This window comes from Schistocerca piceifrons, chromosome 11 (assembly GCF_021461385.2).
Source record: "Schistocerca piceifrons isolate TAMUIC-IGC-003096 chromosome 11, iqSchPice1.1, whole genome shotgun sequence".
Classification (NCBI taxonomy): domain Eukaryota; kingdom Metazoa; phylum Arthropoda; class Insecta; order Orthoptera; family Acrididae; genus Schistocerca; species Schistocerca piceifrons.
The window spans coordinates 119,654,491-119,889,635 of record NC_060148.1 but is presented as its reverse complement, the minus strand read 5'-3'; the positions used below and the strand labels follow the sequence as shown (position 1 = coordinate 119,889,635).

At 47.7% G+C, this 235,145-nt stretch overlaps 1 protein-coding gene across 1 annotated transcript; it reads right to left on the bottom strand.

Moving 5' to 3' along the window:
• Positions 1–77,315: 77,315 nt before the first annotated feature.
• Positions 77,316–197,668, bottom strand: LOC124719779 (nuclear polyadenylated RNA-binding protein NAB2-like). Its single transcript, XM_047244977.1, has 4 exons — positions 197,664–197,668; positions 178,789–178,922; positions 173,314–173,511; positions 77,316–77,446 (listed from the first exon to the last, which is right to left on the bottom strand). Exons 1-4 carry the CDS (start codon positions 197,666–197,668, stop codon positions 77,316–77,318), a joined length of 468 nt encoding a protein of 155 aa, XP_047100933.1.
• Positions 197,669–235,145: the final 37,477 nt, after the last annotated feature.

The window sequence follows — 235,145 nt, the reverse complement described above, 5'->3', positions numbered from 1 at the left end:
TGCCAGGGTGGTAGCCCGGCGGGCTACGGCCCATGCTCTGCTCTCCCCTTCACCTTCATCTTCACCGTCCTCGTCATCGTCTTCACCATTGCCTTCGCCATCACCCTCACCATCTCCGGCGCCGACTCCCGCCCCGGGACCTGCCACTACCCGCCACATTCCAGTTGTTCCCATCCCCCCCCCACTTCCTCCACCGCCATCAAGCGCCCCAGTGGCACCCCTGCCTCATCTGTTTCCCAAAAGGCTCCGCCTCATCCCCCTTCCCCCACCCCTGATGCCATGGATGTCTCTCCACCCGTCCCTGCCCCCTCCTCCTCTTCCCCTACCCCCTCCTCCTACCGCTACCTCATCTCCCGTCCTGATCCCTCCCTCCTTGAAACCCGGAACCTCAACCTCTTCCTTCGCCAGAATTGTACTGGTGCCCCCATCTCCCTCCTCACTCCTCACCGTGATTCGGTACTCATCTCCTCCCCCAGCCCTACCCTCCACACCGACCTCCATTCCCGCATACCTGTCACCTGCTTTGGCCCTCATGCCTCCCTCCCCCCGCAGTCCGCCGACTCCTCCTACCGCCCCATCAGCCTTACCTCAGTCTTCAGCAAGGTCCTGGAATCCATCCTCACCCGACGCATCCACCCGCATCTCCGCATGCACCGCTTCCTCCCCGTTACCCAGTGTGGCTTTCGGCCGTCCTTCTCTTCCGACGACCTTCTCCTTCACCTCACTCATCTCCTTTCCAACAGCTTAATTCCCGTCGCTCCACAATCTTCCTCTCCCTGGACCTCGAAGGTGCTTATGACCACGTATGGCATTCCGGTCTCCTCTTCAAGCTCCAAATCTTCGCCTTTCCCATTAACTACGTCCGTCCGATCGGCTCCTTTCCCTCCCGCCGTCCTTCCTATGTCACCATCCATAACACGGATTCCTACACCTTTTACCCCTCTGCCGGTGTGCCCCAAGGCTCCGTCCTCTCCCCCTTTCTGTACTTATTGTACACGGCGGACATGCCGCCGCCGTCACCCCCTGTCCACCTTCTCCAGTTTGCCGACTACACTGCCTTCCTTGCCCTTGCCCACACCCTGCAGCGCTCCCAATACCTTCTCCAATCCCATCTTGACCAGTTCACTGCTTGGTGCAACCAGTGGCTGATCAAGGTCAATCCCTCCAAAACCCAGGCGATCATTGTAGGCAAAACCACCCCTGCCTTCCACCTCCTTGATTTCTATCTCACCATCTATGGCCGTCCTATCGCCCTCACTCCCACCCTTAAGTACCTTGGCTTCACCCTCGACCATCGCCTTTCCTGGACTCCCCATCTCCAGACAATCCTAGCCAAGGCACACTCCCGACTCCGTCTCCTCAAGCTCCTTTCCGGCCGTACGTGGGGTCTGGACCCCTCCTCCATCCTCCACACTTATAAATCCCTCATCCGCCCTATCCTTTGTTATGCCCATCCGGCCTGGATTTCCGCCCCCCCTACCTTTTATAAATCCCTCCAAATCCTTGAACGCCATGCTCTCCGCCTCGCCTATCGCATCCGTCTCCCCTCCCCCACGCGGATCCTGTATGATCTCATCCCCTTCCCCCACCTACTACTCTTCCTTGAAAGGATACGGATCCTGTACACCTCCCACAAACTCGATCCTCCTCATCCCGCTTGTCTCACCCATCCTCTCCCGCCCCCGCCCACTGCCGCACCTGTATTCCCACATCCCACCCGGTCTCCATCTCTCCACCCTCCTCACCCTCTCACAAGGTGGCTTCCGCCAGCTCCCCCTCCCTGATGATGTCCTCCTCCCCTCCATCTACCCCTCATATCAACTTTGATCCTCCACCCTACTTCCTGTGTCCTTTCCTTTAGGCACCCTCCCTCCCTTCTCTTTCCTTTTCCCCTGTACCCTCCCTCCACCGCTCTTCCCCCGGGATTCCCCTCCCCCTTCCTCCCTTCCCCCTATCTCCCCTGCCCAGGGCATCTGCTCTCCCCTTTCCCTCTCCCACCCCCCCTCCTCCTCTCTTGGCAGGTCCCCAGACTCGCACACACTCGGTGAACATTCGCGCGCCTTAGATCATCACCACCAGTGTCTCGTGTGGGTGCCTTCGTCTGCGGTTAGTGTTCTTTCGTCGGCATGCCTCCACTGTTCACGTGTGCCATCGCAGTCGTCCTTATTCTGTGCTCCGTGTCAACAAGTGTTAGTGTTTTTTCGTCCAGCGCGAATGGCTTCATGTTTATTGTTTTTGTATCTACATTTTTTTGCCCGCCGTTTTTCTTGTATTGTTTGTGTCACCTCTATGTCATGTTATTGTACCCCTTAAGGCTGAAGAGCGGCGTAATATGCTGCTGACAGCCCGCCTTGTATGAGGTGCTTAAAATTACAGTAAAGAACGGTCTCAAGGTACCCTCCAAACCCACCTTAACCAGTTCACCACTTGGTGTAACCAGTGGTTCCTCCGTCTCAACCCCACCAAAACCCAGGCAATCATCATAGGCCGCACCACTCGCTTCTTTCACCTCCATGATTTCTACCACACCCTTTATGGGCGTCCTATCCTGCTCACCCCCACCCTGAAATACCTTGGCCTCACCCTCGACCGACACCTCACCTGCACCCCTCATCTCCAGACTGTCCAGCAGAAAACCCATTCCCGCCTCCGCCTTCTGAAACTCCTGTCTGGCCGGACATAGGGATTGCATCCTTCTACCACCCTCCACGCCTACAAATCCCTCATCCGTCCTATCCTCTGATATGCCAGCGTTGCCTGGATCTCCGCCCCCACTCGCTTTTACAAGGCCCTCCAAATCCTTGAACGCCATACACTCCGCCTTTCCTTCCGTATCTGCCTTCCTTCCCCCACACGGCTCCTGTATGAACTGATCCCCTTCCCCCACATCCTCCTGTTCATCCAACATCTCCGCATCCTTTACATTGTTTGCAGGCTTGATCCTCCCCACCCTCTGGTTTCCTCCTTCCTCTCCACCCCCGCCCGTTTGCCGCACCTGTATCACTGTATCCCCCCCTCTCTCCACCTCCGCACCCTCCATCTTCTTCATCAGCGCAATTTCCAACGCCTCCCCCTCCCAGATGACGAACTTCGCCGTGACATCTACCCTTCCTTCCAACTATAACCTGGCCTTGTTCCCCCCCCCTCCCCAGGGCCCCCTTTTTCCTCTTCCCTCCTTTTCCCAGAGCGGATTTTCCTCCATCCTCCCCTCCCCTGAGACCCTGCACCCCATACTTGCCTCTTTCCCTCCCACATCCCTCCCTACCTGGCCCTCTTCAGCGCGCCCCCCGCTCATCTCCCCCATCTCTTCCCCTCCCTCCCTTCTTCAGGTCTCCCTCATCTCCTAGCGCCTGGCAGATCCTTTGTATTGATCATCATCAGTGTGCCACATCAGTGTTGTGTTTAGTGCTGTTTCTCCTGTGTGTCAAGAGGTGTGATTTTAATTGTGTACTGCCTTGAGGTTCACCGTCAGTGTTACATTATGTGCTATGCCATCCGTCGATACCTTTATGCTCCAGTCATACTGTGCCTTGTGTTCTTTTAATCGTCGCAGTGTGTGGATTTTTGTGTGTGCTACTTTTAAACAGTTTTTTATCTCCATTTTACAGTCACCCCGTTTTTTGTCTATTGGCTTCCATGATGTTCCAACTTTTTTATATCTAAGTTCACCTTATTCTCTCCTTTGCTGTTTTTAAATGTCTTCTATTGTTTTGTTATATGTCTTTTGGCTGAAGAGCAGCATATATGCTGCTGCCAGCCCACCCCGAAGGGGAATTGAAATACAATAAAGAAAAGAAAAAAGTAGTAGTGTTATTTCATTGGTCTTTTTTCAAGCAGTAAATTTTTGAGCGGCTCTGATTGTGATGTTGTGGTCTGGGCCCGTTCGAGACTTGAGAGTATGTAAACTTAAATGGACTAATTGTGCTGGTTAGTAGTAAGTAAAACGGTTGTTCTGGAGTAACGTTTATCACAGTTCTGTTAGTCTTTGATAACCGTTATTTTTAACGGCTATTAATAACTGTCAAGTTATATTTCGCTAGCGAATACCGAATGCTCCGATGGGGCTACAGTTAAATAATGACATAGTTGGAATCCATCAGTTTTGTTATCAGTATAACTGCGAGTAGTGTGAAATGGCAGGAATGTTGTATGAATCGTGTCATATCCTTAGCTAATTAACTCAGGGAACATTTTAGTTGACGTTAGAACGATTATTAGTGTTTCATATTATATGTATGTAGGTTATCGGTCTCTATTAGAAATATTATCATCACAGCTGCAACAGAAAGTAAGCCGAACTTCGCCACAGCACTGTTTGAGTAAAATGTTAACAACATGCGTTTTTAAGTATGAAGTAATATGTAATCTGAATAGTGTAGATTAAATTCGAAGCTTAATTTCTTGTGCTGCTCACTTAATAGAATAAGTATACAGCCTTGTAATACAACAAAAAATATACATAATGTATCAGATTTGTTTACTCCTGTCCTGTACAAGATAGTCCTATTGGGGAAAGTGTAAGTACGCTAATCCAAGTTTTATGTGCAATTTGGAAACTGCTCAATTTCTCCAGCTACAGCATCTTTACAACATATGAAGACATGCAGATCGAAAAGGTTGAGAGTGTTACATTTCTGGGACTACAACTCGAAAATAAATTCAGTTGGAAAGGGCATACAACAGAATAGATGAAGCGCCTAAACAGGTCTGTATTTAAAGTGTGAATGATGTTAAATGTAGGAGACATAGGTATAGGAAAGCTTACATATTTTCATTCTATTATTTCATAAGGGATCATATTCTGTGGTAACTCATCAAACGGAGCAAAAGTTTTTCGCATGTAAAAGCGTGTAATAAAGATAGATTGTGGTATAAATTCAAGAACATCATGTAGGAACCTGTTCAAGGAACTTTGTAGTCTAACCACTGCTTCCTAATATATTTATTCCTTAATGAAATGTGTTACAAGTATTTCCAACCAATAGCTCAATACATAATATCAGTACTAGAAATAGGAACAGCAATCTACATAAAGACCTAAAATCACTTACCTTGCTCCAAAAGGGGTCCAATATTCAGGAACATGCATTTTCAATAAACTGCTAACAAGTCAGCAACCATTAAAAACTTGGTTTAGATAAAGCACGGTTTACAGACTGTTTGAAAGAGTTTTTGATACACGCGTGTGCTTTGCCCCAGGACGACATCAATATGCCGGAAATGGCTATTTTAAGTGTTTCACGTCACTATATACACATGGCAACAAACACTAAGATACATATAAATAATACAATAACATCTCCCACCAAAAAAAAAAATCAAACCAATGGGACAACTGCGGGATGTTGGTGGTTTTAGGGTGAGGACAAGGTAGTAAAAAAAAAAAAAATCCATGATCCAAAAACACAAAATGAAGAACATAAGGAAATACGGAAAACAAAAATACAGCATTCCGTTACACTAACAAAATCGGCAGGAATCGGACACTTCTCTTTAACAAAATAGGTCAACCATAGGTGACCATACCAAAACACTAATATCCACAACTAAAAGTACGAAAATTGGAATCAGACATTTCCATTGACCTACATAGGTCAATCTCAGATGACGATACCAACACATCAACGCATACAACTATGAAAATGGGAATCGGTCATTTCCAGTGACCTATATACGTCCACCACAACTACTGATGCCAAAAAACCAACAACTACAACTGCGAAAAATAAAACCAAAACCACAACCTCAAAAATCCACAAATCAAACATCCCTACATAAATTAAAACACTTTCAATACCCCATAAATACACAAAACATCACAACTAGAAAAAAAATTAATTAGCACCAGCAAATACTGCCACTGCAAACTAGATCAGCCAGCCCCCCTCCTTCCCCCCCCCCCCCCCACACACACACAAAACAACACATAAACACCGTGCCATAATGACATTCACACACCACAACATCTTTACATCAAAGCAGACAGGTGGAATCGGACGCTTCCGTTGACCCCTCCTTCTACTCTGTAGATGAATGTCTTAACAGAGACAGTCCAGCTTAAGTAAAAATCCTGCTATATTTCAGTTTCGGCAGCACTTGGTCGCAACAGTCAAGATTGGGTATTCTGTGTATGATAAATTTATTAAAAGTGCGTAACTGTGTTTTATTCTGACAGTGTATCAATTCTGCAAATATTAGCAGTTACTCACAAGCAGTAAATATTAGCAGTTATTCACATATTTTGACAAATGATGAGGATAATAATTATTATATTCAAATCTATTATGTTATACTTTCTGAACCGGCCGGTGTGGCCGTGCGGTTCTAGGCGCTTTAGTCTGGAACCGCGTGACCACTACAGTCGCAGGTTCAAACCCTGCCTCGGGCATGGATGTGTGTGATGTCCTTAGGTTAGTTAGGTTTAAGTAGTTCTAAGTTCTAGGGGACTGATGACCACAGATGTTAAGTCCCATAGTGCTCAGAGCCATTTGAACCATTTATACTTTCTGACATGTTATTTGTCATTCGCGATGGCCAGTGGCTATTTTCGAAGAAGTACGAAAATATTAGTTCGCTCCAGTAACTATCCTTTCTGAAATATCAGCGGCTTCCAAGACTGGAGTCACTGTGTCAGGAACACAGACACACAGACACATTACCAACTTCCAGGTTACCTTTAGTGGTAGCCCGATGACTGCCAGAGACGAGAACTGTGAGCCAAAACGATCACCAGAGGAAATTATTTTTTTTTCTTTATTGTCATTTCACACCTTAGACAAGGTGGGCTGGCAGTGGCCACAGTATGCCGCTCTTCAGCCACAGGTATTACAAGAGAAAAAAAACATTGGAGACACAGAAAGAACATAGCATAACGGGGGACAAAAAAACAGTAGACACAGATTTTAACCTTGACATCTACATATTTTTATTAAGTATTTTAATATGAAGAAAGATCTAGTGAATACAGTATGTGCAAATGGAATGTAACAGATGTACCAGACATCACCTGTCGGTAATAGTGTTATAATTATTATAAATGGCAGGCACTCTGCCAACCAATTTTATGTGATGTAGCACGTGAAAGTTACTGGATTTGGATGGGTTACTCCTGTAACTGAAATATCAGTTACGTTCTGGTACATTTGATGTTGATTAGATAGGATGAAAAAGATTTGCTTCCGTGAAATAGTAAATTAGTATCATTATTTTTACAGATCTGAAGATGGTTCTGAATGAACCGAAACCGGTCATATGAATAAAAAATTTGCAATCAAGACGGATTTTAAGTAACATTATAAAATCACTGATTGCTGTTATCCCATAAGACATTATGTCTGTTTTTGCAAAGTTTGTGCCACGTCAGGCTTCGGGATACATTACAAAGTTCTTACGTATTAGGACAAAGATAATGAAAGAAAACCTGAAAATAAAATTTAACAAAACATGCTTAGACGCAGGGATTACTCCTAATTACGCAAAAGTAAAAATCAGGAATATGTCAAACATAGCACAAATAGTAAAACGTAAAAGTGAAGTATTATGGGTTACAACTCAAATTCGAGAAGCATATAAAATGAAAGACAATTTAAATAGAGAAGCTTTTAATCTTCACTTGATTTTAGGTGACATTTTATCTCCATTACAGTTCACATACGCAAGCAGAGAGATTGAAAATAGAATTGTCAGGGAGCGAGAACTAACTCTAAACAGACATCAGAAGAAGCTTTTTAACCTAGGTGTAGATTTTAATATTGATAACGAAACGGCGTATAAAAAGTTGCATACTTTTCGTGAGAGGGTCGTGAACTTAACTGAGATAGAATTAATAAAGGATGAGCAGAACCTTTTAAATAAAGGGCTGCAATATAACCTAAATCCCGCAATTAACTCAAATACAATAAAAAAAGACTGTCGCAGAAGTGAAAATTGCATGTGATATCGCAAATATGAATAGATACGAACAGACCAACACGGCAGTTAAAGTAAAGAAGTCGATTATAGATGAAATGCACTCTGCTCACAAGAACAGAAACGAACTACTAACTCTTAAAGGCTTGAATAAGAATTTAAAATCACATAAGGCTATCTATCATCACAAAGGCAGTTGAGGGCGGCACTATGGTTTTAATACATGATACAGACTATATAGAGAAAACTGAAAAGTTCTTTATGGAAAACGGTATAGTAGAAGTCAAGAAAGATCCAACCAAGAAATTTCAAACAGAAATAAGGAAACAAATAGATAACAGTGTGTTTCTATTCACAGAGGAGGAAAAGTTTGAACTGAAAGTAACGAATCCGCGAATCCCCGAATTACGGTCACAAATAAAGCTCCATAAAGTTGAAAAATCGATTCACCCAATAGTTAATAACACTAGCAGCCCAAGTTATAAATTAAATAAAGAGCTAAATAACAGATCGAAGGCGGCATATACATATCGTCGGACTTTCAACATTAGCAACAGCTACGAATTTGCCGAGCAAATTAAAGACGTACTTATACCTCAGAGTGCGTCACTAGCTTCATTGGATATCACCAATCTGTACAAAAACATTCCCGTAAAAGAGACGATTGCGATCATTAAGAACAATCTCCTCACTCATGGTAAATTGGCACTAGGGGAAGTGATTGAACTAGTGGAAATGTTGGAACAAGTCTTGTCGTTCAATTACTTTACTTTCAATGGTAAAATTTATCAACAAAGATGGGCTGGCAATGGGGAATAGTTTAGCTGGGACGCTGGCTGACATTTTTGTAAATCACTTAGAAAACAAATTCTTTGATGAAAATCCTAATATCGATGAGAAAATTGTATATTACAGGAGATATATTGACGACTCCATTTTATTATACAAAGGAGATAATGATATCGAAAACTTAGCACAAAAAATGAGCTCCCAACACCCGAAAATTAGATTCACCATGGAATTTGAAGAAAACAAGATTACTTAGATTTAACACTAATAAAGAAAGATGGGAAGTATGATTTTAGCATATTCAGAAAACCTACATGTACGGATCTAGTTATCAATGAGCGCTCTTGTCACCCACCGCGATACAAATGGGCATATTTTACTTGGATGGTATACACGCTACTAAGATTGCCACTAAGCCAACAGGAAGTAGAAAAGGAGTTAAGTATTTTAAAAGAAGTAACTGTAGCGAACGGATATACGTGTAAGCAGGTGATGAATATTTATAGGAAGACAAAGAAGAGGAAAATGGAACAAATAGAAGGAAGTCAAGTAGCAGTTAAGAGGAACAACAAGAAAAAATATGTAGCTCTCACTTACAATGGAAGAATTACAGATAAAATTGAAAGATGCTTTCGTAAATCCGACGTTAAAATAGGGTTCCGAACAAATAACACGTTAAAATTGAAGCTCCGGCATAGAATATGTAATAGTAGGAATAAATTTCAGGATTCAGGGGTATATAAGATCAAATGGAATGACTGCTGTAAACAATGTATAGGGCAGGCTGGTAGGAACTTTGAAACCAGATTCAGGGAGCACACCTACTCTCAAAACAAAACAGCTTTTGGGGCGCATATGGCTGCGACAAAGCACTCAGTCACGAACATTGAACGCAAGTTAGACATACTGCATAGAGCTCATAAGGGACGGTTTCTTAACATTTTGGAAGAAATTCAAATATACACCCACAAAAATAAAGATCCGGATTTAATCCTCAACAAACAAAGCGAATTCAATGAGTAACGCCTATTTTAGCACTTATGATGTCATTAGATAGGATGAAAAAGATTTGCTTCTGTGAAATAGTAAATTAGTATCATTATATTTACAGATCTGAAGATGGTTCTGAATGAACCGAAACCAGTCATATGAATAAAAAATTTGCAATCAAGACGGATTTTAAGTAACATTAGAAGGTTTGGGGGTACGGGAAGCCTGGGGGAGGGAGGAGGGACAGAAGGGAGGGAGGGTGCCCTGAGGAAAAAACACTGGAAGTGGAAGAGGAGGATCAAAGTTGATAGGAGGGGTAGACGGAGGGTTGGAGGGCATCATCAGGGTAGGGGAGCTGGTGGAAGCCACCTTGGGAGAGGGTAAGGAGAGTGGAGAGATGGAGAGGAGGTGGGATGTGGGAATACAGGTGCGACAGCGGACAGCGGTGGGAGAGGATGGGAGAGACAAGTGAGTGAGGGGGATCTAGTTTACAGGAGGTGTAGAGGATCTGTATCCGTTCGAGGAAAAGGAGGAGGTATGGGAATGGATTAATATCGTACAGGATGCATGTGGGGGAGGGGAAACGGATGCAATAGGTGAGGCGGAGAGCATGGCGTTCGAGGATTTGAAGGGATTTGCAAAAGGTAGGAGGGACGGAGATCTGGGCAGGGTGGGCGTAGCAGAAGATAGGGTGGATGAGGGATTTATAGGTGTGGAGGATGGTGGAGGGGTCCAGACCCGAAGTGCGACCATAAAGGAGCTTGAGGAGATGGAGTCACGGGTGTGCCTTGGCTTGAATTGTCTGGAGATGGGGGTCCAGGAGAGGCAATGGTCAAGGGTGACGCCAAGGTACTTAAGGGTGCGGGTGAGGGCGATAGGACGGCCATAGATGGTAACATAGAAGTCGAGGAGGAGGAAGAAAGGGGTGGATTTGCCTACAATGATCACCTGGGTCTTGGACAGATTGACCTTGAGCAACCAATGGTAGCACCAAGTGGTGAATTGGTCAAGATGGGATTAGAGAAAGTGTTGGGAGCGCTGCAGGGTGCGGGTGGGGGCAAGGAAGGCGGTGTTACCGGCGTACTGGAGAAGGTGGACGGGGTGGGTGAAGGTGTATACTAAAGGTACAGAAGAGAGGAGAGGACGGAACCTAGGGGCACACCAGTGGAGGGGAAAAAGGTGTAGGAATCCGTGTTATGGACGGTGACCTAGGTAGGACACTGGGAAAGAAAGGACCCAATCAGACGGATGTAGTTAAGAGGAAGGGCAAAGGTTCGGAGAGGAGATGAGTGAGGTGAAGGAAAAGGTTATCGGTAGAGAAGGACAGCCGAAAGCCACACTGGGTAACGGGAAGGAGGCGGTGCTGGCGGAGATGCTGGTGGATGAGTCGGGTGACGATGGATTCCAGGACCTTGCTGAAAACCGAGGTAAGGCTGCTGGACTGTAGGAGGAGACAGCAGACGGTGGTTTGTCAGGTTTGGCAGAGGTGTCAGTTCGACTGTGGACATCTGGGAAGAGGGAGTAATGGAAGTGGGTACCATCTGGGATGGTAAAGACATTGGAGAGGTAGGAGGCAAAGTGATTGGCCTTACTATGGTTGTCAGGGAAGGATTGATTATCATGAAGGAGAGGGTAGTAGGGAGGGGGTTTAGATCCGGTAAGGCGGCAGAAGGCTGACCAGTACTTGGACGAGTTGATAGGAAGTGTAGCATTAAGATGGGTGCATGTCTGTCGCCAGTCCCAGCATTTCTTAGCTGTGAGCAAGTTTCTGATGTGTCGTTGTAGCTGCCGGTGGCGTTGTAGTGTGCCCGGGTCACACGTGTGAAGGAAGGAACGGTAGGGACGGCGTGATTAACGGAAATGGAAGTGATGGTAAAGTAGGAGAATGGGGGTGGATGGCGATGGAAGGGACCGGGCCTTCACAACCTCAGACAAGGTCTGGAGAAGAAAGGAGTCGGCACAGGTAATATCATCAGGGTGGTGGTAGGTGAACGGGTGGCTATCGACCTGGATAGAGAGGGTATCCTGGTAGGGATTCCAGTTGGCCGAGAGGAAATTATTATTTTTTTCTTTATTGTTATTTTTCACCTTATACAAATGTGGTCTTGCAGCGGATAAATCTACTGTGTTCTTCAGCCACAAGCATTACAATAAAAGAGACAATGAAGACAGGAATGTAACAGATTGGTGGTTAAAAAAACAGTAGATACAAAAATTAAAAACACGAAGGCATTCACACTCGACGAAAAACACAAGAAACTGTCAGCACTGCGCAGAGACACTGATGACTTAGACGGTACAAGTGAACGAAGGAACGTGGTGGCGAAAAACACTAAATTGCAAACACAGTGGCACACACACAAGAAACTGATGGCGATGATATCTGGCGTGCAAATGTCCACTGAACTTGTGCGAGTCCAGGGACCTGCCAAGAGGGGAAGAAGGTGGTGGTGGAGGGAGAGGGGAGAGCGAAGATGCCAATGGCAGAGGAGATGGTGGGAGGAATGAAGGTATGGGCGCAGGGGAAGCTGGTGAGGAGGGGGGAAAAGGAGGAGGGAGGGAAGGGGGAAAGAAGGGAGAGAGGGTGCCCATAGGAACAAATACAGGAAGAGGGAGAGGAGTATCAGTGTTGGTAGGAGGGGTAGATGGAGGGGAGGAGGTCATCATCAGGGAGGGGGAGCTGGTGGAAGCCTCCTTGAGAGAGGGTAAGGAGAGTGGAGAGATGGAGAGCTTGTGGGAAGTGGAAATACAGGCACGGCAGGGGGCGGGGTCGGGAGAGGATGGGAGAGACAAGCGAGTGAGGAGGATCGAGGTTATGGAAAGTGTAGAGGACCCGTATCCGTTTGAGGAAAAGGAGGGATTGACCTTGAGCAACCACTGGTTGCACCAAGCAGTGAACCGGTCAAGATGGGATTGGAGAAGGTGTTGGGAGCGCTGCAGGTTGGGTTCAAGGGCAAGGAAGGCGGTGTCATTGGCTAACTGGAGAAGGTGGATGGGGGGAGACTTCGGCGACATGTCCGCCGTATACAAAAGGTACAGAAGGGGGGAGAGGATGGAGCCTCGGAGCACACTGGCGGAGGGAAAAAAGGTGTAGGAATCCGTGTTATGGATGGTGACGTAGGAAGGACGGTGGGAGAAAAAGGGGCCGATCAGACGGACGTTGAGGAAATTATGGATTGCTGACAGATGTTCCCATAGTCGCTCGAATTCCTTATGGTAACTCTCTTTATACTACCCATCCACGCTAAATTGACATATAAGGCGGTGGCTCAAAGGAACGACCGTACTTCTTAATGCCTGTACTGCAGCTCCTATCAGCCACCGCTCGGACATTAACTTTATTTAATTGTTTGTGCTAAAAGTAACGATGGCACACAAAATAGTACACAGCTCTTGTCAATAGATGGCGCGCAGTCACACAGTTATTCCCATGGCCTATAGAACGCCTTCCAAATGGTGTATCCCTCTCTTTCGTTCGTAGCCTGATCTCTGATGAGTTGACGGGAAAGCATAGTATGATCTTTAGTCAACAGATGGCGTGAGGCACTGTTACACTAGACAGTTATTGAAATAACTGCCTGTATCAGAGGAACGGTTATAGAAGTAACCATTACTTCTCAGTAACTGGTTATTTCTATCAGTTACGTTATTTTTAGCCACCTCTAGTACTGGTACTGGGAATGGCTGGAAGCAAGGGGAAACTACAGTCTTAATTTTTCCCGAGGGCGTGTGGTTTCAGTGTATGGTAAAATGATGATGGTGTCCTCTAGGGTAAAATATTCCAGAGGTAAAGTAGCCGCCATTCGGATCTCTGGGCGGGGACTACTGAGGAGGGCGTCGCAATCAGGAGAAAAAAAATTGGTGTTCTGTGTATGGGAGTGTGGAATGTCAGATCCCTTAATCAGGCAGGCAGGTTAGAAAATTTATAAAGGGAAATGGATAGGTTAAAGTTACATATAGTGGGAATTAGTCAAGTTCAGTGGCAGGAGGTACAAGATTTCTGGTCAGGTGAATACAGGGTTATAAATAAAAAATCAAATAGAGTGATGCAGGAGAGGGTCTAATAATGAATATAAAAAATAGCAGTGCGGGTGAGCTACAGTGAACAGCATAGTTAACACCTTATTGTAACGAAGATAGACACGAAGCCAACACGTGCCACAATAGAACAAGTTTATGTGCCAACTAGATGCGCACATGGACTCGACCATGTAGATCAAAAATGAAGAAAGTGCAAAAAGGTGGGAAATTTAAGAACTTGGTACCTGGATATACTGGGAGAACGAGAGGTTGTAGAGTGTTTCAGGGAGACCATTAGGGAACGCTTGACAATAATGGGGGAAATAAATGCTGTAGAGGAAGAATCAGTAGCTTTGATACATGGAATAGTGAAGGCAGCGGAGGATCAAGTAGGTAAAATGATAAGGGCTATTAGAAATCCTTGGATAACAGAAGAAATATTGAATTTAATTGATGAAAGGAGAAAATTTAGAAATGCAGTAAATGAAGCAGGCAAAAAGGAATACAAACGTCCCAAAAATGAGATCCACGGGAAGTGCAAAATGGCTAAGCAGGGATGGCTTGAGGACAAAAGAAAGGAGGTACAGACATATATCTCCAGGGAAGAAATAGATACTACCTACAGTAAAATTAAAGAGACCTTTGGAGAAAAGAGAACCACTTGTTTGAATATCAAGAGCTCAGATGGAAACCCAGTACAATGCCCTCAGTGACAATGTAGCGAGAAGGAAGCGACTCTGCCTTACTTCTCTGGTTTATGTATCACTAACCTGGTGTCTTGCTGCTTCGGTAGTCCCTCATCCCAAGTATTAGCACTGAGGCACTAGGTTCAATGAAGGGGCCATCTTGCTGAAGTGGAGTGTTTCTGGATGCCAGTAGTTAAATGTCAACAACGCTTTGTACTATACCCATTTTAATAAAGAAAATACTTTGAAACACGCTTCACCGAACTTCGAATATGGCGGCTCTTGGCTACGCCGTTATTCAACCCTTTACAACCCATTAACACTTTTCTAACTTTCCATAAGCGTAACACACACTGCCCACGACACGTGGCGTTCACTGATAACTAACTTTCACTATCTCATGTTTAACAGCTGGAACATTTATTCGTCATCGTTCTTTTGGAGCCACCCCCAGTTACTCGAACGTGCTTTTTCAGTGGCGCCTCGCTACTAACTCGCCCTCTCTTCCCGACGGACAAGAGAAACCCCACCTTTCTCTCTCAGCCAGTGAGGACACTTCGCTCATTTCCTACACACACGCATATATATATATATATATATATATATATATATATATATATATATATATATATATACTCCTGGAAATGGAAAAAAGAACACATTGACACCGGTGTGTCAGACCCACCATACTTGCTCCGGACACTGCAAGAGGGCTGTACAAGCAATGATCACACGCACGGCACAGCGGACACACCAGGAACCGCGGTGTTGGCCGTCGAATGGCGCTAGCTGCGCAGCATTTGTACACCGCCGCCGTCAGTGTCAGCCAGTTTGCCGTGGCATACGAAGCTCCATCGCAGTCTTTAACTCTGGTAGCATGCCGCGACAGCGTGGACGTGAACCGTATGTGCAGTTGACGGACTTTGAGCGAGGGCGTATAGTGGGCATGCGGAAGGCCGGGTGGACGTACCGCCGAATTGCTCAACACGTGGGGCGTGAGGTCTCCACAGTACATCGATGTTGTCGCCAGTGGTCGGCGGAAGGTGCACGTGCCCGTCGACCTGGGACCGGACCGCAGCGACGCACGGATGCAAGCCAAGACCGTAGGATCCTACGCAGTGCCGTAGGGAACCGCACCGCCACTTCCCAGCAAATTAGGGACACTGTTGCTCCTGGGGTATCGGCGAGGACCATTCGCAACCGTCTCCATGAAGCTGGGCTATGGTCCCGCACACCGTTAGGCCGTCTTCTGCTCACGCCCCAACATCGTGCAGCCCACCTCCAGTGGTGTCGCGACAGGCGTGAATGGAGGGACGAATGGAGACGTGTCGTCTTCAGCGATGAGAGTCGCTTCTGCCTTGGTGCCAATGATGGTCGTATGCGTGTTTGGCGCCGTGCAGGTGAGCGCCACAATCAGGACTGCATACGACCGAGGCACACAGGGCCAACACCCGGCATCATGGTGTGGGGAGCGATCTCTTACACTAGCCGTACACCACTGGTGATCGTCGAGGGGACACTGAATAGTGCACGGTACATCCAAACCGTCATCGAACCCATCGTTCTACCATTCCTAGACCGGCAAGGGAACTTGCTGTTCCAACAGGACAATGCACGTCCGCATGCATCCCGTGCCACCCAACGTGCTCTAGAAGGTGTAAGTCAACTACCCTGGCCAGCAAGATCTCCGGATCTGTCCCCCATTGAGCATGTTTGGGACTGGATGAAGCCTCGTCTCACGCGGTCTGCACGTCCAGCACGAAGGCTGGTCCAACTGAGGCGCCAGGTGGAAATGGCATGGCAAGCCGTTCCACAGGACTATATCCAGCATCTCTACGATCGTCTCCATGGGAGAATAGCAGTCTGCATTGCTGCGAAAGGTGGATATACACTGTACTAGTGCCGACATTGTGCATGCTCTGTTGCCTGTGTCTATGTGCCTGTGGTTCTGTCAGTGTGATCATGTGATGTATCTGACCCCAAGAATGTGTCAATAAAGTTTCCCCTTCCTGGGACAATGAATTCACGGTGTTCTTATTTCAATTTCCAGGAGTATATATATATATATATATATATATATATATATATATATATATATATATATATATATATATATATATATCTCCAAACTTTCAGCCAATGGGCGTTCAGATCGCTGTTGCTAGGCGGATCTGACGTCATGTTTGCGGAAATTGTGACCGAAGTTTGCCTCGTAACACTGTCTCAGATTGTAAGATCTTACTCCCGAATAGACAGATCTCGTCCATACTAAGGTTGCAGAACATTGCCTCCTATGGTTTCATCACTAAAGCTCCTTGTTGACGCTTAATTGTCAAATGGACATGTAACCTGGCTGCTACTGAGCGTAATACTTGGCTTAAACACGTGAAGGGATTGCACGTGCATTACACATACCCCCCCTCTTCTTTTATTTTCAAAATTCAATATGCTCGAAGACCCTGTTTAATTTTGAAATATTGTCGGTTGGGTGTCTCTTGCCCTCGGTTTACATCTTTAATCATTGGTATTACTTCATCTTACACATACTCTACAATCATTGCTTATCGGCTACTGTTCTTATTATTACACTATCCTTAACACGATATAGCTATACAGATACATGTCCCATTGAAGTGTGTATATATCTTTAAAATTACTTCTGATCGTTATCTGATCCGATCTTTATCTGATGCCTTGAGAGTGGCACTATTTTAGCTTTAAATCATTTCTGAATATACCATGAACACTGTATAATACATACCTTAATTAAAATCGAATACTTATTCTGATGCACTTCTGTTTTATCTGAGATGGAACATATACTCATATGCCCCTTACTTTTAGCTCATCTAAACATTTACATATTAATTATTTCTACATCCAATACAGAACAAGTTAATCAAAAATTTATAAAACTCGCATTTGGCTAATCTTACTTTATAATGCCCATTTTCTACTACATACAAGAACATGTTCCATAATCATCGGCTAAGTAATTGCCGTCCTATTAGTCACTGGTTCACTATTTTTTGTTTCTTTTTCGCCAGCGAATACCGTCCTTCTCACTCTTGCAACTATAAAGCATTCCCTCTAACTTATTTCAATATTTCTTATCTTTACTCAAGGTACCTCTCGGGTTACCATTACCCATTGTTGGATGTGGGGTCACCTTTGTATGACCCTCATCATCTTTATACTTCATAGTGTATAGTGATACCATCCTCGGCCACTCATTAACTAATACCTTTTATTCTTTTATTCTATGGGGTTTGGACCCAGTTCCCATACTTACATAACTTCAATTCTTCATCTTATTCTGCTGCACTTACCTCTTTATCCTTTGGTCACGATTTACCTTGTCAGTTGGCTAAACATATGTTTCGAATTTTGTTACCATTCGATCTCTTTACTGTTCTCTTATCTAAGCACAATTGCAGAATGATACCCACTTATATCTATTTTTCCTGTTTTCGCTAAGTTGTTTGTTCACTGTCTCCATGGTGTCTTTTTAGAATTTGTTAAATTTGTAACCAACAGGATAATATTCTTTGTGTCTGTATACCTTGTTTACTCTAATCATAGCTTTTTCCATGTTGTACCGACTGTCTTTTAGGGTTGTTACATGTTATAATCACATAATTTCAGATTTTGCTAAACATTTTCCGACAGGATAACACAATTTTACAAATAGCTTTTCCTTTTTTGTACCGTCTCTTTTTCTCACTTACCAATGTTACTCACTATTCCCATGTTCCTATATTCTAAGATAAAGCAGGGACTGATGATACAGCATCATTTTGACAGAAACAAGGGAATATTGGCAATTTGACGAGAATTGGAATATTTTGCCAATGCCTGAGCACCTGGTGTGTGTCACGCACCTTACCTTGCAAAGCAGTTGTACACTCTGAAGTTGGATAGCGATGAATTAAAGATGATAGTAAATAGTTCTGACTGAAAGAAGATGAAGATTGACAATATGAAGGGAAACTGAAATAATATTTACTTCAGTCGCAGGTTCGAATCCTGCCTTGAGCATGGATGTGTGTGATGTCCTTAGGTTAGTTAGGTTTAAGTAGTTCTAAGTTCTAAGGGACTGATGACCACATATGTTAAGTCCCATAGCGCTCAGAGCCATTTGAACCTTTTTTTGAAATAAAATTGTCAATAACTTGAGTGCCAGGTGTTTGTTAAACACCTTGTGTTGTACAGAACACTACGCCCTCTGAGGTTAAAAAAAATGGCTCTGAACACTATGGGACTGAACTTCTGAGGTCATCAGTCCCCTAGAACATAGAACTGCTTAAACCTAACTAACCTAAGGACATCACACACATCCATGTCTGAGGCAGGACTCGAACCTGCGACCGAAGCAGTCGCTCGGTTCCAGACTGTAGCGCCTAGAACCGCTCGGCCACCCGAGCCAACCGAGGTTTTCAGTTGATCCTTTGACCAGTTGTGTGTGTGCTGTCAATCATTGTCTCCTGCTGAGTTATTCCATTATCTGTGTGTTGAGGATATTGTATCTGTCTGTTTGTCAGTTCTCCTTGTATCCTATCTTCATTAGGTCCGTTATTTTCCCAAGAGTTCCTTCTCCAACCTTCTAGATTTTGATTGTTCCCTGAAAATGAATCCAATTGGTCCAGCGCTTCCACAATTGCGTTTACATCTGACTTATATATTCCTATCAATTTTCCTTGTACCCTCAGAGGCAACTTGATCAAAATGATTGATATTAAATCCGTTTCTTTCAGGGGATCATCTAAATACAAGTTCTTTTCCACATACTTCTGGAAGAACTCTTTGTAACTCCTGCAACCACAATTACTTAAGTTTAGACAGTGGCATTGTAGTGAGAAGGAAGCAACTCTGCCTTACTTCTCTGGTTTAGTATCACTAACCTGGTGTCCTGCTGCTTCGGTAGTCCCTCGTTGCACAGTAGTAACGCTCAGGTACCAGGTTCCATGTAGGTGCGATCCTGGCAGTCATTTCTGAATACAGACATGTGCAAATATCTTCACTGCTCTAGGAGAACTCGTCTTTGTTGCATTTTTTCGTACCGTGATCAGCAAAATAACTTAAGGCTCATTCTGCTTAAGAACTTGATGCCCGCAAGTCCTTAAATAAGTCTCCGTGGGTTAGTAATGCATGAAAGGAAACAAACTGTTGGACAAAAGAATGGAGAGCTCCCTGCTTTTTGCGTTTCCGATAGATCGTATGACAAGGATCTGGTGTCATATTATACTTCAGAACCCTAAACTGTTTATTTTTTTACTTCCTACGAAAACAAAACCTATAATATGAGAAGGGAAAATGGCTTACGTGCCTCTCAGAAACTTCAGCTTTTTGTGTTTATTTCCTCACTTCATACTAAAACAAGGGCGTTGATATGAGAGGAGGAAATGAAGTATACGCTTCCAAGACATAATATTTCCTTGTGTGCAACTACTGCATGCATGAAAGCTCTGCAGTTAATTTTTGTGTGTTGGATAAATTTTGATATCATCTCACATTACTTTGTGAGAAGGTTCCGACTTTTGGGATTCAAAGAGCGTGGAAATTTCATCACTGGTTAATAACATGATGACTAATGACGTGATACCAGGTCTAATTGCTCCATGCAACTGTGAGTAGAGTCTCACGTTTGTTGCTATAAGAAAATGCAGGCAGTGATGTCCGCTCACTGCAGTCAGAGCCATGTTTATTTCCTTCTGTTTATGAAGAAGCGTCTGCAGCAGCGTCCACGCTCAGCCAACATAAACAAATCGTGACGGCATTGGGCATTGCTAATCGTTGCACTTGTCGCAGGTCGCGACAACAAGAGCGCATTGTCTCTGGCAACGATATAATGGAGTTTATACATCTTACTTGCTTACCGTAATTTGCAGGATATGGGTTGGGTAAAAATTCAATTTGTAGTAACTAGCCACTGCATTACAATGGTTAACAGTTACATTTGATGCAATATTTATTGTTGCTTGTCTCTCTCTTATGTTGATAGTATTGATTCAGATGGGGCACGAACATGAAAACACACACACACACACACACACACACACACACACACACAGAGTCACTGATTGCAGTGAGAGTGACGACTGCTGTCTGTTGAACAACACATGCACCAATCAATTACGCAGAGACACTGCGACCGAATGGTGTCTCAATTGTTGGCAACAAATTCCAGTTGTAGTAGTAGTGCAAAACACACTGTTGGAGCTATCAGATGGAAAATATTATGTTCACACTACTCTTTGCTCGAGTTTACGTCTTTTGGTAGGACTCAGCCTTTCATTTCTTCTTAGAAAGTTAACGATAAAAGCATCATAACACGGCACCAGTAACAGAATTGCATAGGAATGCTCAATGAGCAACCTGATGACGTTCAAGCCAAACTGTAATAATACTCATTCCATTGATTTTTGTTGTTTCGAATTAGAGCACTCAGTACTCCTACACCAGACTTCTGAACCTTGCCTGTTGAATGCAAATGTCGCATGACGGTTAAATGGTAATCCATCACTTATTACAGTAGTCAAGATTTCCTTAACGTGAAAAATCATTAATGCCAGAACGATCTTTGTTGAACCAAAAATATCTGTTTCTGGCGTATTTTTACCAAAAGCACTCGCTCCAGACACAGTTCAAATTTTTCGAGTTGCCTCCTCTGCATTCAGCCCTCTATTATACAAAAAGCAAATATTGTGTTGCTGATGTTATACCTTTTTCCACTTGCGACCCAATTTTACAACGCTTAACTGTAGTTCATGATTTTCAAGTATGCAAAATCCAATGCTTAACTGCAAGATATAACTAGAACTTCAAATTCTAAAATGACGGTTGTTACATACACGACAGTATCGCGCCTCGTTCACCTGGGCGGCGCCGGATTCCATGCAGTGGGTGGCGTCTGGGTGCCTATTCTGTATCTTTCCGGCATTGTGCCGATCGTTTCGGTACTCCAGAGCACCGAAAGCTCTAGTACTCGAATTAGAGTCCCTGCATTATTCAGTATGCATTTCGGTAGTGATAACGTTCGGGTCTAGAGAACCGAAACGCTGTTGTTGGTTCGCGTTGCGCAAGCCAATCAAAAGCAAGGAGCTGCAGATCCGCACATGCACACTGCAACACACACAGCACCATGGACACAAAGTTGGTAGCACATGACACAGGCGCGCTATTCTTCCAAGTACCGAAAATTGCGCTTCCGTTGCCATAACGCATGACACCACATTCCATCAAGCTGGATATTCGGGAAAAAAATGGAAAATTATTTCTGACAGGAAAAAATATAAAGGCCACTGTCGGTTGTTTCACCCACAGCAATTTCATCTCCAGCAATTTCTTATTTCGTTTTTTAAACACACACAAATCACGAAATCATTACTGAGGAAGTGCGCTCTTACATATAAATAATAACGAATATTGCTCAAAAATCTTAACTTACACGAATAACAATGTTTCACAACGTGCTGGATACATGAAGCGGAAAAAAATTTTTCACCCATCCATGTGCGAACCCAGATGCTTGTATACAGCATACCCATGGGCTAACCACTATTTTTTTTTATACACTCTCATTTCGTTCGTTTTCGTTCGTTATATCTGCTCGGTGCGGACGTAGAAAGACATCCATTTCAGTTTGTTTTTGATCCATTAACTCAGTTTTTTTGTTACAGAGGGTAGCTAACCCTCTAACCGAACACGCTGATCTACCGTGCCAGCTACCACTTGGCCACGCCAAACAACAGAAACATAGCGCTCAGTTCTTGTACTATTGTGCAGAGTAACGTAGGCTGACTTTGTTGCCAAATGGTGCTCCGTAAGTTAAAAATACATGATAGTTTGGAAGGTTTCCAGTATCAGGTTTCAAATAATTGCTTTCCTTTGTTACTTCAAAGTTATAAACACGTTTCGATTATTACTAACTAAACCATTTGTGGGAAAAAGTACAAGAAGTCACTAGTAACGTCAGTTCACACTCATGTAATATACGTAAGCAGAGGCGATGTCTTGATATTTAATGACCTTCAAACTCTTATTTGCATAAAAATAACATGTATTTTGAGAGAATAATGACACAAAACTTTTTTTATGTACTCATTAACAGAAACAACCTAACCTAACCATATCTCTAACAAAGGAAAATTGTCTATTAAGAACTCACTTTCACACTGGATACATCCTTTGCTGATTCTTTAGTAACACAATCACTAAATCGAAAGCTAAAACCGATAAATATGTTTAAAATAACAAATTATAGGTATACATAAACCACAGCTCACCGATCAACAGGGCCACCCGAAATCCAAAACCTTTCGTTACAATTGTCGTAAAATCGTTGGAAGTCCATTCGGTAACAGGTCTCAGAAGCTTACTGAATAGGATGTTTCGGTAAAGAACCCAAAATGACGTCACTACCGAGACAAATCTACTACACCAATCGGTATGAACAATACAGAATGGGGCCCCTGGCCAGTGGCTGGTAGCCGCCACAGCACTAGGAAACGCTCAAGCGCAAGCTGTTCTGATTGCGACGTAGCCACGATCTGTCTTGCGGAATTGTTTCTTGAAGTATTTTTTATTATTGGTGGGTTCAATCATACTCATAACTTTACATGAGGGCCGATACGTCGGGGAAAAAGTTTATATGGTTGGACACAAACACACGACAATAAGTTTAGAATGCACTATAAATACCACTAGGTCACGGGATCACACTTCACAAGAACACCTAGGAAGCAGACAACCTTTCCTCGTGACACTTCCGCATCTTACTGTGTTGCCAGATTGTGCCGAGCGTCGGACTTAGCATTGTCAGGGGTGGTCGGTTCTATTGGGAACCTTAAGTGAGCAACTCAGGCTTAGTGTCTGTGGTGCCTGGCTGGCGGTCAGGTTTTATGTCTAAGACTGTCCATGTAGCCGGGCAGCTACTGAACATTCCCGATCGCTTAAATGTGTGTAATACTTGGCTTAAACACGTGAGAGGAATGCACGTGCATTACAGCAGTCCAAAGCCAAGAGTGGAAAGCAGAAAGGTGGAAGGAGTATATGGTATGTCTATATAAGGGCGATGTACTTGAAGACAATATTATGGAAATGGAAGATCAAATGGGAGATATGATGCAGCGTGCAGAGTTTGAGAGAGCACTGAAAGAACTAAGTCGAAACAAGGCCCTGGAGTAGACAACATTCCGTTAGAACTACTGATAGCCTTGGGAGAGCTAGCCCTGACAAACCTCTACCATCTGGTGAGCAAGATGTATGAGACACGTGAAATATCCTCAGACTTCAAGAAGAATATGATAATCCCAATCTCAAAGAAAGCAGGTGTTGACAAATGTGAAAATTACCAAACTATCAATTTAATTAGTCATGGCTGTAAAATACTAAAACGAATTTTTTACAGGTGAATGGAAAATATGGTAGAAGCCAAACTACCGAACTATCAACTTAATTAGTCATGGCTGTAAAATACTAACACGAATTCTTTACAGGTGAATGGAAAATCTGGTAGAAGATGACCTCGCAGAAGTTCAGTTTGGATTCCACAGTAACGTTGGAACACGTGAGGCAATACTGACCCTATGACTTATAAGATAGATTAAAGAAAGGCAAACCTACGTTTCTAGCATTTGTAGACTTAGAGAAAGCTTTTGACAATGTTGACTGGAAAACACTCTTTCAAATTCTGAAGGTGGTAGAGTTCAAATACAGTGAGTCTAAGGCTGTTTCCAATTCGTACAGAAACCAGATGGCAGTTTTAACAGTTGAGGGGCCTGGAAGGGAAGCAGTGGTTGAGAAGGGAGTGAGACAGGTTTGTAGACTATCCCCAATGTTATTCAATCTGTATATTGAGCAGGCAGTAAGGAAACAAAAGAAAAATTCGGAGTAGAAATTAAAATCCATGGAGAAGAAATAAAAACTTGAAGGTTTCTGATGACATTGCAATTCTGTCAGAGACAGCAAAGGACCTGGAAGAGCAGTTGAACGGAATGGACAGTGTCTTGAAAGGAAGATACAAGATGAAAGTCAACAAAAGCAAAACAAGGATAATAGACTGTAGTCGAATTAAATTCCTCTAGTGCGTCCCAAATCCGGGTAGACTGCACATGTGGTGAAAAGGAAGCAAGTTTTCCAGATGTGTTTAAGCACTCTGTGACAGTGTAAATATGTGTTTGCTTGTGCATTATGAATGAAAAAGCATTGCAATCGTTTAAATTTTCTATACATTTCCTTCTGTGCCATAAATTACATAAATAAACAATAATATAAATAAAGAACTATACAAACAAACAATATTGCACGCATTCCATACATTGCAATCGATTTCCCACCAAAATCTATACATAAACAAATAAACTAAATTTCATTCAGAGATTCATATCTCATAAATTGCTTAAATTAACAATATTCCACACATTGTCTAAATTCTTCACGTAATATTCCATAAACCAACATCAATTTCCCACCGAATTCTTTAAATAAATAAACTATATTGCCTAAACTGTTTAAACAATGTTCCATCCTCTGCAATCGATTTCCCAACTAAAGTCCGTAAATAAATAAACAAATACAAATAATTAAACAATACTCCATACACTGAATTTCACAGTGGGGGAGGGGTTTCCCAGATGGGATTAATCAGTTGATCGATATCATTAATCAATCATTCAAATAGATATCAAAAGTGTGCTCGTATCAGCGAGGGGAGTTCACAGAGGGATGGGGATGGACGTGGGAGGAGGGAAGGGTAGGGTGATGGGTGGGGACACTAGGTTAAAGGCCTGTTAATCGAAGAGAAGGATAATCCCCATGGGGTCATAATCCTATTAGCAGAACAGAAGGTTAATGACCTGTCAATCAAAAGAGAACAATAGGTTGGCCTCTGAATGTATACTTGTCCCTGATGTAGGCTCTGAGCGCCTCTCTGACATTTCCTCAGTCCTCACATTCTGTCGTCTCTCGAAGTTGACTGCTTCCTTCTTGATGGTGTTTTTCTTCCATGCTTCACCCATTCCTGCTACCATCAGCAAATAGTGGCATCATCCCACTCAGATGTTGAGTGATCTGCCAATTACTCTGACTACCTTCTTTAACCCAACTACACGACCTCTCTCAAATGTTAACTTCTGCGTATATTGTGTACATGCCTACCTGCCAGGCGTACTTACTGCGTAGCTGAGTACATAGAATGAAATTCACAAAGACTTTATACCTTGGTATCGACACATCCCCTGTTTGCTAGCCTTGCCAGTCACGCGTTGATATTGCACTGCAGCGTCACATGTTCATCCATCAGGCACCAAAGTTTATAATTTTGTATTTTCTGCCGATTCCTATATTCGTTTCAGTTTGTGACCAATCTGCATAAGTTGTTCATTGTGCACCCTTTTTTTTCTTTATTCACCTCTCAGACTGTAAAATGTATGTTTCACATCGCTCTATATGCTAAGGTAACTACGAGTTAGATAATTCTCCCATTTACACTCATGTCACGCTTGGGTGCAGAACGGCTGGCTTGTGCCATGTGACGTCCAACTGACCAATTGTCTTTAATAATAGTATGGAAATGAAGAATTATTTAGGATTATGTAGTGATTCTGAATTCATGAGGTTAAAAAATCTGCATGAAAGAAGTTGTTTATTCTTCGAGTTAAATAAAAGCAATCTTTTGTGGAGATCTCGTCCGAACATCACGTTTCAAGCCATGCCTGTTATGCTCAATAATGTCTGGGGAATTTGGTGGCCAGTGGAAGTGTTTAAACTAACGTTGCTGGAGCCACTCTGTAGCAATTCTGGATGTGTGGGCTGTCGCATTGTTCTGCTGGAATTGCCCAAGTCTGACGGAATGCAAATGGACGTGAATGCATGCAGGTATTAAGACAGGATCATTATGTACGTGTCACCTGTCAGAGTCGTATCTAGACATATCACGGCTCCCAAATCACTCCAACTGCACAAGCCCCACACCATAACAGAGTTCATGAGGTTGTCTCCGTACCTGTACATGTCCGTCCCCTCAATACAATTTTAAACGAGATGCATCCAACCAGCCAACATTTTTTAAGTCATCAACAGTACACTGTGAGTGTTGATGGGCCCAGACGAGGCGTAATGCTTTGTGTTCGCAGTCATCAAGTGTACACCAGTGGACTTCACCTCCAAAAGAGTGTATCGATGATGTTCCGTACAATGGTTCGCATGCTGACCCTTTTTGATGGCACAGCATTCAATTCTGAAGCAATTTGCGAAAGGATTGCATTTATGTCCCATTAGACGATTCTCATGAGTCTTAGTTGATCCCATTCTTACAGGATTTTTTTCCGGCCCCATCGATATCGGAGATTTGATGTTTTACCGATTCCTGATATTCACAATACACTCTGAAATACCCCTATGGGATAGTCCCGATTTCATTGCTATCTCGAAGATTCTGTATCGCATCCCTCGAGCACCGTCTGTAACACCACGCCCAAATGCACTGAAATCTTGATAACCTGCCACTGTAGCGGCAGTAACTGATCTAACAACTGCGCCAGCCACTTGTTGTCTTATATAGGCGTTGCCAACTGCATCGCCTTATTCTTCCTTAATTATCTCTGTATTTCAATACGCAATACCCGTATTAGTTTCTTTGGCGATTCAGTGTATATTGTTGTTGTAGGCGATTTCAGAGATCGATTAAGCGTTACTTCTTTTCTTTTCATTAAGAATTTCGTTTTCTTTCAGTATATGTCCACCGGATAATTGACAACCTGGCTCTTGAAAGCCAGCAACAGCAGCGGCAGCGGCAGGAACGCCATTGTAACCAGACCATATATTTTTTTCGTCGTACCACTGCATATCCGTCTACGATCCGGTAAATGCAGGGCCTAGCTATATAGCACCATGCATTAATGTTCAAAATGAAAAGCATAAGGCTTGTTTTGTATGCTCAGTCCAGGCTCGTGAGAAAATTATGAGGAAAAACCACAGCGTTCATCTCGATATGGTAGGTACTTCGATTTTAGTAATTGTTATAACTTTCATGCTATCGAGTTCTCCGTCAAGATACAGGACACACCTAAATTTGCGGCGCAGAATACCAGACTATTGGTCCATGTTTATGGCGTAGAGAAGAAAGCAAGTCAGATGAGCAGGACAAGCAAAATGTTGTCCAGTTTATAGTACTTGTGCCACAACATAACCTGGCAGGTTTTGTCACCACCATGAAGCTGGAAACAGGTGTGGAACACACTCCACCCCTCCGCCACTTCCTCAAAGACCCGTTAACTATCTGAATAAGTACTGTTATCTCATCGTACAGTGATTCAATCTGTTCATCTGTGGTGTTGACAGGCATGTTCACTTGTACCACTGTGGTGGGTGGATTTTGGATTTATGTTTATTTTTCATATAAAGTTAATGGCAGGTTAGCGATGGAGCCAAGTATTGTGATACTGCTTCACTGATTGTTTCAATAACAAGGGGGTTAACACATATCTTCTTCATATACAGTAAGGATCAACTGCCACACATTTTCGGTTATAGATATTACTCCACAAGAGGTGATGTGCAATAATTATGGTGAACTGCACTTCGGTACTGCAAGTGTCAATACTAAAAGTTGTTATGAGAGTCACAGCAAGTTTTAGTTCTGGGGTGATCGGTTTCCTAAATATTGTCCACTACATAATGAGACAGGGGACAGTCATGAACAGTAATTCGTCCAGTCTCTTTATGATGAAGTAAGAAAACATGAATAATGAAAGATGTGGGAGAATATTTTGCAAAGACAATGAAAACTTCGTATGTCTTCACGCAACTCCGTCTTTCTTTCGTGTAGGTTCGTGGTATAGTTAATGAAATTCATCACGCATCTGAGTGGGTCCCCACCTGCACAGTCATTCTCTCGCTCTTTCTTCGAAACTAGCGTCAAATACTGTGGGGAAACGGACCGACACTGCAGCAAAGTCAAGTGCGGCTACTGCCCTGTCATCTGTTAGTGGCGCCAAGCGACAGCCGCATGGCCCGATTTTCCATACCAGCCCAAAGTTTTTTATGGTTTTTTTCTTTATTGCTATTTCACTCCCCAAAATGGGGTCGCTTGACAGTGGCACAATACGCCGCTTTTCAGCCAAGAGAGTTACAGAAAAATCATAGTCAAATGAGAAAGGAACACATAACATAGAATGGTATAAAGTGATGAAGAAACGAGAACAAAATTAGATGAGTATAAATGGTAGATTTAAAAACAACATAGACGGGAGCCACACACACATGTGGAGAATGAACACTGTAATTTGACACAAAAATAAAGAAATACCACAGTGTGAACACAAATGAGTGATTCTGGCGACACTGCACATGGCACTAGAGTAATGCTGACACCATAACAAAAACGATAAATATCACTGCACCGAAGGCGACCTACCACTGGGTGAAGGGATGAGAGGGGAAGAGAACGGGGTAGAGATGGTAGGACGAAACAAGGAGGGGTTAGAGGGGACAAAGGAGGGGAGAACGAAAGGAGGGGGCAGGTTAAAAGGAAAAGAAGGTGTTTGGCATGGGAAAACGAAGAAGATGGGAAGGGGGAGAGGGTGGGAGCCATGAGGAGAGGGAAAAAGTAGGGATTAGATCTGGTAGGAGGGATAGATGGAAGACATGAGGGCATCATCCAGAAGGGGGAGTTGGCGGAAGCCACCTTGGGCGAGGGTATGGAGCGTGTTGACATGGAGACCAGGCGGTACAATGTAGTGCAGGTGTGGCAGTGGGCTAAGGTAGGAGAGGAAGGGAGAAACCTAAGGATGGGGGGGATCCAGTTTGTGGTAGATTTATAGGATCCGTATCCATTCTAGGAACAGGAAAGATGGGGGAAAGGAATCAGATCATAAACGATCCGCATGGGGGACAAGAGACAGATGCAATAAGTGAGGTGGAGTGCATGGCGCTCAATGAATTGGAGGGATTTGTAATAGGTGGGGGAGGTGGAGATCGTGGGGTGTGCATAACATAGGAGGGCGCAGATGAGCGACTTATAGGTATGTAGGATAGTGGGTCTAATCCCCATGTTCGACCAAGGAGGAGACAGAGTCGGATATGTGCCTTGGCTTGGACTGTGAGGAGATAGGGGGTCCTAGAAAGGTGGCAGTCGAGGGTGATACCAAGGTAGTTGAGGGTGGGAGTGAGGACAATGGGACAACCAGTGATGGTAAGGTGGAAATCTAGGAGGCGGAAGGAGGGGGTGGCGTGGCCTACGATGATTACCTGGGTCTTGGAGGGATTGATCTTAAGGAGCCATTGGTTGCACCATGTGGTGAACAAGTCAAGGTGGGACTGGAGGAGGGGCTGGGAGTGTTGGAGGGAGGGGCAAGAGCAAGGAAGGCAGTGTCATCGGCATTTTCCAAGAGATGGGCAGGTGGTGGAGGCTGCGGCATGTCTGCCGTGTATAACAGGTGGAGGAGAGGGGAAAGGATGGAGCCTTGGGGCATGCCTGTGGAGGAGTTGAAGGTGTAAGAATTGGAGTTGCGGATGGTAACATAGGAGGGGCAGTGAGAGCAGAACTAGGCTATCACGCGAACATAGTTGATGGGGAAGGTGTAAGTCTGGAGTTCGAAGAGGAGCCTGGGATGCCATACACGGTTATAGGCACGCTCTAGGTAAAGGGACACAAAGATGGCGGAGCAATGGGAATTCAGATGAGTGGAAAGGAGGTGTGTCAGGTGGAGGAGGAGATCGTCAACAGAGAAGGAAGGTTGGAAGCGACATTGGGTCAAGGGAAGGAGACGGTGCTGGTGGAAGTGGTGGTGAATGCGGCAGGTAATGATGTACTCCAGGACCTTGCTGAAAACCGACGTGAGACCCATAGGGCGCTAGGAGGAGGAATTGGAATGGAGTTTGGCAGGTTTGAGAAACATTAAGGATCCGGGAAGACTTCCAAATGTCAGGGTACAAGCCGGTGGAGAGGATAACATTATAGAGGGTGGTTAGGACTGTAAGGAAGAAGAGGGGGGCTTCTTTGATTTGGCAATATGTAATACGGTCGTGCCCGGGAGCCATATTACGATTGGTGTGTAGTGTGGTGACGATGTCTTGTGTGATGATGGGGGTGTTGACATAGGATGGTGGTGTGGCCCCCAAGTACTGGAAGCTAGGAGCAAGTGGGGGGGAGAGGTGTCAGTGCGGCCCTGGATGTCAGGCAGACGGCCTGCCCACCAGCCCGTTCACCGACATCCATCGCCTATGCTAACTGCTGTCCAGCTGTCCGTCCCTCTGTCCATTTGTCCATCCATTGTCCATCGTCGACGCTGCCTGCTGTCCGTCTGTCCATCGCCATCCGTCCATCATAAACCTTCCCCCCTCCACTGTCATCTACACGTCCCCCTACCCCTCTTCCACTGTCCCTTCCTGGAGTGCTGCTTCTCGCCTCCCTCCTTATACCTCGTTTCCCCTCCCCCAACAACAGCTCCTGCCCCCACCCTCAAGTACACCTCTGCTGCCGCCTCCGCTGCCACCTCTCAGGTTGTCGGTTTGCTCCCTTTGCTCCCTCTCACCCCCCTGTCACTTCATCATCTGCATCCACCGCATTCACCACGCCATGCCATGCGACAATCACCGCCACTGAACCAGCTGCTTCTCCCACCATGTCCACCACACCTACAGGATCTGCCACTCGCTACCTTCCTCTCTCCTCCTCCCAGCCTATGGTCTCCAAAAAACCCCCCAAACACGTCATTGCCGACTCTACCCCTCCAGCAAAAAGGCACCACCTCCTCCCCCTCCCCCATTGACTCCATGGGCACTACCACTCCTCCTGACAACCGTACCCCACACCCCACCATCCAAACCTTCGTCCTGTCCACCCCAGACACTGGTGCTCGCATCTCTTAGCTGATTTCTTGCAGCCGGCCACTGTGACCCAGTGGTACTGCGCGATTCAGTCTGGAACTGCGCAACTGTTACTGTCGCAGGTTCGAATCCTGTCTCGGCCATGGATGTGTGTGATGTCCTTAGATTAGTTAGGTTTAAGTAGTTCTGTAGTGTCACGGAATAATAAAGAGTTGGAGATGTGGAATATTGTCAAGGTTTCGTTGCCTATGCCGAAAGCCAGAGGCAGTAGGTTGGCGAAGAAGTAAGAGGATTGCATATGTATGGAATGTGTCGTCATGCAGGGGCAATGTCCTGGTTCCACACAACAGGTGAGAGAGAATTGCTTTGCACGTGGGTTTGTGTTAGACGTAGACTTTCGTAGAGTGCAAGACAGAGGTATAGTGTCAGCTGTACTGCATTTCACAACTTCGCGTAAGTCTGTCGAAACAACACGTAGGCCTAACTCTGTGGCAAGAACACCTAAGGGGCGAGTACGACAGATACGTCAGCACTATAAGTGGAACAAATGTGGTCATTACAAACGAGCATGACGTCAAGACGTCTCTCCTGCTTCCTTTAAATACGCCAGCTTTGATAGCAACAGGGCACTCGCACTCGCAGTTAGACTTGCAGTTAGATGTGTACTGGGTCGCTGCATAACGCTCACGTCGGTGATCGACATGTTAATCTTTATTAAGGAGATGTTGCAGTAAGGGCGGCCCATCCGGCAGCAGACGTGATGGGACAGTACCAGCTCTGGTCATCTCTGCTGCCGCTGTCAGTCATCGACCCAGGGTTAGCAGACATCGCGGCAGACTCGCTCGCCGCCAATGCTGACCACATCAGTGAACCGTCATCGATCGTGCGGGGCCTAGGCCCTGTGCATCCGCCATCACAACCGGGTGAGCCAACGAAGCTGGGGGACTGCAGCCTGTTCCGCCCGTCCACCGCGGACGAGCCCCCAGGAGGAACAGGGAAGGAGATGGGGTGGGATAGAGTACACTCCGCACTACGAGAACGCTTCTGGTGCCGACACCGCCGGGGACTCCAACCCGGAGCTTCAACATGCAGCAGCCTGCTGTCTGCCGCGAGCTGGCTGACCAGAGGGGCGCCGGCAACCACGCGCCGCCGAAGTGAGGACATTCCTCCGCTACGTCACTGCACGCAGCGCTGCGCTAACAAGACTGTTGCGGCCCGGATCTGGTGTCATCGCTACGAGTCAGCGAGGACTCGGGGAAGGTCGTTGATATCACCAAGCCACATTGTACCGGCACGAACTATAATGTTTCTTTGGCGTTTCTGAGGCTTTTACAGCCATTTCCTAGCATCCTGACAGCTGGAGAGGTCACCGCTCGGCCATCCAGCCCACTGTAGGCGACCGGGACCACCGGTTGTACGGAACTGATGACCACAGATGTTAAGTCCCATAGTGTTCAGAGCTATTTGAACCATTTTTCGATTCCTTGTAGGGACTCAGTCCTCATCGAGACCCCTTCTTTCACTCAGATCTCCTCCGTAAACTACTGCGCATTATGTTTGGCCCCCACACATCTCTGACTCCCTTCCTCTCCTCTTCTTCTCCCTGTCAGCCACAGCCTCCCAATCGTCCCCCCACCTACACCCCACGTCCCCAGCTGTCCCCATTGCAAGGTCTCCCACTTTCTTAAAAACTGCCCCAATCTAGCCACCCCTCCTTCCCGTAACACCTCCAACACCCCCATCCCACCTACTGCCACATGTGTAAAGCTAAACCCCCTCATACCACCCTGAGGTTACTGTCCCTGTTTGTCCTATTGTCCCCCATCCATCCCAACAATTCCCACGTTGACCACACCTTCTGCACATTTGTAATAGCCATCGACATAAACATCCATAGCTGCTCCCCTGCCGCCCTTCAGTAGTGACATCAGTTTCTCTCCACTCCAATCACAGCACAAGACATTAAACTTCTCTGGTCAAAATGCAACAAGGCCCACTGTCTCATTACTGTGTCATCTACTGCCACCTTATAGAAAGCCCCATCTCCTTCTTGACTGTCCTTGCCCATTTCTATAACGTCATCCTCTCTACCCCCATCCTTTTATTCCTCAAACCCAACAAACCACCTTCCGTCGCCTCTTCCTATCGTCCCATCTGCCTCACCTCCATCTTCAGTAAGATCTTCGAATCGATCCTCTCCCGTCATATCTGTCAGCACCTTAATCAACACCACCTCCTCCCCCTTACCCAGTGTGGCTTCCAACACTGCTTCTCAGCAGAAAACCAACTCCTTAACGTAGTTCACCTTCATCTCCACTAGCTTAACTCCATTTGCTCCACCATTTTTGTTTCCTTCGACCTCCAAAATTCCTATGGCCATGTATGGCATCCCGGTCTCCTCCACCTACACCTACCTACACCCTGCCTATCAATTTTGTACATCTGATCGCTTCCTTCCTCTCACACTGTCCTTCCTATGTCATCCTCCACAACACCAACCTTTTATCCCATTGGTGCTGTGCCCCAGGGTCCATCCTCTCCCCTATCCTCTATCTCCTGTACACTGCTGATATGCCCAAGCATTCCCCACCTGTCCACCTTCTCCAATATGCTGATTACACCACCTTCCTGGCTTTCTATCCTACCCTTCAATGGTCTCAACACACCCTCCAAAACCACCTTGACCTGTTCACCACTTGGTGTAACCAGTGGTCCCTTCATCTCAACCACTCCAAAACCCAGGCAATCATCATAGATCGCATCACCTGCTTCTTCCATGACTTCTACCTCACACTTTATGGTCGTCTCATCCAGCTCACCCCCACCCTGAGATACCTTGGCCTCACCCTCAACCCTCACATCGCCTGGACCCCTCACCTCTTGACGATCCAGCAGAAAGCCCATTCATGCCTCCGCCTCCTGAAACTCCTGTCTGGCCGGACGCGGGGTTACATCCTTCCAACATCCTCCACACCTACAAATCCCTCATCTGTCCCATCCTTTGTTATGCCAGTGTTGCCTGGATCTCCGCACCCACCAGTTTTTACAAGACACTCCAAATCTTCAAATGGCATGTGCTGTGCCTTACCCTCCATATCCTCCTTCCTTCCACCACACACCTCCTGTACGACCTCATCCCCTTCCCCCACCTCCTCCTTTTCCTCCAACATATCTGCATTCTTTACACTGTCTGCAGGCTAGATCCTCCCCACCCCCTGGTTTCCATAATTTGCCTGGTGCCATTTAATCTAGTGTGTGTTTTTTGATTTTTTGTTTCTATATTCCGCCATGTTTCCTTTGTTATATTGTTTTACATGTCTTCCTGCTTAAGCTGCTGCCAGCCTGTCCCTAATCGTGAATGGAAATTACAATAAAGGAAAAAGAAACTATTGAAAACTGTAAGGCCAGATCCCCCCCCCCCCCCACACACACACATACACATCTCCCTAACTCACTGTCCCCGTCTGACCTATTTACGATCCCACACCTCCTGGAAACAGCCTTTGCCCTCTCCCCACAGTTGAGGACATCGTTAGATTCGTAACCATCATCCTACAAAATATCCGCCATTTTCAACGCCCCCGTACCATCCAACAGATCTCCCTAGCTGCCGTTCAATCTTTCACCCTAACACCTTCGCCACCTACTCCCATAACCAAGCCCATTTTACCTTCTCCCATCTCGACACCCTAGTTTAAACCCCACCATGGCGCAGCAGCCTCGTATCTTGTTCAATAACATACGTTCTCTACCTACCAACAAACAACTCTTCATGCACATCCTTACAACCCACCGTGTGGATGCCTCCCTCCTCAGTGAAACATTTCTCCAGCCCCCATGTATCATCAGCACATCACCATACCCCCTTCAACAATCCAATAATCCCCACCTGATTGCGCATGGTGGAGTTGCCATCGGCTAACTTCACCAGACCTCTGTTGGGCTCCAAACCCTCCTTCCTGAGCCCACTGAACACCTTATCCTCAGCTTCTTGTTCTCTGGCCTTACCATAAACAGCACCACCATCTATGTCTGTGCCACTGCCCTCATCCTGTTTGACTTCCTTTGCCACATTGACCACTCCTTCTCCTCCTATGTGATTGCCACTGACCTAAACATCCACTGTCGTACTGATGCACAGCTACAATGGTGGCATCGGATCCTCGCCTCACTGCAAGATGAGCTCCTCCACTCCCCCGCCACACCTGCCCCGATTCCAATACCACTCACGATGTAGTCCTGGCCTCCAGTTACCTCCTTCGACACATTATGGCGAACGTACTAGACCCCACTGGTAGCGACCATCTCTGTGTCCTCCTTACCGTGACAGACCGACAGAACCCATGCCTCACTCCTCACAACAATCCTCCCCCAAATTTCGTCCATAACTACTCCCGTGCTGACTGGAATGGCTACTGGGCAGCCCTAGATACCCAGGTCAGTGGCCATCTTCTGATCATCCAGCATCTGGATGATATCAGCATGCTGCCTCCTTTCTTCAACAGGCCCTGTCTGAGGCCATTGAGGCTCACATCCCCACTACCACCATTTGCGCACACCACCACACTTTACCCCCACATGCCATCCTCCTTTGTGAATCCCATCATCTCCACCATGCCTTTCTCTACACACAGGACCGGGATACACTCCGATGCCACCGGAAACTCCAAAGACATGCCCGTAATTTCCTCGCAGCCAAAAAACGCTGGGACTGGCGGCAGGCTTGCACCTGCCTAAATGATACGCTAACTATAAACTCATCCACGTACCGGTCAGCCTTCCATCACCTTACTGTATCTCAACCCTCCCCACAGTATCCCCTCCTCCATTGAACCTGATTTATTTTCAAAGAAAATCCATAAGAATTTATTTTATTTACTAGTGATTCATGAAGAACATTAACACATTTAATTGGACTATGCGAGCATGAAAGTAGTTACCAATAGTAACTGAAAAAACAAATTAAAAATTTTATTGTCAATAAATGGAAATTTTATTCCTAAAAGCCTGTTTTTTAAACAGATTTAAAATTATAATCAGAAAGCACCCTGTAAATATAAAGTTACAATCTATTCAGAGGCAGAAATAACAATTTTTTTTTTGTGGTATGAGCTTTTGGGCTGAGAACCTTGCCACTCCCTTTTAACATGGCTGTAGACACGACCGCTCACAACACCTCTTAAAGACTACACTGGTGCAAATCTGCAACACACCAGATTACCCTAAATTAAAATTTTTAACAACTCACACAAACACATAAACTATGCGCCCTGTAAGAGGGTTGTAAATGGTACAAAACACTCACATTAAAAATTATTTGCCACCAAAAGTGTAACTTGTTTTAAAAGAACCCTTACGGTGGAAGGGTGGCAACTTTATATGATTAATTGACCATTTAAATAAAATCCATGAAATGCAATTTTACATAAAATGTACCAACATGCTCTACATTACACATATACCACCTCGCAAGATGATAGACAAGATAAAAACATATTTCAGGAATTCGGCCTTTACACCTTAAGCAATAAATTCATTAACACCAAATCCAACAAACATGACACAGGCAGCTATTAACGTATGGCAGATTGACAGGGGGATTACTGAACAACCTGAACTGCAGATTGCTCTAAGTTGCCCCCACTCCACAAGGGAAAATGGACCACCCAATTCATAAATAACCAATTTCCCACGGGTGGGCAAGCGGAGAAGAATGGTGGGACGATTACAAAACAAAGCAGCTGGTAACCTCACCAAGAAAACTAGTATAATTTAACAAGTAAATGAAACAACATATCTCCAATCACTCAACTTCTAATGAACTGCGATTTCTGGCGAAGACCTGGCGCAGTACCTCCAACACTATCACTTTTCAATGTCAGTGAAAATCTGAGTAGGCAATGTAACAGATGAGGTCATTAATGTAAACAAGAAAAAACCAGTGGACCCAAGATGGAACCTTTAACACCACATGTAATTACTTCCCAATCAGATGAAGGCTGACTGCTTAGGTTTTTCACAACAACACCCTTTCTTTCCTGTTAGATAAGAGACTAACAATTTCACAGCACTGCCAGTGACACCATAATATTGTAACTTACTTAAGAGAATGGTGTGGTTCACATAGTCAAAGGATTTTGACAGGTCAAAGAAAATGCCAGTAGCCTCTAATAGCTTTCACTATATCAGAACATTTAAGTAACACACACTGTGACTTTGACAGTATATTATTTGCAGTCAGGTGCTTGAGTATTACAGAAACAACTTAAGATAGAACTCAACTCGCACGAGCACTCTTTGATTAACTTCAAAAAAATGGTTCAAATGTGTTTGAGCACTATGGGACTTGACATCTTAGGCCATCAGGCCCCTAGAACTTAGAACTACTTAAATCTAACTAACCTAAGGACATCACACACATCCATGCCCGAGGCAGGATTCGAACCTGTGACCGTAGCAGTCCCATGGTTCTGGACTGCAGCGCCTAGAACCGCACGGCCACCGCGGCCGGCCTGATTAACTTATTTTGATATTTTATCATACCCACTAGAATACTTACATTTGAAGGACTTTATGATGGATGCTACTTCTCTGGGAGACCTGAGCACCATTTCTATTTTAGTGAAGTTATTTTTAAAGACTTGTCTTGGATACACAATTGCACTGCCCACCGAACCTGATGACACCAAGCTGCCTGTAACAGAAATGAAGTACTTGTTTAAGAGGTTTGCAACACTACATGCACTTGTTACTGAAGTCTCATTTATTTTTAGAGATATCTGTTCCCCTTCCTTTTTGGCCTCACTGGTCTGTCTTCACTATATCCCATACAGTTTTTGGTTTGTTGTTCGATGTAATTATCTTTTTCTCATAATAAGCCTGCTTCGATTTCTGGATTACTTGCTTCAATATTTTGCAGTACTCTTTGTAATACATTACAGTGTTAACATCAGAGTTGTTCCTAGATGGTAGATACAGTCTCCTTTTTGTCCCACATGATATCTTTATTCCTTGTGTAATCGTGGTTTATTGTTTTACTTCTGTGTGATTTGAGTTACCTTTAGAGAACAACAATTTTCAAAAGTGGAGGTAACTTTATTAGTGAATGCTTTGTATTTTCCATTTGAGTCAGAAGTGTTGTAAGCATATATCCAGTTCATGTTTTTGAGCAGTATAAAAATTTTTACTTATGTATTATCCTCCTGTACTCAGATTTAATAGATTTTTTTTATCCTGAGAAGTTTCAAAATATAACACAAGATGCTGCATGTCATGATCAGATAGCCCATTTACTATTGGTTTTGTGATATGCCTTTTTTCCCCTTGATTTGTATACAAAGATATTATGAATGGCAATCTTTGAGCATTTACATATTCTAGCTGCAAAGTTCACAGTGGGAACTAAATTGAAAGATAGTGTTACTGAGTGCCATAATTGTTCTCTGACAAGAGCTTTTCAATAAACTTACATTGATATTACCAGTAATCACTATATCCATTTTTTTTACTGTGAGAAGGGACAATAGACCTTTCATAATTCTTAAGAAGAGGTTAAAATTTCCTGAAGGTGATCTGTAAATACCTCTATTATAAAGGACTTATTGTAAAACACTAATTTTGTTGCACAAGCTTCTAAGTGCCACTCTGATCAAAATTTATTAATATCAATATTCTTGAAATCAAAACAGTTTATGACAAACTGGCAACTCCTCCTTTGTCTATGTTTTCTCTACAGAAGTAAGAAGCTAACTTTAATCCTGCAACATTTCACATATCTAGAACAGTGGTCACATAACAGACTGAACAGGTACCTGGACAGTCCCCAACACGACACAAGGCCAAACAAAGTTAGAAGATTAGTTCCCCATACAACTAAACTGTATAGTAATGGTGAAACTGTAAGGGAGTAGAGCTGAAAAACCGTATCCTGAAAAGTAAAAAATATTCAAGAACCAAAAAAGTAATTTAAAAAACTTGATCATTTCCAACAAACCTTTACTGCTGTACGATAGAGGACTTCCTTGAATGTGATTTCTTGTGAATTATACTAAACATATTTTGGGTTGGCATACAAAACTAAACGGTTTCATTAGAAATAAAAATGTTTGATTATGAGCAGCATTACTACTCGAACTTACTCTTACCCTTTTAGCATTATGAATTCATGTTTCATATATTTTCAGTGTGGTGTAAACTACATGAAACAATGTTCTTTTATCATCTGTTTGAGTTGTATCATATGCTGCTGTACAATGGATGACAGAGGTCACTTGAGATACAATGTGATACCACCTTGGAATTACAACAAAGTATCTGTACCTCTCTTACTTTCCTTTTTTCACCATCAGTCAACAGTCCAATTGAGCCTTTTAGTACTGCGAACTGTATAGTCATGTTATCCACCTGTAAATTGCAACAAATGTTTAACATTCCTTCAAATAACAAAATTTGGAAATAGGTTATGAACAAAGACACAGAACATGGAGGGAAACAGTCCACATTGAGCCACAGACTTGTTTAACTTAAACAGTTGTATCAACACAGCGTAGAATATTAAACCTTATCTGGATGAAACAAGAGCAGCAACAGCACATATTTGTGAGGGGTTTCGGAGGTTTTGCTACAACACAACCTGCACTGAGTTAATGCAGTTATCAGCTGTGTAAGCAAAGTCCTGAGGGCAATTGCTTTTGACTGAAACGAAGACTTACATCCAAGCCATGCCTGTTGCTCCAGTTGGGAGATAGGAATAAGCTAATTAGTGCCTGCACCTGGACAGGAGGGAGAAGGGCAGATTATCTGAGCATCTTACAGGTAGTGTAAGAAGGGACATATTTAAGATGGAGTGAGATTACAGAGAGACAGTCGAATCAAATTAGAAATGAAAAGGACCAAAACTTTTCTTTACTGCTTGCTCAATATACAGGATAGGCTACAACCCTGCCTCAATCCCTTCCCATCCACTGCTTCCCTTTGATGTCCCTCTAGTCTTATAACTGCCATCTGGTTTCTGTACAAATTGAAAATAGCCTTTCGCTCCCTGTATTTTACCCCTGCTACCTTTAGAATTTGAAAGAGAGTATTCCAGTCAACATTGTCAAAACATTTTTTCTAAGTCTACAAATGCTAAAAACCTAGGTTTGCCTTTCCTTAATCTTTCTTCTAAGATAAGTTGTAAGGTCAGTATTGCTATACATGTTCCAATATTTCTACGGAATCCAAAGTAATCTTCCCCGGGGTTGGCTTCTTTCAGTTTTTCCATTCGTCTGTAAAGAATTCAAGTGAGTATTTTGCAGCTGTGACTTATTAAACTGATAGTTCGGTAATTTTCACTTTTGTGAACACCTGCTTTCTTTCGGTTTGGAATTATTATATTCTTCTTGAAGTCTGAGGGTATTTCGCCTGTCTCATACATCTTGCTCACCAGATGGTATAGTTTTGTAAGGACTGGCTCTCCAAAGGCTATCAGTAGCTCTAATGGAATGTTTTCTACTCCCGGGGACTTTTTTTGACTCAGGTCTTTCAGTGCTCAGTCAAACTCTTTACACAATATTGTATCACCCATTTCATCTTCATCTACGTCCTCTTCCATTTCCATAATATCGTCCTCCAGTACATTGCCCTTGTATAGACCCTCTAGATACTCCTTCCACCTTTCTGCTTTCCCTTCTTTGCTTAGAATATTGTCCTCAAGTACATCCCCCTTGTATAGACCCGCTATATATTCCTTCCACCTTTCTGATTTCCCTTCTTTGCTTAGAATTGGGATTCCATCTGAGCTCTTGATATTCATACAAGTGGCTCTCTTTTCTCCAAAGGTCTCTTTAATTTTCCTGTAGGCAGTATCTATCGTACCCCTAGTGAGATAAGCCTCTGCATCCTTACATTTGTTCTCTACCCATCCCTGCTTAGCCATTTTGCACTTCCTATCGATCTCATTTTTGAGACGTTTGTATTCCTTTTTACCTGCTTCATTTACTGCATTTTTATATTTTCTCCTTTCATCAATTAAATTCAATATTTCTTCTGTTACCCAAGGATTTCAACTAGTCCTTATCTTTTTACCTACTTGATCCTCTGCTGCCTTCACTACTTCATCCCTCCGAGCTACCCATTCTTCTTCTACTGTATTTATTTCCCTCGTTCCTGTAAATTGTTCCCTTATGCTCTCCCTGAAACTCTGTACAACCTCTGGTTCTTTCAGTTTATCCAGAGCCCATCTCCTTAAATTCCTACCTCTTTGCAGTTTTTTCAGGTTTAATCTACAATTCTTCCATGTATACAACCTTCTTTCATGATTCTTGAACCATGTGTTAGCTATGATTGAGTTATGCTCTGTGCAAAATTCTACCATACGGCCTCCTCTTTCATTTCTTAGCCCCAATCCATATTCACCTACTATGTTTCCTTCCATACCTTTTTCTACACTCGAATTCCAGTCACCAATGACTATTAAATTTTCGTCTCCCTTCACTACCTGAATAATTTCTTTTATCTCATCATATATTTCATCAATTTCTTCATCATCTGCTGAGCTAGTTGGCATATAAACTTGTACTACTGTAGTAGGCATGGGCTTCGTGTCTATCTTGACCACAATAATGCGTTCACTATGCTGTTTGTAGTACCTTACCTGCACTCCTATTTTCCTATTCATTATTAAAGCTACTCCTGCATTACCCCTATTTGATTTTGTATTTATGATCCTGTATTCGCCTGACCAAAAGCCTTGTTCCTCCTGCCACCGAACTTCACTAATTCCCGCTATATCTAACTTTAACCTATCTATTTCCCTTTTTAAATTTTCTAACCTACCTGCCTGGTTAAGGGATCTGACATTCCACGCTCTGATCCATAGAATGTCAGTTTTCTTTCTCCTCATAATGATGTCCTCATGAGTAGTCCACGCCTGGAGATCCGAATGGGGGACTATTTTATCTCCGGAATATTTAACCAAAAGGATGCCATCATCATTTAATCATACAGTAAAGCTGCATGCCCTCGGGAAAAATTATGGCTGTAGTTTCCCCTTGCTTCAGCTGTCCACAGTGCCAGCACAGCAAGGCCATTTTGGTTAGTGTTACAAGGCCAAATCAATCAATCATCCAGAGTCTTGCCCCTGTAACTACCAAAAATGATGCCGCCCCTCTTCAGGAACCACATGTTTGTCTGGCCTCTCAACAGATAACCCTCTGTTGTGGTTGCACCTATGGTACGGCCATCTGTATCGCTGAGGCCCAAAAACCTCCCCACCAATGGCAAGATCCATGGTTCATGTTTGATTTTATGGCTATTATTTATTTCAGTTTATCTGCTTTCCTTTCCCGAGTTTCCTCAGCTGCCATATGTGGCACAGCTGTTTCTGCCAGAATGATGGATTTCCATTTCCTTACAATGCAAATGAAGGTGGAAAATATACTGCTTAAATTAAACAAACTAAAAAAAAATATAGAAATTCCATGTAACTGCAAAAGAATGAAATACTGCGTAACTGGAGCTTCAGTAGTTATGTGAGGCTATTTGTCTGTATGGAGGCTGAGAAGCTGGAAGGCAGCATTGAAGTGCAGGAAGGCTTGCAGAGGTCCAAATAATAATATTATTTTCAGTGTGTGGAAATTTAATTGTGAATGACATTTTAGTTAATTAATTTTCACAAATAATAAAATGTTTACTGATAGAGTGAAATGAGGTCTTTCAAATAATTTATGTCATTCTGGAAATAAACAATTGTTAGCTCACAATATGCAAATTACAGATTTCTCTTAAAAGAACACATGCAATGATTACATTAGCAGAACTCAGTTAAACTGACAGATAATGAATTTTACTGAAACATCACTTAAATAGGAATTTTTGTGCTTTGTGCAAATGTGGTACATCCACAACCAGCAGAATATAAAAAAAAGAAATAAGAAAGTTATTTAAGTAGTAGATTTATACAAAATGCAGTTACTCCAACTTTACAAGTATCAAGTTCATCAACTGTAAAGTAGAAGTACGTATTCTACTGTTCCCACCTTAAAAAAGTGAGTCTACAGTTCTCAAATCCAAAATGGTGCATGCATGTCAATCAGTGTTTCTGAAGCTACTGTTGATTGCTTTAGCACTGCAGATAAATCTAGCTACATTATGAAAACCTACCAAATTTGGGATAGCTTTAACCCAGCACACAGCTGCAAGATCATGAAGGGAACATGGCATTAGAAAAAATGCTGTAAAATAATAATAGAGTACTTGTGTACGTAGTACACAGAGCTACAAAAGCAAACTTATGAGAGTGGCATACAAGGGCAGTCAAATATGAAAAATGTGGAAAAATGTAAGTAAACTACTCATTAATACTGAAGTACTTGCCATAGTTGTTAACACATTTATTCCACTGTAATTGCCTTACAATGGTCAATGCCTTTGTGGAAAAATGTTGCCAGACACACACCTCTTTATCTGAAGCAAAGGGACAGCCATGAATGCCTTTCTTCAGCACTTTAAAAATATGGAAATCACATGGAGAAACATTGGGGCTTTATGGAGAATATGTGGTTCCCAGCAAAACTTCTGCAACATACTCTATACAGTCTTGGCAGGCATTTTACTGGCAGGTTGCTTAAACTATGATGCAGAGTTTTGTCTGGGAAGCTTTCACACAACCTCCATACAGTCCCAATCTCTCCTCATGTGATTTCCATATTTTTGGAGCCCTAAAGAACCATTCTTGGTCATTCGTTTGGTTCACACCAAGAGTTCGTAGTACACCACAAACATTTTTCCATGAAGCGATTGACCATCTTGTCTCACAGGGGCATAAATGTATTCACAGCTATGGTGATTATTTTTGAAATACTAAACAGTTAACTTCCTTTTTTCCATCAGTCTTGTTTTATGGAGTATTCATCTTGTGTACTCTTTCTGAAGTTTTGCATCAGTGTAACCATATATATTACAACAAAAAAAGATGAATGTGACAGGGATCAGATCCCATACAGAGCCAATCACAAAATGTTCTGATTTCATTCATCACTTTCAAATAATTGTTTAATTCTGGTATGTTAACGCAATGCTAAATCTATAGTGGCAGATTCATGATTAGGTTGGGATTTCTTAATTAATACATACTAAGATAGATTTTTGCATGTGAGCAGTGCAAACTTTCCCCTCTGCCTCCAACCCCTCCACCACACAAAAATTCATAAGACCTATTTTGTATATCAGTTTCTTTGAGTGGCAGCGGCAGTGTGCGTAAACACAAACACACATACCTGGCCTCAGCATCTGGCTGCCAAGGCCAGAATGTGAGCAGCAGTGCAAGACGCTAAAAGTCTTCCCTTGGCAGCCAGAGACAGTGGCCGCGTCTGCGAATGTTGTGTTTGTGTGTTGTGTTGTGTACTGTTTAAATCTAATGAAGACCTGTTTAGCTGAAAGCTGTGTTTGACAGTCTTTTTGTTGTGCCTATCTGCGAATCAGCGACTCCACTTTGTGGTGGGTAGCAACTATCCTTTTCATAAAACTGTCTAACACATATCTTCATGTTTCATTGCTGTGACAAGACGAAGCAATACAGGTACAGTTACTGCCATCACTATTCTAAACCAAACAACTGCTTTGGTTGTTATAACCAGTGCTCGATTTGTGATGGTATGCCATACTGATACCTGTGACAAGCCAAAGTACTGGTACCTCTTCTTTTTTATAAATCAAGCACTGGTCATAACTGTTACTACTTCAACTTGTTTTATTCGAGATCATGTCACATCCAGAAGATCAAACCAAACTGAACTTATCTAGTAGGAACTGTTGTAAATAAGTGTTCATTTTCATAGCCCATTATGTACTCTCACAGACTGATCAATCTGAAGTTACAAGCAGAGGAGAGGTGATGCGTGGAATGAATCAAAGAAAAAGAACTGAACACATGCCATATAAGAAGCTGTGTATCACTGGCCAGATGTGTTACAATTAGCTCATTATACCTTCTTTTAAATATATACACAGTGAATCTTTGATGAGGCTCAAATTGCACTCTGGCACAAATTTTCACATGTCACTAATATACCTAATACAGCTGATGTCTAATAGTTCACAGTAAGCAAACAAATTTTGAATAATTTAATATATTATAACAACATTCCATGCAGAACCAATCACAACACAGATTCATGATTCTGTAATTACTTTCTGTGGGTGGGGACGGGAGCAGGGATTGTGAACAACACATGTATAAGATGGGACAATACAACATATGTAAAAGACATACCGGTAACTCCTTTTGCAATAAACAAATTTATTTTACTGCTGTTGTTTTTAACATGTCATACTAAAAAATCACATTCACTGCAACAGTAACTCCAACACAAGAGATACACGTGTCATCCACGGCAGTAAACATTTTATGACATGGGTTTTTCACAGTGGACTGTAAACCATTTCATTTTCTTAAAGTGTATCTATGATACTACTACAGACAGTGATATAACATTATTAATATATTACCAGACACATTAATTTGACACAGATGGTAAAATAAAAATAATGATCTTGGGTACTGGCTGTTGCCTATCTCTAGTAACCATCCCAGAAAATATAGGGTGTTGGCAGAGAACGTTTGGTTGTGAAATCCTGTAGTCATTCTGTTGGGGTACTGGATTTGCAATGTGTTTCTGAAAATACATCAGAGATATATTGAATGAATTATTGCATATTTTAAGATAGAACCTGGCAGTAACGGAAAGAACAAACGTGAGTAGAATAACATCATTAGATGTCAAATTAGAATAACAGCAATACATGTCAAATTAGAAAAGAATTATGTATGTACTGATCAGCAATATGAATTTTGTATGTAGAATACACCACTCTGTGGCCAATTAGGTGCAAATCATTTTCAAAAAACTCCTACATTTAACTACATATTAAGTTGTTAAATGGTGGCACATTTAGTCTGCTAATCTGATCATGTATTGCATTCACACTGCAACTGGACAGCTGAAGATAGTCATGCTATGGATTTACCGACACTCATTATATAGGTACATGTTCTAATATCACCTTCACATTATATACATTTACTAACATTTCCTGACATAAATAAACCATCACAATTTCAAAAGAATAGAAATTTATTCTACTCATTCATCATCCGACCAAGAAGGTGAAAAAGAATAGAAATTTCTTCTACTCTACCACCAAGGAAGTGAACCTACAGGGAGTAAGTGAAGGTAAACATTAACAAAAGACAACCAAACATTGTTTAAGCTGTACACTATATTAACAAGAAAATATCACAATACTGCTTAATGCTAGTTCTTTTTATGCCAGTTAAATGTGTTCTAGTGAATTAGAAAGCTGCTGCTACTTCAGTCACATTAGTTACCTTCAGGATGCCTTATAAGAAACATGATATTTAGTTCATTAATCAAGTATTTTTTAGAAAAAACAGTAACCTACATATGTAATTACATAGGACAGTTTACAGCACACTACCTGCCATCCACCTAAAGTAGGAATGAAATCCTTGCACTAAGATAAGCAATGGAAGGAGTCACTACTGACGTATTTTTTAAATTTTCCTTTGAATTTCCTGAGATAACTAATTTCTTGTTGTATGTTAGATGGGAGCTTCTCAAATATCTTCATACCATAATACATAACTTTGTTAAATCTTAGTTAAGGACGCAAAGTTTACACAAAAGTTATATTTCTGTCTTGTATTGATAGTGCAGATCAAATTTCAGCATGAAATGATTTTTTCACAACCACACTACGCCTTGATTAAAGTAACTGTGATTGTGGGAGTGACTAAGAGTCAGCCAACTGCTGTTCTTTCTTGACACCTATGTGCCCACTATAATGACTGATTTTTAGGCACCACACAGCAATCTCAGCTGCAGTACGATGCACAGGAAGGCGAGAGCCAACTGTTGCTCTATCCACAATCCCCACTGATGTACTTCCCACTGCTGCTGACAATGACAACAATAAATCTGAATGTATGTTTTGCTCTATTTGCATTGCATGCGCAGCTCTTGCTCATTCCGTGTGGAATGATGTAAATAATGAATGACCCTTCACCACCATAGCTGTCTGCCAGCCATGAGGTTATTTTAATCAAAACTTAGAAGAAAACATAACAATTGTTTATCACTAAGTCTGCCAAAGGTTCACAAAAGCGTTCAACAACAACCACAAAAGTTTTCTAATATAATTCACTAACATAATCTGAGAGGGGACGACAGAAGCGTCCGATCCCACGCGTCGGCTTTGACCCGTGACGTACGGGTGTTGTCGTGTGACGTCATGACGGCGCGGAGTTTGCCTTGTGAGTGTGGCGTGTTTGTAGATTTCGTCGTGTTGTGGTTTGTTGTGCTCTCTTGTGGTGTGTTCAGGGTTTTCGTTTGTGTGCTGTAATGGGCGCAGTTTGCTTTTGCTCATTATCCAGAATTGTTCGAGTGTCGGCTGTGTTTGTAGTGGAATTCGTTTCATTGAATTAACGATTTTGTGTTAAGCTTAATATAGTGTTGTTTATTGTAGATAGTGTGGTAATTTTAGTAAAATTAATCAGTTGTTGTTTTTTGTTCAGTAATGGATATGACGGATGCCACTACAACGGTAGTAAGTTGCTTACAACACAGCTATGAAACTAAATCTGCCGTTTATAACGTTCATGAGTACAACACTTCACGTGCAGCTTAAGTACATACATCACAGTCTAAACAGATCCTATACATTTATATGCTATGGGAAAATACGATATTCTAGCCACAATCATATTAACCGATCAGCCTGTTTGCATCCCAGAATCCGAATGTACATTACATTTCCTGTTTTCTCTCTAACAATTTTGTGTTCCGCTTTTCGTCCCTTAGAACTCACAAAGCCCATTACCAAATAGGATCTACTTGCCTGGATTTCCAAAGCTGTGCGCCGTCGACGAAAGAAAAGCTTACTGTAATTTAAATACTGGAGCGAGGGAAGGCGATAGTACCCTTGGAATTTCATACAAAAAACTAATCTATCATGCAACCATTAAATCGATGAAATTTACGGACTGGGCAGACAAGGAAGATAAACACGAAAATAAAAGAAAGGTGGTTGCTTTACTGTAAACTCGATATAGGTTTAAAACTAAGTTTCCGACTTCTTCGAAAGTCGAAGTTTGGAAATACTACCAGTCAACTTAGCTTGAGGAGTTACTTGTTGGGAATTACTGGGAGAGACAGGGATATATACAAATACGTCAGCCCCATAACGCACTAGCAATCCATATTGCAGTTGATAAGACAAATGATGCCAGAAGAATATATATTTCACGTATAGTAATCACTGAAGAATTACCGATACTCAATTTGGGCTTCATATACAGGAACGGAATATACAATCCGTACCTTACAAAAATTGTTCGTCAATAAAGATAAGTACAACTCGTTACATCAGAAAGTTGCTATATCTAAAGAATACCTTACCAAGAAATTTTGTGGGTATGAAATATATTCTTGACAGACAAACCAAGAGCGAGGGTGGTTATTGTTATTTTGTTAGCAGTATAGAAATAAATACTTGATATAACTACGGAATTGTTTCTCACTCTCAATATTTTCGTGCTGAACTTGTAAATTAAATAAGCAGTGCTTGAATACTTCAGTGTTGCTGGGCGCTGCCAACAGATGTCACTGCGAGGCGCCACCTCAGAAAATATGGCTATCATTTTAGCTCCGTCTGCAATTCGTGACTGGCCGAAAACGAGTCGCATTGTAGCAACTACACCTAAAAACAAAGCTTACGCACACAATTCTGTGGGGGCTGTGACGTTAGCGTTCTGCAGTTGAGCAGTGCTATCTGTGGTAGAAGCGGTGTTTCATATTTGGAAGCGTGGTCACTGCATTCAGCATTGGTTTGTTTTCGTAGCAATGACTGAAAGCATGGCTTTGTTTTTGTAACATTTGTGGCGGAAATCTTGTTCTCACTGTCATATGCGATTCGGATTGTTATTGAGCATCTGCTCAAAATGCCATGCAAGTGCTGTATGCCCTATTGTAGGGGAAACTACGACAACGGTTTAAAAGTTAGCGTCTTTTCATTCCCGTCTGATGAAGCATTAAGATTGAAACGGATCGCTGCAGTTCGTAGGAATGACTGGGAACCCAGTAAACAGTTCGTTGTAAGTATCTGTAATTTAAATTTATTTCTATATTGTTACCCTTTTTAATACTGTTATGTCACAAAACTGAATATTCAAATCAATAGCCTATCTATAACGAAGCATAATACTTTTAAGCTCACTTTATGCAGTCCTCAGTTAGATTTCATTTGTCAGTTTACATTCTGCCTTACGTTAACAGTGAAATATATGCTTCTTTTCTGATATGTGAACTGCATTTCACTGCAGACGTCATTGAGAAAATTACCAGTGCTTACGACCCAAAACTGGCAAACTCTTTACAGTTTACAGCACCTTTGGACAGTCCACGTTTAAAGAAACGTTCGTGAAAATTTATCGTAAAGGGTACTTGTAATCAGTTTACAGATTAAAGTACAGGTTCCTTAATTTTCTTACAATATTGTTAAATATCTAAGATCATTAAACATTGCTATACGAATCTCATGTTTATCTCTCTCTATTTGCAGATGCTGTACCATCAAAGTTGCCAGGAAGACCTACGTATTTATCTTCAAAACAAGCACTAGCTCGAGAACATCCAGAGGGTCGCGAACGTTTGGGGAACCAAGCACTTGAGAAAGTCATTGAGCAGAGTGTGGGATCACACAAAAAATGATGGAGAAGAGTTCATTTGCTAGTTTAGAAGATTTTAAATCAAAATTATCTGATTGTGAAAAGCACAGTGACTGGGTCACAGGTGTTAAAGGATGCTCCTTATCTAAGTGTTGTGTGTCATGTCGTTATAAATAGTGATTTAGTGTTAAGTGCATTTGGGAAGGAAGCTGAGCTAAATTGTGCTGGTAAGATTAAATTATCAAACCAAGTAAGTGATACTGGTACAGTTAGCAATATTTTGAAAGAGTTGTATGTGATGTTTCATATAAATGAGGCTCCATTTGAGGCAAGTTTGCCTTGCATTGAAGACATTTTGGAAAACTTGTAAGAAAAATTACCAGAAAGTGAGCATAAAATTAAATTTTTGAAGGAACAAGTTTCATTTCCAGGATTTAATAGTCCAACAGAGATTAGGTAGGGAGTGTTTCAATGATTTTATGGTCCTTAGCTTATTCTATCAGGCCACATGCATATAGGTTTTTGACGAGTGCTCGTAAATTTTCCATTCCAAGTCCCAGTACTTTGTCAAAACTTTGCAGTAAACTTCCAAGTAACCCAATCATTGAGCTTCAGAGTGAGCAGTTTCTCAGTTACATACCACAAAAAGTTGGTGCTTTATCTGTGAATGATAAAACTGTCCTGTTGATGGATGAGATTTATTTAAAGTCACAACTTGACTATAAAGGTGGCAATGTTGTAGGTGGTGCTTTTAACACAGATGTGGTTTTGTGTGCAACTAGTACTTATGTTTTTATGATCCAGAGTATGGATTCAGTGTACAAAGATGTGGTGCATATTCTCCCAGTTCACACAATTCAATTAAACTAGAAGCAGTGGGATTTCAGGTAATAGTAGTAGCTGACAATAATGCTATTAATAAGAAAGCTATTTCATACTTTTCTTCCCCCCCCCCCCCCCCTCCCTCCTAGTGTACAGATAAAATAGGTTCATCCTGAGCAGACTTCTGCAGACCGCCCAATTTACTATTTTGTAGATACTGTACACATTTTAAAATGTAAACGGAACAACTGGGGTAACGAAAAGGACCAAATTTTGTGCTTTCCTTCTTTTAGTGATAGCTTGAAGGGAGGTCTTGCTTCTGTTACAGCACTGAAGGAACTACATTTACTAGAAAAAGGTGAACTATTGCAGTATGGCAGCACTTTAACACTTAAGTCACCATATCCAAATTCTTTTGAATGGCAAAATGTGAAATTAGCATTGCGTATTTTTAATAACACGACAGTTGTTGCAATGCAACAACTAGGTGCAAGAAAGAATTTGAAAACTGGGAGAGTATTGCCACATTTGTAAAAATAATAAGTCAGTGGTTTGATATTAAATGTTGAAACGCTGCTGAAGGGTAAAAGGCTAAGAAATGTTTACCAAGAACAGATTACTCTCAATTCAAAACATATTCATGACTTTTTGAGAAACTTTCTCTCGTGGTTGTGTTCATGGGAAGATTGCAATGGAGGAAAGAAATTGACCAGAGAAACACACTTTGCTCTCAAACATACTACTGCAGCCTTTATTGATTTTAGTGAATACTGGCTGTGTGAGAAGAAGCGAACATATTTGCTCTTTGGGAAAATACAGACAGACAGTTTGAAGGACAGGTTTGGGAAATACCGCCAACTTAATGGGGGAAGTTACCATGTATCGCTAAGGCAGGTATTTGGAACAAGGAAAATTAAGGGAACAGAGTATGTTTCCTCTTGTATTAAAGTCCAAAGTGTTTGGTGATGTTGTAAGACCTAATTATGTTGATGCTGCTTGTTGTAGCATCCCAGGCTTTCAAGATATCGACAACCCAGAGCTGTTAAATGTAGTAGTTGATGATAGTGATGTTGATGAAATAGACGAAAACACTTGGCCATTACTCCATTATATTGCTCACACCAAGTGCATCTAAAATAAATTGTCCATATTGTGAAGGGTTTGTAACATCTGAAGAAACAAGACAAGCAGATGATTTGATAATGGCAAATGACAGGGGAGGTTTAACATACCCTAGCAGTGATGTAGTCACATGTGTTTCCTATGTATACTTAACACTATAAAAAATTCTTAAAGAAAAGGAAAAATTTGTTCCTGCAACAAGTAAATCAAAGAAATGTGCTTGTGAAAGAAGCAGCCATTAATGTGCCAAAAGACTTACTTCTTGGTTTCCATTGTTTAAAAGGTCACTCTCTTGAATCTATCATACATTGTATATTGACTTGCAGTGCAAATATTTTACCAAACAACTTTGTAAAACGAAAAAATGATGTGTGTGTGACAAAAGATGTAAGTATTTATAAAAGAATGAAAAAGTCTTGACAGCTGACTCCTTGTCACAAAAAATTGTGAAATAAATGTTTTCTGGAAATTTACTTATTAAAGTGAAGCTTGTTAAGTATCACATGCCCCTTTTTCATAAGTTACTAAATGAAAAAACTTTTAATAAATGATTTACATTATTTGCGGTGAATTTTTAAGGTCCTAGTGTAATGTTACTAACAATCAAGGAAAATCATTATTACTTATGTAGTCTAAACTATCATGTGGAAGGTTACCTAATTATAAAATCGAATATGCAGCAAGGCAATGCTGTAAGTGCTTAAAATTTTACGTACATCGCATAAAAAGTAGGTAGTGGTGACTGAAAAAATAGGATAAATGATTTATATTATTTGTAGGCGAATTTTGAAGGACCTAGTGTTTTTTTTTTTTTTTTTTTTTTTTTAATTCGAGGAAAATCATTATTCCTTAGGTAGTGGAAATATTGCGTTGGTTACCTAATTGTAAGATCTAATCAGCAGCAAGGTGACGCTATAAGTGCTTAAAATTCTAAGAAGTAGGTAGTGGTGACTATATGAACTGCCTTTCAAGATACAGGATCCAATATTTATATAAATCTTTTTCACTCAATCGTGTTACGCCACAGTTCATCATTTACAATCTAGGTGATACAGTATGCACTACTCTCTTAGTTGAAGGTTTCATTGTTTTCGTTACTTCTATCATTAGTCAAATAGCGAATGTGCATTCCCTTCCGCTACTTCAGTGCTAGTTTCTGAACTCAGTCGCAGAGCTGTGATGTCACAGCAGGCGTAGCGAGGCTTTGTTCCTTGGTGGTGTTGATAGGAGAACTACGATTAGGTTTGTTGAAACAGTCGCCGGTGGGCCCTCACGCATGGTTGTTGCAAACAGAAAACGTAACGTCGCAATGTTTTTTAAATTTTGCCTCTGTACTTTCTGTATGCCTTCATTAGCGTCATCAATCCCATATTTTCTCTAACTTCTGCAACTTTTCCGCCACTTTACCGTTTTTAACAAAGTCACCGTTTTATTGCCTTTTTATATCGTTTGTTATCTTCCCATAATGTGTTTTTTTTTCTCTTTTCTTATTTGGGCTTTACGCGTCTATCGCCAGGGGGGATTGAATTCAGTAAGGGAATAAAATTAACATCTCGAGGGTTGGATCCCCTCACTTCCAAATCGGAGGATTATTCCACCCGGGCTACTCTCAAGGTGCCTTTGCCATCTGCCTGCCGGCTGCAGCCGCCGCCGGCGCCCCCCCCCCCTCCCCCCCCCCCCCCCCCGTCCTCGTCACAGCCAGCCTCCATATTTGTCTATTTTCCCATTTGAGTGACTCCTATTGCCAGTGGACAACGAATTTCATCATGGACACACCCACTAGCACCATCATTTACACTTCTACTTGCCCTGCATTCACCATTACCTCGTGGAGTTCCTCCCACGACCTTAAACAATGTCCTAACCTTGGTCTCCTCCTTCCTGCAACACCTGCTATGAATTCCACCCCACCCACTCCTCCAAATGCAAAGCCAAACCCCCTCTCACCAATCCTGAGCTCACTGTCCCCATTCACCACATTGACCAGCCCATCCATCCCATCAATTTCCTCCACCCTCCCCCTACAGCTGAAGACATCTGGTTCCTGACCATTGTTCTGCAGAATATCCACCCACTGCAACATCCCCATACAATCCAGCAGATCTCCCTTGCTGCTGCTCAGTCTTCCATTTCAATTGCTACGCCACTTACTCTCACAACCAGGCCCACTTTATCTTCATGTGCCTAGACACTTGTTTAAGCTCCTCTCTGCTCTTCCCCTCCCACTCTGCTGAGCTACTGATGGACAAAACAACGAAACTATCGTCTGAAGAACACGTGTCTGATTTCTACCAAACACATACAGGCCCATTCTGAGTGCTCCGCAGATTGCCAAAAGACTACGTGATAGATTGGAACGGAAAGCCGGGTTTTTCTTAGTACGTAAACACACAGCAATCGCAGACAATTCTAGCTACTTAATCCATGGCAGCAAATGGATAAATGTATGTACAATGATGCTGGGAGTGGAATGACAAATCGACATGATTGGGCTGAGCGCCCTTTATTTGACAAAATAATACTAATCTGGAATCTAGATTTCTAATTTTTATGATGGTTTTTATGCACTCAGGCCCCAAAGAAACTGGTATAGGCATTCAGATCCACAGATACCATTCACCACATCAACCAGCTCTGTGCTGCATTGTGCAGCTACCTACTGCCAGGTACTCCACATCAGTGACATCATGAAAGAGCAGAATGGGACGCTCCGCGGAACTCACAGACTTTGAACATGGTCAAGAATTCGCAGACTTTGAACATGGTCAAGTGATTGGGTATCACCTGTGTCATAAGTCTGTATGCGAAATTTCCCCACTCCTAAACATACCTAGGTGCACTGTTTCCGATGTGATAGTGGAGTGGAAACTAGAAGTAACATATACAGCACAAAAGCGTACAGACCGACCTCGTCTGTTGACTCGCAGAGACCACCGTCAATTGGAGAGGATCATTATGTGTGGTAGGCAGACATCTATCCTGACTGTCACACAGGAATTCAAAACTGCATCAGGATCCACTGCAAGTACTATGAAAGTCAGGCAGCAGGTCAGAAAACTTGGATTTCATGGTCGAGCAGCTGTTCATAAGCCACACATCACGCCGGTAAATGTCAAACGATGCCCCGCTCGGTGTAAGGAGAGTAAACATTGGACGATTGAACAGTGGAAAAACGTTGTGTGGAGTGACAAATCACGGTACACAATCTGGCGATTCAATGAACAGGGTGCGGGTATGGCGAATGTCCGGTGAACGTCATCTGCTAGTGTATGTAATGCCAACAGTAATCTTCGGAGGTGGTGGTGTTATGGAGTGATCGTGTTTTTCATGGAGGAGGCTTGCACCCCTTGTTGTTTTGTGTTGCACTATCACAGCACGGACCTACATTGATGTTTTAACCACCTTCTTGCTCCCACTGTTGAAGATCAAGTCGGGGGTGGCGATTGCACCTTACAACACGATCGAACACCTATTCGTAATGCACGGCCTGTGGGGGAGTGGTTACACGACAATAACATCCCTCTAAAGGACTGGCCTGAACAGAGTCTTGACCTGAATCCTATAGAACACCTTTGGGATATTTTGGAATGGTAACTTCGTGCCAGGCCTCACCAACTGACATCAATACCTCTCCTCAGTGCAGCACGCCGTGAAGAATGGGCTGTCATTCCCGAAATAACCTTCCAGCTCCTGATTGAACGTATGCCTGCAATAGTGGAAGCTGTGATCGAAGCTAAAGGTGGGCCAACACTGTACTGAATTCCAGCATTACCGATGGAGGGCGCCACGAACTTGTAAGTCATTTTCAGCAATGTTTCCGGATACTTTTGATCACATAGTGTATGCTTCGTAGGGGGAAACTGCTGTTAATTTTCAAGCTTTTACGTGAATATACTTTGCGCATCCTTTTGCAAGCGAGAAGATGTCGTGAAGTACGATTGGGAAAGGCTGTAAATTAACCATCTATGTCCCTTTATTGAGTCCAGATGTTGAACAGAGAGAATGTTAAATAGCTGACAGAAGAAAAAATCGCACCAACAAATAATAATTACTGTGGAGTAATGAAATTTCTTGGCTAAACTTGCTTTGGTGACATATTTCAGTGATTAACACTGCAAGGTCATAGGTTAATTTAAGTGCAAGATAAGCTGCCGCAAATCAAAGGGATAGTACACTATTAACCAGCGTAAGTTCCAAAATGTTGATTGAAACCATGAAAACTTAGATGTATTGTGTTGTGCAGGTCTCAGGTGTCAGTTTATAGTTTATGGGGTGGAGTTCCATGTCTGTTGCACTGGGTCGGTCAATAACGGTATGGTTAATGCTGGTTGTGGATAGCACTGGATCTGTCGTCCGATGATGTCTCATATGTGCTCGATCAGACAGATCGGTGGTGGAGCACGCTAAAGCAACATGTCGATTCTCTGAACAGTGTATTGAGCTACAATAGCTGTGTGCGGTCGAGTGTTATCTTGTTGGAAAACACCCACTGGAATGTTCTTCATGAATGGCACCACAACAGATCGAATCACCGGACTTACATACAAATTTGCGGCCGGAATGCGTGGGATAACCACGAGAGTGCTCCTGCTGTGATACGAAGTCGCACTCCAGACAAAAGCTCCAAGTATAGGTCTATTGTGCCTATCACACTGACAGGTTGGTTGCTGGTCGTCAGCTGGCCGAGTCCTAAACAACACACGGCCATCACTGGCACCGACCGACACAAGAAACTCTCATGAGGAAACACAGCAAACTGCACCCTGCCATCCAATGAGCTCTTGCTTGACACTAATTAAGTCGCAAATGGCGATGGTTTGGGTTCAGTGGAGTGCACATTACAAGGCGCCTGGCTCGGAGCTGTTCTTGAGGCAACTGGTTTCTAACAGTTCGTTGTGTCACTATAGTGCCAACTGCTGCTTACACTCCTGGGGCAGACGCAATACGCTGCGCCATAACCATACGCCAAACACGATGGTCATCCCTCTAGAAAGTGCCAATGTGCCTGTCTGGAGCTCATTTTTCTTGTGACTACATTTTCGTGACCACTGCTGACAGCAATAATGTACAGTGAGCACTTTCCAGCTTAGTCTTTTTGCAGTATCACAGACAGAACATCCAGCTTTGCGTAGCCCTATAATACAGCCTCATTGAAACTCAGTGAGACATTGATAATGGCATCTTTGTCTCCTTAAAGGCATTGTTGTTGGCCGCTGCGGCCGAGCGGTTCCAGGCGCTTAAGTCCAGAACCACGCTGCTGCTATGGTCGCAGATTCGAATCCTGCCTCGGGAATGGATGTGTGTGATGTCCTTAGGTTAGTTAGATTTAAGTAGTTCTGAGTCTAGGGGACTGATGGCCTCAGATGTTAAGTCCTATAGTGCTTACAGCCATTTGAACCAGTTTTGAAAGGCATTCTTGACTAACATCAATTCAGCACACCCAATAGCAGAGGTAACTGAAGCTACTAGCACCACCCTTATGCGACTGTGACGCAATCTGAAAAGACATAATCTTTCAGACGTAGAAACACACCTGTCAGCTTTTGTTTATAATGCACAACGCCTTCTTGGTGTTGGTATTTTCTTTCCTGTCTATGTATTGGTGATCCTTCTACTTCACTATATTATCTGCTTTCCGTATACAGAAACATATGAGCTAACATGTACCAAATGCAAACTCGTAGCTACTCCAAGTTTTCAATGCAAACTTTTGGAAATTCTTGCAGTAGGTTAGTTAATTCTGAACTAGCACAATAACTACGACCATAAGTAAAATCAACAGTTATACTCTACAAATGACTGTGAGATGCATGTCAGGGGGTACGTCCCATTGTACCTGTTGTTAGGGCTTTTTCCTGCTCGATTCGCACATGGGGTGCGGGAAGATGGATTTTTTGAATGTGTGGAGCAATTATTCTAATCTTATCCTCACTATGCCCCTGTGAGCAATACGTAGCGAGCTGTGTTATTTCCCCAAGCCGGTCTCCCGTCTCAACATCCTAGCTTAAACCTCACCATGTCATGGCAGCATCGTATCTTGTTCAGTAACATCCATTCTCTAGCTACCAACAATCATCTCCTCATGCACACCCTCCTGACCCCCTACGTGGATGCCTTCCTCATCAATAAAACTTTTCTCCAGTCCCCGCGTATCATAAGCACTTCACCCTACTTCATTCACTGCTCCGATAATCCCTTCCTGATTGCACGTGGCAGAGTTGCCATCAGCCACCTACGCCAGGTCCCTGTTTGGCTCCAAATCCTCCTTCGTGACCCCACTGAACATTTTAACCTCAGCCTCTTTTTCCCTGGCCTCACCATAACCTGTGCCACCATCTATGTCCGTGCCACTGGCCCCATACCATTTAACATCCTTTCCCACATTGACTGCACCTTCTCCTCCTACGTGATTGCCGCCAACATAAACATCTGCAGTTGTACCACCGCCGAGCTGGGATGGTGGCATCAGTTCCTCACCTCACTTCAAGCTGATTTCCTTCCCATCCCCCACCACACCTTCCCCGAATCTAATACCACTCCCAACATAGTCCTGGCCTTACAGTGGATGTTCTCGACCCTATTGGTAGCATCCATCTCCCTGTCCTTATCGTGACAGATGGGTGAAACCCACGCCTCGCTCCATGCACCGACCCTCCCCAAAAGTTCGTCCACGACTACTCTCGTGCTAAATAGAATGCCTACCGGGCGACCCTAGGTACCCGGTTTGATGACCACCCTCTGGCCTTCCAGCATCCTGATGATGTCACCCATGCCACCTGCTTTCTCCACCAAACCCTGTCTGAGGCTGTTGAAGCTCATTTCCCCATTACCTTCATTCACCTGCACTGCCCCACTTAACCCCCACAGGCCATCCTTCTCCTTCATGAACCCTGCCATCTCTACCATGACTTTCTCCACACATGGGACTGGGACACACTCCATCGCCACTGGCAACTCTAGGGTGGGATCCGAAATTTGCTCGCTGCCAAAAAACGCTGGGACTGGCACCAGCACCCACCTAAGTGATACTCTCCCTATCACATCATCCAAGTACTGGTCAGCCTTCCATCGCCTTACTGGATCTAATCCCTCCCCGCAGTATCCCCTCCTCCATGATGATCAACCTTTTCCTGACAACCTCAGTAAGGCCAATCATTTTGCTTCCTACCTGTCCAATATCCTTACTATTCCTGATGATCCCATCTTTGATTACTCCCTCATCCCAGATGTCTGTGATTGTACTGACACCTCTGGTCCCCCGCATGCCCTTTGCTTCCAGTACTTGGACCACATCCCACACACACCTCTTAACATTCCCATCACCACACAAGACACCATAGCCACACTTCACACTAAACGTTACACCATTCCTGGTCACGACCCTGTCACCTACCACTATCTCTGTGAGGCACCCATATCTTTCCTCACCATCCTGGCTGTGCTCAATAATGTGGTCCTCATGATCGGCTACTACCGCAACTTGTAGAAAACCTCCCGGATCCTGATGTTCGTCAATCCTACCAAACCACCCACTGATGGCTCCTCCTACCATCCCCTCACTCTTCAGCAATAACTTGGAGTCCATCTTCACTTGAAGAATTCACCAGCACTTCCACCTGCATTGTCTCCTTCCCTCTATCCAATGTGGCTTCCAAACCTCCTTCTCTGTTGATGACCTCCTCCTCCATCTCACCCACCTCCTCTCCGGCCAACTAAATTCCCATCGCTCCACTGTCTTCATGTCCCTTGACCTCAAACGTGCGTACAACCGTGTCTGGCATTCGCACCTCCTCGACAGCCTACTAAATTCCCATCGCTCCAGCACCTTCATGTTCCTTGACCTTAAACTTGCATATACCATGTCTGGCATTCCGGTCTCCTTTTCAAGCTCCAAACCTTCGCCCTTCACATCAGTTATGCCTGTCTGGTCGCCTCCTTCGTCTCCCACCACCCTCCTATGTTACCATCCACAATACTGACTCTTATATCTTCTACCCTTTCGCCAGTGTGACCCAGGGCTCCATCATCTCTCCTCTTCTTTACCTCCTCTATAAGGCGAACATGCCATCACCCCACCCCATCCAACTTCTCCAATTTGCTGATGAGACTGCCTTCCTTGCCCTCGGCCTCACCCTCCAATGCTCCCAATGCCTTCTTCAATCCCACCTTGACCAATTCACCGCTTGATGTAACCAGTGTTTGCTTATGATCAATCCTTCCAAAACCCGGGCAATCATGGTAGGGAACACCACCCCTATCTTCCGTCTCCTAGATTTTTTCCTAACCATATATTGCCACCCCATCAACCTCACCCCAAACTCTCAAGTATCTCGGTGTCACCCTCAACTGCCGCCATTCCTGGACTCCCATCTCTGGGCAGTCCAAGATGAGGCCCGTACCTGCCTCTGTCTCCTTAAACTCTTCTCCACCCAAACATGAGGTTACAACTTCTCCACTCTCTTCCACACTTATCAATCCCTCATCTGCCCCATCCTCTGCTATGCCTATCCCACCTGGGTTTCCGCCCCTCCCACATACTATAAGTCCATCCAAATCCTTGAATGCCATGTGCTCTGCCCTGCCTATTGCATCCGCCTCCCATCCTCCATGTGGATCCTTTCTGACTTGATTCCCTTCCCGCACCTTCTCCTTTTCCTCAAACAAATTCTTTACACCCCCTGCGGACTCGATCCTCCACACCCACTTGTCTCTCGCCTCTGCGCCCACCCTGTCCCACTGCCATGCCTGTATTCTTGCGTCCTGCCTGCTCTTCATCTTCACACTCTCCACACTCTCGCCCAGTGTGGTTTCTGCCGACTTCCCCTCCCTGTGATGTCTTTGTTCCCCCATCTAGCCATCCTACCAGCTCTAACCCCCTCTCCATCTCCCCCTTTTTTCCTCCTGGTCTCCCTCTCTTCTACCAACCTTCCTTTCTCCCCTCTCCCTTGTTTCCCTCTTCCTCCACTTCTCCTCCCAGGGCTTCCAACACCTACCCTCTCCCCTCACCCCACCCTTCTCTCTCGCACTGGCTCCTTCCCCTTCTCCTTCCCTCATGCCTTTTCCTTACATTCAGTGGCAGCCCCCCCCTTCTTCAGTGTGTTGGTTACCTTTTCGCTGATGATCCTCACCACAGTGGTTCAGTGCACCACTGTTTCTTCAACAGTGTTTTTCGGTGTCCTTCTACGTTTGTGTCTCCAACTGGATGTCTACATTTTTTTTAACTGTTGACCTCATTTGTGTATACCAAGCCTACAGACGAACGACTTCATTTCTATAGTGTTACATATTGTCACCATGTTTTTCCCTACATATATTTTCTATTGTTTTCTATTGTATCTAATGTTGTACCATTTGGCTGAAGAACCACATATGTAGGCCGCTGCAGGCCCATCTCGTGTGAGGAATGAAATAAGAATAAAGGAACCAAAAAGGAAAAAAGTTATTGAGGGGTAATGAAAGTTTTGGATATGACCTCATCCTCTTCCCCCACCTCCTCCTTCTCCTCCAACATTTACACATCCTTTACACTGTCCACAGGCTTGTTCCTTCTCACCCCCTGGTTTCCTCCTTCCTCTCCACCCCTCGCCCATTGCCGCGACTTTATCGCTATATCCCTCCCTCTCTTAACCATCACATCCTCCATCTCCTTCATCAGGGCAATTTCTAGCACCTCCCAGATTTTGAACTTTGCTGTGACATCTACGCTTCCTTCCAACTGTAACCCCCATGTCCTCCCCTCACTCCCTTCTCTGCTCTCTTTTCCCCTCCCTCCCTTCTTCCCTTCTTCGTCCGTCCTTCCTCATATGTATGCCCCTGGCAGATGCTCTCTGTCGTCGTCATCAGTGTAGTGCATCAGTGTTGTGTTTGCTGCTGTTCTCCTGTAGGTCAGGAGGTGTGATTTTGATTGTGTGCTGGACTTGTACATAGTGTCATTGTCAGTGATTGTTATGTGCTACATGGTCCGTCCATACATTTATGATCCAGCATGTTGTTTTGTTTTCTGTGCGCTAATTTGTTACGGTTTTTATCTCCATTTTTCAGTCGACCCCCTTTCCTCTGTTATCTTCCATGATGTTCCCCCTTATTATATGTATGTACGCCATATTCTCTCCTTTATGTTATTTTAAATGTGTTCTGTTGTATGATTAATGTCTTTTGGCTGGAGAGCAGCGCAAACGCTGCTGCCAGCCCGCCCCAGATGGGGCATTGAAATACAATAGAAAAAAAAATTGTTTTGGACGGCTCAGTGTAATTTTGTGGTCTGGGCCTATTGGTGCAGAGAAGAACTTGGTACGCATGAATAAACAGAAACTGGAGAATCGCCATAGGTAGAAACGCAGATGACGAATTCACGGGTTGCATCCTTCAGCACTGTAATAAGGCAATTATGAGATCCGTTACATTAAATATTACAATTTAATTAATTACAAGTGGCAACTAACAGGTGCTGGCAGCTATGTGTGCCACCCGCTGCTTCTGCCCAGGTGACTTGTCTCATTCAACCGAAATACCATGTTATCGCCTGTAAAATGTGCAAGCTGATTGTTTCTTCGCTGTGTCTCTCAACTCGTTACGCGTTTTTCAAAGGAATGATAAGTAAATTTAAAGCAAACTGAAAGCAGGCAATGAAAAGTCCATCGTCCCTTTGTCAAAACCGTTCCATAGCCCTAAATTTTCCGTCATGTTGTTGATAAAGATTCGGTTAAGTGTTTTAGGGTTGATGATGGGGAAACGAAAACAGTGGGATGTACAGGTATACTAGTTAAAAGCTGACGTCGGGAATTCTTTTAAGTGCGGTACTTGGAGACACACACAAATAGCTTACCTGTATATCGTAGTATTGAAAAAACAATCCATAAGTTACGTAGTCGACACGTGTTCCATCTCTCAGTATAATATCCCTCCATCGCTGCTATATATGAGCGTGTAATACACATCAAAATTCTCGTCGGAACCTTGTCCATTATTTAATATACATTTTATCAATTTTCTTTGCACTTTTACTTCTTGTGAGGGAAAATGTGTTGTGTATATTTAAATATGGCACGAACATTAACGTAAGGTTAACTATAGGTCCATATGTTACCACCACATTTATCAGGTATTTGTAAAGTCAACCGAATTATCATCTTTTACCCTAACGTATACCTTAGGATACGTTACTGATCAGTGTGTCGTCACAATCAAGATTTCAAGGGGGTAGGGTGAGGGGAGGGTGTCTGATATCAGTCTTCCCAACCGTTGTACAGCGCTAAGTAGCTTCTTCCACGCACTTGACAGTAGTTTGAAAAATAAGCACACCTGTATCTACGTGAATACTCTGCAGTTCACATTTAAGAGCATGGCGGAAGATTGATCGAACCACTTTCAGACTATTTGACTACCGTTCCATTCTCGAAAAGCTCGCGGGAAAAACAAACACTTAAATCTATTTGTGCGAGCACTGATTTATCTTATTTTACTAAGATGATAATTTCCTGCTAACAAAATAATTTCCGGTTCAGAGGAGAAAGGTGGCGTTTGGATTTCAGTGAAAACCACTCGGCGAAAAGGAAAACACTTGGTTTTAATAACTGTCAGCCCATCTCGCATATCATACCGATGACACTTTGTCCCTCATTTCGCGATAACAGAATAGGAGCAGCTTGTCTTTGAACTTTTTCGATGTCCTCTGTCAATCCTATCTCGTAAGGATCCGAAATAGCACAGCAATATAAGCAGAAGAGAACCAACAAGCGTAATGTAGTCGATACCCATTGCAAAACCATGGAAAGTGTATCACATCGTTTCCTACTTTTAGGACCCAGGAATCTGGCTAAAACCTCAGAGATGGAATTTTGAATGACTGTAAAAAGTTTAGTGGACAATTATGATGAGATTTCTGAAGATCGTATCCTCGCAGAAATTTCCCACATGAGAAGATTTCTGCAAACTGGCAAAGTTCAGAAAGAAGAATCCATTTTTGGACATCTTTAGGGTTCTTATAGTTCGTTTTTGAATATGGATTTGTCGAATCTGTTCCCATCCTCATTTTGGTGCTAAAGTTTTTCTGAACTTGGTGTGTTTCAGTGGTGTTCACATCAAAGGAGTTATTTAAAATTCAAACTAATTAATATTATCATTGGTCTACCATGAGTCAAGCACGACAAAAGTCATTAACATATCCAGATGCCGATAGTATCGCGTACACACGGCATAAAAGGGCAGTGCATGGGCAGAGCTGTCATTTGTAAACACGTGATTCATGTGAAATGGTTTCCGACATGATTATGGCCGCGCGACCAGAAGTAACAGGCTTTGAACTCTGAACGGTAGTTGGAGCTAGACGCGTGGGGCATTCCATTTCGGAAATGGTTAGGGAGTCCAGTGTTCTGACTTCCACAATTTCAAGATTGTGCCGAAAATATCGAGTTTCAGGCGTTCTCCTCATCACGCACAACGCAGTGGCTGACGGCCCTCACGTAACGACCGAGAGCAGGAGTCTTTGTGTAGAGCCGCGGGTTTGACTGTGGTGCAGACCCCACAAAGCCATGGACTCAAGTTGTCAACAAGGCTCTGTGCAAGGTGATGATGCATCCTTAATGGCTTGGGCTGTGTTGATACGGAATGGACTGTATCCTCTGGTTCAACTGAACCGATCATTAACTGGAAATGGCTACGTTCGGCTACTTGGAGACCGTTTGGCTTAATTCATGGACTTCATGCTACCAAAAATATCACTGGGCCAGAACTGTTCGAGATTGGTTAGAAGAACATTATGAAGTATTCCGGCAAATGATTTGGTAGCCAAGACCGCTCGACATTTTTCCCACCAAACATCTATGGCACAGAATTCGGAGGTCAGTTCGTTTACAAAATGTTGCTCTAGCAACACTTTCACTATTATGGATGGCTGTAGAGGCAGCAAGGCTCAGTACGTCTGCATGGGACTTCCAGCGACTTCCTGAGTCCATCTCACGTCGTGTTGCTGCACTACGTCGTGTAATCGGAGATCCGATACGATATTAGGGGATATCCCATGACTTTTGTCACCACAGTGTAGTATGACAATTTTGTCGATGCAAAATAGTGGTGCTAAAGATATCGATTCTGATGGAGCAATAAAAAATTTGCGACATAAGAAGTTACAATAACGCTAAATTACATATTGAACATACCCACCAATAAGAAGATCACTTGTTATTTGTACTGATTCATCAATAACTAGTTAAAACTATGTTATTTACAAGAATGAGTTTTACATATTCCTATCCATTCATAATAACTGTTTACAAAATTGTAAACACTATATTTTGTTTACTTAAACACTTGTTCCGAAAAATTTGTCCCTACCTCTCCCAGAAGTACTTGTTCAGCTTTTTGTGCGGTTGTCGAGGGGGGCGGGAGGAGAGATTGTGTCTGTCAAGTTAAAACACCGTGCTTGCTACCGAACTCCGTAACTACGCCAGTGCCTCAGGCGTGAAATATAGTTTATTAACAAGATCCCCCAGCTTCATCTGAAACTGATCAGGTGTAAAAGTATGCTAAGATATGAAACTACATATAAAAATGTAATGTGATTTAGAATTTAAAACCCTTACACAACTCTATTATGAATAACATAAACTTCACAAGACAGCAGTATTAATCGGAGACAGGACGAAGAAAAAAAAAAAAAATTTATTTTGCACTGAGTGTGGATTAGTTTTGTGAAGTTTACATCTGAAATCCATCACGTTGCTAGATGCACTACAAAAAAAAAAAAACACTTGCTTCTTTTCCCACATAATTTTACATACGATTTCTATGTTAAGTAATCCACTATGAGGGAAATATATATTTACTTCATGTAGTCTAGCAGACTCTGAAAAATGTATCTTTCGCTCCAATTCGATGTAGCCATATTTTGCGTAATTCCGAATTTGTATAACTTTTTGTAATTAAGAGAAACGTACTACTGCGCTCTGCTCTCGAATAGCATTTTGCTGTAGAACACTGTGGCGTTATTCACCACAGAAAAGTTGACACTTTTTTTTTTGCTCTTAATTTAGTGTACACTCTGAGACAAAAACAACGACATACCACGAAGGAATTAGAATGGGACGGATAATGGTGGATGTAATGTACGTATACATACAAACAAATGATATCAATTTCAGGAAAAGTAGATGATTTATTCAAGAGAAAGAGCTCTGTAAACTGAGCAAGCCAATGATTCGACGGTCCACCTCTGCCCCTTATGCAAGCAGTTATTCGACTTGTCATTGGTTGATTGAGTTGTTGGATGTCTTACTGACGAATGACTTTCCAAATTATGTGGAACTTGCGTGTTAGATCATCAATGCATCATACCGACAGAAGGGCCCTGCTAATAGTGCTCGAAACGTTGACAGAGCTCTGGCGACCTTGCTGGTCAAGGTGGGGCATGGAAAGCAGTAGAAACTCTCGTCGTTTGCCGTCGGGCATTATCCTGCTGAAAAGTATGACCAGGCCATGGTGTGGCAACAAAACGGGGCATAGAATATCGTCGACTTACCGCTGCGCTGTAAGGGTTCCACAGAAGTCAACTAAAGAGGTCTTACTGGGAAATGTAGTAGCACCCCAGACGATAACACCTGATTGTCCTCCCGTATGGCGGGACTGTCTGTTTGATATCCCACCACTGTCTGCAGCATCTCAGGACAAGTGTTTGTTGGTATTCGGGGCTCAGTTCGAAGTGGGACTCATCACTGAAGACAATTCTACTCGACTCAATGGGATTCCAGGCCGAATGTGCCTGACACCACTGAATACGAGCTTGATGCTGGACAGGGGCGACGTGAACACAGCCCCTTTCTGTGAGCCGCCTGTTAATGGTCCCTGCAGTAAATGAAGTACCAGTTGCACGTCAGCTCGACAATAATGATGAATCCGGCTCTCTGAGTGTCTCTCTGATGACTGCTCCGACCTCACGTTCTGTCATCTCCCGAGGTCAAGCACTTCCTTCTTGATGCTATGTTTGGCCACTGTTTACCCATCCCTGCTAACATAGGAAAATAGTGGCATCACTCCCCCTCAGATGTCGAGCGATTCGTCTATTACTCCATCTGCCTTCTTTTAGCCCAACAAGTCTCCCAAATGATGACATCTGCATATAGTGACGCACACAGAGGGAGCGATAATGCGGGACAACAGCTATACCGGAGCATCAAACTTGGACAGCACTGGCCAGCCAGCGGTCCAACTTACCTGCATTGATGTGAACAGTTGCAGTTCGGATGTAAAAAGAGACGAGGAAAGAAACAAGACAGCTTCGAATGTCATTTAATTTTTAAAGAGAATGAAACTATATTTGGAGAAACTCCACCACTACCGCTCATTTCTTCAGTGACCAGACGGAAAGCATGAAATGCAAAAATTGTTGTCACCTGACATGGTGTTCTAATTACAAACAAGAGTGATGAAAATTTCCAACTTAAACATAGCGAGCTGTGTGTAAAGTAAAAGCATACTGCAGGGATTTCAGCGTACTGTTGAACACTGAAGCCACTAATGTATTTATTACAGTCAGTCATCTGGTTAACTCGTAGCTCCTGCGTTATCGGAGTCGGAGAAATACATTTCAGTTCTGGAAGTGTCACCTGCTACGTTGATAACGACCATATCGACATCAGAATACACGAAGCCAACCAGCCGCCCCATTTTCCCCTTTTTTGACGAGCCGTTCTGTATCCCGCCAGCGTTCGGCGTGACGTGTGAAAAAGCTGCGTGCGTTTGTACCAGTAGTCTACGTCTGGCAGTTGGCAAGTCTTGTTATTTCTTGGGCCAATTCCCTTAATTTGGCAGCAGATCAGTTCTGCTGAGTTCCTATTGTAATGGTACAGTGGCAAATGTAAAAATGCAGAATTTGTATGCCATGCTCGATGCTGTGAAAAGAATTGTTTTCATGTTTCTACGAGGCTTATCTACATCTATGGTATAAAACGACGAAGATAGTTCAAATAAAGAGTGTTTGGTTTTTCATTTTTGTATTAAAACTTATATTGTTATGTTTTCTTAATTTAAGCAACTTTTGTTAACAGTCATTCATAAAAATCGATAATTCAGAATTTATATACCCAATAAAAACGGGAATTTCGCATGCAATATGTAATTAGAAACAAGAATTCGTACATTATTCTTAAAAATTTATGATGAGTTCTACAATTACGAGATGTAGCTATTTCAAATTGAATGAGAAAAAAAATGACTATGTGGAAATTGTAACCAGGGAACCACCGCCCACAGCAGGCTACCGATTCAGCGAAACCTGCAGTTTAGATGCGTAACGGCACTGTGTCCAATACAGTCCCTCAGAAAAGTTCAAAGCCGATTACCTCTGTAAACTTATGAAAAACATTAAGAACAATCTATTTTTCGGCCCTTTTTTTAACCCTGTTTCACTATGGAACAGTCTGCAACCTCAGGTATTTTCATTCCGCGTATTAACAGCGCGACAATCAGAGCTCAACAATAAAGAGGCTGTGACTGTAGAGCATTTTTGAAATTAAATTAAAATACGTAGCTAAAGCGTTATTAAGAAAAAGCTTGGTGGCTCTTAATAGATTTGAACATCATAAAGTTTTATTTAATGTAGCTAATACATAAGAACATAATTTAATTACCTTGGTACAATAGTAACCTCTGACAACTCCATAAAAATTGAAATAGAATCACGAATTCAGAAGGCTAACAAATGCTACTATAGTCTCTTGACAGTTTTCAAAAGCAAGTTAATTTCTAGGAACACCAAACTACAAGTATACAAATCATTGATTATACCAGTACTCATCTATGGATCTGAAACCTGGACTCTCACAAAAAAAGAGGAAAACAGATTAAGAGTATTTGAACGAAAAATTTTGAGAAAAATATTTGGACCCATAAGAGATAGGATCAGTGATGAATGGAGATTGCTAAATAACAATGAAATTTACAAATTATATAAAGACTCCGATATAGTGGCCAAAATTAAAGCCAAAAGACTGAAATGGATAGGGCATGTCATCAGAGCACCACCAAACAGGACCATCAAGAAAGTGACTGAAGAGATTCCCACCGGAAGACGACCTCTTGGACGCCCACGCATGAGATACTTGGACAATATTCAAGACGATCTCAGAAAACTAGGACATGACAGACAGTGGCAAATTACTTGTAAAGACAGAGCAAAGTGGTTCAACATTGTCCATTCTGCAGCAAAAAGCCTTCATGGATTGTAATGCTTAATAATAATAATAATAATAATACATAAGTAGGACCTACTTCCAAGAACGTAATAACACCAGTGTACGTCTGCTAGTGCTTCTGACCTATCATCGCGATTGTGTTTTCTTACACCAGGTTTATTCTTATGACGAACTCCATATCCCTAACGCCATGTCTACCGCTAGCGTCTGCCACTTCCATTCCTTTTTTCTTTCCTTTATTGAATTTCGATTCCCCCCTAAGGGGGCGGGCTGGCAGCAGCTTAGTACGCTGCTCTGCAGCCTACAGACTTTTTAAAACGTAAGAAGAAGATAAAAAACAATAAAAGCAGGGGATAAAACGGTGACTAAATTGTAAAACGGTGGAAAATTGTGGAAAGCTAAAACATAAAGCAAACCGTTGGCAAGGCTAATAAAACACACAGGAAGCAAACAGGTAACATAGTAGACAGACAATTAAAAAACACGGCCACAGTCTGGTTTCTGTTCGCAAGAGATATAAAAACCACACCCAGCGAAAGTATGATGTCCGTTCGCAACACTTCGGAAAAGACACACAACACTGAATACTCACTGTAAACGCTGCACTAAAATATCGGCACAAAGATAACACACCATAACCGAGGGCATTTGGGGGGGGGGGGGGCAGGGGGGAACTGGACAGATGGAGGGGGGGGGGGTAAAACAAGGAGGGAGGAGAGGAAAAACGAAAGGGGGAGGAACCAAACGAGGGAGAGGACTCATAAGGGGCAGGGCAGACGCGAGAGGGAATGGGAAAAGGCAGAGGATGGAAATACAAAAGGACTCAGGGGAGAGAAGGGAGGCGGAGAGATGGTAGGTGGGAAAAAAAAAGAGGATGGAAGGGGGGAGAGGGAGCCCAGGAAAAGGACGGAGGTAAGGAGGGGGTGAGGATCAGAATTGATAGGAGGGATAAATGGCAGGAGAGAGGGCATCATCATTGAGGGGGAGTTGATGGAAGCCACCTTTGGAAAGGAGATGAAGGGTGTAGAGATGGAGGGTAGGGGCACACAACAGTAACGAGGTGGCAGGGGGCGGGGATGGGAGAGGAGAGGAGCAACCAGGGGGTGAGGGGGATCAAGGCGGCGGTAGGTGTAGAGTATGCGGATATGTTTGAGGAATACGAGCAGATGGGGGAAAGGAATGAGGTCATAGAGGATCCGTGTGGGGGATGGGTGGCGTATACGGAAGGCGAGGCGGAGTACATGACGCTCAAGGATCTGTAGGGACTTATAGAATTTGGGGGGAGCAGATATCCAGGTGGGACTGGCATAACAGAGGATGGGACGGATTAAGGATTTGTAAGTGTGGAGGATGGTAGAGGGGTGCAACCCCCATGTCCGGAAAGAGGGGAGTTTGAGGAGTGGGTGGCGGTTGTGGGCTTTGGATTGGAAGGAGCGGAGATGAGGGATCCAGGTGAGGTGACGGTCAATTGTGAGGCCAAGGTAGGTGAGGGTGGGGGTGAGGCGGAAAGGACAGGCGCAGATGGTAAGGGAGAAATCCAGGAGCCGGAAGGAACGAGTGGTATGACCTACGATGATTCCCTGGGTCTCGGAAGGGTTGATATTCTGGAGCCACTGGTTACACCATGCGGCAAAAAGGACAAGGTGATTCTGGAGAAGGCATTGGGACTGTAGGATGGTAGGAGCGAGCGCGAGGAATGTGGTGTCATTGTCACATTTCAAGAGGTGTACTGGAGGGGGGGTTGGGGCATATCTGCCGTGTACAGGAGGTGTAGGGGAGGGGAGAGGACAGAACCCTGGGGCACATTGGCAGAGGGGTAGAAGGTGCGGGAATTGGGATTATGGATGGTAACATAGGAGGGGCGGCAGGAGAGGAAGGAGGCCATCAGACAGATGTAGTTGACAGGAAGGGGGTAGGTTTGGAGTTTAAACAGGAGACAGGGATGCCAGACACGGTCATAGGCCTTTTCGAGGTCGAAGGAGACAAAAATGGTGGAGCGACGGGAGTTAAGCTGGAGGGAGATTAGATGAGTGAGGTGGAGGAGTTGGTCATCGGCGGAGAAGGAAGGTCGAAAGCCACATTGGGTGTCAGGGTGGAGGTGGTTTTGGGGGAGGTGGTGATGGATGCGCCGGGTAAGGATGGATTCCAAGAGTTTGCTGAACACTGATGTGAGACACATAGGACGGTAGGAAGAGGCATCAGATGGAGGTTTGTTCGGTTTGGAGAACATCAGGATACAGGAGTTTGCCACTTCCGGGTGACAACGCCATTTCCTGAAGCAGCTGCATCATAGCAGAAAGCGTTTGTCACGCAATTGCTGGGAACTGCCTTAATACATACGGCGGTAGTCTGTTATCTTTATCTGGCGAACATGTTCAGACATTAAAACATTAAACAAGCTCTTTCTTCTAAACTGGCGTCAAAACTGAAGGGAGAAAGAATCGGCACTGCAGCAATTGCAAGAGTGGCTACTGTGCTGACATCTGTTGATGACGGCAGGAGCGGGGCCGTTCTTCAATACCTGCCGAACGTAAAAGTCGGGTTTACGGCTCCTGTTTGGATCTCCGTGGACGATTCGTTTAAGGAAAGCTTATTCTATAAAAAAAATATATTTATTCTTTAATGATAATCATGTGAGTGAGAATTAGACTGAATAGTTCCTGACGATGGCTTCATACCCGTTCCTACTATTTATGGCAAATGCTATATATAAATGCAATCGCAAGTAGTAGTAGGCATCTCCGGCGGTACACCGCAAGGTTACCGCCCTTCGATAGTGCCATTTTCGCGCTAATCGAAGTGCTAGGGGTTCCAGGTGCCAGCCAGCCAGCCAGCCAGCCAGCAAGCAGCAGCAGCAGCAGCAGTTCCCGGTCCCGGCCTGCAGCAGTGGTCCCGCAGCCAGCCAGCCAGCCAGCCAGCCAGCCAGCCAGCCAGCCAGCCAGCCAGCCCTCCGGTGGCAGCAGCAGTCCAGCCAGCAGCAGCAGCAGCAGCAGCAGCAGCCGCCGCCGCCCCGGCACCGTCCGCGGCAGCAGCGTCCCTGCCTCTCGCCGTCGCCGTCGCCGTCGCCGTCGCCGTCGCCGTCGCCGTCCGTCGTCTCCCAGTGTGTGTCCTGTCCTTTTAGTGCTGTGTTTTTTCTTTCTTCTTCTTGTCATCATGTCCGCCCCCACCACCACCGTCACTACTACCACCACCGCAATCGTGTATACGTCCCCTTCCGCCGCCTCCACCACTATCACTTGGTGTGCCCAGTCCCACCCCCCTCCTTCCATCCCTCCCCTCTTCTCTATCCCTTCGCCCTCGCTCTTTGTCGCCCCCTCTCCCGCATCTTCCTCTCGTTCTGATCCTTTCCCCCCACTCCCCCAGCCTGTCACTGCAGCTCCGGCTAGGGTGGTGGCCCGCCGGGCCACTGCCCACGCCCAGCTCTCCCCGTCGCCATCGCCATCACCGCCGCCACCGCCACCACCGTCATCATCGTCACCATCACCATCACTGCCACATTCGCCTGCACCGTCACAGTCACTATCTCCGGCGCCGACTGCTGCGTCCGTGCCGGGACCTGTCCCTTCCCACCACCTCCCCATCGTTCCCGTCCCTCCTGTCACCACCCGCCCATCTGCCGCTGTCAAACGCCCTAGTGGCGCCTCCACTTCCTCTGCTCCTAAAAAGGCTCCACCCTGCCCCCCATCCCCACCCCAAAATGCCATGGACGTCTCCCCACCAGGCCCCGCTCCCTCCTCCTCCTCCTCCTCCTCCTCCTCCTCCTCCCCCCCACCCGGTCTCTACAAATATCTCCTGTCCCGTCCCGATCCTTTCTTCCTCGAGGCCCGGAATCTCTCCCTCCTCCTCCGCCAACATTTCCCTGGCGCCCCCATCTCTCTCCGTACTCCCAGACGGGATTCTGTTCTTATCTCCTCCCCCAGCCCAACCCTCCATACTGACATCCTCTCCCGCCTCCCCATCACCCGTTTTGGTCCTCACGCCTCCCTCACCCCTGCTCCCTCCCCATCTCCTACCCGCCAACCCCAACCCCCGCGTCGCCCGCCGACCCTCACCGCCGTGATCACTCGGCTTAGCCCGTCGATCACGGAGGAGGAGGTGCTGGCGGAGCTGAAGGCCCATCCCACCCTGGAGGTGCGGGCAGTCCGCCGCATTTTCAACGCGACTGGCCCCACCCGCCTTATGCGGGTTTTCTCCGAGGACGCCCCCCCCATTGACCGTCTCCTGAAGGAGGGTGCCCTCCTCTTCAATCAGCGGTACAAGGTCGATCCCTCCCGTTCCCCCCCTCAATCCCTGCGCTGCCAGAGATGTCTGCGCTACAATGCACATCCAACAGCAGAGTGCCGCGAGGCCCCCACCTGCCCGCATTGTCGGCAAGCGCACTTCCTCCGGCAGTGCCCCAACCTCCAATCCCCTCCCTCCTGTAATACCTGCAGCCTCCCCCACCCCACCTACTCCCAAAAGTGTAAAGCCCGACCCCCTCCCACCACTCCTGAACTCACCGTACCTGTCCGTCCCCTGGACGCCCCCACCCCTCCTGGCAATTCCCTTCGTCCCCCCCCCCCCCCCCCCACTGCTGAGGACATCATCAGGTTCCTCACCATTGTCCTCCAAAACGTCCATCCGTTTCAGCGCCCCCACACCTTACAACAGATCTCCCTCGCCGCCCGTTCCATATTCCACCTTAAAATGTACGCCACCTTTTCCAATAACCAGGCCCATTTCACCTTCTCCCGCCTTGACACCCTCGTATCAGTCCTTATCATGGCGCGACAGCATCGTATCCTTTTCAACAATATCCGCTCCCTTCCCGTCAACAAGAACCTCTTCCTGCACACCCTTGCTACCCACCGTGTGGATGCCTTCCTCCTCAATGAAACCTTCCTCCAACCCCACCACTCCATCCACACCTCCCCCTATCTCCTCCACCGCTGCGATAATCCCCTCCCAGTTGCGCGTGGCGGAGTTGCCATTGGCCACCACCGCCAGATCCCCGTTCGGCTCCAGCCTCTCCTTCCCGACCCCACCGAACACCTGATCCTTAGTCTCTTCTTCCCCGGCCTTACCATTACCTGTGCCACCATCTATGTCCGCCCCAACGCCCCTCTTCCTTTCGACTTCCTCTCCCACATCGACCGTACCTTCTCCTCCTATGTGATCGCCGCCGACCTCAACATCCATAGTCGCTCCGCTGCCCAGTTACCGCGGTGGCATCGGTTCCTCTCCTCCCTTCAAGGCGACCTCATCCCCATCCCCCAGCACACTCGTCCCGAATCCAACTCCACTCCCGATGTTATCCTCTCCTCCCCCAACCTCCTTGGTCGCATTACGGTGGATGTCCTGGAGCCTCTTGGTAGCGACCATCTCCCTGTCCTCCTCACCGTTTCAGACGGCCGTCGCCCCCGCCCCGACCCTCGTCATGACCCTCCCCCTAAGTACATCCATGACTATTCCCGTGCCAACTGGAATGCCTACCGGGATACCCTCTCCACTCAGGTCGATAGGCACCCTCTCGCCTACCGCCGTCCCGATGATGTCACCCATGCCGCCTCCTTTCTCCAGCAGACCTTGTCTGAGGCCGTGGAGGCCCACGTCCCTACTGTTGCCATCCACCCCCACCGTCCTACCTTACCACCACAGGCCGTCCTCCTCCTCCGTGAATCCCGTCGTCTCTACCGTGCCTTCCTCCGCACGTGTGACCCGGACACCCTACGACGCCACCGGCAACTCCAGCGACACATTCGAAATTTGCTCGCGGCCAAGAAATGCCGGGAGTGGCGACAGACATGCACCCGTTTAAATGCTACCCTCCCTATAAACTCGTCCAAGTTCTGGACCGCCTTCCGTCGCCTTACCGGAACTAAACCCTCCCCCTACTATCCTCTTCTCCACGATGATCACCCCTTCCCTGACGCCGTTAGTAAGGCCAATCACTTTGCCTTCTACCTGTCCGATGTGTTTTCCATCCCTGATGATCCCCAGTTCGATTACTCCCTCTTCCCAGATATCCGCGATCGAACTGACACCTCTGTCCCTCCCCTCGCTCCTGGTTTCCAGTACTTGGACAACATTCCACACACGGACCTTAATGCCCCCATCACCACACAGGATCTCATCAATACACTCCGCACCAAACGCAACACCGCTCCTGGTCACGATCGTGTTACCTACCGTCACCTTCGTGAAGCTCCTGTCTCTTTTCTCTCCACCCTGGCCAGGCTCTACAATGTAGTCCTGTCCACCGGTTACTACCCCGACCTGTGGAAAACCTCCCGTATCCTCATGTTCCTCAAACCTGGCAAACCGCCGTCCGCCGTCTCCTCCTACCGTCCCATCAGCCTTACCTCGGTCTTCAGCAAGGTCCTGGAATCTATCCTCACCCGCCGCGTCCACCAGCATCTCCGCCAGCACCGCCTCCTCCCCGTTACCCAGTGTGGCTTTCGGCCGTCCTTCTCTTCCGACGATCTTCTCCTTCACCTCACTCATCTCCTTTCCGAACAGCTCAATTCCCGTCGCTCCGCAATCTTCCTCTCTCTTGACCTCGAACGCGCATATGACCGCGTATGGCATTCCGGTCTCCTCTTCAAGCTCCAAACCTTCGCCCTTCCCATTAACTACGTTCGTCTGATCGGTTCCTTTCTCTCCCGCCGTCCTTCCCATGTCACCATCCATAATACCGATTCCTACACCTTTTTCCCCTCCGCCGGTGTGCCCCAAGGCTCCGTCCTCTCCCCCCTTCTGTACCTTTTGTACACGGCGGATATGCCGCCGCCGTCACCCCCCGTCCACCTTCTCCAGTTTGCCGATGACACCGCCTTCCTTGCCCTTGCCCCCACCCTGCAACGCTCTCAACGCCTTTTCCAATCCCATCTTGACCGGTTCACCGCTTGGTGCAACCAGTGGTTGCTCAAGGTCAATCCTTCCAAAACCCAGGCGATCATTGTAGGCAAAACCACTCCCTCCTTCCGCCTCCTTGATTTCTATCTCACCGTTTATGGCCGTCCCATCGCTCTCACCCCCACCCTTAAGTACCTTGGCGTCACCCTCGACCGTCGCCTCTACTGGACTCCCCATCTCCAGTCAATCCAAGCCAAGGCACGTTCCCGACTCCGTCTCCTCAAACTCCTTTCCGGCCGGACGTGGGGTCTGGACCCCTCCACCATCCTCCACACCTATAAGTCCCTTATCCGCCCTATCCTCTGTTACGCCCCATCCAGCCTGGATCTCCGCCCCCCCTTCCTTTTATAAATCCCTCCAAATCCTTGAACGCCATGCTCTCCGCCTTGCCTATCGCATCCGTCTCCCTTCCCCCACGCGGATCGTGTATGACCTTATCCCCTTCCCCCACCTCCTCCTCTTCCTCGAAAGGATACGAATCCTATACACCTCCCGTAAACTCGATCCACCTCACCCGCTCGTCTCCCCGGTCCTCTCCCACCCCCGCCCGCTGCCGCGCCTGTACTCCCATGTCCCACCCGGTCTCCATCTCTCTACCCTCCTTACCCTCTCCCAAGGTGGCTTCCGCCAGCTCCCCCTCCCTGATGATGTCCTCCTCCCCTGCATCTACCCCTCCTATCAACTTTGATCCTCCCCCCCCTCCTGTGTCCTTTCCTTCAGGCACCCTCCCTCCCCCCCTTTTCCCTTCCCTTCTCTTTCCTTTCCCCCCTCCCTCCTACCCTCTCCTCCGGGCTTCACTCCCCCTACCTCCCTCCCCCTCTCTCCTTTGCCCATGGCATCTCTGCTCTCCCCTCTCCCATTTCCCCTTCCTCCTCCTCCACCTCCTCTCTTGGCAGGTCCCCGGACTCGTACACGCTGAGTGGACATTCGCGCGCCGGAGTTCGTCGCCATCAGTGTCTCGTGAGTGCCGTCGTGTTTCGTGTTCAGTGTTCCCGTCATACTCCATCGTTCACCTGTGCCATCGCCATCTTCAGTGTTAGTGCGTCGTGACAACAGTTTGTAGTGAATTTTCGTCAAGTGTGAACGGCTCCGTGTTTGTCTTTATGTGTCTACTGTTTTATTACCCACCGTTATGTCACATTTGTGTATTCTTTCTGTTCTATCTTTATCTCCTCTACGGCTGAAGAGCGGCGTACCATGCTGCTGACAGCCTGCCTGTTTGTACGGGTTTGAAAATAACAATAAAGAAAAAAAAAAAAAAAAAAAAGTAGTAGTAGGCATCTCCGGCGGTACACCGCAAGGTTACCGCCCTTCGATAGTGCCATTTTCGCGCTAATCGAAGTGCTAGGGGTTCCAGGTGCCAGCCAGCCAGCCAGCCAGCAGCAGCAGCAGCAGCAGCAGCAGCAGTTCCCGGTCCCGGCCTGCAGCACTGGTCCCGCAGCCAGCCAGACAGCCAGCCAGCCAGCCAGCCAGCCCTCCGGTGGCAGCAGCAGTCCAGCCAGCAGCAGCAGCAGCAGCAGCAGCAGCCGCCGCCGCCGCCCCGGCACCGTCCGCGGCAGCAGCGTCCCTGCCTCTCGCCGTCGCCGTCGCCGTCGCCGTCGCCGTCGCCGTCGCCGTCGCCGTCGCCGTCCGTCGTCTCCCAGTGTGTGTCCTGTCCTTTTAGTGCTGTGTTTTTTCTTTCTTCTTCTTGTCATCATGTCCGCCCCAACCACCACCGTCACTACTACCACCACCGCCATCGTGTATACGTCCCCTTCCGCCGCCTCCACCACTATCACTTGGTGTGCCCAGTCCCACCCCCCTCCTTCCATCCCTCCCCTCCTCTCTATCCCTTCGCCCTCGCTCTTTGTCGCCCCCTCTCCCGCATCTTCCTCTCGTTCTGATCCTTTCCCCCCACTCCCCCAGCCTGTCACTGCAGCTCCGGCTAGGGTGGTGGCCCGCCGGGCCACTGCCCACGCCCAGCTCTCCCCGTCGCCATCGCCATCACCGCCGCCACCGCCACCACCGTCATCATCGTCACCATCACCATCACTGCCACATTCGCCTGCACCGTCACAGTCACTATCTCCGGCGCCGACTGCTGCGTCCGTGCCGGGACCTGTCCCTTCCCACCACCTCCCCATCGTTCCCGTCCCTCCTGTCACCACCCGACCATCTGCCGCTGTCAAACGCCCTAGTGGCGCCTCCACTTCCTCTGCTCCTAAAAAGGCTCCACCCCGCCGCCCATCCCCACCCCAAAATGCCATGGACGTCTCCCCACCAGGCCCCGCTCCCTCCTCCTCCTCCTCCTCCTCCTCCTCCTCCCCCCCACCCGGTCTCTACAAATATCTCCTGTCCCGTCCCGATCCTTCCTTCCTCGAGGGCCGGAATCTCTCCCTCCTCCTCCGCCAACATTTCCCTGGCGCCCCCATCTCTCTCCTTACTCCCAGACGGGATTCTGTTCTTATCTCCTCCCCCAACCCAACCCTCCATACTGACATCCTCTCCCGCCTCCCCATCACCCGTTTTGGTCCTCACGCCTCCCTCACCCCTGCTCCCTCCCCATCTCCTACCCGCCAACCCCAGCACCCGCGTCGCCCGCCGACCCTCACCGCCGTGATCACTCGGCTTAGCCCGTCGATCACGGAGGAGGAGGTGCTGGCGGAGCTGAAGGCCCATCCCACCCTGGAGGTGCGGGCAGTCCGCCGCATTTTCAACGCGACTGGCCCCACCCGCCTTATGCGAGTTTTCTCCGAGGACGCCCCCTCCATTGACCGTCTCCTGAAGGAGGGTACCCTCCTCTTCAATCAGCGGTACAAGGTCGACCCCTCCCGTTCCCCCCCTCAATCCCTGCACTGCCAGAGATGTCTGCGCTACAATGCACATCCAACAGCAGAGTGCCGCGAGGCCCCCACCTGCCCGCATTGTCAGCAAGCGCACTTCCTCCGGCAGTGCCCCAACCTCCAATCCCCTCCCTCCTGTAATACCTGCAGCCTCCCCCACCCCACCTACTCCCAAAAGTGTAAAGCCCGACCCCCTCCCACCACTCCTGAACTCACCGTACCTGTCCGTCCCCTGGACGCCCCCACCCCTCCTGGCAATTCCCTTCGTCCCCCCCCACTGTTGAGGACATCATCAGGTTCCTCACCATTGTCCTCCAAAACGTCCATCCCTTTCAGCGCCCCCACACCTTACAACAGATCTCCCTCGCCGCCCGTTCCATATTCCACCTTAAAATGTACGCCACCTTTTCCAATAACCAGGCCCATTTCACCTTCTCCCGCCTTGACACCCTCGTATAAGTCCTTATCATGGCGCGACAGCATCGTATCCTTTTCAACAATATCCGCTCCCTTCCCGCCAACAAGAACCTCTTCCTGCACACCCTTGCTACCCACCGTGTGGATGCCTTCCTCCTCAATGAAACCTTCCTCCAACCCCACCACTCCATCCACACCTCCCCCTATCTCCTCCACCGCTCCGATAATCCCCTCCCAGTTGCGCGTGGCGGAGTTGCCATTGGCCACCACCGCCAGATCCCCGTTCGGCTCCAGCCTCTCCTTCCCGACCCCACCGAACACCTGATCCTTAGTCTCTTCTTCCCCGGCCTTACCATTACCTGTGCCACCATCTATGTCCGCCCCAACGCCCCTCTTCCTTTCGACTTCCTCTCCCACATCGACCGTACCTTCTCCTCCTATGTGATCGCCGCCGACCTCAACATCCATAGTCGCTCCGCTGCCCAGTTACCGCGGTGGCATCGGTTCCTCTCCTCCCTTCAAGGCGACCTCATCCCCATCCCCCAGCACACTCGTCCCGAATCCAACTCCACTCCTGATGTTATCCTCTCCTCCCCCAACCTCCTTGGTCGCATTACGGTGGATGTCCTGGAGCCTCTTGGTAGCGACCATCTCCCTGTCCTCCTCACCGTTTCAGACGGCCGTCGCCCCCGCCCCGACCCTCGTCATGACCCTCCCCCTAAGTACATCCATGACTATTCCCGTGCCAACTGGAATGCCTACCGGGATACCCTCTCCACTCAGGTCGATAGCCACCCTCTCGCCTACCGCCGTCCCGATGATGTCACCCATGCCGCCTCCTTTTCTCCAGCAGACCTTGTCTGAGGCCGTGGAGGCCCACGTCCCTACTGTTGCCATCCACCCCCACCGTCCTACCTTACCACCACAGGCCGTCCTCCTCCTCCGTGAATCCCGTCGTCTCTACCGTGCCTTCCTCCGCACGCGTGACCCGGACACCCTACGACGCCACCGGCAACTCCAGCGACACATTCGAAATTTGCTCGCGGCCAAGAAACGCCGGGACTGGCGACAGACATGCACCCGTTTAAATGCTACCCTCCCTATAAACTCGTCCAAGTTCTGGACCGCCTTCCGTCGCTTTACCGGAACTAAACCCTCCCCCTACTATCCTCTTCTCCACGATGATCACCCCTTCCCTGACACCGTTAGTAAGGCCAATCACTTTGCCTCCTACCTGTCCGATGTGTTTTCCATCCCTGATGATCCCCAGTTCGATTACTCCCTCTTCCCAGATATCCGCGATCGAACTGACACCTCTGTCCCTCCCCTCGCTCCTGGTTTCCAGTACTTGAACAACATTCCACACACGGACCTTAATGCCCCCATCACCACACAGGATCTCATCACTACACTCCGCACCAAACGCAACACCGCTCCTGGTCACGATCGTGTCACCTACCGTCACCTTCGTGAAGCTCCTGTCTCTTTTCTCTCCACCCTGGCCAGGCTCTACAATGTAGTCCTGTCCACCGGTTACTACCCCGACCTGTGGAAAACCTCCCGTATCGTCATGTTCCTCAAACCTGGGAAACCGCCGTCCGCCGTCTCCTCCTACCGTCCCATCAGCCTTACCTCGGTCTTCAGCAAGGTCCTGGAATCTATCCTCACCCGCCGCATCCACCAGCATCTCCGCCAGCACCGCCTCCTCCCCGTTACCCAGTGTGGCTTTCGGCCGTCCTTCTCTTCCGACGATCTTCTCCTTCACCTCACTCATCTCCTTTCCGAACAGCTCAATTCCCGTCGCTCCGCAATCTTCCTCTCTCTTGACCTCGAACGCGCATATGACCGCGTATGGCATTCCGGTCTCCTCTTCAAGCTCCAAACCTTCGCCCTTCCCATTAACTACGTTCGTCTGATCGGTTCCTTTCTCTCCCGCCGTCCTTCCCATGTCACCATCCATAACACCGATTCCTACACCTTTTTCCCCTCCGCCGGTGTGCCCCAAGGCTCCGTCCTCTCCCCCCTTCTGTACTTGTTGTACACGGCGGACATGCCGCCGCCGTCACCCCCCGTCCACCTTCTCCAGTTTGCCGATGACACCGCCTTCCTTGCCCTTGCCCCCACCCTGCGACGCTCCCAACACCTTCTCCAATCCCATCTTGACCGGTTCACCGCTTGGTGCAACCAGTGGTTGCTCAAGGTCAATCCTTCCAAAACCCAGGCGATCATTGTAGGCAAAACCACTCCCTCCTTCCGCCTCCTTGATTTCTATCTCACCGTTTATGGCCGTCCCATCGCTCTCACCCCCACCCTTAAGTACCTTGGAGTCACCCTCGACCGTCGCCTCTCCTGGACTCCCCATCTCCAGACAATCCAAGCCAAGGCACGTTCCCGACTCCGTCTCCTCAAGCTCCTTTCCGGCCGAACGTGGGGTCTGGACCCCTCCACCATCCTCCACACCTATAAGTCCCTCATCCGCCCTATCCTCTGTTACGCCCATCCAGCCTGGATCTCCGCCCCCCCTTCCTTTTATAAATCCCTCCAAATCCTTGAACGCCATGCTCTCCGCCTTGCCTATCGCATCCGTCTCCCTTCCCCCACGCGGATCCTGTATGACCTTATCCCCTTCCCCCACCTCCTCCTCTTCCTCGAAAGGATACGAATCCTATACACCTCCCGTAAACTCGATCCTCCTCACCCGCTCGTCTCCCCGATCCTTTCCCACCCCCGCCCGCTGCCGCGCCTGGACTCCCATGTCCCACCCGGTCTCCATCTCTCCACCCTCCTTAGCCTCTCCCAAGGTGGTTTTCCGCCAGCTCCCTCTCCCTGATGATGTCCTCGTCCCCTCCATCTACCCCTCCTATCTACTTTGACCCTGCCCCCCCCTCCCTCCTGGTGTCCTTTCGCTTCGGCACCCTCCCTCCTTTCTCTTCCCTTCCCTTCTCTTTCCTTTTCCCCCATCCCCTCCCCCCACCCCTCTTCTTCCGGGCTTCCCCTCCCCCTTCCTCTATCCCCCCTCTTTCCCCTGCCCGTGGCGTCCCTGCTCTCCCCTCTCGCTTTCCCTTTCCCCCTCCTCCTCCTCCTCCTCCTCTCTTGGCAGGTCCCCGGACTCGCACGCGCCTCGTGAACTTTCGCGCGCCGGAGATCATCGCCCTCGTTTAAGTGTCTGTGCCGTCGTGTCTGTGCCTCAGTGTTTTTCGCCGTCCACGCTCCTTCGTTCACTTGTGTCATCTACCTCGTCAGTGTTTGTGCCCAGTGCCGACGGTTTTTCTTGTTTGTTTCGTCAAGTGTGAACGGCTTCATGTTTTTTAACTATTGTATCTCCTGTTTTTTAAACCGCCATTCTGTTACTTGTCTGTCTCCCTTTCTTTTTTATTGTACTGCTTATGGCTGAAGAGCAGAGTACACTGTTCCGCTGCCAGCCCACCTTGTATGGGGTGTCCAAATTACAATAAAGAAAAAAAAAAAAAAGTAGTAGTAGGCAATTCGAGGGTTGGATTCCCTCTCTTCTTCATCGAAGAGTTTCAGTGCCTGGGCTACTCTCAGGGTGCACCTTCGACGTGGAAGATCCCCGCCGGTTCCCTGCTGTGTCGTCAGCTTGCCATCCGTAGTGCCTGCCGGTGCTCGCCGCCGCCGCAGCTGCCGCCTTCCGGTCCTCGCCGCCGCCGCCGCCGCCGCCGCCGCCGCCGCCGCCGTCGCCGCCTGCCAGGGCTCGCCGCCGCCGCCAGCCGGTGCTCGCCGCCGCCGCCATCGCCGCCAGCCGGTGCTCGCCGCCGCCGCCGTCGCCGTCGCCGCCAGCCGCCGCCGCCGCCGCCGCCGCCGCCGTCGCCGTCGCCATCCGCCCTGGTCGTCCGACCCTGTTCTTCGTCCGTCTGCGTCTTCGCCTGTTCCCAGTTTGTGTCTTTTCCTTTTAGTGCTGTGCGTTTTTTCTTCCTATCGTCATGTCCGCGCCCCCCACCACCACCGCCACCGCTACCACCACCGCCATCGTATATACCTCACCTTCCGCCGCTTCCACTACTATAACTTGGTGTGCCCAATCCCACCCCCCTCCTTCCATCCCACCTCTCCTCACTCTCCCTTCGCCCTCGCTGTTTGTCGCCCCCTCTCCCCCTTCTTCATCGCGCTCTGATCCTTTCCCCCCACTCCCCCAGCCTGTCACTGCAGCTCCGGCTAGGGTGGTGGCCCGTCGGGCCACTGTCCACGCCCAGATCTCCCCGTCGCCTTCGCCATCACCGCCACCGCCGTCATCATCGTCGCAGTCACCGTCGCCTTCACCGTCACCGTCTCCGGCGCCGACTGCTGCGTCCACGCCGGGACCTGTCCCTTCCCGCCACCTCCCAATCGCTCCCATCCCTCATGTCACCACCTGCCCTTCTGCCGCCGTCAAACGCCCTAGTGGCACCCCCACCTCCTCCGCTCCCAAAAAGGCCCCGCCCTGACCTCCTTCCCCCCCCCCAGGGTGCCATGGATGTCTCCCTGCCTGGCCCTGCTCCCACCTCCTCCTCCTCCTCCTCCTCCTCCCCCCCGGTCTATACAAGTATCTCCTGTCCCATCCTGATCCTTCCTTTCTCGAGGCCCGGAACCTCTCCCTCCTCCTCCGCCAACATTTCCCTGGTGCCCCCATCTCTCTCCTTACTCCCAGATGGGATTCTGTTCTCATCTCCTCCCCCAGCCCAACCCTCCATACTGACATCCTCTCCCATCTCCCCATCTCCTGTTTTGGTCCCAACGCCTCCCTTACCCCTGCTCCTTCTCCATCTCCTACCCGCCAACACCAACCCCCGCGTCGCCCGCCAACTCTCACCGCCGTGATCACTCGGCTTAGTCCAGTGATCACGGAGGAGGAGGTGTTGGCGGAGCTCAAGGCGCATCCCCATTTGGAGGTGCGTGCGGTTCGCCGCATACATAACGCTGCCGGCCCCACCCGCCTTATGCGGTTTTTTTCTGAGCACGCCCCCTCCATTGACCGTCTCCTGAAGGAGGGTGCCCTCCTCTTCCACCAGCGGTACAAGGTCGACCCCTCCCGTTCCCCTCCTCAATCCCTGCCCTGCCAGAGGTGTCTGCGCTATAATGCGCACCCCACAGCTGAGTGCCGCGAGGCCCCCACCTGCCCGCATTGTCGGCAAGCGCACTTCCTCCGGCAGTGCCCTAACCTCCAATCCCCTCCCTCCTGTAATACCTGCAATCTCCCTCATCCCACCTACTCCCAAAAGTGTAAAGCCCGACCCCCTCCAACCACTCCTGAACTCACCGTACCTGTCCGTCCTCTGGACGCCCCCACCCCTCCTGGCATTTCCCTTCGTTCCCCACCTACCGCTGAGGACATCATCAGGTTCCTCACCATTGTCCTCCAGAATGTTCATCCCTTTCAGCGCCCCCACACCCTCCAACAAATCTCCCTCGCCGCCCGTTCCATTTTTCACCTTAAAATGTACGCCACCTATTCCAACAACCAGGCCCATTTCACCTTCTCCCATCTTGACACCCTCGTCTAAATCCCTGTCATGGCGCGACAGCACCGTATCCTTTTCAACAACATCCGCTCCCTTCCCGCCAACAAGAACCTCTTCCTGCACACCCTTGCTACCCACCGTGTGGATGCCTTCCTCCTCAATGAAACCTTCCTGCAACCCCACCACTCCATCCACACATCCCCCTATCTCCTCCACCGCTCCGATAATCCCCTCCCAGTTGCGCGTGGCGGTGTGGCCATTGGTCACCACCGCCAGATCCCCGTTCGGCTCCAACCTCTCCTTCCCGACCCCACCGAACACCTGATCCTTAGTCTCTTCTTCCCCGGCCTTACCATTACCTGTGCCACCATCTATGTCCGCCCCAGCGCCCCTCTTCCTTTCGACTTCCTATCCCACATCGACCGTACCTTCTCCTCCTACGTGATCGCCGCCGACCTCAACATCCATAGTCGCTCCGCTGCCCAGTTACGGCGGTGGCATCGGTTCCTCTCCTCCCTTCAAGGCGACCTCATCCCCATCCCCCAGCACACCCGTCCCGAATCCAACTCCACTCCCGATGTTCTTCTCTCTTCCCCCAACCTCCTTGGTCGCATTACGGTGGATGTCCTGGAGCCTATTGGTAGCGACCATCTCCCTGTCCTCCTCACCGTTTCAGACGGTCGTCGCCCCCACCCTGACCCTCGTACTGACCCTCCCCCTAAGTACATCCATAACTATTCCCGTGCCAACTGGAATGCCTACCGGGATGCCCTCTCCACCCAGGTCGATAGCCACTCTCTCACCTATCGCCTTCCCGATGATGTCACCCGTGCCGCCTCCTTTCTCCAGCAGACCTTGTCTGAGGCCGTGGAGGCTCACGTCCCTACTGTTGCCATCCACCCCCACCGTCCTACCTTACCCCCACAGGCCGTCCTCCTCCTTCGTGAATCCCGTCGTCTCTACCGTGCCTTCCTCCGCACGCGTGACCCGGACACACTACGACGCCACCGGCAACTCCAGCGACACATTCGTAATTTGCTCGCGGCTAAGAAACGCCGGGACTGGCGACAGACATGCACCCATTTAAATGCTACCCCCCCTATAAACTCGTCCAAGTTCTGGTCCGCCTTCCGTCGCCTTACCGTCACTAAGCCCTCCCCCTACTATCCTCTTCTCCATGATGATCACCCCTTCCCTGACGCCCTTAGTAAGGCTAACCACTTTGCCTCCTACCTGTCCGATGTGTTTTCCATCCCCGATGATCCCCAGTTCGACTACTCCCTCTTCCCGGATATCCGCGATCGAACTGACACCTCTGTCCCTCCCCTCGCTCCTGGTTTCCAGTACTCGGACAACATTGCACACACGGACCTCAATACTCCTATCACTACACAGGATCTCATTGCTGCACTCCGCACAAAACGCAACACCGCTCCTGGTCACGATTGTGTCACCTACCGTCACCTTCGTGAAGCTCCTGTCTCTTTTCTCTCCACCCTGGCCAGGCTCTACAATATAGTCCTGTCCACCGGTTACTACCCCGACCTGTGGAAAACCTCTCGTATCCTCATGTTCCTTAAACCAGGCAAACCGCCGTCCGCCGTCTCCTCCTACCGTCCCATCAGCCTTACCTCAGTCTTCAGCAAGGTCCTGGAATCTATCCTCATCCACCAGCATCTCCGCCAGCACCGTCTCCTTCCCCTTACCCAGTGTGGCTTTCGGCCGTCCTTCTCTTCCGACGATCTTCTCCTTCACCTCACTCATCTCCTTTCCGACCAGCTCAATTCCCGTCGCTCCGCAATCTTCCTCTCTCTCGACCTCGAACGCGCTTATGACCGCGTATGGCATTCCGGTCTCCTCTTCAAGCTCCAAAGCTTCGCCCTTCCCATTAACTACGTCCGTCTGATCGGTTCCTTTCTCTCCCGCCGTCCTTCCTATGTCACCATCCATAACACTGATTCCTACACCTTTTTCCCCTCCGCCGGTGTGCCCCAAGGCTCCGTCCTCTCCCCCCTTCTGTACCTGTTATACACGGCGGACATGCCACCGCCGTCACCCCCCATCCACCTTCTCCAGTTTGCCGATGACACCGCCTTCCTTGCCCTTGCCCCCACCCTGCAACGCTCTCAACGCCTTCTCCAATCCCATCTTGACCGGTTCACCGCTTGGTGCAACCAGTGGTTGCTCAAGGTCAATCCTTCCAAAACCCAGGCGATCATTGTAGGCAAAACCACCCCTTCCTTCCGCCTCCTTGATTCCTATCTCACCGTCTATGGCCGTCCCATCGCCCTCACTCCCACCCTTAAGTACCTTGGCGTCACCCTCGACCGTCGCCTCTCCTGGACTCCCCATCTCCAGACAATCCAAGCCAAGGCACATTCCCGCCTCCGTCTCCTCAAGCTCCTTTCCGGCCGCACGTGGGGTCTGGACCCCTCCACCAGCCTCCATACCTATAAATCCCTCATCCGCCCTATCCTTTGTTATGCCCATCCAGCTTGGATCTCCGCTCCCCCTACCTTTTATAAATCCCTCCAAATCCTGGAATGCCATGCTCTCCGCCTCGCCTACCGCATCCGTCTCCCCTCCCCCACACGGATCCTGTATGATCTCATCCCCTTCCCGCACCTCCTCCTTTTCCTTGAAAGGATACGTATCCTGTACACCTCCCGTAAACTTGATCCTCCTCACCCACTCGTCTCGCCACTCCTCTCCCACCCCCACCCGCTGCCGCGCCTGTATTCCCACGTCCGCCCGGGCTCCATCTCTCCACCCTCCTTACCCTCTCCCAAGGTGGCTTCCGCCAGCTCCCTCTCCCTGATGATGCCCTCCTCCCCTCCATCTACCCCTCCTACCAACTTTGATCCTCCCAACCTCCTCCTGTACTTACTCCCCTGGGCACCCTCCCTCCCTTCTCCCCCTTTTCCCTCCCTCCTCCTTTTCTCGTCCCTCGTCCCCCGGGCCTCCCCTCCCCTGTCCCTATCCTCCTGTCCCCGTCTCCTAAGCCGTGGCATCCTCTTTTCCTCCCCTCTCCCCCTCCTCTCCCTGTTGCCCTCTTGGTAGGTCCCCGGACTCGCAGACGCTCAGTGGACATTCGCGCGCCGGAGATCACCGCCATCAGTGTATCGTGTGTGCCGTCATGTTTAGTGTTCAGTTTCGCCGTCACGCTCCATTGTTCACCAGTGCCATCGTCTTCTTCAGTGTTTGTGCGTCGGGTCTCCAGTTCATAGTGTGGATTGTCATCAAGTGTGAGCGGCTTCTTGTGCTTTTATATTCTTGTGTCTCCTATTTTTTCCGCCGTTTTTCTATGTAATGTCTCTTCTTTGTTTATCTCCATGTACTCTCTTCGGCTGAAGAGCGGCGTATTGTGCTGCTGCCAGCCTACCTGGTTGTTCAGGTATCAAAATTACAATAAAGTAAAAAAAAAAAAAAAAGAGTAGTAGTAGGGGCAGTTGCCCCCCTCTGACGTCAACACTCCCATCACAGCACAAGACATTAAACTTCTCCTCCAGTCCAAACGCAACACGGCCCCTGGTCACGACTGTGTCACCTACCGTCACCTTCGAGAAAGCCCCTATTCCTTCCTAACTGTCCTCGCCCATCTCTATAATGTCATCCTCTCTACTGGCTTCTACCCTGACCTGTGGAAGACCTCCTGCGTCCTCCTATTCCTCAAACCCAACAAACCCCCTTCTGCCGCCTCTTCCTATCGTCCCATCTGCCTCACCTCCATCTTCAGTAAGGTCTTTGAATCCATCCTCTCCCACTGTATCCATCGGCACCTTGCTCAACACCACCTCCTCCCCCTTACCCAGTGTGGCTTCCGACCCTCCTTCTCTGCTGACGACCAACTCCTCAACCTTGTTCACCTTCTGTCCCTCCAGCTCAACTCCCGTCGCTCCGCCATTTTTGTTTCCCTTGACCTCCAAAATGCCTATGACCATGTATGGCATCCCGGTCTCCTCTTTAAACTCCAAACCTACGCCCTGCCTATCAATTTTGTCCGTCTGGTCGCTTCCTTCCTCTCGCACCATCCTTCCTATGTCACCCTCCACAACACCAACTCCCGTATCTTTTATCCCACGGCTGGCGTCCCCCAGGGTTCTGTCCTCTCCCCTCTCCTTTATCACTTGTATACAGCTGATATGCCCAAGCCACCCCCACCAGTCCACCTTCTCCAATATGCTGATGACACCGCCTTCCTGGCTCTCTATCCTACCCTTCAACGGTCTCAACGTACCCTCCAAACCCACCTTAACCAGTTCACCACTTGGTGTAACCAGTGGCTCCTCCGTCTCAACCCCTCCAAAACCCAGGCAATCATCATAGGCCGCACCACTCGCTCCTTTCGCCTCCAAGATTTCTACCTCACCCTTTATGGTCGTCCTCTCCAACTCACCCCCACCCTGAAATACCTTGGCCTCACCCTTGACCGACACTTCACCTGGACCCCTCATCTCCTGACCATCCAGCAGAAAGCCCATTCCCGCCTCCGCCTGCTGAAACTCCTGTCTGGCCGGACATGGGGATTGCATCCTTCTACCATCCTCCACACCTACAAATCCCTCATCCGTCCTATCCTCTGTTATGCCAGCGTCACCTGGATCTCCGCCTTCACCCGCTTTTACAAGGCTCTCCAAATCCTTGAACGCCATGCGCTCCGCCTTGCCTTCCGTATCCGCCTTCCTTCCCCCACACGGTTCCTGTATGAACTGATCCCCTTCCCCCACCTCCTCTTGTTCCTCCAACATCTCCACATCCTTTACATTGTTCGCAGGGTTGATCCCCCCCACCCTCTGGTTTCCTCCTTCCTCTCCACCCCCCGCCCGTTGCCGCACCTCTATCGCTGTATCCCTCCCTCTCTCCACCTCCACACCCTCCATCTCCTTCATCAGGGCAATTTCCAACGCCTCCCCCTCCCGGATGACGAACTTCGCCGTGACATATACCCTTCCTTCCAACTATAACCCGGCCTTGTTCCCCCCCCCCCTCCCCAGGGCCCCCTTCTCCTCTTTCCTCCTCCTCCCAGAGCGGATTTTCCTCCATCCCCCCCTCCCCTGAGACCCTGCACCCCATACTTGCCTCTCTCCTTCCCACATCCCTCCCTACCTGGCCCTCTTCCGAGCGCCCCCCATTCCCCTCCCCCATCTCTTCCCCTCCCTCCCTTCTTCAGGTCTCCCTCATCTCCTTGAACCTGGCAGATCCTCTGTATTGATCATCATCAGTGTGCCACGTCAGTGTTGTGTTTCGCGCTGTTTCTCGTGTGCATCAAGAGGTGTGATTTTAAGTGTGTACTGCCTTGAGGTTCGCCGTCAGTGTTACGTTGTGTGCTATGCCATCTGTCAACACGTTTATGCTCCAGTCATACTGTGCCTTGTGTTCTTTTAATCGTCGCAGTGTGTGGTTTTTTGTGTGTGCTACTTTTAAACAGTCTTTTATCTCCATTTTACAGTCACCCCGTTTTTTGTATATTGCCTTCCATGATGTTCTCCCTTTTTTATATCTATGTTCGCCTTCTTCTCTACTTTGCTGTTTTTAAATGTCTTCTATTGTTTTGTTCTATGTCTTTCGGCTGAAGAGCAGCGCATATGCTGCTGCCAGCCCGCCCCGATGAGGAATTGAAATACAATAAAGAGAAAAAAAAACAAAGTAGCAGTACTCCAAAACCCAGGCGATCATTGTAGGCAAAACCACCCCTTCCTTCCGCCTCCTTGATTTCTGTCTCACCGTCTATGGCCGTCCTATCGCCCTCACTCACACCCTTAAGTACCTTGGCGTCACCCTCGACCGTCGCCTCTCCTGGACTCCCCATCTCCAGACGATCCAAGCCAAGGCACGTTCCCGACTCCGTCTCCTCAAGCTCCTTTCCGGCCGCATGTGGGGTCTGGACCCCTCCACAATCCTCACAACCTATAAATCCCTCATCCGCTCTATCCTTTGTTACGCCCATCCAGCCTGGATCTCCGCCCCCCCCCCCCCTACCTTCTATAAATCCCTCCAAATCCTTGAACGCCATGCTCTCTGCCTTGCCTATCGCATCCGTCTCCCCTCCCCCACGCGGATCCTGTATGATCTCATCCCCTTCCCCCACCTCCTCCTTTTCCTTGAAAGGATACGGATACTGTACACCTCCCGTAAACTTGATCCTCCTCACCCGCTCATGTCCCCGATCCTCTCCCACCCCCGCCCGCTGCTGCGCCTGTATTCCCACGTCCCACCCGTTCTCCATCTCTCCACCCTCCTTACCCTCTCCCAAGGTGGCTTCCGCCAGCTCCCCCTCCCTGATGATGTCCTCCTCCCCTGCATCTACCCCTCCTATCAACTTTGATCCTCCCCCCCACCTCCTGTGTCCTTTCCTTCTGGCACCCTCCCTCCCCCCCTTTCCCTTCCCTTCTCTTTCCTTCCCCCCCTCCCTCCTACCCTCTCCTCCGGGCTTCCCTCCCCCTTCCTCCCTCCCCCTCTCTCCTTTGCCCATGGCATCTCTGCTCTCCCCTCTCCCATTTCCCCTTCCTCCTCCTCCACCTCCTCTCTTGGCAGGTCCCCGGACTTGTACACGCTGAGTGGACATTCGCGCGCCGGAGATCATCGCCATCAGTGTCTAGTGTGTGTGCTTCGTTTTGTGTTTCGTGCCGTTACAATTCAACTGTTCACATGTGCCGTCGCAGTTCTCCGTGTTTTGTGCGCCGTGTCAACAAGTGTTAGTGTTTTTTTTTTTTTTCGTCCAACGTGAACAGCTTCATGTTTATTGTATTTTTTGTATCTCCATTTTTTGCCCGCCGTTTTTTTGTATTGTCTGTATCACCTCTATGTCATGTTATTGTTCCACTTAAGGCTGAAGAGCAGCGTAATGTGCTGCTGCCAGCCCACCTGTATAGGTGATTAAAATTACAATAAAGGAAAAAAAAAACTAGTAGTACATCTAGAGGGTTGGATCCCCTCCTTCGAAAGCGTCAGATTGCAAAGCCTGGGAAACTCTCAGGGTGGAATATCCGTCTTCGAAGATTGTGTGTGTTTGTCTGTCTGTCTGCCCGCCGCTTGCTGCTGTCGCAGTTCGTTCGTCCGTCCGTCCGTCCGTCCGTCCGCCCGCCTGCCTGCTGGCTGTCCATCGCCGTCGTCGTAACCGCTGCCGCCGCCGCCGCCGCCTGCTGTTCGTCCGTCTGTTCGCCGCCGACGCCGCCTGCTGTTCGTCCGTCTGTTCGCCGCTGCCCATCGCCGACGCCGACGCCGACGCCGACGCCGCCTGCTGCACGTCCGTCTGTCCGTCGCCGTTCGTCTGCAATGAGTACTCCCACCTCCACCGTCATCTACACCTCCCCCTCCCCCTCTCCCACAGTCATTTCCTGGAGTGCCGCCTCTGGCCTCCCTCCTTCCACCTCTCCTTCCCTTCCCCCACTTACCCACCCCCTATCTCCTCCCCTGCTGTATACCCACACCTCTACACCCTTCCTCCAGCCTCCACACCCTCAACAGCTCCCACTACTACCCCCACTCTCACGTACGCCTCTGTTGCCGCCTCTGCTGCCGCCCCTCAGGTGGTTGGCTTCCCCTCTCTCACCGACCCCGTCGCTTCGTCTTCTGCATCTCCCGCACGCATCACGTCGCGCCGAGCCACCATCGCCACCACTGAACCAGCTGCTTCTCCCGGTGCCTCCACTACGCCACAGGGATCTGCCACCCGCCACCTCCCTCTCCTCCCCGTCCCTCTCCCCTCCTCCCAGCCTCCGGTCTCCAAAAAACCCCAAAAGCGCGTCCTTACCGACTCTGCTCCCGCCACTTCCCACAAAAAATCAACACCACCTCCCCCTCCCCCTGCCGTCACCATGGACACCACCCCTCCTCCTGCCACCCCTACCTTGGCCCCCACCCTCCACACCTTTGTCCTGTCAACTCCAGATCCTAAGTTCCTCGACGCTCGTACCCTCACCAAGGAAATATGAAAGTACTTACCTGGTGCTCCCATCTCCCAACTCATTCCCCGCAGGGACTCAGTCCTTATCAAGTCCCCGTCCCCATCCTTTCACACAGACCTCCTGCGAAAACTCCCACGAGTTATGTTTGGCCCCCACGCCTCTCTGACACCCTTCCTTTCCGCTTCCACTCCTCATCAGCCCCAGCCTCCCCGTCGCCCCCCCCACCTACACCGCTATGATCACCAAGCTCAGCCCGGTGATCACAGAGGATGAAGTGTTGGTAGAACTGAACTCCCACCTGGACTTGGAAATCCGCTCTGCCCGCCGTATCCACAATGCCTCTGGTCCCACCTACCTCATGCGGGTATTCTCAGAGTCCGCCCCATCCATAGACTATCTCCTCACCCAGGGTGCCCTGATATACCACCGTCGCCACCCTGTTGAATCCTCCAAATCCCCTCCCCAATCCTACCGTTGCCAGCGGTGCCTGATGTACAATGACCACCTGACTCCCAACTGCAAAAACCCCCCCACCTGTCCCCATTGCAAGGCCTCCCACTTTCTCAAGAACTGCCCCGACCTCGCTGCTCCTCCTTCCTGTAATACCTGCAATGGCCCCCATGCCACATACTCCCACAAGTGTAAAGCTAAACCCCCTCCAGCCACCCCTGAACTTACAGTCCCAGTTCGTCCCGTCGATCCTCCTGTCCATCCTAACAATTCCCTCCGTCCACCCCACACGGCCGAGGACATCATCCGGTTCCTTACCGTTGTACTCCAAAACATTCACCCTTTTCAGCACCCACACACCTTCCAACAAATATCCCTTGCTGCTCGCTCTGTTTTCCACTGAACACCTTCGCCACTTACTCCCACAACCAAGCCCACTTCACCTTCACCCGCCTCGACACCCTAGTTTAAGTCTCTTCCCTTCCCTCTCTTCCCCCCCTCCTTCCCGTCATGGCGCGGCACGAATCTCGCATCCTCTTCCAGAACATTCGCTCCTTCCGCTCCAACAAATACCTCCTCATGCACACCCTCTCCCACCACCAGGTCGACACCTTCCTCTTGAACGAAACCTTTCTCCAGCCCCACCATTCTATCCGGACCTCCCCCTATATCCTCCACTGCACTGATGCTCCTGGTCCTCGTGCGCAGGGTGGAGTTGCGATTGGCCACCTTAAGCATATCCCCGTCCGGCCACAACCTCTCCTCAATGACCCCACTGAACACCTTATCCTTAGCATCTTCTTCCCCTCCCTCACCATTACCTGTGCCACCATCTATGTCCGCTCCACTGCTCCTCTTCCTTATGACTTCATCTCACACATTGACCACACCTTCTCCACCTATGTGATTGCCGCCGACCTCAACATCCATAGCCGCACTCCTGCTGCCCTTCGGCGGTGGCATCAGTTCCTCTCCACAATCCAGGGTGACCTTGTTCCCATTCCCCAGCACACCCGACCCGAAAGTAACACCACCCCCGATGTTGTCATTGCCTCCGCCAACCTCCTTGGGCATATCACTGTCGCCGTCCTTGACCCCACAGGTAGCGATCACCTCCCTGTCCTTCTCACCATAACGTCTGCAAACCGCCCCCCTCCGGCTCCGCAACCTGCACCCCCTCCCAAGGTCGTCCATGACTATCGCCGTGCCAACTGGGATGCCTACCGGGACTCCATCTCCACCCAGGTCGAAAGCCACCCTCTTACCTATCGCCATCCTGACGACATCATCCACGCCTCGTCCTTCCTTCAGACGGTAATTGCTGACACCGTGGAGGCCCATGTTCCTACTAAAACCATCCACCCACACCGTCCCACTCACCCTCCGCGGGCTGTCCTCCTCCTCCGTGAATCCCGCCGCCTCTATCGCTCCTTCCTGCGCACTCGTGACAGGGATACACTCCAACGCCACCGGCAAATACAGCGACACGTACGGAACCTTATTACAGCAACGAAACGCCGGGACTGGCGCCAGACCTGCACACGACTCAATGCCACCCTCCCTATCAACTCCTCCAAGTACTGGTCCGCCTTCCATCGTCTTACTGGTTCCCTTTCCGCTCCCCACTACCCCCTTCTCCATAACGATCGCCCCCTTCCAGACAACCTCAGTAAGGTCAACGACTTCGCTTCCCACCTTTCTGAGGTCTTCTCCATCCCCGATGATCCCCACTTTGATTATTCTCTTTTCCCCACCGTCATGGAACGTGCTAATACCTCGATCGCTCCACTTGCTCCTAGTCTCCAGTACTTGGGGCAGTTGCCCCCCTCCGACGTCAACACTCCCATCACAGCACAAGACATTAAACTTCTCCTCCAGTCCAAACGCAACACGGCCTCTGGTCACGACTGTGTCACCTACCGTCACCTTCGAGAAAGCCCCTATTCCTTCCTAACTGTCCTCGCCCATCTCTATAATGTCATCCTCTCTACTGGCTTCTACCCTGACCTGTGGAAGACCTCCCGCGTCCTCCTATTCTTCAAACCCAACAAACCCCATTCTGCTGCCTCTTCCTATCGTCCCATCTGCCTCACCTCCGTCTTCAGTAAGGTCTTTGAATCCATCCTCTCCCACCGTATCCATCGCACCTTGCTCAACACCTCCTCCTCCCCCTTACCCAGTGTGGCTTCCGACCCTCCTTCTCTGCTGACGACCAGCTCCTCAACCTTGTTTACCTTCTGTCCCTCCAGCTCAACTCCCGTCGCTCCGCCATTTTTGTTTCCCTTGACCTCCAAAATGCCTATGACCATGTATGGCATCCCGGTCTCCTCTTTAAACTCCAAACCTACTCCCTGCCTCTCAATTTTGTCCGTCTGGTCGCTTCCTTCCTCTCGCACCGTCCTTCCTATGTCACCCTCCACAACACCAACTCCCGTATCTTTTACCCCACGGCTGGCGTCCCCCAGGGTTCTGTCCTCTCCCCTCTCCTTTACCTCTTGTATACAGCTGATATGCCCAAGCCACCCCCACCAGTCCACCTTCTCCAGTATGCTGATGACACCGCCTTCCTGGCTCTCTATCCTACCCTTCAACGGTCTCAACATACCCTCCAAACCCACCTTAACCAGTTCACCATTTGGTGTAACCAGTGGCTCCTCCGTCTCAACCCCTCCAAAACCCAGGCAATCATCATAGGCCGCACCACTCGCTCCTTTCGCCTCCATGATTTCTACCTCTCCCTTTATGGTCGTCCTATCCAACTCACCCCCACCCTGAAATACCTTGGCCTCACCCTTGACCGACACCTCACCTGGACCCCTCATCTCCTGACCATCCAGCAGAAAGCCCATTCCCGCCTCCACCTGCTGAAACTCCTGTCCGGACGGACATGGGGATTGCATCCTTCTACCATCCTCCACACCTACAAATCCCTCATCCGTCCTATCCTCTGTTATGCCAGCGTTGCCTGGATCTCCGCCCCCACCCGCTTTTACAAGGCCCTCCAAATCCTTGAACGCCATGCGCTCCGCCTTGCCTTCCGTATCCACCTTCCTTCCCCCACACGGTTCCTGTATGAACTGATCCCCTTCCCCCACCTCCTCTTGTTCCTCCAACATCTCCGCATCCCTTACATTGTTCGCAGGGTTGATCCCCCCCACCCTCTGGTTTCCTCCTTCCTCTCCACCCCCCGCCCATTGCCGCGCCTCTATCGCTGTATCCCTCCCTCTCTCCACCTCCACACCCTCCATCTCCTTCATCAGGGCAATTTCCAACGCCTCCCCCTCTCAGATGACGAACTTCGCCGTGACATATACCCTTCCTTCCAACTATAACCTGACCTTGTCCCCTCCCCCCTCCCCAGGGCCCCTTTCTTCCTCTCCCCTCCTTCTCCCAGAGCGGATTTTCCTCCATCCCCCCCTCCCCTGAGACCCTGCACCCCATACTTGCCTCTCTCCTTCCCACATCCCTCCCTACCTGGCCCTCTTCCGCGCGCCCCCCATTCCCCTCCCCCATCTCTTCCCCTCCCTCCCTTCTTCAGGTCTCCCTCATCTCCTAGAACCTGGCAGATCCTCTGTATTGATCATCATCAGTGTGCCACATCAGTGTTGTGTTTAGTGCTGTTTCTCGTGTGCGTCAAGAGGTGTGATTTTAATTGTGTACTGCCTTGAGGTTCGCCATCAGTGTTACGTTATGTGCCATGCCACCCGTCAACACCTTTATGCTCCAGTCATACTGTGCCTTGTGTTCTTTTAATCGTCGCAGTGTGTGGCTTTTTGTGTGTGCTACTTTTAAACAGTTTTTTATCTCCATTTTAGTCACCCCATTTTTTGTCTATTGCCTTCCATGTTGTTCCCCCTTTTTTATATCTATGTTCGCCTTATTCTCTCCTTTGCTGTTTTTAAATGTCTTCTATTGTTTTGTTCTATGTCTTTTGGCTGAAGAGCAGCGCATATGCTGCTGCCAGCCCGCCCCGATGGGGAATTGAAATACAATAAAGAAAAAAAAAAAAAGTAGTAGTACCGCTACTCTTCATCAGAGGGTTGGATCCCCTGATTCGAAGGCGCCAGATTCCAAAGCCTGGGCTACTCTCTGGTTGGAATCTCCGCTTTCGAAGATTGTGTCCGTTTGTCTGTCTGTCTGTCTGTCTGTCTGCCCGCCGCTTACTGTTGTAGCTGTTCGTTCGTTCGTCCGTCCGTCCGCCTGCCTGCTCGCTGTCCGTCTCCGCTGCTGCCTGCTGTCCGTCTGTCTGTTCGCCGCCGCCGCCGCCTGCTGTCCGTCCGTCTGTTCGCCGTCGCCGTCGCCGCCAGCCGGTGCTCGCCGCCGCCGCCGCCAGCCGGTGCTCGCCGCCGCCGTCGCCGTCGCCGTCCGCCCTGGTCGTCCGACCCTGGTCTTCGTCCGTCTGCGTCTTCACCTGTTCCCAGTTTGTGTCTTTTCCTTTTCGTGCTGTGCGTTTTTCCTTCCTGTCGTCATGTCCGCCCCCACGACCACCGTCACTACTACCACCACCGCCATCGTCTATACATCCCCTTCCGCCGCCTCCACCACTAAACTTGGTGTGCCCAGTCCCACCCCCCTCCTTCCATCCCACCTCTCCTCACTCTCCCTTCACCCTCTCTCTTTGTCGCCCCCTCTCCTGCTTCTTCCTCTCGCTCCTCTCGTTCTGATTCTTTCCCCCCACTCCCCCAGCCTGTCACTGCAGCTCCAGCTCGGGTGGTGGCCCGTTGGGCCACTGTCCACGCCCAGCTCTCCCCGTCACCTTCGCCATCACCGCCGCCACTGCCACCGTCATCGTCATCGTCGCCGTCGCCTTCGCCTTCACCGTCACCGTCACCATCTCCGGCGCCGACTCCAGCCACGGGACCTGCCACTCCCCGCCACATTCCAGTTGTTCCCATCCCCCACACCTCCTTCGCCGCCGTCAAGCGCCCCAGTGGCACCCCTGTCTCGTCTGCACCAAAAAAGGCTCCACCTCGTCCCCCTTCCCTCACCCCTGATGCCATGGATGACTCCCCGCCCGTCCTCTGCCCCCTCCTCCTTCTCTACCCCCTCCTCCTACCGCTACCTCCTCTCCCGTCCGGATCCCTCCCTCCTTGAAGCCCGGAACCTCACCCTCTTCCTTCGCCAGAATTGTCCTAGTGCCCCCATCTCCCTCCTCACTCCTCGCCGTGATTCGGTACTCATCTCCTCCCCCAGCCCTACCCTCCACACGGATCTCCTTTCCCGCAACCCTATCACCCGCTTTGACCCTCATGCCTCTCTCACCCCTGCTCCCTCGCCCCCTCCCTCCCGCCAACCACAACCTCCGCGTCGCCCGCCGACCCTCACCACCGTGATCACTCGGCTCAGTCCAGTGAGCACAGAGGAGGAGGTGTTGGCGGAGCTTCAGGCCCATCCCCATCTGGAGGTGCGTGAGGTTCGCCGGATCCATAACGCTGCCGGCCCCACCCGCCTTATGCGCGTTTTTTCTGAGCATGCCCCCTCCATAGACCGTCTCCTGAAGGAGGGTGCCCACCTTTTTAACCAGCATTATAAAGTTAACCCCTCTTGTTCCCCTCCTCAATCCCTCCGCTGCCAAAGGTGCTTGCGATATAATTCGCACCCAACATCTGAGTGCCGCGAGGCCCCCACCTGCCCGCACTGTAGACAAGCCCACTTTTTACGGCAGTGCCCCAATCTACAGTCCCCCCCCCATCCTGCAATACCTGTAACCTCCCTCATCCCACCTACTCCCAGAAGTGTAAGGCCCGACCCTCTCCTACCACTCCTGAACTCACCGTTCCTGTCTGCCCTCTGGACGCCCCCACCCCTCCCGGCAACTCCCTTCGCCCACCCCCTACCGCTGAGGATATCATCCGATTCCTCACCATTGTCCTGCAGAATGTACATCCTTTTTAGCGCCCACACACCCTCCAACAGATCTCCCTCGCCGCCCGATCCGTTTTCCACCTCAAAATGTACGCCACCTACTCTAACAACCAGGCTCATTTCACCTTCTCCCCTCTTGACACCCTCGTTTAAATCCCTGTCATGGCGCGACAGCAACGTATCCATTTCAACAACATCCGCTCCCTTCCCGCCAACAAGAACCTCTTTCTCCATACCCTTTCCACCCACCACGAGGACGCCTTCCTCCTTAATGAAACCTTCCTCCAACCCGACCACACCGTCCACACTTCGCCCTACCTCCTCCACCGCTCCGATAATCCCCTCCCAATTGCGCGTGGTGGAGTTGCCATTGGGCACCATCGCCAGATCCCCGTTCGGCTCCAACCTCTCCTTCCCGACCCCACCGAACACCTGATCCTTAGTCTCTTCTTCCCTGGCCTTACTGTTACCTGCCCCACCACCTATGTCCGCCCTAACGCCCCTATTCCCTTCGACTTCCTCTCCCACATTGACCATACCTTCTCCTCCTACGTGATCGCCGCCGACCTCAACATCCATAGTCGTTCCGCCGCCCAGCTACGGCGGTGGCATCGGTTCCTCTCCTCCCTTCAAAGCGACCTCATTCCCATCCCCCAGCACACCCATCCCGAATCCAACTCCACTCCTGATGTTATCCTCTCGTCCTCCAACCTCCTTGGCCGCATAACGGTGGATGTCCTGGAGCCTATTGGTAGCGACCATCTCCCTGTCCTCCTCACTGTTTAAGACGGTCGTCGCCCTCACCCCGACCCTCGTACTGACCCTCCCCCTAAGTATGTCCACGACTATTCCCGAGCCGACTGGAATGCCTACCGGGATACCCTTTCCACCCAGGTCGATAGCCACCCTCTCACCTACCACCACCCTGACGATGTCACCCATGCCACCTCCTTTCTCCAGCAGACCTTGTCTGAGGCCGTGGAGGCCCACGTCCCTACTGTCGCCATCCACCCCCACCGTCCTACCTTACCCCCACAGGCGGTTCTCCTCCACCGTGAATCCCGTTGTCTCTACCGTGCCTTCCTCCGCACGCGTGACCCGGACACACTAGGACGCCACCAGCAACTCCAGCGACACATTCGTAATTTGCTCGCGGCTAAGAAACGCCGGGACTGGCGACAGACATGCACCTGTTTAAATGCTACCCTACCAATCAACTCGTCCAAGTTCTGGTCGGCCTTCCGTCGCCTTACCGGAACTAAACCCTCCCCCTATTATCCTCTTCTCCATGATGATCACCCTTTCCCTGACTCCCTTAGTAAGGCCAATCACTTTACCTCCTACCTCTCCGATGTATTTTCCATCCCCGATGATCCCCAGTTCGATTACTCCCTCTTCCCGGATATCCGCGATCGAACTGACACCTCCCACATCCTGATGTTCCTTAAACCCGGCAAACCACCGTCCGCCGTCTCGTCCTACCGCCCCATCAGCCTTACCTCGGTTTTCAGCAAGGTCCTGGAATCTATCCTCACCCGCCGCATCCACCCACATCTCCGCCAGCACTGCCTCCTTCCCGTCACCCAGTGTGGCTTTCGGCCGTCCTTGTCTTCCGACGACCTTGTCCTTCACCTCACTCATCTACTTTCCGAACAGCTTAATTCCCGTCGCTCCGCAATCTTCCTCTCCCTGGACCTCGAACGTGCCTATGACCGCGTATGGCATTCCGGTCTCCTCTTCAAGCTCCAAACCTTCGCCCTTACCATTAACTACGTCCGTCTGATCGGCTCCTTTCTCTCCCACCGTCCTTCCTATGTCACCGTCCATAACTCAGATTCCTACACCTTTTTCCCCCCTGCCGGTGTGCCCCAAGGCTCCGTCCTCTCCGTCCTTCTGTACCTTTTGTACACGGCGGACATGCCGCCGCCGTCAGCCCCCGTCCACCTTCTCCAGTTTGCCGATGACACCGCCTTCCTTGCTCTTGCCCCCACCCTACAGCGCTCCCAACACCTTCTCCAATCCCATCTTGACCGGTTCACCGCTTGGTGCAACCAGTGGTTGCTCAAGGTCAATCCCTCCAAAACCCAGGCGATCATTGTAGGTAAAACCACCCCTTCCTTCCGCCTCCTTGATTTCTACATCACCATCTATGGCCGTCCTATCGCCCTCACTCACACCCTTAAGTACCTTGGCGTCAGCCTCGACCGTCGCCTCTCCTGGACTCCCCACCTCCGGACAATCCAGGCCAAGGCACGCTCCCGACTCAGTCTCCTCAAGCTCCTCTCCGGCCGTACGTGGGGTCTGGACCCCTCCACCATCCTCCACACCTATAAATCCCTCATCCGCCCTATCCTTTGTTATGCCCATCCAGCTTGGATCTCCGACCCCCCCTCCCTTTTATAAATCCCTCCAAATCCTTGAACGCCATGCTCTCCGCCTCGCCTATCGCATCCATCTCCCTTCCCCCACGTGGATACTGTATGATCTCATCCCCTTCCCCCACCTCCTCCTTTTCCTTGAAAGGATACGGATCCTGTACACCTCCCGTAAACTCGACCCTCCTCACCCGCTCGTCTCACCGATCCTCACCCACCTCCGCCCGCTGCCACGCCTGTATTCCCATGTCCCACCCGGTCTCCATCTCTCAACCCTCCTTACCCTCTCCCAAGGTGGCTTCCGCCAGCTCCCCCTCCCTGATGATGTCCTCCTCCCCTGCATCTACCGCTCCTATCAACTTTGATCCTCCCTCCCCCACCTCCTGTGTCCTTTCCTTTAGGCACCCTCCCTCCCCCCCTTTCCCTTCCCTTCTCTTTCCTTTCCCCCTCCCTCCTACCCTCTCCCCCGGGCTTCCCCTCCCACTTCCTCCCTCCCCCTCTCACCTTTGCCCATGGTATCTCTGCTCTCCCCTCTCCCATTTCCCCTTCCTCCTCCTCCACCTCCTCTCTTGGCAGGTCCCCAGACTCGTACACGCTCAGATCATCGCCATCAGTGTTTAGTGTGTGTGCATCGTTTTGTGTTTCGTGCAGTTACAACTCAACTGTTCACATGTGCCGTTGCCGTTCTCCGTGTTTTGTGCGCTGTGTCTCCAAGTGTTAGTGTTTTTTTCGTCCAACGTGAACGGCTTCTTGTTTATTGTTTTTTTTGTATCACCATTTTTTGCCCGCCGTTTTTTGTATTGTATATATCACCTCTGTCATGTTTTATTGTTCCACTTAAGGCTGAAGAGCAGCATACTATGCTGCTGACAGCCCGCCTGTATAGGTGTTTAAAATTACAATAAAGGAAAAAAAAAGTAGTAGTACAGCAACGAAACTCCGGGACTGGCGCCAGACCTGCACACGACTCAACGCCACCCTCCCTATCAACTCCTCCAACTACTGTTCCGCCTTCCATCGCCTTACTGGTTCCCCTTCTGCTCCCCAGTACCCCCTTCTCCATAACCATCGCCCCCTTCCTGACTACCTCAGTAAGGCCAAACACTTCGCTTCCCACCTTTCCGAAGTGTTCTCCATCCCAGATGAGCCCCACTTTATAATGTTACTTAAAATCCGTCTTGATTGCAAATTTTTTTTATTTTTTTTTATTATTCATATGACCGGTTTCGGTTCTGAATGAATTTGCAACGCCTCCCCCTCCCAGATGACGAACTTCGCCGTGACATATACCCTTCCTTCCAACTATAACCTGACCTTGTCCCCTCCCCCCTCCCCAGGGCCCCTTTCTTCCTCTCCCCTCCTTCTCCCAGAGCGGATTTTCCTCCATCCCCCCCTCCCCTGAGACCCTGCACCCCCTACTTGCCTCTTTCCTTCCCACATCCCTCCCTACCTTGCCCTCTTCATTGCGCACCCTGCCCATCTCGCCCTCTCTTCCACTCCCTCCCTTCTTCCGGTCTCCCTCATCTCCTTGCACAGATCCTCCATTTTGATCATTGTCAGTGTGCCATGTCAGTGTTGTGATTAGTGCTGTTTCTCCTGTGCGTCAAGATGTGTGATTTTAATTGTGTACTGCCTTGAGGTTCGACGTCAGTGTTTGTTATGTGCTATGCCATCTGTCGATACCTTTTATGCTCCAGTCATACTGTGCCTTGTGTTCTTTTAATTGTCCCAGTGTGTGGCTTTTTGTGTGTGCTACTTTTAAACAGTTGTTTATCTCCATTTTACAGTCACCAGGTTTTTTGTTTATTGCCTTCCATGATGTTCCCCCTTTTTTATATCTATGTTCACCATATTCTCTCCTTTGTTATTTTTAAATGTTTTCTATTGTTTGTTCTATGTCTTTTGGCTGAACAGCAGCGCATATGCTGCTGCCAGCCCACCCCGATGGGGAATTGAAATACAATAAAGAAAAAAAAAGTAGTAGTATTATATAATTTCTTGTGCTGCTCACTTAATAGAATAAGTGTACAGCCTTGTAATACAAAAAAATATATACGTAATGTGTCAGATTCGTTTACTCCTGTCCTGAAGAAGATAGTCCTATTGGGGAAAGTGTGAGTACGCTAATCCAAGTTTTATGTGAGATTTGGAAACTGCTCAATTTCTCCAGCTACAGCATCTTTACAACATAAGATCGAAAAGGTTGACAGTGTTACATTTCTGGGACTACAGCTCGATAATAAATTCAGTTGGGAAGGGCATACCATAGAATTGATGAAGCACCTAAACAAGTCTGTATTTACAGTGAGAATGACGTTAGATGTAGGAGACATAGATATAGTAAATCTTACATATTTTCATTCTATTATTTGATAAGGGTTCATATTCTGTGGTAACTCATCAAATGGAGAAAAAGTTTTTCGCATGTAAAAGCGTGTAATAAAGATCGTTTGTGGTATAAATTCAAGAACATCATGTAGGAACCTGTTCAATGAACTTTGTATTCTAACCACTGCTTCCTAATATATTTATTCCTTAATGAAATTTAAAATGGCTCTGAGCACTATGCGACTTAACTTCTGAGGTCATTAGTCGCCGAGAACTTAGAACTAATTCAACCTAACTAACCTAAGGACATCACACACATCCACGCCCGAGACAGGATTCGAACCTGCGACCGTAGCATCCACGCGGTTCCGGACTGAAGTGCCTAGAACCGCACGGCCACTGCGGCCGGCTTAATGAAATTTATTACAAGTATTTCCAACCAATAGCTCAATACATAATATCAATAGTAGAAATAGGAACAGCAATCTACATAAAGACCTAAAATCACTTACCTTGGTCCAAAAGGGTTCCAATATTCAGGAACATGCATTTCCAATAAACTACCAATAAGTCAGCAACCATTAAAAACTTGGTTTTAGATAAAGCACGGTATACAGAGTATTTGAAAGAGATTCTGGTACAGAAGTGTCCGATTCCACATTCGTACTTTGCCCCAGGACGACATCAATATGCCGGAAATGGCTATTTTAAGTGTTTCTATGACGTCACTACATACACATGGCAACAAAAGCGAAGATACATGTAAATGATACAATAACATCTACCACCAAAAATACAATCAAACCAACGCCACAACTGCGGGAAAGTAGGGGTTTTTAGGGTGAGGACAAGAAAGCTAGTAAAAAAAAAAAAAACACACCATGAGCCAAAAACACAAAATGAGGAACATAAAGAAAAAAAATACTGCACTCCGCTACACTAACAAAAACTGCAGGAATCGGACACTTCTCTTTAACAAAATAGTTCAACCATAGGTGACCATACCAAAACACCAATACCCACAACTATAAGTACGAAAATTGGAATCAGACATTTCCCTTGACCTACATAGGTGAACTTCAAATGAGGATACCAAAACATGAATACGTACAACTATGAAAATGGGAATCGGTCATTTCCAGTGACCAATATACGTTCACTACAACTACTCATGGAGGTTGGTGGGGGGTCCAGACCGCAAGTGCGACCATAAAGGAGCTTGAGGAGATGGAGTCGCGGGCGTGCCTTGGCTTCGATTGTCTGGAGATGGGGCGTCCAGGAGAGGCAACGGTCAAGGGTCATGCCAAGGTACTTAAGGGTAGGGGTGAGGGCGATAGGACAGCCATAGATGGTGACATAGAAGTTGAGGAGGCGGAAGGAATGGGTGGTGTTGCCTACAATGATCGCCTGGGTCTTGGAAGGATTGCCCTTGAGCAACCACTGGTAGCAAGTGGTGAATCAGTCAAGATGGGATTGGAGAAGGTGTTGGGAGCGCTGCAGGGTGGGGGCTGGGGCAAGGAAGGCGGCGGTGTCATCGGCGTACTGGAGAAGGTGGATGGGGGGTGGGGGTGAAGGTGGCGGCATGTCCACCGTATACAAAAGGTACAGAAGAGGGGAGAGGACGGAACCTTGGGGTACACCAGTGGAGGGAAAAAGGTGTAGGAATCCGTGTTATAGATGGTGACCTAGGTAGGACATTGGGAAAGAGAGGACCCGCTGAGACGGACGTAGTTAAGAGGAAGGGCAAAGGTTTGGAGAGGAGATGAGTCAGGTGAAGGAAAAGGTGATCGGTAGAGAAGGACGGCCGAAAGCTACACTGGGTAACGGGGAGGATGCAGTGCTGGCGGAGATGCTGGTGCATGCGACGGGTGAGGATGGATTCCAGGACCTTGCTGAAGACTGAGGTAAGACTGATGGGACTGTAGGAGGAGACAGCGGGCAGCGGTTTGTCGGGTTTAAGGAACATCAGGATGTGGGAGGTTTTCCACAGGTCGGGGTAGTAGTTGGTGGAAAGGACTAGATTGTAGAGCCTGGCCAGAGTGGAGAGGAAGGAGGCAGGAGCTTCACGAAGTTGGCGATAGGTGACACGATCGTGACCTTGAGCGGTGTTGCTTTTCATGCAGAGTGTAGTGATGAGATCCTGAGTAGTGACGGGGGCATTGAGTTCGTACCGTGCAGTGTTGTCCAAGTACTGAAAGCCTGCAGCGAGGGGAGGGACAGAGGTGTCAATTCGACTGCGAACATCTGGGAAGAGGGAATAATGGGACTGGGGATCATCTGGGATGGTAAAGACATTGGAGAGATAGGAGGCAAAATGATTGGCCTTACTATGGTTGTCCTGGAAGGGTTGATTATCATGAAGTAGAGGGTAGTAGGGAGGGCAGAAGGCTGACCAGTACTTGGACGAGTTGATAGGAAGTGTAGCATTAAGACGAGTGCAAGTCTGTCACCAGTCCCGGCATTTCCTAGCTGCGAGCAAGTTTATGATGTGTCGTTGTAGTTACCGGTGGCGTCGTAGTGTGTCCGGGTCACACGTGTGAAAGAAGGAACGGTAGAGATGGCGGGATACACGGAAATGGAGGACAGCCTGTGGGGGTAAAGTAGGATGATAGGGGTGGAAGGCGACGGAAGGGACTGGGCTTCCATGACCTCAGACAAGGTCTGCAGGAGAAAGGAGGCGGCACGGGTAATATCATCAGGGTGGTGGTGGGTGAGGCGGTGGCTATCGACCTGGATAGAGAGGGTATCCTAGTAGGCATTCCAGTCGGCCGTGAGGAAATTATTTTTTTTTTTATTGTTATTTTTCACCTTGTTCAAATGTGGGCTGGCAGCAGATAAATCTACTCTGCTATTCAGCCACAAGCATAACAATAGAAGAGAATATGAATACAGGAAAGTAAGAGATTGGTGTTTACAAAAAACAGTAGCTAATAAAATTTAAAACACAAAGCCATTCGCACTCGACGAAAAAACACGAGAAACAGTCGGAACTGCGCACCAGCACTGTCTTAGATGGTACAAGTGAACGAATGAACGTGGCGGCGAAAAACACTAAATCACAAACATGATGGCACACACACAAGAAACTGATGGCGATGATATCCAGAGCGCAAATGTCCACTGAACATGTACGAGTCTGGGGACCTGCCAAGAGGGGAAGAAGGTGGTGGGGGAGGGAGAGGGGAGAGCAAAGATGCCAATGGGAGGGGAGATGGTGGGAGGAATGAAGGTATGTGGGTAGGGGAAGCTGGGGGAAGAGGGGGGAAGAAGGGAGGTGGGAGGGAAGGGGAAGAGAAGGGAGAAAGGGTGCCCATAGGAACAAACACAGGAAGAGCGAGAGGAGTATCAATGTTGGTAGGAGGGGTAGATGGAGGAGGGCATCATCGGGGAGGGGGAGCTTGTGGAAACCTCCTTGGGAGACGGTAAGTAGAGTGAAGAGATGGAGAGCTGGTGGGAAGTGGAAATACAGGCACAGCAGCGGGCGGGGTCAGGAGAGGATGGGAGAGACAAGTGGGTGGGGAGTTTCGAGGTTATGGGAGGTGTAGAGGACCCGTATCCATTCGAGGAAAAAGGAGGTGGTGTGGGGGAACAGAATAAGGTCATACAAGATCTGCATGGGGGAGGGGAGACAGATGTGATAGGCGAGGTGAAGAGCATGGTGTTCAAGGATCTGAAGGGATTTGGAAAAGGTAGGAGGAGCGGAGATCCAGGCAGGGTGGGCATAGCAGAGGATAGGGCAGATGAGGGATTTATAGGTGTGGAGGATGGTGGTGGGGTCCAGACTGCAAGTGCGACCATAAAGGAGCTTGTGGAGATGGAGTTGGGAGTGTGCCTTGGCTTGGATGGTCCAGAGGTGGGGGGTCCAGGAGAGGCGACAGTCAAGGGTGACGCCAAGGTACTTAAGGGTGGAGGTGAGGGCGATAGGGCAGCCATAGATGGTGGCATAGAAGTCGAGGAGGCGGGAGGAAGGGGTGGTTTTGCCTACAATGGTCGCCTAGGTTTTGGAAGGTTTGACCTTAAGCAACCACTGGTTGCACCATGTGGTGAATCAGTCAAGATGTGACTGGAGAAGATGTTGGGAGTGCTGCAGGGTGGGGCCAAGGGCAAGGAAGGCGGTGTCATCGGCGTACTGGAGAAGGTGGATGGGAGGTGAAGGCGGCGGCATGTCCAATGTATACAAAAGGTACAGAAGAGGGGAGAGGATGGAACCTTGGGGCACATCGGCGGAGGGGAAAAGGGTGTAGGAACCTGTGTTATGGTTGGTGTGGTAGGAAGCACATTGGGAAAGAAAGGACCCGATCAGACGGATGTAGTTAATAGGAAGTGCGAAGGTTTGGAGCTTGAAGAGGAAACTGGAATGCCACAACTGGTCAAGGGTCTTGCTTCGAGGTCAAGGGAGAGGAAGATAGCAGAGTGACGGGAATTAAGCTGTTGGGAGAGGAGATGAGTGAGGTGAAGGAGAAGGACATCGGTAGAGAAGGACGGCCGAAAGCCAAACTGCGTAACGGGAAGGAGGTGGTGCTGGTTGAGATGCTAGTGGATGTGTCGGTTAAGGATGGATTCCAGGACCTTGCTGAAGACCGATGTAAGGCTAATGGGACTGTAGGAGGAGACAGCGGACGGCGGTTTGTCAGGTTTAAGGAACATCAGGATGCAGGAGGTTTTCCACATGTTGGGGCAGTAGCTGGTGGAGAGGACTACATTGTAGAGCCTGGCCAGGGTGTAGAGGAAAGAGACAAGAGCTTCACAAAGGTGACACGATCGTGACCGGGAGCGGTGTTGCTTTTGTGTGGAGTGTAGCGATGATATCCTGAGTAGTGATGGGGGCATTGAGTTCGTTGTGTGCAATGTTGTCCAAGTAACAGAAATCAGGAGCGAGGGGAGGGCCAGAGGTGTCAGTTCGATCGTGAACATCCGGGAAGAGGGAGTAATCGAACTGGGGATCGTCAGGGGCGATAAAGATATCGGAGAGATAGTCTAGAATGGTAAAGACAACCGAAAGGGAGGAGACAAAGTGATTGGCCTTACTAAGGCTGTCAGGGAAGGGTTGATTATCATGAAGGGTAGACAGTTATTGAAATAACTGCCTGTATCAGAGGAACGGTTATAGCAGTAACCGTTACTTCTCAGTAACCGGTTATTTCTATCAGTTACGTTATTTTTTGCCACCTCTAGTGCTGGTATTGGGAACGGCTGAAAGTAAGGGGAAACTACAGTTGTAATTTTTCCCAAGTGTGTGTGGTTTCGCTGTATGGGAAAATGATGATGTTGTCCTCTAGGGTAAAATATTCCAGAGGTAAAGTAGCCGCCATTCGGATCTCTAGGCGGGGACTACTGAGGAGGGCGTCGTAATCAGGAGAAAAAAAAATATAGTGCTCTATGTATGGGAGTGTGGAATGTCAGATCCCTTAATCAGGCAGGCAGGTTAGAAAATTTAAAAAGGGAAATGGATAGGTTAAAGTTACATATAGTGGGAATTAGTCAAGTTCAGTGGCAGGAGGTACAAGATTTCTGGTCAGGTGAAACGGGGTTATATATAAAAAATCAAATAGAGTAATGCAGGAGAAGGTCTAATACTGAATTTAAAAAAATAGGAGTGCGGGTGAGCTACAGTGAACAGCATATTTAACACCTTACTGTAACGAAGATAGACACGAAGCCCACTCCTACCACAATAGAACAAGTTTATGTGCCAACTAGCTCCGCACATGGACTCTGACCACAATCTGTTGGTTATGAACTGTAGATCAAAACTGAAGAAGCTGAAAAAAGGTGGGAAATTTGAGAACTTGGGACCTGGATAAACTGAGAGAACGAGGGGTTATAGAGAGTTTCAGGGAGACCATTAGGGAACGATTGACAAGAATGGGGGAAATAAATGCTGTAGAAGAAGAATCAGTAGCTTTGATACATGGAGTAGTGAAGGCAGCGGAGGATCCAGTAGGTAAGAAGATGAGGGCTATTGAAATCCTTGGGCAACAGAAGAAATATTGAATTTAATTGATGAAAGGAGAAAATTTAGAAATGCAGTAAATGAAGCAGGCAAAAAGGAATACAAACGTCCCAAAAATGAGATCCATAGGAAGTGTAAAATGGCTAAGCAGGGGTGGCTAGAGGACAAAAGAAAGGAGGTACAGACATATATCACCAGGTGTGAAACAGATACTGCCTACAGTAAAATTAAAGAGACCTTTGGTGAAAAGAGAACCACTTGTTTGAATATCAAGAGCTCAGATGGAAACCCAGTACAATGCCCTCAGTGACAATGTAGCGAGAAGGAAGCGACTCTGCCTTATTTCTCTGGTTTATGTATCACTAACCTGGTGTCTTGCTGCTTCGGTAGTCCCTCATCCCAAGTATTAGCACTCAGCCACCAGGTTCAATGAAGGGGCGATCTTGCTGAAGTGGAGTGTTTCTGGATGCCAGTAGTTAAATGTCAACAACACTTTGTACTATACTCATTTTAATAAAGAAAATACTTTGAAACACACTTCACCGAATTTCCAATATGGCGGCTCTTGGCTACGCCGTTATTCAACCCTTTACAACACATTAACACTTTTCTAACTTTCCATAATCGTAATACACACTGCCCACGACACGTGGCGTTCACTGATAACTAACTTTCACTATATCATGTTTAACAGCTGGAACATTTATTCGTCATCGTTTGTTTGGAGCCACCCCCACAGTTACTCGAACGTGCTTTTTCAGTGGCGCCTCGCTACTAACTCGCCTTCTCTTCCCGACGGACAAGAGAAACCCCACCTTTCTCTCTCAGCCAATAAGGACACTTCGCTCATTTCCTACACACACGCATATATATATATATATATATATATATATATATATATATATATATATATATATCCAAACTTTCAGTCAATGGGCGTTCAGATCGCTGTTGCTAGGCGGATCTGACATCATGTTTGCGGAAATTGTGACGGAAGTTTGACTCGTAACACTGTCTCAGATTGTAAGATCCTACTCCCGAATAGACGGATCTCGTCCCTACTAAGGTTGCACAACATTGCCTCCTATGGTTTCATCACTAATGCTCCTTGTTGACGCTTAATTGTCAAATGAACATGTAGCCTGGCTGCTACATAGCATTCCTGATCGCTTAAATGTGCGTAATACTTGGCTTAAACACGTGAAGGGATTGCATGTGCATTACACATTCCCCCCTCTTCTTCTATTTTCAAAATTCAATATACTCGAAGACCTTGTTTAATTTTGAAATATTCTCGGTAGGGTGTCTCTTGCCCTCGGTTTACATCTTTAATCATTGGTATTACTTAATCTTACGCATACTCTACAACCATTGCTTATCGACTACTGTTCTTATTATTACACTATCCTTAACACGATATAGCTATACAGATACATGTCCCATTGAAGTGAGTATGTATTCTATCTTTAAAATTACTTCTGATCATTATCTGATGCGATCTTTATCTGATGCCTTGAGAGTGGAACCATTTTAGCTTTAAATCATTTCTGAATGTACCATGAACACTATATAATACATACCTTAAATAAAATTGAATACTTATTCTGATGCACTTCTGTTTTATCTGAGATGGAACATATACTCATATGCCCCTTCCTTTTAGCTCATCTACATATTAATTACTTCTATATCCAATACAGAACAAGCTAATCAAAAATTTATAAAACTCGCATTTGGCTAATCTTACTTTATAATGCCCATTTTCTACTACATACAAGAACATGTTCCATAATCATCGGCTATGTAATTGCCGTCCTATTAGTCACTGATTCACTACTTTTTTCTCTTTTTCGTCATGAATGACGTCCTTCTCACTCTTATAACTATAAAGCATTCCCTCTAATTTATCTCAATACTTCTTATCTTTACTCAAGGTACCTCTAAGGTTACCATTACCCATTATTGGATGTGGGGACACCTTTGTATGACCCTCATCATCTTTATACTTCATAACTTATAGGGATACCGTCTCTCTTATGTTGATAGTATTGATTCAGATCGGGCACGAACAGACACACACACACACACACACACACACACACACACACATACACACACACACAGAGTCACTGATTGCAGTGAGAGTGACGACTGCTGTCTGTTGAACAACACATGCACCAATCAATTACGCAGAGACACTGCGACCGAATGGTGTCTCAATTGTTGGCAACAAATTCCAGCTGTAGTAGTAGTACAAAACACACTGTTGGAGCTATCAGATGGAAAATATTATGTTCACACTACTCTTTGCTTGAGTTTACGTCTTTTGGTAGGACTCAGCCTTTCATTTCTTCCTAGAAAGTTAACGATAAAAGCATCATAACACGTCACTAGTAACAGAATTGCATAGGAATGCTCAATGAGCGACCTGATGACGTTCAAGCCAAACTGCAATAATACTCATTCCATTGATTTTTGTTGTTTCGAACTGGAGCACTCAGTACTCCTACACCAGACTTCTGAACTTGCCTGTTGAATGCAAATGTCGCATGATGGTTAAATGGTAATCCACCACTTAAGTCAGTAGTCGAGACTTCCTTAATGTGGAAAATCATTAATGCCAGAACGATCTTTGTTGAAACAAGAATATCTTTTTATGGCGTATTTTTCCCAAAAGCACTAGTCCCAGACACAGTTCAAATCTATCGAGTTTCCTCCTCTGCATTCAGCCCTCTATTATACAAAAAGTAAATATTGTGTTGCTGATGTTATACCTTTTTCCACTTGTGACCCAATTTTACAACGCTTAACTGTAGTTCATGATTTTCAAGTATGCAAAATCCAATGCTTAACTGCAAGATATAACTAGAACTTCAAATTCGAAAATGTGGTTATAACTCGCTCCTAGAGATTCAGATGATTAAGTAGCCCACTTCCCTATATTATACGTCAACGATTTGGGTCTTAAAAACAAAACTGAAAAAAAAACATTTTTGGGAGCTCCTGCAGTTCGTCGAAGTTTATAACATTCATCTTATGAATGAAAATATTTCGTAAATGGTGCTACAGTCCAAAAATATTATGGCAGAGACTTTCATCTCTTTCTACTGTGGATGAGGATTCGATCGCAGATAAACAGTTGTGACAAGCAAGCTTATGAAGATGACTGCTGCTAGTTACATTCCCAGTAATTTAAGTTGTGCTCTTAGATTCCTGTCTAACCGAAACTAGGAAATCGCTACATATTCGGAAAAAAATGGAAAATAATTTCTGACAAGAAAAAATATAAAGGTCACTGTCGGTTGTTTCACTCACAGCAATTTCATCTACAGCAATTTCGTATTTCATTTTTTAAACACACACAAGTCACGAAATCATTAGTGAGGAAGTGCGCTCTTACATGTAAGTAATAACGAATATTGCAGAAAAATCTTAACTTACACGAATAACAGTGTATCATACATGAAGTGGAAAAAAATTTTTTTCACCCATCCATGTGCGAACCCAGGTGCTTGTATACAGAATACCCACGCGCTAACCACTTGGCCACGCCAAACAACAGAAACATAGCGCTCAATTCTTGTACTATTGTGCAGAGGAACTTCGTTGCAAAACGGTGCTGCATAAGTCATAAATACATAATAGTTTTGAAGGTTTCCAGTATCAGGTTTCACATAATTGCTTTCCTTTGTTACTTGAAAGTTATAAACACGTTTCGATTATTACTAACTGAACCATTTTGGGAAAAAGTACACGAAGTCACTAGTAACATCAGTTCACACTCATGTAATAGACGTAAGCAGAGGTGATGTCCTGATATTTAATGATCTTTAAACTCTTATTTGCATAAAAATAATATGTATTTTGAGAGAATAATGACACAAAACATTTTTTTATGTAATCATTCACAGAAACAACCTAACCTAACCATATCTCCAACAAAGGAAAATTGTCTAATATGAACTCACTTTCACACTGAATGCATCCTTTGGTGATTCTTTAGTAACACAATCACTAAATTCAAAGCTACAACCCATAAATATGTTTAAAATAACAAATTATAGGTGTACATAAACCACAGCTCACCGATCAACAGGGCCACACTGAAATCCAAAACCTTTCGTTACAATTGTCGTAAAATCGTTGGGAGGACCGTTCGGTAACAGGTCTCAGAAGCTTACTGAATAGGATATTTCGGTAAAGAACCCAAAATGACGTCACTACCGTGACAAACCTACTACACCAATCGGTATGAACGATACAGAATAGGGCCCCTGGCCAGTGGCTGGTAGCTGCCACAGCACGAAGAAACGCTCAAGCGCAAGCTGCTCTGATCGCGATGTAGCCACGAGCTGTCTTGCGGAATTGTTTCTTGAAGTATTTTTTATTATTGGTGGGTTCAATCATACTCATAACTTTAGATGAGGGCCAATATGTGGGGAAAAAAGTTAATATGGTTGGACACAAACACGCGACAATAAGTTTAGAATGCACTATGATTACCACTAGATCACAGCCTCACACTACACAAGAACACCTAGGAAGCAGACTACCTTTCCTCGTGACACTTCCGCATCTTACAGTGTTGCCAGATTGTGCCGAGGGTCGGACTTAGCGTTGTCAGGGGTGGTCGGTTTTATTGGGCACCTTAAGTGAACAACTCAGGCTTAGTCTCTGTGGTGGCCGGCCGGCGGTCAGGTTTTATGTCTAAGACTGTCCATGTAGCCTGGCAGCTACTGAACATTCCAGATAGCTTAAATGTGTGTAATACTTGGCTTAAACACATGAAAGGAATGCACGTGCATTACACCAGTGCAAAGCCAAGAGCGGAAAGCTGAAAGATGGAAGGAGTACTGCGTGCAGAGCTTGACAGAGCACTGAAAGACCTAATTCGAAACAAGACCGCTGGAGTAGACAACATTCCGTTAGAACTACTGATAGCCTTGGAAGAGCCAGCCCTGGCAAACCTCTACCATCTGGTGAGCAAGATGTATGAGACAGGTGAAATACCCTCAGACTTCAAGAAGAATATGATAATCCGAATCTCAAAGAAAGCAGGTGTTGACAAATGTGAAAATTACCGAACTATCAATTGAATTAGTCATGGCTGTAAAATACTAACACGAATTCTTTACGGGTGAATGGAAAATCTGATAGAAGCTGACCTCGCAGAAGTTCAGTTTGGATTCCACAGTAACGTTGGAACACGTGAGGCAATACTGACCCTCTGACTTATCTTAGAAGATAGATTAAGGAAAGGCAAACATACGTTTCTAGCATTTGTAGACTTAGAGAAAACTTTCGACAATGTTGACTGGAATGCTCTCTTTCAAATTCTGAAGGTGGTAGAGTTCAAATACAGCGAGCTAAAGGATGTTTCCAATTTGTACATAAACCAGATGGTAGTTTTACAGTTGATGGGCATGGAAGGGAAGCAGTGGTTGAGAAGGGAGTGAGACAGGGTTGTAGACCATCCCCGTTGTTATTCAATCTGTATATTGAGCAAGCAGTAAGGAAACAAAAGAAAAATTCAGAGTAGGAATTAAAATCCATGGAGAAGAAATAAAAACTTGAGGGTTTCTGATGACATTGCAATTCTGTCAGAGACAGCAAAGGACCTGGAAGAGCAGTTGAACGGAATGGGCAGTGTCTTGAAAGGAGGATACAAGATGAAAGTTAACAAAAGCAAAACAAGGATAATGGACTGTAGTCGCCTTAAATCCCTCTAGTGCGTCCCAAATCCGGGTATCCTACACAGGTGGTGAAAAGGAAGCAAGTTTTCCAGATATGTTTAAGCACTCTGTGACAGTGTAAATATGTGTTTTCTTATGCATTATGAATGAAAAAGCATTGCAATTGTTTAAATTTTTTATACATTACATTCTATCCCATAAATTACATAAATAAACAATAATATAAATAAAGAATTATATAAACAAACAATATTGCACGCATTCCATACATTGCAATCGATTTCCCACCGAAATCTATACATAAACATATAAACTAAATTTTATTCAGAGATTCATATCCAATAAATTGCTTAAATTAACAATATTCCACACACTGTCTGAATTCTTCACATAATATTCCATGAACCACCATCAATTTCCCACTGAATTCTTTAAATAAATAAACTATATTGCCTAAACTATTTAAGCAATGTTCCATACTCTACAATGGATTTCCCAACAAATTCCGTAATTAGATAAACAAATAAATGAATGAACGATTTTCATACAGAGTCATATATCCTATAAATAGTTTAAATAAACTATATTCCACACATTGTCTAATTGTTCAAACAATACTCCATACACTGAATTTCACAGTTGGGGAGCGGAGAGGGAGACCTGGGGGTTTTCCCAGATGGGATTAATCAGTTGATCGATATCATTAATCAATCATTCAAACTGATATCAAAAGTGTGCTCGTATCGGCGAGGGGAGTTCACAGAGGGATGGGGATGGACGTGGGGGAAGGGAAGGGTATGGTGATGGGTGTGGACACTAGGTTAAAGGCCTGTTAATCGAAGAGAAGGATAATCCCCATGGGGTCATAATCCTCTTAGCAGAACATTAGGTTAAGGACCTGTCAATCAAAAGAGAACAATAGGTTGGCCTCTGAATGTATACTTGTCCCTGATGTAGGTTCTGAGCACCTCTCTGACATTTCCTCAGTCCTCACATTCTGTCGTCTCTCGAAGTTGACCGCTTCCTTCTGGATGGTGTTTTTTTCCTTGCTTCACCCATTCCTGCTACCATCAGCAAATAGTGACATCATCCTCTCTCAAATGTTAACTTCTACGTATATTGTGCACATGCCTACCTGCCAAGCATACTTACTGCATAGCTGAGTACATAGAATGAAATTCACAAAGACTTTATACCTTGGTATCGACACATCCCCTGTTCGCTAGCCTTGCCAGTCACGCATTGATATTGCACTGCAGCATCACATGTTCATCCATCGGGCACCAAAGTTTATAATTTTGTCTTTTCTGCCGATACCTATATTCGTTTCACTTTGTGACCAATCTGCATAAGTTGTTCATTGTGCACCTTTTTTTTCTTTATTCACCTCTCAGACTGTAAAATGTATGTATCACATCGCTCTATATGCTAAGGTAACTACGAGTTAGATAATTCTCCCATTTACACTCATGTCATGCTTGGGTGCAAATCGGCTGGCTTGTGCCATGTGACGTCCAACTGACCAATTGTCTTTAATAATAGTATGGAAATGAAGAATTATTTAGGATTATGTAGTGATTCTGAATTCATGAGGTTAAAAAATCCTTTCTTCTGCAAATGTGCAGAAAAATAACTATATCTGCATGAAAGAAATTTTTTGTTCTTCGAGTTAAATAAAAGCAATCTTTTGTGGAGATCTCGTCCGAACATCACGTTTCAAGGCATGCCTGTTATGCTCAATAATGTCTGGGACATTTGGTGGCCAGTGGAAAAGTTTAAACTAACGTTGCTGGAGCCACTCTGTAGCAATTCTTGATATGTGGGTTGTCGCATTGTCCTGCTGGAATTGTCCAAGTCTGACGGAATGCAAATGGACATGAATGCATGCAGGTATTAAGACAGGCTCATTATGTACGTGTCACCTGTCAGAGTCGTATCTAGATATATCAGGGCCCCCAAATCACTCCAACTGCACAAGCCCCTCATTATTACAGTGCCTCCACTACCTTGAACGTTCCCCTACTGACATGCAGGGTCCATGGGTTCATGAGGTTGTCTCCATACCTGTACATGTCCGTCCCCTCAACCGCATCGCCTTATTCTTCCTTAATTATCTCCGTATTTCAATACGCAATACCCGTACTAGTTTATTTGGCGATTCAGTGTATGTTGTTGTTGTAGGTGATTTCAAAGATTGATTAAGCGTTACTTCTTTTCTTTTCGTTAAGGATTTCGTTTTGTTTCTGTATATGTCCAGCGCATAATTGACAACCTGGCTGGTGAAAGCCAGCGACAGCAGCGGCAGTGGCAGAAACGCCATTGTAAGTAGTCCATATATTTTTTTCGTCGTACCACTGCATATCCGTCTATGATCCGGTAAATGCATTAATGTTCAACATGAAAAGCATAAGGCTTGTTTTGTATGGTCGGTCCTAGCTCGTGAGAGAAATTATGAGAAAAAACCACAGCGTTCATCTCGATATGGTAGATACTTCGATTTTCGTAATTGTTATAACTTTGATGCTATCGAGTTCTCCGTCAAGATAGAGGACATACCTAAATTTGCTGCGCAGAATACCAGACTATTGGTCCATGTTTATGGCGTCGAGAAGAAAGCAAGTCAGATGAGCAGGACAAGCAAAATGTTGTCCAGTTTTTAGTACTTGTGCCACAACAGAACGTGGCAGGTTTTGTCACCACCACGAAGCTGGAAACAGGTGTGGAACACACTCCACCCCTCCGCCTCTTCCTCAAAGACCCCCCTCTATCGCCACTGGTAATATAACACATTTTAAGTATTTGTCCCCGTTAACTACCTGAATAAATTCTTTTATCTCATCGTACAGTGATTCAATCTGTTCATCTGTGGTGTTGAAAGGCATGTAAACTTGTACCACTGTGGTGGGTGGATTTTGGATTTATGTTTATTTTTCATATAAAGTTAATGGCAGGTTAGCGATGGAGCTGAGTATTGTGATACTGCTTCACTGATTGTTTCAATAACAAAGGGGTTAACACATATCTTCTTCATATACAGTAAGGATCAACTGCCACACATTTTCGGTTATAGATACATACTCCACAAGAGGTGATGTGCAATAATTATGGTAAACTGCACTTTGGTACTGCAACTGTCAATACTAAAAGTAGTTATGAGAGTCACAGCAAGTTTTAGTTCTGGGGCGGTCAGTTTCCTAAATATTGTCCACTACATAATGAGACAGGGGACAGTCATGAACAGTAATTCGTCCAGTCTCTTTATGATGAAGTAAGAAAACATGAATAATGAAAGATGTGGAAGAATATTTTGCAAAGAAAATATAAACTTAGTATGTCTTCACACAACTCTGTCTTTCTTTCGTGTAGGTTCGTGATGTAGTTAATGAAATTCATCGCATGTCTGAGTGGGTCCCCACCTGCACCGTCATTCTCTGTTGCTTACATCTGCTGCTTCCAGCTGGGAATGCCATTTCCTCAAACAGCCGCGTCACCGCGGAAAGCGTTTGTCACCGCCGTTGCTGGGAAATGACCTTATTAGATACGTCGCTAGTCAGATGTTTTATCTGGCGAACACATTGTAGACACAAATTCACACATTTCACTCGCTCTTTCTTCGAAACTAGCGTAAAAAACCGCGGGGAAATGGACCGACACTGCAGCAAAGGCAACTGCGGCTACTGCCCTGTCATCTGTTAGTGGCGCCAAGCGACAGCCGCGTGGCCCGATTTTCCATACCAGCCCAAACTTTTTTATGTTTTTTTTCTTTATTGTTATTTCACTCCCCAAAATGGAGAGGGCTGGCAGCAGCACAATACGCCGCTCTTCAGCCAAGAGAGTTACAGAAAAATCATAGTCAAATGAGAAAAGAACACATAACATAGAATGGTATAAAGTGATGAAGAAACGAGAACAAAAATAGATGAGCATAAATGGTAGATTTAAAAAGAACATAGACGAGAGCCACACACACATGTGGAGAATGAACACTGTAATTCGACACGAAAATAAAGAAATACCACAGTGTGAACACAAATGAGTGATTCTGGCGACACTACACATGGCACTAGAGTAATGCTGACACCATAACAAAAACGATAAACATCACAGCACTGAAGGGGACCTACCACTGGGTGAAGGGATGAGGGGGAAAGAAAAGGGGGTAGAGATGGTAGGAGGAAACAAGGAGGGGGTAGGGGGACAGTGGAGGGGAGAAGGAAAGGAGGGGGCAGGTTAAAAGGAAAAAGAAGGTTTTCGGCGTTGGAAAAGGAAGAAAATGGGAAGAGGGAGAGGGTGGGAGCCCTGAGGAGGGGGAAAAAGGAGGGATTAGATCTGGTAGGAGGGGTAGATGGAAGACATGAGGACATCATCCAGAAGGGGGAGTTGGTGGAAGCCACCTTGGGCGAGGGTATGGACCGTGTGGACATGGAGACCAGGCGGGACACTGTGGTGCGGGTGTGGCTGTGGGCTAAGGTGGGAGAGGATGGGAGAAACCAAAAATCGGGGGGGGGGGGGGTCCAGTTTGTGGTAGACATGTAGGATCCATATTCATTCTAGGAACAGGAAAGATGGGGGAAAGGAATCAGATCATAAAGGATTCGCATGGGGGATGGGATACGGATGCAATAAGTGAGGTGGAGTGCATGGCGCTCAATGAATTGGAGGGATTTGTAATAGGTCGGGTAAGTGGACATCGTGGGGTGGGCGTAACATAGGAGGGCGCAGATGAGGGACTTATAGGTATGTAGGATGGTGGAAGGGTCTAATCCCCATGTTCGACTAGAGAGGAGACAGAGACGGATATGTGCCTTGGCTTGGACTGTGAGGGGATGGGGGGTCCTAGAATGGCGGCAGTCGAGGGTGATAGCAAGGTAGTTGGGATTGAGGGCAATGGGACAACCAGTGATGGTAAGGTGGAAATGTAGGAGGCGGAAGTAGGGGGTGGTGTGGCCTACGATGATTACCTGGGTCTTGGAGGGATTCATCTTAAGGAGCCATTGGTTGCACCATGTGGTGAACAGGTCAATGTGGGACTGGAGGAGGCGCTGGGAGTGTTGGAGGGAGGGGAAAGAGCAAGGAAGGCAGTGTCATCGGAATATTCCAAGAGATGGGCAGGTGGTGGAGGCTGCGGCATGTCCGCCGTGTATAGCAGGTAGAGGAGAGGGCAAAGGATGGAGCCTTGGGGCATGCTTGTGGAGGGGTAGAAGGTGCAAGAATTGGAGTTGTGGATGGTAACATAGGAGGGGCAGTGAGAGCAGAAGGAGGCCATAATGCCAACATAGTTGATGGGGAAGGTGTAAGTCTGGAGTTCGAAGAGGAGCCCGGGATGCCATACGCGGTTATAGGCACATTCAAGGTAAAGGGACGCAAAGATGGCGGAGCAATGGGAATTGAGATGAGTGGAAAGGAGGTGTGTCAGGTGGAGGAGGAGATCGTCAGGAGAGAAGGAAGGTTGGAAGTGACATTGGGTCAAGGGAAGGAGACGGTGCTGGTGGAAGTGGTGGTGAATGCGGCAGGTAATGATGTACCCCAGGACCTTGCTGAACACCGACGTGAGACTCATAGGGCACTAGGAGGAGGTATCGGAATGGAGTCTGGCAGGCTTGAGAAACATAAGGATCCGGGAAGACTTCTACAGGTCAGGGTAGAAGCCGGTGGAGAGGATAACATTATAGAGGGTGGTTAGGACTGTAAGGAAGGAGAGGGGGGCTTCTTTGAGTTGGCGGTATGTAACACGGTCGTGACCGGGAGCCATATTACGATTGGTGTGTAGTGTGGTGACGATGTCTTGTGTGACAATGGGGGTGTTGAGAAAGGATGCTGGTGTGGCCCCCAAGTACTGGAAGCTAGGAGCAAGTGGGGGGAGAGAGGTGTCAGTGCGGCCCTGGATGTCAGGCAGACAGCCTGCCCACCTGCCCGTTCCCCGACATCCATCACTTTGCCGCCTGCTGTCCATCTGTCCGTCTGTCGGTCCATTTGTCCATCCATTGTCCATCGTCGATGCTGCCTGCTGTCCGTCTGTCCGTCGCCATCCGTCCATCATGAACCTTCTCACCTCCACTGTCATCTACTCCTTCCCCTCCCCCTCTTCCACTGTCCCTTCCTGGAGTGCTGCTTCTCGCTTCCCTCCTTATACTTCGTCCTCCCTCCCCCCCTCACCCATTCCCCCATCTCCTCCTCTGCTGTGTACCCCCCCCCCCCACATCTACACTCTTCCCCTAGCCTCCACACCCACACCAGCTCCTGCCCCCACCCTCAAGTACACCTCTGCTGCCACCTTCGCTGCCACCTCTCAGGTTGTCGGTTTGCTCCCTCTCACCCCCCTGTCACTTCATCATCTGCATCCACCGCATTCGCCACGCCATGTCAGGCCACAATCACCGCCACTGAACCAGCTGCTTCCCCCAGCACCTCCACCACGCCTACAGGATCTGCCACCCACCACCTCCCTCTCCTCCCCATCCCTCTCTCCTCCTCCCAGCCTATGGTCTCCAAAAAACTCCACAAACACGTCATTTCCGACTCTTCCCCTCCAGCAAAAAGGCACCACCTCCTCCCCCTCCCCCCTTTGTCTCCATGGACACTACCCCTCCTCCTGACAACTGTACCCCAGACCCCACCCTCCAAACGTTTCTCCTGTCCACCCCAGACACTGGTGCTCCCATCCCCCAGCTGACTTCTCGCAGCCGGCCGCCGTGGCCGGGCGATACTGCGCGATTCAGTTTGGAACCGCGCAGCTGTTACTGTCGCAGGATCGAATCCTGTCTCGGGCATGGATGTGTGTGATGTCCTTAGATTATTTAGGTTTAAGTAGTTCTGTAGTGTCGCAGAATTGTAAAGAGGTGGAGACGTGGACTATTGTCAAGTTTCGTTGCCTATGCCGAAAGCCAGAAGCAGTAGGTCGGACAAGAAGTAAGAGGATTGCACATGTATGGAATGTGACGTCACACAGGGGCCATGGCCTGGTTCCACACAACAGGCGAGAGAGAATTGCTTAGCACGCGGGTTTGTGTTAGACGGAGACTTTCATAGAGTGCAAGACAGAGGTATAGTGTCAGCTGTACTGCATTTCACAACTTCGCGTAAGTCTGTCGAAACAACACCTAACTCTGTTGCAAGAACACCTAAGGGGCGAGTACGACAGATAAGTCAGCACTATAAGTGGAACGAATGTGGTCATTACAAACGAGAATGACGTCAGGACGTCGCTCGTGCTTCCTTTAAATACGCCAGCTTTGATAGCAACAGGGCACTCGCACTCGCAGTTAGACTTGCAGTTAGATGTGTACTGGGTTGCTGCATAGCACTCAGGTCGGTGATCGACATGTTAATCTTTATTAAGGAGATGTTGCAGTAAGAGTGGCCCATCCAGCAGCAGACGTGAGGGGTCTCTGCTGCCGCTATCAATCATCAACCCAGGATTAGCAGACATCGCGGCAGACTCGCTCGCCGCCAATGTTGCCCACATCAGTGAGCCGTTGTCGAGATGGTGTGGGGCCTAGGCCCTGTGCACCCGCCATCACAGCCGGGTGAGCCAACGATGCTAGGGGACTGCAGCTTGTTCCGCCTGTCCACTGCGGACGAGCCACCAGGAGGAGCACGGAAGAAGATGGGGTGGGATAGAGTACACTCCGCACTACGAGAAAGCTTCTGGTGCCAACAGCGCCGGGGACTCCAACCCAAAGCCTCTACGTGCAGCAGCCTGCTGTATGCCTCGAGCCAGCTCACCAGCCGGGCGCCGCCAGCCACGCGCGACTGAAGTAAGAGCATTCCTCCGCTACATCACTGCACGCGGCGTTGCGCTAGCAAGACTGGTGCGGCCCAGATCTGGTGTCATCGCTATGAGTCAGCGAGGACTCGGGGAAGGTCACTTTGTACTCGGCACGAATAAAGGTGTTATGAATTAATAATGTTTCTTTGGCGTTTCTGACGCTTCTACAGCCATTTCATAGCATCCTGAGAGCTGGAGAGGTCACCGCTCGGTCATCCAGTCCACCGTAGGAGACCGGGACCACCGGGGCGCATACAGTTCTAAGTTGTAGGGGACTGATGACCGCAGATGTTAAGTCCCATAGTGCTCAGAGCTATTCGAGCCATTTTTCGATTCCTTGCAGGGACTCAGTCCTCATCGAGTCCCCTTCTTTCACACACACCTCCTCTGTAAACTACTGTGCATTATGTTTGGCCCCAACGCATCCCTGACTCCCTTCCTCTCATCTTCCTCTCCCCATCAGCGTCAGCCTCCCGATCGTCCCCCCACCTACACCACCATGATGACCAAACTCAGCCCGGTGATCACGGAGGATGAGGTGTTGGTGGAACTGAGCTCACACCCTAACCTGCAAATCCACTCAGCCCAACGTATCCACAATGCTGCTGGTCCCACCTATCTCATGAGGGTCTTTTCGGAGTCCACCCCCTCCACTGACCACCTCCACTCCCAGGGTGCTCAGATTTACCACCATCACCATCCAGTTGAATCCTCCAAATCCCTCCCCAATCCTACCAATTCCAGCACCGCCTCATGTACAATGATCACCTGACCCCCAACTGCAAAAGCCTCCCCAACTGTCCCCATTGCAAGGTCTCCCACTTTCTTAAAAACTGCCCCAATCTAGCCACCCCTCTCTCCTGTAACACCTGCAACAGCCCCCATTCTACCTACTGCCACATGTGTAAACCTAAACCCCCTCATGCCACCCCTGAGCTTACTGTCCCTGTTTGTCCTATTGTCTCCCATCCACCCCAACAATTCCCACGTTGACTGCACCTTCTGCACCTTTGTAATATCCATCGACATAAACATCCACAGCTGCTCCCCTGCCGCCCTTCATTGGTGGCATCAGTTCCTCTCCACGATCCAAGATGACTTTGTTCCACATCCAAAACACATCCATCCCGAAAGCGACACCACTCACAATGTTGTCATTACCTCCACCAACCTTCTTGGGTGTTTCACCTTCGACATCCTTGACCCCACATGTACTGACCACTTCCCCGTCCTCTCACGATAATGTCTGCTCATCACGCCCCTTCAGCTCTCTGCCCTGCACCACCTCCCAAGGTCATCCATGTCTACCATTGTGCCAACTGGGATGCCTACTGGGAATCCATCACCACCCAGGTCGAAAGCCATCCTCTTACTTATCACCATCCTGACGACATCATTCATGCCTCGTCCTTCCTTCAGAAGGTAATTACTGATGCCTTGGAGGTCCATGTTCCCACTAAAACCATCCATCCCCACCGTCCCACTCTCCCTCTGCAGGCTGTCCTCCTCTTCTGTGAATCCCGCCGCCTCTATCACTCCTTCTACATCTACATCTACATCTATACTCCGCGAGCCACCTTACGGTGTGTGGCGGAGGGTACTTATTGTACCACTATCTGATCCCCCCTTCCCTGTTCCACTCACGAATTGTGCGTGGGAAGAACGACTGCTTGTAAGTCTCCGTATTTGCTCTAATTTCTCGGATCTTTTCGTTGTGATCATTACGCGAGATATATGTGGGCGGTAGTAATATGTTGCCCATCTCTTCCCGGAATGTGCTCTCTCGTAATTTCGATAATAAATCTCTCCGTATTGCGTAACGCCTTTCTTGAAGTGTCCGCCACTGGAGCTTGTTCAGCATCTCTGTAACGCTCTCGCGCTGACTAAATGTCCCCATGACGAATCGCGCTGCTTTTCGCTGGATCATGTCTATCTCTTCTATTAATCCAACCTGGTAAGGGTCCCATACTGATGAGCAATACTCAAGAATCGGACGAACAAGCGTTTTGTAAGCTACTTCTTTCGTCGATGAGTCACATTTTCTTAGAATTCTTCCTATGAATCTCAACCTGGCGCCTGCTTTTCCCACTATTTGTTTTATGTGATCATTCCACTTCAGATCGCTCTGGATAGTAACTCCTAAGTATTTTACGGTCGTTACCGCTTCCAGTGATTTACCACCTATGGCATAATCGTACTGGAATGGATTTCTGCCCCTATGTATGCGCATTATATTACATTTATCTACGTTTAGGGAAAGCTGCCAGCTGTCGCACCATGCATTAATCCTCTGCAGGTCTTCCTGGAGTACGTACGAGTCTTCTGATGTTGCTACTTTCTTGTAGACAACCGTGTCATCTGCAAATAGCCTCACGGAGCTACCGATGTTGTCAACTAAGTCATTTATGTATACTGTAAACAATAAAGGTCCTATCACGCTTCCTTGCGGTACTCCCGAAATTACCTCTACATCTGCAGATTTTGAACCGTTAAGAATGACATGTTGTGTTCTTTCTTCTAGGAAATCCTGAATCCAATCACAAACCTGGTCCGATATTCCGTAAGCTCGTATTTTTTTTCACTCATGACAGGGATACTCTTCAACACCACTGGCAAATACAGCGAAACGTACAGAACCTTATTACAGAAAAGAAACGCCAAGACTGGCGCCAGACATGTACACGACTGAATTCCACCCTGCCTATCAACTCCTCCAAGTACTGGTCCGCCTCCCATCGCCTTACTGGTTCCCATTCCGCACCGAATTACCCCCTTCTCCATAACGACTGCCCCCTTCCTGACAACCTCAGTAAAGCCAACCCCGCCCGCATCTCGTGGTCGTGCAGTAGCGTTCTCGCTTCCCATACCCGGGTTCCCGGGTTCGATTCCCGGCGGGGTCAGGGATTTTCTCTGCCTCGTGATGGCTGGGTGTTGTGTGCTGTCCTTAGGTTGGTTAGGTTTAAGTAGTTCTGTAGTGTGATCACCGGGCTGAGTTTGGTCATCATGGTGGTGTAGGTGGGGGGACGATCGGGAGGCTGACGCTGACGGGGAGAGGAAGATGAGAGGAAGGGAGTCAGGGATGCGTTGGGGCCAAACATAATGCACAGTAGTTTACAGAGGAGGTGTGTGTGAAAGAAGGGGACTCGATGAGGACTGAGTCCCTGCAAGGAATCGAAAAATGGCTCGAATAGCTCTGAGCACTATGGGACTTAACATCTGCGGTCATCAGTCCCCTACAACTTAGAACTGTATGCGCCCCGGTGGTCCCGGTCTCCTACGGTGGACTGGATGACCGAGCGGTGACCTCTCCAGCTCTCAGGATGCTATGAAATGGCTGTAGAAGCGTCAGAAACGCCAAAGAAACATTATTAATTCATAACACCTTTATTCGTGCCGAGTACAAAGTGACCTTCCCCGAGTCCTCGCTGACTCATAGCGATGACACCAGATCTGGGCCGCACCAGTCTTGCTAGCGCAACGCCGCGTGCAGTGATGTAGCGGAGGAATGCTCTTACTTCAGTCGCGCGTGGCTGGCGGCGCCCGGCTGGTGAGCTGGCTCGAGGCATACAGCAGGCTGCTGCACGTAGAGGCTTTGGGTTGGAGTCCCCGGCGCTGTTGGCACCAGAAGCTTTCTCGTAGTGCGGAGTGTACTCTATCCCACCCCATCTTCTTCCGTGCTCCTCCTGGTGGCTCGTCCGCAGTGGACGGGCGGAACAAGCTGCAGTCCCCTAGCATCGTTGGCTCACCCAGCTGTGATGGCGGGTGCACAGGGCCTAGGCCCCACACCATCTCGACAACGGCTCACTGATGTGGGCAACATTGGCGGCGAGCGAGTCTGCCGCGATGTCTGCTAATCCTGGGTTGATGATTGATAGCGGCAGCAGAGACCCCTCACGTCTGCTGCTGGATGGGCCACTCTTACTGCAACATCTCCTTAATAAAGATTAACATGTCGATCACCGACCTGAGTGCTATGCAGCAACCCAGTACACATCTAACTGCAAGTCTAACTGCGAGTGCGAGTGCCCTGTTGCTATCAAAGCTGGCGTATTTAAAGGAAGCACGAGCGACGTCCTGACGTCATTCTCGTTTGTAATGACCACATTCGTTCCACTTATAGTGCTGACTTATCTGTCGTACTCGCCCCTTAGGTGTTCTTGCAACAGAGTTAGGTGTTGTTTCGACAGACTTACGCGAAGTTGTGAAATGCAGTACAGCTGACACTATACCTCTGTCTTGCACTCTATGAAAGTCTCCGTCTAACACAAACCCGCGTGCTAAGCAATTCTCTCTCGCCTGTTGTGTGGAACCAGGCCATGGCCCCTGTGTGACGTCACATTCCATACATGTGCAATCCTCTTACTTCTTGTCCGACCTACTGCTTCTGGCTTTCGGCATAGGCAACGAAACTTGACAATAGTCCACGTCTCCACCTCTTTACAATTCTGCGACACTACAGAACTACTTAAACCTAAATAATCTAAGGACATCACACACATCCATGCCCGAGACAGGATTCGATCCTGCGACAGTAACAGCTGCGCGGTTCCAAACTGAATCGCGCAGAATCGCCCGGCCACGGCGGCCGGCTGCGAGAAGTCAGCTGGGGGATGGGAGCACCAGTGTCTGGGGTGGACAGGAGAAACGTTTGGAGGGTGGGGTCTGGGGTACAGTTGTCAGGAGGAGGGGTAGTGTCCATGGAGACAAAGGGGGGAGGGGGAGGAGGTGGTGCCTTTTTGCTGGAGGGGAAGAGTCGGAAATGACGTGTTTGTGGAGTTTTTTGGAGACCATAGGCTGGGAGGAGGAGAGAGGGATGGGGAGGAGAGGGAGGTGGTGGGTGGCAGATCCTGTAGGCGTGGTGGAGGTGCTGGGGGAAGCAGCTGGTTCAGTGGCGGTGATTGTGGCCTGACATGGCGTGGCGAATGCGGTGGATGCAGATGATGAAGTGACAGGGGGGTGAGAGGGAGCAAACCGACAACCTGAGAGGTGGCAGCGAAGGTGGCAGCAGAGGTGTACTTGAGGGTGGGGGCAGGAGCTGGTGTGGGTGTGGAGGCTAGGGGAAGAGTGTAGATGTGGGGGGGGTACACAGCAGAGGAGGAGATGAGGGAATGGGTGAGGGGGGGAGGGAGGACGAAGTATAAGGAGGGAAGCGAGAAGCAGCACTCCAGGAAGGGACAGTGGAAGAGGGGGAGGGGAAGGAGTAGATGACAGTGGAGGTGAGAAGGTTCATGATGGACGGATGGCGACGGACAGACGGACAGCAGGCAGCATCGACGATGGACAATGGATGGACAAATGGACCGACAGACGGACAGATGGACAGCAGGCGGCAAAGTGATGGATGTCGGGGAACGGGCAGGTGGGCAGGCTGTCTGCCTGACATCCAGGGCCGCACTGACACCTCTCTCCCCCCACTTGCTCCTAGCTTCCAGTACTTGGGGGCCACACCAGCATCCTTTCTCAACACCCCCATTGTCACACAAGACATCGTCACCACACTACACACCAATCGTAATATGGCTCCCGGTCACGACCGTGTTACATACCGCCAACTCAAAGAAGCCCCCCTCTCCTTCCTTACAGTCCTAACCACCCTCTATAATGTTATCCTCTCCACCGGCTTCTACCCTGACCTGTAGAAGTCTTCCCAGATCCTTATGTTTCTCAAGCCTGCCAGACTCCATTCCGATACCTCCTCCTAGTGCCCTATGAGTCTCACGTCGGTGTTCAGCAAGGTCCTGGGGTACATCATTACCTGCCGCATTCACCACCACTTCCACCAGCACCGTCTCCTTCCCTTGACCCAATGTCACTTCCAACCTTCCTTCTCTCCTGACGATCTCCTCCTCCACCTGACACACCTCCTTTCCACTCATCTCAATTCCCATTGCTCCGCCATCTTTGCGTCCCTTTACCTTGAACGTGCCTATAACCGCGTATGGCATCCCGGGCTCCTCTTCGAACTCCAGACTTACACCTTCCCCATCAACTATGTTGGCATTATGGCCTCCTTCTGCTCTCACTGCCCCTCCTATGTTACCATCCACAACTCCAATTCTTGCACCTTCTACCCCTCCACAAGCATGCCCCAAGGCTCCATCCTTTGCCCTCTCCTCTACCTGCTATACACGGCAGACATGCCGCAGCCTCCACCACCTGCCCATCTCTTGGAATATTCCGATGACACTGCCTTCCTTGCTCTTTCCCCTCCCTCCAACACTCCCAGCGCCTCCTCCAGTCCCACATTGACCTGTTCACCACATGGTGCAACCAATGGCTCCTTAAGATGAATCCCTCCAAGACCCAGGTAATCATCGTAGGCCACACCACCCCCTACTTCCGCCTCCTACATTTCCACCTTACCATCACTGGTTGTCCCATTGCCCTCAATCCCAACTACCTTGCTATCACCCTCGACTGCCGCCATTCTAGGACCCCCCATCCCCTCACAGTCCAAGCCAAGGCACATATCCGTCTCTGTCTCCTCTCTAGTCGAACATGGGGATTAGACCCTTCCACCATCCTACATACCTATAAGTCCCTCATCTGCGCCCTCCTATGTTACGCCCACCCCACGATGTCCACTTACCCGACCTATTACAAATCCCTCCAATTCATTGAGCGCCATGCACTCCACCTCACTTATTGCATCCGTCTCCCGTCCCCCATGCGAATCCTTTATGATCTGATTCCTTTCCCCCATCTTTCCTGTTCCTAGAATGAATATGGATCCTACATGTCTACCACAAACTGGACCCCCCCCCCCCCGATTTTTGGTTTCTCCCATCCTCTCCCACCTTAGCCCACAGCCACACCCGCACCACAGTGTCCCGCCTGGTCTCCATGTCCACACGGTCCATACCCTCGCCCAAGGTGGCTTCCACCAACTCCCCCTTCTGGATGATGTCCTCATGTCTTCCATCTACCCCTCCTACCAGATCTAATCCCTCCTTTTTCCCCCTCCTCAGGGCTCCCACCCTCTCCCTCTTCCCATTTTCTTCCTTTTCCAACGCCGAAAACCTTCTTTTTCCTTTTAACCTGCCCCCTCCTTTCCTTCTCCCCTCCACTGTCCCCCTACCCCCTCCTTGTTTCCTCCTACCATCTCTACCCCCTTTTCTTTCCCCCTCATCCCTTCACCCAGTGGTAGGTCCCCTTCAGTGCTGTGATGTTTATCGTTTTTGTTATGGTGTCAGCATTACTCTAGTGCCATGTGTAGTGTCGCCAGAATCACTCATTTGTGTTCACACTGTGGTATTTCTTTATTTTCGTGTCGAATTACAGTGTTCATTCTCCACATGTGTGTGTGGCTCTCGTCTATGTTCTTTTTAAATCTACCATTTATGCTCATCTATTTTTGTTCTCGTTTCTTCATCACTTTATACCATTCTATGTTATGTGTTCTTTTCTCATTTGACTATGATTTTTCTGTAACTCTCTTGGCTGAAGAGCGGCGTATTGTGCTGCTGCCAGCCCTCTCCATTTTGGGGAGTGAAATAACAATAAAGAAAAAAAACATAAAAAAGTTTGGGCTGGTATGGAAAATCGGGCCACGCGGCTGTCGCTTGGTGCCACTAACAGATGACAGGGCAGTAGCCGCAGTTGCCTTTGCTGCAGTGTCGGTCCATTTCCCCGCGGTTTTTTACGCTAGTTTCGAAGAAAGAGCGAGTGAAATGTGTGAATTTGTGTCTACAATGTGTTCGCCAGATAAAACATCTGACTAGCGACGTATCTAATAAGGTCATTTCCCAGCAACGGCGGTGACAAACGCTTTCCGCGGTGACGCGGCTGTTTGAGGAAATGGCATTCCCAGCTGGAAGCAGCAGATGTAAGCAACAGAGAATGACGGTGCAGGTGGGGACCCACTCAGACATGCGATGAATTTCATTAACTACATCACGAACCTACACGAAAGAAAGACAGAGTTGTGTGAAGACATACTAAGTTTATATTTTCTTTGCAAAATATTCTTCCACATCTTTCATTATTCATGTTTTCTTACTTCATCATAAAGAGACTGGACGAATTACTGTTCATGACTGTCCCCTGTCTCATTATGTAGTGGACAATATTTAGGAAACTGACCGCCCCAGAACTAAAACTTGCTGTGACTCTCATAACTACTTTTAGTATTGACAGTTGCAGTACCAAAGTGCAGTTTACCATAATTATTGCACATCACCTCTTGTGGAGTATGTATCTATAACCGAAAATGTGTGGCAGTTGATCCTTACTGTATATGAAGAAGATATGTGTTAACCCCTTTGTTATTGAAACAATCAGTGAAGCAGTATCACAATACTCAGCTCCATCGCTAACCTGCCATTAACTTTATATGAAAAATAAACATAAATCCAAAATCCACCCACCACAGTGGTACAAGTTTACATGCCTTTCAACACCACAGATGAACAGATTGAATCACTGTACGATGAGATAAAAGAATTTATTCAGGTAGTTAACGGGGACAAATACTTAAAATGTGTTATATTACCAGTGGCGATAGAGGGGGGTCTTTGAGGAAGAGGCGGAGGGGTGGAGTGTGTTCCACACCTGTTTCCAGCTTCGTGGTGGTGACAAAACCTGCCACGTTCTGTTGTGGCACAAGTACTAAAAACTGGACAACATTTTGCTTGTCCTGCTCATCTGACTTGCTTTCTTCTCGACGCCATAAACATGGACCAATAGTCTGGTATTCTGCGCAGCAAATTTAGGTATGTCCTCTATCTTGACGGAGAACTCGATAGCATCAAAGTTATAACAATTACGAAAATCGAAGTATCTACCATATCGAGATGAACGCTGTGGTTTTTTCTCATAATTTCTCTCACGAGCTAGGACCGACCATACAAAACAAGCCTTATGCTTTTCATGTTGAACATTAATGCATTTACCGGATCATAGACGGATATGCAGTGGTACGACGAAAAAAATATATGGACTACTTACAATGGCGTTTCTGCCACTGCCGCTGCTGTCGCTGGCTTTCACCAGCCAGGTTGTCAATTATGCGCTGGACATATACAGAAACAAAACGAAATCCTTAACGAAAAGAAAAGAAGTAACGCTTAATCAATCTTTGAAATCACCTACAACAACAACATACACTGAATCGCCAAATAAACTAGTACGGGTATTGCGTATTGAAATACGGAGATAATTAAGGAAGAATAAGGCGATGCGGTTGAGGGGACGGACATGTACAGGTATGGAGACAACCTCATGAACCCATGGACCCTGCATGTCAGTAGGGGAACGTTCAAGGTAGTGGAGGCACTGTAATAATGAGGGGCTTGTGCAGTTGGAGTGATTTGGGGGCCCTGATATATCTAGATACGACTCTGACAGGTGACACGTACATAATGAGCCTGTCTTAATACCTGCATGCATTCATGTCCATTTGCATTCCGTCAGACTTGGACAATTCCAGCAGGACAATGCGACAACCCACATATCAAGAATTGCTACAGAGTGGCTCCAGCAACGTTAGTTTAAACTTTTCCACTGGCCACCAAATGTCCCAGACATTATTGAGCATAACAGGCATGCCTTGAAACGTGATGTTCGGACGAGATCTCCACAAAAGATTGCTTTTATTTAACTCGAAGAACAAAAAATTTCTTTCATGCAGATATAGTTATTTTTCTGCACATTTGCAGAAGAAAGGATTTTTTAACCTCATGAATTCAGAATCACTACATAATCCTAAATAATTCTTCATTTCCATACTATTATTAAAGACAATTGGTCAGTTGGACGTCACATGGCACAAGCCAGCCGATTTGCACCCAAGCATGACATGAGTGTAAATGGGAGAATTATCTAACTCGTAGTTACCTTAGCATATAGAGCGATGTGATACATACATTTTACAGTCTGAGAGGTGAATAAAGAAAAAAAAGGTGCACAATGAACAACTTATGCAGATTGGTCACAAAGTGAAACGAATATAGGTATCGGCAGAAAAGACAAAATTATAAACTTTGGTGCCCGATGGATGAACATGTGATGCTGCAGTGCAATATCAATGCGTGACTGGCAAGGCTAGCGAACAGGGGATGTGTCGATACCAAGGTATAAAGTCTTTGTGAATTTCATTCTATGTACTCAGCTACGCAGTAAGTATGCTTGGCAGGTAGGCATGTGCACAATATACGTAGAAGTTAACATTTGAGAGAGGATGATGCCACTATTTGCTGATGGTAGCAGGAATGGGTGAAGCAAGGAAAAAAACACCATCCAGAAGGAAGCGGTCAACTTCGAGAGACGACAGAATGTGAGGACTGAGGAAATGTCAGAGAGGTGCTCAGAACCTACATCAGGGACAAGTATACATTCAGAGGCCAACCTATTGTTCTCTTTTGATTGACAGGTCCTTAACCTAATGTTCTGCTAAGAGGATTATGACCCCATGGGGATTATCCTTCTCTTCGATTAACAGGCCTTTAACCTAGTGTCCACACCCATCACCATACCCTTCCCTTCCCCCACGTCCATCCCCATCCCTCTGTGAACTCCCCTCGCCGATACGAGCACACTTTTGATATCAGTTTGAATGATTGATTAATGATATCGATCAACTGATTAATCCCATCTGGGAAAACCCCCAGGTCTCCCTCTCCGCTCCCCAACTGTGAAATTCAGTGTATGGAGTATTGTTTGAACAATTAGACAATGTGTGGAATATAGTTTATTTAAACTATTTATAGGATATATGACTCTGTATGAAAATCGTTCATTCATTTATTTGTTTATCTAATTACGGAATTTGTTGGGAAATCCATTGTAGAGTATGGAACATTGCTTAAATAGTTTAGGCAATATAGTTTATTTATTTAAAGAATTCAGTGGGAAATTGATGGTGGTTCATGGAATATTATGTGAAGAATTCAGACAGTGTGTGGAATATTGTTAATTTAAGCAATTTATTGGATATGAATCTCTGAATAAAATTTAGTTTATATGTTTATGTATAGATTTCGGTGGGAAATCGATTGCAATGTATGGAATGCGTGCAATATTGTTTGTTTATATAATTCTTTATTTATATTATTGTTTATTTATGTAATTTATGGGATAGAATGTAATGTATAAAAAATTTAAACAATTGCAATGCTTTTTCATTCATAATGCATAAGAAAACACATATTTACACTGTCACAGAGTGCTTAAACATATCTGGAAAACTTGCTTCCTTTTCACCACCTGTGTAGGATACCCGGATTTGGGACGCACTAGAGGGATTTAAGGCGACTACAGTCCATTATCCTTGTTTTGCTTTTGTTAACTTTCATCTTGTATCCTCCTTTCAAGACACTGCCCATTCCGTTCAACTGCTCTTCCAGGTCCTTTGCTGTCTCTGACAGAATTGCAATGTCATCAGAAACCCTCAAGTTTTTATTTCTTCTCCATGGATTTTAATTCCTACTCCGAATTTTTCTTTTGTTTCCTTACTGCTTGCTCAATATACAGATTGAATAACAACGGGGATGGTCTACAACCCTGTCTCACTCCCTTCTCAACCACTGCTTCCCTTCCATGCCCATCAACTGTAAAACTACCATCTGGTTTATGTACAAATTGGAAACATCCTTTAGCTCGCTGTATTTGAACTCTACCACCTTCAGAATTTGAAAGAGAGCATTCCAGTCAACATTGTCGAAAGTTTTCTCTAAGTCTACAAATGCTAGAAACGTATGTTTGCCTTTCCTTAATCTATCTTCTAAGATAAGTCAGAGGGTCAGTATTGCCTCACGTGTTCCAACGTTACTGTGGAATCCAAACTGAACTTCTGCGAGGTCAGCTTCTATCAGATTTTCCATTCACCCGTAAAGAATTCGTGTTAGTATTTTACAGCCATGACTAATTCAATTGATAGTTCGGTAATTTTCACATTTGTCAACACCTGCTTTCTTTGAGATTCGGATTATCATATTCTTCTTGAAGTCTGAGGGTATTTCACCTGTCTCATACATCTTGCTCACCAGATGGTAGAGGTTTGCCAGGGCTGGCTCTTCCAAGGCTATCAGTAGTTCTAACGGAATGTTGTCTACTCCAGCGGTCTTGTTTCGAATTAGGTCTTTCAGTGCTCTGTCAAGCTCTGCACGCAGTACTCCTTCCATCTTTCAGCTTTCCGCTCTTGGCTTTGCACTGGTGTAATGCACGTGCATTCCTTTCATGTGTTTAAGCCAAGTATTACACACATTTAAGCTATCTGGAATGTTCAGTAGCTGCCAGGCTACATGGACAGTCTTAGACATAAAACCTGACCGCCGGCCGGCCACCACAGAGACTAAGCCTGAGTTGTTCACTTAAGGTGCCCAATAAAACCGACCACCCCTGACAACGCTAAGTCCGACCCTCGGCACAATCTGGCAACACTGTAAGATGCGGAAGTGTCACGAGGAAAGGTAGTCTGCTTCCTAGGTGTTCTTGTGTAGTGTGAGGCTGTGATCTAGTGGTAATCATAGTGCATTCTAAACTTATTGTCGCGTGTTTGTGTCCAACCATATTAACTTTTTTCCCCACATATTGGCCCTCATCTAAAGTTATGAGTATGATTGAACCCACCAATAATAAAAAATACTTCAAGAAACAATTCCGCAAGACAGCTCGTGGCTACATCGCGATCAGAGCAGCTTGCGCTTGAGCGTTTCTTCGTGCTGTGGCAGCTACCAGCCACTGGTCAGGGGCCCTATTCTGTATCGTTCATACCGATTGGTGTAGTAGGTTTGTCACGGTAGTGACGTCATTTTGGGTTCTTTACCGAAATATCCTATTCAGTAAGCTTCTGAGACCTGTTACCGAACGGTCCTCCCAACGATTTTACGACAATTGTAACGAAAGGTTTTGGATTTCAGTGTGGCCCTGTTGATCGGTGAGCTGTGGTTTATGTACACCTATAATTTGTTATTTTAAACATATTTATGGGTTGTAGCTTTGAATTTAGTGATTGTGTTACTAAAGAATCACCAAAGGATGCATTCAGTGTGAAAGTGAGTTCATATTAGACAATTTTCCTTTGTTGGAGATATGGTTAGGTTAGGTTGTTTCTGTGAATGATTACATAAAAAAATGTTTTGTGTCATTATTCTCTCAAAATACATATTATTTTTATGCAAATAAGAGTTTAAAGATCATTAAATATCAGGACATCACCTCTGCTTACGTATATTACATGAGTGTGAACTGATGTTACTAGTGACTTCGTGTACTTTTTCCCAAAATGGTTCAGTTAGTAATAATCGAAACGTGTTTATAACTTTCAAGTAACAAAGGAAAGCAATTATGTGAAACCTGATACTGGAAACCTTCAAAACTATTATGTATTTATGACTTATGCAGCACCGTTTTGCAACGAAGTTCCTCTGCACAATAGTACAAGAATTGAGCGCTATGTTTCTGTTGTTTGGCGTGGCCAAGTGGTTAGCGCGTGGGTATTCTGTATACAAGCACCTGGGTTCGCACATGGATGGGTGAAAAAAATTTTTTTCCACTTCATGTATGATACACTGTTATTCGTGTAAGTTAAGATTTTTCTGCAATATTCGTTATTACTTACATGTAAGAGCGCACTTCCTCACTAATGATTTCGTGACTTGTGTGTGTTTAAAAAATGAAATACGAAATTGCTGTAGATGAAATTGCTGTGAGTGAAACAACCGACAGTGACCTTTATATTTTTTCTTGTCAGAAATTATTTTCCATTTTTTTCCGAATATGTAGCGATTTCCTAGTTTCGGTTAGACAGGAATCTAAGAGCACAACTTAAATTACTGGGAATGTAACTAGCAGCAGTCATCTTCATAAGCTTGCTTGTCACAACTGTTTATCTGCGATCGAATCCTCATCCACAGTAGAAAGAGATGAAAGTCTCTGCCATAATATTTTTGGACTGTAGCACCATTTACGAAATATTTTCATTCATAAGATGAATGTTATAAACTTCGACGAACTGCAGGAGCTCCCCAAAATGTTTTTTTTTTTCAGTTTTGTTTTTAAGACCCAAATCGTTGACGTATAATATAGGGAAGTGGGCTACTTAATCATCTGAATCTCTAGGAGCGAGTTATAACCACATTTTCGAATTTGAAGTTCTAGTTATATCTTGCAGTTAAGCATTGGATTTTGCATACTTGAAAATCATGAACTACAGTTAAGCGTTGTAAAATTGGGTCACAAGTGGAAAAAGGTATAACATCAGCAACACAATATTTACTTTTTGTATAATAGAGGGCTGAATGCAGAGGAGGAAACTCGATAGATTTGAACTGTGTCTGGGACTAGTGCTTTTGGGAAAAATACGCCATAAAAAGATATTCTTGTTTCAACAAAGATCGTTCTGGCATTAATGATTTTCCACATTAAGGAAGTCTCGACTACTGACTTAAGTGGTGGATTACCATTTAACCATCATGCGACATTTGCATTCAACAGGCAAGTTCAGAAGTCTGGTGTAGGAGTACTGAGTGCTCCAGTTCGAAACAACAAAAATCAATGGAATGAGTATTATTGCAGTTTGGCTTGAACGTCATCAGGTCGCTCATTGAGCATTCCTATGCAATTCTGTTACTAGTGACGTGTTATGATGCTTTTATCGTTAACTTTCTAGGAAGAAATGAAAGGCTGAGTCCTACCAAAAGACGTAAACTCAAGCAAAGAGTAGTGTGAACATAATATTTTCCATCTGATAGCTCCAACAGTGTGTTTTGTACTACTACTACAGCTGGAATTTGTTGCCAACAATTGAGACACCATTCGGTCGCAGTGTCTCTGCGTAATTGATTGGTGCATGTGTTGTTCAACAGACAGCAGTCGTCACTCTCACTGCAATCAGTGACTCTGTGTGTGTGTGTGTGTGTGTGTGTGTGTGTGTGTGTGTGTGTGTGTGTGTGTGTCTGTTCGTGCCCGATCTGAATCAATACTATCAACATAAGAGAGACGGTATCCCTATAAGTTATGAAGTATAAAGATGATGAGGGTCATACAAAGGTGTCCCCACATCCAATAATGGGTAATGGTAACCTGAGAGGTACCTTGAGTAAAGATAAGAAGTATTGAGATAAATTAGAGGGAATGCTTTATAGTTATAAGAGTGAGAAGGACGTCATTCATGACGAAAAAGAGAAAAAAGTAGTGAATCAGTGACTAATAGGACGGCAATTACATAGCCGATGATTATGGAACATGTTCTTGTATGTAGTAGAAAATGGGCATTATAAAGTAAGATTAGCCAAATGCGAGTTTTATAAATTTTTGATTAGCTTGTTCTGTATTGGATATAGAAGTAATTAATATGTAGATGAGCTAAAAGGAAGGGGCATATGAGTATATGTTCCATCTCAGATAAAACAGAAGTGCATCAGAATAAGTATTCAATTTTATTTAAGGTATGTATTATATAGTGTTCATGGTACATTCAGAAATGATTTAAAGCTAAAATGGTTCCACTCTCAAGGCATCAGATAAAGATCGCATCAGATAATGATCAGAAGTAATTTTAAAGATAGAATACATACTCACTTCAATGGGACATGTATCTGTATAGCTATATCGTGTTAAGGATAGTGTAATAATAAGAACAGTAGTCGATAAGCAATGATTGTAGAGTATGCGTAAGATTAAGTAATACCAATGATTAAAGATGTAAACCGAGGGCAAGAGACACCCAACCGAGAATATTTCAAAATTAAACAAGGTCTTCGAGTATATTGAATTTTGAAAATAGAAGAAGAGGGGGGAATGTGTAATGCACATGCAATCCCTTCACGTGTTTAAGCCAAGTATTACGCACATTTAAGCGATCAGGAATGCTATGTAGCAGCCAGGCTACATGTTCATTTGACAATTAAGCGTCAACAAGGAGCATTAGTGATGAAACCATAGGAGGCAATGTTGTGCAACCTTAGTAGGGACGAGATCCGTCTATTCGGGAGTAGGATCTTACAATCTGAGACAGTGTTACGAGTCAAACTTCCGTCACAATTTCCGCAAACATGATGTCAGATCCGCCTAGCAACAGCGATCTGAACGCCCATTGACTGAAAGTTTGGATATATATATATATATATATATATATATATATATATATATATATATATATATATATATATATATATATATATATGCGTGTGTGTAGGAAATGAGCGAAGTGTCCTTATTGGCTGAGAGAGAAAGGTGGGGTTTCTCTTGTCCGTCGGGAAGAGAAGGCGAGTTAGTAGCGAGGCGCCACTGAAAAAGCACGTTCGAGTAACTGTGGGGGTGGCTCCAAACAAACGATGACGAATAAATGTTCCAGCTGTTAAACATGATATAGTGAAAGTTAGTTATCAGTGAACGCCACGTGTCGTGGGCAGTGTGTATTACGATTATGGAAAGTTAGAAAAGTGTTAATGTGTTGTAAAGGGTTGAATAACGGCGTAGCCAAGAGCCGCCATATTGGAAATTCGGTGAAGTGTGTTTCAAAGTATTTTCTTTATTAAAATGAGTATAGTACAAAGTGTTGTTGACATTTAACTACTGGCATCCAGAAACACTCCACTTCAGCAAGATCGCCCCTTCATTGAACCTGGTGGCTGAGTGCTAATACTTGGGATGAGGGACTACCGAAGCAGCAAGACACCAGGTTAGTGATACATAAACCAGAGAAATAAGGCAGAGTCGCTTCCTTCTCGCTACATTGTCACTGAGGGCATTGTACTGGGTTTCCATCTGAGCTCTTGATATTCAAACAAGTGGTTCTCTTTTCACCAAAGGTCTCTTTAATTTTACTGTAGGCAGTATCTGTTTCACACCTGGTGATATATGTCTGTACCTCCTTTCTTTTGTCCTCTAGCCACCCCTGCTTAGCCATTTTACACTTCCTGTGGATCTCATTTTTGGGACGTTTGTATTCCTTTTTGCCTGCTTCATTTACTGCATTTCTAAATTTTCTCCTTTCATCAATTAAATTCAATATTTCTTCTGTTGCCCAAGGATTTCAATAGCCCTCATCTTCTTACCTACTGGATCCTCCGCTGCCTTCACTACTCCATGTATCAAAGCTACTGATTCTTCTTCTACAGCATTTATTTCCCCCATTCTTGTCAATCGTTCCCTAATGGTCTCCCTGAAACTCTCTATAACCCCTCGTTCTCTCAGTTTATCCAGGTCCCAAGTTCTCAAATTTCCCACCTTTTTTCAGCTTCTTCAGTTTTGATCTACAGTTCATAACCAACAGATTGTGGTCAGAGTCCATGTGCGGAGCTAGTTGGCACATAAACTTGTTCTATTGTGGTAGGAGTGGGCTTCGTGTCTATCTTCGTTACAGTAAGGTGTTAAATATGCTGTTCACTGTAGCTCACCCGCACTCCTATTTTTTTAAATTCAGTATTAGACCTTCTCCTGCATTACTCTATTTGATTTTTTATATATAACCCCGTTTCACCTGACCAGAAATCTTGTACCTCCTGCCACTGAACTTGACTAATTCCCACTATATGTAACTTTAACCTATCCATTTCCCTTTTTAAATTTTCTAACCTGCCTGCCTGATTAAGGGATCTGACATTCCACACTCCCATACATAGAGCACTATATTTTTTTTTTCTCCTGATTACGACGCCCTCCTCAGTAGTCCCCGCCTAGAGATCCGAATGGCGGCTACTTTACCTCTGGAATATTTTACCCTAGAGAACAACATCATCATTTTCCCACACAGCGAAACCACACACACTTGGGAAAAATTACAACTGTAGTTTCCCCTTACTTTCAGCCGTTCCCAATACCAGCACTAGAGGTGGCAAAAAATAACGTAACTGATAGAAATAACCGGTTACTGAGAAGTAACGGTTACTGCTATAACCGTTCCTCTGATACAGGCAGTTATTTCAATAACTGTCTACCCTTCATGATAATCAACCCTTCCCTGACAGCCTTAGTAAGGCCAATCACTTTGTCTCCTCCCTTTCGGTTGTCTTTACCATTCTAGACTATCTCTCCGATATCTTTATCGCCCCTGACGATCCCCAGTTCGATTACTCCCTCTTCCCGGATGTCCACGATCGAACTGACACCTCTGGCCCTCCCCTCGCTCCTCATTTCTGTTACTTGGACAACATTGCACACAACGAACTCAATGCCCCCATCACTACTCAGGATATCATCGCTACACTCCACACAAAAGCAACACCGCTCCCGGTCACGATCGTGTCACCTTTGTGAAGCTCTTGTCTCTTTCCTCTACACCCTGGCCAGGCTCTACAATGTAGTCCTCTCCACCAGCTACTGCCCCAACATGTGGAAAACCTCCTGCATCCTGATGTTCCTTAAACCTGACAAACCGCCGTCCGCTGTCTCCTCCTACAGTCCCATTAGCCTTACATCGGTCTTCAGCAAGGTCCTGGAATCCATCCTTAACCTACACATCCACTAGCATCTCAACCAGCACCACCTCCTTCCCGTTACGCAGTGTGGCTTTCGGCCGTCCTTCTCTACCGATGTCCTTCTCCTTCACCTCACTCACCTCCTCTCCCAACAGCTTAATTCCCGTCACTCTGCTATCTTCCTCTCCCTTGACCTCGAAGCAAGACCCTTGACCAGTTGTGGCATTCCAGTTTCCTCTTCAAGCTCCAAACCTTCGCACTTCCTATTAACTACATCCGTCTGATCGGGTCCTTTCTTTCCCAATGTGCTTCCTACCACACCAACCATAACACAGGTTCCTACACCCTTTTCCCCTCCGCCGATGTGCCCCAAGGTTCCATCCTCTCCCCTCTTCTGTACCTTTTGTATACATTGGACATGCCGCCGCCTTCACCTCCCATCCACCTTCTCCAGTACGCCGATGACACCGCCTTCCTTGCCCTTGGCCCCACCCTGCAGCACTCCCAACATCTTCTCCAGTCACATCTTGACCGATTCACCACATGGTGCAACCAGTGGTTGCTTAAGGTCAAACCTTCCAAAACCTAGGCGACCATTGTAGGCAAAACCACCCCTTCCTCCCGCCTCCTCGACTTCTATGCCACCATCTATTGCTGCCCTATCGCCCTCACCTCCACCCTTAAGTACCTTGGCGTCACCCTTGACTGTCGCCTCTCCTGGACCCCCCACCTCTGGACCATCCAAGCCAAGGCACACTCCCAACTCCATCTCCACAAGCTCCTTTATGGTCGCACTTGCAGTCTGGACCCCACCACCATCCTCCACACCTATAAATCCCTCATCTGCCCTATCCTCTGCTATGCCCACCCTGCCTGGATCTCCGCTCCTCCTACCTTTTCCAAATCCCTTCGGATCCTTGAACACCATGCTCTTCACCTCGCCTATCACATCTGTCTCCCCTCCCCCATGCAGATCTTGTATGACCTTATTCTGTTCCCCCACACCACCTCCTTTTTCCTCGAATGGATACGGGTCCTCTACACCTCCCATAACCTCGAAACTTCCCACCCACTTGTCTCTCCCATCCTCTCCTGACCCCGCCCGCTGCTGTGCCTGTATTTCCACTTCCCACCAACTCTCCATCTCTTCACTCTACTTACCGTCTCCCAAGGAGGTTTCCACAAGCTCCCCCTCCCCGATGACGCCCTCCTCCATCTACCCCTCCTACCAACATTGATACTCCTCTCCCTCTTCCTGTGTTTGTTCCTATGGGCACCCTCTCTCCCTTCTCTTCCCCTTCCCTCCCACCTCCCTTCTTCCCCCCTCTTCCCCCAGCTTCCCCTACCCACATACCTTCATTCCTCCCACCATCTCCCCTCCCATTGGCATCTTTGCTCTCCCCTCTCCCTCCCCCACCACCTTCTTCCCCTCTTGGCAGGTCCCCAGACTCGTACATGTTCAGTGGACATTTGCGCTCTGGATATCATCGCCATCAGTTTCTTGTGTGTGTGCCATCATGTTTGTGATTTAGTGTTTTTCGCCGCCACGTTCATTCGTTCACTTGTACCATCTAAGACAGTGCTGGTGCGCAGTTCCGACTGTTTCTCGTGTTTTTTCGTCGAGTGCGAATGGCTTTGTGTTTTAAATTTTATTAGCTACTGTTTTTTGTAAACACCAATCTCTTACTTTCCTGTATTCATATTCTCTTCTATTGTTATGCTTGTGGCTGAATAGCAGAGTAGATTTATCTGCTGCCAGCCCACATTTGAACAAGGTGAAAAATAACAATAAAAAAAAATAATTTCCTCACGGCCGACTGGAATGCCTACTAGGATACCCTCTCTATCCAGGTCGATAGCCACCGCCTCACCCACCACCACCCTGATGATATTACCCGTGCCGCCTCCTTTCTCCTGCAGACCTTGTCTGAGGTCATGGAAGCCCAGTCCCTTCCGTCGCCTTCCACCCCTATCATCCTACTTTACCCCCACAGGCTGTCCTCCATTTCCGTGTATCCCGCCATCTCTACCGTTCCTTCTTTCACACGTGTGACCCGGACACACTACGACGCCACCGGTAACTACAACGACACATCATAAACTTGCTCGCAGCTAGGAAATGCCGGGACTGGTGACAGACTTGCACTCGACTTAATGCTACACTTCCTATCAACTCGTCCAAGTACTGGTCAGCCTTCTGCCCTCCCTACTACCCTCTACTTCATGATAATCAACCCTTCCAGGACAACCATAGTAAGGCCAATCATTTTGCCTCCTATCTCTCCAATGTCTTTACCATCCCAGATGATCCCCAGTCCCATTATTCCCTCTTCCCAGATGTTCGCAGTCGAATTGACACCTCTGTCCCTCCCCTCGCTGCAGGCTTTCAGTACTTGGACAACACTGCACGGTACGAACTCAATGCCCCCGTCACTACTCAGGATCTCATCACTACACTCTGCATGAAAAGCAACACCGCTCAAGGTCACGATCGTGTCACCTATCGCCAACTTCGTGAAGCTCCTGCCTCCTTCCTCTCCACTCTGGCCAGGCTCTACAATCTAGTCCTTTCCACCAACTACTACCCCGACCTGTGGAAAACCTCCCACATCCTGATGTTCCTTAAACCCGACAAACCGCTGCCCGCTGTCTCCTCCTACAGTCCCATCAGTCTTACCTCAGTCTTCAGCAAGGTCCTGGAATCCATCCTCACCCGTCGCATGCACCAGCATCTCCGCCAGCACTGCATCCTCCCCGTTACCCAGTGTAGCTTTCGGCCGTCCTTCTCTACCGATCACCTTTTCCTTCACCTGACTCATCTCCTCTCCAAACCTTTGCCCTTCCTCTTAACTACGTCCGTCTCAGCGGGTCCTCTCTTTCCCAATGTCCTACCTAGGTCACCATCTATAACACGGATTCCTACACCTTTTTCCCTCCACTGGTGTACCCCAAGGTTCCGTCCTCTCCCCTCTTCTGTACCTTTTGTATACGGTGGACATGCCGCCACCTTCACCCCCACCCCCCATCCACCTTCTCCAGTACGCCGATGACACCGCCGCCTTCCTTGCCCCAGCCCCCACCCTGCAGCGCTCCCAACACCTTCTCCAATCCCATCTTGACTGATTCACCACTTGCTACCAGTGGTTGCTCAAGGGCAATCCTTCCAAGACCCAGGCGATCATTGTAGGCAACACCACCCATTCCTTCCGCCTCCTCAACTTCTATGTCACCATCTATGGCTGTCCTATCGCCCTCACCCCTACCCTTAAGTACCTTGGCATGACCCTTGACCGTTGCCTCTCCTGGACGCCCCATCTCCAGACAATCGAAGCCAAGGCACGCCCGCGACTCCATCTCCTCAAGCTCCTTTATGGTCGCACTTGCGGTCTGGACCCCCCACCAACCTCCATGAGTAGTTGTAGTGAACGTATATTGGTCACTGGAAATGACCGATTCCCATTTTCATAGTTGTACGTATTGATGTTTTGGTATCCTCATTTGAAGTTCACCTATGTAGGTCAAGGGAAATGTCTGATTCCAATTTTCGTACTTTTAGTTGTGGGTATTGGTGTTTTGGTATGGTCACCTATGGTTGAACTATTTTGTTAAAGAGAAGTGTCCGATTCCTGCAGTTTTTGTTAGTGTAGCGGAGTGCAGTATTTTTTTTCTTTATGTTCCTCATTTTGTGTTTTTGGCTCATGGTGTGTTTTTTTTTTTACTAGCTTTCTTGTCCTCACCCTAAAAACCCCTACTTTCCCGCAGTTGTGGCGTTGGTTTGATTGTATTTTTGGTGGTAGATGTTATTGTATCATTTACATGTATCTTCGCTTTTGTTGCCATGTGTATGTAGTGACGTCATAGAAACACTTAAAATAGCCATTTCCGGCATATTGATGTCGTCCTGGGGCAAAGTACGAATGTGGAATCGGACACTTCTGTACCAGAATCTCTTTCAAATACTCTGTATACCGTGCTTTATCTAAAACCAAGTTTTTAATGGTTGCTGACTTATTGGTAGTTTATTGGAAATGCATGTTCCTGAATATTGGAACCCTTTTGGACCAAGGTAAGTGATTTTAGGTCTTTATGTAGATTGCTGTTCCTATTTCTACTACTGATATTATGTATTGAGCTATTGGTTGGAAATACTTGTAATAAATTTCATTAAGCCGGCCGCAGTGGCCGTGCGGTTCTAGGCACTTCAGTCCGGAACCGCGTGGATGCTACGGTCGCAGGTTCGAATCCTGTCTCGGGCGTGGATGTGTGTGATGTCCTTAGGTTAGTTAGGTTGAATTAGTTCTAAGTTCTCGGCGACTAATGACCTCAGAAGTTAAGTCGCATAGTGCTCAGAGCCACTTTAAATTTCATTAAGGAATAAATATATTAGGAAGCAGTGGTTAGAATACAAAGTTCATTGAACAGGTTCCTACATGATGTTCTTGAATTTATACCACAAACGATCTTTATTACACGCTTTTACATGCGAAAAACTTTTTCTCCATTTGATGAGTTACCACAGAATATGAACCCTTATCAAATAATAGAATGAAAATATGTAAGATTTTCTATATCTATGTCTCCTACATCTAACGTCATTCTCACTGTAAATACAGACTTGTTTAGGTGCTTCATCAATTCTATGGTATGCCCTTCCCAACTGAATTTATTATCGAGCTGTAGTCCCAGAAATGTAACACTGTCAACCTTTTCGATCTTATGTTGTAAAGATGCTGTAGCTGGAGAAATTGAGCAGTTTCCAAATCTCACATAAAACTTGGATTAGCGTACTCACACTTTCCCCAATAGGACTATCTTCTTCAGGACAGGAGTAAACGAATCTGACACATTACGTATATATTTTTTTGTATTACAAGGCTGTACACTTATTCTATTAAGTGAGCAGCACAAGAAATTATATAATACTACTACTTTTTTTTTCTTTATTGTATTTCAATTCCCCATCGGGGTGGGCTGGCAGCAGCATATGCGCTGCTGTTCAGCCAAAAGACATAGAACAAACAATAGAAAACATTTAAAAATAACAAAGGAGAGAATATGGTGAACATAGATATAAAAAAGGGGGAACATCATGGAAGGCAATAAACAAAAAACCTGGTGACTGTAAAATGGAGATAAAAAACTGTTTAAAAGTAGCACACACAAAAAGCCACACACTGGGACAATTAAAAGAACACAAGGCACAGTATGACTGGAGCATAAAAGGTATCGACAGATGGCATAGCACATAACAAACACTGACGTCGAACCTCAAGGCAGTACACAATTAAAATCACACATCTTGACGCACAGGAGAAACAGCACTAATCACAACACTGACATGGCACACTGACAATGATCAAAATGGAGGATCTGTGCAAGGAGATGAGGGAGACCGGAAGAAGGGAGGGAGGGGAAGAGAGGGCGAGATGGGCAGGGTGCGCAATGAAGAGGGCAAGGTAGGGAGGGATGTGGGAAGGAAAGAGGCAAGTAGGGGGTGCAGGGTCTCAGGGGGTGGGGGGAAGGAGGAAAATCCGCTCTGGGAGAAGGAGGGGAGAGGAAGAAAGGGGCCCTGGGGAGGGGGGAGGGGACAAGGTCAGGTTATAGTTGGAAGGAAGGGTAGATGTCACGGCGAAGCTCATCATCCTGGAGGGGGAGGTGCTGGAAATTGCCCTGATGAAGGAGAAGGAGGGTCTGGAAGTGGAGAGAGCGAGGGATACAGCGATAGAGGCGCCAACGGGCGGGATGTGGAGAGGAAGGAGGAAACCAGAGGGTGGGGGGATCAAGCCTGCGGACAATGTAAAGGATGCGGAGATCTTGGAGGAACAGGAGGAGGTGGGGAAGGGGATCAGTTCATACAGGAACCGTGTAGGGGAAGGAAGGCAGATGTGGAAGGCAAGGCAGAGTGCATGGCATTCAAGGATTTGGAGGGCCTTGTAAAAGTGGATGGGTGCGGAGATCCAGGCAATGCTGGCATAATTGAGGACAGGACGGATGAGGGATTTGTAGGTGTGGAGGATGGTAGAAGCATGTAATCCCCATGTGGCCAGACAGGAGTTTCAGAAGGCAGAGGCAGGAATGGGCTTTCTGCTGGACGGTCTGGAGATGAGGGGTCCAGGTGAGGTGTCGGTCGAGGGTGAGGCCAAGGTATCTCAGGGTGGGGTGAGCTGGATGGGACGACCATAAAGGATGAGGTAGATTATGGAGGCGAAAGGAGCGAGTGGTGCGGCCTATGATGATTGCCTGGGTTTTAGAGGGGTTGAGACGGAGAAACCACTAGTTACACCAAGTGGTGAACTGGTTAAGGTGGGATTGGAGGGTACGTTGGAGCCATTGAAGGGTAGGATAGAGAGCCAGGAAGGCGGTGTCATCAGCATACTGGAGAAGGTGGACTGGTGGAGGTGGCTTGGGCATATCAGCCGTATACAAGAGATAAAGGGGAGAGGACTGAACCCTGGGGGACGCCTGCCGTGTGATAAAAGATATGGGAGTTGGTGTTGTGGAGGGTGACATAGGAAGGACGGTGCGAGAGGAAGGAAGCAACCAGACGGACAAAATTGATAGGCAGGGCATAGGTTTGGAGTTTAAAGAGGAGACTAGGATGCCATACACGGTCATAGGCATTTTGGAGGTCAAGGGAAACAAAAATGGTGGAGCGACGGGAGTTGAGCTGGAGGCACAGAAGGTGAACGAGGTTTAGGAGTTGGTCTTCAGCAGAGAAGGATGGTCGGAAGCCACACTGGGTAAGGGGGAGGAGGTGGTGTTGAGTAAGGTGCTGATGTATACAGTGGGAGAGGATGGATTCAAAGACCTTACTGAAGACGGAGGTGAGGCAGATGGGACGATAGGAAGAGGCGGCAGAAGGTGGTTTGTTGTGTTTGAGGATAAGAGGATGCAGGAGGTCCTCCACAGGTCAGGGTAAAAGCCAGTAGAGAGGATGACATTATAGAGACGGCGAGGACAGTCAGGAAGGAATAGGGGCTTTCTCGAAGGTGGCGGTAGGTGACACAGTTGTGACCAGGTGCCGTGTTGCGTTTGGTCCGGAGGATAAGTTTAATGTCTTGTGCTGTGATGGGAGTGTTTATGTCGGAGGGGTCAACTGCCCCTAGTACTGGAAATTAGGAGCAAGTGGAGTGACCGAGGTGTCGGCACGTTCCATAAAGAGGGGGAAAAGAGAATAATCAAAGTGGGGCTCTGCAAAAACAGACATAATGTCTTATGGGACAACCGCAATCAGTGATTTTATAATGTTACTTAAAATCCGTCTTGATTGCAAATTTTTTTTATTATTCATATGACCGGTTTCGGTTCATTCAGAACCGAAACCGGTCATATGAATAATAAAAAAAATAAAAAAAATTTGCAATCAAGACGGATTTTAAGTAACATTATAAAGTGGGGCTCATCTGGGATGGAGAACACTTCGGAAAGGTGGGAAGCGAAGTGTTTGGCCTTACTGAGGTAGTCAGGAAGGGGGCGATGGTTATGGAGAAGGGGGTACTGGGGAGCAGAAGGGGAACCAGTAAGGCGATGGAAGGCGGAACAGTAGTTGGAGGAGTTGATAGGGAGGGTGGCGTTGAGTCGTGTGCAGGTCTGGCGCCAGTCCCGGAGTTTCGTTGCTCTACTACTACTTTTTTTTCCTTTATTGTAATTTTAAACACCTATACAGGCGGGCTGTCAGCAGCATAGTATGCTGCTCTTCAGCCTTAAGTGGAACAATAAAACATGACAGAGGTGATATATACAATACAAAAAACGGCGGGCAAAAAATGGTGATACAAAAAAAACAATAAACAAGAAGCCGTTCACGTTGGACGAAAAAAACACTAACACTTGGAGACACAGCGCACAAAACACGGAGAACGGCAACGGCACATGTGAACAGTTGAGTTGTAACTGCACGAAACACAAAACGATGCACACACACTAAACACTGATGGCGATGATCTGAGCGTGTACGAGTCTGGGGACCTGCCAAGAGAGGAGGTGGAGGAGGAGGAAGGGGAAATGGGAGAGGGGAGAGCAGAGATGCCATGGGCAAAGGTGAGAGGGGGAGGGAGGAAGTGGGAGGGGAAGCCCGGGGGAGAGGGTAGGAGGGAGGGGGAAAGGAAAGAGAAGGGAAGGGAAAGGGGGGGAGGGAGGGTGCCTAAAGGAAAGGACACAGGAGGTGGGGGAGGGAGGATCAAAGTTGATAGGAGCGGTAGATGCAGGGGAGGAGGACATCATCAGGGAGGGGGAGCTGGCGGAAGCCACCTTGGGAGAGGGTAAGGAGGGTTGAGAGATGGAGACCGGGTGGGACATGGGAATACAGGCGTGGCAGCGGGCGGAGGTGGGTGAGGATCGGTGAGACGAGCGGGTGAGGAGGGTCGAGTTTACGGGAGGTGTACAGGATCCGTATCCTTTCAAGGAAAAGGAGGAGGTGGGGGAAGGGGATGAGATCATACAGTATCCACGTGGGGGAAGGGAGATGGATGCGATAGGCGAGGCGGAGAGCATGGCGTTCAAGGATTTGGAGGGATTTATAAAAGGGAGGGGGGGTCGGAGATCCAAGCTGGATGGGCATAACAAAGGATAGGGCGGATGAGGGATTTATAGGTGTGGAGGATGGTGGAGGGGTCCAGACCCCACGTACGGCCGGAGAGGAGCTTGAGGAGACTGAGTCGGGAGCGTGCCTTGGCCTGGATTGTCCGGAGGTGGGGAGTCCAGGAGAGGCGACGGTCGAGGCTGACGCCAAGGTACTTAAGGGTGTGAGTGAGGGCGATAGGACGGCCATAGATGGTGATGTAGAAATCAAGGAGGCGGAAGGAAGGGGTGGTTTTACCTACAATGATCGCCTGGGTTTTGGAGGGATTGACCTTGAGCAACCACTGGTTGCACCAAGCGGTGAACCGGTCAAGATGGGATTGGAGAAGGTGTTGGGAGCGCTGTAGGGTGGGGGCAAGAGCAAGGAAGGCGGTGTCATCGGCAAACTGGAGAAGGTGGACGGGGGCTGACGGCGGCGGCATGTCCGCCGTGTACAAAAGGTACAGAAGGACGGAGAGGACGGAGCCTTGGGGCACACCGGCAGGGGGGAAAAAGGTGTAGGAATCTGAGTTATGGACGGTGACATAGGAAGGACGGTGGGAGAGAAAGGAGCCGATCAGACGGACGTAGTTAATGGTAAGGGCGAAGGTTTGGAGCTTGAAGAGGAGACCGGAATGCCATACGCGGTCATAGGCACGTTCGAGGTCCAAGGAGAGGAAGATTGCGGAGCGACGGGAATTAAGCTGTTCGGAAAGTAGATGAGTGAGGTGAAGGACAAGGTCGTCGGAAGACAAGGACGGCCGAAAGCCACACTGGGTGACGGGAAGGAGGCAGTGCTGGCGGAGATGCGGGTGGATGCGGCGGGTGAGGATAGATTCCAGGACCTTGCTGAAAACCGAGGTAAGGCTGATGGGGCGGTAGGACGAGACGGCGGACGGTGGTTTGCCGGGTTTAAGGAACATCAGGATGTGGGAGGTGTCAGTTCGATCGCGGATATCCGGGAAGAGGGAGTAATTGAACTGGGGATCATCGGGGATGGAAAATACATCGGAGAGGTAGGAGGCAAAGTGATTGGCCTTACTAAGGGAGTCAGGGAAAGGGTGATCATCATGGAGAAGAGGATAATAGGGGGAGGGTTTAGTTCCGGTAAGGCGACGGAAGGCCGACCAGAACTTGGACGAGTTGATTGGTAGGGTAGCATTTAAACAGGTGCATGTCTGTCGCCAGTCCCGGCGTTTCTTAGCCGCGAGCAAATTACGAATGTGTCGCTGGAGTTGCTGGTGGCGTCCTAGTGTGTCCGGGTCACGCGTGCGGAGGAAGGCACGGTAGAGACAACGGGATTCACGGTGGAGGAGAACCGCCTGTGGGGGTAAGGTAGGACGGTGGGGGTGGATGGCGACAGTAGGGACGTGGGCCTCCACGGCCTCAGACAAGGTCTGCTGGAGAAAGGAGGTGGCATGGGTGACATCGTCAGGGTGGTGGTAGGTGAGAGGGTGGCTATCGACCTGGGTGGAAAGGGTATCCCGGTAGGCATTCCAGTCGGCTCGGGAATAGTCGTGGACATACTTAGGGGGAGGGTCAGTACGAGGGTCGGGGTGAGGGCGACGACCGTCTTAAACAGTGAGGAGGACAGGGAGATGGTCGCTACCAATAGGCTCCAGGACATCCACCGTTATGCGGCCAAGGAGGTTGGGGGACGAGAGTATAACATCAGGAGTGGAGTTGGATTCGGGATGGGTGTGCTGGGGGATGGGAATGAGGTCGCTTTGAAGGGAGGAGAGGAACCGATGCCACCGCCGTAACTGGGCGGCGGAACGACTATGGATGTTGAGGTCGGCGGCGATCACGTAGGAGGAGAAGGTACGGTCAATGTGGGAGAGGAAGTCGAAGGGAATAGGGGCGTTAGGGCGGACATAGGTGGTGGGGCAGGTAACGGTAAGGCCAGGGAAGAAGAGACTAAGGATCAGGTGTTCGGTGGGGTCGGGAAGGAGAGGTTGGAGCCGAACGGGGATCTGGCGATGGTGCCCAATGGCAACTCCACCACGCGCAATTGGGAGGGGATTATCGGAGCGGTGGAGGAGGTAGGGCGAAGTGTGGACGGTGTGGTCGGGTTGGAGGAAGGTTTCATTAAGGAGGAAGGCGTCCTCGTGGTGGGTGGAAAGGGTATGGAGAAAGAGGTTCTTGTTGGCGGGAAGGGAGCGGATGTTGTTGAAATGGATACGTTGCTGTCGCGCCATGACAGGGATTTAAACGAGGGTGTCAAGAGGGGAGAAGGTGAAATGAGCCTGGTTGTTAGAGTAGGTGGCGTACATGTTGAGGTGGAAAACGGATCGGGCGGCGAGGGAGATCTGTTGGAGGGTGTGTGGGCGCTAAAAAGGATGTACATTCTGCAGGACAATGGTGAGGAATCGGATGATATCCTCAGCAGTAGGGGGTGGGCGAAGGGAGTTGCCGGGAGGGGTGGGGGCGTCCAGAGGGCAGACAGGAACGGTGAGTTCAGGAGTGGTAGGAGAGGGTCGGGCCTTACACTTCTGGGAGTAGGTGGGATGAGGGAGGTTACAGGTATTGCAGGATGGGGGGGGGACTGTAGATTGGGGCACTGCCGTAAAAAGTGGGCTTGTCTACAGTGCGGGCAGGTGGGGGCCTCGCGGCACTCAGATGTTGGGTGCGAATTATATCGCAAGCACCTTTGGCAGCGGAGGGATTGAGGAGGGGAACAAGAGGGGTTAACTTTATAATGCTGGTTAAAAAGGTGGGCACCCTCCTTCAGGAGACGGTCTATGGAGGGGGCATGCTCAGAAAAAACGCGCATAAGGCGGGTGGGGCCGGCAGCGTTATGGATCCGGCGAACCTCACGCACCTCCAGATGGGGATGGGCCTGAAGCTCCGCCAACACCTCCTCCTCTGTGCTCACTGGACTGAGCCGAGTGATCACGGTGGTGAGGGTCGGCGGGCGACGCGGAGGTTGTGGTTGGCGGGAGGGAGGGGGCGAGGGAGCAGGGGTGAGAGAGGCATGAGGGTCAAAGCGGGTGATAGGGTTGCGGGAAAGGAGATCCGTGTGGAGGGTAGGGCTGGGGGAGGAGATGAGTACCGAATCACGGCGAGGAGTGAGGAGGGAGATGGGGGCACTAGGACAATTCTGGCGAAGGAAGAGGGTGAGGTTCCGGGCTTCAAGGAGGGAGGGATCCGGACGGGAGAGGAGGTAGCGGTAGGAGGAGGGGGTAGAGAAGGAGGAGGGGGCAGGGACGGGCGGGGAGTCATCCATGGCATCAGGGGTGAGGGAAGGGGGACGAGGTGGAGCCTTTTTTGGTGCAGACGAGACAGGGGTGCCACTGGGGCGCTTGACGGCGGCGAAGGAGGTGTGGGGGATGGGAACAACTGGAATGTGGCGGGGAGTGGCAGGTCCCGTGGCTGGAGTCGGCGCCGGAGATGGTGACGGTGACGGTGAAGGCGAAGGCGACGGCGACGATGACGATGACGGTGGCAGTGGCGGCGGTGATGGCGAAGGTGACGGGGAGAGCTGGGCGTGGACAGTGGCCCGACGGGCCACCACCCGAGCTGGAGCTGCAGTGACAGGCTGGGGGAGTGGGGGGAAAGGATCAGAACGAGAGGAGCGAGAGGAAGAAGCAGGAGAGGGGGCGACAAAGAGAGAGGGTGAAGGGAGAGTGAGGAGAGGTGGGATGGAAGGAGGGGGGTGGGACTGGGCACACTAAGTTCAGTGGTGGAGGCGGCGGAAGGGGATGTATAGACGATGGCGGTGGTGGTAGTAGTGACGGTGGTCGTGGGGGCGGACATGACGACAGGAAGGAAAAACGCACAGCACGAAAAGGAAAAGACACAAACTGGGAACAGGTGAAGACGCAGACGGACGAAGACCAGGGTCGGACGACCAGGGCGGACGGCGACGGCGACGGCGGCGGCGAGCACCGGCTGGCGGCGGCGGCGGCGAGCACCGGCTGGCGGCGACGGCGACGGCGAACAGACGGACGGACAGCAGGCGGCGGCGGCGGCGAACAGACAGACGGACAGCAGGCAGCAGCGGAGACGGACAGCGAGCAGGCAGGCGGACGGACGGACGAACGAACGAACAGCTACAACAGTAAGCGGCGGGCAGACAGACAGACAGACAGACAGACAAACGGACACAATCTTCGAAAGCGGAGATTCCAACCAGAGAGTAGCCCAGGCTTTGGAATCTGGCGCCTTCAAATCAGGGGATCGAACCCTCTGATGAAGAGTAGCGGTACTACTACTTTTTTTTTTCTTTATTGTATTTCAATTCCCCATCGGGGCGGGCTGGCAGCAGCATATGCGCTGCTCTTCAGCCAAAAGACATAGAACAAAACAATAGAAGACATTTAAAAACAGCAAAGGAGAGAATAAGGCGAACATAGATATAAAAAAGGGGGAACAACATGGAAGGCAATAGACAAAAAATGGGGTGACTAAAATGGAGATAAAAAACTGTTTAAAAGTAGCACACACAAAAAGCCACACACTGCGACGATTAAAAGAACACAAGGCACAGTATGACTGGAGCATAAAGGTGTTGACGGGTGGCATGGCACATAACGTAACACTGATGGCGAACCTCAAGGCAGTACACAATTAAAATCACACATCTTGACGCACACGAGAAACAGCACTAAACACAACACTGATGTGGCACACTGATGATGATCAATACAGAGGATCTGCCAGGTTCTAGGAGATGAGGGAGACCTGAAGAAGGGAGGGAGGGGAAGAGATGGGGGAGGGGAATGGGGGGCGCGCGGAAGAGGGCCAGGTAGGGAGGGATGTGGGAAGGAGAGAGGCAAGTATGGGGTGCAGGGTCTCAGGGGAGGGGGGGATGGAGGAAAATCCGCTCTGGGAGAAGGAGGGGAGAGGAAGAAAGGGGCCCTGGGGAGGGGGGAGGGGACAAGGTCAGGTTATAGTTGGAAGGAAGGGTATATGTCACGGCGAAGTTCGTCATCTGGGAGGGGGAGGCGTTGGAAATTGCCCTGATGAAGGAGATGGAGGGTGTGGAGGTGGAGAGAGGGAGGGATACAGCGATAGAGGCGCGGCAATGGGCGGGGGGTGGAGAGGAAGGAGGAAACCAGAGGGTGGGGGGGATCAACACTGCGAACAATGTAAGGGATGAGGAGATGTTGGAGGAACAAGAGGAGGTGGGGGAAGGGGATCAGTTCATACAGGAGCCGTGTGGGGGAAGGAAGGTGGATACGGAAGGCAAGGCGGAGCGCATGGCGTTCAAGGATTTGGAGGGCCTTGTAAAAGCGGGTGGGGGCGGAGATCAAGGCAACGCTGGCATAACAGAGGATAGGACGGATGAGGGATTTGTAGGTGTGGAGGATGGTAGAAGGATGCAATCCCCATGTCCGTCCGGACAGGAGTTTCAGCAGGTGGAGGGGGGAATGGGCTTTCTGCTGGATGGTCAGGAGATGAGGGGTCCAGGTGAGGTGTCGGTCAAGGGTGAGGCCAAGGTATTTCAGGGTGGGGGTAGTTGGATAGGACGACCATAAAGGGAGAGGTAGAAATCATGGAGGCGAAAGGAGCGAGTGGTGCGGCCTATGATGATTGCCTGGGTTTTGGAGGGGTTGAGACGGAGGAGCCACTGGTTACACCAAATGGTGAACTGGTTAAGGTGGGTTTGGAGGGTATGTTGAGACCGTTGAAGGGTAGGATAGAGAGCCAGGAAGGCGGTGTCATCAGCATACTGGAGAAGGTGGACTGGTGGGGGTGGCTTGGGCATATCAGCTGTATACAAGAGGTAAAGGAGAGGGGAGAGGACAGAACCCTGGGGGACGCCAGCCGTGGGGTAAAAGATACGGGAGTTGGTGTTGTGGAGGGTGACATAGGAAGGACGGTGCGAGAGGAAGGAAGCGACCAGACGGACAAAATTGAGAGGCAGGGAGTAGGTTTGGAGTTTAAAGAGGAGACCGGGATGCCATACATGGTCATACATGACATTATAGAGATGGGCGAGGACAGTTAGGAAGGAATAGGGGCTTTCTCGAAGGTGACGGTAGGTGACACAGTCGTGACCAGGGGCCGTGTTGCGTTTGGACTGGAGGAGAAGTTTAATGTCTTGTGCTGTGATGGGAGTGTTGACGTCGGAGGGGGGCAACTGCCCCAAGTACTGGAGACTAGGAGCAAGTGGAGCGATCGAGGTATTAGCACGTTCCATGACGGTGGGGAAAAGAGAATAATCAAAGTGGGGATCATCGGGGATGGAGAAGACCTCGGAAAGGTGGGAAGCGAAGTCGTTGGCCTTACTGAGGTTGTCTGGAAGGGGGCGATCGTTATGGAGAAGGGGGTAGTGGGGAGCGGAAAGGGAACCAGTAAGACGATGGAAGGCGGACCAGTACTTGGAGGAGTTGATAGGGAGGGTGGCATTGAGTCGTGTGCAGGTCTGGCGCCAGTCCCGGCGTTTCGTTGCTGTAATAAGGTTCCGTACGTGTCGCTGTATTTGCCGGTGGCGTTGGAGTGTATCCCTGTCACGAGTGCGCAGGAAGGAGCGATAGAGGCGGCGGGATTCACGGAGGAGGAGGACAGCCCGCGGAGGGAGAGTGGGACGGTGTGGGTGGATGGTTTTAGTAGGAACATGGGCCTCCACGGTGTCAGCAATTACCGTCTGAAGGAAGGACGAGGCGTGGATGATGTCGTCAGGATGGCGATAGGTAAGAGGGTGGCTTTCGACCTGGGTGGAGATGGAGTCCCGGTAGGCATCCCAGTTGGCACGGCGATAGTCATGGACGACCTTGGGAGGGGGTGCAGGTTGCGGAGCCGGAGGGGGGCGGTTTGCAGACGTTATGGTGAGAAGGACAGGGAGGTGATCGCTACCTGTGGGGTCAAGGACGGCGACAGTGATATGCCCAAGGAGGTTGGCGGAGGCAATGACAACATCGGGGGTGGTGTTACTTTCGGGTCGGGTGTGCTGGGGAATGGGAACAAGGTCACCCTGGATTGTGGAGAGGAACTGATGCCACCGCCGAAGGGCAGCAGGAGTGCGGCTATGGATGTTGAGGTCGGCGGCAATCACATAGGTGGAGAAGGTGTGGTCAATGTGTGAGATGAAGTCATAAGGAAGAGGAGCAGTGGAGCGGACATAGATGGTGGCACAGGTAATGGTGAGGGAGGGGAAGAAGATGCTAAGGATAAGGTGTTCAGTGGGGTCATTGAGGAGAGGTTGTGGCCGGACGGGGATATGCTTAAGGTGGCCAATCGCAACTCCACCCTGCGCACGAGGACCAGGAGCATCAGTGCAGTGGAGGATATAGGGGGAGGTCCGGATAGAATGGTGGGGCTGGAGAAAGGTTTCGTTCAAGAGGAAGGTGTCGACCTGGTGGTGGGAGAGGGTGTGCATGAGGAGGTATTTGTTGGAGCGGAAGGAGCGAATGTTCTGGAAGAGGATGCGAGATTCGTGCCGCGCCATGACGGGAAGGAGGGGGGGAAGAGAGGGAAGGGAAGAGACTTAAACTAGGGTGTCGAGGCGGGTGAAGGTGAAGTGGGCTTGGTTGTGGGAGTAAGTGGCGAAGGTGTTCAGTGGAAAACAGAGCGAGCAGCAAGGGATATTTGTTGGAAGGTGTGTGGGTGCTGAAAAGGGTGAATGTTTTGGAGTACAACGGTAAGGAACCGGATGATGTCCTCGGCCGTGTGGGGTGGACGGAGGGAATTGTTAGGATGGACAGGAGGATCGACGGGACGAACTGGGACTGTAAGTTCAGGGGTGGCTGGAGGGGGTTTAGCTTTACACTTGTGGGAGTATGTGGCATGGGGGCCATTGCAGGTATTACAGGAAGGAGGAGCAGCGAGGTCGGGGCAGTTCTTGAGAAAGTGGGAGGCCTTGCAATGGGGACAGGTGGGGGGGTTTTTGCAGTTGGGAGTCAGGTGGTCATTGTACATCAGGCACCGCTGGCAACGGTAGGATTGGGGAGGGGATTTGGAGGATTCAACAGGGTGGCGACGGTGGTATATCAGGGCACCCTGGGTGAGGAGATGGTCTATGGATGGGGCGGACTCTGAGAATACCCGCATGAGGTAGGTGGGACCAGAGGCATTGTGGATACGGCGGGCAGAGCGGATTTCCAAGTCCAGGTGGGAGTTCAGTTCTACCAACACTTCATCCTCTGTGATCACCGGGCTGAGCTTGGTGATCATAGCGGTGTAGGTGGGGGGGGCGACGGGGAGGCTGGGGCTGATGAGGAGTGGAAGCGGAAAGGAAGGGTGTCAGAGAGGCGTGGGGGCCAAACATAACTCGTGGGAGTTTTCGCAGGAGGTCTGTGTGAAAGGATGGGGACGGGGACTTGATAAGGACTGAGTCCCTGCGGGGAATGAGTTGGGAGATGGGAGCACCAGGTAAGTACTTTCATATTTCCTTGGTGAGGGTACGAGCGTCGAGGAACTTAGGATCTGGAGTTGACAGGACAAAGGTGTGGAGGGTGGGGGCCAAGGTAGGGGTGGCAGGAGGAGGGGTGGTGTCCATGGTGACGGCAGGGGGAGGGGGAGGTGGTGTTGATTTTTTGTGGGAAGTGGCGGGAGCAGAGTCGGTAAGGACGCGCTTTTGGGGTTTTTTGGAGACCGGAGGCTGGGAGGAGGGGAGAGGGACGGGGAGGAGAGGGAGGTGGCGGGTGGCAGATCCCTGTGGCGTAGTGGAGGCACCGGGAGAAGCAGCTGGTTCAGTGGTGGCGATGGTGGCTCGGCGCGACGTGATGCGTGCGGGAGATGCAGAAGACGAAGCGACGGGGTCGGTGAGAGAGGGGAAGCCAACCACCTGAGGGGCGGCAGCAGAGGCGGCAACAGAGGCGTACGTGAGAGTGGGGGTAGTAGTGGGAGCTGTTGAGGGTGTGGAGGCTGGAGGAAGGGTGTAGAGGTGTGGGTATACAGCAGGGGAGGAGATAGGGGGTGGGTAAGTGGGGGAAGGGAAGGAGAGGTGGAAGGAGGGAGGCCAGAGGCGGCACTCCAGGAAATGACTGTGGGAGAGGGGGAGGGGGAGGTGTAGATGACGGTGGAGGTGGGAGTACTCATTGCAGACGAACGGCGACGGACAGACGGACGTGCAGCAGGCGGCGTCGGCGTCGGCGTCGGCGTCGGCGATGGGCAGCGGCGAACAGACGGACGAACAGCAGGCGGCGTCGGCGGCGAACAGACGGACGAACAGCAGGCGGCGGCGGCGGCGGCAGCGGTTACGACGACGGCGATGGACAGCCAGCAGGCAGGCGGGCGGACGGACGGACGGACGGACGGACGAACGAACTGCGACAGCAGCAAGCGGCGGGCAGACAGACAGACAAACACACACAATCTTCGAAGACGGATATTCCACCCTGAGAGTTTCCCAGGCTTTGCAATCTGACGCTTTCGAAGGAGGGGATCCAACCCTCTAGATGTACTACTAGTTTTTTTTTCCTTTATTGTAATTTTAATCACCTATACAGGTGGGCTGGCAGCAGCACATTACGCTGCTCTTCAGCCTTAAGTGGAACAATAACATGACATAGAGATGATACAGACAATACAAAAAAACGGCGGGCAAAAAATGGAGATACAAAAAATACAATAAACATGAAGCTGTTCACGTTGGACGAAAAAAAAAAAAACACTAACACTTGTTGACACGGCGCACAAAACACGGAGAACTGCGACGGCACATGTGAACAGTTGAATTGTAACGGCACGAAACACAAAACGAAGCACACACACTAGACACTGATGGCGATGATCTCCGGCGCGCGAATGTCCACTCAGCGTGTACAAGTCCGGGGACCTGCCAAGAGAGGAGGTGGAGGAGGAGGAAGGGGAAATGGGAGAGGGGAGAGCAGAGATGCCATGGGCAAAGGAGAGAGGGGGAGGGAGGAAGGGGGAGGGAAGCCCGGAGGAGAGGGTAGGAGGGAGGGGGGGAAGGAAAGAGAAGGGAAGGGAAAGGGGGGGAGGGAGGGTGCCAGAAGGAAAGGACACAGGAGGTGGGGGGGGGGAGGATCAAAGTTGATAGGAGGGGTAGATGCAGGGGAGGAGGACATCATCAGGGAGGGGGAGCTGGCGGAAGCCACCTTGGGAGAGGGTAAGGAGGGTGGAGAGATGGAGAACGGGTGGGACGTGGGAATACAGGCGCAGCAGCGGGCGGGGGTGGGAGAGGATCGGGGACATGAGCGGGTGAGGAGGATCAAGTTTACGGGAGGTGTACAGTATCCGTATCCTTTCAAGGAAAAGGAGGAGGTGGGGGAAGGGGATGAGATCATACAGGATCCGCGTGGGGGAGGGGAGACGGATGCGATAGGCAAGGCAGAGAGCATGGCGTTCAAGGATTTGGAGGGATTTATAGAAGGTGGGGGGGGCGGAGATCCAGGCTGGATGGGCGTAACAAAGGATAGAGCGGATGAGGGATTTATAGGTTGTGAGGATTGTGGAGGGGTCCAGACCCCACATGCGGCCGGAAAGGAGCTTGAGGAGACGGAGTCGGGAACGTGCCTTGGCTTGGATCGTCTGGAGATGGGGAGTCCAGGAGAGGCGACGGTCGAGGGTGACGCCAAGGTACTTAAGGGTGTGAGTGAGGGCGATAGGACGGCCATAGACGGTGAGACAGAAATCAAGGAGGCGGAAGGAAGGGGTGGTTTTGCCTACAATGATCGCCTGGGTTTTGGAGTACTACTACTTTGTTTTTTTTTCTCTTTATTGTATTTCAATTCCTCATCGGGGCGGGCTGGCAGCAGCATATGCGCTGCTCTTCAGCCGAAAGACATAGAACAAAACAATAGAAGACATTTAAAAACAGCAAAGTAGAGAAGAAGGCGAACATAGATATAAGAAAGGGAGAACATCATGGAAGGCAATATACAAAAAACGGGATGACTGTAAAATGGAGATAAAAGACTGTTTAAAAGTAGCACACACAAAAAACCACACACTGCGACGATTAAAAGAACACAAGGCACAGTATGACTGGAGCATAAACGTGTTGACAGATGGCATAGCACACAACGTAACACTGACGGCGAACCTCAAGGCAGTACACACTTAAAATCACACCTCTTGATGCACACGAGAAACAGCGCGAAACACAACACTGACGTGGCACACTGATGATGATCAATACAGAGGATCTGCCAGGTTCAAGGAGATGAGGGAGACCTGAAGAAGGGAGGGAGGGGAAGAGATGGGGGAGGGGAATGGGGGGCGCTCGGAAGAGGGCCAGGTAGGGAGGGATGTGGGAAGGAGAGAGGCAAGTATGGGGTGCAGGGTCTCAGGGGAGGGGCGGATGGAGGAAAATCCGCTCTGGGAGGAGGAGGAAAGAGGAGAAGGGGGCCCTGGGGAGGGGGGGGGGGAACAAGGCCGGGTTATAGTTGGAAGGAAGGGTATATGTCACGGCGAAGTTCGTCATCCGGGAGGGGGAGGCGTTGGAAATTGCCCTGATGAAGGAGATGGAGGGTGTGGAGGTGGAGAGAGGGAGGGATACAGCGATAGAGGCGCGGCAACGGGCGGGGGGTGGAGAGGAAGGAGGAAACCAGAGGGTGGGGGGGATCAACCCTGCGAACAATGTAAAGGATGTGGAGATGTTGGAGGAACAAGAGGAAGTGGGGGAAGGGGATCAGTTCATACAGGAGCCGTGTGGGGGAAGGAAGGCGGATACGGAAGGCAAGGCGGAGCGCATGGCGTTCAAGGATTTGGAGAGCCTTGTAAAAGCGGGTGGGGGCGGAGATCCAGGTGACGCTGGCATAACAGAGGATAGGACGGATGAGGGATTTGTAGGTGTGGAGGATGGTAGAAGGATGCAATCCCAATGTCCGGCCAGACAGGAGTTTCAGCAGGCGGAGGCGGGAATGGGCTTTCTGCTGGATGGTCAGGAGATGAGGGGTCCAGGTGAAGTGTCGGTCAAGGGTGAGGCCAAGGTATTTCAGGGTGGGGGTGAGTTGGAGAGGACGACCATAAAGGGTGAGGTAGAAATCTTGGAGGCGAAAGGAGCGAGTGGTGCGGCCTATGATGATTGCCTGGGTTTTGGAGGGGTTGAGACGGAGGAGCCACTGGTTACACCAAGTGGTGAACTGGTTAAGGTGGGTTTGGAGGGTACGTTGAGACCGTTGAAGGGTAGGATAGAGAGCCAGGAAGGCGGTGTCATCAGCATATTGGAGAAGGTGGACTGGTGGGGGTGGCTTGGGCATATCAGCTGTATACAAGTGATAAAGGAGAGGGGAGAGGACAGAACCCTGGGGGACGCCAGCCGTGGGATAAAAGATACGGGAGTTGGTGTTGTGGAGGGTGACATAGGAAGGATGGTGCGAGAGGAAGGAAGCGACCAGACGGACAAAATTGATAGGCAGGGCGTAGGTTTGGAGTTTAAAGAGGAGACCGGGATGCCATACATGGTCATAGGCATTTTGGAGGTCAAGGGAAACAAAAATGGCGGAGCGACGGGAGTTGAGCTGGAGGGACAGAAGGTGAACAAGGTTGAGGAGTTGGTCGTCAGCAGAGAAGGAGGGTCGGAAGCCACACTGGGTAAGGGGGAGGAGGTGGTGTTGAGCAAGGTGCCGATGGATACAGTGGGAGAGGATGGATTCAAAGACCTTACTGAAGATGGAGGTGAGGCAGATGGGACGATAGGAAGAGGCGGCAGAAGGGGGTTTGTTGGGTTTGAGGAATAGGAGGACGCAGGAGGTCTTCCACAGGTCAGGGTAGAAGCCAGTAGAGAGGATGACATTATAGAGATGGGCGAGGACAGTTAGGAAGGAATAGGGGCTTTCTCGAAGGTGACGGTAGGTGACACAGTCGTGACCAGGGGCCGTGTTGCGTTTGGACTGGAGGAGAAGTTTAATGTCTTGTGCTGTGATGGGAGTGTTGACGTCAGAGGGGGGCAACTGCCCCTACTACTACTCTTTTTTTTTTTTACTTTATTGTAATTTTGATACCTGAACAACCAGGTAGGCTGGCAGCAGCACAATACGCCGCTCTTCAGCCGAAGAGAGTACATGGAGATAAACAAAGAAGAGACATTACATAGAAAAACGGCGGAAAAAATAGGAGACACAAGAATATAAAAGCACAAGAAGCCGCTCACACTTGATGACAATCCACACTATGAACTGGAGACCCGACGCACAAACACTGAAGAAGACGATGGCACTGGTGAACAATGGAGCGTGACGGCGAAACTGAACACTAAACATGACGGCACACACGATACACTGATGGCGGTGATCTCCGGCGCGCGAATGTCCACTGAGCGTCTGCGAGTCCGGGGACCTACCAAGAGGGCAACAGGGAGAGGAGGGGGAGAGGGGAGGAAAAGAGGATGCCACGGCTTAGGAGACGGGGACAGGAGGATAGGGACAGGGGAGGGGAGGCCCGGGGGGCGAGGGACGAGAAAAGGAGGAGGGAGGGAAAAGGGGGAGAAGGGAGGGAGGGTGCCCAGGGTAGTAAGTACAGGAGGAGGTTGGGAGGATCAAAGTTGGTAGGAGGGGTAGATGGAGGGGAGGAGGGCATCATCAGGGAGAGGGAGCTGGCGGAAGCCACCTTGGGAGAGGGTAAGGAGGGTGGAGAGATGGAGCCCGGGCGGGACGTGGGAATACAGGCGCGGCAGCGGGTGGGGGTGGGAGAGGAGTGGCGAGACGAGTGGGTGAGGAGGATCAAGTTTACGGGAGGTGTACAGGATACGTATCCTTTCAAGGAAAAGGAGGAGGTGCGGGAAGGGGATGAGATCATACAGGATCCGTGTGGGGGAGGGGAGACGGATGCGGTAGGCGAGGCGGAGAGCATGGCATTCCAGGATTTGGAGGGATTTATAAAAGGTAGGGGGAGCGGAGATCCAAGCTGGATGGGCATAACAAAGGATAGGGCGGATGAGGGATTTATAGGTATGGAGGCTGGTGGAGGGGTCCAGACCCCACGTGCGGCCGGAAAGGAGCTTGAGGAGATGGAGGCGGGAATGTGCCTTGGCTTGGATTGTCTGGAGATGGGGAGTCCAGGAGAGGCGACGGTCGAGGGTGACGCCAAGGTACTTAAGGGTGGGAGTGAGGGCGATGGGACGGCCATAGACGGTGAGATAGAAATCAAGGAGGCGGAAGGAAGGGGTGGTTTTGCCTACAATGATCGCCTGGGTTTTGGAAGGATTGACCTTGAGCAACCACTGGTTGCACCAAGCGGTGAACCGGTCAAGATGGGATTGGAGAAGGCGTTGAGAGCGTTGCAGGGTGGGGGCAAGGGCAAGGAAGGCGGTGTCATCGGCAAACTGGAGAAGGTGGATGGGGGGTGACGGCGGTGGCATGTCCGCCGTGTATAACAGGTACAGAAGGGGGGAGAGGACGGAGCCTTGGGGCACACCGGCGGAGGGGAAAAAGGTGTAGGAATCAGTGTTATGGATGGTGACATAGGAAGGACGGCGGGAGAGAAAGGAACCGATCAGACGGACGTAGTTAATGGGAAGGGCGAAGCTTTGGAGCTTGAAGAGGAGACCGGAATGCCATACGCGGTCATAAGCGCGTTCGAGGTCGAGAGAGAGGAAGATTGCGGAGCGACGGGAATTGAGCTGGTCGGAAAGGAGATGAGTGAGGTGAAGGAGAAGATCGTCGGAAGAGAAGGACGGCCGAAAGCCACACTGGGTAAGGGGAAGGAGACGGTGCTGGCGGAGATGCTGGTGGATGAGGATAGATTCCAGGACCTTGCTGAAGACTGAGGTAAGGCTGATGGGACGGTAGGAGGAGACGGCGGACGGCGGTTTGCCTGGTTTAAGGAACATGAGGATACGAGAGGTTTTCCACAGGTCGGGGTAGTAACCGGTGGACAGGACTATATTGTAGAGCCTGGCCAGGGTGGAGAGAAAAGAGACAGGAGCTTCACGAAGGTGACGGTAGGTGACACGATCGTGACCAGGAGCGGTGTTGCGTTTTGTGCGGAGTGCAGCAATGAGATCCTGTGTAGTGATAGGAGTATTGAGGTCCGTGTGTGCAATGTTGTCCGAGTACTGGAAACCAGGAGCGAGGGGAGGGACAGAGGTGTCAGTTCGATCGCGGATATCCGGGAAGAGGGAGTAGTCGAACTGGGGATCATCGGGGATGGAAAACACATCGGACAGGTAGGAGGCAAAGTGGTTAGCCTTACTAAGGGCGTCAGGGAAGGGGTGATCATCATGGAGAAGAGGATAGTAGGGGGAGGGCTTAGTGACGGTAAGGCGACGGAAGGCGGACCAGAACTTGGACGAGTTTATAGGGAGGGTAGCATTTAAATGGGTGCATGTCTGTCGCCAGTCCCGGCGTTTCTTAGCCGCGAGCAAATTACGAATGTGTCGCTGGAGTTGCCGGTGGCGTCGTAGTGTGTCCGGGTCACGCGTGCGGAGGAAGGCACGGTAGAGACGACGGGATTCACGAAGGAGGAGGACGGCCTGTGGGGGTAAGGTAGGACGGTGGGGGTGGATGGCAACAGTAGGGACGTGAGCCTCCACGGCCTCAGACAAGGTCTGCTGGAGAAAGGAGGCGGCACGGGTGACATCATCGGGAAGGCGATAGGTGAGAGAGTGGCTATCGACCTGGGTGGAGAGGGCATCCCGGTAGGCATTCCAGTTGGCACGGGAATAGTTATGGATGTACTTAGGGGGAGGGTCAGTACGAGGGTCAGGGTGGGGGCGACGACCGTCTGAAACGGTGAGGAGGACAGGGAGATGGTCGCTACCAATAGGCTCCAGGACATCCACCGTAATGCGACCAAGGAGGTTGGGGGAAGAGAGAAGAACATCGGGAGTGGAGTTGGATTCGGGACGGGTGTGCTGGGGGATGGGGATGAGGTCGCCTTGAAGGGAGGAGAGGAACCGATGCCACCGCCGTAACTGGGCAGCGGAGCGACTATGGATGTTGAGGTCGGCGGCGATCACGTAGGAGGAGAAGGTACGGTCGATGTGGGATAGGAAGTCGAAAGGAAGAGGGGCGTTGGGGCGGACATAGATGGTGGCACAGGTAATGGTAAGGCCGGGGAAGAAGAGACTAAGGATCAGGTGTTCGGTGGGGTCGGGAAGGAGAGGTTGGAGCCGAACGGGGATCTGGCGGTGGTGACCAATGGCCACACCGCCACGCGCAACTGGGAGGGGATTATCGGAGCGGTGGAGGAGATAGGGGGATGTGTGGATGGAGTGGTGGGGTTGCAGGAAGGTTTCATTGAGGAGGAAGGCATCCACACGGTGGGTAGCAAGGGTGTGCAGGAAGAGGTTCTTGTTGGCGGGAAGGGAGCGGATGTTGTTGAAAAGGATACGGTGCTGTCGCGCCATGACAGGGATTTAGACGAGGGTGTCAAGACGGGAGAAGGTGAAATGGGCCTGGTTGTTGGAATAGGTGGCGTACATTTTAAGGTGAAAAATGGAACGGGCGGCGAGGGAGATTTGTTGGAGGGTGTGGGGGCGCTGAAAGGGATGAACATTCTGGAGGACAATGGTGAGGAACCTGATGATGTCCTCAGCGGTAGGTGGGGAACGAAGGGAATTGCCAGGAGGGGTGGGGGCGTCCAGAGGACGGACAGGTACGGTGAGTTCAGGAGTGGTTGGAGGGGGTCGGGCTTTACACTTTTGGGAGTAGGTGGGATGAGGGAGATTGCAGGTATTACAGGAGGGAGGGGATTGGAGGTTAGGGCACTGCCGGAGGAAGTGCGCTTGCCGACAATGCGGGCAGGTGGGGGCCTCGCGGCACTCAGCTGTGGGGTGCGCATTATAGCGCAGACACCTCTGGCAGGGCAGGGATTGAGGAGGGGAACGGGAGGGGTCGACCTTGTACCGCTGGTGGAAGAGGAGGGCACCCTCCTTCAGGAGACGGTCAATGGAGGGGGCGTGCTCAGAAAAAACCCGCATAAGGCGGGTGGGGCCGGCAGCGTTATGTATGCGGCGAACCGCACGCACCTCCAAATGGGGATGCGCCTTGAGCTCCGCCAACACCTCCTCCTCCGTGATCACTGGACTAAGCCGAGTGATCACGGCGGTGAGAGTTGGCGGGCGACGCGGGGGTTGGTGTTGGCGGGTAGGAGATGGAGAAGGAGCAGGGGTAAGGGAGGCGTTGGGACCAAAACAGGAGATGGGGAGACAAGAGAGGATGTCAGTATGGAGGGTTGGGCTGGGGGAGGAGATGAGAACAGAATCCCATCTGGGAGTAAGGAGAGAGATGGGGGCACCAGGGAAATGTTGGCGGAGGAGGAGGGAGAGGTTCCGGGCCTCGGGGAAGGAAGGATCGGGATGGGACAGGAGATACTTGTATAGACCGGGGGGGGGAGGAGGAGGAGGAGGAGGAGGAGGTGGGAGCAGGGCCAGGCAGGGAGACATCCATGGCACCCTGGGGGGGGGGGGAAGGAGGTCAGGGCGGGGCCTTTTTGGGAGCGGAGGTGGTGGGGGTGCCACTAGGGCGTTTGACGGCGGCAGAAGGGCAGGTGGTGACATGAGGGATGGGAGCGATTGGGAGGTGGCGGGAAGGGACAGGTCCCGGCGTGGACGCAGCAGTCGGCGCCGGAGACGGTGACGGTGAAGGCGACGGTGACTGCGACGATGATGACGGCGGTGGCGGTGATGGCGAAGGCGACGGGGAGATCTGGGCGTGGACAGTGGCCCGACGGGCCACCACCCTAGCCGGAGCTGCAGTGACAGGCTGGGGGAGTGGGGGGAAAGGATCAGAGCGCGATGAAGAGGGGGGAGAGGGGGCGACAAACAGCGAGGGCGAAGGGAGAGTGAGGAGAGGTGGGATGGAAGGAGGGGGGTGGGATTGGGCACACCAAGTTATAGTAGTGGAAGCGGCGGAAGGTGAGGTATATACGATGGCGGTGGTGGTAGCGGTGGCGGTGGTGGTGGGGGGCGCGGACATGACGATAGGAAGAAAAAACGCACAGCACTAAAAGGAAAAGACACAAACTGGGAACAGGCGAAGACGCAGACGGACGAAGAACAGGGTCGGACGACCAGGGCGGATGGCGACGGCGACGGCGGCGGCGGCGGCGGCGGCGGCGGCGGCTGGCGGCGACGGCGACGGCGGCGGCGGCGAGCACCGGCTGGCGGCGATGGCGGCGGCGGCGAGCACCGGCTGGCGGCGGCGGCGAGCCCTGGCAGGCGGCGACGGCGGCGGCGGCGGCGGCGGCGGCGGCGGCGGCGAGGACCGGAAGGCGGCAGCTGCGGCGGCGGCGAGCACCGGCAGGCACTACGGCTGGCAAGCTGACGACACAGCAGGGAACCGGCGGGGATCTTCCACGTCGAAGGTGCACCCTGAGAGTAGCCCAGGCACTGAAACTCTTCGATGAAGAAGAGAGGGAATCCAACCCTCGAATTGCCTACTACTACTTTTTTTTTTTTTCTTTATTGTAATTTGGACACCCCATACAAGGTGGGCTGGCAGCGGAACAGTGTACTCTGCTCTTCAGCCATAAGCAGTACAATAAAAAAGAAAGGGAGACAGACAAGTAACAGAATGGCGGTTTAAAAAACAGGAGATACAATAGTTAAAAAACATGAAGCCGTTCACACTTGACGAAACAAACAAGAAAAACCGTCGGCACTGGGCACAAACACTGACGAGGTAGATGACACAAGTGAACGAAGGAGCGTGGACGGCGAAAAACACTGAGGCACAGACACGACGGCACAGACACTTAAACGAGGGCGATGATCTCCGGCGCGCGAAAGTTCACGAGGCGCGTGCGAGTCCGGGGACCTGCCAAGAGAGGAGGAGGAGGAGGAGGAGGGGGAAAGGGAAAGCGAGAGGGGAGAGCAGGGACGCCACGGGCAGGGGAAAGAGGGGGGATAGAGGAAGGGGGAGGGGAAGCCCGGAAGAAGAGGGGTGGGGGGAGGGGATGGGGGAAAAGGAAAGAGAAGGGAAGGGAAGAGAAAGGAGGGAGGGTGCCGAAGCGAAAGGACACCAGGAGGGAGGGGGGGGCAGGGTCAAAGTAGATAGGAGGGGTAGATGGAGGGGACGAGGACATCATCAGGGAGAGGGAGCTGGCGGAAAACCACCTTGGGAGAGGCTAAGGAGGGTGGAGAGATGGAGACCGGGTGGGACATGGGAGTCCAGGCGCGGCAGCGGGCGGGGGTGGGAAAGGATCGGGGAGACGAGCGGGTGAGGAGGATCGAGTTTACGGGAGGTGTATAGGATTCGTATCCTTTCGAGGAAGAGGAGGAGGTGGGGGAAGGGGATAAGGTCATACAGGATCCGCGTGGGGGAAGGGAGACGGATGCGATAGGCAAGGCGGAGAGCATGGCGTTCAAGGATTTGGAGGGATTTATAAAAGGAAGGGGGGGCGGAGATCCAGGCTGGATGGGCGTAACAGAGGATAGGGCGGATGAGGGACTTATAGGTGTGGAGGATGGTGGAGGGGTCCAGACCCCACGTTCGGCCGGAAAGGAGCTTGAGGAGACGGAGTCGGGAACGTGCCTTGGCTTGGATTGTCTGGAGATGGGGAGTCCAGGAGAGGCGACGGTCGAGGGTGACTCCAAGGTACTTAAGGGTGGGGGTGAGAGCGATGGGACGGCCATAAACGGTGAGATAGAAATCAAGGAGGCGGAAGGAGGGAGTGGTTTTGCCTACAATGATCGCCTGGGTTTTGGAAGGATTGACCTTGAGCAACCACTGGTTGCACCAAGCGGTGAACCGGTCAAGATGGGATTGGAGAAGGTGTTGGGAGCGTCGCAGGGTAGGGGCAAGGGCAAGGAAGGCGGTGTCATCGGCAAACTGGAGAAGGTGGACGGGGGGTGACGGCGGCGGCATGTCCGCCGTGTACAACAAGTACAGAAGGGGGGAGAGGACGGAGCCTTGGGGCACACCGGCGGAGGGGAAAAAGGTGTAGGAATCGGTGTTATGGATGGTGACATGGGAAGGACGGCGGGAGAGAAAGGAACCGATCAGACGAACGTAGTTAATGGGAAGGGCGAAGGTTTGGAGCTTGAAGAGGAGACCGGAATGCCATACGCGGTCATATGCGCGTTCGAGGTCAAGAGAGAGGAAGATTGCGGAGCGACGGGAATTGAGCTGTTCGGAAAGGAGATGAGTGAGGTGAAGGAGAAGATCGTCGGAAGAGAAGGACGGCCGAAAGCCACACTGGGTAACGGGGAGGAGGCGGTGCTGGCGGAGATGCTGGTGGATGCGGCGGGTGAGGATAGATTCCAGGACCTTGCTGAAGACCGAGGTAAGGCTGATGGGACGGTAGGAGGAGACGGCGGACGGCGGTTTGCCAGGTTTGAGGAACATGAGGATACGGGAGGTTTTCCACAGGTCGGGGTAGTAACCGGTGGACAGGACTACATTGTAGAGCCTGGCCAGGGTGGAGAGAAAAGAGACAGGAGCTTCACGAAAGTGACGGTAGGTGACACGATCGTGACCAGGAGCGGTGTTGCGTTTGGTGCGGAGTGTATTGATGAGATCCTGTGTGGTGATGGGGGCATTAAGGTCCGTGTGTGGAATGTTGTCCAAGTACTGGAAACCAGGAGCGAGGGGAGGGACAGAGGTGTCAGTTCGATCGCGGATATCTGGGAAGAGGGAGTAATCGAACTGGGGATCATCAGGGATGAAAAACACATCGGACAGGTAGGAGGCAAAGTGATTGGCCTTATTAACGGCGTCAGGGAAGGGGTGATCATCGTGGAGAAGAGGATAGTAGGGGGAGGGTTTAGTTCCGGTAAGGCGACGGAAGGCGGTCCAGAACTTGGACGAGTTTATAGGGAGGGTAGCATTTAAACGGGTGCATGTCTGTCGCCAGTCCCGGCGTTTCTTGGCCGCGAGCAAATTTCAAATGTGTCGCTGGAGTTGCCGGTAGCGTCGTAGGGTGTCCGGGTCACGCGTGCGGAGGAAGGCACGGTAGAGACGACGGGATTCACGGAGGAGGAGGACGGCCTGTGGTGGTAAGGTAGGACGGTGGGGGTGGATGGCAACAGTAGGGACGTGGGCCTCCACGGCCTCAGACAAGGTCTGCTGGAGAAAGGAGGCGGCATGGGTGACATCATCGGGACGGCGGTAGGCGAGAGGGTGGCTATCGACCTGAGTGGAGAGGGTATCCCGGTAGGCATTCCAGTTGGCACGGGAATAGTCATGGATGTACTTAGGGGGAGGGTCATGACGAGGGTCGGGGCGGGGGCGACGGCTGTCTGAAACGGTGAGGAGGACAGGGAGATGGTCGCTACCAATAGGCTCCAGGACATCCACCGTAATGCGACCGAGGAGGTTGGGGGAGGAGAGGATAACATCGGGAGTGGAGTTGGATTCGGGACGAGTGTGCTGGGGGATGGGGATGAGGTCGCCTTGAAGGGAGGAGAGGAACCGATGCCACCGCGGTAACTGGGCAGCGGAGCGACTATGGATGTTGAGGTCGGCGGCGATCACATAGGAGGAGAAGGTACGGTCGATGTGGGAGAGGAAGTCGAAAGGAAGAGGGGCGTTGGGGCGGACATAGATGGTGGCACAGGTAATGGTAAGGCCGGGGAAGAAGAGACTAAGGATCAGGTGTTCGGTGGGGTCGGGAAGGAGAGGCTGGAGCCGAACGGGGATCTGGCGGTGGTGGCCAATGGCAACTCCGCCACGCGCAACTGGGAGGGGATTATCGGAGCGGTGGAGGAGATAGGGGGAGGTGTGGATGGAGTGGTGGGGTTGGAGGAAGGTTTCATTGAGGAGGAAGGCATCCACACGGTGGGTAGCAAGGGTGTGCAGGAAGAGGTTCTTGTTGGCGGGAAGGGAGCGGATATTGTTGAAAAGGATACGATGCTGTCGCGCCATGATAAGGACTTATACGAGGGTGTCAAGGCGGGAGAAGGTGAAATGGGCCTGGTTATTGGAAAAGGTGGCGTACATTTTAAGGTGGAATATGGAACGGGCGGCGAGGGAGATCTGTTGTAAGGTGTGGGGGCGCTGAAAGGGATGGACGTTTTGGAGGACAATGGTGAGGAACCTGATGATGTCCTCAGCAGTGGGGGGGGGACGAAGGGAATTGCCAGGAGGGGTGGGGGCGTCCAGGGGACAGACAGGTACGGTGAGTTCAGGAGTGGTGGGAGGGGGTCGGGCTTTACACTTTTGGGAGTAGGTGGGGTGGGGGAGGCTGCAGGTATTACAGGAGGGAGGGGATTGGAGGTTGGGGCACTGCCGGAGGAAGTGCGCTTGCCGACAATGCGGGCAGGTGGGGGCCTCGCGGCACTCTGCTGTTGGATGTGCATTGTAGCGCAGACATCTCTGGCAGCGCAGGGATTGAGGGAGGGAACGGGAGGGGTCGACCTTGTACCGCTGATTGAAGAGGAGGGCACCCTCCTTCAGGAGACGGTCAATGGAGGGGGCGTCCTCGGAGAAAACCCGCATAAGGCGGGTGGGGCCAGTCGCGTTGAAAATGCGGCGGACTGCCCGCACCTCCAGGGTGGGATGGGCCTTCAGCTCCGCCAGCACCTCCTCCTCCGTGATCGACGGGCTAAGCCGAGTGATCACGGCGGTGAGGGTCGGCGGGCGACGCGGGGGTTGGGGTTGGCGGGTAGGAGATGGGGAGGGAGCAGGGGTGAGGGAGGCGTGAGGACCAAAACGGGTGATGGGGAGGCGGGAGAGGATGTCAGTATGGAGGGTTGGGCTGGGGGAGGAGATAAGAACAGAATCCCGTCTGGGAGTAAGGAGAGAGATGGGGGCGCCAGGGAAATGTTGGCGGAGGAGGAGGGAGAGATTCCGGGCCTCGAGGAAGGAAGGATCGGGACGGGACAGGAGATATTTGTAGAGACCGGGTGGGGGGGAGGAGGAGGGGGAGGAGGAGGAGGAGGAGGGAGCGGGGCCTGGTGGGGAGACGTCCATGGCATTTTGGGGTGGGGATGGGCGGCGGGGTGGAGCCTTTTTAGGAGCAGAGGAAGTGGAGGCGCCACTAGGGCGTTTGACAGCGGCAGATGGGCGGGTGGTGACAGGAGGGACGGGAACGATGGGGAGGTGGTGGGAAGGGACAGGTCCCGGCACGGACGCAGCAGTCGGCGCCGGAGATAGTGACTGTGACGGTGCAGGCGAATGTGGCAGTGATGGTGATGGTGACGATGATGACGGTGGTGGCGGTGGCGGCGGTGATGGCGATGGCGACGGGGAGAGCTGGGCGTGGGCAGTGGCCCGGCGGGCCACCACCCTAGCCGGAGCTGCAGTGACAGGCTGGGGGAGTGGGGGGAAAGGATCAGAACGAGAGGAAGAAGCGGGAGAGGGGGCGACAAAGAGCGATGGCGAAGGGATAGAGAGGAGGGGAGGGATGGAAGGAGGGGGGTGGGACTGGGCACACCAAGTGATAGTGGTGGAGGCGGCGGAAGGGGACGTATACACGATGGCGGTGGTGGTAGTAGTGACGGTGGTGGTGGGGGCGGACATGATGACAAGAAGAAGAAAGAAAAAACACAGCACTAAAAGGACAGGACACACACTGGGAGACGACGGACGGCGACGGCGACGGCGACGGCGACGGCGACGGCGACGGCGAGAGGCAGGGACGCTGCTGCCGCGGACGGTGCCGGGGCGGCGGCGGCTGCTGCTGCTGCTGCTGCTGCTGCTGCTGGCTGGACTGCTGCTGCCACCGGAGGGCTGGCTGGCTGGCTGGCTGGCTGGCTGGCTGGCTGGCTGCGGGACCACTGCTGCAGGCCGGGACCGGGAACTGCTGCTGCTGCTGCTGCTGCTGCTGCTGCTGGCTGGCTGGCTGGCTGGCACCTGGAACCCCTAGCACTTCGATTAGCGCGAAAATGGCACTATCGAAGGGCGGTAACCTTGCGGTGTACCGCCGGAGATGCCTACTACTACTTTTTTTTTTTTTTTTTTTTCTTTATTGTTATTTTCAAACCCGTACAAACAGGCAGGCTGTCAGCAGCATGGTACGCCGCTCTTCAGCCGTAGAGGAGATAAAGATAGAACAGAAAACATACACAAATGTGACATAACGGTGGGTAATAAAACAGTAGACACATAAAGACAAACACGGAGCCGTTCACACTTGACGAAAATTCACTACAAACTGTTGTCACGACGCACTAACACTGAAGATGGCGATGGCACAGGTGAACGATGGAGTATGACGGGAACACTGAACACGAAACACGATGGCACTCACGAGACACTGATGGCGACGATCTCCGGCGCGCGAATGTCCACTCAGCGTGTACGAGTCCGGGGACCTGCCAAGAGAGGAGGTGGAGGAGGAGGAAGGGGAAATGGGAGAGGGGAGAGCAGAGATGCCATGGGCAAAGGAGAGAGGGGGAGGGAGGTAGGGGGAGTGAAGCCCGGAGGAGAGGGTAGGAGGGAGGGGGGAAAGGAAAGAGAAGGGAAGGGAAAAGGGGGGGAGGGAGGGTGCCTGAAGGAAAGGACACAGGAGGGGGGGGAGGATCAAAGTTGATAGGAGGGGTAGATGCAGGGGAGGAGGACATCATCAGGGAGGGGGAGCTGGCGGAAGCCACCTTGGGAGAGGGTAAGGAGGGTGGAGAGATGGAGACCGGGTGGGACATGGGAGTACAGGCGCGGCAGCGGGCGGGGGTGGGAGAGGACCGGGGAGACGAGCGGGTGAGGTGGATCGAGTTTACGGGAGGTGTATAGGATTCGTATCCTTTCGAGGAAGAGGAGGAGGTGGGGGAAGGGGATAAGGTCATACAGGATCCACGTGGGGGAAGGGAGACGGATGCGATAGGCAAGGCGGAGAGCATGGCGTTCAAGGATTTGGAGGGATTTATAAAAGGAAGGGGGGGCGGAGATCCAGGCTGGATGGGCGTAACAGAGGATAGGGCGGATAAGGGACTTATAGGTGTGGAGGATGGTGGAGGGGTCCAGACCCCACGTCCAGCCGGAAAGGAGTTTGAGGAGACGGAGTCGGGAACGTGCCTTGGCTTGGATTGACTGGAGATGGGGAGTCCAGGAGAGGCGACGGTCGAGGGTGACGCCAAGGTACTTAAGGGTGGGGGTGAGAGCGATGGGACGGCCATAAACGGTGAGATAGAAATCAAGGAGGCGGAAGGAGGGAGTGGTTTTGCCTACAATGATCGCCTGGGTTTTGGAAGGATTGACCTTGAGCAACCACTGGTTGCACCAAGCGGTGAACCGGTCAAGATGGGATTGGAGAAGGCGTTGAGAGCGTTGCAGGGTGGGGGCAAGGGCAAGGAAGGCGGTGTCATCGGCAAACTGGAGAAGGTGGACGGGGGGTGACGGCGGCGGCATATCCGCCGTGTACAAAAGGTACAGAAGGGGGGAGAGGACGGAGCCTTGGGGCACACCGGCGGAGGGGAAAAAGGTGTAGGAATCGGTATTATGGATGGTGACATGGGAAGGACGGCGGGAGAGAAAGGAACCGATCAGACGAACGTAGTTAATGGGAAGGGCGAAGGTTTGGAGCTTGAAGAGGAGACCGGAATGCCATACGCGGTCATATGCGCGTTCGAGGTCAAGAGAGAGGAAGATTGCGGAGCGACGGGAATTGAGCTGTTCGGAAAGGAGATGAGTGAGGTGAAGGAGAAGATCGTCGGAAGAGAAGGACGGCCGAAAGCCACACTGGGTAACGGGGAGGAGGCGGTGCTGGCGGAGATGCTGGTGGACGCGGCGGGTGAGGATAGATTCCAGGACCTTGCTGAAGACCGAGGTAAGGCTGATGGGACGGTAGGAGGAGACGGCGGACGGCGGTTTGCCAGGTTTGAGGAACATGAGGATACGGGAGGTTTTCCACAGGTCGGGGTAGTAACCGGTGGACAGGACTACATTGTAGAGCCTGGCCAGGGTGGAGAGAAAAGAGACAGGAGCTTCACGAAGGTGACGGTAGGTAACACGATCGTGACCAGGAGCGGTGTTGCGTTTGGTGCGGAGTGTATTGATGAGATCCTGTGTGGTGATGGGGGCATTAAGGTCCGTGTGTGGAATGTTGTCCAAGTACTGGAAACCAGGAGCGAGGGGAGGGACAGAGGTGTCAGTTCGATCGCGGATATCTGGGAAGAGGGAGTAATCGAACTGGGGATCATCAGGGATGGAAAACACATCGGACAGGTAGGAGGCAAAGTGATTGGCCTTACTAACGGCGTCAGGGAAGGGGTGATCATCGTGGAGAAGAGGATAGTAGGGGGAGGGTTTAGTTCCGGTAAGGCGACGGAAGGCGGTCCAGAACTTGGACGAGTTTATAGGGAGGGTAGCATTTAAACGGGTGCATGTCTGTCGCCAGTCCCGGCATTTCTTGGCCGCGAGCAAATTTCGAATGTGTCGCTGGAGTTGCCGGTGGCGTCGTAGGGTGTCCGGGTCACGCGTGCGGAGGAAGGCACGGTAGAGACGACGGGATTCACGGAGGAGGAGGACGGCCTGTGGTGGTAAGGTAGGACGGTGGGGGTGGATGGCAACAGTAGGGACGTGGGCCTCCACGGCCTCAGACAAGGTCTGCTGGAGAAAGGAGGCGGCATGGGTGACATCATCGGGACGGCGGTAGGCGAGAGGGTGGCTATCGACCTGAGTGGAGAGGGTATCCCGGTAGGCATTCCAGTTGGCACGGGAATAGTCATGGATGTACTTAGGGGGAGGGTCATGACGAGGGTCGGGGCGGGGGCGACGGCCGTCTGAAACGGTGAGGAGGACAGGGAGATGGTCGCTACCAAGAGGCTCCAGGACATCCACCGTAATGCGACCAAGGAGGTTGGGGGAGGAGAGGATAACATCGGGAGTGGAGTTGGATTCGGGACGAGTGTGCTGGGGGATGGGGATGAGGTCGCCTTGAAGGGAGGAGAGGAACCGATGCCACCGCGATAACTGGGCAGCGGAGCGACTATGGATGTTGAGGTCGGCGGCGATCACATAGGAGGAGAAGGTACGGTCGATGTGGGAGAGGAAGTCGAAAGGAAGAGGGGCGTTGGGGCGGACATAGATGGTGGCACAGGTAATGGTAAGGCCGGGGAAGAAGAGACTAAGGATCAGGTGTTCGGTGGGGTCGGGAAGGAGAGGCTGGAGCCGAACGGGGATCTGGCGGTGGTGGCCAATGGCAACTCCGCCACGCGCAACTGGGAGGGGATTATCGGAGCGGTGGAGGAGATAGGGGGATGTGTGGATGGAGTGGTGGGGTTGGAGGAAGGTTTCATTGAGGAGGAAGGCATCCACACGGTGGGTAGCAAGGGTGTGCAGGAAGAGGTTCTTGTTGGCGGGAAGGGAGCGGATATTGTTGAAAAGGATACGATGCTGTCGCGCCATGATAAGGACTTATACGAGGGTGTCAAGGCGGGAGAAGGTGAAATGGGCCTGGTTATTGGAAAAGGTGGCGTACATTTTAAGGTGGAATATGGAACGGGCGGCGAGGGAGATCTGTTGTAAGGTGTGGGGGCGCTGAAAGGGATGGACGTTTTGGAGGACAATGGTGAGGAACCTGATGATGTCCTCAGCAGTGGGGGGGGGGGACGAAGGGAATTGCCAGGAGGGGTGGGGGCGTCCAGGGGACGGACAGGTACGGTGAGTTCAGGAGTGGTGGGAGGGGGTCGGGCTTTACACTTTTGGGAGTAGGTGGGGTGGGGGAGGCTGCAGGTATTACAGGAGGGAGGGGATTGGAGGTTGGGGCACTGCCGGAGGAAGTGCGCTTGCCGACAATGCGGGCAGGTGGGGGCCTCGCGGCACTCTGCTGTTGGATGTGCATTGTAGCGCAGACATCTCTGGCAGCGCAGGGATTGAGGGGGGGAACGGGAGGGGTCGACCTTGAACCGCTGATTGAAGAGGAGGGCACCCTCCTTCAGGAGACGGTCAATGGAGGGGGCGTCCTCAGAGAAAACCCGCATAAGGCGGGTGGGGCCCGGTCGCGTTGAAAATGCGGCGGACTGCCCGCACCTCCAGGGTGGGATGGGCCTTCAGCTCCGCCAGCACCTCCTCCTCCGTGATCGACGGGCTAAGCCGAGTGATCACGGCGGTGAGGGTCGGCGGGCGACGCGGGGGTTGGTGTTGGCGGGTAGGAGATGGGGAGGGAGCAGGGGTGAGGGTGGCGTGAGGACCAAAACGGGTGATGGGGAGGCGGGAGAGGATGTCAGTATGGAGGGTTGGGCTGGGGGAGGAGATAAGAACAGAATCCCGTCTGGGAGTAAGGAGAGAGATGGGGGCGCCAGGGAAATGTTGGCGGAGGAGGAGGGAGAGATTCCGGGCCTCGAGGAAGGAAGGATCGGGACGGGACAGGAGATATTTGTAGAGACCGGGTGGGGGGGAGGGGGAGGAGGAGGAGGAGGAGGAGGAGGGTGCGGGGCCTGGTGGGGAGACGTCCATGGCATTTTGGGGTGGGGATGGGGGGCGGGGTGGAGCCTTTTTAGGAGCAGAGGAAGTGGAGGCGCCACTAGGGCGTTTGACAGCGGCAGATGTGCGGGTGGTGACAGGAGGGACGGGAACGATGGGGAGGTGGTGGGAAGGGACAGGTCCCGGCACGGACGCAGCAGTCGGCGCCGGAGATAGTGACTGTGACGGTGCAGGCGAATGTGGCAGTGATGGTGATGGTGACGATGATGACGGTGGTGGCGGTGGCGGCGGTGATGGCGATGGCGACGGGGAGAGCTGGGCGTGGGCAGTGGCCCGGCGGGCCACCACCCTAGCCGGAGCTGCAGTGACAGGCTGGGGGAGTGGGGGGAAAGGATCAGAACGAGAGGAAGATGCGGGAGAGGGGGCGACAAAGAGCGAGGGCGAAGGGATAGAGAGGAGGGGAGGGATGGAAGGAGGGGGTTGGGACTGGGCACACCAAGTGATAGTGGTGGAGGCGGCGGAAGGGGACGTATACACGATGGCGGTGGTGGTAGTAGTGACGGTGGTGGTGGGGGCGGACATGATGACAAGAAGAAGAAAGAAAAAACACAGCACTAAGAGGACAGGACACACACTGGGAGACGACGGACGGCGACGGCGACGGCGACGGCGACGGCGAGAGGCAGGGACGCTGCTGCCGCGGACGGTGCCGGGGGCGGCGGCGGCTGCTGCTGCTGCTGCTGCTGCTGCTGGCTGGACTGCTGCTGCCACCGGAGGGCTGGCTGGCTGGCTGGCTGGCTGGCTGGCTGGCTGGCTGGCTGGCTGCGGGACCACTGCTGCAGGCCGGGACCGGGAACTGCTGCTGCTGCTGCTGCTTGCTGGCTGGCTGGCTGGCTGGCTGGCACCTGGAACCCCTAGCACTTCGATTAGCGCGAAAATGGCACTATCGAAGGGCGGTAACCTTGCGGTGTACCGCCGGAGATGCCTACTACTACTTGCGATTGCATTTATATATAGCATTTGCCATAAATAGTAGGAACGAGTATGAAGCCATCGTCAGGAACTATTCAGTCTAATTCTCACTCACATGATTATCATTAAAGAATAAATATATTTTTTTTATAGAATAAGCTTTCCTTAAACGAATCGTCCACGGAGATCCAAACAGGAGCCGTAAACCCGACTTTTACGTTCGGCAGGTATTGAAGAACGGCCCCGCTCCTGCCGTCATCAACAGATGTCAGCACAGTAGCCACTCTTGCAATTGCTGCAGTGCCGATTCTTTCTCCCTTCAGTTTTGACGCCAGTTTAGAAGAAAGAGCTTGTTTAATGTTTTAATGTCTGAACATGTTCGCCAGATAAAGATAACAGACTACCGCCGTATGTATTAAGGCAGTTCCCAGCAATTGCGTGACAAACGCTTTCTGCTATGATGCAGCTGCTTCAGGAAATGGCGTTGTCACCCGGAAGTGGCAAACTCCTGTATCCTGATGTTCTCCAAACCGAACAAACCTCCATCTGATGCCTCTTCCTACCGTCCTATGTGTCTCACATCAGTGTTCAGCAAACTCTTGGAATCCATCCTTACCCGGCGCATCCATCACCACCTCCCCCAAAACCACCTCCACCCTGACACCCAATGTGGCTTTCGACCTTCCTTCTCCGCCGATGACCAACTCCTCCACCTCACTCATCTAATCTCCCTCCAGCTTAACTCCCGTCGCTCCACCATTTTTGTCTCCTTCGACCTCGAAAAGGCCTATGACCGTGTCTGGCATCCCTGTCTCCTGTTTAAACTCCAAACCTACCCCCTTCCTGTCAACTACATCTGTCTGATGGCCTCCTTCCTCTCCTGCCGCCCCTCCTATGTTACCATCCATAATCCCAATTCCCGCACCTTCTACCCCTCTGCCAATGTGCCCCAGGGTTCTGTCCTCTCCCCTCCCCTACACCTCCTGTACACGGCAGATATGCCCCAACCCCCCCCTCCAGTACACCTCTTGAAATGTGACAATGACACCACATTCCTCGCGCTCGCTCCTACCATCCTACAGTCCCAATGCCTTCTCCAGAATCACCTTGTCCTTTTTGCCGCATGGTGTAACCAGTGGCTCCAGAATATCAACCCTTCCGAGACCCAGGGAATCATCGTAGGTCATACCACTCGTTCCTTCCGGCTCCTGGATTTCTCCCTTACCATCTGCGCCTGTCCTTTCCGCCTCACCCCCACCCTCACCTACCTTGGCCTCACAATTGACCGTCACCTCACCTGGATCCCTCATCTCCGCTCCTTCCAATCCAAAGCCCACAACCGCCACCCACTCCTCAAACTCCCCTCTTTCCGGACATGGGGGTTGCACCCCTCTACCATCCTCCACACTTACAAATCCTTAATCCGTCCCATCCTCTGTTATGCCAGTCCCACCTGGATATCTGCTCCCCCCAAATTCTATAAGTCCCTACAGATCCTTGAGCGTCATGTACTCCGCCTCGCCTTCCGTATACGCCACCCATCCCCCACACGGATCCTCTATGACCTCATTCCTTTCCCCCATCTGCTCGTATTCCTCAAACATATCCGCATACTCTACACCTACCGCCGCCTTGATCCCCCTCACCCCCTGGTTGCTCCTCTCCTCTCCCATCCCCGCCCCCTGCCACCTCGTTACTGTTGTGTGCCCCTACCCTCCATCTCTACACCCTTCATCTCCTTTCCAAAGGTGGCTTCCATCAACTCCCCCTCAATGATGATGCCCTCTCTCCTGCCATTTATCCCTCCTATCAATTCTGATCCTCACCCCCTCCTTACCTCCGTCCTTTTCCTGGGCTCCCTCTCCCCCCTTCCATCCTCTTTTTTTTTCCCACCTACCATCTCTCCGCCTCCCTTCTCTCCCCTGAGTCCTTTTGTATTTCCATCCTCTGCCTTTTCCCATTCCCTCTCGCGTCTGCCCTGCCCCTTATGAGTCCTCTCCCTCGTTTGGTTCCTCCCCCTTTCGTTTTTCCTCTCCTCCCTCCTTGTTTTACCCCCCCCCCCCCTCCATCTGTCCAGTTCCCCCCTGCCCCCCCCCCCCCAAATGCCCTCGGTTATGGTGTGTTATCTTTGTGCCGATATTTTAGTGCAGCGTTTACAGTGAGTATTCAGTGTTGTGTGTCTTTTCCGAAGTGTTGCGAACGGACATCATACTTTCGCTGGGTGTGGTTTTTATATCTCTTGCGAACAGAAACCAGACTGTGGCCGTGTTTTTTAATTGTCTGTCTACTATGTTACCTGTTTGCTTCCTGTGTGTTTTATTAGCCTTGCCAACGGTTTGCTTTATGTTTTAGCTTTCCACAATTTTCCACCGTTTTACAATTTAGTCACCGTTTTATCCCCTGCTTTTATTGTTTTTTATCTTCTTCTTACGTTTTAAAAAGTCTGTAGGCTGCAGAGCAGCGTACTAAGCTGCTGCCAGCCCGCCCCCTTAGGGGGGAATCGAAATTCAATAAAGGAAAGAAAAAAGGAATGGAAGTGGCAGACGCTAGCGGTAGACATGGCGTTAGGGATATGGAGTTCGTCATAAGAATAAACCTGGTGTAAGAAAACACAATCGCGATGATAGGTCAGAAGCACTAGCAGACGTACACTGGTGTTATTACGTTCTTGGAAGTAGGTCCTACTTATGTATTAGCTACATTAAATAAAACTTTATGATGTTCAAATCTATTAAGAGCCACCAAGCTTTTTCTTAATAACGCTTTAGCTACGTATTTTAATTTAATTTCAAAAATGCTCTACAGTCACAGCCTCTTTATTGTTGAGCTCTGATTGTCGCGCTGTTAATACGCGGAATGAAAATACCTGAGGTTGCAGACTGTTCCATAGTGAAACAGGGTTAAAAAAAGGGCCGAAAAATAGATTGTTCTTAATGTTTTTCATAAGTTTACAGAGGTAATCGGCTTTGAACTTTTCTGAGGGACTGTATTGGACACAGTGCCGTTACGCATCTAAACTGCAGGTTTCGCTGAATCGGTAGCCTGCTGTGGGCGGTGGTTCCCTGGTTACAATTTCCACATAGTCATTTTTTTTCTCATTCAATTTGAAATAGCTACATCTCGTAATTGTAGAACTCATCGTAAATTTTTAAGAATAATGTACGAATTCTTGTTTCTAATTACATATTGCATGCGAAATTCCCGTTTTTATTGGGTATATAAATTCTGAATTATCGATTTTTATGAATGACTGTTAACAAAAGTTGCTTAAATTAAGAAAACATAACAATATAAGTTTTAATACAAAAATGAAAAACCAAACACTCTTTATTTGAACTATCTTCGTCGTTTTATACCACAGATGTAGATAAGCCTCGTAGAAACATGAAAACAATTCTTTTCACAGCATCGAGCATGGCATACAAATTCTGCATTTTTACATTTGCCACTGTACCATTACAATAGGAACTCAGCAGAACTGATCTGCTGCCAAATTAAGGGAATTGGCCCAAGAAATAACAAGACTTGCCAACTGCCAGACGTAGACTACTGGTACAAACGCACGCAGCTTTTTCACACGTCACGCCGAACGCTGGCGGGATACAGAACGGCTCGTCAAAAAAGGGGAAAATGGGGCGGCTGGTTGGCTTCGTGTATTCTGATGTCGATATGGTCGTTATCAACGTAGCAGGTGACACTTCCAGAACTGAAATGTATTTCTCCGACTCCGATAACGCAGGAGCTACGAGTTAACCAGATGACTGACTGTAATAAATACATTAGTGGCTTCAGTGTTCAACAGTACGCTGAAATCCCTGCAGTATGCTTTTACTTTACACACAGCTCGCTATGTTTAAGTTGGAAATTTTCATCACTCTTGTTTGTAATTAGAACACCATGTCAGGTGACAACAATTTTTGCATTTCATGCTTTCCGTCTGGTCACTGAAGAAGTGAGCGGTAGTGGTGGAGTTTCTCCAAATATAGTTTCATTCTCTTTAAAAATTAAATGACATTCGAAGCTGTCTTGTTTCTTTCCTCGTCTCTTTTTACATCCGAACTGCAACTGTTCACATCAATGCAGGTAAGTTGGACCGCTGGCTGGCCAGTGCTGTCCAAGTTTGATGCTCCGGTATAGCTGTTGTCCCGCATTATCGCTCCCTCTGTGTGCGTCACTATATGCAGATGTCATCATTTGGGAGACTTGTTGGGCTAAAAGAAGGCAGATGGAGTAATAGACGAATCGCTCGACATCTGAGGGGGAGTGATGCCACTATTTTCCTATGTTAGCAGGGATGGGTAAACAGTGGCCAAACATAGCATCAAGAAGGAAGTGCTTGACCTCGGGAGATGACAGAACGTGAGGTCGGAGCAGTCATCAGAGAGACACTCAGAGAGCCGGATTCATCATTATTGTCGAGCTGACGTGCAACTGGTACTTCATTTACTGCAGGGACCATTAACAGGCGGCTCACAGAAAGGGGCTGTGTTCACGTCGCCCCTGTACAGCATCAAGCTCGTATTCAGTGGTGTCAGGCACATTCGGCCTGGAATCCCATTGAGTCGAGTAGAATTGTCTTCAGTGATGAGTCCCACTTCGAACTGAGCCCCGAATACCAACAAACACTTGTCCTGAGATGCTGCAGACAGTGGTGGGATATCAAACAGACAGTCCCGCCATACGGGAGGACAATCAGGTGTTATCGTCTGGGGTGCTACTACATTTCCCAGTAAGACCTCTTTAGTTGACTTCTGTGGAACCCTTACAGCGCAGCGGTAAGTCGACGATATTCTATGCCCCGTTTTGTTGCCACACCATGGCCTGGTCATACTTTTCAGCAGGATAATGCCCGACGGCAAACGACGAGAGTTTCTACTGCTTTCCATGCCCCACCTTGACCAGCAAGGTCGCCAGAGCTCTGTCAACGTTTCGAGCACTATTAGCAGGGCCCTTCTGTCGGTATGATGCATTGATGATCTAACACGCAAGTTCCACATAATTTGGAAAGTCATTCGTCAGTAAGACATCCAACAACTCAATCAACCAATGACAAGTCGAATAACTGCTTGCATAAGGGGCAGAGGTGGACCGTCGAATCATTGGCTTGCTCAGTTTACAGAGCTCTTTCTCTTGAATAAATCATCTACTTTTCCTGAAATTGATATCATTTGTTTGTATGTATACGTACATTACATCCACCATTATCCGTCCCATTCTAATTCCTTCGTGGTATGTCGTTGTTTTTGTCTCAGAGTGTACACTAAATTAAGAGCAAAAAAAAAAGTGTCAACTTTTCTGTGGTGAATAACGCCACAGTGTTCTACAGAAAAATGCTATTCGAGAGCAGAGCGCAGTAGTACGTTTCTCTTAATTACAAAAAGTTATACAAATTCGGAATTACGCAAAATATGGCTACATCGAATTGGAGCGAAAGATACATTTTTCAGAGTCTGCTAGACTACATGAAGTAAATATATATTTCCCTCATAGTGGATTACTTAACATAGAAATCGTATGTAAAATTATGTGGGAAAAGAAGCAAGTGTTTTTTTTTGTAGTGCATCTAGCAACGTGATGGATTTCAGATGTAAACTTCACAAAACTAATCCACACTCAGTGCAAAATAAATTTTTTTTTTTCTTCGTCCTGTCTCCGATTAATACTGCTGTCTTGTGAAGTTTATGTTATTCATAATAGAGTTGTGTAAGGGTTTTAAATTCTAAATCACATTACATTTTTATATGTAGTTTCATATCTTAGCATACTTTTACACCTGATCAGTTTCAGATGAAGCTGGGGGATCTTGTTAATAAACTATATTTCACGCCTGAGGCACTGGCGTAGTTACGGAGTTCGGTAGCAAGCACGGTGTTTTAACTTGACAGACACAATCTCTCCTCCCGCCCCCCTCGACAACCGCACAAAAAGCTGAACAATTACTTCTGGGAGAGGTAGGGACAAATTTTTCGGAACAAGTGTTTAAGTAAACAAAATATAGTGTTTACAATTTTGTAAACAGTTATTATGAATGGATAGGAATATGTAAAACTCATTCTTGTAAATAACATAGTTTTAACTAGTTATTGATGAATCAGTACAAATAACAAGTGATCTTCTTATTGGTGGGTATGTTCAATATGTAATTTAGAGTTATTGTAACTTCTTATGTCGCAAATTTTTTATTGCTCCATCAGAATCGATATCTTTAGCACCACTATTTTGCATCGACAAAATTGTCATACTACACTGTGGTGACAAAAGTCATGGGATATCCCCTAATATCGTATCGGATCTCCGATTACACGACGTAGTGCAGCAACACGACGTGAGATGGACTCAGGAAGTCGCTGGAAGTCCCATGCAGACGTACTGAGCCTTGCTGCCTCTACAGCCATCCATAATAGTGAAAGTGTTGCTAGAGCAACATTTTGTAAACGAACTGACCTCCGAATTCTGTGCCATAGATGTTTGGTGGGAAAAATGTCGAGCGGTCTTGGCTACCAAATCATTTGCCGGAATACTTCATAATGTTCTTCTAACCAATCTCGAACAGTTCTGGCCCAGTGATATTTTTGATAGCATGAAGTCCATGAATTAAGCCAAACGGTCTCCAAGTAGCCGAACGTAGCCATTTCCAGTTAATGATCGGTTCAGTTGAACCAGAGGATACAGTCCATTCCGTATCAACACAGCCCAAGCCATTAAGGATGCATCATCACCTTGCACAGAGCCTTGTTGACAACTTGAGTCCATGGCTTTGTGGGGTCTGCACCACACTCGAACCCGCGGCACTGTCATAACGGATACTTTCGTCGTCCGTCCCACACTGATTTCTGTTATTATTCCACGCAGTGTATCTTTCTGTTAGCACTGACAGCTCTACACAAACACGCCTGCTCTCGGTCGTTACGTGAAGGCCGTCAGCCACTGCGTTGTGCGTAATGAGGAGAACGCCTGAAACTCGATATTTTCGGCACAATCTTGAAATTGTGGAAGTCAGAACACTGGACTCCCTAACCATTTCCGAAATGGAATGCCCCACGCGTCTAGCTCCAACTACCGTTCAGAGTTCAAAGCCTGTTACTTCTGGTCGCGCGGCCATAATCATGTCGGAAACCATTTCACATGAATCACGTGTTTACAAATGACAGCTCTGCCCATGCACTGCCCTTTTATGCCGTGTGTACGCGATACTATCGGCATCTGGATATGTTAATGACTTTTGTCGTGCTTGACTCATGGTAGACCAATGATAATATTAATTAGTTTGAATTTTAAATAACTCCTTTGATGTGAACACCACTGAAACACACCAAGTTCAGAAAAACTTTAGCACCAAAATGAGGATGGGAACAGATTCGACAAATCCATATTCAAAAACGAACTATAAGAACCCTAAAGATGTCCAAAAATGGATTCTTCTTTCTGAACTTTGCCAGTTTGCAGAAATCTTCTCATGTGGGAAATTTCTGCGAGGATACGATCTTCAGAAATCTCATCATAATTGTCCACTAAACTTTTTACAGTCATTCAAAATTCCATCTCTGAGGTTTTAGCCAGATTCCTGGGTCCTAAAAGTAGGAAACGATGTGATACACTTTCCATGGTTTTGCAATGGGTATCGACTACATTACGCTTGTTGGTTCTCTTCTGCTTATATTGCTGTGCTATTTCGGATCCTTACGAGATAGGATTGACAGAGGACATCGAAAAAGTTCAAAGACAAGCTGCTCCTATTCTGTTATCGCGAAATGAGGGACAAAGTGTCATCGGTATGATATGCGAGATGGGCTGACAGTTATTAAAACCAAGTGTTTTCCTTTTCGCCGAGTGGTTTTCACTGAAATCCAAACGCCACCTTTCTCCTCTGAACCGGAAATTATTTTGTTAGCAGGAAATTATCATCTTAGTAAAATAAGATAAATCAGTGCTCGCACAAATAGATTTAAGTGTTCGTTTTTCCCGCGAGCTTTTCGAGAATGGAACGGTAGTCAAATAGTCTGAAAGTGGTTCGATCAATCTTCCGCCATGCTCTTAAATGTGAACTGCAGAGTATTCACGTAGATACAGGTGTGCTTATTTTTCAAACTACTGTCAAGTGCGTGGAAGAAGCTACTTAGCGCTGTACAACGGTTGGGAAGACTGATATCAGACACCCTCCCCTCACCCTACCCCCTTGAAATCTTGATTGTGACGACACACTGATCAGTAACGTATCCTAAGGTATACGTTAGGGTAAAAGATGATAATTCGGTTGACTTTACAAATACCTGATAAATGTGGTGGTAACATATGGACCTATAGTTAACCTTACGTTAATGTTCGTGCCATATTTAAATATACACAACACATTTTCCCTCACAAGAAGTAAAAGTGCAAAGAAAATTGATAAAATGTATATTAAATAATGGACAAGGTTCCGACGAGAATTTTGATGTGTATTACACGCTCATATATAGCAGCGATGGAGGGATATTATACTGAGAGATGGAACACGTGTCGACTACGTAACTTATGGATTGTTTTTTCAATACTACGATATACAGGTAAGCTATTTGTGTGTGTCTCCAAGTACCGCACTTAAAAGAATTCCCGACGTCAGCTTTTAACTAGTATACCTGTACATCCCACTGTTTTCGTTTCCCCATCATCAACCCTAAAACACTTAACCGAATCTTTATCAACAACATGACGGAAAATTTAGGGCTATGGAACGGTTTTGACAAAGGGACGATGGACTTTTCATTGCCTGCTTTCAGTTTGCTTTACATTTACTTATCATTCCTTTGAAAAACGCGTAACGAGTTGAGAGACACAGCGAAGAAACAATCAGCTTGCACATTTTACAGGCGATAACATGGTATTTCGGTTGAATGAGACAAGTCACCTGGGCAGAAGCAGCGGGTGGCACACATAGCTGCCAGCACCTGTTAGTTGCCACTTGTAATTAATTAAATTGTAATATTTAATGTAACGGATCTCATAATTGCCTTATTACAGTGCTGAAGGATGCAACCCGTGAATTCGTCATCTGCGTTTCTACCTATGGCGATTCTCCAGTTTCTGTTTATTCATGCGTACCAAGTTCTTCTCTGCACCAATAGGCCCAGACCACAAAATTACACTGAGCCGTCCAAAACAATTTTTTTTTCTATTGTATTTCAATGCCCCATCTGGGGCGGGCTGGCAGCAGCGTTTGCGCTGCTCTCCAGCCAAAAGACATTAATCATACAACAGAACACATTTAAAATAACATAAAGGAGAGAATATGGCGTACATACATATAATAAGGGGGAACATCATGGAAGATAACAGAGGAAAGGGGGTCGACTGAAAAATGGAGATAAAAACCGTAACAAATTAGCGCACAGAAAACAAAACAACATGCTGGATCATAAATGTATGGACGGACCATGTAGCACATAACAATCACTGACAATGACACTATGTACAAGTCCAGCACACAATCAAAATCACACCTCCTGACCTACAGGAGAACAGCAGCAAACACAACACTGATGCACTACACTGATGACGACGACAGAGAGCATCTGCCAGGGGCATACATATGAGGAAGGACGGACGAAGAAGGGAAGAAGGGAGGGAGGGGAAAAGAGAGCAGAGAAGGGAGTGAGGGGAGGACATGGGGGTTACAGTTGGAAGGAAGCGTAGATGTCACAGCAAAGTTCAAAATCTGGGAGGTGCTAGAAATTGCCCTGATGAAGGAGATGGAGGATGTGATGGTTAAGAGAGGGAGGGATATAGCGATAAAGTCGCGACAATGGGCGAGGGGTGGAGAGGAAGGAGGAAACCAGGGGGTGAGAAGGAACAAGCCTGTGGACAGTGTAAAGGATGTGTAAATGTTGGAGGAGAAGGAGGAGGTGGGGGAAGAGGATGAGGTCATATCCAAAACTTTCATTACCCCTCAATAACTTTTTTCCTTTTTGGTTCCTTTATTCTTATTTCATTCCTCACACGAGATGGGCCTGCAGCGGCCTACATATGTGGTTCTTCAGCCAAATGGTACAACATTAGATACAATAGAAAACAATAGAAAATATATGTAGGGAAAAACATGGTGACAATATGTAACACTATAGAAATGAAGTCGTTCGTCTGTAGGCTTGGTATACACAAATGAGGTCAACAGTTAAAAAAAATGTAGACATCCAGTTGGAGACACAAACGTAGAAGGACACCGAAAAACACTGTTGAAGAAACAGTGGTGCACTGAACCACTGTGGTGAGGATCATCAGCGAAAAGGTAACCAACACACTGAAGAAGGGGGGGGGGCTGCCACTGAATGTAAGGAAAAGGCATGAGGGAAGGAGAAGGGGAAGGAGCCAGTGCGAGAGAGAAGGGTGGGGTGAGGGGAGAGGGTAGGTGTTGGAAGCCCTGGGAGGAGAAGTGGAGGAAGAGGGAGACAAGGGAGAGGGGAGAAAGGAAGGTTGGTAGAAGAGAGGGAGACCAGGAGGAAAAAAGGGGGAGATGGAGAGGGGGTTAGAGCTGGTAGGATGGCTAGATGGGGGAACAAAGACATCACAGGGAGGGGAAGTCGGCAGAAACCACACTGGGCGAGAGTGTGGAGAGTGTGAAGATGAAGAGCAGGCAGGACGCAAGAATACAGGCATGGCAGTGGGACAGGGTGGGCGCAGAGGCGAGAGACAAGTGGGTGTGGAGGATCGAGTCCGCAGGGGGTGTAAAGAATTTGTTTGAGGAAAAGGAGAAGGTGCGGGAAGGGAATCAAGTCAGAAAGGATCCACATGGAGGATGGGAGGCGGATGCAATAGGCAGGGCAGAGCACATGGCATTCAAGGATTTGGATGGACTTATAGTATGTGGGAGGGGCGGAAACCCAGGTGGGATAGGCATAGCAGAGGATGGGGCAGATGAGGGATTGATAAGTGTGGAAGAGAGTGGAGAAGTTGTAACCCCATGTTTGGGTGGAGAAGAGTTTAAGGAGACAGAGGCAGGTACGGGCCTCATCTTGGACTGCCCAGAGATGGGAGTCCAGGAATGGCGGCAGTTGAGGGTGACACCGAGATACTTGAGAGTTTGGGGTGAGGTTGATGGGGTGGCAATATATGGTTAGGAAAAAATCTAGGAGACGGAAGATAGGGGTGGTGTTCCCTACCATGATTGCCCGGGTTTTGGAAGGATTGATCATAAGCAACCACTGGTTACATCAAGCGGTGAACTGGTCAAGGTGGGATTGAAGAAGGCATTGGGAGCATTGGAGGGTGAGGCCGAGGGCAAGGAAGGCAGTCTCATCAGCAAATTGGAGAAGTTGGATGGGGTGGGGTGATGGCATGTTCGCCTTATAGAGGAGGTAAAGAAGAGGAGAGATGATGGAGCCCTGGGTCACACTGGCGAAAGGGTAGAAGATATAAGAGTCAGTATTGTGGATGGTAACATAGGAGGGTGGTGGGAGACGAAGGAGGCGACCAGACAGGCATAACTGATGTGAAGGGCGAAGGTTTGGAGCTTGAAAAGGAGACCGGAATGCCAGACATGGTATATGCAAGTTTAAGGTCAAGGAACATGAAGGTGCTGGAGCGATGGGAATTTAGTAGGCTGTCGAGGAGGTGCGAATGCCAGACACGGTTGTACGCACGTTTGAGGTCAAGGGACATGAAGACAGTGGAGCGATGGGAATTTAGTTGGCCGGAGAGGAGGTGGGTGAGATGGAGGAGGAGGTCATCAACAGAGAAGGAGGTTTGGAAGCCACATTGGATAGAGGGAAGGAGACAATGCAGGTGGAAGTGCTGGTGAATTCTTCAAGTGAAGATGGACTCCAAGTTATTGCTGAAGAGTGAGGGGATGGTAGGAGGAGCCATCAGTGGGTGGTTTGGTAGGATTGACGAACATCAGGATCCGGGAGGTTTTCTACAAGTTGCGGTAGTAGCCGATCATGAGGACCACATTATTGAGCACAGCCAGGATGGTGAGGAAAGATATGGGTGCCTCACAGAGATAGTGGTAGGTGACAGGGTCGTGACCAGGAATGGTGTAACGTTTAGTGTGAAGTGTGGCTATGGTGTCTTGTGTGGTGATGGGAATGTTAAGAGGTGTGTGTGGGATGTGGTCCAAGTACTGGAAGCAAAGGGCATGCGGGGGACCAGAGGTGTCAGTACAATCACAGACATCTGGGATGAGGGAGTAATCAAAGATGGGATCATCAGGAATAGTAAGGATATTGGACAGGTAGGAAGCAAAATGATTGGCCTTACTGAGGTTGTCAGGAAAAGGTTGATCATCATGGAGGAGGGGATACTGCGGGGAGGGATTAGATCCAGTAAGGCGATGGAAGGCTGACCAGTACTTGGATGATGTGATAGGGAGAGTATCACTTAGGTGGGTGCTGGTGCCAGTCCCAGCGTTTTTTGGCAGCGAGCAAATTTCGGATCCCACCCTAGAGTTGCCAGTGGCGATGGAGTGTGTCCCAGTCCCATGTGTGGAGAAAGTCATGGTAGAGATGGCAGGGTTCATGAAGGAGAAGGATGGCCTGTGGGGGTTAAGTGGGGCAGTGCAGGTGAATGAAGGTAATGGGGAAATGAGCTTCAACAGCCTCAGACAGGGTTTGGTGGAGAAAGCAGGTGGCATGGGTGACATCATCAGGATGCTGGAAGGCCAGAGGGTGGTCATCAAACCGGGTACCTAGGGTCGCCCGGTAGGCATTCTATTTAGCACGAGAGTAGTCGTGGACGAACTTTTGGGGAGGGTCGGTGCATGGAGCGAGGCGTGGGTTTCACCCATCTGTCACGATAAGGACGGGGAGATGGATGCTACCAATAGGGTCGAGAACATCCACTGTAAGGCCAGGACTATGTTGGGAGTGGTATTAGATTCGGGGAAGGTGTGGTGGGGGATGGGAAGGAAATCAGCTTGAAGTGAGGTGAGGAACTGATGCCACCATCCCAGCTCGGCGGTGGTACAACTGCAGATGTTTATGTTGGCGGCAATCACGTAGGAGGAGAAGGTGCAGTCAATGTGGGAAAGGATGTTAAATGGTATGGGGCCAGTGGCACGGACATAGATGGTGGCACAGGTTATGGTGAGGCCAGGGAAAAAGAGGCTGAGGTTAAAATGTTCAGTGGGGTCACGAAGGAGGATTTGGAGCCAAACAGGGACCTGGCGTAGGTGGCTGATGGCAACTCTGCCACGTGCAATCAGGAAGGGATTATCGGAGCAGTGAATGAAGTAGGGTGAAGTGCTTATGATACGCGGGGACTGGAGAAAAGTTTTATTGATGAGGAAGGCATCCACGTAGGGGGTCAGGAGGGTGTGCATGAGGAGATGATTGTTGGTAGCTAGAGAATGGATGTTACTGAACAAGATACGATGCTGCCATGACATGGTGAGGTTTAAGCTAGGATGTTGAGACGGGAGACCGGCTTGGGGAAATAACACAGCTCGCTACGTATTGCTCACAGGGGCATAGTGAGGATAAGATTAGAATAATTGCTCCACACATTCAAAAAATCCATCTTCCCGCACCCCATGTGCGAATCGAGCAGGAAAAAGCCCTAACAACAGGTACAATGGGACGTACCCCCTGACATGCATCTCACAGTCATTTGTAGAGTATAACTGTTGATTTTACTTATGGTCGTAGTTATTGTGCTAGTTCAGAATTAACTAACCTACTGCAAGAATTTCCAAAAGTTTGCATTGAAAACTTGCAGTAGCTACGAGTTTGCATTTGGTACATGTTAGCTCATATGTTTCTGTATACGGAAAGCAGATAATATAGTGAAGTAGAAGGATCACCAATACATAGACAGGAAAGAAAATACCAACACCAAGAAGGCGTTGTGCATTATAAACAAAAGCTGACAGGTGTGTTTCTACGTCTGAAAGATTATGTCTTTTCAGATTGCGTCACAGTCGCATAAGGGTGGTGCTAGTAGCTTCAGTTACCTCTGCTATTGGGTGTGCTGAATTGATGTTAGTCAAGAATGCCTTTCAAAACTGGTTCAAATGGCTGTAAGCACTATAGGACTTAACATCTGAGGCCATCAGTCCCCTAGACTCAGAACTACTTAAATCTAACTAACCTAAGGACATCACACACATCCATTCCCGAGGCAGGATTCGAATCTGCGACCATAGCAGCAGCGTGGTTCTGGACTTAAGCGCCTGGAACCGCTCGGCCGCAGCGGCCAACAACAATGCCTTTAAGGAGACAAAGATGCCATTATCAATGTCTCACTGAGTTTCAATGAGGCTGTATTATAGGGCTACGCAAAGCTGGATGTTCTGTCTGTGATACTGCAAAAAGACTAAGCTGGAAAGTGCTCACTGTACATTATTGCTGTCAGCAGTGGTCACGAAAATGTAGTCACAAGAAAAATGAGCTCCAGACAGGCACATTGGCACTTTCTAGAGGGATGACCATCGTGTTTGGCGTATGGTTATGGCGCAGCGTATTGCGTCTGCCCCAGGAGTGTAAGCAGCAGTTGGCACTATAGTGACACAACGAACTGTTAGAAACCAGTTGCCTCAAGAACAGCTCCGAGCCAGGCGCCTTGTAATGTGCACTCCACTGAACCCAAACCATCGCCATTTGCGACTTAATTAGTGTCAAGCAAGAGCTCATTGGATGGCAGGGTGCAGTTTGCTGTGTTTCCTCATGAGAGTTTCTTGTGTCGGTCGGTGCCAGTGATGGCCGTGTGTTGTTTAGGACTCGGCCAGCTGACGACCAGCAACCAACCTGTCAGTGTGATAGGCACAATAGACCTATACTTGGAGCTTTTGTCTGGAGTGCGACTTCGTATCACAGCAGGAGCACTCTCGTGGTTATCCCACGCATTCCGGCCGCAAATTTGTATGTAAGTCCGGTGATTCGATCTGTTGTGGTGCCATTCATGAAGAACATTCCAGTGGGTGTTTTCCAACAAGATAACACTCGACCGCACACAGCTATTGTAGCTCAATACACTGTTCAGAGAATCGACATGTTGCTTTAGCGTGCTCCACCACCGATCTGTCTGATCGAGCACATATGAGACATCATCGGACGACAGATCCAGTGCTATCCACAACCAGCATTAACCATACCGTTATTGACCGACCCAGTGCAACAGACATGGAACTCCACCCCATAAACTATAAACTGACACCTGAGACCTGCACAACACAGTACATCTACGTTTTCATGGTTTCAATCAACATTTTGGAACTTACACTGGTTAATAGTGTACTATCCCTTTGATTTGCGGCAGCTTATCTTGCACTTAAATTAACCTATGACCTTGCAGTGTTAATCACTGAAATATGTCACCAAAGCAAGTTTAGCCAAGAAATTTCATTACTCCACAGTAATTATTATTTGTTGGTGACATTTTTTCTTCTGTCAGCTATTTAACATTCTCTCTGTTCAACATCTGGACTCAATAAAGGGACATAGATGGTTAATTTACAGCCTTTCCCAATCGTACTTCACGACATCTTCTCGCTTGCAAAAGGATGCGCAAAGTATATTCACGTAAAAGCTTGAAAATTAACAGCAGTTTCCCCCTACGAAGCATACACTATGTGATCAAAAGTATCCGGAAACATTGCTGAAAATGACTTACAAGTTCGTGGCGCCCTCCATCGGTAATGCTGGAATTCAGTACAGTGTTGGCCCACCTTTAGCTTCGATCACAGCTTCCACTATTGCAGGCATACGTTCAATCAGGAGCTGGAAGGTTATTTCGGGAATGACAGCCCATTCTTCACGGCGTGCTGCACTGAGGAGAGGTATTGATGTCAGTCGGTGACGCCTGGCACGAAGTTACCATTCCAAAATATCCCAAAGGTGTTCTATAGGATTCAGGTCAAGACTCTGTTCAGGCCAGTCCTTTAGAGGGATGTTATTGTCGTGTAACCACTCCCCCACAGGCCGTGCATTACGAATAGGTGTTCGATCGTGTTGTAAGGTGCAATCGCCACCCCCGACTTGATCTTCAACAGTGGGAGCAAGAAGGTGGTTAAAACATCAATGTAGGTCCGTGCTGTGATAGTGCAACACAAAACAACAAGGGGTGCAAGCCTCCTCCATGAAAAACACGACCACTCCATAACACCACCACCTCCGAAGATTACTGTTGGCATTACATACACTAGCAGATGACGTTCACCGGACATTCGCCATACCCGCACCCTGTTCATTGAATCGCCAGATTGTGTACCGTGATTTGTCACTCCACACAACGTTTTTCCACTGTTCAATCGTCCAATGTTTACTCTCCTTACACCGAGCGGGGCATCGTTTGACATTTACCGGCGTGATGTGTGGCTTATGAACAGCTGCTCGACCATGAAATCCAAGTTTTCTGACCTGCTGCCTGACTTTCATAGTACTTGCAGTGGATCCTGATGCAGTTTTGAATTCCTGTGTGACAGTCAGGATAGATGTCTGCCTACCACACATAATGATCCTCTCCAATTGACGGTGGTCTCTGCGAGTCAACAGACGAGGTCGATCTGTACGCTTTTGTGCTGTATATGTTACTTCTAGTTTCCACTCCACTATCACATCGGAAACAGTGCACCTAGGTATGTTTAGGAGTGGGGAAATTTCGCATACAGACTTATGACACAGGTGATACCCAATCACTTGACCATGTTCAAAGTCTGCGAATTCTTGACCATGTTCAAAGTCTGTGAGTTCCGCGGAGCGTCCCATTCTGCTCTTTCATGATGTCACTGATGTGGAGTACCTGGCAGTAGGTAGCTGCACAATGCAGCACAGAGCTGGTTGATGTGGTGAATGGTATCTGTGGATCTGAATGCCTATACCAGTTTCTTTGGGGCCTGAGTGCATAAAAACCATCATAAAAATTAGAAATCTAGATTCCAGATTAGTATTATTTTGTCAAATAAAGGGCGCTCAGCCCAATCATGTCGATTTGTCATTCCACTCCCAGCATCATTGTACATACATTTATCCATTTGCTGCCATGGATTAAGTAGCTAGAATTGTCTGCGATTGCTGTGTGTTTACGTACTAAGAAAAACCCGGCTTTCCGTTCCAATCTATCACGTAGTCTTTTGGCAATCTGCGGAGCACTCAGAATGGGCCTGTATGTGTTTGGTAGAAATCAGACACGTGTTCTTCAGACGATAGTTTCGTTGTTTTGTCCATCAGTAGCTCAGCAGAGTGGGAGGGGAAGAGCAGAGAGGAGCTTAAACAAGTGTCTAGGCACATGAAGATAAAGTGGGCCTGGTTGTGAGAGTAAGTGGCGTAGCAATTGAAATGGAAGACTGAGCAGCAGCAAGGGAGATCTGCTGGATTGTATGGGGATGTTGCAGTGGGTGGATATTCTGCAGAACAATGGTCAGGAACCAGATGTCTTCAGCTGTAGGGGGAGGGTGGAGGAAATTGATGGGATGGATGGGCTGGTCAATGTGGTGAATGGGGACAGTGAGCTCAGGATTGGTGAGAGGGGGTTTGGCTTTGCATTTGGAGGAGTGGGTGGGGTGGAATTCGTAGCAGGTGTTGCAGGAAGGAGGAGACCAAGGTTAGGACATTGTTTAAGGTCGTGGGAGGAACTCCACGAGGTAATGGTGAATGCAGGGCAAGTAGAAGTGTAAATGATGGTGCTAGTGGGTGTGTCCATGATGAAATTCGTTGTCCACTGGCAATAGGAGTCACTCAAATGGGAAAATAGACAAATATGGAGGCTGGCTGTGACGAGGACGGGGGGGGGGGGGGGGCGCCGGCGGCGGCTGCAGCCGGCAGGCAGATGGCAAAGGCACCTTGAGAGTAGCCCGGGTGGAATAATCCTCCGATTTGGAAGTGAGGGGATCCAACCCTCGAGATGTTAATTTTATTCCCTTACTGAATTCAATCCCCCCTGGCGATAGACGCGTAAAGCCCAAATAAGAAAAGAGAAAAAAAAAAACACATTATGGGAAGATAACAAACGATATAAAAAGGCAATAAAACGGTGACTTTGTTAAAAACGGTGAAGTGGCGGAAAAGTTGCAGAAGTTAGAGAAAATATGGGATTGATGACGCTAATGAAGGCATACAGAAAGTACAGAGGCAAAATTTAAAAAACATTGCGACGTTACGTTTTCTGTTTGCAACAACCATGCGTGAGGGCCCACCGGCGACTGTTTCAACAAACCTAATCGTAGTTCTCCTATCAACACCACCAAGGAACAAAGCCTCGCTACGCCTGCTGTGACATCACAGATCTGCGACTGAGTTCAGAAACTAGCACTGAAGTAGCGGAAGGGAATGCACATTCGCTATTTGACTAATGATAGAAGTAACGAAAACAATGAAACCTTCAACTAAGAGAGTAGTGCATACTGTATCACCTAGATTGTAAATGATGAACTGTGGCGTAACACGATTGAGTGAAAAAGATTTATATAAATATTGGATCCTGTATCTTGAAAGGCAGTTCATATAGTCACCACTACCTACTTCTTAGAATTTTAAGCACTTATAGCGTCACCTTGCTGCTGATTAGATCTTACAATTAGGTAACCAACGCAATATTTCGACTACCTAAGGAATAATGATTTTCCTCCAATTAAAAAAAAAAAAAAAAAAAAAAAAAAAAACACTAGGTCCTTCAAAATTCGCCTACAAATAATATAAATCATTTATCCTATTTTTTCAGTCACCACTACCTACTTTTTATGCGATGTACGTAAAATTTTAAGCACTTACAGCATTGCCTTGCTGCATATTCGATTTTATAATTAGGTAACCTTCCACATGATAGTTTAGACTACATAAGTAATAATGATTTTCCTTGATTGTTAGTAACATTACACTAGGACCTTAAAAATTCACCGCAAATAATGTAAATCATTTATTAAAAGTTTTTTCATTTAGTAACTTATGAAAAAGGGGCATGTGATACTTAACAAGCTTCACTTTAATAAGTAAATTTCCAGAAAACATTTATTTCACAATTTTTTGTGACAAGGAGTCAGCTGTCAAGACTTTTTCATTCTTTTATAAATACTTACATCTTTTGTCACACACACATCATTTTTTCGTTTTACAAAGTTGTTTAGTAAAATATTTGCACTGCAAGTCAATATACAATGTATGATAGATTCAAGAGAGTGACCTTTTAAACAATGGAAACCAAGAAGTAAGTCTTTTGGCACATTAATGGCTGCTTCTTTCACAAGCACATTTCTTTGATTTACTTGTTGCAGGAACAAATTTTTCCTTTTCTTTAAGAATTTTTTATAGTGTTAAGTATACATAGGAAACACATGTGACTACATCACTGCTAGGGTATGTTAAACCTCCCCTGTCATTTGCCATTATCAAATCATCTGCTTGTCTTGTTTCTTCAGATGTTACAAACCCTTCACAATATGGACAATTTATTTTAGATGCACTTGGTGTGAGCAATATAATGGAGTAATGGCCAAGTGTTTTCGTCTATTTCATCAACATCACTATCATCAACTACTACATTTAACAGCTCTGGGTTGTCGATATCTTGAAAGCCTGGGATGCTACAACAAGCAGCATCAACATAATTAGGTCTTACAACATCACCAAACACTTTGGACTTTAATACAAGAGGAAACATACTCTGTTCCCTTAATTTTCCTTGTTCCAAATACCTGCCTTAGCGATACATGGTAACTTCCCCCATTAAGTTGGCGGTATTTCCCAAACCTGTCCTTCAAACTGTCTGTCTGTATTTTCCCAAAGAGCAAATATGTTCGCTTCTTCTCACACAGCCAGTATTCACTAAAATCAATAAAGGCTGCAGTAGTATGTTTGAGAGCAAAGTGTGTTTCTCTGGTCAATTTCTTTCCTCCATTGCAATCTTCCCATGAACACAACCACGAGAGAAAGTTTCTCAAAAAGTCATGAATATGTTTTGAATTGAGAGTAATCTGTTCTTGGTGAACATTTCTTAGCCTTTTACCCTTCAGCAGCGTTTCAACATTTAATATCAAACCACTGACTTATTATTTTTACAAATGTGGCAATACTCTCCCAGTTTTCAAATTCTTTCTTGCACCTAGTTGTTGCATTGCAAAAACTGTCGTGTTATTAAAAATACGCAATGCTAATTTCACATTTTGCCATTCAAAAGAATTTGGATATGGTGACTTAAGTGTTAAAGTGCTGCCATACTGCAATAGTTCACCTTTTTCTAGTAAATGTAGTTCCTTCAGTGCTGTAACAGAAGCAAGACCTCCCTTCAAGCTATCACTAAAAGAAGGAAAGCACAAAATTTGGTCCTTTTCGTTACCCCAGTTGTTCCGTTTACATTTTAAAATGTGTACAGTATCTACAAAATAGTAAATTGGGCGGTCTGCAGAAGTCTGCTCAGGATGAACCTATTTTATCTGTACACTAGGAGGGAGGGGGGGGGGAAGAAAAGTATGAAATAGCTTTCTTATTAATAGCATTATTGTCAGCTACTACTATTACCTGAAATCCCACTGCTTCTAGTTTAATTGAATTGTGTGAACTGGGAGAATATGCACCACATCTTTGTACACTGAATCCATACTCTGGATCATAAAAACATAAGTACTAGTTGCACACAAAACCAAATCTGTGTTAAAAGCACCACCTACAACATTGCCACCTTTATAGTCAAGTTGTGACTTTAAATAAATCTCATCCATCAACAGGACAGTTTTATCATTCACAGATAAAGCACCAACTTTTTGTGGTATGTAACTGAGAAACTGCTCACTCTGAAGCTCAATGATTGGGTTACTTGGAAGTTTACTGCAAAGTTTTGACAAAGTACTGGGACTTGGAATGGAAAATTTACGAGCACTCGTCAAAAACCTATATGCATGTGGCCTGATAGAATAAGCTAATGACCATAAAATCATTGAAACACTCCCTACCTAATCTCTGTTGGACTATTAAATCCTGGAAATGAAACTTGTTCCTTCAAAAATTTAATTTTATGCTCACTTTCTGGTAATTTTTCTTACAAGTTTTCCAAAATGTCTCCAATGCAAGGCAAACTTGCCTCAAATGGAGCCTCATTTATATGAAACATCACATACAACTCTTTCAAAATATTGCTAACTGTACCAGTATCACTTACTTGGTTTGATAATTTAATCTTACCAGCACAATTTAGCTCAGCTTCCTTCCCAAATGCACTTAACACTAAATCACTATTTATAACGACATGACACACAACACTTAGATAAGGAGCATCCTTTAACACCTGTGACCCAGTCACTGTGCTTTTCACAATCAGATAATTTTGATTTAAAATCTTCTAAACTAGCAAATGAACTCTTCTCCATCATTTTTTGTGTGATCCCACACTCTGCTCAATGACTTTCTCAAGTGCTTGGTTCCCCAAACGTTCGCGACCCTCTGGATGTTCTCGAGCTAGTGCTTGTTTTGAAGATAAATACGTAGGTCTTCCTGGCAACTTTGATGGTACAGCATCTGCAAATAGAGAGAGATAAACATGAGATTCGTATAACAATGTTTAATGATCTTAGATATTTAACAATATTGTAAGAAAATTAAGGAACCTGTACTTTAATCTGTAAACTGATTACAAGTACCCTTTACGATAAATTTTCACGAACGTTTCTTTAAACGTGGACTGTCCAAAGGTGCTGTAAACTGTAAAGAGTTTGCCAGTTTTGGGTCGTAAGCACTGGTAATTTTCTCAATGACGTCTGCAGTGAAATGCAGTTCACATATCAGAAAAGAAGCATATATTTCACTGTTAACGTAAGGCAGAATGTAAACTGACAAGTGAAATCTAACTGAGGACTGCATAAAGTGAGCTTAAAAGTATTATGCTTCGTTATAGATAGGCTATTGATTTGAATATTCAGTTTTGTGACATAACAGTATTAAAAAGGGTAACAATATAGAAATAAATTTAAATTACAGATACTTACAACGAACTGTTTACTGGGTTCCCAGTCATTCCTACGAACTGCAGCGATCCGTTTCAATCTTAATGCTTCATCAGACGGGAATGAAAAGACGCTAACTTTTAAACCGTTGTCGTAGTTTCCCCTACAATAGGGCATACAGCACTTGCATGGCATTTTGAGCAGATGCTCAATAACAATCCGAATCGCATATGACAGTGAGAACAAGATTTCCGCCACAAATGTTACAAAAACAAAGCCATGCTTTCAGTCATTGCTACGAAAACAAACCAATGCTGAATGCAGTGACCACGCTTCCAAACATGAAACACCGCTTCTACCACAGATAGCACTGCTCAACTGCAGAACGCTAACGTCACAGCCCCCACAGAATTGTGTGCGTAAGCTTTGTTTTTAGGTGTAGTTGCTACAATGCGACTCGTTTTCGGCCAGTCACGAATTGCAGACGGAGCTAAAATGATAGCCATATTTTCTGAGGTGGCGCCTCGCAGTGACATCTGTTGGCAGCGCCCAGCAACACTGAAGTATTTTTTTTTTTTACTTTATTGTTATTTTAAAGCCTGTACAGCAGGCAGGCTGTCAGCAGCATACTACGCTGCTCTTCAGCCAGAGAAGGTACAATCAGCAAAAACAGGAGAAAAACATAAAAGTTACAAAATGGTGGGCAATAAAACAGGAGACACAGAGAAACAAACACGGAGCCGTTCACACTCGACGATAAGCCACACTGCAAACTGTTGAGACGACGCACAAACACTGAAGGAGACGATGGCACTGGTGAACGATGGAGTGTGACGGTAAACACTGAACACTAAACATGACGGCACACACGATACACTGATGGCGGTGATCTCCGGCGCGCGAATGTCCACTGAGCGTGTGCGAGTCCGGGGACCTGCCAAGAGGGCAACAGGGATGAGGAGGGGGAGAGGGGAGGAAAAGAGGATGCCATGGCTTAGGAGACGGGGACAGGAGGATAGGGACAGGGGAGGGGGGGGCCCGGGGGACGAGGGACGAGAAAAGGAGGAGGGAGGGAAAAGGGAGAGAAGGGAGGGAGGGTGCCCCGAGGAGCAAGCACAGGAGGAGGGTGGGAGGATCAAAGTTGGTAGGAGGGGTAGATGGAGGGGAGGAGGGCATCATCAGGGAGGGGGAGCTGGCGGAAGCCACCTTGGGAGAGGGTAAGGAGGGTGGAGAGATGGAGACCGGGTGGGACGTGGGAGTACAGGCGTGGCAGCGGGCGGGGGTGGGAGAGGATCGGGGAGACGAGCGGGTGAGGAGGATCGAGTTTTCGGGAGGTGTATAGGATTCGTATCCTTTCGAGGAAGAGGAGGAGGTGGGGGAAGGGGAGAAGGTCATACAGGATCCGCGTGGGGGAAGGGAGACGGATGCGATAGGCAAGGCGGAGAGCATGGCGTTCAAGGATTTGGAGGGATTTATAAAAGGAAGGGGGGGCGGAGATCCAGGCGGGATGGGCGTAACAGAGGATAGGGCGGATGAGGGACTTATAGGTGTGGAGGATGGTGGAGGGGTCCAGACCCCACGTTCGGCCGGAAAGGAGCTTGAGGAGACGGAGTCGGGAACGTGCCTTGGCTTGGATTGTCTGGAGATGGGGAGTCCAGGAGAGGCGACGGTCGAGGGTGACGCCAAGGTACTTAAGGGTGGGGGTGAGAGCGATGGGACGGCCATAAACGGTGAGATAGAAATCAAGGAGGCGGAAGGAGGGAGTGGTTTTGCCTACAATGATCGCCTGGGTTTTGGAAGGATTGACCTTGAGCAACCACTGGTTGCACCAAGCGGTGAACCGGTCAAGATGGGATTGGAGAAGGTGTTGGGAGCGTCGCAGGGTGGGGGCAAGGGCAAGGAAGGCGGTGTCATCGGCAAACTGGAGAAGGTGGACGGGGGGTGACGGCGGCGGCATGTCCGCCGTGTACAACAAGTACAGAAGGGGGGAGAGGACGGAGCCTTGGGGCACACCGGCGGAGGGGAAAAAGGTGTAGGAATCGGTGTTATGGATGGTGACATAGGAAGGACGGCGGGAGAGAAAGGAACCGATCAGACGAACGTAGTTAATGGGAAGGGCGAAGGTTTGGAGCTTGAAGAGGAGACCGGAATGCCAGACGCGGTCATATGCGCGTTCGAGGTCAAGAGAGAGGAAGATTGCGGAGCGACGGGAATTGAGCTGTTCGGAAAGGAGATGAGTGAGGTGAAGGAGAAGATCGTCGGAAGAGAAGGACGGCCGAAAGCCACACTGGGTAACGGGGAGGAGGCGGTGCTGGCGGAGATGCTGGTGGATGCGGCGGGTGAGGATAGATTCCAGGACCTTGCTGAAGACCGAGGTAAGGCTGATGGGACGGTAGGAGGAGACGGCGGACGGCGGTTTGCCAGGTTTGAGGAACATGAGGATACGGGAGGTTTTCCACAGGTCGGGGTAGTAACCGGTGGACAGGACTACATTGTAGAGCCTGGCCAGGGTGGAGAGAAAAGAGACAGGAGCTTCACGAAGGTGACGGTAGGTGACACGATCGTGACCAGGAGCGGTGTTACGTTTGGTGCGGAGTGTATTGATGAGATCCTGTGTGGTGATGGGGGCATTAAGGTCTGTGTGTGGAATGTTGTCCAAGTACTGGAAACCAGGAGCGAGGGGAGGGATAGAGGTGTCAGTTCGATCGCGGATATCTGGGAAGAGGGAGTAATCGAACTGGGGATCATCAGGGATGGAAAACACATCGGACAGGTAGGAGGCAAAGTGATTGGCCTTACTAAGGGCGTCAGGGAAGGGGTGATCATCGTGGAGAAGAGGATAGTAGGGGGAGGGTTTAGTTCCGGTAAGGCGACGGAAAGCGGTCCAGAACTTGGACGAGTTTATAGGGAGGGTAGCAGTTAAATGGGTGCATGTCTGTCGCCAGTCCCGGCGTTTCTTGGCTGCGAGCAAATTTCGAATGTGTCGCTGTAGTTGCCGGTGGCGTCGTAGTGTGTCCGGGTCACGCGTGCGGAGGAAGGCACGGTAGAGACGACGGGATTCACGGAGGAGGAGGACGGCCTGTGGTGGTAGGGTAGGACGGTGGGGGTGGATGGCAACAGTAGGGACGTGGGCCTCCACGGCCTCAGACAAGGTCTGCTGGAGAAAGGAGGCGGCATGGGTGACATCATCGGGACGGCGGTAGGCGAGAGGGTGGCTACCGACCTGAGTGGAGAGGGTATCCCGGTAGGCATTCCAGTTGGCACGGGAATAGTCATGGATGTACTTAGGGGGAGGGTCATGACGAGGGTCGGGGCGGGGGCGACGGCCGTCTGAAACGGTGAGGAGGACAGGGAGATGGTAACACTGAAGTATTCAAGCACTGCTTATTTAATTTACAAGTTCAGCACGAAAATATTGAGAGTGAGAAACAATTCCGTAGTTATATCAAGTATTTATTTCTACACTGCTAACAAAACAACAATAACCACCCTCGCTCTTGGTTTGTCTGTCAAGAATATATTTCATACCCACAAAATTTCTTGGTAAGGTATTCTTTAGATATAGCAACTTTCTGATGTAACGAGTTGTACTCATCTTTATTGACCAACGATTTTTGTCAGGTACGGATTGTATATTCCGTTCCTGTATATGAAGCCCAAATTGAGTATCGGTAATTCTTCAGTGCTTACTATACGTGAAATATATCTTCTTCTTGCATCATTTGTCTTATCAACTGCAATATGGTATGCTAGTGCGTTATGGGGCTGACGTATTTGTATATATCCCTGTCTCTCCCAGTAATTCCCAACAAGTAACTCCTCAAGCTAAGGGTCAAATCGGGTAGACTGGTAGTATTTCCAAACTTCGACTTTCGAAGAAGTCGGAAACTTAGTTTTAAACCTATATCGAGTTTACAGTAAAGCAACCACCTTTCTTTTATTTTCGTGTTTATCTTCCTTGTCTGCCCAGTCCGTAAATTTCATCGATTTAATGGTTGCATGATAGATTAGTTTTTTGTATGAAATTCCAAGGGTACTATCGCCTTCCCTCGCTCCAGTATTTAAATTACAGTAAGCTTTTCTTTCGTCGACGGCGCACAGCTTTGGAAATCCAGGCAAGTAGATCCTATTTGGTAATGGGCTTTGTGAGTTCTAAGGGACGAAAAGCGGAACACAAAATTGTTAGAGAGAAAACAGGAAATGTAATGTACATTCGGATTCTGGGATGCAAACAGGCTGATCGGTTAATATGATTGTGGCTAGAATATCGTTTTTTTTTTTTTTTTTTTTTTTTTTTTTTTTTTCTTTATTGTTATTTTCAAACCCGTACAAACAGGCAGGCTGGAGAATATCGTATTTTCCCATAGCATATAAATGTATAGGATCTGTTTAGACTGTGACGTATGTACTTAAGCTGCACGTGAAGTGTTGTACTCATGAACGTTATAAACGGCAGATTTAGTTTCATAGCTGTGTTGTAAGCAACTTACTACCGTTGTAGTGGCATCCGTCATATCCATTACTGAACAAAAAACAACAACTGATTAATTTTACTAAAATTACCACACTATCTACAATAAACAACACTATATTAAGCTTAACACAAAATCGTTAACTCAATGAAACGAATTCCACTACAAACACAGCCGACACTCGAACAATTCTGGATAATGAGCAAAAGCAAACTGCGCCCATTACAGCACACAAACGAAAACCCTGAACACACCACAAGAGAGCACAACAAACCACAACACGACGAAATCTACAAACACGTCACACTCACAAGGCAAACTCCGCGCCGTCATGACGTCACACGACAACACCCGTACGTCACGGGTCAAAGCCGACGCGTGGGATCGGACGCTTCTGTCGTCCCCTCTCAGATTATGTTAGTGAATTATATTAGAAAACTTTTGTGGTTGTTGTTGAACGCTTTTGTGAACCTTTGGCAGACTTAGTGATAAACAATTGTTATGTTTTCTTCTAAGTTTTGATTAAAATAACCTCATGGCTGGCAGACAGCTATGGTGGTGAAGGGTCATTCATTATTTACATCATTCCACACGGAATTAGCAAGAGCTGCGCATGCAATGCAAATAGAGCAAAACATACATTCAGATTTATTGTTGTCATTGTCAGCAGCAGTGGGAAGTACATCAGTGGGGATTGTGGATAGAGCAACAGTTGGCTCTCGCCTTCCTGTGCATCGTACTGCAGCTGAGATTGCTGTGTGGTGCCTAAAAATCAGTCATTATAGTGGGCACATAGGTGTCAAGAAAGAACAGCAGTTGGCTGACTCTTAGTCACTCCCACAATCACAGTTACTTTAATCAAGGCGTAGTGTGGTTGTGAAAAAATCATTTCATGCTGAAATTTGATCTGCACTATCAATACAAGACAGAAATATAACTTTTGTGTAAACTTTGCGTCCTTAACTAAGATTTAACAAACTTATGTATTATGGTATGAAGATATTTGAGAAGCTCCCATCTAACATACAACAAGAAATTAGTTATCTCAGGAAATTCAAAGGAAAATTTAAAAAATACGTCAGTAGTGACTCCTTCCATTGCTTATCTTAGTGCAAGGATTTCATTCCTACTTTAGGTGGATGGCAGGTAGTGTGCTGTAAACTGTCCTATGTAATTACATATGTAGGTTACTGTTTTTTCTAAAAAATACTTGATTAATGAACTAAATATCATGTTTCTTATAAGGCATCCTGAAGGTAACTAATGTGACTGAAGTAGCAGCAGCTTTCTTTCTAATTCACTAGAACACATTTAACTGGCATAAAAAGAACTAGCATTAAGCAGTATTGTGATATTTTCTTGTTAATATAGTGTACAGCTTAAACAATGTTTGGTTGTCTTTTGTTAATGTTTACCTTCACTTACTCCCTGTAGGTTCACTTCCTTGGTGGTAGAGTAGAAGAAATTTCTATTCTTTTTCACCTTCTTGGTCGGATGATGAATGAGTAGAATAAATTTCTATTCTTTTGAAATTGTGATGGTTTATTTATGTCAAGAAATGTTAGTAAATGTATATAATGTGAAGGTGATATTAGAACATGTACCTATATAATGAGTGTCGGTAAATCCATAGCATGACTATCTTCAGCTGTCCAGTTGCAGTGTGAATGCAATACATGATCAGATTAGCAGACTAAATGTGCCACCATTTAACAACTTAATATGTAGTTAAATGTAGGAGTTTTTTGAAAATGATTTGCACCTAATTGGCCACAGAGTGGTGTATTCTACATACAAAATTGATATTGCTGATCAGTACATACATAATTCTTTTCTAATTTGACATGTATTGCTGTTATTCTAATTTGACATCTAATGATGTTATTCTACTCACGTTTGTTCTTTCCGTTACTGCCAGGTTTATCTTAAAATATGCAATAATTCATTCAATATATCTCTGATATATTTTCAGAAACACATTGCAAATCCAGTACCCCAACAGAGTGACTACAGGATTTCACAACCAAACGTTCTCTGCCAACGCCCTATATTTTCTGGGATGGTTACTAGAGATAGGCAACAGCCAGTACCCAAGATCATTATTTTTATTTTACCATCTGTGTCAAATTAATGTGTCTGGTAATATATTAATAATGTTATATCACTGTCTGTAGTAGTATCATAGATACACTTTAAGAAAATGAAATGGTTTACAGTCCACTGTGAAAAACCCATGTCATAAAATGTTTACTGCCGTGGATGACACGTGTATCTCTTGTGTTGGAGTTACTGTTGCAGTGAATGTGATTTTTTAGTATGACATGTTAAAAACAACAGCAGTAAAATAAATTTGTTTATTGCAAAAGGAGTTACCGGTATGTCTTTTACATATGTTGTATTGTCCCATCTTATACATGTGTTGTTCACAATCCCTGCTCCCGTCCCCACCCACAGAAAGTAATTACAGAATCATGAATCTGTGTTGTGATTGGTTCTGCATGGAATGTTGTTATAATATATTAAATTATTCAAAATTTGTTTGCTTACTGTGAACTATTAGACATCAGCTGTATTAGGTATATTAGTGACATGTGAAAATTTGTGCCAGAGTGCAATTTGAGCCTCATCAAAGATTCACTGTGTATATATTTAAAAGAAGGTATAATGAGCTAATTGTAACACATCTGGCCAGTGATACACAGCTTCTTATATGGCATGTGTTCAGTTCTTTTTCTTTGATTCATTCCACGCATCACCTCTCCTCTGCTTGTAACTTCAGATTGATCAGTCTGTGAGAGTACATAATGGGCTATGAAAATGAACACTTATTTACAACAGTTCCTACTAGATAAGTTCAGTTTGGTTTGATCTTCTGGATGTGACATGATCTCGAATAAAACAAGTTGAAGTAGTAACAGTTATGACCAGTGCTTGATTTATAAAAAAGAAGAGGTACCAGTACTTTGGCTTGTCACAGGTATCAGTATGGCATACCATCACAAATCGAGCACTGGTTATAACAACCAAAGCAGTTGTTTGGTTTAGAATAGTGATGGCAGTAACTGTACCTGTATTGCTTCGTCTTGTCACAGCAATGAAACATGAAGATATGTGTTAGACAGTTTTATGAAAAGGATAGTTGCTACCCACCACAAAGTGGAGTCGCTGATTCGCAGATAGGCACAACAAAAAGACTGTCAAACACAGCTTTCAGCTAAACAGGTCTTCATTAGATTTAAACAGCACACAACACAACACACAAACACAACATTCGCAGACGCGGCCACTGTCTCTGGCTGCCAAGGGAAGACTTTTAGCGTCTTGCACTGCTGCTCACATTCTGGCCTTGGCAGCCAGATGCTGAGGCCAGGTATGTGTGTTTGTGTTTACGCACACTGCCGCTGCCACTCAAAGAAACTGATATACAAAATAGGTCTTATGAATTTTTGTGTGGTGGAGGGGTTGGAGGCAGAGGGGAAAGTTTGCACTGCTCACATGCAAAAATCTATCTTAGTATGTATTAATTAAGAAATCCCAACCTAATCATGAATCTGCCACTATAGATTTAGCATTGCGTTAACATACCAGAATTAAACAATTATTTGAAAGTGATGAATGAAATCAGAACATTTTGTGATTGGCTCTGTATGGGATCTGATCCCTGTCACATTCATCTTTTTTTGTTGTAATATATATGGTTACACTGATGCAAAACTTCAGAAAGAGTACACAAGATGAATACTCCATAAAACAAGACTGATGGAAAAAAGGAAGTTAACTGTTTAGTATTTCAAAAATAATCACCATAGCTGTGAATACATTTATGCCCCTGTGAGACAAGATGGTCAATCGCTTCATGGAAAAATGTTTGTGGTGTACTACGAACTCTTGGTGTGAACCAAACGAATGACCAAGAATGGTTCTTTAGGGCTCCAAAAATATGGAAATCACATGAGGAGAGATTGGGACTGTATGGAGGTTGTGTGAAAGCTTCCCAGACAAAACTCTGCATCATAGTTTAAGCAACCTGCCAGTAAAATGCCTGCCAAGACTGTATAGAGTATGTTGCAGAAGTTTTGCTGGGAAACACATATTCTCCATAAAGCCCCAATGTCTCTCCATGTGATTTCCATATTTTTAAAGTGCTGAAGAAAGGCATTCATGGCTGTCCCTTTGCTTCAGATAAAGAGGTGTGTGTCTGGCAACATTTTTCCACAAAGGCATTGACCATTGTAAGGCAATTACAGTGGAATAAATGTGTTAACAACTATGGCAAGTACTTCAGTATTAATGAGTAGTTTACTTACATTTTTCCACATTTTTCATATTTGACTGCCCTTGTATGCCACTCTCATAAGTTTGCTTTTGTAGCTCTGTGTACTACGTACACAAGTACTCTATTATTATTTTACAGCATTTTTTCTAATGCCATGTTCCCTTCATGATCTTGCAGCTGTGTGCTGGGTTAAAGCTATCCCAAATTTGGTAGGTTTTCATAATGTAGCTAGATTTATCTGCAGTGCTAAAGCAATCAACAGTAGCTTCAGAAACACTGATTGACATGCATGCACCATTTTGGATTTGAGAACTGTAGACTCACTTTTTTAAGGTGGGAACAGTAGAATACGTACTTCTACTTTACAGTTGATGAACTTGTTACTTGTAAAGTTGGAGTAACTGCATTTTGTATAAATCTACTACTTAAATAACTTTCTTATTTCTTTTTTTTATATTCTGCTGGTTGTGGATGTACCACATTTGCACAAAGCACAAAAATTCCTATTTAAGTGATGTTTCAGTAAAATTCATTATCTGTCAGTTTAACTGAGTTCTGCTAATGTAATCATTGCATGTGTTCTTTTAAGAGAAATCTGTAATTTGCATATTGTGAGCTAACAATTGTTTATTTCCAGAATGACATAAATTATTTGAAAGACCTCATTTCACTCTATCAGTAAACATTTTATTATTTGTGAAAATTAATTAACTAAAATGTCATTCACAATTAAATTTCCACACACTGAAAATAATATTATTATTTGGACCTCTGCAAGCCTTCCTGCACTTCAATGCTGCCTTCCAGCTTCTCAGCCTCCATACAGACAAATAGCCTCACATAACTACTGAAGCTCCAGTTACGCAGTATTTCATTCTTTTGCAGTTACATGGAATTTCTATATTTTTTTTAGTTTGTTTAATTTAAGCAGTATATTTTCCACCTTCATTTGCATTGTAAGGAAATGGAAATCCATCATTCTGGCAGAAACAGCTGTGCCACATATGGCAGCTGAGGAAACTCGGGAAAGGAAAGCAGATAAACTGAAATAAATAATAGCCATAAAATCAAACATGAACCATGGATCTTGCCATTGGTGGGGAGGTTTTTGGGCCTCAGCGATACAGATGGCCGTACCATAGGTGCAACCACAACAGAGGGTTATCTGTTGAGAGGCCAGACAAACATGTGGTTCCTGAAGAGGGGCGGCATCATTTTTGGTAGTTGCAGGGGCAAGACTCTGGATGATTGATTGATTTGGCCTTGTAACACTAACCAAAATGGCCTTGCTGTGCTGGCACTGTGGACAGCTGAAGCAAGGGGAAACTACAGCCATAATTTTTCCCGAGGGCATGCAGCTTTACTGTATGATTAAATGATGATGGCATCCTTTTGGTTAAATATTCCGGAGATAAAATAGTCCCCCATTCGGATCTCCAGGCGTGGACTACTCATGAGGACATCATTATGAGGAGAAAGAAAACTGACATTCTACGGATCAGAGCGTGGAATGTCAGATCCCTTAACCGGGCAGGTAGGTTAGAAAATTTAAAAAGGGAAATAGATAGGTTAAAGTTAGATATAGCGGGAATTAGTGAAGTTCGGTGGCAGGAGGAACAAGGCTTTTGGTCAGGCGAATACAGGATCATAAATACAAAATCAAATAGGGGTAATGCAGGAGTAGCTTTAATAATGAATAGGAAAATAGGAGTGCAGGTAAGGTACTACAAACAGCATAGTGAACGCATTATTGTGGTCAAGATAGACACGAAGCCCATGCCTACTACAGTAGTACAAGTTTATATGCCAACTAGCTCAGCAGATGATGAAGAAATTGATGAAATATATGATGAGATAAAAGAAATTATTCAGGTAGTGAAGGGAGACGAAAATTTAATAGTCATTGGTGACTGGAATTCGAGTGTAGAAAAAGGTATGGAAGGAAACATAGTAGGTGAATATGGATTGGGGCTAAGAAATGAAAGAGGAGGCCGTATGGTAGAATTTTGCACAGAGCATAACTCAATCATAGCTAACACATGGTTCAAGAATCATGAAAGAAGGTTGTATACATGGAAGAATTGTAGATTAAACCTGAAAAAACTGCAAAGAGGTAGGAATTTAAGGAGATGGGCTCTGGATAAACTGAAAGAACCAGAGGTTGTACAGAGTTTCAGGGAGAGCATAAGGGAACAATTTACAGGAACGAGGGAAATAAATACAGTAGAAGAAGAATGGGTAGCTCGGAGGGATGAAGTAGTGAAGGCAGCAGAGGATCAAGTAGGTAAAAAGATAAGGACTAGTTGAAATCCTTGGGTAACAGAAGAAATATTGAATTTAATTGATGAAAGGAGAAAATATAAAAATGCAGTAAATGAAGCAGGTAAAAAGGAATACAAACGTCTCAAAAATGAGATCGATAGGAAGTGCAAAATGGCTAAGCAGGGATGGGTAGAGAACAAATGTAAGGATGCAGAGGCTTATCTCACTAGGGGTACGATAGATACTGCCTACAGGAAAATTAAAGAGACCTTTGGAGAAAAGAGAGCCACTTGTATGAATATCAAGAGCTCAGATGGAATCCCAATTCTAAGCAAAGAAGGGAAATCAGAAAGGTGGAAGGAATATATAGCGGGTCTATACAAGGGGGATGTACTTGAGGACAATATTCTAAGCAAAGAAGGGAAAGCAGAAAGGTGGAAGGAGTATCTAGAGGGTCTATACAAGGGCAATGTACTGGAGGACGATATTATGGAAATGGAAGAGGACGTAGATGAAGATGAAATGGGTGATACAATATTGTGTAAAGAGTTTGACTGAGCACTGAAAGACCTGAGTCAAAACAAGTCCCCGGGAGTAGAAAACATTCCATTAGAGCTACTGATAGCCTTTGGAGAGCCAGTCCTTACAAAACTATACCATCTGGTGAGCAAGATGTATGAGACAGGCGAAATACCCTCAGACTTCAAGAAGAATATAATAATTCCAAACCGAAAGAAAGCAGGTGTTCACAAAAGTGAAAATTACCGAACTATCAGTTTAATAAGTCACAGCTGCAAAATACTCGCTTGAATTCTTTACAGACGAATGGAAAAACTGAAAGAAGCCAACCCCGGGGAAGATTACTTTGGATTCCGTAGAAATATTGGAACATGTATAGCAATACTGACCTTACAACTTATCTTAGAAGAAAGATTAAGGAAAGGCAAACCTAGGTTTTTAGCATTTGTAGACTTAGAAAAAATGTTTTGACAATGTTGACTGGAATACTCTCTTTCAAATTCTAAAGGTAGCAGGGGTAAAATACAGGGAGCGAAAGGCTATTTTCAATTTGTACAGAAACCAGATGGCAGTTATAAGACTAGAGGGACATCAAAGGGAAGCAGTGGATGGGAAGGGATTGAGGCAGGGTTGTAGCCTATCCTGTATATTGAGCAAGCAGTAAAGAAAAGTTTTGGTCCTTTTCATTTCTAATTTGATTCGACTGTCTCTCTGTAATCTCACTCCATCTTAAATATGTCCCTTCTTACACTACCTGTAAGATGCTCAGATAATCTGCCCTTCTCCCTCCTGTCCAGGTGCAGGCACTAATTAGCTTATTCCTATCTCCCAACTGGAGCAACAGGCATGGCTTGGATGTAAGTCTTCGTTTCAGTCAAAAGCAATTGCCCTCAGGACTTTGCTTACACAGCTGATAACTGCATTAACTCAGTGCAGGTTGTGTTGTAGCAAAACCTCCGAAACCCCTCACAAATATGTGCTGTTGCTGCTCTTGTTTCATCCAGATAAGGTTTAATATTCTACGCTGTGTTGATACAACTGTTTAAGTTAAACAAGTCTGTGGCTCAATGTGGACTGTTTCCCTCCATGTTCTGTGTCTTTGTTCATAACCTATTTCCAAATTTTGTTATTTGAAGGAATGTTAAACATTTGTTGCAATTTACAGGTGGATAACATGACTATACAGTTCGCAGTACTAAAAGGCTCAATTGGACTGTTGACTGATGGTGAAAAAAGGAAAGTAAGAGAGGTACAGATACTTTGTTGTAATTCCAAGGTGGTATCACATTGTATCTCAAGTGACCTCTGTCATCCATTGTACAGCAGCATATGATACAACTCAAACAGATGATAAAAGAACATTGTTTCATGTAGTTTACACCACACTGAAAATATATGAAACATGAATTCATAATGCTAAAAGGGTAAGAGTAAGTTCGAGTAGTAATGCTGCTCATAATCAAACATTTTTATTTCTAATGAAACCGTTTAGTTTTGTATGCCAACCCAAAATATGTTTAGTATAATTCACAAGAAATCACATTCAAGGAAGTCCTCTATCGTACAGCAGTAAAGGTTTGTTGGAAATGATCAAGTTTTTTAAATTACTTTTTTGGTTCTTGAATATTTTTTACTTTTCAGGATACGGTTTTTCAGCTCTACTCCCTTACAGTTTCACCATTACTATACAGTTTAGTTGTATGGGGAACTAATCTTCTAACTTTGTTTGGCCTTGTGTCGTGTTGGGGACTGTCCAGGTACCTGTTCAGTCTGTTATGTGACCACTGTTCTAGATATGTGAAATGTTGCAGGATTAAAGTTAGCTTCTTACTTCTGTAGAGAAAACATAGACAAAGGAGGAGTTGCCAGTTTGTCATAAACTGTTTTGATTTCAAGAATATTGATATTAATAAATTTTGATCAGAGTGGCACTTAGAAGCTTGTGCAACAAAATTAGTGTTTTACAATAAGTCCTTTATAATAGAGGTATTTACAGATCACCTTCAGGAAATTTTAACCTCTTCTTAAGAATTATGAAAGGTCTATTGTCCCTTCTCACAGTAAAAAAAATGGATATAGTGATTACTGGTAATATCAATGTAAGTTTATTGAAAAGCTCTTGTCAGAGAACAATTATGGCACTCAGTAACACTATCTTTCAATTTAGTTCCCACTGTGAACTTTGCAGCTAGGATATGTAAATGCTCAAAGATTGCCATTCATAATATCTTTGTATACAAATCAAGGGGAAAAAAGGCATATCACAAAACCAATAGTAAATGGGCTATCTGATCATGACATGCAGCATCTTGTGTTATATTTTGAAACTTCTCAGGATAAAAAAAATCTATTAAATCTGAGTACAGGAGGATAATACATAAGTAAAAATTTTTATATTGCTCAAAAACATGAACTGGATATATGCTTACAACACTTCTGACTCAAATGGAAAATACAAAGCATTCACTAATAAAGTTACCTCCACTTTTGAAAATTGTTGTTCTCTAAAGGTAACTCAAATCACACAGAAGTAAAACAATAAACCACGATTACACAAGGAATAAAGATATCATGTGGGACAAAAAGGAGACTGTATCTACCATCTAGGAACAACTCTGATGTTAACACTGTAATGTATTACAAAGAGTACTGCAAAATATTGAAGCAAGTAATCCAGAAATCGAAGCAGGCTTATTATGAGAAAAAGATAATTACATCGAACAACAAACCAAAAACTGTATGGGATATAGTGAAGACAGACCAGTGAGGCCAAAAAGGAAGGGGAACAGATAGCTCTAAAAATAAATGAGACTTCAGTAACAAGTGCATGTAGTGTTGCAAACCTCTTAAACAAGTACTTCATTTCTGTTACAGACAGCTTGGTGTCATCAGGTTCGGTGGGCAGTGCAATTGTGTATCCAAGACAAGTCTTTAAAAATAACTTCACTCAAATAGAAATGGTGCTCAGGTCTCCCAGAGAAGTAGCATCCATCATAAAGTCCTTCAAATGTAAGTATTCTAGTGGGTATGATAATATATCACAATAAGTTAATCAGGCCAGCCGCGGTGGCCGTGCGGTTCTAGGCGCTGCAGTCCAGAACCATGGGACTGCTACGGTCACAGGTTCGAATCCTGCCTCGGGCATGGATGTGTGTGATGTCCTTAGGTTAGTTAGATTTAAGTAGTTCTAAGTTCTAGGGGCCTGATGGCCTAAGATGTCAAGTCCCATAGTGCTCAAACACATTTGAACCATTTTTTTGAAGTTAATCAAAGAGTGCTCGTGCGAGTTGAGTTCTATCTTAAGTTGTTTCTGTAATACTCAAGCACCTGACTGCAAATAATATACTGTCAAAGTCACAGTGTGTGTTACTTAAATGTTCTGATATAGTGAAAGCTATTAGAGGCTACTGGCGTTTTCTTTGACCTGTCAAAATCCTTTGACTATGTGAACCACACCATTCTCTTAAGTAAGTTACAATATTATGGTGTCACTGGCAGTGCTGTGAAATTGTTAGTCTCTTATCTAACAGGAAAGAAAGGGTGTTGTTGTGAAAAACCTAAGCAGTCAGCCTTCATCTGATTGGGAAGTAATTACATGTGGTGTTAAAGGTTCCATCTTGGGTCCACTGTTTTTTTCTTGTTTACATTAATGACCTCATCTGTTACATTGCCTACTCAGATTTTCACTGACATTGAAAAGTGATAGTGTTGGAGGTACTGCGCCAGGTCTTCGCCAGAAATCGCAGTTCATTAGAAGTTGAGTGATTGGAGATATGTTGTTTCATTTACTTGTTAAATTGTACTAGTTTTCTTGGCGAGGTTACCAGCTGCTTTGTTTTGTAATCGTCCCACCATTCTTCTCCGCTTGCCCACCCGTGGGAAATTGGTTATTTATGAATTGGGTGGTCCATTTTCCCTTGTGGAGTGGGGGCAACTTAGAGCAATCTGCAGTTCAGGTTGTTCAGTAATCCCCCTGTCAATCTGCCATACGTTAATAGCTGCCTGTGTCATGTTTGTTGGATTTGGTGTTAATGAATTTATTGCTTAAGGTGTAAAGGCCGAATTCCTGAAATATGTTTTTATCTTGTCTATCATCTTGCGAGGTGGTATATGTGTAATGTAGAGCATGTTGGTACATTTTATGTAAAATTGCATTTCATGGATTTTATTTAAATGGTCAATTAATCATATAAAGTTGCCACCCTTCCACCGTAAGGGTTCTTTTAAAACAAGTTACACTTTTGGTGGCAAATAATTTTTAATGTGAGTGTTTTGTACCATTTACAACCCTCTTACAGGGCGCATAGTTTATGTGTTTGTGTGAGTTGTTAAAAATTTTAATTTAGGGTAATCTGGTGTGTTGCAGATTTGCACCAGTGTAGTCTTTAAGAGGTGTTGTGAGCGGTCGTGTCTACAGCCATGTTAAAAGGGAGTGGCAAGGTTCTCAGCCCAGAAGCTCATACCACAAAAAAAAAATTGTTATTTCTGCCTCTGAATAGATTGTAACTTTATATTTACAGGGTGCTTTCTGATTATAATTTTAAATCTGTTTAAAAAACAGGCTTTTAGGAATAAAATTTCCATTTATTGACAATAAAATTTTTAATTTGTTTTTTCAGTTACTATTGGTAACTACTTTCATGCTCGCATAGTCCAATTAAATGTGTTAATGTTCTTCATGAATCACTAGTAAATAAAATAAATTCTTATGGATTTTCTTTGAAAATAAATCAGGTTCAATGGAGGAGGGGATACTGTGGGGAGGGTTGAGATACAGTAAGGTGATGGAAGGCTGACCGGTACGTGGATGAGTTTATAGTTAGCGTATCATTTAGGCAGGTGCAAGCCTGCTGCCAGTCCCAGCGTTTTTTGGCTGCGAGGAAATTACGGGCATGTCTTTGGAGTTTCCGGTGGCATCGGAGTGTATCCCGGTCCTGTGTGTAGAGAAAGGCATGGTGGAGATGATGGGATTCACAAAGGAGGATGGCATGTGGGGGTAAAGTGTGGTGGTGTGCGCAAATGGTGGTAGTGGGGATGCGAGCCTCAATGGCCTCAGACAGGGCCTGTTGAAGAAAGGAGGCAGCATGCTGATATCATCCAGATGCTGGATGGTCAGAAGATGGCCACTGACCTGGGTATCTAGGGCTGCCCAGTAGCCATTCCAGTCAGCACGGGAGTAGTTATGGACGAAATTTGGGGGAGGATTGTTGTGAGGAGTGAGGCATGGGTTCTGTCGGTCTGTCACGGTAAGGAGGACACAGAGATGGTCGCTACCAGTGGGGTCTAGTACGTTCGCCATAATGTGTCGAAGGAGGTAACTGGAGGCCAGGACTACATCGTGAGTGGTATTGGAATCGGGGCAGGTGTGGCGGGGGAGTGGAGGAGCTCATCTTGCAGTGAGGCGAGGAACCGATGCCACCATTGTAGCTGTGCATCAGTACGACGGTGGATGTTTAGGTCAGTGGCAATCACATAGGAGGAGAAGGAGTGGTCAATGTGGCAAAGGAAGTCAAACAGGATGAGGGCAGTGGCACAGACATAGATGGTGGTGCTGTTTATGGTAAGGCCAGAGAACAAGAAGCTGAGGATAAGGTGTTCAGTGGGCTCAGGAAGGAGGGTTTGGAGCCCAACAGAGGTCTGGTGAAGTTAGCCGATGGCAACTCCACCATGCGCAATCAGGTGGGGATTATTGGATTGTTGAAGGGGGTATGGTGATGTGCTGATGATACATGGGGGCTGGAGAAATGTTTCACTGAGGAGGGAGGCATCCACACGGTGGGTTGTAAGGATGTGCATGAAGAGTTGTTTGTTGGTAGGTAGAGAACGTATGTTATTGAACAAGATACGAGGCTGCTGCGCCATGGTGGGGTTTAAACTAGGGTGTCGAGATGGGAGAAGGTAAAATGGGCTTGGTTATGGGAGTAGGTGGCGAAGGTGTTAGGGTGAAAGATTGAACGGCAGCTAGGGAGATCTGTTGGATGGTACGGGGGCGTTGAAAATGGCGGATATTTTGTAGGATGATGGTTACGAATCTAACGATGTCCTCAACTGTGGGGAGAGGGCAAAGGCTGTTTCCAGGAGGTGTGGGATCGTAAATAGGTCAGACGGGGACAGTGAGTTAGGGAGATGTGTATGCGTGTGGGGGGGGGGGGATCTGGCCTTACAGTTTTCAATAGTTTCTTTTTCCTTTATTGTAATTTCCATTCACGATTAGGGACAGGCTGGCAGCAGCTTAAGCAGGAAGACATGTAAAACAATATAACAAAGGAAACATGGCGGAATATAGAAACAAAAAATCAAAAAACACACACTAGATTAAATGGCACCAGGCAAATTATGGAAACCAGGGGGTGGGGAGGATCTAGCCTGCAGACAGTGTAAAGAATGCAGATATGTTGGAGGAAAAGGAGGAGGTGGGGGAAGGGGATGAGGTCGTACAGGAGGTGTGTGGTGGAAGGAAGGAGGATATGGAGGGTAAGGCACAGCACATGCCAATTGAAGATTTGGAGGGTCTTGTAAAAACTGGTGGGTGCGGAGATCCAGGCAACACTGGCATAACAAAGGATGGGACAGATGAGGGATTTGTAGGTGTGGAGGATGTTGGAAGGATGTAACCCCATGTCCGGCCAGACAGGAGTTTCAGGAGGCAGAGGCATGAATGGGCTTTCTGCTGGATGGTCAAGAGGTGAGGGGTCCAGGTGATGTAAGGGTTGAGGGTGAGGCCAAGGTATCTCAGGGTGGTGGTGAGCTGGATGAGACGACCATAAAGGGTGAGGTAGAAGTCATGGAAGAAGCAGGTGGTGCGATCAATGATGATTGCTTGGGTTTTGGAGTGGTTGAGATGAAGGGACCACTGGTTACACCAAGTGGTGAACAGGTCAAGGTGGTTTTGGAGGGTGTGTTGAGACCATTGAAGGGTAGGACAGAAAGCCAGGAAGGTGGTGTAATCAGCATATTGGAGAAGGTGGACAGGTGGGGAATGCTTGGGCATATCAGCAGTGTACAGGAGATAGAGGATAGGGGAGAGGATGGACCCTGGGGCACAGCACCAATGGGATAAAAGGTTGGTGTTGTGGAGGATGACATAGGAAGGACAGTGTGAGAGGAAGGAAGCGATCAGATGTACAAAATTGATAGGCAGGGTGTAGGTAGGTGTAGGTGGAGGAGACCGGGATGCCATACATGGCCATAGGAATTTTGGAGGTCGAAGGAAACAAAAATGGTGGAGCAAATGGAGTTAAGCTAGTGGAGATGAAGGTGAACTACGTTAAGGAGTTGGTTTTCTGCTGAGAAGCAGTGTTGGAAGCCACACTGGGTAAGGGGGAGGAGGTGGTGTTGATTAAGGTGCTGACAGATATGACGGGAGAGGATCGATTCGAAGATCTTACTGAAGATGGAGGTGAGGCAGATGGGACGATAGGAAGAGGCGACGGAAGGTGGTTTGTTGGGTTTGAGGAATAAAAGGATGGGGGTAGATAGGATGACGTTATAGAAATGGGCAAGGACAGTCAAGAAGGAGATGGGGCTTTCTATAAGGTGGCAGTAGATGACACAGTAATGAGACAGTGGGCCTTGTTGCATTTTGACCAGAGAAGTTTAATGTCTTGTGCTGTGATTGGAGTGGAGAGAAACTGATGTCACTAATGAAGGGCGGCAGGGGAGCAGCTATGGATGTTTATGTCGATGGCTATTACAAATGTGCAGAAGGTGTGGTCAACGTGGGAATTGTTGGGATGGATGGGGGACAATAGGACAAACAGGGACAGTAACCTCAGGGTGGTATGAGGGGGTTTAGCTTTACACATGTGGCAGTAGGTGGGATGGGGGTGTTGCAGGTGTTACGGGAAGGAGGGGTGGCTAGATTGGGGCAGTTTTTAAGAAAGTGGGAGACCTTGCAATGGGGACAGCTGGGGACGTGGGGTGTAGGTGGGGGGACGATTGGGAGGCTGTGGCTGACAGGGAGAAGAAGAGGAGAGGAAGGGAGTCAGAGATGTGTGGGGGCCAAACATAATGTGCAGTAGTTTACGGAGGAGATCTGAGTGAAAGAAGGGGTCTCGATGAGGACTGAGTCCCTACAAGGAATCGAAAAATGGTTCAAATAGCTCTGAACACTATGGGACTTAACATCTGTGGTCATCAGTTCCGTACAACCGGTGGTCCCGGTCGCCTAGAGTGGGCTGGATGGCCGAGCGGTGACCTCCCCAGCTGTCAGGATGCTAGGAAATGGCTGTAAAAGCCTCAGAAACGCCAAAGAAACATTATAGTTCGTGCCGGTACAATGTGGCTTGGTGATATCAACGACCTTCCCCGAGTCCTCGCTGACTCGTAGCGATGACACCAGATCCAGGCCGCAACAGTCTTGTTAGCGCAGCGCTGCGTGCAGTGACGTAGCGGAGGAATGTCCTCACTTCGGCGGCGCGTGGTTGCCGGCGCCCCTCTGGTCAGCCAGCTCGCGGCAGACAGCAGGCTGCTGCATGTTGAAGCTCCGGGTTGGAGTCCCCGGCGGTGTCGGCACCAGAAGCGTTCTCGTAGTGCGGAGTGTACTCTATCCCACCCCATCTCCTTCCCTGTTCCTCCTGGGGGCTCGTCCGCGGTGGACGGGCGGAACAGGCTGCAGTCCCCCAGCTTCGTTGGCTCACCCGGTTGTGATGGCGGATGCACAGGGCCTAGGCCCCGCACGATCGATGACGGTTCACTGATGTGGTCAGCATTGGCGGCGAGCGAGTCTGCCGCGATGTCTGCTAACCCTGGGTCGATGACTGACAGCGGCAGCAGAGATGACCAGAGCTGGTACTGTCCCATCACGTCTGCTGCCGGATGGGCCGCCCTTACTGCAACATCTCCTTAATAAAGATTAACATGTCGATCACCGACGTGAGCGTTATGCAGCGACCCAGTACACATCTAACTGCAAGTCTAACTGCGAGTGCGAGTGCCCTGTTGCTATCAAAGCTGGCGTATTTAAAGGAAGCACGAGAGACGTCTTGACGTCATGCTCGTTTGTAATGACCACATTTGTTCCACTTATAGTGCTGACGTATCTGTCGTACTCGCCCCTTAGGTGTTCTTGCCACAGAGTTAGGCCTACGTGTTGTTTCGACAGACTTACGCGAAGTTGTGAAATGCAGTACAGCTGACACTATACCTCTGTCTTGCACTCTACGAAAGTCTACGTCTAACACAAACCCACGTGCAAAGCAATTCTCTCTCACCTGTTGTGTGGAACCAGGACATTGCCCCTGCATGACGACACATTCCATACATATGCAATCCTCTTACTTCTTCGCCAACCTACTGCCTCTGGCTTTCGGCATAGGCAACGAAACCTTGACAATATTCCACATCTCCAACTCTTTATTATTCCGTGACACTACAGAACTACTTAAACCTAACTAATCTAAGGACATCACACACATCCATGGCCGAGACAGGATTCGAACCTGCGACAGTAACAGTTGCGCAGTTCCAGACTGAATCGCGCAGTACCACTGGGTCACAGTGGCCGGCTGCAAGAAATCAGCTAAGAGATGCGAGCACCAGTGTCTGGGGTGGACAGGACGAAGGTTTGGATGGTGGGGTGTGGGGTACGGTTGTCAGGAGGAGTGGTAGTGCCCATGGAGTCAATGGGGGAGGGGGAGGAGGTGGTGCCTTTTTGCTGGAGGGGTAGAGTCGGCAATGACGTGTTTGGGGGGTTTTTTGGAGACCGTAGGCTGGGAGGAGGAGAGAGGAAGGTAGCGAGTGGCAGATCCTGTAGGTGTGGTGGACATGGTGGGAGAAGCAGCTGGTTCAGTGGCGGTGATTGTCGCATGGCATGGCGTGGTGAATGCGGTGGATGCAGATGATGAAGTGACAGGGGGGTGAGAGGGAGCAAAGGGAGCAAACCGACAACCTGAGAGGTGGCAGCGGAGGCGGCAGCAGAGGTGTACTTGAGGGTGGGGGCAGGAGCTGTTGTTGGGGGAGGGGAAACGAGGTATAAGGAGGGAGGCGAGAAGCAGCACTCCAGGATGGGACAGTGGAAGAGGGGTAGGGGGACGTGTAGATGACAGTGGAGGGGGGAAGGTTTATGATGGACGGATGGCGATGGACAGACGGACAGCAGGCAGCGTCGACGATGGACAATGGATGGACAAATGGACAGAGGGACGGACAGCTGGACAGCAGTTAGCATAGGCGATGGATGTCGGTGAACGGGCTGGTGGGCAGGCTGTCTGCCTGACATCCAGGGCCGCACTGACACCTCTCCCCCCCACTTGCTCCTAGCTTCCAGTACTTGGGGGCCACACCACCATCCTATGTCAACACCCCCATCATCACACAAGACATCGTCACCACACTACACACCAATCGTAATATGGCTCCCGGGCACGACCGTATTACATACTGCCAAATCAAAGAAGCCCCCCTTTTCTTCCTTACAGTCCTAACCACCCTCTATAATGTTATCCTCACCACCGGCTTGTACCCTGACATTTGGAAGTCTTCCCGGATCCTTAATGTTTCTCAAACCTGCCAAACTCCATTCCAATTCCTCCTCCTAGCGCCCTATGGGTCTCACGTCGGTTTTCAGCAAGGTCCTGGAGTACATCATTACCTGCCGCATTCACCACCACTTCCACCAGCACCGTCTCCTTCCCTTGACCCAATGTCGCTTCCAACCTTCCTTCTCTGTTGACGATCTCCTCCTCCACCTGACACACCTCCTTTCCACTCATCTGAATTCCCATTGCTCCGCCATCTTTGTGTCCCTTTACCTAGAACGTGCCTATAACCGTGTATGGCATCCCAGGCTCCTCTTCGAACTCCAGACTTACACCTTCCCCATCAACTATGTTCGCGTGATAGCCTAGTTCTGCTCTCACTGCCCCTCCTATGTTACCATCCGCAACTCCAATTCTTACACCTTCAACTCCTCCACAGGCATGCCCCAAGGCTCCATCCTTTCCCCTCTCCTCCACCTGTTATACACGGCAGACATGCCGCAGCCTCCACCACCTGCCCATCTCTTGGAAAATGCCGATGACACTGCCTTCCTTGCTCTTGCCCCTCCCTCCAACACTCCCCGCCCCTCCTCCAGTCCCACCTTGACTTGTTCACCACATGGTGCAACCAATGGCTCCTTAAGATCAATCCCTCCAAGACCCAGGTAATCATCATAGGCCACGCCACCCCCTCCTTCCGCCTCCTAGATTTCCACCTTACCATCACTGGTTGTCCCATTGTCCTCACTCCCACCCTCAACTACCTTGGTATCACCCTCGACTGCCACCTTTCTAGGACCCCCTATCTCCTCACAGTCCAAGCCAAGGCACATATCCGACTCTGTCTCCTCCTTGGTCGAACATGGGGATTAGACCCACTATCCTACATACCTATAAGTCGCTCATCTGCGCCCTCCTATGTTATGCACACCCCACGATCTCCACCTCCCCCACCTATTACAAATCCCTCCAATTCATTGAGCGCCATGCACTCCACCTCACTTATTGCATCTGTCTCTTGTCCCCCATGCGGATCGTTTATGATCTGATTCCTTTCCCCCATCTTTCCTGTTCCTAGAATGGATACGGATCCTATAAATCTACCACAAACTGGATCCCCCCCATCCTTTGGTTTCTCCCTTCCTCTCCTACCTTAGCCCACTGCCACACCTGCACTACATTGTACCGCCTGGTCTCCATGTCAACACGCTCCATACCCTCGCCCAAGGTGGCTTCCGCCAACTCCCCCTTCTGGATGATGCCCTCATGTCTTCCATCTATCCCTCCTACCAGATCTAATCCCTACTTTTTCCCTCTCCTCATGGCTCCCACCCTCTCCCCCTTCCCATCTTCTTCGTTTTCCCATGCCAAACACCTTCTTTTCCTTTTAACCTGCCCCCTCCTTTCGTTCTCCCCTCCTTTGTCCCCTCTAACCCCTCCTTGTTTCGTCCTACCATCTCTACCCCCTTCTCTTCCCCTCTCATCCCTTCACCCAGTGGTAGGTCGCCTTCGGTGCAGTGATATTTATCGTTTTTGTTATGGTGTCAGCATTACTCTAGTGCCATGTGCAGTGTCGCCAGAATCACTCATTTGTGTTCACACTGTGGTATTTCTTTATTTTTGTGTCAAATTACAGTGTTCATTCTCCACATGTGTGTGTGGCTCCCGTCTATGTTGTTTTTAAATCTACCATTTATACTCATCTATTTTTGTTCTCGTTTCTTCATCACTTTATACCATTCTATGTTATGTGTTCCTTTCTCATTTGACTATGATTTTTCTGTAACTCTCTTGGCTGAAAAGCGGCGTATTGTGCCACTGTCAAGCGACCCCATTTTGGGGAGTGAAATAGCAATAAAGAAAAAAACCATAAAAAACTTTGGGCTGGTATGGAAAATCGGGCCATGCGGCTGTCGCTTGGCGCCACTAACAGATGACAGGGCAGTAGCCGCACTTGACTTTGCTGCAGTGTCGGTCCGTTTCCCCACAGTATTTGACGCTAGTTTCGAATAAAGAGCGAGAGAATGACTGTGCAGGTGGGGACCCACTCAGACGCGTGATGAATTTCATTAACCATACCACGAACCTACACGAAAGAAAGACGGAGTTGCGTGAAGACATACGAAGTTTTCATTTTCTTTGCAAAATATTCTCCCACATCTTTCATTATTCATGTTTTCTTACTTCATCATAAAGAGACTGGACGAATTACTGTTCATGACTGTCCCCTGTCTCATATGTAGTGGACAATATTTAGGAAACCGATCACCCCAGAACTAAAACTTGCTGTGACTCTCATAACAACTTTTAGTATTGACACTTGCAGTACCGAAGTGCAGTTTACCATAATTATTGCACATCACCTCTTGTCGAGTAGGTATCTATAACTGAAAATGTGTGGCAGTTGATCCTTATTGTATATGAAGAAGATATGTGTTAACCCCTTTGTTATTGAAACAATCAGTGAAGCAGTATCACAATACTTGGCTCCATCGCTAACCTGCCATTAACATTATATGAAAAATAAACATAAATCCAAAATCCACCCACCACAGTGGTACAAGTGAACATGCCTGTCAACACCACAGATGAACAGATTGAATCACTGTACGATGAGATAACAGTACTTATTCAGATAGTTAACGGGTCTTTGAGGAAGAGGCGGAGGGGTGGAGTGTGTTCCACACCTGTTTCCAGCTTCATGGTGGTGACAAAACCTGCCAGGTTATGTTGTGGCACAAGTACTATAAACTGGACAACATTTTGCTTGTCCTGCTCATCTGACTTGCTTTCTTCTCTACGCCATAAACATGGACCAATAGTCTGGTATTCTGCGCCGCAAATTTAGGTGTGTCCTGTATCTTGACGGAGAACTCGATAGCATGAAAGTTATAACAATTACTAAAATCGAAGTACCTACCATATCGAGATGAACGCTGTGGTTTTTCCTCATAATTTTCTCACGAGCCTGGACTGAGCATACAAAACAAGCCTTATGCTTTTCATTTTGAACATTAATGCATGGTGCTATATAGCTAGGCCCTGCATTTACCGGATCGTAGACGGATATGCAGTGGTACGACGAAAAAAATATATGGTCTGGTTACAATGGCGTTCCTGCCGCTGCCGCTGCTGTTGCTGGCTTTCAAGAGCCAGGTTGTCAATTATCCGGTGGACATATACTGAAAGAAAACGAAATTCTTAATGAAAAGAAAAGAAGTAACGCTTAATCGATCTCTGAAATCGCCTACAACAACAATATACACTGAATCGCCAAAGAAACTAATACGGGTATTGCGTATTGAAATACAGAGATAATTAAGGAAGAATAAGGCGATGCAGTTGGCAACGCCTATATAAGACAACAAGTGGCTGGCGCAGTTGTTAGATCAGTTACTGCCGCTACAGTGGCAGGTTATCAAGATTTCAGTGCATTTGGGCGTGGTGTTACAGACGGTGCTCGAGGGATGCGATACAGAATCTTCGAGATAGCAATGAAATCGGGACTATCCCATAGGGGTATTTCAGAGTGTATTGTGAATATCAGGAATCGGTAAAACATCAAATCTCCGATATCGATGGGGCCGGAAAAAAATCCTGTAAGAATGGGATCAACTAAGACTCATGAGAATCGTCTAATGGGACATAAATGCAATCCTTTCGCAAATTGCTTCAGAATTGAATGCTGTGCCATCAAAAAGGGTCAGCATGCGAACCATTGTACGGAACATCATCGATACACTCTTTTGGAGGTGAAGTCCACTGGTGTACACTTGATGACTGCCAACACAAAGCATTACGCCTCGTCTGGGCCCATCAACACTCACAGTGTACTGTTGATGACTTAAAAAATGTTGGCTGGTTGGATGCATCTCGTTTAAAATTGTATTGAGGGGACGGACATGTACAGGTACGGAGACAACCTCATGAACTCTGTTATGGTGTGGGGCTTGTGCAGTTGGAGTGATTTGGGAGCCGTGATATGTCTAGATACGACTCTGACAGGTGACACGTACATAATGATCCTGTCTTAATACCTGCATGCATTCACGTCCATTTGCATTCCGTCAGACTTGGGCAATTCCAGCAGGACAATGCGACAGCCCACACATCCAGAATTGCTACAGAGTGGCTCCAGCAACGTTAGTTTAAACACTTCCACTGGCCACCAAATTCCCCAGACATTATTGAGCATAACAGGCATGGCTTGAAACGTGATGTTCGGACGAGATCTCCACAAAAGATTGCTTTTATTTAACTCGAAGAATAAACAACTTCTTTCATGCAGATTTTTTAACCTCATGAATTCAGAATCACTACATAATCCTAAATAATTCTTCATTTCCATACTATTATTAAAGACAATTGGTCAGTTGGACGTCACATGGCACAAGCCAGCCGTTCTGCACCCAAGCGTGACATGAGTGTAAATGGGAGAATTATCTAACTCGTAGTTACCTTAGCATATAGAGCGATGTGAAACATACATTTTACAGTCTGAGAGGTGAATAAAGAAAAAAAAGGGTGCACAATGAACAACTTATGCAGATTGGTCACAAACTGAAACGAATATAGGAATCGGCAGAAAATACAAAATTATAAACTTTGGTGCCTGATGGATGAACATGTGACGCTGCAGTGCAATATCTACGCGTGACTGGCAAGGCTAGCAAACAGGGGATGTGTCGATACCAAGGTATAAAGTCTTTGTGAATTTCATTCTATGTACTCAGCTACGCAGTAAGTACGCCTGGCAGGTAGGCATGTACACAATATACGCAGAAGTTAACATTTGAGAGAGGTCGTGTAGTTGGGTTAAAGAAGGTAGTCAGAGTAATTGGCAGATCACTCAACATCTGAGTGGGATGATGCCACTATTTGCTGATGGTAGCAGGAATGGGTGAAGCATGGAAGAAAAACACCATCAAGAAGGAAGCAGTCAACTTCGAGAGACGACAGAATGTGAGGACTGAGGAAATGTCAGAGAGGCGCTCAGAGCCTACATCAGGGACAAGTATACATTCAGAGGCCAACCTATTGTTCTCTTTTGATTGACAGGTCATTAACCTTCTGTTCTGCTAATAGGATTATGACCCCATGGGGATTATCCTTCTCTTCGATTAACAGGCCTTTAACCTAGTGTCCCCACCCATCACCCTACCCTTCCCTCCTCCCACGTCCATCCCCATCCCTCTGTGAACTCCCCTCGCTGATACGAGCACACTTTTGATATCTATTTGAATGATTGATTAATGATATCGATCAACTGATTAATCCCATCTGGGAAACCCCTCCCCCACTGTGAAATTCAGTGTATGGAGTATTGTTTAATTATTTGTATTTGTTTATTTATTTACGGACTTTAGTTGGGAAATCGATTGCAGAGGATGGAACATTGTTTAAACAGTTTAGGCAATATAGTTTATTTATTTAAAGAATTCGGTGGGAAATTGATGGTGGTTCATGGAATATTATGTGAAGAATTTAGACAATGTGTGGAATATTGTTAATTTAAGCAATTTATGAGATATGAATCTCTGAATGAAATTTAGTTTATTTGTTTATGTATAGATTTTGGTGGGAAATCGATTGCAATGTATGGAATGCGTGCAATATTGTTTGTTTGTATAGTTCTTTATTTATATTATTGTTTATTTATGTAATTTATGGCACAGAAGGAAATGTATAGAAAATTTAAACGATTGCAATGCTTTTTCATTCATAATGCACAAGCAAACACATATTTACACTGTCACAGAGTGCTTAAACACATCTGGAAAACTTGCTTCCTTTTCACCACATGTGCAGTCTACCCGGATTTGGGACGCGCTAGAGGAATTTAATTCGACTACAGTCCATTATCCTTGTTTTGCTTTTGTTGACTTTCATCTTGTATCTTCCTTTCAAGACACTGTCCATTCCGTTCAACTGCTCTTCCAGGTCCTTTGCTGTCTCTGACAGAATTGCAATGTCATCAGAAACCTTCAAGTTTTTATTTCTTCTCCATGGATTTTAATTTCTACTCCGAATTTTTCTTTTGTTTCCTTACTGCCTGCTCAATATACAGATTGAATAACATTGGGGATAGTCTACAAACCTGTCTCACTCCCTTCTCAACCACTGCTTCCCTTCCAGGCCCCTCAACTGTTAAAACTGCCATCTGGTTTCTGTACGAATTGGAAACAGCCTTAGACTCACTGTATTTGAACTCTACCACCTTCAGAATTTGAAAGAGTGTTTTCCAGTCAACATTGTCAAAAGCTTTCTCTAAGTCTACAAATGCTAGAAACGTAGGTTTGCCTTTCTTTAATCTATCTTATAAGTCATAGGGTCAGTATTGCCTCACGTGTTCCAACGTTACTGTGGAATCCAAACTGAACTTCTGCGAGGTCATCTTCTACCAGATTTTCCATTCACCTGTAAAGAATTCGTGTTAGTATTTTACAGCCATGACTAATTAAGTTGATAGTTCGGTAGTTTGGCTTCTACCATATTTTCCATTCACCTGTAAAAAATTCGTTTTAGTATTTTACAGCCATGACTAATTAAATTGATAGTTTGGTAATTTTCACATTTGTCAACACCTGCTTTCTTTGAGATTGGGATTATCATATTCTTCTTGAAGTCTGAGGATATTTCACGTGTCTCATACATCTTGCTCACCAGATGGTAGAGGTTTGTCAGGGCTAGCTTTCCCAAGGCTATCAGTAGTTCTAACGGAATGTTGTCTACTCCAGGGCCTTGTTTCGACTTAGTTCTTTCAGTGCTCTCTCAAACTCTGCACGCTGCATCATATCTCCCATTTGATCTTCCATTTCCATAATATTGTCTTCAAGTACATCGCCCTTATATAGACATACCATATACTCCTTCCACCTTTCTGCTTTCCACTCTTGGCTTTGGACTGGTGTAATGCACGTGCATTCCTCTCACATGTTTAAGCCAAGTATTACACACATTTAAGCGATCGGGAATGTTCAGTAGCTGCCCGGCTACATGGACAGTCTTAGACATAAAACCTGACCGCCAGCCAGGCACCACAGACACTAAGCCTGAGTTGCTCACTTAAGGTTCCCAATAGAACCGACCACCCCTGACAACGCTAAGTCCGACGCTCGGCACAATCTGGCAACACAGTAAGATGCGGAAGTGTCACGAGGAAAGGTTGTCTGCTTTCTAGGTGTTCTTGTGAAGTGTGATCCCGTGACCTAGTGGTATTTATAGTGCATTCTAAACTTATTGTCGTGTGTTTGTGTCCAACCATATAAACTTTTTCCCCGACGTATCGGCCCTCATGTAAAGTTATGAGTATGATTGAACCCACCAATAATAAAAAATACTTCAAGAAACAATTCCGCAAGACAGATCGTGGCTACGTCGCAATCAGAACAGCTTGCGCTTGAGCGTTTCCTAGTGCTGTGGCGGCTACCAGCCACTGGCCAGGGGCCCCATTCTGTATTGTTCATACCGATTGGTGTAGTAGATTTGTCTCGGTAGTGACGTCCTTTTGGGTTCTTTACCGAAACATCCTATTCAGTAAGCTTCTGAGACCTGTTACCGAATGGACTTCCAACGATTTTACGACAATTGCAACGAAAGGTTTTGGATTTCGGGTGGCCCTGTTGATCGGTGAGCTGTGGTTTATGTATACCTATAATTTGTTATTTTAAACATATTTATCGGTTTTAGCTTTCGATTTAGTGATTGTGTTACTAAAGAATCAGCAAAGGATGTATCCAGTGTGAAAGTGAGTTCTTAATAGACAATTTTCCTTTGTTAGAGATATGGTTAGGTTAGGTTGTTTCTGTTAATGAGTACATAAAAAAAGTTTTGTGTCATTATTCTCTCAAAATACATGTTATTTTTATGCAAATAAGAGTTTGAAGGTCATTAAATATCAAGACATCGCCTCTGCTTACGTATATTACATGAGTGTGAACTGACGTTACTAGTGACTTCTTGTACTTTTTCCCACAAATGGTTTAGTTAGTAATAATCGAAACGTGTTTATAACTTTGAAGTAACAAAGGAAAGCAATTATTTGAAACCTGATACTGGAAACCTTCCAAACTATCATGTATTTTTAACTTACGGAGCACCGTTTGGCAACAAAGTCAGCCTACGTTACTCTGCACAATAGCACAAGAACTGAGCGCTATGTTTCTGTTGTTTGGCGTGGCCAAGTGGTAGCTGGCACGGTAGATCAGCGTGTTCGGTTAGAGGGTTAGCTACCCTCTGTAACAAAAAAACTGAGTTAATGGATCAAAAACAAACTGAAATGGATGTCTTTCTACGTCCGCACCGAGCAGATATAACGAACGAAAACGAACGAAATGAGAGTGTATAAAAAAAAATAGTGGTTAGCCCATGGGTATGCTGTATACAAGCATCTGGGTTCGCACATGGATGGGTGAAAAATTTTTTTCCGCTTCATGTATCCAGCACGTTGTGAAACATTGTTATTCGTGTAAGTTAAGATTTTTGAGCAATATTCGTTATTATTTATATGTAAGAGCGCACTTCCTCAGTAATGATTTCGTGATTTGTGTGTGTTTAAAAAACGAAATAAGAAATTGCTGGAGATGAAATTGCTGTGGGTGAAACAACCGACAGTGGCCTTTATATTTTTTCCTGTCAGAAATAATTTTCCATTTTTTTCCCGAATATCCAGCTTGATGGAATGTGGTGTCATGCGTTATGGTAACGGAAGCGCAATTTTCGGTACTTGGAAGAATAGCGCGCCTGTGTCATGTGCTACCAACTTTGTGTCCATGGTGCTGTGTGTGTTGCAGTGTGCATGTGCGGATCTGCAGCTGCTTGCTTTTGATTGGCTTGCGCAACGCGAACCAACAACAGCGTTTCGGTTCTCTAGACCCGAACGTTATCACTACCGAAATGCATACTGAATAATGCAGGGACTCTAATTCGAGTACTAGAGCTTTCGGTGCTCTGGAGTACCGAAACGATCGGCACAATGCCGGAAAGATACAGAATAGGCACCCAGACGCCACCCACTGCATGGAATCCGGCGCCGCCCAGGTGAACGAGGCGCGATACTGTCGTGTATGTAACAACCGTCATTTTAGAATTTGAAGTTCTAGTTATATCTTGCAGTTAAGCATTGGATTTTGCATACTTGAAAATCATGAACTACAGTTAAGCGTTGTAAAATTGGGTCGCAAGTGGAAAAAGGTATAACATCAGCAACACAATATTTGCTTTTTGTATAATAGAGGGCTGAATGCAGAGGAGGCAACTCGAAAAATTTGAACTGTGTCTGGAGCGAGTGCTTTTGGTAAAAATACGCCAGAAACAGATATTTTTGGTTCAACAAAGATCGTTCTGGCATTAATGATTTTTCACGTTAAGGAAATCTTGACTACTGTAATAAGTGATGGATTACCATTTAACCGTCATGCGACATTTGCATTCAACAGGCAAGGTTCAGAAGTCTGGTGTAGGAGTACTGAGTGCTCTAATTCGAAACAACAAAAATCAATGGAATGAGTATTATTACAGTTTGGCTTGAACGTCATCAGGTTGCTCATTGAGCATTCCTATGCAATTCTGTTACTGGTGCCGTGTTATGATGCTTTTATCGTTAACTTTCTAAGAAGAAATGAAAGGCTGAGTCCTACCAAAAGACGTAAACTCGAGCAAAGAGTAGTGTGAACATAATATTTTCCATCTGATAGCTCCAACAGTGTGTTTTGCACTACTACTACAGCTGGAATTTGTTGCCAACAATTGAGACACCATTCGGTCGCAGTGTCTCTGCGTAATTGATTGGTGCATGTGTTGTTCAACAGACAGCAGTCGTCACTCTCACTGCAATCAGTGACTCTGTGTGTGTGTGTGTGTGTGTGTGTGTTTTCATGTTCGTGCCCCATCTGAATCAATACTATCAACATAAGAGAGAGACAAGCAACAATAAATATTGCATCAAATGTAACTGTTAACCATTGTAATGCAGTGGCTAGTTACTACAAATTGAATTTTTACCCAACCCATATCCTGCAAATTACGGTAAGCAAGTAAGATGTATAAACTCCATTATATCGTTGCCAGAGACAATGCGCTCTTGTTCTCGCGACCTGCGACAAGTGCAACGATTAGCAATGCCCAATGCCGTCACGATTTGTTTATGTTGGCTGAGCGTGGACGCTGCTGCAGACGCTTCTCCATAAACAGAAGGAAATAAACGTGGCTCTGACTGCAGTGAGCGGACATCACTGCCTGCATTTTCTTATAGCAACAAACGTGAGACTCTACTCACAGTTGCATGGAGCAATTAGACCTGGTATCACGTCATTAGTCATCATGTTATTAACCAGTGATGAAATTTCCACGCTCTTTGAATCCCAAAAGTCGGAACCTTCTCACAAAGTAATGTGAGATGATATCAAAATTTATCCAACACACAAAAATTAACTGCAGAGCTTTCATGCATGCAGTAGTTGCACACAAGGAAATATTATGTCTTGGAAGCGTATACTTCATTTCCTCCTCTCATATCAACGCCCTTGTTTTAGTATGAAGTGAGGAAATAAACACAAAAAGCTGAAGTTTCTGAGAGGCACGTAAGCCATTTTCCCTTCTCATATTATAGGTTTTGTTTTCGTAGGAAGTAAAAAAATAAACAGTTTAGGGTTCTGAAGTATAATATGACACCAGATCCTTGTCATACGATCTATCGGAAACGCAAAAAGCAGGGAGCTCTCCATTCTTTTGTCCAACAGTTTGTTTCCTTTCATGCATTACTAACCCACGGAGACTTATTTAAGGACTTGCGGGCATCAAGTTCTTAAGCAGAATGAGCCTTAAGTTATTTTGCTGATCACGGTACGAAAAAATGCAACAAAGACGAGTTCTCCTAGAGCAGTGAAGATATTTGCACATGTCTGTATTCAGAAATGACTGCCAGGATCGCACCTACATGGAACCTGGTACCTGAGCGTTACTACTGTGCAACGAGGGACTACCGAAGCAGCAGGACACCAGGTTAGTGATACTAAACCAGAGAAGTAAGGCAGAGTTGCTTCCTTCTCACTACAATGCCACTGTCTAAACTTAAGTAATTGTGGTTGCAGGAGTTACAAAGAGTTCTTCCAGAAGTATGTGGAAAAGAACTTGTATTTAGATGATCCCCTGAAAGAAACGGATTTAATATCAATCATTTTGATCAAGTTGCCTCTGAGGGTACAAGGAAAATTGATAGGAATATATAAGTCAGATGTAAACGCAATTGTGGAAGCGCTGGACCAATTGGATTCATTTTCAGGGAACAATCAAAATCTAGAAGGTTGGAGAAGGAACTCTTGGGAAAATAACGGACCTAATGAAGATAGGATACAAGGAGAACTGACAAACAGACAGATACAATATCCTCAACACACAGATAATGGAATAACTCAGCAGGAGACAATGATTGACAGCACACACACAACTGGTCAAAGGATCAACTGAAAACCTCGGTTGGCTCGGGTGGCCGAGCGGTTCTAGGCGCTACAGTCTGGAACCGAGCGACTGCTTCGGTCGCAGGTTCGAGTCCTGCCTCAGACATGGATGTGTGTGATGTCCTTAGGTTAGTTAGGTTTAAGCAGTTCTATGTTCTAGGGGACTGATGACCTCAGAAGTTCAGTCCCATAGTGTTCAGAGCCATTTTTTTTAACCTCAGAGGGCGTAGTGTTCTGTACAACACAAGGTGTTTAACAAACACCTGGCACTCAAGTTATTGACAATTTTATTTCAAAAAAAGGTTCAAATGGCTCTGAGCGCTATGGGACTTAACATATGTGGTCATCAGTCCCTTAGAACTTAGAACTACTTAAACCTAACTAACCTAAGGACATCACACACATCCATGCTCAAGGCAGGATTCGAACCTGCGACTGAAGTAAATATTATTTCAGTTTCCCTTCATATTGTCAATCTTCATCTTCTTTCAGTCAGAACTATTTACTATCAGCTTTAATTCATCGCTATCCAACTTCAGAGTGTACAACTGCTTTGCAAGGTAAGGTGCGTGACACACACCAGGTGCTCAGGCATTGGCAAAATATTCCAATTCTCGTCATATTGCCAATATTCCCTTGTTTCTGTCAAAATGATGCTGTATCATCAGTCCCTGCTTTATCTTAGAATATAGGAACATGGGAATAGTGAGTAACATTGGTAAGTGAGAAAAAGAGACGGTACAAAAAAGGAAAAGCTATTTGTAAAATTGTGTTATCCTGTCGGAAAATGTTTAGCAAAATCTGAAATTATGTGATTATAACATGTAACAACCCTAAAAGACAGTCGGTACAACATGG

What these genes read in the sequence shown, in the direction of transcription:
- LOC124719779 (XM_047244977.1), bottom strand. An exon ending in GCCAGCCAGCCAGCCCTCCG is followed by an intron (nt 173,512 to 178,788) that starts GTGGCAGCAGCA and finishes TAGGGGTTCCAG; the next exon opens with GTGCCAGCCAGCCAGCCAGC. An exon ending in GCCGCCGCCGCCCCGGCACC is followed by an intron (nt 77,447 to 173,313) that starts GTCCGCGGCAGC and finishes CTGCCACCGGAG; the next exon opens with GGCTGGCTGGCTGGCTGGCT.